Below are 288,358 nucleotides of genomic sequence, written 5' to 3'. Positions count from 1 at the left end.
CAAAAGTGGTGACGTAGCCAGCATCATCAAGTAAACCTGTGCTGATCAAGCTCTTTGTAATTGCGGGAACATGTCTCACATTCTTCAGCGTGAAAGAAGAGCCATTCTGAAACTTCAATTGAACATCTCCAACACCTAAGATCTCACATGTCTGCCCATTGCCTAGCCGAACATGATCTTTAGTGGGCACATAAGAGGTAAACCACTCCTTGTTTGGAGACACATGAAGTGATTCCCCTGAGTCTATAATCCAGTCACTGAGTGCATTTCCATCAGATGCTGTAAGAAGAGCTGAGTCCATTGTATTCTTCAAGAAGTAGATGTCTCCTGACACTAGACTGTCATCCTTTGCAACAGTGTTTGTCACATTTATTTCTTGAATCTTCACTGAGGACTTGTTCTTCTCACCATGGTCTTCAGCTTTCTCTTTGCCTTTTTCTGCTTTCCATTCTCTGCAGTCTCTTTTCATGTGACCCTTCTTGCCACAATGGTAGCATTCTATGTCACTCTTGCCTTTAGCACTGCAGGACTTGCTACGAGATTGATTCCTCTTTCCACCTTTGTACTTTTCTTTGGTCCTTCCCCTGACAACTAAGGCTGTTCCTTTGCCTTTGTCCATTGTCTTTCTATTGGTTTCTTCAGTAAGCAGACTTCCTTCTACACCTGCTATGTTCAAACCATCTGGAGGTGCAGAATTACTCAAAGCTGTGCGAAAAGTGTCCCAACTTTCCGGCAATGTGATCAACAGGAACATAGCTCTAACAGGTTCGTCAAACTTGACACCTTGAGCTGACAACTGACTATAGATTGTGTTGAATTCATTCAGATGATTGGACATAGGTGTCCCTTCTTTCATCTTCAAGTCAACAAGCTTCTTAAGCCAGTATACCTGTGAAGCTGCACTCTGCTTCTCATAAAGATCACTCAGCTTTAACCATGCTTGATAAGCCGACATCTCGTCTGCTACATTGAAGTAAACGCTTTCTGCCAAAGTCAGCATAATGGTAGAAAGTGCCAATTCATCCATTTCGCTCCATTTATCTTCGTCCATATCTTCTGGTTTTATCCCCTTGAGCTTTATAGGTTTTATATGCTTCTTTTGTACCAACACGTGCCAAATCTGCTTCTTCCACAATGGGAAATTGGTTCCATCCAGCTTCTTGATATTGTAAAGAGCAGTGTCCTGTGATCCAGCCATAGATACGCTTCACAGTAGTTTACTTTCCTGGGAAAAATTCGGCAGAGTTTCCCCTGTAAACTGACCTCTGAACCAATATCAACCTGTCAAATGAACCAAGAAAGCTTCAGATTCTGCTGAAATTTTGGCAGAGTCTCCTTTGTAAAATGGCTCTGGTGTACTAAAAACAGACCAAAAACAGCTCAACAAAACCACTGTCTTTCTGACACTGTAAGCTGTGGGTAAACCTGTCCTGCACATGTACTGTCTCTGACTGTCCTATCACTGTCCTGTAAGCATAGACTGCGACAATGCCTCAACGGCAGTAAAGCAAAGATGCAATCCCAACTGTCTAACTCACAGTCAATACATCCTAGCTGCCTATCTAAGGGTGCTCGAGGGATCGCTCCAAGACCTGTATCACCGAAAGGATCTCAACATTCGAGAATCCCCCAACTCAATAAAACCTCACTCGACCCTCAACAAAGGCTACAGTAAATCTGACAGTACATATACTTCCCACAAAGTCATACATCCACAAATTTCCCACTGTATGTTGTAACCGCTGCGGCGGTTGTTTGCTGCGTGACTCAAAGCCAGCAAACCCTCAACAGACATACATCATCTCTGACAATACATCCCATGTGGAAGCACCTGCAATGTCAGGATGAAATCTGGAATATCAAGCAGCAAACACAAGCTACCTGATGAACTAGTTGATGTCGCCTACAGACTGTGTGTAGATGCACCCGTGTCGTATGTGACACGCCTCCAAGAACTGTGAGCTGTCCTTCGATGTGTAGACAGCCACAAATCAACACTCTGGGAGTGTCGATATCCTCAACACCTGCAGTCGTAGGCCGAAAACCCCAAATTTGCAGAGTCGGATCTGCACCCGTCGAGACCACGTAGTCGAAAATGGCTTGCGCAGACCTTTGTCGAAGCCGAACGGTGACCGAGATGACCTTAGAATGAAATTCTGAGCACACCAAGCCCTACGAACTCTCCCACTAGATTTGGGGCCGTGTCTTTGCCTGTCGAATTTCACTCCAATCTGAGCTGGTGACTCTAGCCTCCTGCAGTGTTGCCCCGAGCCTCGATCTGAGCTCTGATACCAGTTGAAGGAGTACAAGCGGAAGTGCGACGCGAGAGAGAGTGTGCAAGAAGAAGAGCACGATGATATGGTGAACTCGCTCTACTGTAATGTGTAGAGCAAAGTGAGTTCTTATTAGGTTTTTACAAAAGAATATGTGTACATACCTGGCGGCCCGCCCACTTACCTGGGCGACCACATTGGGCTTTATACCCCAACAGATACTCGAAGGAGCAATACTTGCTATGTCTTCACGGTTGGAGGCACAGCAGTAAGCTAGGCTTCAAAGCTGCAGAAAGTGGTTTCACTTTCTACCACAGAAGCAGAGTATGTAGCAATGATAGAGGCAAGCAAAGAAATTATATGGCTTCATAGATTCTTAGAAGAGCTTGGATTAAAACAAGACAATTGTGTCTTGTAGAGTGATAGCCAAAGCGCTATCCATCTTGCAAAGAATTCAGCCTTTCATTCAAGGAAAAAGCACATTGAGGTGAGATATCACTTCATACATACTCTTTTGAAAGAGGGACAGCTAAAGCTAGGAAAGTTGAATACAAGTGAAAATCCTGCAGACATGTTTACAAAGATGGTCAACAAGGAAAAGTTGAGCTTTTTCTCATCTTCAATCGGCATGCAAGGATAAGAAGGCAGGATGGAAAGTAGTCACAGGTTTTGTGTGGAGATCAGTCTCCAAGTGAGAGATTGTAAAGTATGGAGCGTGATTTACCCCTTGTAATTTTTTGTATTAAAAACACACATTTGTAAGGCCCTCTTATGAGGAGAAGCCATCGTGCGTGAAGAAAAATTACTTGCCAGAAACCAACATTTTCTCTCAATATTCCTTTTCGTCAGAATATTATGGCCGGATGGCAGCCGAAAAGTAGTCGGAAAACAGCCGATTGTTTGGTCGGTTGTCCAGTAGTCAATGGCCACTGGGCAAGGGTTGGAAGTCAATGGTAAGTGGCCAAATTCAATGGCTGGTGGCCGATTTCAAAGGCGGACTTGTCTTCTCAAGGGCGACCACACATGGGTGGATTGGGGGTCCGATTTGGACTTTTCTACACATGGGCGGCTACACACGACTGTCTCTCATGAGAGAGGGCAGCCATTTTGGCCCATAAAAGTATGACATTCCTACACAAATTTCATAGGGTGAAGTTGATGCAACAAGGTGGGTGTGAAATGGTGAGAGTGAAGCAAGGTGGGAGCTCTATTAAGGGTATAATTCCTTTGTAACCTACTTCTTGTTTGAAGTACTAAAGCCATTGAGTGGCTGCTATCCTGTGGATGTAGCCCACATTGGGTGAACCATGTATATTGTGCTCTCTCTCTCTCTCTCTCTCTCTCTCTCTCTCTCTCTCTCTCTCTCTCTCTCTCTCTCTCTCTCTCTCTATCTATCTATCTACTCTATAATCTCGTGTGTGATAATCTATCTCTCTCCATTAAGTAATCTACTCAAGTATTGTAACATTTAATGGCCTAGTAACTTGTGTGTAGTGGAAAATAGCATGAGAATAGTGAGCATTTCATTAGAAAAGGTTTCCTAATGAGACTTACAAGAGTGTTTGGGTGGAAAGAGAGCAACAAAAAGTATAACACCTAGTTAGATAGCATGAAAAATACTTCAAAAGAGAGGGAAATAAAGCTATTGACAACAGTTGAGGACCGGATTTTCATGGAGTCGGTCCCTCTCCAAAAGGCTTTGTATTATGGTTTCTCCCATCAAGAGAGACATTTTACAATACAATTCTTTGTGTTCCTTCAATACTAGCTAGTGCAATGAAGATGGAAACTTCAAGCACTAAGCAAAACACTTATAAAACACAACATCAATTCCCTCACGGTCTTAGACCCAAGACCTCACACACCTTCAAAGATGGTGAGAGCTAGCAGGGTATGAGAGTAGATTGAGAGGAAGGAGTAGTCTTACGAGAAAGATGTACATCTCCTCACATAATCACTCATATTAGCATAGCTTAGCTTAGTAATTAGCATCAGAGGAGATGAGCATGCATTGAATCTTGGCTCTTGGTTGGATTTGCATCACAAAGCCAAGAGTTGTTGGTGTAGGACTCCCTTCTCACAAGCTTGGAGTAGGTGATAACATTTCTGTTAAAGCTTGAAAAGGAGAGAGAGAGAGAGAGAGTCTTATTACTCCGTACATGGACTAGTGTGAGTGTGTATGCAATAATGCCTTCAAAAAATCAGCCCCCTCTCTCTCTTGGTCGACCCCTCTTGCTATTTGCTCATCCTGGCCCCCATTGGTCCATGCCAGGTTTAGCCAATGAAATTTAAGCAACATAAGTGATAGCCTTCTGACATGTGTCCCCCTTTTCCCTTTTGTGAGAGCTTTACATAGTTAATTAATGCTACTAAACTGTCATTGGACCCCTTTGTCTCCTGGCCAATAGGAATCGGGCAAGCCATTGGGCTGTTGAATGCTCATTGGACCCTTTGGAGACTATCCAATAGTCTTCTAGAGATCTTAATTCTTATTGGTTCTTTTATTAAGTGTTTTCTATATTGATTAAACTAGATTTACTCTAGCCTAATTCTCATTGATCCACCTTCATGGCCATCCAATAGGATTTGAGTACACCTTATGGGCATCTGGGCTAGGGAGCTGACATGCGTACCTCTTTCACTTTGTGTAATGGAGATTGTGAGTGTTTGTTTGTGTGTGTGTGTGTTTCTCTCTCATCTCCTACTTCTAGGGATCGGCCCCTCCTATGTAGGGATGCATCAAGACTTTTTGAGCCCACACAAAGCATCCAATTTTCCTAGGCTTTTGAACTTTGGACACAACCTTTGAATTTTGGAAGTCTTAATGGGCTGAACCTTAGGGTCTTTTAAGCCCATTGTTGCACCTTGCTCTTTTGAAGATGGCCCCCTCTTTGGATCCCTATTTTCCCTACTTTGGATCCCTACTGTGGCCAGTCTCCCAGCTTAACCAATATTCTAACTTTTTCTCCCCTGGCACTTCCCCATATTAAATGATTAGTTTAACATGAGAAAATCATTTAGGAGAATTAGATATTAGTTATTATGACAAGTGTTGAGCCAGCAGAGGATCACACCCACATTTTTGCTCACACTCATCATTTGTAACCATTGATTGTAATAAATGTCTTTTCGACATTGATTTTGATTTGAGCCATTCATTAAGTAACGGGACTCAATTGAGATACCAGCTTGTAATCCCAAAGTAATTTCACTTGCTGATGTAATTAGTTAGAGATGTTCTCACCTCCAAGGCTGAGGTATATAAGCCAAAGTTTTTTGTAACCTAAGGACATTCAGATTATTAATCAAAGTGAGTTTTTGAGCGCCGTGACTGTGTCTGAGAGAGAGAGAGAGAGAGAGAGAGAGAGAGAGTCTTATCTACTTGCTACGCGAGCTACGGAGCCGCCATTGGAGAAGCGACACCGCCATTGTGTTAGCAACGGCGAGAGCTACGCACAGATACCAAGAGTGCGCGCTATCGGCTTCTATGTGTGGTAAGTTCCTACGAGCTTCGGTGTGAGTTTTCTTCCAACTCGTGTGTCGGAATGGAGCGTGCAGCATATCTATAGAACCACAACGAGTAGAGCTACACATTGGTACCATCGGGGTCAAGTTTCGATCACCTGTATTTTTCGGCCTGTCTTCATACGCGTTTACCGCACGGAGTGGTTATAGGTTGATTTTGCAGTTCAAGTCTTTAGGGTGTTGTTCTTACCTAGTGTATAGACTTCCCCTTGAGTTTGAAATCGATTCAACGATTCTAGATTCTGTTTCGTATAGCATTCGTTCGTAGTACGGATTTCAGTCACTTGCGTATTTTAAAACTTAGATTTGATTTCCTTAGTAGTGATTGTCGTTAGAAGGTCGAGTAGGTGATTTGACACCCACCTAGTTGTTTCCATGCGCCTGCGGGTCAAGCTCCGTCCTCGTCTGACAAATTCTGTTGTTGGTTGAGTTCTCGCTATTTAGCTTCCGCTAGTGGCGTAACCGCCTTAACATTTGGCGCCGCTGCCGGGGACGAGAGCCCTAAGTAGGTGACCTTAGACTAATCCTACGAGGTGAGTCGTATAAACTACTTTGTATACTTTAGTTAGAAAAGATCTAGGAGTGGTGGACTCCGAAGATCTCGAGAGATACTAGAAAGTTCCTGGGTCTTCCGAGTTGACAGTATTTTTAGTTTAGCTTAGATTTGTTTGTTGTTTTGTTGGTGTTGAGTAGTTGTTGATAGAAGAAGAATTTGCTAGTCCGTGAGTGATAGTGGATCTCTTTAAAATCACAATTACCAAACCCATTTTATGATTAGGAATAGCTTAGGTAGGACTTCATTTGATCCTGATCTGGAGCTAGTAATCATTGGAGTATTTGCTTGATATGGTTGATTGCATGTTAGATCACTAAACCGTCGAGTTAGTAGTGAAACTTGCAATAAACAAAAGTCAGAGAAATTTTCTGTGTATCTGGGAGTTGCTGAGCACTTGAGAAAGCTTTAGGAAGGATTCTGTGCCAAAAAACTGGAAATCTGCAACTTTAGACATCATACGCGTATGATGTCTAAATGACCAAATAGAGACCAAAACAAAAATTTTGACTTTACCAGAGTGTTCAAAAGGGGGGTTATACCCTAATTTCAACTTAAAACAAGAGCATTAACACTCAAAGAAACCCAAAAAGACAAGTCGGAGTCCAAGAAACGCAAAGAATAGGAAATTTTGGATTCAGATCTTGTTTTTACATTCAAACCTGACAAAAACACTTGAAACTCAATTATAAACATTGGAGAAGGCTTAAAACCAAGAATAGTCAAAATCTGGGACAAAAGACATCATACGCGTATAATGTCTTTTAGCACATCCACTGCTTATTTTTGATATCTGACCTGACAAGATTGTTGCAAACACTGTAGAAAGCATAAATATCAAGTCTTGACCCAAATTGATGAAAAAGACATCATACGCGTATGATGTCTTCTACCTAATTTTGGACATATTTTGATACTTTGCCAACACAGATCCATTGTAATAGCTGGCTAGAGGTTATATTTCAAGTTTCATCCCATTTGGATCACAATTGACCCAAAACAAGTCAAAAGCAGAAAATTGCCAAGAAAAGCCTAAATTAGCCATAACTTGCTCAAACAGAGTTCAAACTGAATTTTGTGACTGGACAGAGCATAAGGGGGCTACTGAGAGTGAGCATAACCAAAATAGTCCAAATCTGTGAAAAAAAGACATCATACGCTGTCAGGATTTTTTTGGATCAAGGGATTGCGCATATGTACATACACATGCATGGTGCATCAAATAAAGGATTGCCCATTTCCCAGAGCCAGGTGGTTACGTGGGACCCACATGTGTACAGGTAGGACAGTGTGTACATAGTGCATCGATTTTCACTATCACCAGTACCAGTATGTTTTTTCTACAATAATGAGGAGTTTATAGCGCATAAAACTTCTCAAGAAAGCTATCCGCGGGCCGACGACGTGAGGTCAGTAGGTGCGTCAGATGGCATCTAGTGGCGTCAGGAGGGCGAACGAGGTCAATATTTGCACGCGGATGAGGACGGACACAACGTGGGTGTTTTCTTGTGAGAGTTATGAAGAAAGGTCATCATTAGGACCACTTTTTGGGGCCACTTCATGTGGTGGCGAGATGCATTATTGGAAAAAAGCTGAGTGCCAGGTGTGCAAATGATGCAAAAAGGTGACAACTATGCACTGCGAGGTCAGTTTTTGGCCTGTTCGGGGTCCGTTTGAGGTCATCTAAAAGGCCAAGGGTGCCCAACTAATAAAGCTAAGTGTGGGAACTGAAAAAACTGAGGGAAGACCAGAAAAAACGTGGAGAAGAGAGGAGGAACAGCCGCAGTTGTGTTTTTGGTCATTTTGGAGCCTGTTTTGGCCGTAAACTGCTCATCCGAGGTCGGATTTGAGCACTTTGACATTGTAGACTGGGGTTTTGGGCCATTCCGGACGCGATGGAGCTGTCCATTTTGCCAAATTACTCACTCTTTTTCTGCTGTTTTTCTATGTAATCTTCTCCGGTGAGTGAAGCTTCTTCTCCAATTTGTGATTGTATCTGGTATCTTTTACCCATATTGTGTGAGCTGTTTGCCCCATTGGTGTTGGCACAAGCTCATTTGTATCTAAACATCATAAGTTCTCCTCTTTTGAGCTGTGTTTTTGTGTGTGTGTGTGTGTCTCTGTGTGGAGTGAGCAAGTGGATAGTCTCTCTCCTCTCACTCCAGAGGTGTGTTCCCTGTCTCGGCCAGGTGTGTTGTGTAAGCCGAGTGGTGCCCCATAGTGTGTGTGTGTGTGTGTGTGTGTATCTTCCCAAGAGTGTATGTCGGGTCGTTATAGAGGCGCTGTGTGTGTTTTCATCCCGCTCACATTCTTTTGGCGCCCCCACGGAGGATCTTCTTCGAGTACCTTCTGCTTCGAGCTTCAAGCTTCGAGATTCGGGGTTACAGGTTACAGGTTACAGGTTACAAGTTACAGGGTACAGGGACAGGTGATTCACACAGGTACAGGTAGCTGGAGTACAGTGATATACTAGCGGTGATGTCACTTGCAGTTGTTGTGGGTATGCATCACTTGGCGCCTATTTGAGCGCATTGTCTGTTGGATTGTACGTTACTTGTGGAAACTGCTATTGTACGCATTTGTGGAGCCATACTTAGTTGTATTTGGCAGTCCCAGCCATTTCTGAGACTTGGTCTGGAAGATAGTCATTTCTGAGACTTGACTATACGCGATTTGCATTAGCCTTCGTGTGAGGGTCGATAGCGTGAGGTTTTTATTGAGCTGGGGGATTCTCAAATGTAGAGATCCTTTCGGTGATACAGGTAGATGGAGCACCCTTTTTGTGACCTCGCCATAGGCTATGTACTAGTGAGTCCTACTTGATGCTCGGGCTCTATTGTTGACAGTTTATGCATACATAGACAGTCTATATTTTGGGTTCCTACTGCTCTACTTCTGGGGAAACTCTGTCGAAATTTTCCCAAGTTATGATGGCTGGTTTTTTGGTATTTTGAGCCATTTATGCTGTTATGCTGCTAAAATTTTGGCAAAATCAGAGGTTGAGTTAGGTGTGCCTTCTTGGGAGCTTCATGGTTTGCTTTAATGGATGATCAAAATGGCCCTCAGTTCACTCCTTTTCATTTAACTCAAAGAATTCAGATTAATGTTCATGTGTCCAGGAAGATCTTTTTCCAGCAGCGCATAGTCTTTATGTTTGGGCCAAGAAGATTGAGAGAGATCCTGGAATGTCCTTTGCCTGTTGTCATTCCGATGATTAACTATGAAAACTCATTTGATGTGCATGTGTTTGTCCTTATCTAAAGTTGAGCTCCATTGAAGTTTTTGGGGATTGGGTAGTGAAAAGTTTTGGGTTCTTGCACGTGTGTTCGAAGGGGTTCTCAAAGCATCATAATTTGGGTAGCCATGGCTTTCTCTTATCCGGAGTTTCATGGAAGAAGTGAAGAAGATGTGGAAGAATTTTTGGAAAAGATGGAGGTTGCCTGCATTAGCAACCCGATTCATGACCCTACGCAAATGTTACGCCTTCTCCAAATTTGTTTGAAGAGTGATGCACGAGTTTGGTCTAAAGCATTTGAAGAGGAGTTGCGTGCCGCAGATCCACCTATAAGATTGAGTTGGGACAATCTAAGGCATGGATTGGAAGTGGAGTTTGTGAAGATAGAAGATCCTGACAAAGTGTGGCAAGAAGTACAAGGTTTGGTGCAGAAGGAAGGTGAGCCAATAGATGCGTACATACGTAAGTTTTCATTGGCATGGAAGCGAATGTGCAAGGCTTTAGCACCACAGGTACCCCCGCCTGACATGATGAAGAAGGACAGGTTCTTAGCTGGTCTTTGGGAGAATATACGTTGGAGAGTGGAGCTAAAGAAGCCTAGGACATATGAAGATGCACTAGAGGTAGCAAGGAACAAAGAGTGGAAGTTGAGGAAAATGAGCCAGTTAGGGGTGGAGTCTTTGCCAATGAGGTCTGAATTTCAGCCTATAGAGTCTTTACAAGGGCGCATGTCAGGGGTTCATCATGAACCAGTAGTTACTACTCAGGTTATGCCAGCAGTGGTCACTACAGCAGTACAAGATGATGGGCTAAGGCAAGACATGAGGCAAATGGTAGATTTGATGAAGAATCTTAGCCTAAACATGCTAGGTCAAGTGGGAAATAATCGAGGTCGAGGGAGGTTTGCAAATCAGCAAGGAGGTGAAGAAAGGCCTAGGAATGGTGTTGGACAAAGCAATGGTAGGTTTTGGAGGCAGACGCCCACATGTTATAATTGTGGAGAGTTGGGTCACATCAGCCCGCAATGTGATAAGCCACCAAGGATGGGGGGAGACATGTATCCATTGCCAAGACAGGTGCTAACTAGGTCAAATGATTATGGCATCGAAATTAAGGGAGACGAAGGAACCAGTGGACTGACCCAGGAGGAAAAGGGAAAGACAAAAGTGCTAAGTGTAGTCACCTTGGAGAAGGCATCAAAGCTAGAGGATACATTAGTGATGCCTATTGGGAAGAGGACCACAGAGGAAAAGGAAGGAAGAAGTGCCCCAGGTCCTAGTAAGAAGAAGGGAAAGAGCCATGAAGGCGAGGATGTCAAGGCCAAGAGGAAAAGGAGAGCTCGTCGAAAGCTTCATGTTTCAGATTTTCCACTAGGGGATGGGCAATTAAGATATGACTTGAAGGAGGATCTGACGAGCAGGAAGGCAGATGTTACTTTTGGGCAGCTTATAGAGATGGTGCCTAAGCTAAAGCGACAGTGGAAGAGGATGGTTAACCCAATGGAGAAAAAGCCAGAGAGAGGTTCAGTGAAGGTGTTGGCAATGGACGAGCTACCAGACATTTGTCCAATAGTAGATGTGTGGCATAAAAGGAAAAATTTGGGACAAGGTTATGTGGATGGCGGAGCCCAAATATGCGTCATAACACACTCATGCGTTGAGAAGATGGGTCTCACAGTGGCTGGGGTGTCAGGTTTTCGGATCAGATTGGCAAACCATCAAAAAGTAAAATGCTTGGGTGTTGTAAAGAGCTTAGAAGTGGAGGCATATGATGCAAAGGCAGTGGTTGATTTTCATGTGATGCCAGCAGGATTGGGAGCATATCCTATTCTACTGGGCAGACCATGGTTACGTGCAGTGGGAGCTGTTCAAGATTGGCGACATGGTACGATTAGCCTCTATGGAAAGACAGGTACCAAGAAGCTTTATAATATGGACACAAGGAAACGATTAGAGGAGCTTTATGAAGATGAGGATGAGTCTAGTGATGAAGACTCTTGCACGGTGACAGATGAGGACAGTGATAGCACTACCAGCAGTGATGAGGATGCTGATGTTGCATTTCTTTTGATGGACAAAGAAATCCAGGAGATTGGCTTAGTTGCATTTGCGAATGAGGTTGAAGATGAAAGTGAAGGGCCTTATGAAGTGATTGAAGGGCTGATGCAAATCAAGGTTGAGTTGTCAAAGAAGCAGGAATTAATGACACAAATGATCAGTGGAGACCTCTCAGCTATGGAGAAGGACATATATTTGCATATGCTGGCTAGTTTTCCTGATTTGTTCATTACTTCATATGAAGAGATCAGAGGGTTCAAGGGTGAAGAGATGTATATAGAGCTGAAAGAAGGTGCTAAGCCAGTGCGGCAAAGGCTAAGAAGGATGGGTCAAGAGCAAATGGAAGCCTTGCGAGAAGAGGTGGACAAGTTGTTGAAGGTAGGGTTCATAGTCCCTGTGGAGACCACAGAATGGGTGAGTCCAGTAGTAGTCAGTCCAAAGAAGGATGGGAAGTGGAGAATTTGTGTAGATTTTAAACCCTTAAATGCAGCCACTAAGAAGAACCCATATCCTCTTCCATTCATTGATCAGATCTTGGATTCAGTGGCAGGTTATGAGAGGTACAGTGTGTGTGATGGTTTTTCAGGCTATTTTCAATTGAAGATTGCTCTTAAAGACCGCACAAAGACAACTTTCATTACGCCATGGGGCTGCTATTGCTACACAGTGTTGCCGTTTGGGTTGTCAAATGGACCATCTTTCTATCAAGAGAGAGCAAATTGGGTGTTGGAACCATTCATTGGTAGTTGTGTTAAAGCTTTTATGGATGACTTATGTGTCTATAGCAGTAGGGCTGAACACCATGAGAAGCTGCAGATGGTATTGGCTCTATATGATGAATGTGGAGGACAACTAAATCCAAAGAAATGTCATCTAGCACAGCCAAGGGTGAAGTTATTGGGCCACATGGTGTCAGAAAATGGCATTGAGGCTGATCCAGACAAGGTTAAGTCTATTATTCTTCTTCCATCACCTACGAGTACGAAGCAATTGGCAACATTTATACACAAAGTGAAGTACATGGCAAGGTTTATTCCATTGTCTTCTCACATTCTTTATCCATTACAACAAGTGGCAAAGCATGATCCATTGCAATGGGATGACAAGTGTGAAGAAGTGTTTCAAGAGGTGAAAGAGGTGTTAGGGGGTTTGTCAGCCATGCAGGCTCCTGATTGGGAGAAAGTTTTTTATGTAAATCCCTCAGTAGGGGATGATGCCATTGGAGCCATGCTATTGCAAAAGGGGAAGGGCAGCCATTATATGAGGCCAGTGTATTGTGCAAGCCGAGTGAAGTTGGTGGCGGAGAGAAAGTTATCGGAAGTAGAGCTAGTGATGGCCAGTGTAATATTTGCTTGTCGACGATTTCGTCATTACTTGCTACCACGGCCTTTTGTTTTCTTGACGAGTTATGCCTTTTTGCCACAGTTAATTAATGGTACTAACATGTGAAATGTGGTGAAGAAATGGGTAATTGAGCTGCAAGAGTTTGAGTTCTCTTTTCTAGTGGAAGATAGTACAAGGGCTACCCTAGCTGATTTGTTGACCTACAAGGAGAATCCCCTTATTGTTAAGGAAGAGGTGGTGAGAAAGGTAGTTGAAGAAGTGCCACAGATCAGCAATGCACATGTGTTGTTCTTTGATGGTTCATACAGAAAGAGCCACGATGCAGCTTCAGGGGGTATAGCACTTTATGATCCAGAGGGGAAGCTAGTATGCAAGAGAGGGTTCAAATTGGATGCGCATAGTAACAATGAGGCTGAATATGCTACATTGGAAGCCGGATTACACATTTGTTTGAAGCATGGGGTTCGAAGGTTGAGCATAAAAGGTGATGCCTTGTTAGTGGTGAAGCAAGTGCTGGGTGTGTGGAAGAGCAAGAACACCTCATTGAAGGAAATGTGCTTCAGAATTAAAGGCCTGTTAAAAAAGTTCGAAGCATGGAGCATCAGACACATTGAACATGCTCTAAATGGAGAGGCACATGAAGCAGCTCAAGGCATGATTGGGGAGCTATTCGTGTTGAGGACCAATTTACCTCTTTATCATGGCCGGGAAAGTTTGGCTCAAGAAGAGGAGTTTTTGCTAACAGGAATTATTCCAAAGGAGATTCAAAAGTCTAAGAAGTATGGCTTTGTGCGTAGAGCATACAGGTACAAATTGATTGGTGATGTCTTATACATGAAAGGGGCTGATCTCGTGTTGAGACGTGTACCTTGGCGGGAGGAGCTTTACAGAGTGTTGGAAGAGAATCATGAAGGCGCATGTGGTGGCCATTCTGCTCTAAAGATCACCTTGCATAAGATTTTGCAAGAGGGGTATGTATGGCCTAGTTTGCACAAGGATATTCACCATTGGTGTAGGTGTTGCAATAGGTGTCAAGCATTTGGGAAGAGAGTGTTGAAGCCAGAGCTACGAAAAACCATTATGGCGTTTGATGTGTTTGAAAAGTGGGGGATTGATGCAATAGGCCCGTTACCTATCACAAGCAGGGGCAAAAGCTATATTTTGACGGCAATGGACTATCTCTCTAGATGGGCAGAGGCTATAGCAGTAAAACAGATCACTGCAAAGGATGTGGCAAAATTTGTGTATGATGAAATATGTTGCAAGTTTGGGGTGCCACTAGAGCTACTTTCAGATAAGGGGCCTGGCTTTCGAGCTAAACTGCTAGATTTTTTATGTGCAAAGATGAAGATAAGGCACCAGCATACCACTCCTTATTACCCGCAGTGTAATGGCTTAAATGAAAGATTCAATGGTGAGTTGGTACAAATTCTTTCTAAAGTGAAAGAGCACCAAGGAAAGAATTGGGATTTGGAATTGCCTAGTGCATTATGGGCTTACCGTACTTCGGTGAAGACAGGTACAGGGTTTACTCCATTTCATTTGGTGTATGGAAAGGAAGCACTATTGCCTGTGGAGGTAGAGTTGCCTGCGGTCAAAATGTTAGAGAAGTTGCTTGGGCCGCCTAGTGATGCATTCAAAGAGAGGCTCTTACAACTACAAGAGGTTCAGTTGGATAGGATGAGTGCATTGGAACATTATGGGCAGATGCAAGATAGGGCTTTGGCAAAGATAAATGAAAAGGTCAAAAGTAAGGGTATGAAGAAGCATGACTTGGTTTTGCGCTACAACAGTAAGCTGGACAACACCTTCCAAAAGAAGTTTCAAATTAAGTGGGAATGCCCTTTCAAGGTAGTGGAGTGTTTTCCAAATGGCACATATCAGCTGGCTAACCTGGATGGTGTTCTACATAAGTCAAGGGTAAATGGGTTGCGTCTTAAATTGTATCATGCTAGATTGATGATGGTGGAGCAAGATGAGCTGTCTATGGATCAAGCAGTGTTGGTGAGGGATGAGGAGACCTGTGATGCGGCGAGTCTCATATCTCTCTTTGCTGCTGCTAATCATGAATGATCTAACAGGCTAGGGGATGGGCAAATTATGTTAGGATTTTTTTGGATCAAGGGATTGCGCATATGTACATACACATGCATGGTGCATCAAATAAAGGATTGCCCATTTCCCAGAGCCAGGTGGTTACGTGGGGCCCACATGTGTACAGGTAGGACAGTGTGTACATAGTGCATCGATTTTCACTATCACCAGTACCAGTATGTTTTTTCTACAATAATGAGGAGTTTATAGCGCGTAAAACTTCTCAAGGAAGCTATCCGCGGGCCGACGATGTGAGGTCAGCAGGTGCGTCAAATGGCATCTAGAGGCGTCAGGAGGGCGAACGAGGTCAATATTTGCACGCGGATGAGGACGGACACAACGTGGGTGTTTTCTTGTGAGAGTTATGAAGAAAGGTCATCATTAGGACCACTTTTTGGGGCCACTTCACGTGGTGGCGAGATGCATTATTGGAAAAAAGCTGAGTGCCAGGTGTGCAAATGATGCAAAAAGGTGACAACTATGCACTGCGAGGTCAGTTTTTGGCCTGTTCGGGGTCCGTTTGAGGTCATCTAAAAGGCCAAGGGTGCCCAACTAATAAAGCTAAGTGTGGGAACTGAAAAAACTGAGAGAATACCAGAAAAAACGTGGAGAAGAGAGGAGGAACAGCCGCAGCTGTGTTTTTGGTCATTTTGGAGCCTGTTTTGGCCGTAAACTGCTCATCCGAGGTCGGATTTGAGCGCTTTGACATTGTAGACTGGGGTTTTGGGCCATTCCGGACGCGATGACGCTGTCCATTTTGCCAAATTATTCACTCTTTTTTTGCTGTTTTTCTGTGTAATCTTCTCCGGTGAGTGAAGCTTCTTCTCCAATTTGTGATTGTATCTGGTATCTTTTACCCATATTGTGTGAGCTGTTTGCCCCATTGGTGTTGGCCCAAGCTCATTTGTATCTAAACATCATAAGTTCTCCTCTTTTGAGCTGAGTTTTTGTGTGTGTGTGTGTGTGTGTGTGTGTGTGTGTCTCTGTGTGGAGTGGGCAAGTGGATAGTCTCTCTCCTCTCACTCCAGAGGTGTGTTCCCTGTCTCGGCCAGGTGTGTTGTGTAAGCCGAGTGGTGCCCCATAGTGTGTGTGTGTGTATCTTCCCAAGAGTGTATGTCGGGTCGTTATAGAGGCGCTGTGTGTGTTTTCATCCTGCTCACAACGCGTATAATGTCTTTTTCAACATAAGTGCAACAAAATTCTCACTTGACGAAACAGAAGATGTCCAACTGACAAGATTAAACAATTGACCAAGTATCAGTCAGTTTGGATCAATTCTGACCACAAAAACTTGGGAAAACAAATTGCCGAGACGGAAAAGTTAAAGTCCTTTAGGGGAATTGATGAATTTGAGATCGGGCAGGAATCTCCAGAATAACCAACCAAAACAAGGGGAACATGCAAGTGTCATATCAACCGATGGAAGTGTAAACCAAAGTTGGGTGCAACCATTAGAGCCGATCTTTGAAGGAAGTGTTTCTGATACTTCTTCGGAGAGATCTTACGAGATTTTCATCGAACACATGGAACACTTGAACCTGAACAACAGAGAAAATATGGCAGCAGGATCATCAAACCCTTCCGCCACAATGAAGCTATTGTTCATAAAATATCAGTACGACAATGAGCAAGGTGCCAAGATCTACAAAGATGGAATGGACCGCTATTGTGTAAAGATAGAAGAGAGACCTAGTGAGTTCAAGGACTTAGTGCCTGTGAGCTATAGCGGAGATAGATATCTAGATGACGAGGGCACCATGTACTTGGTAGTCCTAAACCCTAACATTGTGGACAAGTGGGGATTGATGGGCACCAAAGCCAAAGTAGATGAAGAACTCGAGGAGAAAGCACCAATAATGAACTTCCCTGATGCGAGGTTAAGAAGAGAGAATGAAACTACAAGGATCAACACTGATAACATCTATGTGGGGCTATACAAATATAATAATGGGGAGCAAGATCTCTATTATAGATGTGAAGAACCCTACACCGGAGAGTTGACAGACCAAAAAAGACTTTATGTCTTTACCTACACAGAGGGATCGGAAGTGAAAATTGCCGCTTACGACAAGTATGGGAGGCAATACTCAACAATGGGCAAGAAAGAATTAGAAGGATATACATACTTTGGGGGACCACTACATCAGTATTATGTTACTTCTAGCTCACAAAGACCAGCACCAACAAATGGAGTGCAAAACCCAATGACGATAGGAGGACAAAGAACTCAGCCTGCTGACTCTTTCAGTCAACCTCAGTACTCGAAGCCCGGACCAATGGGATCACTACATTCCAGAGAGTCAATGGATACGAATCGAGGTAGTGCAGTTCCAATCCCCACGTATACCACTCCAGGTCCAAGGTTCGAAGCGGAACCATCACAATTACCTCCTAGTAGTAGATTCAGAGCAGGGGAACCGACAAGGGTAACCCATGAAGTTTATGATGCTAGAGAAAGCTTTAGCCGGGACACAGGAGCAATGAGATTGGTAGCAGACCATAGACGTATGAGACCATCTCAAGTAGTCAAGTGTATGCCAAAGAAGTATGGTGGTTCAGGAGATCTGTATGCACATGTGTCACTCTTTAAGCAAGTCTTAAGAGCTGAGCAGATAACCGATTTCCATACACAATACGAGGGATTTGGTCTTACTCTGGAAGGTATGGCATTGACATGGTTTCAACCACTGAACATAGGGGGATTCCATGACATTGACCAATTGCTAAGAGAGTTTGCTAAGGAATTCTCAAAACGAGGGATTAAGCACAATACGGTCTCACAAATATATGCTTTTAAACAGAGAGAACACGAAAAAGTGAAGGAAGCTTCACTTCGCTTCAAACAATACATTGAGAGATGTCCAGTACGTGAACGACCACAAGATGACAGACTATCTGTTCTCTTTATTGAGGGATTGAGAAACGACACTCTCAAGAAGGACTTGCACTTGAAAGCTTGTACAAGTTTCGAGCAAGTAACGAGAGAAGCATTGTACTTAGTGGATAACTGTACGGTTTATGGAGAAGTGTCAGCGGATACAGATTTTGCATCCAGTAGCTCTTCCTCCGTAGCGAGCGAGACTAACACTAAAAAGAATGTTCAAACAACAACCATGAAAAATGTAGAGCAAATGATAGAAGATGCTCTAAAAAGGATGGCACCATACCAAAAACCATTGCCAAAACCACTGAAATGGTGTGCTATTGAACAAAAATGGACAAACCATCCAACAGAGGAGTGCTATTACAACAAAGGGTATATAAGGGAGCGTCAGTATGCACCTCCTGCTCAATTAGCACCACCTCAAGTACATACAGTATCTCGATACCCAACGGGAAATGTACCAGGACCTATGGGGATAGAAAGACCGCAACCGGTATTGGGACAACAACCACCTTTACCAGGAGCAAGACCAGTGGGCATTAGATATGCACCAACCTTAGAGAATCAGGAAGAACAAGCCTTAGTGCCTGTTCAAGCCTATTATGAAGAATCTAGTGCACACATGTCTCCAACTGTGTATTACCCACCAGAAGAACCCAAACAACCAGAACCATGGGGCATGATTGGGAATGTTGGAATACCAACAGTTACAAGTGCTTCTGATGAAGAGAGATACAATTTGGACGCAAGAACATTGATGTTCATAGCTCATGGAGGGTTAACAGGACAAAGACCATCCTATCCACAAAGGACAAATCAAATGGGACCAAGACCAGCACTAGGACCCTGTTACAAGTGTGGAGGTGACCATCTGATGAATGTTTGTCCACATACGGAAATCATTAGAATTAACGCTTATTGCACTGAGTGTGGGGTTACTCACTTCATTGAGTATTGTTCAAAGAATCCAAACAAAGTGCAAAAGACGACATTGAATATGCTAGAAACTATTCCTACCAGTAGTGGGTCTGAAAATGAAACTCTGATACCAACGCAAGTTGTTACTAGAGCTCAAGCTAAGAAAACCACTAGAGAACCTGAGAAGGGAAAGTTAGCGACTGAAGTGGTTAGTCAAGGACCGCGGAGTCAGAGAAACACATGGAAAGCTAGAAAAGCACGCATGAAGTTGAGAAAAGAACGTGAAGACGCTATTCTAGCTGAGGAACTAAAGCGAACTAAAGATAGATTAGAAAAACTTGAGAGTCAAAACGGGAAACGAGAGATGAGCCCGGAAAGAACGAAACAAAAGAGTATTAAAGAAACAACGAGCTTAAGCTCAGGGGGATCAGTGCTAGTCGACAAAGTACACGAACCATTGGACGCACTGATGAGAGCTTACGAAGCTAGGTTAAAGAACAACCAAACACAAGAACAGAGGTGGATGACATACCCAAACGCGGAATTGGAAAAGCAGAGACTTGAAATGTGCCAGAGAATGATCGAGACTGCACAAGCCTTATTAGAACCACCAAGAGAAACAATGAATTGTGGAACGGAAAACCCAACTCAGCAAGAGACTATCATTTCACGGGTAGCTGAAAAGACTCCCAGTGCACAAAAGACTGAAAATACACACAAGGATTACTGCATAGTATTGAACACAACCGATCAGGAGATAGAGAGTTTTCATCCAGTCATACAGAGGTCTTACGGAAGAGATGAGGATTACAATGAATTTTGGAAACAAGTGAGAGAGGCAAACTTTGCAAATGAGCTAAGTTGCCAAGCTAATCAGACAAATTGGGAAAAGGACATCAGGAATCCTCCCATAGTGGAATTTGAGGTAGGATCTCAAGTGGACTTGGATCTGCAATCTTACTGGGGAGATGGGGGCTCTGTTAGAACAATGGAGAGCAAACCTCACTCACTGAATACCTTACCTTCATACTTAGGAGAGTATGAAGCAAAATCCGAGATTAGAGCACTTCCCTCACGAAGAATCTCATCAGAAAAAATCATGGACTCACAAGGATTGATAGAGATCTTGTCAACACCAGTGACATGCACTATCACTCTAGCTGAGCTTTTGAGGCTAAGACCACATATGTGGACCACTGTAGGAAAATGCTTGGAGAAATTTGGGATAAAAGACCCAACATCGAGACTGCAAGAGGGTATACAAGAGCTGAGCAAACCACAAAAGAACGCTAAGCCTGTACCCTTAAACAAGGTCGGAGAGTATTGCGAAGGTGAAGAGGGGAATACAACCTTACCAGTTGAATTCCAAGGAGTGAACACGATGGCAATACTAGACAGCGGAGCTGGGGTAGCCATTGCTACAAAAGAAATCTGGAAAAAATGGGGGAAACCAGCAATAAGGAAGACTAGGTTGAAACTCCAATTAGCAAATGGACACATGGAGAAACCTATGGGGTTATTAGAGAAAGTCGTAGTGACTTCTTGCGGCATTGAATACGAACATACTTTTGCTATTGTCGATTTTGGCAAGGAGAATAACTATGATATCATATTGGGAAGACCATTCATGAGACAGTTGAAAATGGTCCAGGATTGGGGCTATGATCACATATACCTGAGAAATATGGAAACCACTACACGTGTGAACCTGAAAGACCATAGCTACAAAGATGTGAACCGAACACCGGTAGAGGAGTTTGATTCAGCTACTTTGGCGGGATCCGAATTTCCAGCCTGGTTAGGTAAGCCCAAGGAGTTATGGATGTGTGGAGCCTCGAAATGTGGAAGTCTGAGGCGAGAAGAATATGTTTTAGAAAGGGCTATCGAAGACGAAGCTTATATAGGAGAACCCTTTCCAGAGGACACGCTTGAACCATTAGAATGGACACACATTCTAGCAACCCTAGATGTTTGTGCAATTCCGGATGGTCCCACAACGAAATTTTGCGACAAGGACGGGTACGACGTGGTTCCGTACTTCATGCTGAGAACTATACTCGAAAAAGAAACTGAAAAGAACGATACACTGGAAAAGGAAAATGAAGAAGAGGTGTTTCACGACATTCCCGATCATCCAGAGTGGGGAAATGAAGCAGACAACGAGTCAACGGACAATTCAAGCGGAAACGAAGAAACTATAACGGATGTCCGATTTTATGATTTCCCGAACCAAACTAAACAACGCCAGAAACGCTATAGAGCAAAGAGAAAAACAAAGGGGGTTAGAACCAATCCGATGCCTAGAATAAGAGGAAAAATCAATTCCTAATGCTAGTAAAGGCGGAAGATTGTGTTAAGGACAAGATTTCTGGAAGAATGAGAGGCAATGATCAAAAGAGCTTACGAAAAGACAAAAGAAGCTCAAGAAATCAAGTTCAAAGGAATGAAACGAAAACTGAAACAGAAAAATCAGTAAAGAACAAGCGCAACAGAGAACACACGGAGTCCAAGTTAGAACGTAGAAACAAGTACAGAGAGCTCAAGAAAACTCTGAAAGAAGTTTGGACGACAGAAATTGAGAGTGGAGAGGACGAAAACGCCAAAATCAAGGAAAACATGGATGTTCCCTCTCACTACAGGAAATTCACAATTGAGGATAGGAAGGTGGTATTAACCCAACCTATTCGAGAGAGAAGGGAGAACGAATCTTATGACGGACCGGAGGATGCAAAAAAAGTGGATTTAGCAGCTCCAGGTGAGACACTTAGACCGGTGTACATAGCCACAGATTTGTCTCTAGGCGAGGAAGAGAGACTTTTGAGTCTTCTCAGAGAGTACAGGGATGTGTTTGCATGGTCTTATAAGGACTTAAAGGGAGTTGACCCATCGATATGCCAACACACAATCCCACTAAAACAAGATGCAAAGCCTAGCAGACAGAGACCATACACATATAATGATACGTTTGCTAAGCGAATCAAAGAAGAGATAGATAAGCTAATGGAAGTTGAATTCATATACGAGATTGAACACACCGATTGGGTATCTCCAATTGTGGTGGTACCCAAGAAGAACGGAAAACTCCGAGTGTGTGTCAACTTAAAGAAAGTGAATGCTGCAACAATCAGGGACAATTATCCCCTGCCGATAACTGATCACGTTCTAGAGCGTGTATCAGGGAAAACAGCATACTCCTTTCTTGATGGTTTTTCAGGATATAACCAGCTAGCCATAGCACCGGAAGATCAACATAAAACAGCTTTTGCAACGGAGTGGGGAATTTATGCTTATCGGGTTATGCCTTTTGGTCTAACCAATGCTCCCGTAACCTTCCAGAGGCTGATGACGCATGCTTTCAAAGAATACTTAAGGTTGTTTCTAGAAATATACATGGATGACTTATGCGTACATTCTCTTCTGAGAGATGAGCATCTAGAACACCTAAGAAAAGTATTTGAGAAATGTAGGACATATCGCATTATTCTCAATCCTGAGAAATGTGTGTTTATGGTCTGACAGGGCAGAATTCTGGGACATATTGTCTCACAAAACGGAATATCCACGGATTTAGAGAAGATAAAAGTTATAGTGGATATGCCTAGACCAACCAATGCGAAACAAGTACAGAGCTTTATGGGACATTGCGGATATTATAGACGATTCATTTACATGTACGCTATAATAGGCCAACCACTTTACAGGCTAATAGTGAACTTTGAATGGACAGAGGAGTGTGAGGAATCATTCAAGAAATTGAAAGAGGCACTCATTACTGCTCCAGTCTTGAAATCACCAGATTGGGAGAAGATATTCCATGTGCATATAGATGCTTCGGCATATGCAATAGGATGCATTCTGGCTCAGCCAGAAGAAGGAAACATGGATTTTCCTATCTGTTACGCCAGTCGACAGCTCAACAATGCAGAGAAGAATTACACCACAACAGAGCGAGAAGGATTAGGAATGATATATGCTGTGAAGAAATTTCGGCATTATCTTCTAGCCAACAAGTTTGTGTTTTTTACGGATCACCAAGCCTTGCTCTACCTAGTGAATAAACCATGCAATACCGGGAGAATAGTGAGATGGTTCATTATCTTACTGGAATTCGACTTCACGGTAGTAGTAAAGAAAGGAAAAACACATCTTAGAGCTGATCATCTTTCGCGATTGACGAATGGGAAGACCCTATAGGAGTAGATGACGACATGCCAGACGCGTACTTGTTCAACATAGAAATGATACCGAAGTGGTCTCAAAATGTCGTTAGCCTATTAACCTATGGAGGAGAGTTTGATAGAAGAGAATACAACCAGAAACATATTGCTATTCAGCAATCCAAGAATCTTCAATTGGTTGCAGGAAGGTTGTATCAATTGGGAAATGATCATGTTTTACGACTATGCATCAATCCTGAGGAATATAGTATATATCTGTGCGAAGCACATGTTCAGGAATGTGCATTTCATTGTTCAAGAAGGAACAATATAGGAATTTGTTACAATTGGGAGTCTATTGGCCAGGAATGAAAGAAAGCGTACATGAATATGTCACTGTATGTATTGTATGTTCATCAAAACCGCCAGCAGAGTATTCGACATTATATCAGATAATGATCGCTCCGAAATGGAGTCAGTATATTGTTGAATATCTCACAAATAGAACTTTCCCAGAAGGAACGTCAAAAGCTCGTCAGAAATCTGTAGAGACAGAAGCTAGAGATTACGCTTTAATAGGAGATCAACTCTATAAGAGAGGTAAAGACAACCAGCTTAGGATTTGCGCATCAGAGTCTGAGTATGTGATAATCCTGGAGCAAGCTCATGGAGGAGTAGGTGGAGGCCATTTCTCAGGTGATAAGACAGCAAAACTTGTCTTAGCCGCAGGAATATGGTGGCCAACATTACATATGGACGCTGAGGAATACGTTAAACGGTGTGATGACTGTCAGCGGACCAAAGTACCACTTAAAAGAGATGATATGCCGCTTAGACCAATGATGGGGGCAAGAGCTTTTGCAAAATGGGGGATTGATTATGTCGGACCCATTTCACCTCCTGCATATAAGACTCATGCACAATACATCGTTGTGGCTACAGACTATCTAACAAAGTGGGTCGAAGCAAAGGCAACTCAAAAAGCAGATGCCAGGACCACGGCACAATTTCTATATGAATACGTCTTTGTACGATATGGATTGCCAATAGAAATTGTGAGTGATCGAGGCACACATTTTATAAATGAAGTGATAGAGATCCTTTAGATGAATTCATGGTAATCCATAGGAAATCATCCCCGTATCATCCACAAGCAAACGGACAAGCTGAAGCAACAAACAAAACCATATGCACGGTCCTTACGAAGATTGTATCTGAGTCGAGAACTGACTGGGACCAGAAGTTGCATTCAACATTATGGGCATATAGGGTAGCATATAAAACATCAATAGGAACGACCCCATATAACATGGTTTTTGGGCTAAATGCTATCTTACCAATAGAATTCTTGATTTCAACCTTAAGGGTGGCTAAGGATCTAGAGTGGACAGGGCACGAGCTTTCTGATAGAATAGATGACCTGGAAAAGCTAGACGAGCTTCGCCTAAAAGCAGTAGCTTCTATCTACGCTCAAAAAAGGCGACAAAAGGAATTTTTTGATAAGCATGTGCGGACTAAAGAGTTTAAGGTTGGGGACTATGTCCTAGTTTACACTCTGAAACAGCATGCTAAGAAGCTTAAAAAGCGAGGGATGGGACCTCTGGTGATTAAAGATCTATCACCAAGTGGAGCCGTCAAGCTTGCTACATTAGACGGAGAAGAAATGCCCAATTGGATAGTGGATGCAGAGTGAAAAAGTATCTTTTGCCGCTAACCCAAGACATGCTTCTCAAAATACATCAAGAAAAGCTGCGTGTCCAGAAAAAGAAAAAGATTGTGGAGGAAGCGCAAGCCGAGGCGAAGGAAAGAATGGAGAAAAGAAGACTACTGCGTCAGAAACACGCAATGAAGGAGCAATACGAATAAACGCAGTCAGTATAACAGAAATGGATAATGACAAAGAAGAACCCATCATTGAATGCAAAGTAGGAACCAACCAAATCAAAGCCAGAGCACTATTGGATTCAGGAGCTCAAACTAACCTACTTTCACTCAGTTTGTATAGACAATTGACAAATGACACTAAATTACAAACTGCCAAGCAAGAGTTAAAGAGTTACTCTGAGAATTCAATCAAAACTGTCGGATGCACAGTTTTACATATACAGATTAACCAGTATGTGTATCCTCATATGTTTTACGTGGTTGAAGACCAAGCTACACAACATCCATTATTGCTAGGACAACCATGGCAGAAGCAATACAATGCAATGATTGACTGGAGTTCTAAATCAGTGCTTATCAAATACGAAGGTGAAAGTCAATCAGTTAAGTTCACCAAAGAAGCAGAGCCAACTCCAAAGGAAGAATCCAAGAACAAAGGTAAACAACAACCAGAGAAAAAGAAGAAGCAATGGCAACCAAAAGTTTCTATACAACTGGATTGCTCTTCGACGAGGAACTCTCAACAGTGGATAAGGAAGACAAGCAATAATATAACAGCTCAACCTTGGGAAAAACGGAGTCAAAGTTGGTATGGAGACCAAAAAAGGTTGTGCAGAGAAACAAAGGTGGAAAACAGAGTCTTCAATACCAGACAACAGAGTGATTCCAGACAATCAAGGACAGTGAAACAGATCTGGATTCCAAAGAAGTTCATGACGGCACAAAGCTATAGCAAGCAAATTTGGATCCCAAAGATTTGTAAACAGGAACTCCCTTCAGTACAATCAACGGAAACTCCTAGGTATTTCAAGGCGAGGAAATCAACACAAAGAACAAAGCAGGTTTGGGTCGCAAAGAGTTTGTGGCAAGCACAAGCGAAGCGGAAGCAGATTTGGATTGTGAAAAAGAACAACAAGGTAAAGAAGAATCCGTCTACTGATTCTACTACCGAAGTGCCAAAACCAACCCAAAACCAGACCACCAATCCTTCAATCAAACAAAGAGCAGCTTTATTGGAAAGACTGTTGTATCATCGCTCTACAATTGCATTGGGAACTTATGACCAAAACAACTACAATGCTTCACCCACAGACACTTCATAGTCGTCCGGGAGGACTCAGACTAGGAGGGAGGGAGGTATACAGGTATACAGGAGCTACAAAGCAGCTACAAGCGACAAAAACAAAGAAAAACAAAAATTATATTACAAGGGCAGTGTCTTACATGATTTTGCAATTTTTATGTTTGATTGCGGATATTGATAATATTTATGCCCTTATATACCTTGTTTTGCAACAAGAAGAGATCAAATGATGAATTTGGGTCTCTAGACGTGTAAATATCACTAAATAAGAGTGTGTTTGGAGCTAAAAAGTGGAAAAAAGTGGTAATCCAAGTTCAGAAATCACAAATAGGTGTATATTCATATACACAGGGTTACCAGCTATTTATTGTGTATGTTTGGAATTTTTTGGCTTCAATTTGCTATTTTCCTTTATTTTTTATGATTTTCTTAATAAAAATAAAAGAAAAATAAAAAAGCAGGTGAAACGAGATCAGAAAAAAGAAAAGAATAGATGGTGATGATCCTAATGACAAGGGCAACCCATGGTAAAAATTGAGTACAATTCGGGAAAAGTTGCGGAAAGCCCGAAATGACAGAATTTTGGCAAAGTGGACAGATTTCTCAGAAACAGGTCAAACGGAGTCCAAAATGAGAAATTTCAAATTCTAAAGTGCATTTCACGACGAGATAGGAGCACATGTCAAATTTGGTAACAAGTGATCCGGGAAGTCCGAAGTTAAGTATTTTTCACTTCACTTTCAAGCTCATTTTCACTATTACCTTCTTGGAGAGAGCAAAGAGCACACAGGAGCATCCAACCTTCTACAGCCTTCTACGACTGCTACGAGAGCTCAGAGGACACCAAACATGAGAGGTAGACTCGTTGCCATAAGCTTTTGATGCTTATCATTAACTTTTGTCGCGAAAACTGACTAAAACCAAGAAACAAGAGCAGACGGGGAATGCGGTAGAATGCTAGGTAGTGGCACAACCGCCTAACCAAACCTTGCAAGAATTTATAGGTGGGTTACCCTAGTATAGAAGATGGGTTTCTAACACTCAAAGCTCGAGAAAGAACGACTGGAAAAACCCTAGGTCAATAGAGCCAGCAAGAGGCAGGCAGGAAAAAATTGTCGAAACGACACGAAACTTCACAGGAAGTTCAACCACATCAAGGACAATGCAACCATAGAGTATCTCCAGGTTTGGACCACCAAAAGTAGGTCAGAACAACCGATTCGGCTGCGGACACACAAAGCGTCATTTTGGCATAGCGACTGAAATTGACGACCGAATGAAATGAAACTTCACAAGCAGCTTTAAATATACATGGATGACTTATGTTTGCAAGCAAAACCCGAAAGAAAGCTGATTCACTTACCGATGGTGAAAAAGATGCTTTCGGGCAACCAAATGGAGAAAGATGGAGAACGGGGAGCCAAAGTCAAGTTCAACCAAATAGATGGCTTCACAACATATCCAATGAGCTGGAAATGAAACTCTCGAGAAGAAAAGTTGAAGAAATTCAACTCCAAGACAAAAAGACGACTTCGGAGACTGAAATGCCTATAAGGGGGCTTTTTAGCTAAACTGATGACTTTTTAAGTTGAAAACTAGTTAGCAGGGCTTAGGGCACTAGCACAAAGCATTCTTTGCACAAAAAGATCAACATTTCAAGAAAAGACATCATACGCGTATGATGTCTTACAGCATGAATTTCACATCCATTTCAACATTTGAGTGCATAGCCTCATTCCACATGTTAATCACATCCTATGAACCAAGTATCATGAGAATTGGAGCTAGAAAACCCAAGGAAAACCAAAAAGACGCAAAGTAGGCCATAAAATTGATTTTTGGTCCTAATTTTGTCAAAATAACTCCAAACTCATTGAAACTTTGTAGGATTGTTGATTAACACATCTACAAGCTATCTGGAACCAAAAAGCACCATTTTGACACAAAAGACATCATACGCGTATGATGTCTATTTGCATTTACAGAGCCAAAACTGCTCATTTGTCATCATACATCCATTATATATATCTAATACATGCTACATATGAAATTTGGAACCATTTGGTCAAGAGGATCACCCCATTAGCCCAATTGAAGAAAATCCTTCACCTAAAGCCTATTTTTGGCCCAAATCCAACATACTCAAGTCCAAACCAAGATTTGAGTAGATATAGTCCTTCACTAGTACATGGGGAGTCCACAGAACCAATCCCATGCAAAATTGATGAAAAGACATCATACGCGTATGATGTCTCCAGAGCCATTTTTAGCCCAAAATCTATCCAAACTTCATAAATCCACTGAATAAGCCTATCTAAAGCCAAATCCAAGCTTATAGAGAAATTTGGTCCAAAAATACACTAAAAGACATCATACGCGTATGATGTCTCACTATGTGATTTTGGCACCTCAGGGCTTCAACCACCAAACAGAAGTGATCTACATGCCATTTGAAAGTGAACCACCAAGTTTTATCCAAGTTGGATCATAAAATCCAAATCCCTTTCAAAATTTTGCTAAGAGTCAGGACTGGACTAAACTGGCCAAAACTTGACCAAATGGTATCCAAACTCAAATCCAAGCATATGATAATCATGTATACACTATCAGCTACAAGCACAACCAATATGAAGTCATTTTGACACAAAAGACATCATACGCGTATGATGTCTCCAGCATGATTTTGAGCCCATTTTTCATATTTTTTCACCTACCTTGCATCCTTAGGCCCTGAATAGCTCATGTTTCAATTTTCAAGTCATTTGAATAGTTAAAAGCTTCAATTCGGCTTTCAGTACTAAAAAGACGCTAACTTCTGAAATTGGAGTTACAGGATCCATGGATTCCGCCAAGTCATCGGCAACGAAGAGAAAAAGACCGACAATCAAAGATGCTCTTGCAAGAGCGGAACCCTTTGACATTCCAGCAGAAACCCTCAAGCCAACAAAAACTTGGGTGGAGGAAGCAGTATTGGAGAAAGAGGGAATAAAGATCTACCAGGGGACTTTCAGAGATCCTCAAGGACAAGCGGTGGATGTACCTATGATCCCATAGAAATTGGTAGATTATAGCAGGTCAGAAGACATCAGCAGGTACCTGGAAAGGGCATACTTGCACAGTTTCTTCACCTCGAGACCATCAGGTGTGGATACAAGAAGAGTGTACGAGCTGGCAACATCCATTCAGAAGGATGGAAAAGCCACATTGACAGCCATGGATGGAGAGAAAGTAGAAGTACAGATCACTCCATAGCTCATTGCAGACGCATTGAAGCTGCACAACAAGGGGAGCTTGGTCAGGGAAAGAAGGGAGGCCATAGAGGTCTATGGGCCCAAGAAGCAAAATGCAACCTATGGAGATATGGCGGACCCAAGAGCGGCAACCCTTTGCCGACTGTACAACCAATTTCTTCATGTTTGCAGTAAAAGACCGCAAAAGTATACGACCACCCCATGCCATTGCGACCACCATCACATGGGCATTAAAGAGCAATATGCCAAAAGAGGTGAATTACGCTCAACACATCCACGAGAAAGTAATTGCCATGCACAACGAGAAGCCAAGGTACATAGGAGGAGCGGAAATTCTGACAAGAATAGCTTATGAAGCTATTGGAGCTAGAGATCAGTGGCCAAAGGTTCCCTCCCAGAATGAGTGGCTTAGAGAAGCCGACGAGGAGGAAAAACAGCCCGAAGTATCCAAGAGGGCATCCACAAGAGCACGTCGAAAACTAGAAGTAGTTTCAGAACCTGCAGAGGATGTGGACGAGCCGCTCAGGAAGAAAGTAAAGAAGAAGGTTTCTCCCAAGCAAACCAAAAGTCAGAAAGCGGCAAGAATGGAAAGACTAGTGGGGCAGTTTAGAGCGAAAAGAGCTCTAAAGGGTGACTTTGAAGAAAAGTGGGTGCCAGACCCCACTAAAGTCGGAACTAGCTCAGCCAGGCCACATATTGATCAATACGATCAATATATTAAAGCTTATGAGGAGTCGGAGGCTATTCTGGAGCAGCAACCTGTCGAGCCATACACTGAAGAGGAGGTACAGCAATTAAAAGCTGAGCTGAAAAAAGACGACAAGGGGAAAAGGAAAGTAGATGAGTCTACTAAGCCTCAAGAGATAGACGGGCAAGCTGACAAAGGGAAATCCAAGAAAGCTGAGGACAAACATCCCTCTTTTACTGATGGACCAAGCCCGAAGAAGACGGAAAAAATTGTGGAAGAGACCACAGTAGAGGTGGACACAGATGTTATGGAAAAGCCAGAAGCCGAGACCAAAGAAAAGAAGATAGATCCAGTTCAGCAAAAGAGAAATGATTATGAGGATCTGGTAGCGATAGGATACACTGAAGAAGAGGCCCTTGAGGCAGTTTATGGGATCACCCTACAAAAACAAGCTGAACGGAGAGGGACGGAGGAAAAAACAAAGAGTACAAAAGAAAGTGAAGAGAAACTGGACGAACCGAAAGCATTAGAAGAGCCAAAGTCAGTGGAGGTGGTGGCAGAAAGAGCTTTAGAGTTGACAGATGATGATGAAAAAGACATGCACATGGTGCATGAACTGCTCAGCAAGATAAAAGAAAGGTCCAAGGCAAAGGAAGTAGAGATTGAGACAGCCAAACAAAGGGAAGCGGAGTTGCAGAGAAAATTAGAGAATGCTATGACTGAATCTGAAAGTCATAAAGCATCACTCTATGACGCGGAAAACGAGAGAGACGGCTTGATACTCCACCTAGCCGAGGCTTCAAGAGAAGTGACAAGTGCACAGGAAGCAAGGGAGCGGCTAGAGGATGAGTTGGAGGCGACCAAGGATGAGCTCATTGAGCTAAGGGAGAGAGTCGAGCTCCAAGAAAGAACAATCACTAGACTCAGGACTACCCCTAGAGCTAGCAGAGCAGAAACCGAACAAGAGGGAGTTATCATACCAGCTTTGGAAGACCAGGTCCGAAGCTTACAAAGAGAGCTGAGATTAGAGCAAGTGCAAAGGTTGCACATTGCGGAGGGATCATTGGCCGCAGAGGAGAGGCTCACATTAGAAAATCAAACACTACGGACAGAGAATGAGGCCCTCCGCAAACAGCTCCAAGATCTACAAGAGCAACAAAGAAGAGAGACAGAGACACCACACGAAGAATCAGGTGGAGCAGCCATAGAGCTACCAGAAACTGGAGAGGCAACCACAATTGAAGATCCAGCCCCAGCTCAAGAGGTGGCCTCGACTTCAAGAATCTCTGAAGAAGAAGAACAAAGGCTCCATGACCAAATAGAAAAGTCAGCAGAGGAGAGTGCCAAGGTGGAAATGGAATGGGAGAGGAGACTCCTAATCTCTATTAGACTTCAGGGACTTGACACAAAAGTGCTCCATGAACAGTGGATGCAACCCAGCCTGCCTTTCCCTTTGATGAAATTTGAAGGGCTAAAGACGAAAAAGAGAATAGAGGAGGAGCAGTATGTCGCTCTTTACAAAGGCGACATCACAAAGGAGGAACAATCAAAGAAGATAGTAGATTCACAACCTAGATGGAGGAAAGGTTGGCTGAACAAATACCCAGCCTACCTCATCTACTTGGTGGAGGCACCAAAGGAGATCCGGGAGGATGCAACCTTCTGCCCGGTGCCAAGAGTCAGAAACTGGAAAGAGCATGGCATGATTGCAGAAAAGAAGCCAAATTGGCTTAATTATCCCAGGATGCCAGGACCAAAGGCAGGAGAGAGAATAGGTAAAGCCTACATGGTGAAAACCCTAACGGGCACCATCAAGCTCTTTACTGGCTCTTCTGACCTTTCATGTCAGATGCTCAAGAAAATCTGCAGGACTCTCTTAGCTTGTATTGAAGTGTTCGCGCCAGATAAAGCCACGACCTCGAGTCTACTATCGACGGCCGACACGGTGACTGATATGATGTACGATCTTTCATTGCAGCCTTCTCCAAAAGTGTTACACCTCCTATACCAAAGGATTATGTTTTTGCCTAGCTTCCACATGCAAACATTTGAAGAAGCTTTCTACACTGGCTTTTTCACCCACGAAAGCAAAATATTCGGCCCAACCTTGACCATCGGCAACCTACGATACGAATCACATTTGCAGATGCTCAAGACGACAGGACTTTATTGACCAAGCATAAAAGTCATGTTAGGGACGACATGAACGTGGAGGGGGGGGAGTGTTGAGCCAGCAGAGGATCACACCCACATTTTTGCTCACACTCATCATTTGTAACCATTGATTGTAATAAATGTCTTTTCGACATTGATTTTGATTTGAGCCATTCATTAAGTAACGAGACTCAATTGAGTTTCCAGCTTGTAATCCCGAAGTAATTTCACTTGCTGATGTAATTAGTTAGAGATGTTCTCACCTCCAAGGCTAAGGTATATAAGCCAAAGTTTTTTGTAACCTAAGGACATTCAGATTATTAATCAAAGTGAGTTTTTGAGCGCCGTGACTGTGTCAGAGAGAGAGAGAGAGAGAGAGAGAGAGAGAGAGTCTTATCTACTTGCTACGCGAGCTACGGAGCCGCCATTGGAGAAGCGACACCGCCATTGTGTTAGCAACGGCGAGAGCTACGCACAGATACCAAGAGTGCGCGCTATCGGCTTCTATGTGTGGTAAGTTCCTACGAGCTTCGGTGTGAGTTTTCTTCCAACTCGTGTGTCGGAATGGAGCGTGCAGCATATCTATAGAACCACAACGAGTAGAGCTACACATTGGTACCATCGGGGTCAAGTTTCGATCACCTGTATTTTTCGGCCTGTCTTCATACGCGTTTACCGCACGGAGTGGTTATAGGTTGATTTTGCAGTTCAAGTCTTTAGGGTGTTGTTCTTACCTAGTGTATAGACTTCCCCTTGAGTTTGAAATCGATTCAACGATTCTAGATTCTGTTTCGTATAGCATTCGTTCGTAGTACGGATTTCAGTCACTTGCGTATTTTAAAACTTAGATTTGATTTCCTTAGTAGTGATTGTCGTTAGAAGGTCGAGTAGGTGATTTGACACCCACCTAGTTGTTTCCATGCGCCTGCGGGTCAAGCTCCGTCCTCGTCTGACAAATTCTGTTGTTGGTTGAGTTCTCGCTATTTAGCTTCCGCTAGTGGCGTAACCGCCTTAACATTTGGCGCCGCTGCCGGGGACGAGAGCCCTAAGTAGGTGACCTTAGACTAATCCTACGAGGAAAAAACAAAGAGTACAAAAGAAAGTGAAGAGAAACTGGACGAACCGAAAGCATTAGAAGAGCCAAAGTCAGTGGAGGTGGTGGCAGAAAGAGCTTTAGAGTTGACAGATGATGATGAAAAAGACATGCACATGGTGCATGAACTGCTCAGCAAGATAAAAGAAAGGTCCAAGGCAAAGGAAGTAGAGATTGAGACAGCCAAACAAAGGGAAGCGGAGTTGCAGAGAAAATTAGAGAATGCTATGACTGAATCTGAAAGTCATAAAGCATCACTCTATGACGCGGAAAACGAGAGAGACGGCTTGATACTCCACCTAGCCGAGGCTTCAAGAGAAGTGACAAGTGCACAGGAAGCAAGGGAGCGGCTAGAGGATGAGTTGGAGGCGACCAAGGATGAGCTCATTGAGCTAAGGGAGAGAGTCGAGCTCCAAGAAAGAACAATCACTAGACTCAGGACTACCCCTAGAGCTAGCAGAGCAGAAACCGAACAAGAGGGAGTTATCATACCAGCTTTGGAAGACCAGGTCCGAAGCTTACAAAGAGAGCTGAGATTAGAGCAAGTGCAAAGGTTGCACATTGCGGAGGGATCATTGGCCGCAGAGGAGAGGCTCACATTAGAAAATCAAACACTACGGACAGAGAATGAGGCCCTCCGCAAACAGCTCCAAGATCTACAAGAGCAACAAAGAAGAGAGACAGAGACACCACACGAAGAATCAGGTGGAGCAGCCATAGAGCTACCAGAAACTGGAGAGGCAACCACAATTGAAGATCCAGCCCCAGCTCAAGAGGTGGCCTCGACTTCAAGAATCTCTGAAGAAGAAGAACAAAGGCTCCATGACCAAATAGAAAAGTCAGCAGAGGAGAGTGCCAAGGTGGAAATGGAATGGGAGAGGAGACTCCTAATCTCTATTAGACTTCAGGGACTTGACACAAAAGTGCTCCATGAACAGTGGATGCAACCCAGCCTGCCTTTCCCTTTGATGAAATTTGAAGGGCTAAAGACGAAAAAGAGAATAGAGGAGGAGCAGTATGTCGCTCTTTACAAAGGCGACATCACAAAGGAGGAACAATCAAAGAAGATAGTAGATTCACAACCTAGATGGAGGAAAGGTTGGCTGAACAAATACCCAGCCTACCTCATCTACTTGGTGGAGGCACCAAAGGAGATCCGGGAGGATGCAACCTTCTGCCCGGTGCCAAGAGTCAGAAACTGGAAAGAGCATGGCATGATTGCAGAAAAGAAGCCAAATTGGCTTAATTATCCCAGGATGCCAGGACCAAAGGCAGGAGAGAGAATAGGTAAAGCCTACATGGTGAAAACCCTAACGGGCACCATCAAGCTCTTTACTGGCTCTTCTGACCTTTCATGTCAGATGCTCAAGAAAATCTGCAGGACTCTCTTAGCTTGTATTGAAGTGTTCGCGCCAGATAAAGCCACGACCTCGAGTCTACTATCGACGGCCGACACGGTGACTGATATGATGTACGATCTTTCATTGCAGCCTTCTCCAAAAGTGTTACACCTCCTATACCAAAGGATTATGTTTTTGCCTAGCTTCCACATGCAAACATTTGAAGAAGCTTTCTACACTGGCTTTTTCACCCACGAAAGCAAAATATTCGGCCCAACCTTGACCATCGGCAACCTACGATACGAATCACATTTGCAGATGCTCAAGACGACAGGACTTTATTGACCAAGCATAAAAGTCATGTTAGGGACGACATGAACGTGGAGGGGGGGGAGTGTTGAGCCAGCAGAGGATCACACCCACATTTTTGCTCACACTCATCATTTGTAACCATTGATTGTAATAAATGTCTTTTCGACATTGATTTTGATTTGAGCCATTCATTAAGTAACGAGACTCAATTGAGTTTCCAGCTTGTAATCCCGAAGTAATTTCACTTGCTGATGTAATTAGTTAGAGATGTTCTCACCTCCAAGGCTAAGGTATATAAGCCAAAGTTTTTTGTAACCTAAGGACATTCAGATTATTAATCAAAGTGAGTTTTTGAGCGCCGTGACTGTGTCAGAGAGAGAGAGAGAGAGAGAGAGAGAGAGAGTCTTATCTACTTGCTACGCGAGCTACGGAGCCGCCATTGGAGAAGCGACACCGCCATTGTGTTAGCAACGGCGAGAGCTACGCACAGATACCAAGAGTGCGCGCTATCGGCTTCTATGTGTGGTAAGTTCCTACGAGCTTCGGTGTGAGTTTTCTTCCAACTCGTGTGTCGGAATGGAGCGTGCAGCATATCTATAGAACCACAACGAGTAGAGCTACACATTGGTACCATCGAGGTCAAGTTTCGATCACCTGTATTTTTCGGCCTGTTTTCATATGCGTTTACCGCACGGAGTGGTTATAGGTTGATTTTGCAGTTCAAGTCTTTAGGGTGTTGTTCTTACCTAGTGTATAGACTTCCCCTTGAGTTTGAAATCGATTCAACGATTCTAGATTCTGTTTCGTATAGCATTCGTTCGTAGTACGGATTTCAGTCACTTGCGTATTTTAGAACTTAGATTTGATTTCCTTAGTAGTGATTGTCGTTAGAAGGTCGAGTAGGTGATTTGACACCCACCTAGTTGTTTCCATGCGCCTGCGGGTCAAGCTCCGTCCTCGTCTGACAAATTCTGTTGTTGGTTGAGTTCTCGCTATTTAGCTTCTGCTAGCGGCGTAACCGCCTTAACAACAAGTATCTATTTAGCTACATCCTATTTCCTAACAACTGGTATCAAAGCAAGGTTTGCTCGTAGCTAAAGTATCTCAAGGAAAGGATTTCTTGAATTGAGTGGGAGTAATGGCAGAGGAAGGGAAGCTCAAGATTGAGAAGTTCAACGGAAAAAACTACCAACATTGGAAGATGATGATTGAAGACTATCTCTACTAGAAGGACCTCTATTTGTCACTAGGCAGTCTTGCAAACAAGCACGCAACGATGGTAGATGAAGCATGGATTGTCCTTGATCGAAAGGCACTGGGAACAATCCGGTTAAGCTTGGTGTCAACGGTGGCCTTAAATGTTTTGGAGATAAAGATCATGGAGGACTTGATGAGGTCACTTGACAGCCTCTACGAGAAACCATCGGCATCCAATAAGGTATTTCTTATGAAGTGCTTGTTCAATCTAAAGATGGCAGGAAATGGTTCAGTTGCAGAGCACCTAAATGACTTTAACACAAACATAAGTCAACTTCGGTCGATAAAAATAATTTTTGAGGAAGTGCGAGCTCTCCTTATACTATCGTCTCTATCGATAGTTGGGACATCCTTGTGATGGCTCTAAGTAAGTCTATCTGTAGTACAAATACTCTTATGTTTGATGATGTTGTGGGTGTTCTACTAAGTGAGGAAATGCAAATGAGAAACAGGAGAATCATCAAGTGTTGCATTGTCAGTGAAAACAAGAGGAAGGCCTAAGGAGAGGTTCAAAAACCAAAAGGTGTGATCGCTCAAGACGGAGCAAGTCATGGAAAAATTCGGTTCTTGAATGTTGGAAATGTGGCAAGAAGGGCCACGTCAAGAAAGATTGTTGGTCCAAGAAGAAGGAGTCGGAGTCTCAAGACAACAAGCCAACATCGGAGTCCATTGTAGCAGGTAAAGTAGATCAAGATGCTCTAATTCTCTCAATAGACAATGTGTCTAATTCTTGGATAGTACATTCAAGGGCTTCATTCCATGCGACACCACACAAGCAACATTTCCAAGATACACCAAAGGTAATTTTGGGTATGTATACTTGGGAGATGATGAAGCTTGTGAAATTGTCGATAAAGGTATAATTTGTGTCAAAACTGCTAACGGAAATGAATAGAAGCTTAAAGATGTTGGGCATGTTCCTTCTCTTTGCAAAAATTTGATCTCTACAAGATAATTGGACGATGAAGGTCACAACATTGCATTCGCAAACAAATGGTGGAATATCTCAAAGGGATATTTGGTGGTTTCCAAGGGAGAAAAGGTCGGTACACTTTACTTGTGTACTGTCAACACGCAATCTTCAACTTGTGCAATAGGTACAGAAGTCGACAGTGCGGTGTGGCACTATCGGCTTGTGCATACAAGTGCTAAAGGAATGCAAATCCTTCAAACAAAGAAGCTTTTACCATGTTTGAAAGAAGTGGACTTAGAGTTCTATGAAGATTGTGTTTTTGGTAAACAAAAGAGACTAAAATTTCAAAAATCAAGAAATGAAAGAAAAAATAAAAAACTTGAGTTGGTTCATTCTGATGTTTGGGGTTTGGCAAGTACACCATCACTTGGTGGCTCATTGTACTATGTAACATTCATAGACGATGCAACTAAAAAAACATGGGTTTATTTTATAAAGAATAAATCTAATGTGTTTCCCATATTTCAAAGGTGGAAAGCCTTTGTGGAGAATGAAACACGTACTAAGGTTAAATGCCTTAGATCCGACAATGGAGGCGAATATTGCAACCAAGATTTTGAAAGCTTTTGTGCTAGCAATGGCATTCAAAGGCAAAGGAGAACCCCAAGGATATGTCAACAAAATGGAATTTCTGAAAGGATGAACAGAAAAAATCATGGAGCGAGCACGAAGCATGCATCTACATGCAGGCCTACCACTTGAGCTTTGGGCGGAAGCTGTAAGTATGTCTGTGTACTTAATGCTCGGGGGGTTCCCATTCGGTACCCCCCTATATACCTTGAGTTCATGGGGTATTAAAAAAACCCCTCTTTTAACATGTCTGAATGAATAAAATGACCCCTTATTTTAGATTTTTTTTTTCAAAATTGAATATAAAACCCCCTTTTTTAATGTATCTCTCTCTCTCTCTCTCTCTCTCTCTCTCTCTCTCTCTCTCTCTCCTCTATAATCTCGCGTGTGAAAATCTATCCCTCTCCATTGAGTAAGCTACTCAGATATCTATTTAGCTATGTCCTATTTCCCAACAACTGTTATCAGAGCAAGGTTTGCTCGTAGCTAAAGTATCTCAAGGAAGTGGGAGTAATGGCGGAGGAAGGGAAGCTCAAGATTGAGAAGTTCAACGGCAAAAACTACCAACATTGGAAGATGTTGATTGAAGACTATCTCTACCAGAAGGACTTCTATTTGTCACTACGTAGTCTTGCAAAGAATCCCGCAACGATGGCAGATGAAGCATGGATTGTCCTTGATCGAAAGGCACTGGGAACAATCCGGTTAAACTTGGCGTCAAAGATGGCCTTCAATGTTTTGGAGATGAAGACCACGGAGGACTTGATGAAGTCACTTGACGGCCTCTAGGAGAAACCATCGGCATCCAATAAGGTATTTCTTATGAAGCGCTTGTTCAATCTAAAGAGGGAAAAAAATGGTTTAGTTGCAGAGCACCTAAATAACTTTAACACAAAAATAAGTCAACTTCGATCAGTAAAAATCAATTTTGATGATGAAGTGCGAGCTCTCCTTATACTATCATCTCTACCGGATAGTCGGAACAACCTTGTGATGGTTGTAAGTAACTCTATCTCTGGCACAAATACTCTTAAATTTGATGATGTTGTGGGTGTTCTCCTAAGTGAGTAAATGTGAAGGAGAAACATGAGAATCATCAGTGAAAACAAGAAGAAGGACTAAGGAAAGGTTCAAAAACCAAAAGGGCCATGATCTCTCAAGACGGAGCAAGTCACGCACAAAGTTGGTTCTTGAATGTTGGAACTGTGGCAAGAAGGGTCACGTTAAGAAGCATTGCTTGTCCAATAATAAGAAGGAGTCAGAGTCTCAAAATAGCAAGCGAACATCGGAGGCCAATGTGGTAGGTAAAGTAGATCAAGATGCTCTATTCTCTCATTAGACAATGTGTCTAATTCCTGGATAGTAGATTTCAGGGCTTCATTCCAGGCGATACCACACAAACAACATTTCCAAGATTACACCAAAGGTAATTTTGGGTATGTATACTGGGGTGGGGAGATGATGAAGCTTGTGAAATTGTTGGTAAAGGTACAGTTTGTGTCCTGCTAACAGAAATGAATAGAAGCTTAAAGATGTTAGGCATGTTTCCTCTCTTTGCAAAAATTTTATCTCTACAGGACAATTGGATGATGAAGGTCACAACATTGCATTTGGAAACAAACCGTGGAAGATATCAAAGGGATCTTTGGTGGTTGCCAAGGGAGAAAAGGTCGGTACACTTTACTTGTGTACTGTCAGCAAGCAATCATCAACTTGTGCTATAGCTACAAAAGTCGACAGTGTGTTGTGACACTATTGGCTTGGGCATATGAGTGCTAAAGGAATGCAAATCCTTCAAACAAAGAAGCGCCTACCAGGTTTGAAAGATGTGTACTTAGAGTTCTATGAAGATTGTGCTTATGGTGAACAAAAGAGGGTAAAATTTCAAAAATCAAGAAATGAAAGAAAAAATAAAAAACTTGAGTAGATTCATTCTGATGTTTGGGGTTTGGCAAGTAGACCATCACTTGGTGGCTCATTGTACTATGTAACATTCATAGACGGTGCGACTAGAAAAACATGGGTTTATGTCATGAAGAATAAGTCTGATGTGTTTCCCATATTTCAAAGGTGGAAAGCCTTTGTGGAGAATGAAAGAGGTACCAAGGTTACCTTAGATCCGACAATGGAGGCAAATATTGCAGCCAAGCTTTTGTGCTAGCAATGGCATTTAGAGGCAAAGGACAAACCCAAGGACACATCAACAAAATGGAATTTCTGAAAGGATGAACATGACAATCATCGAGAGCACGAAGCACGCATCTACATGCAGGCCTACCGCTTGAGCTTTGGGTTGAAGCTGTAAGTAGGTCTGTGTACTTAATCCTCCGGGGGTTCACCATTCCATCATCCCCCCCCCCCCCCTCCCCTCCACTGCTAATATATAAAAGAACCGTACCCCTTAAAGAAATTTTTGTCTCTCCCCCCTTCCATATGCTCCCCTTGATTTCCTACCATTAAACCCACCTAGAATTTGTTATCCTAAATTTTTCCCACCAAGAATAATTTTTTTTTCTAAATGTTTGACCCTTCAAATTTTCCCCTTACAAGATACATTTCTGTAATTACCACACACCCTTTGCAGTTACCACACACCCTTCTCCCTTCTCCCATTAATTGAGTTGGTAATACCTCAATAAAGCCGCATCTAGTACATTCTCCATTCAAACCCCCTCCTCTTTTCTCCCCCCCAACCCCCCACCCTCCTATATAAGAACCCCCTCCTCCTCTCTAGCCCTTTCTAATCCCCCTACTACAAACTACCACTAATGAGCTCCTTTAGGAGCAAAACGCGTCTGGTAACCCCACCCCCTCCCCCTCTCTTCCACCCCTTTATGCTGTCGTGATGCTTCGTGTTCACTAGGAGAAAAGCACAAGATTCATAGGATTTTTTTTAAAGTTTTGGTGAAAACATGTGAGGTTTTAATATGGTGTTTTGCAGTACCAACAATTGCAATTAAGTATGCCAAATGCTGTGAACTTCATGGTTTGAGGACTTTATTACCTGAGATGGTGACATTTGAACACGATCATGACCAAAAAGGCATGGAAGTGGTTGATAAGTATTCCCAATATAATGCATTTGGATTTTATTACCCAAGATGGTGTCATTTGAACACGATCATGACCAAAAAGGCATGGAAGTGGTTGATAAGTATTCCCAATATGATGCATTTTAAGGAGTAGGGGAGGTGCTTCATTAATTTATTATCTGAGACGTTGTTACTTGGAATACATTGATAGCAAGCAAAGGCCAATTTGGCAGTGGCAAGAAGGCTTTTGATGGCGTTTGATTTGTGCCATATGTTGTGCTTGGCGGTGCCGATAAGTTGAGAGATGACCATAAGGGCTCTAGGAGTTAATTTCCAAGACGAAGCCACTTGAAGAACATTGATTGTGGCGATGGCCAACATGAAGGTGGTAAAGATGCTTCTGAAAACATATGTTGGAAAATGCTTTGGCCAATATGGATATGCTCAATACTAAGCCAAATTAAGTGGCCTCCCGGATGTGGCATGTGAATCATTGGTTGAATTGTGAGCTAAAAATAAAACAAAGTTAAAGCTATTTTTTAAAAACACATCTAGCAGGATAAAAGAGGCCGTTGTCGGAGCCGCCGCCAAGTTGAGGTGATTGCAGAGGAGGCCAAAGAGGAGTGGCAACGCTAAGGAGGCCAAGGGCGCTGGACTCTATAGAGTCGACGGTCGAGACAAGCATAGAGGAGAGCGCGCATTAAGGGTACCACAGTTTGCAGAGGGAGAGAGACAGAGTAGTAAAGCAAGGGAATTGACATCGAGCAGAAAAGCGCAGAGCCGTGCGTACCCAGAGGAGGCGGCAGGGAGTTGTATACAAAGAACGCCAAGAAAACAGTTCGAGAAGTTATCATCACGTTCATAAACCATCAAGCATTGTTTTTTTCCCTTTGAAATTAAAGAGAGATTTTATCGTTTTAAAGACAAAGGGGTGGTTCTTATGCTAAGAAGCGATGGATTGTAGGTAGCAAATGCTGATGAGTTGAGGACAAGGAAAAACGTTGGCCCCGGCGCGGACTGGTTTCAACAGCTTTTTTTAAAAGGTTTTGGTAGAGAGAGAGAGAGAGAGACTTGATCGCGTGCGAGTTGTGCAAGGAGTGAAACTGATCGCCTGCGAGCTGTTGGCCGTTGGGAGAATTGCATCAGCTACAACCAAGAAGTAGGACGGCACTAATTGCACTAAAGGGATTTCTTCATGATTGAGCAAGGGGAAGGAGGAGGTGAGCCAATAAGGGGTGGTACAGAGCCACAAGGAAAGCACTCATTCTCTCTGTCTCTCTTCATTATCAAGAAGCTAAAGAAGCTATCAGTGACATCAATCACCCAATCTTGTAATTAAAGTCTCTCTTGTTATGTATTATCAAGCTTAAGTCCTCCAAATATTAATTGTAAGCTTTCACAGTGAATGATAAGGCCATTGTTTGGTAATATGCATCTTCGTCTAACACTTTTTCCACGACCAACATCCCGATGGTGACTTGGTTCACTAACCGACTCGGCTCACTAACCGCACAAAAATACTACAACAGCGCCCACATCACCCTCCTTTCTACAAATGTGCTTCGCACGCTTGGATTATATATTTTTACTTTGAAAATATAAGCATTGCGCACTACTCTTACCTCATAATAGTCCATTGCAGTCAACCACCCGTACCCAGCTTAGTAACTTTTCCTCCCGCGCCAGCCTTCGCTAATCCCATTGGGTCTAACCCCCTCATCCTATAGTGCTTGCCTTCATCCCTCTCGCCATGTTGCACTCGTCCCACCTCCTACAGTTTGCAAACTCAACACATCATGTCATAAAATCTAATATCTAACCAACCCAAATGATTTTCTCATATTAAATTGATCACTTAATGTGGGAGAATAAACGGGAACAAGTGTTAAGATATAGATATGTGCTTATAGATCTATCTCAACAAGGGGCCAATAGCAAAGGGGCCAATATCTCACAAGGGAAGCCCCAGCTTGAAGAGGCATCAAGGACACTTGTCAAGTTCCTCCTCATGTTGCCCTCATGGTGTGCCTGAAGCCTATTGGTTGGCCACCCAAGGGGTCCAATGATAATTTAGGATATTTAATTAATTGATTTTGCATTTATCAAGTCCTCTCTCTCAAAGGGGAAAGGGGGACACTTGTCCCAAGGCTACCCATGTTGCTTGTAATGGCTCCTGCTTGTGATTGGCTAGACCTGGAGGGGTCCAATGAGCTTCAAGCATGAGCTACAAGGGGGGGTCGACCCAAGCAAGCTAGGGGGGTGCTTAGGGGGTATACTCACCCACACACACTCTCATTGTGTACTATGCAAAGTGCAAGAACTCCCTCTCCTTCTCCAAGCAAGTAGAGGTTGAGAGCCTACACCAACACTCTTGGCTATGGAGTGCAAATCCCTCCAAGAGCCATGCTTCAATGCTTGAGCTTGCCATCTATTTCTTCTTCATTACTATGCTATTATGTATGCTAGCACAAGAGTTATGATAAGTGAGGAACTAGCTCTTTCTCGTATGAAATGTTTCTTCTTCCTCTTCCCTACCCTCATTCCCTGCTAGCTCTCTCCACCTTCGAAGGTGTTTGAGGTCTTGGGACTGAGGCTTGGTATAGTTAAAGCTTTCTTCAAGTTTAGGTTATGCTATGATGGTGATGCATGAAGCTTTCCATCTTCATTGCTTCACCTAGGTCACAAGGAACACAAAGAATGTATTGTAACAAGTCTCTCTTTATGGGAGAAATCATAATACAAATGCCTATTGGAGGGGGGACCGGCTCCACATAAATCCAGTCCTCAACTGTTGTCATGTTCTCTAAATTGTCTCTCTTGCAAAAGTATTGTCTATGCCAAGTTAACTAATTGCTATGATTATGTTGCTATCTTCAATTATGTCAACCCGCTATGCTCACAAAATCATTTCTTGAAAGTACTCTCATTAAATTCCGCTACTCTCAAATTGAATAGGCAAATTCCATTACACATCACACCCCATCTCCTCCTGTAGATTCACACACCTCTGCACACCCTATCGAAGTTCAACACCCATCAACCACAAGCTCGCTCTCACACTCACCAAGCACCCCCACACCCTCACACTCGTAAAAAAACAAACCACCCACCCGGTCTTGCACTCACTGAGCACCCCTCAGGACTAAGTGGCACGGGCATGGGAGGGTCGGATCTATGGTGGGGACATTGTGGGTCGTAGATCTCAGTGGTGGCACCGAAAGTAATTTAGGGTACCCTAGATTACTTTACTTTTTGTAATAAAAAGTAATATAGGGTACCCTAGATTACTTTCGGCGCCCGTCACTTTGCATACATGTTTTAAGTAAATTAGGGCCCCCACGTTTCAGAATGCGCGCATGACGAAGTGGTTAGGGCATATGCCTCTCATGGGTGAAATCACGGGTTCAAACCCCACGCCCACAAAATGGGGTATCCTAGATTACTTTTGAAATGCGGGTACCCAAAATTACTTTCTATCCTAGATTACAAAAGTAATCTAGGATACCCACATTCCAGATCTACGGCTCATAATGCTCCCATCGTAGATCCCACCCTCCCATGTTCGTGCCACTTAGTCCCGAGGTTGAGCACCCACATACCTCATGCTTGCCAACACAACGAGCACACTTCTCACGCTGAAAAGCTAACCTTGGATACTTCTTGCATTCTTGCGCTGAAGAACAAACCTTGCGCTGAAGAACAAACCTGGTCCACCAAGAAGAATCCTAGAAAGCAGTGAAGGTTCTCACCCTCCTACACATCATTACCTATAGTCCGTGTTCAAAGGTTGACAAAAGTCAACATTTGTAAATATAAATAATCTTAGGACTTTAGGAAAACTAAAGTGAAACACATGAATGGTCGTGAATCAAATCAGCACGAACCTCTGTAAACATAAACGCCCATTCGGGCCTCAAACATAACAACTTCATCTCTGTGGACTCTATTCAAGTCTTTATGTTTTATGGTGTGTGTACACTTGCACTATCTACATGGTATCACGAGTATAGAAATTGCTCATGTGCATCTCCTTGCCTATGCGTTCCTGCTTGCTTGGCCATTGGTGACTCCAGATAGATCTAATGACCCAACCAGCGAACATTTGCTCCTACAAAGTGGACAAACTCACAGGTGATAATTACACAGTATGGGCGCGTAGGATGCAACTTCTATTCAAGCACTCATCAGAGGCTTTATGGAAAGTCGTGAATGGTAAGAGCCCGCGACCTGCCTCAGGCGATCTGACTGAATCAGCATGGATTGCGAATGATCTGCTTGCTCAAACGGAACTCCTCTTCCATTTGCAAGATATACATGCCTTATTGGTAAGGGAATCTAACTCTCCATACTCCATTTGGTGCTTTCTTGAGCAGACCTACAAACCCACAGATAGGGTAACTCAAGTTACTGCCTTGAAGAAGTTAACCAATTTCACCATGAATGAAGGGGACAATGCCAAGACCTTCCTCCAAGCTTGGAGGTTCCTATTAGATAACTGAATTATCTCAGGCTTTACCCTTGATGCAAATCAGCAAGGTACCCTGCTGCTCGCCGCCTTGCCTGATTCTTGGCGCTCATTCATCTCTACTCAGTCGGCAATAGCAAATCTTTCTGTTACTGACTTGTATGGACGCATATTGCAAGAGGAATCTATGAGTCAAGCTGCGGTCTCCCCTTTAGTACCCAAAATTTCTCTTACCCCTGTGTCGCAGGGAGACTTTGCCTCAACCCAATTCAAGGGCAAACGCTTCTTCAAACTAAATCAGTTCATGTCTCAGTTCATGTCTCGATCCTGACCAGGAAATTCTCAAGATATCGAAATACCTTCCCCTTACAACCCGGAGGTTACCTGTCACTTTTGTAATTGACGAGGACATGTTGAGCACGATTGTGCCCAAGACAGGAGAAGAGGACGTCCTCAAGACAATACAACTAACACAGTAGCTAAGGATGACACCAACACATACCCGGCTGCAACATTCCAGGCATTTGTAGCCATGGTATCCTCTCAGTTTCAATCAGACAAAGATGTGTGGTATCTAGATACAGGGGCCACACGTCACATGACCTTTCAGTGAGATTGGCTAATCAACTACAAGCCACTAAAGCATCAGATCTGTGTGGAGTCTGTGTGCATCTTGGTGATGATAGCACTCTCTATGCACATGGTGTTGGTTCAATCAAGGTGACACTCTCGAGTGGCAGCACAACTACGATTGATAACATTTATCATCTCCTAAGACTTGCTCAGAATCTCCTCTCAGTCTCAGAGACCATGTCTCAGGGTTCAATCATTGAGTTTCGCAAAGGACATTGCACAATTCACTACCAGCTACACAATGGAACCCGAGAGCGAATTGAATGCCCTCAAAATGGCTACATATATCCTTTGGGTGTCTCGGTCAATACCCCTCAACAAACACATACTCTATCATAGGCCTTAAGTGCAGCTCAATCAACTGGTCATCTCACCACTCTAAAATGGCATTACAAGCTAGGCCATCCTAGCATCAAGACTCTATGATTCATGATTGATTTAGACATGGGGATTGGGCTTCCCAGAAAGTGGACAAACCTTGATATCTGTGAAGGGTGTCTTTGGGTAAAGCACAACATAAAAGGTTCCACTATTCTCAATCTTGAACCTCTAGCCCTCTTCAAGTGATACATTCAGATCTGTGTGGTCCTATGGAAACGATGTTTATCACGGGATCCAAATGCTTCTTGACCTTCATTGACGATTACTCCCGATACACATATGTTTATTTTCTGAAAAAGAAGTCAGAAGTCCTCCCATACTTCAAAATCTACAATGCACTTGTCCAAAACCAGTTTGATAAGAAAATCAAGGTTCTCAGGTCTGATAATGGGGGGAGTACCTCTCCAATGCTTATTCCTAGTATTGTCGAGAGCTTGGTATACTGCAACAATTCATAGTTGTCTATACGCCGCAACAAAACGGGGTTGCCGAAAGGAAAAATCACACCCTTGTGGAAGCTGCCATGCTGGGCACCCTCCTGTTGTAGTGGTTAACTGCAATTGGGATAGTTGGGCGTAATGGTTAATTATGTGCCGTCTATTTATTTTACTAATTGAGTTGATGATGATTTTGTAGAGTGGAATGCGGGGAGTTGATGAAGAGGCGACGGCAATTATTCTTGGCCATTTTATAGTTGCACAGTATCTTAGAATCTCATTTCAATAAGCCACTATGGCTCTGTAAATATTTGTAGTGGGAACTCCCCTTATGGGTCATGCAAGAACTAATGAGCTTCACTCATTTACAAAAGTGAAGTGGTTGAGTTTGAGGTGCCACAACACTGTTGGGAGAAGAGAGGGAGATCGACCGCTTAAACTATTCAACACAAGCTTCCAAGCAATCACCATCAACCTGTCCACCTCTTCTTCCAATTTCCAAGCACACACACTCACCTAGACTATGACACACACACACACAGTAAACATAGAATTGACATAGACATGCTTGTAAGGAGGTGTAAGAGATGGAGACTAGATTAGAGAGTACACAGCAAAATAACCATAGCTTAAGAGAGTAGAGAAGAGAATTTGCAAGAGAAAGGCCTAAATCTAGCCCCAAACTCCACGGCACCTCTCTTGTGGAGTTGGTATTTAATATATTATTTTTGAGTTTGAGGTGCCAAAAATTGAGGCCCCTCTTTTACAACCACTTCACTTTTGTAAATGAGTGAAGCTCATTAGTTCTTGCATGACCCATAAGGGGAGTTCCCACTACAAATATTTACAGAGCCATAGTGGCTTATTGAAATGAGATTCTAAGATACTGTGAAACTATAAAATGGCCAAGAATAATTGCCGTCGCCTCTTCATCAACTCCCCGCATTCCACTCTACAAAATCATCATCAACTCAATTAGTAAAATAAATAGACAACACATAATTAACCATTACGCCCAGCTATCCCAATTGCAGTTAACCACTACAACAGGAGGGTGCCCAGTCTCGTAACATCCCTCCCACCAGGGATAGCAACTGTCCTCAGTTGCTCAATAGAGAAATCAACTGGACCGCGAGTGATGAAAAGTGTGGAGAAGGTTGGGAAAGTTACGAAAAAACTTTTCAGGCATCCATTTGGCATCCTCTCTAGGGTGGCCCTTGAAAGTCAAAAGGTAACGGTTATAAACCATTCTAGTGCATGTAGTGGTGGTCTCATGGTCAACTATTTTGTCAGGGATGAGTTGCTCTTCTTGGTCTACAAGTGAAGGTGGGTCTTCGTAAATGTGGTGTGTAGGTAGGGGTCCTCTGAATGGTCGTAAAAGACTAATGTGAAATGCATTGTGAATGTGCCTGTGTGAAGGTAATTAACTAGTAAAATACATTACAAGGTTAGGCTTCTTGTTTAAATAAAGACCATGACCGAAAATATAGTGAGTATTAAAGCATGAGCTAAGGACATGCAGAATGCACAAGATCTTAAGAGTCCTCATGCCTAGCATATCCTGCATTACAACCATAGAAGGTGGCACAGAAGGTGGCCACAAGTGTGATTATCTGAAAAGAAAACTTTACCAAGAATTTAGTACCTGCTAGGGCCAATAAGCCCAAAGCTACAAGATATGCAATACCATAGCAACTTGTAAACTTCACTTTTCTATCAAATAAGTAAATGCTATTATGAAGAAATTGGCGTATTTGTTATACAGACATGTTTCTATCTTCAAATGATGTTAGCACATAAGTAGTAAATAATTCAGTGATGTAAATTTGTCACACGTCAATAACTTGTCATTTGGGTTTTTGATAAGAGTGTAAATGATTGCAAAGCAGATACTTATCTTGAGTTTATTTGTTTGGAAGTTTAGAATGCTTGACTCGTCTTCACTGGAGAGAGAGTGCTTTTGGGGTCTGTCAACATTAAAACTAAAAGTGGCTTTTGTGCCTTCATCAGTAACGTGGAATCATCAATGCTTAGCTACAAAAAAGTGAACAATCATATTCAGAAACACAAACTCGGCATGTCATATGACCAAAACAAATCCAATCTGGCGACTTATAGAGTGGATAGTTTCCAAGGGTGTAGGGAGAGAAATGGTACGGACAATGGTAAGAAGATGCTTAGATTTTTGACGTAAAAACTATAAATTGATAACCCTTGAAAAATTCAAAGTAGGTCTTTGAAAAAAAAATCAAAGTTAGAATAGATACTTATCAATTTATTTGATATGTAGACTCGTATTGAGGTGATCATTGGCCCGACATGACTATGACATCATCGTTTGACTCTAAGTTCCATTCGCAAACCAATTTCCTACTGACTTGTCAACTTGGTGGCCATGTTCAAATAAGACTCAAGATACAAAAATTATATCAAAACAAGCACTTTTTGCTCTGATTAAAACTTAGTAAGTCGCTATTGAAAAGTCTTCGCAATAAATATGAAAAAAAAGTAATGGACATTATAATAATGATATAAATTCAAAAGTAAAGGAAGAAATGCTTATCAGAGAGAACTTATTGGTGTGGGTTGTCTGGCCATTACGTGGAAAGAGAGATACCATCTCATTGAGTTGTGGTCGCGGCCGGCTCGCCATGTTCCTTTGTAAAAGAGCGGCTGCTTACTTCTTCCTTCAGTTGGAAGGTCTTTGATGCATAGAGATACTCTTCCTCAAAACATCAAGAGTAAGTCGTGTCGTCAAGTGATGGGAGAGGCTTTGTTGTGGCATGGTATGTTTGCCTAAATAGTTTCTTTTTTTTTCTTTTTTCTTTTTTTTTTTAAAAAAAACGTGGAATTTGAGGTTTTGTCGAGCTTGAGAAGTTTTTGGTGGGACTTCTCAAAATCACCGACCAAGAGAAGTTTCCCTTGTATGTGGGAAAAGGGTTTAAATTCCATGGCTTATAGCCTTAAGGGAAAAAGCAAAGGTCTTTGTGAACTTATTAGTTATTCCAGAAGGCTTTAAATTGAAAGGGTTTGATAGAGCTTTGAGATTGTAAGTTATACCATAGCTTTAAATTAACAAGTGACAAAATCACGAGGCCTGCCACTTTAAAATAAAAAGGAAGAGGGAAGAGGAATGTGTGTCACAAATGGGAGCAGTGCTCAAAGAAGAAACCTGGTTGATAGATATGCAAGTTGTGAGTACAATAGGCATGTGTTTTATGGGAAGAATGAAGCACCAAAAGAAATCTAGACAGGTTTTTTGAATGGGTATTTTGAGGGGGTGTTGTTTAGTTTGGGGAGAGAGGGAGGGTGGCGAGGGTGGGAGAGGTGTAGGGCCGAGGCTAGGGGGAGGGGGGGGAATTATTTTGGAAGTAGAAGATGTGTGGAAGAATGGTCTGACCAAAAACAAAATCTTGTGCCTGCGATTGAAGACAGGGGAGGATTCTTAAGCCAAATGTGATCAAGTTTTGAGTTATATACAGTTGTAATGTCGTGGATTTGTTGTTGATAACCATGCTTATGGAGTTGCTCTTGTAGTTTTTGGTAGTGTTCATTTGTTGGGTCGCTGTGGGTATTGAAGTCTCCAACAATGAGGCTTGTTCTTGTGCTTTTGGAGGAGTCAACCAAACTATTGAGAAGGCATATCAATGAAGTTGTGGAAGCTTTTGGCGATTTGTAGACTGAAATTACATGCAATTCATGGTTGTTTGTAAAGGATAGGACGGCCTCTATAATTTTGATGCCAACGGGTGCAATTGTCTTTACGGATTGCAATGCAATGTGTGTCTTGTAGTAGATTGACATTCCAAACGTATCACAATGGTGAATGTGGTTGAATTCAGGAGCAAGAAGATTGGAGGCAAGCTTTTGTCTTGTTTCTTGAAAGCATAGAATGTCAGATGTTGTGAAATTGGGATCTGTTTTGATTTGATGAATGTATTTTTGAATGGAAACGATGTTTAGCGATTGAATAATGTAATGTGTTTTGTTGAAAGCAAACGGAGGAATTCCCATTTTGCATCCTTTTCAAGTCTCTCAAGTTCTGTGAGCACGATGTTGTCGATTTTTATTTGGCTTGGACTTATTGGGTTAAGAATGTAAAGGTTCGCTGGATCTTTAATGCGGGAGAGGGCTGTGTATATCAATCCATGTGTCTTGATAGTCCTCGGATCAAAGGCGAAGTCGCAAGCATTGTTAGGCCTTGCGATCTATGGATTGTTCTTGCATTTGCGGCTTGAATGGGGAGTTGTGTTCTTGTTATGGAATTCAAGGCGTTCTTTCCAACCTGAAATTCTTTAGATGTTTGAAAAATTGGTGTCCACAAGGGGTTGATGTAGCTATCAAAAAAGTGCAAATTTTGTTGTCGTTGTTTTATCCCTGTGGTTGAATCAAAGAAATGAATCCATGCAATATGGGAAGTTTGTATGCTTTGCACGTGCTTAAGAATACCATCTGCACCATTTACAAGACTGTCACCAATGTCAAAATTACCACCGCAGATTTCAACAATCATGCCTACTTTTAGCTCGAGAACTAAAGCCAAACTTGCAGTTGCCTGTGGGTCGTGTGGTATTATGAGACTTTTTGAGCATGTTTTGTGGCGGGTGTCTCTTGCATGTATGACGTATGCTTGTGTATCGAGGTTTTCAAAAACCATATGGTTATGTTGATTTTTCAAGTTATTGGTAAAAAACAAATGCGGCGTTGTGAATTTATCGAAAGCCTTGTTGCTGTGGTTGGTGTTAATGAAGTCCACATCTGCATTTGTGTGTTTGGCCTTCCTTATTCTATTAAGGATTGCAATGAATTCTTTGTTTTCTTGACGCATTATCTGCTTCAGCTCGTAGCATTTCACATGAGTGTGCCAAAAAGACGGCGCAAGTAAGTTAATCGCATCTTGTGCGTTGCTAAATATCCATCGATCTCGAACTGGGCTTGCTTGACAAAGGTCTCCACAAAACAAGACATCCAAACCACCAAACGGCTGTATGTGGTTATGCTTGATTGCACGGAGTCTTGTATCTATAATATGTAGCAGTCTGTTCCCAATCAAAGAAGCCTCGTCGAAGACAACAAGCTTAGGTTTCTGTATAATTGTGAGAGTTCGGCTAAATTTTCTGAAGAGATGTTTGCGTTGGTTTGTGTCACAAGCGGCAATCGCAATGCAGAGTGTATTGTAGTGCCGCCAACATTGAATGCTGCTTTTCCTGTATATGCCATCAACAATGCCGCAGGGAGCTCAACGTCACCCTCGATACCTAGGTTGTAGTGTCGAGTCAAGTCTTGAACTATAGCTTTCAATGTGAATGTTTTCCCTGTTCCCGCACCTCCAGTAAGGAAGAGGTGAATGGGTTGGTTTGGCTGCAATCGTTTTCGAATCATGATGTCGTCATAGAGGGCTCGTTGTTCTGTGTTCAAGGTTGCAACAAGTTTGTAATACTCTTCGTTTGGCATTGCAAGGTTTCTGAAGAATGGCAAAGATCTTGTTGTGGTTTTAGTGCCTCGAAGATCAAGACCCAACTCGTAGTTGAAAACTTCTGGATGGTGGGAGGAGGATGTATATGAGCTCATCTCTGATGTGCTCGAGGCATGGAGGTCTAGCTTCATGAATTTCTGATGGTTTTCAGTTATGGTAGTGTTGTTAGTATTGAATCTTTGACACCAAGACTCGCACTCTGATTCAAAGGTGGCTTCATCACCAATGAATGGAAGAAACAAAAGACAAAGCTCGTGATAGTGACGTTCTGCGTCTTGTTCAAGACTGAAGTTGGCATATCTAATGACGCGTGGTTTTTTGGACTTTTGCAAACGTCCACAGATAAGTTGAAACTCACTAGCGTACTCAGCCAAGCATAAATTTGCTAGATTTGTTGGACGTTTTGTGTATTTTGTGACGAGGTCGTCGAAAAAAATGTTTGCATCCTCAGGGTGTAAATCGTCTAGCATCGCTCTACGCTTCAATAACAATGTCCTTTGTGAACTGAAGTCTGCGTTGATGAAAACAATTTGTCTGCTTGCACTATGCAAAGGCAAAGAGAGCGCTATGTATGTAGCTTGTTGTGATGTCATTTCTTGTGTGTTGATCAAGGCACTCCCAATTTTTCTCAAGCGCTCAAGCGTTGGGAGGTTGGTCTTCTTGCAATTTTCTAGAATGTTCTTGATTTCCTTGCTTGATGAAGTATCATTTTTTGTCATGTATGAAGTGCAATATGCAGCAGCTCCATGACCATTGAAAATGAATTGAATGTCAATATTTTCATCCCACAAAGTACATAATTGCTTATTGAAATTGTTTGTGTAGATGTCTTTTGGGTCTCTCTTCAAGATTAATGTGGGTTCAACAATTGTTACAGAAATTGATTCCATGTAAAGATCCTCATCCATGCCAATTGTAGCCAACCAAGTATCAAAGGAAAGGTCATTGTCGCGAGGCAAGGCAAGCAGTTGCTGATCAATGTGTTTTTTGTTCTCAACAAGGATCTGGCGCCTAGAATCAGGCACAGAAAGGGGAAACATGATTACTGTTTTTCTTGAAGGTGGCCGCGGAAATCCAAATCTACACAGAGTTTTTCGTTTCTTACATGTTTTACGATGAGAATGCGTCTGCACGCATCTGAGCGTTTCTTCTAAGTCATCTTTGTTTGTGCTGATGTACAAGTCGACAAACGTTATTATTTCATCAGTTGGTGCAATACCGAGAATGGGTGCATCCTTGATCCAAATCAATCCATGATCATGTTGGCTACCTCTATGCTGGAATTCAGTGACGAAGAAAAAGTCAACCACTTCACCTAGCAAGTGTTTATTGCGTCTCAGCTCCTTCTTTATCTCTTTGAATCTATGCACGTAGTATCTTGCAGTTGCAAGAGGATCTGAGCGTACCAATGCTCGAAGGTAGGCGCTCGTATTCGAGTAGTCACTCTCTACAATATGGGGATTTAGGGTAGACAAGCAGTTTTTAAGAGGCTGCCATCTTTGCTCAGTACATGAAAAAGTGAGAAAAAATGTGGGTTGACCCAATTGTCTAATCATTGCAAAAACATTACGTTTAAATTTTGCTTTATAGTCAACAGATGTTCTCAATGTCTCAAAGTCATGGTAGCCAAGTTGGGATGTAAGTAGTTGCTCTATGTTAGTTGTAGATTGCACATCTTTTGCTTGCAGCTTGCGACCTTGAAGCTTCCCTTTCCGAAGGCGAACCCAAATAGAGCCAAGAACTTTGGCAATTATAATTTTGATTGTCTTAAAGAAAAGATTCTCAATATCAACAGCAAAGCGTCTGTCCTCGTTTTTTAATTCCCACTGTGCCACTTTTTGATAACTTTGCTTAGCCAACGCGAAATATTTTCTGCTGTGACCATAGAAAAGTGTTGGGAATGACAACTCTTCACAAGCTTCATCATCAAAAATGCTTAAAGGACTAAATCCTTCACATGGAGCCACACTTGCCACATGTGCATTATGGTCCACTACTTGACTAGATGTATAAAGATTGTGCAATAGAGTGTCAGAAGGATCAATCGGGTCATTAGTGTCATCTTCACCAACGCATGTTACGAGGTCTGCACTGAGTGCAAAGGCGTCACTCCATGACCTATTGATTGTTGTGCCATGTTCAATATACAATGGTGTTCTCACAAGTTCATGCAATGCTTTCATCACACATGCAGGCCGCACAACACCACTAAGATAAGCATGATCATATTCGAGTTTTCATTTGATCTCCACAAGAACTGTAGCTTGGTCATTTGCAAAGCGTGGAAGCATGTTTTGCACTTTAGACAAATCTGACATGACATTCACCACACTTCCTTTGAGTCCAAGCTGACCTTCAAATGAAAGCTCTCGTATTTGGGCAAAAGGTATTCGCAAAGATACAAGACGACGCTCTATATCGTTAAGTTGTTGCACAACTTCATTTTTTGAGTTAAATGTCATCAACACATGCATGCAAAAGAGAGGCTTGACATTCTTTTTTAATGCTGTTTTGCAAGTCTTACAGACTCGAACAGCCACAAGTGGAACACTGTTGGATAAATTTTTAAATCTCACCAAGGATGTAATCTCAATAGGAGATAGAGATTGTAGATTTTTACGAAAGACCAAAGAACCACATGAACAACAAGAAAAAGAGGGTGTGTCTTGGATAGCTTTTGCAAATCGTGAAGTATGAGAGCGCAATTGGGTTGCTGTTTGTACATTGTTTTGTTTTTTCCAAATACTATAAATCTTCGTTTGAATTTGTTTCTTGGTATAGGTAGATTCATGCACATTTTGAAAGATTGCAGTGATTTCAAGGGCACTTGCATGCGAATACTCTCGAATTAAGACATTAAAAGACTTGTCACTTGTTCTGGCCACACACAACGAATATGCTTTAGACGCTGTAGAGAAGCAGGAATCCAAACAAAACTTCCCATTCTTTGCAACACAATCACCTCATGCAAGCGAGAAGAGGACGCATTATTCACAACTCCATACCGCACAAGACTTTTGAAATGATTCTCCTCTTCAAACAAGAGAATGCTACATGAGTTATTCGTTAGCTGACAAACTAAAGAAACCAAGTGCATGGATAACATCTTTGAAGTGGACCGTGTTTGAAATAGTAAAGGTTCCTTTTTAGTGTTACAACACTCACGTTCATATCTACATGCCATGGAGAAATCCAAACGGAAAGAGTGTCAACATCTTTAGCGAAAACCTTTTGTAAAATCATTTCCATAAGTCTATCCTCAAATGCAAGAGACAAGCTTAATCCAAATCTAAACAACACTGCTTCCAAAACATCAGTATTGTTAGGAAAGCTAGACAAAAATTTTGCATCAAGGAGAACATTTCGCCTATTTACCCTTAATACACTAGGCATACCATCCATCGTTTCAAAATGTCAAACAGAGTGAGAACTTATAGACACAAGGCTGTCACGCTCGTATGAAACTAATTATGTAGCCTTGCTTATCTATCTCAAAGGTGCCAACTTTCTTAAAAACAGCCAAGGAAGCTTTCAAATCCAAAAGATTATGTTCATATATGTGCATGAAAGGTTGTGCAAAGCCAAGTACATCGTCGACGAGTCCACCTTGCAAGTTGACTGTTATGGCTTCTCCACCTTGGACAATCAGCTTTGCTTGCAACAAAGGAGTCTTGGCAATAGATGACCTCTTGCCACATGTGTAACAAAATGGATTGGAAACTTGGCGACTCACGTTTGTGCCTTTGCAAGTCTCACATGTGTGCTGAATATCGAGGCTGTTAAGGTTGACAATTTCCAAAGTGCCAAAAATCTACAAGAAACAAGCATAAGAAAAACCAAACTTTAAACCCAATTGAAAAGCACGTTAGATATAATCTAACCTTCTTGCCAAACCCTGAATTTGATACTTGTTTAGATAGATGTTGTCTAAAAACTGTCTCTAGACCAGTAGGCAATGGTAACAAGATAGTAGCATCCACAATAGAGAGTGTGTTTGTTTGTTGCTTGAACACGTTTATGTTGCGGGCCACACAGGAATAATACCCAAGATCGTTCACTGCATTTGCAATTCTGTGATAGTCTGTCCGTCTAGAAGGCACAAAGAGCAACTACAAGAACAAGAGCGATTAAGGCAGATTCTTGCATACAATAAAGAGATGATTAAGAGATGAAATATACTTACACTTGCTCTATCGATGACAGCTGACCCATCAGCTATAGTCAACCGGCAACTGAAAGTACCATCACTTTTTGTAGCAGCATCAACTTTCACCACTGTGAATGCTATAGTGGGGATGAACTGGGCCAAAGCAGAAGTAGGCGCAGCCAATGGCTCTCTTATTCTGTGCTCTGGATAGAGAACTAAAGAACAACTAAACGGACTGATTTTCACCAATATGGTTGTTGCATCAACATGTAAACTCCATGGACTTGTCCCTCCATCTCTCCACACCCTTCTTTTCAAGCTAACTCCTTCTAAACGAATGTAATCATCTACTTCAAAGAGATCAACGAAATCTGAAATGTAAATCTCAGAAACCACAAAGGTAACAGTGTGCTTAGATTCCTTATCTAGCAAATCTGCTCTAAGAAACCGGCCAAAAGCTCCCTTCTCAATCTTGAAGGTCCCATATTTGCATAGCACCTTTGCATCTATAGCAAATCGACATGTGATTGTATCTGACAACTCTGATATGAGTAATAGTTTTACAGGGGGAACCAAAGCTAGCTGAGAGTTGAAACTCTCGATGCTTGGAGTCTTGTTCAAACCATGCTCCACCTTCTCTGCGCTAGTAAAAGCACTACTTTCACCTATATTTCTCTTCGCTTTCTCTATCCGAACAAAAGCAAGTAAAAATCTGATCATGAAAATAATTCAATTACAAACAAATGGTACAAAGTCCACAATTACCTTGGACAACCTTTAAAGCTTTCCTCAAAGAAGACGAAGGAGATTTACGAAGCTTCAAGTTGGGAGAGAGTTTCTTGTCATGCAGGGTTTCATTTTTTAAAAAGGAAGGTGACACACAATCAACATTGCGCTTAGGAGAGACTGGACCACTCTTCGAACCTACGGAATTAGTTTCATCCTCTTCAAAATCATAAATAACAGCATATGCAGATTTGAATCGGAAAAAAAATCAAGAACAAGAAGTCTCATGCTCAACAAGACAAGATGCTCTTTGAAAGCTTAGTAGACATACCAGCCATGTTTTCATCCATGCCAGCAGAATAGAGAGAAATACCACTATAGAAGAGGGGAGAGGTTGTAACAGAGCGCTGGTTAGTTTCAGAAGCGCTGAACAAAACATAGGTGATATTCAATGTGTGAGAGCATGAAGCAAGAGCACTTTTGAGGATGGCAAAGAACGTAAATGACATTTCTTACTGTAGCCTTATATAGATGTGTGGCAGATGAAGGGACATTGGGTAAAAGACATAAATGAAGAACAATGAGTGAGAGGAGAGGCTAATAGGAGAAGGGAAAAAGATTGTTAAGAAAATCTCTCTCTCTCTCTCTCTCTCTCTCTCTCTCTCTCTCTCTCTCACACACACACACACACACACACACACACACACACACACACACACGAGAAGGGGAGAAAAGTGTCTAGAGACACTATTAGAAGAAAGGAAACGTGAAAGTTTCACGTCCTCCAACGTAAATCAAATGATGAAATATATTTATCATATCAAAGCAAATCCTACAAATAAACACACAAATAACTACTTGCAATCATGTCTAGCCGGCCCTAAATTTCAACCAAATATTCAATCATGAAAGCCAACATAGGGGAAACTGCAAAATTTAATGTTACATACAAACCGTAGGTTTCAAGCAAATAAAACAACAGTTAACAGTTCTTTTCAAGAAATATTCACCCAAGCCAAAATCTTGCTTAGCTGTTCAGTAATCTTAACAATACCTTCCCAACAAACAATGTAAGGCCATGCAAAACTGATGAAAACCATGCAGCGGTGATGCTTATGGCCGCCATACAGATCCGATGATTAGTGTAACTTGCAATAAAATTGAATCATGTGAAAATATAGCATAACAAACGGTCCTCTATTGAAGAGCTCCGAAGTTAGCCAATCAAATTGAATCACGGAAAGGCTACAATATAGCAAACAGAACTTGTAAAGAAAGTACCAAATGCTGGTTAACAAAAGCACCAAACTAAAAGGAATACAGATAATCAGTGTTTCCGTTATCGAGGATTCCAAGGCTCTGCAAACACAAATCGAAAGAAGAATGTTCACCAACATGATAAAAACTCGACAACCAATTTGACCAGAACCTACAGCCAGGTCAAAACGACTCCATTCTTTTCATTCAAAGAACACTAGCCGAAATGTTAGACAACAGGTCAATTATACGTAAGAAATCCTGTAAAGAGGTAGAACCCAATAAACCTGAGCATAGACTCAGTTAGCTCTGAACTGTGAGCAAGCAGGAAATGACAACTGAGCCACAAGGGAGATGTCAAGCTTGACATATAATCTTCGTAGATGTAGTAGTTTTGCTATAGACAATACCAGAAACTAAAAGAGTTGCGGCAGAATGCAAACACAAAAAAGCAGCACTCATTGCCAACAGAGCAACCAAGAATCAAGCCCGGCCATTGTAGAATGCAGCAAAAACAACTTCCCAATCTGTGAGCACGCACCCATTTCAACTTCTAGACGCACTCCACAAACAAAAAAAGGTCGGTGTATCCAGACAGGGGGCCGAGCAGAATCCTATCACACCCACTTGTATCAATCTGTCCACATCCCAAGCTTCACAAAAGTAAACAATAAGAGTGAGCATTTACTGTCAGACACCAGAAGAACAAAACCTACCAAGTTGGGAACGTTACTGAAGCATCACAAATTACCTCCTGCTCCTAGCGACAGGTCATTGTCGAGGCCAAGCTCGCTGCCCCAACATGGCTGAGCGGGGCCATGGGGAAACGGCAGCAACAGCAGCTCGGCCATACTCAGCGTAGCAACGCTGGCTGTGTGTATCGCTCTCAATACTTGACCATCTCTCTTGTCGTCGACTCAGAGTGATATTTTTCTAAGTCAGCAATAACAAAAGCAATTCATTAACTAGAACCTTTTTTGAATCGGTTTAGGTTCCAATTAAAAAAAACTTACATATTTATCATTCCAAGCTGCTTTGCTCTCGAACCATAGTGTGTGGGAGTTTGTCTAGCCCGAGCTTCGCGTTGTTGTCTATAGGATGAGCCCATTGCAGCTTGTTCACCGTTTTCTTGTATTGCCCACTTCCACTCTGCATTTTCCATGTTGCCTCCATGATAGCTCCTAGAGATCTAATTTTCCGTTGTGCGCCATACAGTTGATTTCTTGTTTTCCAAATTTTTGTAATGTAGCCCTCCAACCATTGTTCTAAAAAACACTCATTGGGGACATTTGGGAATCGAGCATGCAACACTTTCTCGATGTAGCGTACATGATCAAGTTGCTGATCTTTGAACTTTACAAAATAGTTCTTATACGTCGAGTGTATAAGAATCTGGAGATGGCATCAAAACATCCTGCCCTGTGCTGGTCCACTTCGTCTCCATACTTTACTCTATAGGAGCACCCATGCTAATAAGCATATACTGTATACAAGAAGCTACCATGTTTTCTCCTTGAAACCAGCACTGGTATGCTAATCAGCATACTGTCTATGCCAATTGGCATAAACAATATGCTAATTAGCATGCATGGTATGCTAATTAGCATTCCTTCAATTAGCATACTGTGGATTTTTATTTTTGCTAACTTCCACTCACAGCATAGTATGCTAATTAGTATACACAATATATAAAAAGTTGCCATCCCTTCTTGAAACTAGCATACAGTGTGCTAATTAGCATACTGTGCATTTTTGTTTGTGCTAACTTTCACTCACAGCACAGTATGCTAATTAGACCACACAATATATAGAAAGCTGTCATCTCTTCTCCTTAAAAGCAGCAAAGGTATGCCAATTAGCATATTGTTTATGCCAACTGGCAGAAATAGTATGCTAATTAGAATACACTGAGAAATGAAAGCTGCCATCTCTTCTCCTTGAAACCAGCAAAGGTATGCTAATTAGCATACACAATATACAGAAAGTTGCCATCTCTTCTTCCCTAAACCAGCAAGGGTATGCCAGTTGGCATAAACAGTATGTTAATTAGTATTCCACTCACAACATAGTATACTAATCAGCATACAGAGTATACAGAAAGCTGCCATCTCTTCTCCTTGAAAACCAGCTAAGTTGTGCTAATTAGCATACTGTTTATGCTAACGAGCATATATAAGTTTATGCTAATCAACATAAACAGTATGCTAATTAGCATTACCATACACAGTATACATGAAGCTGCCATCTATTCTCCTTAAAAACCAACAAAAGGTATGCTAATTAGAACATTTTGTATGCTAACTAGCATTAACAGTATGCTTATTAGCATACCCACAGAACACAATTAGAACACAATGAGACAGGTTGTACAAATGATATCTCTTAAACTGAGACCCCTCTGTGATAGACACCAAAGCCATGTATACACAAACCACACAAGAGACACAAGAGACAAAAGATACCCAAGTTTTTGATAAAACTGCATTATCTCCAAGCAAGAAGTATATTGAAGATGCAGTGATTACAACTTAAAAGCTGAAGGGCATGCTATTATAGATTTCTTTATAGCTTTTTGGGTTGATTGTGTGCACCTGTCGTCTCCTTGGGATGTGCTCCATGGGTATTTTGATACATCGTACCAGATGTGAAAGTACGTGGACGATGGGCTGCTTGTGGTCTAGCTTGAAGGTGTGTGCATCCAATTGCTTGTAGTACATACCTTGCACAACATATGAGCCTCTATCAATTGCATTGCCCCACTCATCGAGGTACCCCTTCTCCACCTTCTCCTTTGCTACAACACACTTGACCAGGTAGAAATCCACATCCTCGACGTTGGTCGAAGCATCTGGATTTACAGCAAATGTGTCACGAGCACATAGAGCACTACTCCACATCATAGCAGCCACATCGTAGGTGGCTGCTTCATCTTCCAAATCTGACACAGCCTCATCAGGTAATGGCAATACAGTATGATAATCCCAAGGATGCACATGAGATTTATTGATGCAGTGATTCCATCTTCTGTGCATGCATGCATCACAGAAGCATGCCAAGGCTCTTGTTGTAAGGGCAGTTGGATCCCCAGAGTTGTGGCCACGAAAAGCATGTAGAGAGTGATTTTTTGACAGAGTGGCACAATTCCACTTCACCTCCTTGTTCACTTCCCCCTCTTTCACCTCCCAGAACAGATGGGCACATTCCCTTTCTTTTGAAGGATAGTGTGAAGGTGCTCCCTATGAGGACAGGTTGGCTTGACAATAAGCAACCACATCAGTTGCACACCGCAAAATAGCTCCATTAGGTTTTAGCTGTTCATGGGTCAAATTTATTTTCACAACTGCTCTTGCACCATCATGCTCTCCCTTGTCGTGCCCTGATCCAAAGAAGAACCAGCTCATCCCCATCTCTGTGAGTCCACCATATCTTGCAACGAAGTAAAAAGGCCTGGCTCCCTTGAACTGTGAGGCTGCACCTTCAAACCACACCCAATGTTGCTTAGGAGTAACACCCTCTTGTAACTAGTCATGGTGTAGCATGAAGCAGTGTAGCACGAACAACGTGTCATGCACCTTGTCATCTGATATGAAGAAGTGGATGGTTTTGACTACCTCCCCTGCTCTGAGGTAGTATGTTATGTGTACAAAAATGGTTACTTGACTATAGTGCCAATGCATTGGCTGAATCTCATTTTGTTCCTTGAAGGCATAATTCTCTGCAAAATCAACAATTGACACGATGATATCGTCCGAAAACCGAAGAAGGCAATCCTTGAATTGTTGTCCTTGCCATTAAGCCACATAGTTATACGTGATAAAGAGCTCCAACTTGGTCTTCTGGAGTTGAAGAAACTCCCAGCACTGCCTTTCTTTGTGCAAAAGATCTTTTCTTTTGTTACTATTTCCATGCTTGTCTTGAGCTTGTACATATGCAAATACTTTCACATTAATACTATTACCTAGCTTTGCTGTCTCCAAGCAGCATAATTCCAACGTATTCACTCCACATGTCACACACTCTCCCATCAGGCATTCCCTTCTATGGAAAACTGCATCTGCGGGCTTTGGATAGAGAACAGACTCCCACATATGGGTGACACCTTTGAATGTGTGATATGAAGCCAATCAACCCTTGCTAATGTTCTCACCTGGGACACAGATACTGCACATATAGTCACAACCTGCTCTATGCAGCCCAAAAGCATGAGAGCGTATGTGGTTCAGTGTGTCCTTCAAAAAAGACATTTGCACATGGTATTCGCAACAGCATGTGTATGTATCCTTCAACCGCCTACAAAAGAATGGCTTCAACATCTCAAAAATTTTCATGCCAATCTTGCAATCTGGATGTTTTTCCTTGAATCTACAAAAGAACTCAACTTGCAACATCCAAATGATGATCAGTATTCAGATTGCTAACTAGGACATCCAACAATTTCATGAAAACAAATCATAATGACAATCAACATCCTAATGTGCATGCAACAGTGTATGTTAGCTAACATAAAGAGTGTTAGATAGCATACATCTTGTGTTTACTAGGTAACTCTATATGCTAGGTAGAGCACAAGGCATGCTAACTAGCACAGACCATATGCTAACTAGTATAATCATTAGGATACATCATGCTGTTGAGCATACTAGGTGTTAACTAGCAGAAATTATGTTAATTAGCATACATCTTGTCCTGACTAGCTAGCTCTGTATTCTAGGTAGAACACAAGGCATGCTAACTAGCATACCCAGCCCAGCTGCTAGTTCTAACTAGCATAACCCTTGTCTTAAATAGCATACCCATCATGCTAGTGAGCATACTAGTTGTTAACTAGCATAAGTGGTGTTAACTTGTATACTTTTTGTGTTGACCAACTAACTCTATATTCTAGGTAGAGCACAACACATGCTAACTAGCATACCCAGCCCAACTGCTAGTTCTAACTAGCATAACCCTGTCTTAAATAGCATACCCATCATGCTAGTGAGCATACTAGTTGTTAACTAGCATAAGTGGTGTTAACTTGCATACTTTTTGTGTTGACCAACTAACTCCTTATGCTATTTAGAACTCAAGGCCTGGTAACTAGCATACTCCATATGCTACCTAGAAAACTCCATGTGCTAACTAGCATATTCACTTTCTATTAGACAACGTACTTATCATGCAATTGAGCATACTAGGTATGTAACTAGCATACTAGGTATGTAACTAGCACACTAGGTATGTTAACTAGCATACCAGGTATGTTAATTAGTATACATATTGTGTTAACCAACTAGCTCTGTATGCTATTTAGGACCCAAGGCATGCTAACTAGCATAGTCCATATGCTAACTAGTAAAGTCCATATGCTAACTAGCATGCTCCATATGCTAACTATCATACTCACTATGCTAACTAGTATACGCATTAGGACACCCATCAGGCTATTGAGCATACTAGGTGCTAACTAGCGTAAATGATGTTAATTAGCATACATCTTGTGCTGACTAGCTAACTTTATATGCTAGGTAGAACACAAGGCATGCTAACTAGCATACTCCATATGCATACTAGCATACCCAGCCCAACTGCTAGTTCTAACTAGCATAACCCTTGTCTTAAATAGCATACCCATCATGCTAGTGAGCATACTAGGTGTTAACTAGCATAAGTGGTGTTAACTTGCATACCTTTTGTGTTGACCAACTAACTCTGTATACTATTTAGAACTGAAGGCCTGCTAACTAGCATACTCTGTATGCTACCTAACAAAGTCCATATGCTAACTTAGCATAATCACTTTCTATTAGACAATGTACTTATCATGCCATTGAGCATACTAGGTATGTAACTAGCATACTCCATATGCTAACTAGCATAGTCAATATGCTAACCAACACAATCCATATGCTAACTAGCAAAAGTCTATAGATTAGTATGCTATTGATCAACATATACAAGTTACTAAGCACTAGAGATGCAATGCATAAAATGCATAAGTTATGGTACAAGTATTTGATTGATCACCTGAGGCTCGTCAAGGAGGTTCACTGGGTGTTCTATGTACCTTTTCCTCCCCATCCTCTTTCGACAAACATCCTTCTTGTTCGGTGAAACACGAGGCTCCACGTTCCAAAATGTGTAGACCAATTCCTTAATTTCATCTGTGAGACAGGGCTATGACGGTGTTGCTTGTGACATGCAACCAATGAAAACAATCAACCATCAACATCGGGCTTCTCCTGTCGTGATCTCGCCTTGTGCAAGGTGCGACAATTGACATTTAGGACCCTGGCAATTTTTGCAATAGGCATGTTTTCCTTTGAATTCAACATCATCTGCAATGCTGCATTCTTCAAAAACAACTCCTCATTGGAACCTGGCTGCTTGACGGTAGCCAGTGTGCTGCGGACATTGGAGACAATTGTGGTCTGTACAACATCCTCCTCCTCAAAAGACTCATCATGGATCGCCTGAACATGCGGATGTTGAGAAACAAGATTCCAGATTTCCCACGTTGCTTCTATACTAAAACCTTCAGTCCTACTCTTGAAAGCTCTCACAATATTTTCTTTTTCTCCTCATCATTGAGGGCATGATGTTGTCGCTCAAATTTCATTTGTTTCTGCTCTCGTTGTTTCCTCTTTCTTACTCTCTCATATTCCCTGATTACACAAAGAGCTGGATCTTGGGAGTTGTAATTTATTGCCTGTAGTGGCCCTCTTCTTCTTTTTCTTGAGAACTGTAGACGTGCATAATATGTTACTTACTTAAAATCACTTAAATGTATAGTTGTCAACACTTGATGTTGTAATACACACATACTATGAACAAATGCCCTCACAAAACTATAGATGTGTCCAACAAAACCAATGGCTTCATTTGGAGTGGGTGGGCTACACATAAAATTTTCTTACCATCAAATTACAGTATGGCTCATTTCCAGCATTGGAGCTAGTGGCAATAACGTTGCCTATTGGTTCTCCATTTCTGTAGGTCTGTGTCAGAACGAGAGAAAGAGCTCAGCTTTGACAACTAATCTCTCAAGTAGGATTCTCGGCGCAAGGAACAAATGAGAGAGAGAGAGAGAGAGAGAGAGAGAGAGAGAGAGAGAGAGAGAGAGAGAGAGAGAGAGAGAGAGAGACAAAGCAAGACTCAGCAAATGCATGCTAGTCTGAGAGAGAGAGAGAAAGGGGGGGACTCCTCACGTCGTCTTTAGTAACTGAAAACAGAAGCATATGAGAAGGAAAATTTATTTTTTTATAGAACATTTGAAATTCAAAGGACTTGCCCATCCGTTTTCAGTATATGCTAACAAGCACAAGTAACTAGCACTGTCCGGGACAACATATTCAAAGACACGTTAACATGATTCTACCCTGAGAGTAGATCGAGAGGAAGGAGTATTCTTACGAGAAAGAAGTATGTCTCTTCACATAATCACTCTTAATAGCCTATCATAGCTTAGTAATTAGCATGATAGAGGAGATGGGCATGTATTGGAGCTTGGCTCTTGGTTGGATTTGCATCACAAAGCCAAGAGTTGTCAGTGTAGTCATCCTTCTCACAAGCTTGGCGTAGATCATGAGCTTTCCATTAAATCTTGAGAAGGAGATAGTCTTATTCATTTCACAAACGAGATTGTGTGAGTGTGTGTGTGATAATGCCTTGCAAAAATCAGCCCCCTCTCTCTCTCTCTTGTTCGACCCTCTTGCTATTTGCTCATGCTGGCATCCTATCGGCCCCTGCAAAGCTAAGCCAATGACAATTAAGAAGCATAAGTGATAGCCTTGTGACATGTGTCCCCCTTTCCCCTTTTGTGAGAGCTTTAGGTATTTAAATAATGCAATTAAACTCTTATTGGACCCCTTCGTCTTCTGGCAATAGGAATCAGGCAAGCCATTGGGCTGCTGAATGCTCATTGGACCCCTTGGGAGGTTGTCCAATAGTCTTCTAGAGAGCTTAATTTCTATTGGTTCTTTTATCAAGTTTTTTTTAAATGAATTAAACTAAATTTACTCTAGGCTAATTCTCATTGGTCCTCTTCTATGCCATCCAATGCACCTTGCGGGCAACTGGGCTAGGGAGATGACATGTGTCCACTATGTTCTTTGTGTAAAAGGAGCTTGGAAGAGTGTGTGTGTGTGTGTGTGTGTGTTTCTCTTGCATCCCTTACTAATATGGCTCACCCCCTCCCAGATAGGGATGTGGGAAGACTTTTTAGTCTTCCCCATGACCATCCAATTCCCCCACACTTTGACCATTGGACATTACCTTTGAATTTTGGAACCTTAGCATTTTGGAAGTCTTAAAGGGCTGAACCTTAGGGTCTTTGAAGCCCATTGATGCACATTGCTCTTTTGCAAATGGACCTCCTTTGGATCCCTATTTTCCCTCCTTTGGATCCCTACTATGACCGATCTGCCAGCCTAACCAATATTCTAGCTTTTTCTCCCCTAGTACTTCCCCATATTTGATGATCTGTTTAACATGAGAAAATCATTTAGGAGAATTTAGATATTAGTTATTATGACATTACCTCTCTCTTGAGATCATAGTCGTCCTCGACTATGAGGTAGAGAAGATAAAGCCTAGTCATTAGTCCTTTTAGGCTAGCGGGTGGATGACTAGTCCATTTGGTGCTTGAGAGTGTTAGCTGCCGCAAGCATGCCTGTGCATTAGTCCTATCAATCTTCCATAGTAGAGTTACAAGCTCTACTTGGTGTTTGGAAGACGTCATCTTTGCAAACTTGATCCTAAGCATGCGTACTTCTTAACATTTGTGCACAATGAAGCAAAAGAGAGTCTTATAAGACAAAAACTTTGTTCATTTCAAACATTTTTACAATTGCTTACTCTAGGGAAGCATTGTAAGCATTGACAAGGTTTAGGTTATCCTTTAATTGTATGCCTTGCATCCATCTAGCATCTTCAAAAGGATAGTTCTTAAACTTAATAAGATACCGTCGGATAATCTTACCGTCTCTCAATACCTTGTCTTCATGTCGGAGAATGGACTCGGACTGTAGTACCTCTTCTTGGTCCTCGATCTCCAGTGGGTCTTCAATAGTTGCTTCTTGAGGTGGCTCTCCTTTGTAAGGCTTTAGTATGAGCCAATGACTGGGCAGCTTGAGTTGATAGACCATCTCATTAATTGGTCTAAGAATCTGGAAGGGACCATAGTACCTTTTTGCTAATTTAGCATAGTACTTCTGGTGTCCCGTAGGATTCTTGCCCGTTGTGTGCCTTAATCGAGCCTTGGGAAATTTAAGTAAGACCCAATCATTTTGTTTAAAGGCTTGAGCTCTTATGTGCTTATTAACAGCAGCCTTTTGCCTTTGCTGTGAGATAGAGATAGCATCCTTAATCTTTTGGAAAGATTCTTGTAGGTCTCCGCTATACTCATATGCAACGAAGATCTTCCTGTGTGCCTTAAGTAGCAGGGGACTTTTAGATCTTCCCTCAATTACCTCAAAAGGTGCTTTTCCGGCGGAGATATGTATAGTGTTGTTGTAGGCATACTCCACTAATGGTAAGTATTTCTCCCATTGGGACCTTTGATCTACTTCTGTTACGTAGGCTTTTAGTAGATCAATAATTGTTAGGTTAGCTATTTCACTTTGGCCATCCGTTTGAGGGTGATAGGCCGAAGAGAAGTTTAGCCTTGTCCCTAAATCCTCAAAGAGACCCTTCCAAAAATTACTGGTCATTCTAGGATCTCTATCCGACACTATGGACATTGGCAAGCCATGGTACTTGAAGATTTGTGATATGAAGAGGGTTGTCATTTGATGGGCTTTGATAGTCTTTTTGACATGTATAAAATGAGCTTGTTGTTGAACCTGTCTACTATCGTCCATATTCTCGTATTCCCATGGATAGACTTAGGCAATCCGCAGATAAAATCCATGGATATGCTCTCCCATGGTGAATTAGGGATTGGCAAAGGTTGAATCAATCCAGGTTGCTTCCCTCTATCAAACTTCGTCTTTTGGCATACCACACATTTAGAAACATACTCTTGTATGTCTGCTTTCATGGCAGGCCAATAGAAATATGTTTCTATTCCTTTTAGGGTAGACTAAATTTCTCTATGCCCCGCATAAGGAGGAGCATGAGATTCATACATTACTTTCTCACGTAGTGAGTTAGTACACATAGTCTATTGCCATAGAAAAGATAACCATCTTGTAAGGTAAATGGTTCCTCTTTCTTCCCTAGTGCAAGGGCTGAAATCACATCTCTAAAATCGGGATCAATAGCGTACTCATCTATCATAGAAGATAGATCATTATGAGTTTCTATGGAAACCGCATTCATTCTCGGCCGTCTTGAGCGTGCATTGGCTACTTGATTATGCTTGCCAGCAATGTGAGCAATATGAAAATGAAATTGTGAAAGAAAATTTGCCCACCTCATTTGTTTGTCGGAGAGCTTGGTCTACGTCATGAACTACTTAAGGCTTTGGTTATCCGTCCGCAAAATGAAAGGAGTCCCCAATAAATAGTGCTTCACGAGTCTAAGGCATGTGGAATTACAAGGAGTTTCTTTTCATATATGCCTAGATCTTGCTCAACAGGGTCAAGCCTTTGATTTTTGTAGGCTATGGTGCTCCCTTCTTGGAGTAATACAGCTCCAAGGCAATCACCACAAGCATCGCATTGGACCGCAAATGGTTTTGAGAGATCCGGAAGTGTAAGCACAGGTTGAGAGATAATCTTTTCTTTAAGCTTTTCGAAAGCATTGTTCTCCTTGGCAGACTATGTATACCTAATGTTTTTCTTTGTTAGGTCATGTAATGGTCCCGCAATTTGTGAGAAGTTTTCTATGAAGTGTCTATAGTATGCACACATACCTATAAAGCTTCTTAGGTCATGTACATTCCTTGGATTATGCCATCCTTTTATTACCTCTATCTTGGATGGATCCATTTGGATGTCATCTTGAGAGATAATGTGACCTAAATACTGAATCTCTTGTAAGAAAAACTCGCTTTCGATTAATATAAAGTTTATTCTCTCGTAAGACTTGAAATGGAGATGTTGCTTGTGTTCGTCTAGTGAATTAGAGTAGATGATTATATCATCAAAGAACACTCTAGTAAAGGTTCAATGAGGCCTGAATAGCTTCTCCATCAAGAAGTTAAATGTGGCTGGTGCATTGGTCAAGCTAAAAGGCATGACAATGTATTCGTAAAGACCAAACATAGTGCAAAATGCGGTCTTTAGAATGTCTTAATCAACTATCCTTATTTGATGGTAGCCACTTTCTAGGTCAATCCTACTGAAGTAGGTCGGTCCTTGCAGCTTATCAAATAGGTCTTCTACCCATGGAAGGGGTAACCTATTCTTGATAGTGATCCTATTTAGTGCTCCATAGTCGATACACATACTATATGTTTCGTCTTCCTTTTGCACTAATAACACAGGTGAACAAAATAAAGATGAGCTAGGCCTAATCATGCCCTTCTCAACTAACTCATGCACTTGCCGCATAATCTCCTCTTGTTGAGCTTGAGAAACTCTATAAGGAGGTTTATTAGGCGGTGAACTTCCTAGAAGAAGTTCAATTGCATGGTCATCATTGCCTCGTTTAGGAGGTAGTTCACAAGGGATGTCGTCAATAAAAACATCTTGAAATCCCTTGAGAAAATTGGATAACTCTAATTCCTTGTGATTGTTTATATTTTCTTTTGTTAAAGCATTAGGTTCATTTTGAGAATCTTTAACAAAAATCATGTACATGGAAATAGAAGCTTGCGTATGTACAATGGGTATGGTGTTACCCAACTCCTTAGCATCTATGTACATATCTTTTTCCCTGAACCTAAAGTAGATTTGCCTTTCAGGGAATTTAACATTGGCAGCCATGTGATCAAACCATTGTGCCCCTAGGATTACATCCTCGTGCTTGAGAGGAGAGATAAAGAAGTCCTCCTTGTCCACATAGCTTTGGACATGGAGCCTCAATTTTCCAATTAAGGGAGTGACTGAGGCTTCTTGCCCCTTGAAAGCACCATCGGCGGGAAGGACATCTCCCATCTCATAGGCTTGGATGCCTAGCTTGGTGGCCAACTATGTGGATATGAAATTGTGAGTAGAACTAGGGTCAAAGAGAATAAAAGCATCATGTTCTCTTACCTTTCCCCAAGCATGGCATAGAGGAGATCCTTTGTGGTGAGCATCCTCTTTTTGGATTTCGACCAAGGTAGCTCTAGGAGGCTCATTTCGTGTATTCTTGTGGGTACAAGCACGATAGGCATGCCCTTGCTCCCCGCACTTGAAACAACGGTTATCTTTTCAATAATGCTCTAGCTCTTCAAGAGAGAGTTTATTTTTGCCTTTATAAACTCCCTTCTCCTTAGCTTTGTTGTTGTTGGTGTTACCTTTAGGAGACTTTTGGACATTGTCCCTCCCCTTGAGCTCGTTATTACGGTCCTTGTTCTCCGTGGGCTTAAGATTTCTCATAGCCCCTTGTTGAAAATTGATTTGTGAAGCCATCGTGGTATGGTGTATGACCGTAGATATGGTGTGTGGCCTTTGGGAGTTGACATACTCTACCATATCTTCAGTTAAACCCGCACAAAATTGTTGTTTTTGCTCTCCAAAATTCATCTTTTTGAAGACAGTGGCTTTAAGATGTAAGTCCCAAAACTTGTCTACATATTTGTGAAAAGATTCGTAGGGAGAGATCTTCAAGCTTCGTCATTCGGTGAGTACTTTGTCTTTGGCATCGGTAGCCAAAAACTACTTCATGATGGACGCTCTTAAAGCTTTCCATGTTCGTGGAGCTTCACCATTTTCCCGTAGGCTAGACCACCATTGCCTCGCGGACTTTTGAAAATGTATAGCTATACGGTGTAGCCTAGAGGACTCCGTGAAGCCCTCATCTCCAAACGCTGCATCGAATTGTTGGATGAAGGCCAAAACTTTGTCCGTAGCACCAAAGGTGCCATCGTAGGTAAGGAAAGAGATGTTCTTTCCTCCCTCTTTGAACTTTTTGAGCTTGGACGACCTCTTCCATGAGACATAGGATTTCCTATGGCCTCTTCTTTTTTATGGTTCAAAAACTGCACCTTCACTTTCTTCAGAAGAGGAAGAATTTGAGGAAGATGGAGAAGAGGGTGACCTCTTTCTCGCCTTTTTCTTCCCTTGTTCCTCCTTGTCTGCACCATCACTTTCTTCATAAGAGGAAGAGGATGAAGAAGATGGAGAAGAGGGTGACCTCTTTCTCGCCTTTTTTTTCTCTTGTTTTCTCTCGTCCCTCTTTGAATTATGGTGTAGAGAAGTGTGTGATGGTCTTCTCCGTTTACGGGATGTTGGAGCCATATCCGCTGAGGTGGCAGGAGATTCACTTCTTTGTCGTTCTTTCGGTGGGGTCTCTACCATCAATTGAAACTTGAGTTCTCCTTTGGGAAGGAGATGCGTCGTCAAGTAGTAGATTTTTGAGCCCTTCATACAGATCCTCTTCTTCTTCCCTTATCGGAGAGGCCTCTTTTGGAAGTCTCTCAAGGAGGCTTCCTAGGTACTCTCTCTTCTTGATGGGGAGTTTGGAGAATCCCATGAGCACGTAGCTACCGCTGCACATCACTTTGGAGGGATGGATTGCCCATGGGTTACTGAAGCCTAGTAACAAGGTAATTAACAAGCATAGGGACATCATTAGTAGCATGTTCATTAGCAAAATCAAAGCTATCAACATTAATTTCACTCTCTTTACTATTGTCAGTCATTCTAACAACTGCTAGGTGTAAAATTTTTAAGTGTACTTTGGCACTTCAAGCCCTAGTTGCTATTCCTCTTAACCCCTTTAGAAAAGCACTCAAGCTCATGTACCCATGGCTCGAATATCATTAATTGCAAGGAATAGAAGAGAGGGTCTTTCACCATCAAAACAGTACCGGCTCCTGTCAAGCTTCTAATAGCTCAATAGTGCTTAAGCCGTAGGCAAGCCCCATAGGACTCCACTATTAAGACCATAGCTCTCGACAGTGATGCCCCGTTATCTGCACAAAGCAGGCGCACTACAAGGATGAAAAATCCCTATTCTACTTACTCAATTGCAATTAATAATACCAGCCATTAATAGTCAGCTTGAGGACCTCTCTTCTTGAGCAAGAAAAAAGAAACCTTGTGCTCTTATACCAATGTAACATTTAATGGTCTAGTAACTTGTGTGTAGTGGAAAATAACATAGACATAGTGAGCATTTCATTAAGAATAGGTTCCTAATGAGCATAGCAAGAGTGCTTGGATGGACAGAGTAACAAAAGCATAATACCTAGTTAGATAGGCATGAAAAATACTTCAAAAAGAGAGAGAAATTAATCTTGACAACAGTTGAGGACCAGATTTACATGGAGCCGGTCCCCCCTCCAAAAGGCTTTGTACTTTGTATTATAGGTTTCCCCCATCAAGGGAGACATTTTACAATACAATACTTTGTGTTCCTTCAATAACTTGTTGGTGCAATGAAGATGGAAGCTTCAAGAACCAAGCTTACACTTGAAAACACAACATCAATTCCCTCAGGGTCTCAAACCCAAGACCTCACACACCTTCGAAGATGGTGAGAGCTAGCGGGGTATAAGAGTAGATTGAGAGGAAGACGGAGTATTCTTACGAGAAAGAAGTATGTCTCCTCACATAATCACTCTTAATATCTTAATATATCTTAGTAATTAGCATGGTAGAGGAGATGAGCATCCATTGGAGCTTGGCTCTTGGTTGGATTTGCATCACAAAGCCAAGAGTTGTTGGTGTAGGCCTCCCTTCTCGTAAGCTTAGAGTAGATCATGAGCTTTCCATTAAATCTTGAGAAGGAGATAGTCTTCTTTACTTCGCACAAAAGATTGTGTGTTTGTGTGTGTGTGAAAATTCCTTGCAAAAATCAGCCCCCTCTCTCTCTCTCTTGGTCGACCCCTTTTGCTATTTGCTCATGCTGGCATCCTATTGGCCGTTGCAAAGCTAAGCCAATGACAATTAAGAAGCATAAGTGATAGCCTTGTGACATGTGTCTCCCTTTCCCCTTTTGTGAGAGCTTTAGGTATTTAAATAATGCAATTAAACTCTCATTGGACCCCTCAGTCTTCTGGCCAATAGGAATCAGGCAAGCCATTGGGTTGCTGAATGTTCATTGGACCCCTTGGGAGACTGTCCAATAGTCTTTTAGAGAGCTTAATTTCTATTGGTTCTTTTATCAAGTGTTTTCTAAAGGAATTAAACTAAATTTACTCTAGCCTAATTCTCATTGGTCCACTTCTATGGCCATCCAATAGGATTTGAATGCACCTTGGGGGCAACTGGGCTAGGGAGCTGACATGTGTCTACTATGCCCTTTGTGTAAAGGGAGCTTGGAAAAGTGTGTGTGTGTGTGTGTGTGTGTGTGTGTGTGTGTGTGTGTGTGTGTGTGCGCGTGTGTGTGTGTTTCTCTCTCATCCCGTAATTAATATGGCTTGCCCCCTCCTAGATAGGGATGTGGGAAGACTTTTTAGTCTTCCCCATGACCATCCAATTCCCCCACACTTTGGCCATTGGACATTACCTTTGAATTTTGGAACCTTAGCATTTTAGGAGTCTTAATGGGCTAAACCTTAGGGTCTTTGAAGCCCATTGATGCACATTGCTCTTTTGCAAATGGCCTCCCCCTTTGGATTCCTATTGTGACCGGTCTGCCAGCCTAACCAATATTCTAGCTTTTTCTCCCCTGATACTTTCCCATATTAAATGATCAATTTAACATGAGAAAATCATTCAGGAGAATTAGATATTAGTTATTATGACATCACATTAGAATCAAAGATATTCCCTTTCCTCTTTCCCACAGGAAAAAGAAATTACCAAGAATTCGGCTTTAGTGAATACATTAGAATGAGGATCGGAACTTTCTTCTCTGTGTATGCATTGTACAAGACATATTTGCTTGTACCAATTGAAACAAGCTATCATGATTGCAAACTCCACAAATAGTACATTTGTGCAAAGGGATATTGACAATTACAAACGAACACACAGCACTGCATCTACGCATGATGCGATAAAGCATATTATTTGATACAATCTCCCAGCCACAATGCTAGGTACTCCATCATGGCATCGACGAAACTTGAGAGACCTCATAACAATGGTGGACACATGGGGACTGCCACATTTGTTCTTGACATTCACTGCTGATGAGGTTTCCCAAACAGGATGGCAAGAAGTCATCACAATCGAGAAACTTGCCCAAGGCTACAACTGAGACTTCAAGTGGACCGATTGCCCTGCGCAGTGTGCAACGTTATTTCACCACCGCTTGCACACTTTCCTGAACAAATACATCATCAATGGAAGAAACATACTTGGCCATGTAGAGCATCACATGGTGCACTACGAAGCCGAGAATCGGGGCTCATTGCTTGCACATATCATAATGTGGATCTCTAACGAAGATATGTGTCGAGTTACAAACGAGATTGTTGCATACATACCAACAGAATCACAAGACATCTTCACCACTGAGCTGCGGAACCTCGTTACCACAAAACAAATACACAAATGCAGAGACTCTTGCAGAGTCATGGGATTAGCTAGAGTTTGCAAAAACGGCTTCCCATTCGAATGACAATACAACACAACTTCAACTATGGATGCCTGCACCGCTAGATGGCTTTACTGTCGTCCTGGGTATGACCATCGAAATGTTGTCGCGTACCATCCCACTATCTTTCTCCTATGGAAGGCACACATGAATATTCAAAGAGTCACAAATACATCTATATCGCATTACCTTCTCAAGTATGCAATGAAACCGGAACCCCTTGGGGAATTAAACCTCTCCATAGATGATGCAGCAAGGCTTGGACTTCACGGCTTGGACAAATGTCAAGCTTCAACTAATTGCAGCCTCTGTATTATCGATAAAAGAGGAAGAAATCAACTGTCTAAAGATACCAATCATCACAAGGAGTGAACGGGTTGAATACATCGACTCCTCTCTACCATCACTTCAATAAAGGTTGCTATCTCGTAGCCAAACTATACTCATGCATCCAATTGATTTATATTGTGCAAGGCTATGTCTTCTCGAAAATATTACATTCTATGACTACCACAGAACATACAAAATCATTAAGCCACACGAGTATAGTCCTGTAGTGATTTTTCATCATGCGTACAACAACATCACAGAGAAACAACGCCTCGTCAGATTCACACAATATGACCTTGGCCATCAAACAGAGGGATTCTTCTTCAATGTCTTATTGCAAAAAATTCCCTTTAGGAATGAGATGGAGCTACTATCACCAACCAACACACCCTCTTCTTACTTCCTGGATTGCAAAATCCGTGGGATGATTCTTAATGATGAAGACTTGGAGATGTATATAAATGAGCACACCCAACGCAATATGCTCGTCTCTAAAAATACAAGACACACTTCAAACCTCATAAAACAAAAGTTCATCCTCAATTATCAAAATCCACTCATTTGTTACGGTGAATGACACAATCAATCCAGGAGTATCTCAAAGTCGTGGTAGAATGATGAAACTACTGTAGGAATTTGATGAGACCAACAATGCAGTTCTGACCTCACAACAGCAAACAATCTTTGATTGTATATCAGGCCTAAGTAATGGCTTCCATGTCATTATAGGAGATCCACGACGTGGAAAAACATAAAATTCTTCACATCAAGCTTCATAAAACATAATTAGACCGTTATCCTCACTGCATCAACTGGAGCAGCGGCTGCCCGCCTCAACAGCCTGGCAACTACAGTCCACTATCAATTCAGGATTCCTTGTTCCAAACAGCATTTTTCGCAAGCAATTCATCCCACAGACGAAAGGTTTGTCGCCATACATGGTGCCAATGTCATTATCATAGGCAAGATATCGATGCTAACGAGTAAAATCTTCAATATGGTCATTCGCCAGATAGTTAACATCAGTAATAGGACACTTCTCCATCCATTTAGTCAAAAGCTTATCTTGCTTTTTGGGGATTTTGTGCAACTTCCTCCAGTGTGCCATCATTAGGAGCCATGTTTGCAACATACAAAACTCACCATACATCGATGCAACCACACTACTACAACATGACCTTCTCAGTTCGCCATGCCGCAGATCCTACTTACGTCCAATATTGGATACGATCCGTGTCAAGGTAGACCTAGGGTTTAAATACATCCCCCCTCCCCCAAACCCCCTCCCAAACACATCATCAAAGCCCACAACTCCTTGGCAAGATGTCTACAACTCAAAAGTGTTCTTCCATTCTCTTTCATCTAACCCACCCTCTCCTTACAAAACCCCAAACCCTTCTTGGATGCCTCCCTCCTTAGACCCTACATTAGAGAACATTACTTCCCTAAACCCCCTCAACCTTAGAAATACACTTTCACACTACAATACCCCCCGCTTTAAATTTCCCAAATTTGTCAACAATGCTCTCAAAACCCTCTCAACAGACCACTCAAACCAGTGGATAAAAACCTAGGCCTAACCATCTTATCATGGGATTGGTATGAACAAGAGGCCCTTAGGCAAGGCCCTTAGGCAACTCAATGACCCTTCCACCTACCAACCCATCACCTCACCACCTCATAAATACCTCTCTTCCTTACTCTACTCCACCAGAAACCACCTTTATCCTTGCACCACTCTCCAAACCCTTCAAGCCTTGCCCTATCCAATTCCTCCCTAAGATACACAAACCCGTACTTGTAGCCCGTCCTATATGTTCATATCGTCGCTATTTATTTGAAAACCAAATGGCTACACTATCAACTTTACCCCATCCCCCTCTTGCAAAAACAACACCTTAAAGACTCTTTATCCCTCATCATCAGGTTCCAATCCAAACCTTTCCCTCCCCGAAGTCTCATTTTCACCTTCAATGTGACCTCCCTCTACCCAAGCATCCCCATGTCTTAGGGACTCATAGCTATGAAGAACATCATTATCAACCACTTTGAAACCCCTAACAAGGAATTTAACATCTCACTTGCCACCCTTATTCTTTCACACCATTATCTTTGCTTCAAGGATAAAGTGTGGAAGAAAATAAAAGGTTCGGCTATGGGATCAAACTTCACAGTGGTATATGCCTGCTTATTTCTATACCACCTAGAGAACCACTCTCGCCTTATCAATAACGCTAACTTGAGCTATTACAAAAGATTCATAGATGACGCCTTCGGAGTCTGGACGAGCACCCTAAACTCACTCACCAAGGCTCTTGCCTCTTAACGCTTTCCCATTACAAGAACACATTGTAATCACACCTATCATCTCTACTTTTAAAGATACCATCCTAGACGTCCATTTCTACAAAGGTGAATCTTTCAACCACAATGGTATCCTAGACTCTAAGTGTCACCAAAAACCTATCCAATCTTACCAATATATACCTTGGATCTCTTGACACCCTCTCCACCAAAACATAGCCTTCATCAAAGCAGAACTTAAATGCTATATCATTAGAGAAAGTACTTCCCTAGGATTCTCTCCCTTGAGAAACCTCTTCTTCCAAAGGCTCCTTTGTAGAGGATAACCAAGAAATTTCATACTTAAGGTATTTGATACAGTCACTTACGATCAATGATCGGACCACTCTCTTAACTAAAACTTCTTCTCGGAAAAATTCTCTCTCAAACATACTTAAACTCCCTTTTACACCAGAAACTCAGAGATTCAACCCTACCCAAACCATTAGCAAACCTCTCTATCTTGCTTGTAGTCTTTATCCCACCCTTTCACACCTTGACACACCCATCAATTGTTGTATTAATGGCCATAGCTGACTCTCTATCCTAAACAAAACCAAAGATACCAAATAACTTTAAAGAATGAGGTTATTTCTTTGTGGTTACCTATCCCTAACCCCTACCTTTTATTTTGCAGGATAATTCCCAAGGCCCCTCCTCCTCCCTTAAAGGTGCTCTCCTGGGATACCCTCCCTCCTTCCTCCACCCTTTTAGTCGCTCCTAAATCTACTCCCCCCCCCCCCTTTTTGGAATGCATTTTGATTGTGTCCCTTTGGAGGCCACACCATGTTTTTGAATCAACACCCTTTACACCTTGTTTTGATTCAAAACCACCCTTCTAGTGGATCCCAAGCCTAAACCACCCTCACACTCAATCCTAAACCACCCTTCTAGTTTTGATGCAGATGGCTTAAGCAGTGGCGGAAGCACTCCAAATAGCCAGAAATATAGGACAAAAGGTATCCCAGGGAAACATATGGAAAGAGACGTAGAGATATAGTCCATAAACTTTCTTGTCTAAGAACAAGACCACAATAAATGTGGAATATTCTCAATGCGAGCAAGACGACGGACACATCACGAGGAAGTTGCTCTTCTGGAGTGCAAAAACTTGCTAGTTGGGAGAATCCCAATGATGCATCTCCACAAAAACAATCGCTCCTTCAAAGGAAGCTTAGCATGCCACACTTTCATACCTTTATGTCGCCACCATGAAGCACCTTTTTCCATATTCCATATCTTATTACATTGTTCCTGCATCCAAGAAGATGACTACAAATAACAATACACCTTCGCAACGATAGGGAGGATTGAAGAACCATCATAATGCCAATCACAAATTCGATCCTCAGCAACAAGCAACGGAATGGGAGATGTGGAATCAACCAGATTCTTAATAGTATGCCACATGTGTTTATAAAGACCAAAAGTTAGAGCAACCTGTCTAAATGAAAGCACCGATCCATCAACGTTGATCACATATGATGTCCTTTCAATGCCTATCCGAGAGAGAAAATAAGTCTTTCTTGAAGACCGTTGAACAAGACCCTGATCAAAAAACGGACTCCAAGGCAAAGTCTCTATTCTGCACAAATTACCACTTGTCATTTCGACCATGCCACAAGAACTTCTTCATTACTATTTTCCAATCCGCTACAAGACTAGAAGTAAGGGGACACCCAGTTATCGTGGCTTCAAATTTTCCAAAAACCACATCCTATTATGAAGGCTGTCAATGCACAAAAGTTGGTGTAGATACCGCATGAGAACACACAAATGCAGTCATCAACGTCCAAGGCTGTTTTTTCTCCACCAATACCAATAACAAGGTGGCCTTCCTTGCAACAACATGAGAAACCACATTCCAGTATGAAGGTTGCCAATGCCCAAAAGTTGGTGTAGATACCGCATGAGAACACTGAAATGCAATCATCTGTGTCCATGGCTGTTTTCTCTCCACCAGTACTAATAACAAGGTGGCCTTCCTTGCAACAACATGAGAACACAAATGTAGAATATGCAAACCACCACAATGTTTTGGAGTACATAGCTTATCCATAGCGAGTAATTGCAAGCCTTTTTTTTGGGCACAAAAAGACCAGAAATGCTCCAGAAACCCTAGAGACGATAACGTGGCCAATGTAATAACGGCTAAAAAAATTGCATATATGCCACCAAGATGGATTGCACTATTTTGAGTCTTACATGTAATGGCCAAGTAGACAATTTCCAATGATGCAATTAAGACCTAATTTTGTTCTCAGTCTAATCCAAGAGTTTGGCATTGTTTATTGACCACGCCAACGAATATCCAAGATATCGCACAAGTTGATCCCGCTTCACTATCTCAGTTGGCCATAATATAGAATGTCAATCCAAAAGGTGCAATGGTAAAAGCTTAGAGTTTCAAAAGTTGACCTGCAAACCAACAACCATTCCATAAAGATGTAAAGCTTCCATGATACATCGAACATCATTTGGTCGATTTCTACGCCAAAACATGGAGTCATCAGCATAAGCTTGCGCCTCAAAATGATTGCAAGATGGTAATTTCAATCCATGTAACTAGCCAAATGCTGTCAAGGATTCCAAGTACAACAATACAGGATGTGTCGCAATAGCATACGACGTAGCACTTAAAGGGCATCCTTGCCTGACCGAACAACCAAGATCCCACAACTCTGTGAGCTCACCGTCAATTATTCCTGAAGATTGAATATGCTCATAAACAAAGTAGCCACACTACGCGTTTTGGACCCAAAGCCTTCATCATCTGTGCAACGAAGTCCTAATGAATAGTTTCTCTAAATCAACCGGCATGATAAGTACATCTTGATTAGTACATTTTGCATACTCAATGCCAATGAAGGCATTGGCAATATTATCCATAATTTGTCGAAGAGGAATGAAGCCATATTGGGCAAGATGTATGCTAAAAAACAAATGATCTTTAATACATGTAGCTATCATTTCCAACATCAATTTGTAAACGATCGACATAAGTGTAATAGGATGCCAGTGCGAGAAAGATTCACATAACGCTTCCTTAGGCAACAATTTCACGAGTCCCTCTTTCCATGATTGCAACAAAGATTGTGTAGTCCATGCATGATTCATCATGAAAACCAAAGGCTGCTTTAGGGACTCCCAAAAGCGAAGGAAACATTCAATCGTAAGATCGTCCCATCCAGGCGATTTCCATCGACCAAGATGTAGCAAACTTTTGTGCATTTCATCTTCAATAAAGCCGGCCTTGAGAGTAGCTACATAATCCATGATCACTATACGATGTACATGTGATAGCAGTGATTGTCTATCTTGCAAAACCTCATGAGGGCGCCTTAGGAGCAGCAAAAACCCATTGAAAGTGATTCACCATGGAATTTTTCAACTGAATCTTAATGGCAGTCCATTGTCTAATATCTTCCTCTACTCTTTTAATGGCCACCAATTGCCGCAAATGATGCAAATGCTTAAAAAATTCACAACCTTTATCCATGCAAGCATACTATCTCGATCAAACCTTCTATTTTTGAAGTTTCCTCTTGTTATTATGCATCAAAGAGACTTTAGCCGCGCATAACTTCTCTTGTTCCGAATCAATAAGTGGTTTAAAATCCTCAAGACTCTCTAAGTCTTGACAAGTTGCCTTGTCTTCTTACACCTTGTCTCTTTACTGATGCATATACCATGTACAATAATCCTTCATGATTAGCTGGATCCACATAACAAAACGATACCAAGCCACATCCACATCAATAAACATATGAGAGACAAGCAAAAGAATCACCGCTTCAATCAACCTTTGGAATGCTTGGTGTAAAAGATATGCAACAATAACCGTTGGAATGCTTCGTGCAAAAGATATGCAACAATCCGCAGATAGTGCCTCAAAATGAACCAAAGCCCAAAGAGAGAAGTGATCACATAGGGTAAAGGAGCGATCGATCCTCATATTACATGCAAACTTATCATATTGCGGTGTATCCCACAAATACCAACGATCTAATCATCCGTTATAACTCGAGCTCGCATCATGAACAAAAGTATAACTCCGCTCTGAAGAATGAGTAATGCCCCACAAATGCAAAATCCTTTTATTTTTTACCATAGTATCCCAAGAAGTATACTTAGAGCTCAGCATATGCCAATGACCAGATGTGTTATCCACGTTTGTAGGCCCATTATTAAAATCCCCACAACAAAAAGCATGTGAACGCAATCAGTAATTAATTAATTCTTTCCAAAGGCGCCTTATTTGTGCCGAGGCAGTATAAGCATAACCCCAAAAAATTCCAAATTAATCCCTTGCACAAGACATTGAACAACCATCCATCGCCCCACCGAGTCATTATGAGCTAAGACTGACTGCAATTCATGTTGCACCATCATTAGAACACCCGAAAAAGAACCAATACTAACATAAGCAATCCAATATCCCGCATATTACGAAGATTGGCCAACAAACTCATGTTGATTATGCTCCTTCAATACCACCATATTTGCTTTATGTGTATGTACATAATGTCAGGTTAGCTTCGTGGTTGCACAATCCATGCCCATTATATGTAAAACATCCAAGAGGACAATACATCTGTATAATATTTACAAGAAGACCACAAGACGTAATCATCAAGAAGATGTGCCCATTTTGACACATCTACCTTCATACCAACAACCAACAAAGCAGACTCCACATGCATCTCTTTGCGAGCGATGTTGATGCATAGGCAATGAGACAAATGTGGAACCCATCAAAACATCTTTATATGAGTGAACCACTCTATCCCACGCTTCAACTAGTGACTTGTGATCATGAGAAGCAAACACACAATTCCCACCACTTCTGCCGTCCGAAACAGGTACATAGTTTTTTGCGACAAAGTGAAACACGAGTTTTCGCTGCCTTCTTTGGAGTCTACCAACCATCAGTTGAATCACCCATTTTGGCTTTACCTTTAGTGTCAACCTTTGGATTAGGCTACACATTAACCAAATGCATAAATTTATCATGTTGAGATTCCATATGTCCATTAGAATCCCTAGCTTTGCTTTTATAGACGAAGAGGAGGGAGAGGCAACATGAGCTCCAAATATAGGAACAGCTGAAGGTGGCTATTTTAACAAAGGTTCTGAACATTCAGACTGCATATGGCCAAATTTACCACAACTAAAACATGCACTTTCAAGTTTTTTCTATTTGAGTTTAAATGGTCTTTTGCCCACAATTGGATACAGACGTTGGTTTATCCATATCCTAGAGCACACGAAATCTATTCGAATTGATTTCCAAGTTTGGGGAACAAACCACTTTGCCCAAATGTGCAACCAAAAGAGATAGAAAGTGCTTCCAAGTACGTGGAAATCCCACTATTTCCACCCAAACTGGACACCTATGTCGTATCAAGCTCTGATAATCTTAAGTAAGCGCCCATGGCAATATATGTGTCTTTGCATATTGTAAAACAAAGACGACATTTCCAACATTTGGAAACGAGCATCCATATCTGTCAATAACACTTCGTAAAGATCTCGAGCACCAAAATATACCCCTCGGACTGCTTGTCTTTTCAACCAAAAATCAACCCACTAACCTACATCATGTGCCGATGGCATCTTACCAAGGAAAAACAAGATAACCATATTCAGCGCATATTGAACAACTGGATCGTAAGCTCCTAAATCAAGATAATCACTTAAGTGGTGGGTTAGGGCCTTTCAGGCATCCGCAAAATCCTCTAACAAACACTCTTTGATGATGCTTGCGGCATCCATTGGGGGGATATCAACCTATTTCTTACGCTTGTATACAACTTCCTCTGCCATAACAAATAGAGCACCACTCCCTTCAAAGAAAATATGTCGAAGAAGAAGAGTATTTTAAAGTGGTAGTAAACTATCCCATGAGACCTTAAAGAGAACCTTGAAGAAACGAAGGCAGCAAAACACTACCAAAAGGACTCGAACTTTCACACTCAGTCCTAAACCAACGATGTACAAAAGGAAGACGCTGACGCAAACTGCTGCACTGAAAATTCTAAGGTAAACAAAACAGAAAACGTTGTACAGTGCTCAATCGAAACTTGTACAATGTAGCGCTGAAAATTTGCAGAGGGTACACTCTCACACGCGCACACACACACACACACACACCCGGTAGGACCCTCACTCACACAAAGCTATACAAGGAAGGCAACCCCAAAACGAACGAAGGCCTGCAACCAACCACAGATGCAGGCGACACGAGCAGCCTGCACGAGATCAGAGCCCCCGCAGCAACGCGAGGGGCCGATGAGGTTAATGCAGGCGAAGACGCGCGCGCACAGTGGCGCGCAGACCTCACACCAACACACAGTTCCTGTAATACGTAAGACATCCCAACCGGCTGAGCAAATCCCAAAAACACGAGTCCAAAGATTTATGGAGAAAGCTCAGTGGCTGAGGGAAGAATGGCTGACAAAGCTAGCAGCCAAAAAGAAGAAAGTGGAAGAAGCTGACTCGGATGAAGATGACGAAGATGATATCGGGCTTGACAAGAAGCTCAAAAAGATCAAGATACATTGACGCAAGAAGAGCGGAGGAAGAAGCGAGCTAGCTAGCTCTACACGCACGCGCGCACAGATCAAAATATAATTTAATGCTAAAAATTTTACTCGTTGAAAGATGCATTTTTTCATTTCTCCCCATAAAAATTCTCCTACTTCGCTTCTTCACCATCTACATCTCCCCTCACCTTCCCCATCTATTTCCCCTCCCCTCCCCTCCCCTCCCCTCCACCACTATCCAATTCTCCTTCCACCGCCATGGGACTTCCAAAGATTATGAACCTGGATCACCATGTTCCAGAAGTCTGGATATACATTCTTCTCAAGATCTTGACCTATCCAAAGGAAAACTCGATCACCATGTTACACAAGAGTGGTAATACATTTTTCAAAGGATTTTTTCCCATCCAAAGGAAAAGGATCAACTAACCACAAGCCACGGAAGCAAGGTCGCACAATAATGTGGAGCTTCTAGTGGATGGTTACATGTATCATCATGATCTCCTATGCAAATTCCCTCCAACATCCAGGACCTCTCAAAATTCCTCAATATGTTGGTAGAGGGGACCAAAGTCTTCTAAGATACTACAAGCAACTATCTATCAGTAGGAGTAACAATTTGCATTGGTGGACGCACAAATGTCTTCTTTGGAAAACCACTATGGATCACCTCCTTGGAGAAATATGTCACAATCCTTTCATTTTGTTGCACAAATGGGGAAAGAATTGAAGTCATTAGCAATGTGACTATTCAATTAGTTCGAACTTGTTTTGATGATTGACTGCTAGAGATATTTCTATAAAGAGAAACGATTTGTCCCTCATTAATGTGAAAATAATACACTCACAGCTTTTCTTCAGGTAAATCCAATGGTGTCGGGTTGAGGGGATTTTGTGTGTTACTTATCTTACTCAATGCTTTGGACATATGCACAGCCCACCTGGAAGCTCAAAACTAGGAAAAGATATCGAGTCTTGCCCCTACAAGAGGCAAACTAGAGCTTCCAAACTGTTGATATACTCAGGAATACACCCTGACAACTCTTCATCAAATCAAAGAGATTGCTCTTATAAAGAGCTTCAAAGACATATGGTTCCTTTAGTGAAAAAAGGACGACCTTGTGATGTTTGTGTCTGACACAAGCCAACAAAGCACCATCACATCAACTATAAAAGTCTGGAATGTAAACTTAGAACCATAACTCCATATTTGAAATTGAAATGCTCACTTTGGGAAGATAGCACATAACAATGGCTCACATCTCACTCTTTATCGGCCATTGCTTGGAGGATTCGAAATTTTGGACGCACCCTCTGCATAAACAAAAACATCTCAATGTCAACACAAATGAACTCGTTGAACTTCCAGATCTTCAACAAAGAGAGAAGAAATCTCACTTTAAACCTGCAACAAAATCATTCAAGAGAGGTCTCTCTACATACTAGGGTATATCAGTGCTCAGAATTTTCTGGGTAAACATTTTTGTCCTTACGCACCCTTTAATCAACCCTTTCTTATATCAGTGTGCAAGTGCTTGTGGTTGCAAAAGTGTGAATAGGCTGATGTTTGTTTCAGGGCGTTTAAGGTTCTTTTGGGTTGTGTCATCAGAGAGCACTTTCTGGGGATTTTGGTAGCGGATATATTTTTTAAGGTGCTGGGTTCGAAAAGCGTTAAATTTGTTTGGCTGGGCGCGAGTTCTTGGCATCAATGAGCTCTCCAATACCACGTGTTTTTCTCCAAAGTTTGTTAATTCAAAACTCTTGGTGCATCAGCTTTGCTCATCTGAGAGGCAGAAAATCCTTGAGGTAGTCAACAATGTCTGATTTTTCTCTTTGTACTTTTTCAGAGGGCCCTGTCGTAGAACAGTTACCGAGGGACTCTTCACCCACATTAAGAGGGGATTTTCCCCCAGATTTTCAATAAATCAGTTGCCTCGAATTTGAAGGGGCTCTCCTTGACTGTTTACCCTTACAAGTTGTTGTCTTTGTACTTCGAATAACTTGTCTTCAGCTACTTAGTGGTGATGGCTAATGACTGACCTCTGATGAGTCTATTGTGAAATGTTGGATCAGGATGCGAAGTCCAATGTGAAATGTTTGACTAGCACGTAAAGTTCAATGTGAAATATTGAACCAGTACATGTGTTGATGAATGTTTTATGGTGAATGCCATGTTGATGTGCATGAATGCTTGATAGCAGTAGCTACACATCCTTTTGTTGTTTCTACGGGTGTAATCGAGGAGGTTAGTCTTCATTTAAGCAGAGGGAATGTCACAAATTGCTGACCAGGAATAGCAGGTGGTTGATGTGGCAACCCAAAAATAGCAGATGGCTAATTTAGCAATCCAAAAATAGCAGATGCTGATTTGGAAACCTAGCAATAGCAGGTGGCTGAAGTAGCCATCCAAAAAAAACAGCAGGTGGTCATCCACAAATTTGACCACAAGACCAAGTCTTGCAAGTGCAAATACAGACAAAAGGTGAACAGGCTCGCTGCTGCTGCTGTTGCTCTACCTCGCCCCCTTCGCTCACCATCACCTGCACCCTCACCCCCTCCTCCTGCGTTCGCTGCCCCCTCCCCATCTCCAGCGCGCTGCCCTGCTGCCTCCCACCACACACGCTCGCTGCCTCCTGCCACCAGCTGCCTTTGCTCCCAGCCCTCCATTGCCGCTGCTCTCCATCCCACAAGCTGAACCACCCATCCCCCCCCGCCTCCTCATCCTCTACCCTTTACCCCTTGTTAGCTCAAGGCAAGGGTGCAAGGGTGCCGCCTTTCATCCTCGACTTGTCATGCTCTTCCTCGGTCGTCATCGTAGTAGCAGACACAGATGGAGGATTCTGCTCCGCCACAAAGGAACTCCACTACAACCCCCTCGCGCGACCCCACAGAACCACCATCCGACTTGCTCTCTCGCCGACAAAGTGGCCTGTGGACTTGCGCAGCTTAGTCGGCTATTTCTTCAGGAGTCTTCAGAGCCAAAGGACATGCGTGCAGTTGCTACTGACTTTTACTGTGACCTAATGTCAGCAGAGCCTCAGTGTTTGGGCACAGATGCCTTGTCTTGTGACTGAGGAGATGTGCCAGAGACTTGAGCTGCCTCTTCAGTTAGAGGATCTCCACGCGGCCCACAAAGCACTTCCCCATGGTAGCTGTCCAGGTGAGGATGGTTTGACTCCCAACTTTTTCTTAGAGTACTGGGACTTGCTTGGCTCACATCTCTGCAACGCTTTTCAGTACATCCTACACACAGGAGAGATGCCTGACAACATGAGTGAGGGCCCGATTTACCTCATTCCCAAGGAGGGTGGCTCCTTGGATGAGATTCCACAATGGCGGCCCATCACCATCTCAACTCAGCCTACAAAATTCCTGCCAAGGCTCTAAGTTTGAGGATTCAACCACTTCTAGAGAGCATTATACATGGGACCCAGACAAGCGTAGTATCCTTGACAACATCTTTACTTTTTGGGAGGCATCTGCCCTCACCCGCCTCTGTGGTGAGGATCTGGTGATACTTCTTCTCCATTTGAGAAGGCCTACGATAGAGTTGACTGGGACTTTTTGGAGGGCACTCTACGCAGGATGGGCTTCTCAAATGCCTGGATCAGAGGTGTGTCAGCTCTTTACAGACGAGCACACAGTCAGGTACTTTTTGCCGGTGGTAGAGGTGATTGTTTAATGCTCACACGTTCGGTCATATAGAGCTGCCCTCTTGCCCCTTTCCTCTTTCTGTTCTATGCTGAGGCGATGAGCAGATTTTTGGTTTTACATCAAGTTGGTTTACGTGGCCTAGCACTCCCTATTCGAGGCGACGAGCTACTGGATGCTGAGTTTGCAGACGACTCGGCTTTGTATTTGGAGGGCCAGGAGGCCAACCTTCACAGGTGTGAGCAAGCTCTTGAGACTTTTTGTTGTGCATCAGGCGCACTGATTAACTGGAGAAAGACAGTGGCTTTCTCGGTTGGTAGTGTTCCTACGCCTGATTGGCTGTCAGGTGAGGGTTTCAGATGGATTCCCGCAGGCACTGCAGTTGGATACTTGGGCTGCTCAGGTTGGCTCGGACTTGTCTCTTGAGCAGCAGATTGCTCCCCTCCTCCTGTCCATCAAAAGGAAGCTCCGCACGGCTTTCTCTGGCAGGTAGAGTTATAGTGGCCAACCAGGTGTTGTTGGCTACTATGCGGTATATCACATCTTGTTCGATCTTTTCGAGTTCCTGCATCAGCCAGGTAGAGAGGCTGATCAGGAATTTCTTTTGGTCAGGGCGCAACACTCAGATAGCCCGGGCCAAAGTGGCCTGGCACGTCATCACTCTACCTTGTTCTCAGGGGAGGTTGGGGATCATAGACCCAACACAGCAGAGCAAAGCCCTTCTTGGAAAGTTTGTTGTCAGAGGATTGCTTCCAGGGGAGGATCCCTGGAAGAAGTTTTTGCTTCAGCAACTTAGTAGTGCTAGAGTGCCTCAGGCTGGAGGCCCTTGGAGACCTTCGACCAGATGGATTTTCACAAAGATGCGCAGAGTTGGCCTGAGCAGGAGACTGGAGGACCGTTTTGCTATGAGTCTGCTCCGCTCCTGGGAGCAGCTGCGGAGAGCCTAGAGCAGCACCAGCCTACTTGCACGGAGGAGCGCCTGAGACAGCCCCTTGTTTGGAACCCCATGGTTAGCACTCAGAAAGGCCCCTTGGTTGGTAGTAGGCCTCATGTTTCTTGGGATCCCATGGCAAAGGATCCAGCACGCACTTTAGGTGACTGGCTACAATTCTCAGGCTTGTCAGAGGAGCTTCAGAGCATCCAGCTACAGAGCATGAGAGGGGTGCAGAGCATGTGTCAGGACATCACAGAGGCACCAGCTGAGTGGCTCACACCTTTTGAATCAGCAACGCCGAGATGGATGGGGGCCTTAAAGCAACTAGAGGCCCTCATCGCAGTTCGGGCTTGCTCAAAGACTGTACCCTCCCTGTTTTTCAAGCTATAGGGTGAGGGTCGTTTACACCGAGTTTCAGTAGAGGCCCTACAGGTGGCAGAGTCCTGTTTTCAAAGGATCCGAGTTGTGGGCATCTGTGGGAGGACATGTGTCATAGATCCTGACCCAGCAAGTTTTGAGACTAGCCACTGGACGCTATGGGCTTGGGAGAGCTGTCCACTGACACGAGCGCAGTGGGATCCTTGAGAGTGTGTTGGAGGGACCCTTTCGTCTCAGCTGACCATCCAGGCGTCCCTTTCTTTCAGTACACTGTTCGACTGGGACGTCACATACTGGCAGCACGGAGAGAGGCCGGTCCTGTTGCAGCACCTCATTGGCAGGAGGTCGCACAACTGAGTTCTTGTCAGCTTTTTGGGCAAGGTTGTGGAACGCCAGACAGCCGCAGCAAGTCACTTTGTTCCAGTGGCTGGTTGCACATAGAACTACAGCACTGGGGAGCTGGCTTGTACATAGTGGTCTCTCGGCAGCATGTGCAGCTTGTGGCCATCTTGTGGAGAGTCAGCGTCATTGTCCATGGGACTCTCCTATGGCACAGCAGGTTTGGCTTTCTGTCCTTCGTTTGATGCCAGCTCTTTCCACAACAAGGCAGTACACTTGGGGGGTGAAACGAACAAGGAGATGGATCTCCCGGCTACACAGACCACCTACAGATACGCGCCGGACAAACCACCTGACCATAGCCGCCATCCGGAAGCTCCCCCGTGCTGGGGCCAGCGTCCGAGGACGTAGGTGTGCACCTGTAAGACCGAGCGTCCCATACCACCCGGCCTCACCTCCTCAAGGTGACCTCGTGCACTCCTACCTTCGCGGGCTAACCACTGGCACTTTGCCAGTGGGGGTCGATAACTGTAAATGAGGCCTTGGCCTCCCTTTTATAATAATGGCGGCCACACTGGCCAGGTTCCCACTACGTCCGCACGGACACTGGACGCCCATCCCGACGGCATCTGGGCTAGATCCCCTCTCCTGTGAGTGGGACATAACATACTTCCCCCCTTAAGAACCCTTGATGTCCTCATCAATGAAGTGGGGATACTGAGCCTTCAAAGCTCTAACAGGTTCCCAAGTAGCAAACCTTTCAGATTGACCCTTCCATTTAATTAAGTACTCGTCATAAGCCTGGTGGCGCGAATGACGGATATGATGATTTAAAACTGCTTCTCGTTCTCGAGGAATATACTCAGTTTGCATATCTTGCCATACATTTTCCTCAATAGGCACAACAACGTCGGCTTCGCCCAATTTCACTTTAAGGTGGCTGACATGAAACACTGGATGTACACTAACATCCGAAGGAAGAGCAAGTTGGTAGGCAACTGGGCCAATTTTCTTTGTGATCAAGAACGGACCACAATAGCTAGCTGAAAGCTTATAATGCTTTCTTGTTCGCATAGTTTTGGAATCCTTGGGTATCTTCAGATAGACCCATTGTCCCACATCTAAAATCCTTAGAGATTTCTTTTGATTAGCATAAGTAGTGACATAATTACGAGCCGTTCTTATACTATCCTTAGCCAATTCGAGCATTTCTTGCATGTCATACAGGAAATCACGAGCTTGGCATTCCTTGACTTTCTCTAAGCCAATAGCAATTGGGGGTTTAGGCTCAAATCCATACATCAGCATGAACGGGCTAAATCCAATAGCAGAATGCTTGCTACTGTTATAGGCAAATTCTAATTGTGGAAGATACCTTTCCCAATCAGACTGCCTGTGAGAGACATAGGCTCTCAACATGTCCTCTAACGTTTAATTCATCCTCTCAGTTTGTCCGTCGGACTCAGGATGGCTAGAAGACGACATACTCAACTTCGTCTGAAGATGAGCAAACACATCTCTCCAAAATCGGCCAATGAACTTAGTATCTCGATCACTGACGATATCCTCTGGCAGACCATACAGCTTATAAAACTGATCGACAAATAAAACCGCCAACTCATGGCTTTTTACTATCGACTTCGTTGGTATAAACTTCGCCATTTTTGAGAGTCTATCGACCACAACCCAAATAGCGTCATTGCCCCCACTAGTATTTGGCAAACCAACGATGAAGTCCATGGAAATCCTCTGGCACTTGGCATCTGGGATTTCCAATGGATGTAGCAGGCCAGCTTTTCTAAGGCGCTCTGCCTTATTGACTTGACACTGAGCGCATCTCTTCACATAGCTCTCAATGTAAGAGCGCATCCTTGGCCAATAGAAATATCGCTTGACCAAAGCCAAAGTTATTTGGATGCCTGGGTGCCCAGCGCTCGGAACATCGTGGCATTTGCAGAAAATCCTTTGTCGAATCTCATCGATTTCCGGCACGCAGACTATACCATTTCTGAAAAATAGTCCCTCTAATGGAATATTGTCGCTCTCGTCTCTCCAGCACGACTCACTTGGGTCTCCGGACCACCAAAGCTTGTATGCGAGTCATGCCCCGCTTCGACCTCGTTCCATATCCTGCCAAAATGGCCATCGGAACGACATAGCCCTCGGAGAGAGAGATAGAAATCCATCGAGATTTCAGCCATAGACAAGGCATTAACCTCAAGAATCCTGCTCAGCGCATCGGCAACCCGATTACTGGATCCTTTTCTATAACGGATCTCAAAGTCAACTCTTGCATAAGCTCAACCCATCTAGCCTTCCGGCCTCTGAGATCACCCTGATCATAGATATAGCGTAGGTAGTGGTGATCTGTCCATGCAACAAACGTAGAGCCATACAAGTAGTGCCGCCATTTCCTTACGGCGTAAAGCTCCTTCTCATTCGTTGGATAACGCATCTCAGCGTTAGAAAGCTTCTTACTTTCAAACGCAACAGGACGTCCATCCTGGTATAATGCCGCACCAATAGCATAATCACTAGCATCCGTTTCAACCACAAACGGTTTGCTAGGATCCACAATGTGCAATATTGGCGCAGTAGTCACCAAGTGCTTGAGTGTTCGAAAGCTCTCGTCGAGACGCTCATTCCAGACAACAGGGGGATTACCTTACGATGAGGGCCCGAAGTCTTTGGCCCTTTCACCCCTCCTTTTAATAGTTGCGTAAGCGGAGCAGCAACTTTAGAGTAATCCTTGATAAACTTGCGAAAGAATCCAGTAAAGCCTAAAAAAGACTTTACTTGGCGTACATTCTTCAGAATGGCCAATTTCGCACTTTATCCAGTTTTTCAAGGTCGACGCAAATCCCATCGCGAGTAATGATGTGACCCAAGTACAAAAGCTCTTTCTTAAAGAATTCACACTTAGAAGCCTTAGCGTAAAGCTTCTCAGTTCTCAGTACTTCGAGAACAGTACGTATATGCACTAGGTGCTCAGACAAACCTCGGCTGTAGATCAAGATGTCATCCAGAAATACAACAACGAAGTTGCCTAAAAATGGTCTCAGCAAATCATTCATCATCTGCTGAAACGTAGGTAGAGCATTGGTCAAACCAAAAGGCGAGACCAAAAACTCGAAGTGACCATAACGCGTATGGAAGCCTGTCTTAGGAATATCTTCCAGTTTGATCCGTATCTGATGATAGCCTGATCGCAAGTCTATCTTCCTAAAATACAACGCTCCATCGAGCCGATCTATCAGATTGTCCATGCGTGGGAGCGGATACTTGTTCTTGACAGTGAGCTTATTCAACCCCTTGTAATCCACGCAGAAGCGCATAGTGTTATCCTTCTTTCGAGAAAGTAGCACTGGCGCTCCCCACAGGGATTTGCTAGGCCGAACAAAACCCCTGTCGAGATAATCCTTCGGCTCTCGCTGAATCTCGTCCTCCTCGGTTTTACTAAACCGATAGGGTTGCTTTCAGAAGGGTTGACTACCAGCCACCAACTCAATGCCATGATCTACTCCTCTCGAAGGCAGCAAGCCAGGAGGTAGATCATCAGAAAAAACATCCTTGAAATCAGTCATGATTTCTCGGATAAGGTTGGATTCGTCGGAATCCCTAAGTTCAACAAAAGAACGTGAAACATTTTTACGAAATTCAGTGACAGAAGTACCAAGCACTAATGAATCAAACCAAGCAGATGGTACACATTGATAAAAGTCAACGTCAGAAGACTTTATTTCTTTATACATTTCCAAAGCAGTAACAACTGGTATTGCAAAACCATTATTTACAGACTTCTGATTACAAAGCGACACAGATACATGAGACATGTTCTGCTTAACAAAAACAAGAGAGTGATGAACATAGTCTATATACAATGAGTCTTGTTTATCATAAAACCATGGAATCCCTAAAATAACATCTACTCTGTCCAGGCGCATGATGTGGAAATCCAGGTTCTCTTTGTAATCCGCTAGCTCGAGCGACAAGTCTGGAACCATCCGATTCCATACATCCGTATCCACGCCACGAGCCATCTTCACGCGATACTCATGGTCACTGTCCCGCGTCCGCAGGCTCAGTTTCTACACCAATTTTGTATCCACAAAATTGTGTGAGCCTCCATTATCAAGGAGTACGGTCACGTCGTGACCATTGATCTTCGCGGGGAAACGGAGAAGATCGTGCTTATCAAACACTTTGGTGCTAAAAGTACAATTAGTGCATGAACTGTGCGCTAAATGATGGAGCTCAACTTGAACAACATCAGAGTTACCTGAGATCTCGTGAATCTCAACCGAAGGACGACCTTGCGGTTTCTGTGTCTTCTTCTTCTTGGGGGAATCCTTGATTTGGTGACCCGTCTGGCCACATCCGAAGCAAGCCCCCTTCTTCACTGCATCAGCAACAACTGAAGCATTTATGGCTTTCTTCTTCTCCTGAGAAGATATTGGCGGTGATTTGGACTTATGCTGGAATCGGGGTCGCTTCCTCGAAGCACCCTCACCGGATTGATGGTCTGCAGTTCTTTTCTTCTCATAATTCGCTCCATTTATTAAATGGAACGTCCTGGACTTTGCCACTGCATCCTCGACATCAATCGGGGCTTTGTCCTTAATTAAGGCCTAACCGTAGTCCTCATGCAATTCCAGTAGATACATGTACATAGCGTGCGTAGAATCCACCTTGCAGAAGGTGAGCGCCTCTTTGAAAGTCGTCGTATATTTATCAAAAGACAGAGTTTTCATCGAAAGACTCTGGAGTTTAGCATAAGCTTTCAAAGGGTTCATTTTAGCGAAATCCCTCTTGAATTTCACACAAAAATCAGCCCACGTCGTAGGCTTGTCGCGCCACCAGGTAAGCGCCTTATTGTGAAGATAGAGAGGAATCGTCTGAATCCTCCATTCATCATGCTCCCCATGGAGATCGAAGTATGTGGTCCACTGGTGCAGCCAGTTATTTACGGCCAGTTCCGTACACTCCTCTTCGCCTGAGAAATTCGTAGTTTTGTACGGAATCATGGCAATCGGACCACCTTGCGCGAACGCCCAAAAGCAGCAATCTGCATCCGCAATTACTGGAGATGGGTTTCGCCCTCGGAAATACGCGCAGTCGTCGACTGAGCCATATTTTCGAGAGTAGAATGTCAGGAACTGAGCCCCTGCACGACCCCTTCGAGAGAGGCCAAGCGAAGGTTCGTCTCAACATTCGCATTTTCCAGAGTTGTAACACGCTGGTCGAAACTGTAATCCATGTGTAAAGAGCATGCGTGAATGGAATTTGGATATTACCTAGCGCGTCGTCACGCTGCACGTCTGAGCTGGAGGAATCCATGGCGAAGTACGTGAAAAACTGAAAGTTTCACGCGAAACCGGGCCTTTTTTGCACGTTTCGATCGCAAAAAGTTGAAGTACGAGGAGCTCCACATGTCGGCGTGAGCGTTTGAAGGTGAGCAGGTGATGGTGGGAGCGCGAGAGCATGAGCAAGTGAGAGAGAGGAGTGGTGGGAGAGAGGCAGAGAGCCGAGAACTGAATTTTGTTGTAAAACCTCAATCTCTGTGAGTGGTTTTTTTTAATAGCCTGTAGGTTTCATACATACCTTAAAAATTTAAGGTGCCCACACATAAAAGGGCCTGGCCACATTAAAAAAAACAATACCCAATAAGTCAAGGCAGGCACTTAGCGTAAAAAGAAAAGAATCCAGCGCTAGGAAGATAGCGTTAAAAAAAAAAGAAATTCAGCCGTAGGCTGCCACGTGGAGAGAAAGGGAGAAACAGACTGCGCGTACCTGCTCATGGCCAACACGCAAAGGATGTGCCGATTGAGAGCCAGCGTGGAGGAGCAGCCAACGTGGAGGAGAACGCATCCTCTCACTCGCTCTGCCTTGTACCTCCCCTGCAGGCTTGAAGTGCGCAAGCAGAAGAGAGAGGTAAATCTCTCTCATTCTCTCTCTGAGAGTTTACAGAGATTGACCAGCTCTCTCTCTCTCTCTCTCTCTCTCTCTCTCTCTCTCTCTCTCATTCAGTCTATGTGGAAAAGATCTATAATAGGATGTGGGCAGCCGAGCCAATATATACTGTAGAGGAGATTACTTCTCAATTAACAGAGATACTACATGGAGCAGCACAAGAGGCATACCAAAACAGTTGGTATGATGAGGAATGCAGAGAGACGAGAACCCAAGTCCAGAAAGAGCTTACACTTGGGATCATTACATATAAGCAGTCTCGGATTGCTCTTCGGCGTAGAGTGCGTCGCAAGAAAAGGGCATTTTTAGCCAAGCTAGAAAAGGATTTATATCAGCTCTTCTTGAGTCAGGACTCACATGAGGCCTGGCGCTTATTTCACGAGCACTCACCGCCTCCGACGATCACTTCTCCTGAGATCTGGGGTCAATATGTAACATCATTATATATGGTATCGGGACAGCCTCCATTACCAGATCCGCTAGAGCCATGCCCTGCTACTAGTACTTTCTTTACTACAGAAATGGTGGAAAAAGCCATTGATAAGATGAAGACAAGAAGAGCATATGATCATGAGGGTTTAGTAGCAGAACATCTGATCCATGCCACGGATCTACTTTCAGAAGTCCTTGCTCGTCTGTTTAATCGAGTCATGTGTGAAGGATTCCCTGAATCTTGGAAATTATCTACTATCGTACCTATTTTCAAGTCAGGGGATCCTATGATACCTGGGAACTACCGTACCATTATGGTAGGTCACACTTTGACCCAACTGTACGCATCCATTCTTGAACAAAAATTGAGTAGATGGACAGAGAATGAGGGCATAAGGGCAACAGGACAAGCTGGATTCAGCAGGGGTTATTCCACTTTAGATCATATTCTTACGCTCAGAGCCATTATTGAGGAAGGAAGAGCAAACGGGAGAAGGATGTATTGTTGCTTTGTGGATTTTCGGCAAGCTTTTGATACAGTACCAAGGGCCAGATTGATGCGCAGGATGCAAGAGTTAGGGGTCCCCAAAGAGATTATTTGGGGGATCATGGCCTTATACGGATCAGCAACTGGTTATGTACGTACTCCAGAAGGGGATTCCGACGTTGTTCATTCCACCGTTGGAGTAAAGCAGGGATGCCCACTATCCCCTACTTTATTTGGTATGTACATAGATGAGGTATCAGATTACATTGAGAGAGAAGGTGACAGAGGTGCTCAACTTGCACGGTCATGGATCCCTTTGCTGTTGTATGCAAATGATATTGTATTGATAGCAGAATCACCAGATGGAATGCAGAGGCACCTGGATGCTTTACATAAATTCGCGGAGGACAGTGGACTGTCGGTAAACTTGGGTAAAACCAAGGTTAAGGTGTTTAACACCACACCGCAGTGGGTTAGGAGATCGGCACCTACATTTGCATATGGCCAGGATACAGTAGAGTACACAGATGCATACACATACCTTGAGGTGGTATTTGCAGGACCGAAGTTTACTCTTAAGAAAGCAGCGGATGCTAGATTATCTAGAGCCTCTGCGGCCTTCGGAGGGTTGGAGAGGACGTGTTCACAAGTGCAGTTTCAGGAACCACTAACAAAACTTTGGCTCTTTGATACTATGGTGGCTTCGGCTATGCTTTATGGGGTCCAGATTTGGGGACCATCTGTGGATCAGGATAATTGGAAGTCAATGGAGAGACCTTTGGTATCTATGATTTCCCGAATGATTAGAGCCAAGGCCTCCGTACCACACGCGATTACCCGAGCGGAACTAGCGGCCCCTTCGATAGAAATTGAAGCTCTTACCATATTAGTGTCCTTTATGCATGGTTTGTGGGATACAAATAACTGCCGATATACTAGACTGGCCCTCGAATCCTCTCGACAATTGGCAATGAAAGGGGATACATCATGCTGGTATGCGCAACTGTCCTCGTGGTTTCAGAGACACGGGTTCAGTATGGAAAGATTACCCCCCTTCCAATACTCGCTTGAGGCTCCATCACTGGCAATTACACGAACGGAGATTAATAAGATCATCCGACAGGATCTTATACAGTTGGATACTAAGAGGACATGGGTAGACCCTACACAAGAATTGGGCACGAAGATGGCCGACTACAAAGAAAACTTCCTACAACTATCTGAAGATGGATTTGTGATTCGCCCGAGTTACATGGATACCCACCTGTCTCATGGTTTGAGATGTACTATTGGTCAGATTCGTACATCCTCACACCAGTTGGAAATTGAATTTGGCAGATTTAGGGGAATCCCACCTGAAAGCAGAATTTGCAAGTTATGCGGAATGGAGCCGGAGACAGAATTACACTACATATGCCACTGCACAGTATACTACGAGATACGTGGGCGTTTTCACTGCCTCTTTAAAGAAGGCTTTGGACCTCTAGATAGAATCATGCAATACCAAGATCAAAGATGCTTAGGCTTGTACCTATTGGAACTACATCGGCACAGGGATAATCTAATGAGAAGACAAAGAGCACTACAGCCTCAGAGGCAGATCACAGATTTCTTCTGATCGAGAGAAGCAGGAGTGGAAGGGGAAGCAAGAGGCCAGAAGCCAACACAAAGGAGTACCCATATTCATACCAAAGGCACCCTAATTGACAGAACGATTGAGCTTAGGAAATCGAGACGACCACGACCAAGGGTCAGAATCACACTTCACCGGAGGAGACTACAACAAAGGATTAGAAGCATTCTAGCCAGACACCCAGAATGCTCCTAAGAAGTTGATTTAATACTTTGTATTTAGTTTTTCACATTCACTTTCACACTTTTCACACCTAGTACTTTAGTACTAAGGTACCCAGACATTGTAACAGATTCACCACTTTGTATCAGTTTGGTCTCATAGGTCATTCTGGCCTTTTGAAGACGTTAATATAACATTTCATTTCATTTCTCTCTCTCTCTCTCTCTCTCTCTCTCTCTCTCTCTCTCTCTCTCTCTCTCTCTTTCTCTCTCTCTATGCTTCGCACAAAGAAGGAGATTACAGAGAGGGTTTTTTTTTGAAAAAAAACACATACTGTATGCTGAATTTAATCCAAAATCAACAAATTAATAAGTAATATACTGATTTTCATCGAAAACCAGTAAAATCAATGAGTAACCCTCCAATTTTCAACAGTTTCATCCGCCAATTTGCTGATTTTTATCAAAAAACAGCAACATAGTATCAATTTACACCTGCAAACACACTCATGAGAAGAAAATAGTGAATTAAACAATTTATCATCGAAAATTGCATGAAATAAAGACTATCCGACTTAAATCAGTTTGTAGGTGTGCACACAGTCCTTCGTGCAGCCAAGCCGGCTCTGATACCATGAAACAAACAAGGAGATGGATCTCCTGGCTACACAGACCACCTACAGATACGCGCCGGACGAACCACCCGACCATAGCCACCATCCGACAACTCCCCTGTGTTGGGCCAGCGTTCGAGGACGTAGGCGTGCACCTGTAAGACCGAGCGTCCCATACCACCCGGCCTCACCTCCTCGAGGTGACCTCGCGCACTCCTAGCCTCGCGGGCTAACCACGGACACTGGCCGTCCATCCGGACGGCATCTGGGCTAGATCCCCTCTCTTGTGAGTGGGACATAGCAGGGGGCAACTGCTTGGTCCACTCTCACGGGCCCAGCAGCAGGATGATAGTGATCCTCCACCAGCAGGATGATAGTGATGCAGGGGGGTCAACCTACACTCCAGCCTGCTACAGAGCTTACTCCACAGGAGTGGTGCAGTGAGAGAGGAGTGTTGAGAGCTCGTCTGCGGCCTGACACTCTAGTTCATATGGCGGGCCCGCTGCTTCAGCATCTTTGAGGCTCGGTCGCCCTATACCACCAGCAGAGACAGTTTGAGATCTTTGGCTAGAGCTGATCCATACTCTCAGGGGACAGTTCGAGAGACTTCAGAGCAGCTCCGACCGCATGCGGGAGCGTAGAGAGCCTTTCCTTCGACTCTAGCGTGCTGGGCCTTTCTTCACCATGGTCCAGGGTGTGCTCAGATGGCACTACCGTCCACCTGTGGCTTTTCATTGGGAGAGTCTCCCCTTAGGACTGTTGTAGACCTCTCTAGTAGAGGTGGCTATAGTCCTATGGGCAGTTTCATTAACTAATAGAAGGATCCTATTCTCGAAAAAAGAAAAAAAAATAGCAGGTGGCCACACGAGCACCTCATCATGGCAGGAAAACACCCAGCAACCAAACGACCCTAAAATTGGTAGCACATGCATGGAAAGTGGACACGCGGGTAGTGTGTGCATGGAAACTGGACACGGACACTCCCAAACATGGCAAGAACCAAGCGACCCACATACAAGGAGTCCTTACATGGAAACTGGACGCGGACACTTCCAAACATGGCAGGAACCAAGCGACCCACATACAAGCCGTCCTTACTTGGAAAGTGCACACATGTACTCCCGGCATGGTAGGAGCCACGCGCCTTACACGCAATGCTTGCATAGCAGAAGTAGAAAAGTGGCACAAGTATCTCAGTTTTGCAAACACATGTTTAATGGGCTGAAAATTCAGTTGTACAAGTCCTCTTTCATCACTTTTTGGGCGCCATCTTTCTCTGAGAGCACTATATATTATTACTGAATTTTCAAAAACTAAGATATACTGTCAAGGGCCAGTCTGTGTAGGAGAGGAACTTTACCTCCCCATCTCTCCATTTCACTCTCTCATTCTACCTCATAATCTCCATTTCCTCTGCATTGTCTATAAGCTTTGTCCCCTTCTCTATTAGTGATTCTTTGAGCTATGAGCTCTAGGTCTCTTTCATTTATATGTGAGTTGAATACTCTCCTCTCTCATTATCACTACCATGGAGGAGAGGAAGGACTTCCTCAAAAAGAGGCCTACACTATGCAAACAGAGATTTCCTTGGGAGATGATCTTATAGTGTCTCGACTAGCGCACATGAAAGAATGCACGCCCGAGATCGTGCCTGCCAGAGAGAAGGGAAAACTCGCCTTCTATAGAGGAGGCAAAGTGGTAATACTTGGCAGATGCACCGCATGAAAGTGCGAGACATATGGGACCAACCTAAAGCTCAGAGTATGGAATTGCAATGGCTTGTTACAATTGGATGTTGGAGCATTCGAGGATTCCTTCAGAGAGAGGAACATCATTTTCTATTCAGAGACGCATATGAGCCCAGAGAGCACTCTCCCAGAGTACACTTGAAACTCTTTTGGTTTGAAGGTCAAAATTTTGGTATTTACACTAAAACTTGTTAAATTTTTCCATTTTTCTTCAAGGCAAGCTTTGAATCTAGCTGGGATTTTACAATTTAGACGGTTAAAAATACACGAAACCCCTAATTTTTGCAAACACTGCTGAGGAGTTTACAGAGTATGGGAGATACCTAATTGAGATGGGCACTAGCTAAAACATGCCCAAGTTCGCCACAACCGTAACATTCACCCTCCTTGAAGTATTCGGCATGTTGCTTTGCCGACAGTCGAGGGTCTGAAGGTCTTCTTTTGTTGCTTTCCCTTCCTTTTGTTACTATTGTTCGTATCTTGTCTGGTCCGAGTTGTGACTAATCTATTTGTGGAGTATGTAAGAGTGGCCCCATGCATTGCAAACCCTTGCTTTGCATGTCCCATCAATTGTCGCATGGACTCGAACTTTTGCCGCAAACAATAATCTCGTATCTCTTTAGGTAGACCATAGGCTTGAATGTAATTTTCTTGGAAGAAGAGGCCGAGAAGAAAGTGTCTCAAAATCTATTATAGTAAGTATCCAAGGTGTCTTTCTTGGTCATCCTCTGATAATTCCAAGCGGTAATCACATCACATTCGTATTCTTGAGTGAGCCATGAGGAAGTAAATACTAAACACTCTTTTGAACTGAAGCCACTTTGTTGGTGCCTCCCTCCGTAAAAGCAAGGTAGACCACCAAGTCTGTGTGTTTCCCTTGAGGTAGATGCCACCCTTCGAGAGCACAGCTTCAGAGGGATCTTCTCCCAGAGGTCATCAATCACAGACTGTCTCGGATAGCCTTCAATGCCTTGTACGACAGAAGAAGCAAGGATTCCTAGCTAAAATGGAGAGAAATTATAATAGTTGTTCTCGAGTAGAGACTTAGGAGAGGCATGGCGTTTCTTTCATGAGCATTCCCCTCCCCCACTGATTACTTCCATTGATGTGTGGTCGCAGTATGCAACATCCTTATATAACGGTCCCTGGACATATACCCCTTCAAGATCCTCCAGAGCCATGCCCATCTATGGGTGCCATTTTTAACACTGAGACAGTAAAGACCCCCGTTGACAAGATGAGAATCAGGAGGGCATATGATCATGATGGTCTAGTAGCAAATCACTTTATACATGCTAGAGATATGCTGGCAGAGGTCCTTGCAATTCTGTCAATCATGTTATATGTGACGGTCATTGGACATTGTCTATTATTGCGCTTCTCCTCGTGGCAAGTGATCCTATGGAACCTGGAAACTACCATACTATTATGATTGGACAAACATTGGCATGGTTGCATGCATCTATCCTTGAGCAACAGTTGAGCAGATGGGTAGAGAGTGAGGGTATATGGGCAACGGGACAAGCCAGTTTCAAGAGAGGCTTCTCCACTCTTGACCACATTCTGACATTGAGGAGGGTAGGACACATGGGAGACGGATTTATTGTAGCTTGTGGATTTCCGCAAAGCATTTGACATGGTGCCCACAGCCAGATTGATGTGCAAACTAGAGATGGGAGTGCCCATTGAGTTGATTTGGGGATCATGGCTCCATACAGATCAGTGGTGGGACATGCACGCACTCTAGAGGGGATATCTGATTTAGTTCGCTCCACTATTGGAGTGAAACAAGGTTGTCCATTGTCTCCTACTCTATTTGCTATGTATAAAGATGAGGTTTCTGATTATATTGACAGAGAAGGTGACGCAGGTGCCCAGCTCTCAGGGATATGGATTCCAATGTTGTTATATGCTCATGATATTGTGTTGATCTCTGACTCACCAGAGGGAATGCAGTGACATTTGGATGCATAACATAGATTTGCGGAGAGTAGTAGATTGTCTGTAAACAAACCAAGGTTACGGTGTTTAACGCCACACCGCAGGGGATCAAGAGATCAGCACCTACATTCACTTATGGTTAGGAAACTGTGGAGTACACAGACGCATACACTTATCTTGGGGTAGTCTTCACTGGACCAAGGTTTTCTTTGAACAGAGCAGCAAAGACGAGACTTACCGATGAATCCATCCTCATCTATACTCTAGATGTCGAGATAGCATGGCTCAAATTCTTTGTTGTAGTCTTCGTCGATGCTGTGAAGCTCCTCTCCTCAGTCGTGGGCGTCTCCATCTCCCTAGCTCCAATGCTCGGTGAATGAGAGAATCGCGGGTGTGACTATCAGCTGAGCTTTGTAGTGGTGGCTGCTCCTCTATTTGTCCAGTGTTTGTGTGAAGAAATCAGTAATCTCTCTGGGATTCTCTCTCTCTAGATCTCCTCAGTAAACTAGTCCTCTGACAACAAACTTCCCAAGAAGGTTTCTGCTCTGCTGTGCTAGGTCGTTGACCCCTAGCCCCTCCTGAGAACACGTAGGGTGATGACCTACCAGGCTACTTTGGCCCGGGCTAACTCGATGTCGCGCCGTGACCAAAGAAAGTTCCTGATCAGCCGCTCTAGCTGGCTGATACAGGAGCTCGAGAAAATCCAGCAAGACGTGATGTACCACATAGTAGCCAACTGCACCTGGTTGGACACTGCACCTATGCCTGCCAATGAGAGGGGTGCCGAACTCCCCAAACCTGAACCCCATAGAGCATAGCTGAAGCTACCAAGGTATCAAAGAGCAAGAGTTTTGTTCGGGGTTCTTGGAACTGAATCTGCGAACACATCCTCTCCAATCCTCCCAAGGCTGCATACGCGCATTATATCACCCTCTTGTATTGGGCACCCATTGCATCACTGATCACATATACTCCACAGAATTCCAGCTAGTAGCACTTCTAGATTCATTTTAGTATCTCTTTTTTTGTACCGAGACATGGTATCAGATTCACCAATTTGACGCATTGGTCTCATAGGATATGCCAGTTATGTCATATAGAGCCAGAGACAAAGTTACATCACATTTGTCATTGTCCAGTATGCTATGAGATACGAGGGCGCTTTCATTGTCTATTCAGAGAGGGCACTAGACCGTTGGCTAGAGTCATGGGATATCACGATCAAAGATGCCTCGGATTGTTTTTGCTAGAGTTGCGCAGACACATGGAAAGTCTCTTGAGGAGACCAGGTAGTGGGAGACATTCACAGAGGGAGATCACTGACTTCTTTAGCGCAGGAACTCAGCAGCCGGATGAGCATGCTTCACAGCAGACTTCAGAGAGCCCACTTCTACCAGAGGTATATTAGTGAATAGAGCCACTCAACTTGGAAGAGCTAGACGCCCACATCTACGAGGGGCGACCACGACATTGACGGAGGCTCCACCAGAGAATCAGGACTATTCTAGCACAACATGAGAGACACCCAATACGACTATTTACAAAGGCGGACATTGACGAAGCTCTTCAATGACCGATGCAATACTTTCTCGAACAAATACGGATGCCGAGCATCCTCGGGCATGGATGATGATGATGATGCTTTTGAGGCTGACGATTTTAGTCTTTTAGTTTTAGTATTTCACTTTACTTCATTTTATTTTTGTACCCAGACATTGGATTAGATCCACAAGGATTGTTTCAGTTTGGTCTCATAGGTCATTTTGGCCTTTTGAAGAATCGTCTGCTTAATGAGGTCCACTTGTGATGGCAGAAATTTGTCCACTCACCTATCAAGCCGGCCATGAAGATTGAAGCAATGTCGGGTGCAAGAAAAGTAGGAACTGCACTCGCAAGTAGAGTTTGACAAAGCTCTTGAGCAGAAAATCAATCAGATGATAGGTGCCAACAAGCACTCTCGAAAGAAAAGCAAGTCATAGGATTTTGATGGTTATTTGGGCCGAAAATCAACTTTCGAGGTGGCTAGTGGATCTAAGACGTGTGTTCGCTTGGAGGATGATTCTAGTTCTTTGACTTCAGAGAGTTCCAACAGTTTCTCTTCCTCTAGTTCCAGTGAGGATGAGAGAGGCCGAAGAAGCAAAGAAAGACCAAGAAAAGCAAAGCCACAAAGAAGTCTAGAAAGCACAAAAAGCAATCTAGCAATTCAGAGGACACCTCGTCCTCTTCCGACGATTTCCACACTTTTCGTACCATTTATGGTACGAAGCAGAATCACCGTTGAGAGCCACTCAGTATGATAACCTTGAGAAGAAGAAAACGAAGACTAAAGAAATCAAGGATGGGGGTCAAATAGTAAGATTTGACACTTTTTGGGCTACAAGGATTCCCATCGAGCCATCTCTTACATACAAACCGTTTCTCTGGGGGAAACTTTTTTGAAGCCTCCAAGGTACAAAAGGCGGCATCTTTTCTTAAGAGCAATGCTTAGAGATGGTGGTCGACCTTGCTTCTATACAATAAGCTCCATAGACGTGGATGAAGTTTAAGAAAGTGTTCACTTCGGTATGGTTGACTGAGTAGTACAAACACAATGTGATTACGGCTTGGAACCATTTGACGATGCAAAAAGACAATACCTTGGCTACAAATTGTCAACGGTTTTGGGATACTTTTTTGCCAATTGCTTCTTTTTATAAGATTCCTCTTCTGGAAGAGGTGGAACGGTTTTGTTGCAGATTTCCAAAAGAGATCCAGCAATATTGCTTGAAGCAAAAGTCCAAGAGCATTCAAAAGCTCATGGAACACACAAAATGCTGGTTTCTCCATGCATTCAAGCTCTTTGAGGTAGAAGAAGAAACCCACAGGGCCCAAATTGACAAAAGAGCAACGTGATGAGTATTTCAAGGAGGACGAGTATTATGGTCGTGGTGAACAGGGGCACATTTTTGCGAAGTGTACCAAGAAAGAAACAAACGAGACAATCAATGGTAAATCAAATTGTTCTGAAGATTCAGAATGATGTGCCAATGGACAGGGAGCTAGAGCAGCAACCATCAAGTACTAGGACACAAGGAAAAGAAACAGAAGGGTAAGCTGGTCCATGATAATTTGGTCACGGCAGGAGCTATCAAGGCCTCAATACAAAGTGGATGGAGAAGGAGGACATTGCAAATTCTCCTCAATACTAGAGCTATATCTTGAGGCTTTTGGTTTTAGCATTGCCTATTCCTTATGTGCACGCGCATCACAAGGCTAAATCTGGTGTAGTGTGTGTTGCACAAGAGTGGAGCCACTCTACTCCTTTGTCACTAGTTTCTCTATGAGATTTTAGGGGTACTCACATTCTAATAGTATTCTATGGAATGACTTTTTGGAAAGATGTACATTGAATTGGAAGTTTCCTAGATTAATCTTGTTTACATGTGCTCTTTCATGTGTGTATTGTTTGAGTATATGTTGAAAAATGAAATGTCTGCAAGATTCTGTCTGATGGCTAGATGTGTGCAGTCTGGTTCATGGGAGCAAGAGTCGGTGTCTACTGAGCTAGTTTTGTCCTTTGTTTGTTTTGCAGGAGTTATCGAGGGCAATGACTTCTTTCAAGAGGGGGGTACGTCTCACGTCGATGACGTGGCATGTCACTAGAAGGGGTTAGGCCCTTATAGTGGGCCACAAAAGACCAAGCCGCCAAAAATTTGACACAAAAGCTGATGTCACCAGCTAGTGAAAAGAGCACCGTAATCACGTTGATGACGTGGTAGTCTATATCACCATCCAACTGGCAAATTCGCGTGGAGGTTCTGAGAGCTTTTAGAGGCCTGGCTTTTGGGGATGACAAGCAGTGGAGGGGGTGTTGTAACCTTCATAAACGAGCTTAGGGCCTCCTTTTCTGGCAAATGAGCTTGGGAGCCCTGCAAAGAGGAGAGACCCGCGGCCAAGTTGTACTTTGTCATCATCAATCACGAAAGAAATACCGAAAGGGGTGCTAGTCATTGGGGCTATTGCTTTTGGGAGCAGAATTCCGCCGCTTTGCATCGACTCTTTTTCTCTCTCAAAAGGGGTGCTCGTCATTGGGGCTAGTGCTTCTGGGAGCAGAATTCCGCCGCTTTGCATTGACTCTCTTCTTGGCCAGATACGCACATCTTCACAACAGCTGCGGATTGAGACTGGGAAATACAACGGAGTACCAGCAGAGGCAAGGACATGCCCCTTGTGTGATATGGAGCTTGAGACAGAGCTGCACTACACATGCCGCTGCCCCATCTAGTACGAGATACGAGGCCGCTTCCATTGCTTGTTTAGAGAAGGTTTTGGACCACTCTCCAGAGTCATGGGGTACGAGGATCAGAGATGCCTAGGTTTGTTCCTGCTCGAGAGACACACAGATAGCCTGATGAGAGGAGAGGCTAGCTAGTCTCAGAGACGGATCACAGATTTCTATAGAGCAGACAATGGGCAGTCGGAGGAGCTACTCCCACAACAGAGTTCACATTCGTCTCGCGCGAGAGGCACACTAATCGACCGAACGATTGAGCTGGGGAGATCCAGACGCCCGCGACTGCGGAAGGCTACACAACATCAACGGAGGCTGCATCAGAAGATTCGGATCACTTTGGCCAGACATGCACGACGCCCGGTCAGACTACTGACCATGGAGGAGATTGATGAGTTCCGCCAGCGAGACTGATGTTGGATCTCCTGTGATTTAGCTATTTAGCTATCCCAGCCAGCTGTGTACTTTGCTTAGTTCAGATCGAGCAGCTTAGGAGTCCATGATATTTTGTTTTGTTATGTTGTTAGTTAGTTTATCTTGTTACTCTGACTTTGTATCAGATCCACCACATTGTAACTTTCTGGTCTCATAGGTCACTTTGGCCTCTTGAAGACGTTAATATAACATTTCATTTCATTTCATTTCTCTCTATTCAAGTTCAGTTGTTGCAGTTTCTATTTGTGTGTAGCTATTGATTTCTCCCTTGGGTGTCCAAGCCTATTACATATTTTGAAAAGACCAAATGATTGAGCTCTGATACCATTGAAACTGCCACATGCCACATCATCACTTTGTGACAACACTTTGTTCAACCGATTCTTTCCCTTCCTTTGAGGTTGGAAGCGGCGTGAACTCTAGCTTATTGAACTGATTGCCCCGCTGGTGAGAACAAGAGAAGTGCTTACCTTTGATTCCACCTAAACCGGCTCCACTGAACTGGCTAGCAATACTCTGGCACGCAATCAAAAACTTGGAAGTCCTTAACACCAACTTAGATTATTATCATTAGGCACCTGTGGCAGTATTTCTTTAGTATAATCTGGAAAACGGTACAACTACTATCTTTTGAGAGAGACCACTATGCGTTGGCCCCTAAGGTAGGCACCCATGGCAGTATTTCTTTAATATATTTTGGAAAATGGTTCCCCCCTCCTACAAGTCCATACTGTCATGCTAGGTCTCTGCTTGTGGCCTCCTCTTGTGAAAAACTCTGTTTCATAGGGTGCAAAATAAGTTGTAGCATATGGGTAAGTATACCTTCCTCAACTCACTGAACTGCCTACGCATCCACATGAATTTTTTTCCCTTGTGCCTCCTCATACTATGACTCGGGGTCATAGCTCACTTCCCCTGATCCCTGCACACCTTGTCTGTCTTCTCAAAGCAGACTCTCATGTGCTCTCAGTCACCAGCACCTCCTCCTGGCTCCACTGTGAGAAAGATATCGTCTATCTGCCAGCACCTCCTCAAACCTCCCCGGATCTCTTCGTGATGACCCATTGCAGTTCCATATTGTCATTATATTCTTGGTCTTGCAAGTTGTGCCTCTATTCACAGCCTGGCCAGAATGACACACCCATCTCTACATGCAGCTGTCCTCCTGCCTTTCGTAGCTTAAATGGCCTGAGCATGTTCACCTTCTTGCCGTCTCGTCGCTTGCTCTGCATGTGGACGAGAGACAGAAAGAGAGTATATTTTCTAAATGCGAAACTCAAGGAGCATTTAGGTTTACCATTGTGACTCGAGAGCTGAACTACAACAACTAGAGACCCAGACCTTTGCATGGAAAAAACTTTCCAAAGAACATCAGAAAAGCAGACAAATGCAGCTAATACCTCAAGCAGTGAAATATAATAAAAGTCCTCCATGTGCTGCATCAGGGCACTGCCATCCCGGATAGACTGTATCATGGCAATTTCAGTTTGCAACAATCTCTCTATCAAGCGCTTCTCTCCTTTCATCTGCAAAAGAATAAACAAGCTGAAACCATGTAAGAGATGAACTGTGCCCTCAGTTTCTGCGGCATTTATGTATGTGCCCAAATGAAATTCAACAAAAACACTCTTTTTAAGTGCAATGCAAACACGCAGTTAAGGTTAAAAAAGCTTTTCTGCTGAAGGAATTTCTGTGTCTTGGATATCACTTCCAACCAATTTCTAAGACAAACTGATTTCAGTCCCCAAAGTAAGCACTTTACTTTGACAGTCAACGTCTAAAGTTCTTACCAGCAAAAGTATCAATGCATATAACATATGTTTTGATAAATTAATGCCCATCATATTCAAGATAACAATAAGCATGTGAATTTTATTCCACACAGAAATGCCTTTTTTTGTGGTTGCAGAGACAGGACTAATGATGTTCCGAATAAGTACATGCTACAAACAGATGAAGCCATCTTACAGATACAAGTGTGTTAAATATAGCAACCTTCTACAGAGCACGAACGTTACGGAGGAGATTTCAGAATGTTAGATAGAATTCATGAATGTAGTCGCTACCATCTTGCCATTTCCACTCTCATCCAGTAAAAAGTCTCCTGCACCATCCAATGGTGTAGAAAGTGCTCTTATGGATAAGAAGCCAAGTGATGGCAACTGACCTACAAGAGTACACAAACCCCAAATTCGATAGAGACCCTGAATTATCATGAGTTACAATGTTTAGAGTGACATGCTATACATGTGAATCTGCTTCCCCTAATGCTGCATGACAATTTCAAGATAACAGACACCCTCAAATATCATGAGGTAGATTGTTTTGCTTCTTTTAATGTTGTGTGATCACTTCATGATAAGACAGGCTGGGGAGTTAGGGACTCTCTTCAAGTATGTGCTCACACTTGTGATCCATGTCAAGAGTAAGGATGAGGAGGCACATTACTCTCTTCCGCAAGTTGTAATTTGGCTCTATGTACGATGTGCAATCAAATATGTTCTCTCTCTATTAACTAAAATTTTCCAAGATATGGGCGCAAAATGTCACAAAACTAAAGAGCATATATAATTATGCGCTGATTATAAAGGGTACGCATAATACAAATAAAAGTCCAAAAAGAAACTTGCACATGCAAACACTGCAATCTACAGCTGTTAAAAATATAGAAAGAGTTCTTTTTGATAACATATATGATGAAAACATGCAAAGGAACAATTGAACGTGTGAACATAAAAACGGACTAGAAGAACATAAGCATGTATTCAACACATTCACAGGTGCACGGAGTCATCACACGAAATGATACGCGCAATCATACAAGTAGCGTTCAAGAACAAACAACGAAATGCATGACGCCAACGCTCGAGCATTAGCAAGAACTTGAATTAAACATTGAATGTCTTACAAACTCTTCCAGGAAGAAATCAGGGGTTGCTTCTCCAATTACATCTCCATTGTATCCATCTTGTACAAGCTCCAGATTTACCTGCAATTGCAATAATTATGAAATCATCAAAGCATCAGGACATGTTGTTCACACAGTGAACCTTGTACAAACCAAAAGATTAATAATCAGACAGATATTGACTCTTGCAACTTAGGACCACAGATGCAAGCTTCAATGCCATAAATTGAAATGGGTCATAGAAGCATACTGTTGCATCCTGAACGTCTCCTGCTGTTAGATATATAGGAGTTGCCACATGGCAATAGCCCATTAAACGAGGAACAGTTGGAATAATGTCCAGATGGTTCACCACACGCCAGCTATCCTTGACTATCTGTGGCATAGAAATTCAAGCTAAAATGGAGATTGGAATGGTTTATGTTTTCTAAAGGCATGACAAAACCAAAGTTTCTTGCATAAGAAAGCAAAGGCCTAGTTTGACTACATTTCGCCATAAACACCTAGTGCGATGGTTAATTTTACCTAGGGCAAGAATTTAGTACCTCATTGTACTGATCAGCAAATCTTTTGTTTCCTACACGAGGAGAGCCAAAGTTGTACATAGTAATGTTTATCCGATGCTCTCTAAAAACCGTGTCCAAAGATCACTTCAATCACTTCGAAAAATCTTAAGAGTTACTTCAATAAACATCTCATTACCTTGACAGCCGACTTGTTGAAAGTTCTAGTGCAGCAAGTGTAGCCAATGCACCACCAAGACTGTGTCCAGTGACATACACCTGCCATGGATGCTCATTGTCCCCGTGCACATTGCTGTTACAAAGAATCCATCATTTTCCTCACAAATCTGGAATCTGTGAGCATGCACAGAGTTATTCTAAACATGAATGACAGAACAAAGCAGTTCAAGACATCTTTAGGCCAGAAAGCCTGAGAGCAGAAGAGACGATAACTTTTTACTTAAGCTGTAAATATGAAGAAAACTGTCTATGTTAAAAGTAGAACTACATCAGATGGCCACGAGAAGAGGTGTGATAAAGAGTGCAAGGGTAAATACAAACTCTGGAAATTTGTAATTTTCTCGAAGCAAGATCTGCTGCTTACTAATGCTTTGCGGATTTTGCGAAGCTTTTGATACGGTACCTAATGCGAGGCCGATGTAAAGATTGTAAGATTTGGGTGTTCTGAGTAAGATTCCATGGGGTAAATGGTACTCTATGGGACGGTGACACGTAGAGTTCATGCACCAGAGGGGCTATAAGAGAGTTCACTCCACTGGAGTGAAGCAGTAAAACACTGCAGCAACACCGAGCTTGAACGGAAAACGGAAAACTTGAACCTAGAGACAAGAGGCAAAGTTTCAACATGGCCCCTCAACTAGGCGCCCTGGCAGTATTTTTTTATTTCAGCAATGAGTTGTCCAGTTTAAATGGTTACCACTGCTCGGAATGCACACACTCTTGCCTACTCCTAAACGGCTCTTAAAGTGCATGTCGGTGCCTCAAGAGCAAAACAAAAGGGATTTTTTAAGCAATGTACTTACCTTGAGAGTGGCAAGCGAAACAATCCCTCAATCCGACCCAATGCTTTTGATCTTTCTCTCTGTCTAAACGGTGCCCATAGAGTGGGCTATGACATTGTAATGATTTCTGGTCTACAACCAGCTGATGACTAAAGTGATGATTTGATTGTTGTCTTCTCTCTAATTGCAAATGTAAATTATATAATTGATCAAGTTATCTTGTCTCTTTCCTATGACATGGTGATGGATATTCTGTCTCTTTCTTGCAGCATGATTAAGTTATCCTGTCTTTTTCTTTCAAGGTTACAAGTAATATTCAATAAGCGGTTTAAATCTGATGACTTGTTAACTTCACGATTCGACTTTCTAATGTTGACATATTCGCTTGATTTGCAGATATAGAAGAAGAACTTAACTGGACTACTAGGAAATCTCTTAAAAAAAGCTACGCATTTCTGGACTGTAGTGGGAAGTGGGGGACCCGCCACAGCGTCCACTCAGCTACCAGCCCTCTGTCTCTCGCCAAGCGCCTCTCGTCTACTAGACCATCGACAACCCTAGTCCATCAGTCAAGTGTCCGCCCAAGTGTGAACCCCAGACTAACTGTAACTGTTTGTCCAGTACATGTGACATTGTAGCCTAGCTGTAGTCATCGAATCAAAACAACTACACCCAAAAAACTGTGATGCTCCCAAAGATGAAACCTGGTAGATACAATGAAATGACTCCCGACATTCAACTACTGATGTTGACTAAGGGAAGGAGGCTGGAGTGAGTAAAAGGGTGGGTAGCGATGCAGAGTCCATGGATATGGTGCCAGATACACACCAAAGGCAGCAGACAGAGGATACATCTGAAATGGAACTACAGCTCCGTGTCTCTGCCGATGGATGTGGAGCTTCGGAAGCTGGAAACATATAACCTGAAAGTGGCCAAAATGACAGGCATATGCCATAGGCTGCTAAGGGTCGGGAGCAAACTGCGAGGAGGCCAATGTCTGATGTATAGAGTCCGTTGTGTAAGCCCATCTAACCCTAGAACCTAAGGTGTACGACCCTAGCTACCCACCATCTCTGCACTGACGATGACAACTGGTAGCAGCTGATAAAAGTCCCCGTGCCTTAGCACATAGAAGCTGAGGGAGTAGAATCGATAGTATCTTGCGCACCCTCCATAGACGTAGGCTGCAAGCATGGAAACCACATGCTCAGCAACAGCACCTGAAAGTACTAAACCAGCGCTAGTAACGACAGTGGTAGCTAAATGTATCAGGGGAGGATTGTGGACTGCATCATTAAGCTCCTGCTTGAGAGCCCTTACCACAGCCTTAAGATCTCCAACCTGACTTTCCAACTTCCTGATCTAATCTTTTTATCTAACTATCAGAACATCTCTATCTACCTCTGTACGAAAGGAGCAGGTCTGCCTTTCTGGAGTATGGAGACATAAGGTGCAGAAGAAGATGGAGAGGAGCAAGCACTCATCTAGGGTTGCCATCTCTCGCATGAAGAAAAGGTGCTGACAAACTCATGTGCGTAAAAGTGATCTCTGCAAAGCTTTCCTGCCTTCAAGAAGAGTTTCAAGAAGGGAAGGAGTGTTACCTCGAGAATCCTCTCTCTGAGGAGTCCTCTAACAATACAGCTAAGAGCCGAACTTGTTATGTAGAATCTTTGCGAGTTCTATTTGATTATTAAAATAGTGGTCCTCTAACAATACAGCTAAGACCCGAACTTGTTATGTAAAATCTTTGCGCGCTCTATTTGATTATGTAAAATAGTGGTCAGCCATGACTCTAATGAAATTAATGCTACAACTAAAATGGAATTTCTTTGTATTAAAAGCATCCAAAAGTATAAACCAATCGAAAATCCTTCCCTTCTTTTTGTTGAACGTCCCTGATCACTTTTTTAATACTATTGGAAAGTACACCTCTTGACTTATCCTTTCAAGTTTTATGTGTGACCACATATTTTATAATGTAATCCTTGATAACCTTAATCAAAGGGGGACTCAGCTATAAGGGAATGCTAGAGGACTCTCTTATGTGCTACACATGACCAAGCGCAATACTGTCAGAATGGGCAGCAAAAGATGCAATGAAGACAAGAACTAGCTTTCAATCACGTGAACACCTCAACTCCGATCTAGAACATCTACAATGCCGCATACATGAACAAGGCACTCGTGGGGAAGAGCGATCACTGAGGTTGCAAGAAGTAGAACATCGAGAGAGAGAGAGAGAGAGAGAGAGAGAGAGAGAGAGAGAGAGAGAGAGAGAGAGAGAGAGAGAGAGAGAGAGAGAGAAATGAAATGAAATGAAATGTTATATTAACGTCTTCAATAGGCCAAAGTGACCTATGAGACCAGAAAGTTACAATGCGGTGTATCTGATACAAAGTCAGATTAACAAACTAGGATAACAAAATATAAATACTGCGGAATCCTAAACTAAGCTGATAGGTGTGAAAGGTGAAAGGCGTGAAATGTGTGAACTAAGCAGTACAATGTGTAGACAATATGGGAGGGAAGTAGAGATCCATCTTCATCTGCACTCTGGACGACGAAAAAGTATGGCTCGAATCCTTTGTTGTAGCCTCCTTCGAAACTGTGGAGCTCCTCTTCTCCATCGGGGTCGTCTAGATCTCCCTGGCTCCAATGCTCGGTCTATGAGAATGCTAGTAGTGCGGGCAAACCTCTCCACTGTTTGCTGCTCCTCTGTCTGTTCTTCTGGATGTACAATATCTAGTGTAAAGAAATCTGTGATCTGTCTCTCGGGTTGTCTCTCTGTAGCTCTCCTCAGTAAAGTTTCTCTATGCCTGTGTAACTCAAGTAGATATAGCCAAAGACATCTCTGATCCTCATAACTCATGACCCTAGATAGAGGCCCAAAACCTTCTCTGAATAGACAATGAAAACGGCCTCGTATCTCATAGTACACTGTGCAATGACATATGTAATGTACCTCTGTCTCTGGCTCTAGATGGCATAAGCGGCATACCCTGCTATTTGTTCATGTCCCTCTGAATCTGCGAGTCTCAATCTCGAGCTGATGTGAGGACGTGCGTATCTGGCCAATGGCACAATGCAAACCATGAGAAAGATGCGTGTCTATATAGCTAGGTCGTATCACAAACCCATCCCCCGTGAGGTGGAGAAGATGCTCTCTATAGAAAGCCATCTTTGTGCCTAACTCCTGTATCGGCTCTATCCATGTCCTCCTCCTGTTCAGCTGGATCAGATCATGACGAATGAGTCTATTAATCTCTACCCGCGTCAAAGACCTCAAGGGTGCATGTAGAGTATTGAAAAGGAGGCAACCTATCCATGGTGAAACCATGTGTCTGAAACCATGATGCCATCTATGCATACCAGCATGATGTATCCCCATTAAGAGCTAATTGTCTGGAGGACTGTAGGGCCACTCTGGCATATCTGTCTCTGGTAGTATCCCACAGACTGTGTACAAAGGAGACTAATCTGGTAAGCGCCTCAATCTCCATAGGGGGGGCACCTAATTCTGCTCGAATGATATCATGCGGTATGGAAGCCTTGGCTCTAATCAGCCGAGAGATCATAGATACCACGGGCTTCTCCATACGCCTCCAACCATCCTGGCCTACAGAAGGTCCCCAAACCTACACCCCATATAACATAGTAGAGGCAACCGAAGTATCAAAGAGCCATAACTTTGTCCTAGGTTATTGGAACTGAACATGCGAACACATCCTCTCCATTTCTCGAAGAGCCGCACCAGCTCTAGTTAGTCTAGTCTCTGCTGCTCTTCTCAAAGAAAATCTCGGCCCAGTAAAGACTACCCCCAGGTAAGTGTATGCATCTGTATACTCCACAGTCTCCTGACCATATTTGAAAGTAGGTACTGATCTCCTGACCCATTGCGGTGTGGTGTTAAACATCATAACCTTGGTTTTACCTAGGTTTACACACAATACACTATCCTCTACAAAACTGCGTAGTGCATCCAAATGTCGTTGCATACCTTCTGGTGAGTCAGATATCAGCACAATATCATCAGCATATAGCAACAATGGGATCCACGTCCCCGCTAGTTGGGCACCTCTGTCACCCTCTCTGTCAATGTAATCATACACCTCATCAACATACATACCAAATAGAGTAGAAGATAGTGGGCAGCCCTGTTTCACTCCAATATCATAGTGAACTAAATCAAATACCCCTTCCGGAGTGCGTACATGTCCCATCACGGATCTGTACAAAGCCAGAATCCCCCAAATCCACTCTATGGGCACCCCCATCTCCTTTAGTATGTGCATCAATCGAGCTCTTGGTACCATGTCAAATGCTTTGCGAAAATCTACAAAGCTACAATAGATCCGTCGCCCATGTGCAAGGACCGTATATAATGATGTCGCATATTGAAGGAGTACGAGCGGAAGTGCGACGCGAGAGAGAGTGCGAGAAGAAGAGCACGACGATATGGTGAACTCGCTCTACTGTAATGTGTAGAGCATAGTGAGTTCTTATTAGGTTTTTACAAAAGAACATGTGTACATACCTGGCGGCCCGCCCACTTACCTGGGCGACCACATTGGGCTTGATACCCCAACAACCTCCCACTTAAAGTCCAATGTGGTACTTTAAGTGTGAGAGAAGCTACTATACAAGCTAATATACAAGAGATGTAGAGAAGTGATGTACTACCCTACACCTAACTGCTTGCGAAAATGCGCAAAGCTCTCTAAGGGAAGTCCTTTTGTAAGTAGATCAGCAGGATTTTCTGTGGTGTGAACTTTGACAAGCTGAAGTTTCTTATCCTCGAGCATTTCCCTGATGAAATGATACTTCACATCCACATGCTTTGTCTTTGAGTGATAAACTGGATTGCGAGCCAATTGTATAGCACTTTGACTATCACAATATAACACAGGCATCTCTTCTTTGATTCCCAAATCTGTTACTAGTCGATTAAGCCAAATTGATTCTTTGCATGCCTCTGATGCTGCAACATATTCAGCCTCTGTAGTAGACTGAGTAACACAATCTTGTAATCTAAAATGCCATGATACTGCTCCACCAGCCAATGTAAAGACATACCCTGACGTAGACCTTCGGTTGTCTAAGTCACCTGCATAATCTGAGTCTGGAAAACCCTTTACACTTAGCTCCTGACTCCCATAGCATATACGCATACTCTTTGTAGCTTTCAGGTATCTCAATATTCTTTTCACTGCCTCCCAATGTTTCTTGCCTGGTTTGACAAGTATCGACTTACTACTCCCACTGCAAATGCAATGTCTGGGCGAGTAGCAATCATTGCGTACATCAAACTACCCACTGCAAACGCATATGGAATCTTATCCATTTCAGCCTGTTCTTCCTCAGACACAGGACAATCTTGTTTGCTAAGTTTCACATATGGTGGCAATGGAACACTCAGTGCCTTTCCCTTCTCCATATTGAAACGTTGCAAAACCTTGTCAATATACTCTGTTTGAGATAACCAAATCAACTTCCTTGATCTGTCTCTCTCAATGCGCATACCAAGTATATGACTTGCCTCACCCATGTCTTTCATGTCAAACAATTTTGCCATCTTTGACTTCAAAGCTGAAATTTCTTCCAAGTGCTTGCCAGCAATCAACATGTCATCCACATACAAAATAAGGATCAGCCAACTGCCATCCTTAGTCCTCTTTGTATATAGACAGTGATCGAACTCACTACGTTTGTAGCCTTGAAAAATCATAAACTTGTGGAATTTATGGCACCATGCCCTCGGTGATTGTTTTAAGCCATAAAGACTCTTTAACAACTGGCATACCCAATCTTCCTTGCCTTTCTCAACAAACCCTTCTGGCTGCTGCATGTAAATTTCCACATCTAAATCACCATGCAAGAACGATGTCTTGACATCCATTTGGTGCAACACCAAATCTAATATGGCAACCAATGCAAGAAAGCATCTCAATGTAGTCATCTTGACCACCGGAGAGAAGACTTGATCAAAGTCAATGCCTTGTTCTTGCTTAAAGCCCTTGGCAACAAGCCTTGCTTTGTACTTTGGCTGACTATCATGAGCGGTGATCTTATACCTGTAAACCCATTTACAAGATAGAGCCTTTTTGCCCCGTGGTAATTTAACTAGCTTCCATGTCTGGTTTTTATGCAGAGCTGTCATCTTTGACTGCATGGCCAATTGCCAATTCCCGGAGTCCTTCATTTGCACTGCTTCCTTGTAACATGAAGGCTCATTGCAATCAGTCAACATGACATAGTTCATAGATGGAACAAACCTATCAGGAGGTCGCGTGACACGTCCAGATCTACGCACAATACGTGGCTCAGGCTCAGCCACAACCTGTGGTTCCAATCTATCCTGTCCTTGCTTCTCTTGAGCCCTGACATTTTGTCTTGCACGTGCAGGTCCATCTTCTTGGAAGAAAACTCTTCTAATCTACTCAACCCTCTCTGGTTTAGAATGGTATTTGGATTCATTAAAGTGAACATCATTGCTGCGGACAACCTTTCTGGATTCAAGATCCCAAAGTCTGTACCCCATCTCACCAGAATTACCATAGCCTAGAAAGATGCACTTTCTACTCTTTGGCTCAAGTTTATTCCTAAATTCCTTTGGAACATGAGTATATGCCTCACAGCCAAAGACTTTGAGATGCTTGTATGAGGGCACCTTGCCTGACCATACCATCTCTGGCACTGAATCCTTCTGCAAAATCTTGCTAGGAGATCTATTTACAAGATGAACAGTTGTTGATACAGCTTCAGCCCAAAACCCATTTGGGAGCTGTGCATTAGACAACATACTTCTGACCTTCTCTTGTATGGTCCTATTCATCCTCTCAGCAACACCATTTTGAGGAGGATTGTAAGGAGCAGTAAGTTCACGTTTTATACCTTTTGACTCACAAAAGTCCTGAAAGGCCTTTGAAACACTCTCCACCATTGTCAGTGCGTAAGCATTTAAGCTTCTTGCCACTCTGATTCTCCACAAGTGTCACAAACGTTTTGAAAACACTAAACGCTTCATCCTTGTGCTTGAGAAAGTAAACCCATACTTTCTTCGAGTAATCATCTATAAATGTCATAAAGTAAGAAGCTCCCCCTAGAGATAGGTTAGGCATAGGTCCACACAAATCACTATGAACAAGTGCCAACTGTGTATCTCTTCTACTGCTTCTATGCTTATGTGGCTGCTGTGTTTGCTTACCATACAGACAATGTTCACAGAATTCAAAATCATTAAATGAAAAGCCAGGCAAATAACCAGAACGAGACAAGATTTCCATTCCCTTCTTGGACATATGTCCTAACCGGCTATGCCACAAAGAAACGTTCGGCTACTCGGTTACATTGATTACATTTTTAGAGACATTTGATACATAAATCATGTAAAGTCCTCCAGACTTTACTCCATGTGCTACTGTCATAGAACCCTTGGATATCTTCCACATGTTCTGTCCAAAAGTGGTGACGTAGCCAGCATCATCAAGTAAACCTGTGCTGATCAAGCTCGTTGTAATTGCGGGAACATCTCACATTCTTCAGCGTGAAAGAATAGCCATTCTGAAACTTCAATTGAACATCTCCAACACCTAAGATCTCACATGTCTGCCCATTGCCTAGCCGAACATGATCTTTAGTGGTCACATAAGAGGTAAACCACTCCTTGTTTGGAGACACATGAAGTGATGCCCTTGAGTCTATAATCCAGTTACTCAGTGCATTTCCATCAGATGCTGTAAGAAGAGCTGAGTCCATTGTATTCTTCAAGAAGTAGATGTCTCCTGACACTAGACTGTCATCCTCTGCAACAGTGTTTGTCACATTTATTTCTTGAATCTTCACTGAGGACTTGTTCTTCTCACCATGGTCTTCAGCTTTCTCTTTGCCTTTTTCTGCTTTCCATTCTCTGCAGTCTCTTTTCATGTGACCCTTCTTGCCACAATGGTAGCATTCTATGTCACTCTTGCCTTTAGCACAGCGGGACTTGCTACGAGACTGATTCCTCTTTCCACCTTTGTACTTTTCTTTGGTCCTTCCCCTGACAACTAAGGCTGTTCCTTTGCCTTTGTCCATTGTCTTTCTATTGGTTTCTTCAGTAAGCAGACTTCCTTCTAAACCTGCTATGTTCAAACCATCTGGAGGTACAGAATTACTCAAAGCTGTGCGAAAAGTGTCGCAACTTTCCGGCAATGTGATCAACAGGAACATAGCTCTAACAGGTTCATCAAACTTGACACCTTGAGCTGACAACTGACTGTAGATTGTGTTGAATTCATTTAGATGATTGGACATAGGTGTCCCTTCTTTCATCTTCAAATCAACAAGCTTCTTAAGCCAGTATACCTGTGAAGCTGCACTTTGCTTCTCATAAAGATCACTCAGCTTTAACCATGCTTGATAAGCCGACATCTCGTCTGCTACATTGAAGTAAACGCTTTCTGCCAAAATCAGCATAATGGTAGAAAGTGCCAATTCATCCATTTCGGTCCATTCATCTTCGTCCATATCTTCTGGTTTTATCCCTTTGAGCTTTATAGGTTTATCTGCTTCTTTTCTACCAACACGTGCCAAATCTGCTTCTTCCACAATGGGAAATTGGTTCCATCCAGCTTCTTGATATTGTAAAGAGCAGTGTCCTGTGATCCAGCCATAGCTACGCTTCACAGTGGTTTACATTCCTGGGAAAAATTCGGCAGAGTTTCCCCTGTAAACTGACCTCCGAACCAATATCAACCTGTCAAATGAACCAAAAAAGCTTCAGATTCTGCATAAATTTCGGTAGAGTCTCCTTTGTAAAATGGCTCTGGTGTACTCAAAAACAGACCAAAAACAGCTCAAAAACACTGTCTCTCTGACACTGTAAGCTGCGGGTAAACCTGTCCTGCACCTGTACTGTCTCTGAATGTCCTATCACTGTCCTGTAAGCATAGACTGCGACAATGCCTCAACGGCAGTAAAGCAAAGATGCAATCCCAACTGTCTAACTCACAGTCAATACATCCTAGCTGCCTATCTAAGGGTGCTCGAGGGATCGCTCCAAGACCTGTATCACCGAAAGGATCTCAACATTCGAGAATCCCCCAGCTCAATAAAACCTCACTCGACCCTCAACAAAGGCTGCAGTAGATCTGACAGTACATAGACTTCCCACAAAGTCATACATCCACAAATTTCCCACTGTATGCTGTAACCGCTGCGGCGGTTGTTTGCTGCGTGACTCACAGCCAGATACCCTCGACAGACATACATCATCTCTGACAATACATCCCATGTGGAAGTACCTGCAATGTCAGGATGAAATCTGGAATATCAAGCAGCAAACACAAGCTACCTGATGAACTAGTGGATGTCGCCTACAGACTATGTGTAGATGCGCCCGTGTCGTATGTGACACGCCTCCAAGAACTGTGAGCCGTCCTTCGATGTGTAGACAGCCACAAATCAACACTCTGGGAGTGTCGATATCCTCAGCACCTGCAGTCGTAGGCCGAAAACCCCAAATTTGTAGAGTCGGATCTGCACCCGCCAAGACCACGTAGTCGAAAATGGCCTGCGCAGACCTTTGTCGAAGCCGAACGGTGACCGAGATGACCTCAGAATGAAATTCTGAGCACACCAAGCCCTTCGAGTGCTCCCACGAGATTTGGGGCCGTGTCTTAGCCTGTCGAATTTCACTCCAATCTGAGCTGGTGACTCTAACCTCCTACAGTGCTGCCCCGACCCTCGATCTGAGCTCTGATACCAGTTGAAGGAGTACGAGCGGAAGTGCGACGCGAGAGAGAGTGCGAGAAGAAGAGCACGACGATATGGTGAACTCGCTCTACTGTAATGTGTAGAGCATAGTGAGTTCTTATTAGGTTTTTACAAAAGAACATGTGTACATACCTGGCGGCCCGCCCACTTACCTGGGAGACCACGTTGGGCTTTATGCCCCAACACATATTGGCCCCACACATCAGGTGAAGTAATCATTGGGGGAGGGGAGTGCTCATGGAAGAGTCGCCATGCCTCTCCTGAGTCCCTACTCAAGAACATCTGATATAAGTCTCGCTCCATCTGAGGTAGGTAAGCTCGCTTCTTCCGTCGCACAAGGCTTCGGAAAGCAATCCGAGACTGTCTATAAGTGATGACTCCTAATAGAAGATCCCTCTGGAGCTGGGCTCTCATCTCTCTGCACTCCTCATCATACCAACTATTCTGGGGCATGCTCTTAGAATGTCGTCTCTTGCCCGGCTGAGTGTGTGGGTATGCCACTGGTGCAGCCCCATGCAGTGTCTCAGTCAGTAGAGTGGTGCACTCCTCCACTGAGAGGCCTGTACCATTTGTGCCAGCTATGCCTTCCAATAGACGGTCCCAGATCTCCTCTGTATAAACAAACTCAGTCTCTAGTGTAAATGTATAGCGGGTGTGTGACCTGCCTCCTGATGTCTGGGTTGTACTATACTGAAATTTTACGGACAGTGTCAAGAGAGCATGATCTACTGCTATACCCACTGGCCTGGCTCCCATTGTGAAATCCTGAATGCAGGGGACAAAGCTCGGTTGTGTCATAACATAATCCACTGTACTGGCCCCATGTCTGTGTGGAAAGCATATGAAACCGGCTGCTTCAGGAAATCGTTGTAAGCCATTAAGTATGGCTAATCCATGTGTAGTCGTCATTTCCATGAGGTATCTCCCATACTCCGTCTGCTCTCTGTCATCTGAGCATCTGTCAAGTCCTAACTCACCCAAATCTATCTCTCTAAGCATCTGATCTGAAGTGTCGTAGAAGACTATCTGCGAGTTGCCCGTTCGGGCATTGAAGTCCCCTAAGAGAATGATATCACCATCCATAGAAAACTCCTATATGTCATCATCTAGTATAGAGAAAGGCGACTGCCCTCTGGATACAGCATACACTGATGTACTAGGAGGAAAGTAACATATGGCAATATATAGGAATCGACCTGTGTCAGCTCTCAGTCTCACCCACATATATCTAGCATGATCATCTCGTCGTACAATATGCAGTAATGGTTGTAGTTCCTCTTTGAATAGCACTGCTACTCCTCCTGAACCTCTACTCCCATGCTCAGATCTCGCATTTGTCCTGTGAGCTGCCTCCCATCTGTATCCCACCACATGTGGCATCACCTGTCCAGGGGCCTGATGAGTCTCTGAGAAGAATACAATATCCTTGTCTTCGAAACTATCCTCAAATGCACCCACGTCGTCTCGCACCGTCATGCAGTGCGCCGCTCTAAAATCACCACCCATCCATCTCCATAGAAGGCTATCTTTCCCTTCTCCCTTGCCGCTGTAATCTCTGGCATTACATCTCTCATATGTGCGAGCTGTAAGAGAGTCAGGTCATCACCGAGGAAAATACCTATCTTTTTGAGAGTAGGCCTCTTCCTCAAGAATTCTTTCTTCTCTTCCAACGAGGGGAAGCGTAGTATGAGAGCTCTCCCTTTGAAGACTCTCCCGTGCCATCACTTTTCTTACCTACCCTCCATGCCTTTGTGTGCAAAGGCTTCTCCATCCCCATCATGGATGCAAGGCTTGTGACCTCTTTCTCCACATTGTTTATGTCCTTGAGACCGGTCTCTCACATGCAGTGCTCACATCCGCCTTCTTTGTTCCTCTTGGAGGGTCATGTTGATAAGCGTCGGTGTACAAGGAGTTTCTTGACCTTTCCCTTTCTTGGCGACCTCAATCCATTTTTCGGCCTCGTCCGCCTTTTTCTGTGTGCTTGCTATGATCTCCGCCCATGAAGATGTCTTTGCCACACTCAGTTTCTCTTCCTCTGTGTGATCATCCTTACCTGTTCCTTGATTTCCTTGATTTCATCTATTACCGAGGGCTGAAATCCGCCTTCCTCTAGTCCACTGCTTACTCTATCAGCAAGCTCTTGTTTAAGGGCTGAGACTTCTTTTTTGAGTGTCCGTATCTTGGCGTTTGGGTTCTCCTGTTTGAGGGCTGAGACTTCTTCTTTGAGTGTCTGTATTTCTGCGTTAAGGCTCTCTTTCTCCTTCTTCCATTGTGCGCCTTCATTGAAGACCATCTGAAGGAGGTTGGACTTCTCCTTCCACCATCCTTCCATCTCTGTTTTCCACTCCTTCATTTCCCTCTCCATCTGCGCCATCCGCTTGTTCGTGAGCACGAAGGTTGCCTTTGCTCGCGACTTGCAAGCAGGTGAGACATTGACGGCTTCCGTGTCCTGTGCAAGGGAGATTGCTTCCATGTTTTGTCGTTCAAGAGATGTATCGGGCTCACTTACCATTTCGCACACAGAATTTCCCGCTGAATCCTACGCGTATGATGTCGCGTATGATGTCCCTTTGTGTTATGTTGTTGTCACCTGCACCTGTCAATAGAATCAAAAGCACACAACCCCCACTGTGGGTAGACTCGCGGCCTGCACAATCAAGAATGCATGCGGCCCCCTTCCTGGGTCAGCTTGTGGCGAACGGCCCCTAATTTTCCAGCCCCACTGGAGGTCACTGGAGGCTGTAAAGGGTAAGGGAGGGTGGCATGCGGGTGTGGGGGCTAAGGTCAAGGAAAGGGTGGGGGCTAAGCGGGAGAGCTGAAGGGTGAGCAGGGGCGGAAACGGCAGCACCGTGAGTGAGCAACAGCCTAAGGCTATTGGCAGAAAGCACATGCAAAAATGACGATTAGCCACCTGACAGGGTCAGAAATGATACGTGGATAAAATTGGGCACCTGACAGGTTCAGAATGACGTGGATTAATTAATAGGCACTGCGATAAGGTGCACAAGCATCGCACGCGACAGGGATGGAGCAATGGGTTCATTGCCTCTGCCTCCTCGCGCGCGCGCGCGAGAGAGAGAGAGAGAGAGAGAGAGAGAGAGAGAGAGAGAGAGATGAAATGAAATGTTACATTAACGTCTTCAAAAGGCCACAATAACCAATGAGACCAAAATGTTACAAAATTGTGAATCTGAGACCATGTTTGGGTACAAAAAGACTAGAACAAAAATACTACTACTACTAGAATCCATCCTCATCTGCACTCTGAATGTCGAGAGAGTATGGCTCGAATCCTCAACTGTAGTCTCCATCGATGTTGTGTAGCCCCTCTCCTCAATCGTGGCCGTCTGGATCTCCGTAACTCCAGTGCTCAATCGATAAGAGTGCCGGTAGTGGTCGAATGAGTGTGGGCCGAGTTGTTCAATGATGGCTGCTCCTCTTGCTGTCCCATATCTAGTGAAAAGAAATATTAATTCGTCTCTGGAACTGTCTCTCTCTAGCTTTCCCCAGTAAAGTGTCTCTATATCTGTGTAATTCAAGTAGATATAGCCCAAGACATCTCTGATCCTCATAACTCATGACCCTCGAGAAAGGACCGAAACCCTCTTTGAATAAGCAGTGGAAACGGCCCCGAATCTCATAGTACACTGTGCAATGACATATGTAATGTAGCTTTGTCTCTGGCTCTAGCTCTAGCTGGCATAAGCGGCATATCCTGTTATATACTGGTATCCCTCTAAATCTACCAGTCTCAATCTCCAGTTGATGTGAGGATGTGCGTATTTGACCAATGGCACACCGCAAACCATGAGACATATGTGTATCCATGTAGCTAGGTCGAATCACAAACCCATCTCCTGTAAGGTGGAGAAGATGCTCTCTATAGAAAGCCATTTTCGTGCCCAACTCCTGTGGCGGCTCTATCCATGTCCTCTGCTAGATCAAGTCCTGACGAATGAGTCTAGTAATCTCCACCCGTGTAAGAGACATCGAGGGTGCATGAAGACAGTACTAGAAAGGGGGTAGCCTATCCATGGTGAAGCCATGCATCTGAAACCATGATGTCATCTGTGCATACCAGCATGAAGTGTCCCCCTGAAGAGCTAACTGTCTGGAAGACTCAAGGGCCAGTCTAGCATATCTGTCTCTAGTAGTATCCCACAAGCTGTGCACAAAGGAGACTGCTCTCGTAAGCGCCACAATCTCCAGAGGAGGGGCAGCTAGCTCTGCTCGAATGATAGCGTGGGGTACAGAGGCCTTGGCTCTGACCAGTCGAGAGATCATAGATACCAAGGGCCTCTCCATACGTCTCCAACCATCATGGCCTACAGAAGGTCCCCATATCTGCACCGCATACAACATAGATGAGGCTACTAAAGTATCAAAGAGCCATAACTTTGTCCGAGGTTCCTCGAACTGAACCTGACACATCCTTTCCAAGCCTCCCAACGCCGCATAAACTCTAGTCAGTCTGGTCTCTGCTGCTCTCCCAAGAGAAAACCTCGGCCCAGTGAAGACCACCCCAAAAGAGAGAGAGAGAGAGAGAGAGAGAGAGAGAGAGAGAGAGAGAGAGATGAAATGAAATGAAATGAAATGTTATATTAACGTCTTCAAAAGGCCAAAATGACCTATGAGACCAATCTGTTACAAAATTGTGAATCTAATAGCATCTCTGGGTACAAAAAGACTAGAACAAAATACTACTACTACTAGAATCCATCCTCATCTACACTCAGGATGTCGAGAGAGTTTGGCTCGAATCCTCTGCTGTAGTCTCCGTCGATGCTGTGTAGCCCCTCTCCTCAATCGTGGCCGTCTGGATTTCCGTAGCTCCACTGCTCGGTCGATGAGAGTGCCAGTAGCCGTCGAATGAGTGTGGGCCGAGCTCTGCAGTGATGGCTGCTCCTGTGGCTGTCCCATATCTAGTGAAAAGAAATCTGCAATCCGTCTCTGGGACTGTCTCTCTCTAGCTCTCCCCAGTCAAGTGTCTATATCTGTGTAATTCAAGTAGATATAGCCCAAGACATCTCTGATCCTCGTAACTCATGACCCTAGAGAAAGGACCGAAACCCTATTTGAATAAGCAGTGGAAACGGCCCCAAATCTCATAGTACACTGTGCAATGACATATGTAATGTAGCTCTGTCTCTGGCTCTAGCTGGCATAAGCGGCATATCCTGCTGTCTGCTGGTATTCCTCTGAATCTACGAGTCTCAATCTCCAGTTGATGTGAGGATGTGTGTATCTGACCAATAGCACACCGCAAACCATGAGACATATGTGTATCCATGTAGCTGGGTCGAATCACAAACCCATCTCCTGTGACGTGGAGAAGATGCTCTCTATAGAAAGCCATTTTCGTGCCCAACTCCTGTGGCGGCTCTATCCATGTCCTCTGCTAGATCAAGTCCTGACGAATGAGTCTAGTAAGCTCCACCCGTGTAAGAGACATCGAGGGTGCATGAAGAGAGTACTGGAAAGGGGGCAGCCTATCCATGGTGAAGCCATGCATCTGAAACCATGATGTCATCTGTGCTACCAGCATGAAGTGTCCCCCTGAAGAGCTAGCTGTCTAGAAGACTCAAGGGCCAATCTAGCATATCTGTCTCTAGTAGTATCCCACAAGCTGTGCACAAAGGAGACTGATCTCGTAAGCGCCTCAATCTCCAGAGGAGGGGCAGCTAGCTCTGCTCGAATGATAGCGTGGGGTACGGAGGCCTTGGCTCTGATCAGTCGAGAGATCATAGATACCAAGGGCCTCTCCATACGTCTCCGACCATCATGGCCTACAGAAGATCCCCATATCTGCACCGCATACAACATAGCTGAGGCTACTAAAGTATCAAAGAGCCATAACTTTTTCTGAGGTTCCTGGAACTGAACCTACGAACACATTCTCTCCAAGCCTCCCAAGGCCGCATAAGCTCTAATCAATCTAGTCTCTGCTACTCTCCCCAAAGAAAACCTCGGCATAGTGAAGACGACCCCAAGGTAAGTGTATGCATCTGTATACTCTACAATCTCTTGACAATATGTGAAAGTCGGTGCTGATCTCGTGATCCACTGTCGTGTGGTGTTAAACACCATAACCTTGGTTTTATCAAGGTTTACAGACAATCCACTATCCTTTGCAAAACTGTGTAATGCATCTAACTGTTGTTGCATACCCTCCGGTGAGTCAGAGATCAACACAATATCAAATGATCGCTCTGAGTGTCAGAATATGATCAAGAGTGGAGAAACCCCTCCTAAAACCGGCCTGGCCCTTTGCTCGTACATCCTCACCCTCTGCCCAATCACTCAATTGCTGCTCAAGCATGGATGCATACAACCGTGCCAATGTGTGCCCAACCATAATAGTACAGTAATTTCCAGGCTCTGTAGGATCACCTGCCTTGAAGATAGGCACAATAGTAGACAACCTCCAAGTCTCAAGTAACCCCTCACACATGGCACGATTGAACAACACTGCAAGAACCTCTACCAGCATATCTCTAGCATGTATAAAGTGCTCTGCTATTAGACCATCATGATCATATGCCCTCCCGGTCCTCAACCTATCAATGGCTCTCTTTACCATCTCAGTGGTAAAGGAGGTGCTCATAGGTGGGCATGGCTCTGTATGATCTGGAAGGGGTTCCTGTCCAGGAACTGTATATAACGATGTCGCATACTGCCCACACATCAGGAGAAGTAATAACTCGGGGAGGGGAGCGCTCATGAAAGAATCGCCATGCCTCTCCTGAGTCTCTACTCAAGAACAGTTGATACAAGTCTCGCTCCATCTGGGCCAAATAAGCTCGTTTCTTCCGTCGCACAAGGTGCCGGGAAGCAATTCGAGACTGTTTGTAGGTGATGATCTCTCTGGAGCTGGGCTCTCATCTCTCTGCACTCCTCATCATACCAACTATTATGGGGCATGCTCCCAGAATGTCGCCTCCGACCCCCGACTGAGTGTGTGGATATGCCTCTGATGCTGCACCATGTAGTGTCTCAATCAATAAAGTGGTACACTCCTCCACTGAGAGACCAGGACTTGCATAGACGGCTATAGATCTCCTCTGTATAAACCGAGTCAATCTCTGTGTAAATGTATAACGGGTATGTGACTTGCCTCCTGATGTCTGGGCTATACTATATTGAAATGAAACAGACAAGTCAAAAGAGCGTGATCCACTGCTACGCCCACTGGTCTAGCTTTCACTATGAAATCCTGAATACAAGGAATAAAGCTCGGATGTGCCATAACATAGTCCACTGTACTGGCCCCATATCTGTGTGAAAAGCATGTGAAACCGGCTGCTCCAGGAAATCGATGTAAGCCATTAAGTATGGCTAACCCATGTGTGGTCGTCATCTCCGTGACGTATCTCCCATACTCCGTCTGCTCTCTATCATGTGAGCATTTGTCGAGCCCCAAGCCACCCACATCCAGCTCTCTAAGCATCTCATCTGAAGTGTCGTAGAAGACTATCTGAGAGTTGCCCGTTCGGGCATTGAAGTCCACTAGGAGGATGATATCACCATCCCTAGAAAACTCCCATATATCATCATCTAGTATAGAGAAAGGCGACTGTCCTCTGGGTGCAACATATAATGACGTACTAGGAGGGGGGGGGGGGGGAGTAACATATGGCAATGTATAGAAATCGGCATGTGTCAGCTCTCAGCCTCACCCACATGTATCTAGCATGATCATCTCTCCGTACAATATGTAATAGTGGTTGTAACTCCTCCCTAAATAGCACTACTACTCCTCCTGAACCTCTAGTCCCATGCTCAGATCTCGTGACTATCCTGTGGGCTGTCTCCCATCTGTATCCCACCACATGTGGCATAAGCTGTCTAGGGGCCTGATGAGTCTCTGAGAAGAAAACAATGTCCCTCTCTCTAAAATTGTTCTCAAAGGCACCAACACAACCTCATAGATCCATTACAATTCCAAGTAGCCATCTTCAATGTGGTCCCATAGGTCTCACACCCTCATGTAGAGTGCCGCTCTTCAATCACCACCCGACCATCTCTATAAAAGGCCGTCTTTTCCTTCTTCCTTGCCACCGTAATCTCTGGCATTACCTCTCTCATATGCGCAAGCTGCGAGAAAGTAAGATCATCATCGAGGAGAATACCTGTCTTCTTGAGAGTAGGCCTCTTTTTTAGGAATTTCTTCTTCTCTTCCAAGGAGGGGAAGCGTAGTATGAGAGCTCTCTCTTTTGAAGATTCTCCCGGGCCAGTACTCTTCTTGCCGACTCGCCATGCCTTAGTGTGCAAAGGCTTGTCCACCCCATCATGGATGTGAGGATTGTGACCTCTTTTTCCATTATGTCCTTGAGGCCAATTACCCTCACATGTAGAGCCCACATCCTCCTCCTTTGTTCCTCTTCCTCCTCGAGGGTCATGTTAATCAGAGTGGGTGTACAAGGAGCTTCCTTACCTTTCCCTTTCTTGGTGACCTCAATCCATTTTTCGGCCTCTTCTACTTTCTTTTGTGTTGCAGAGATGACCACAGTCCATGACTTCTTCTCCTCATCTTCCTTGATAACCCGTATTTCTACTTTCATGGATGGCTGAATTTCGCCTTCTTTGAGCCGCCCACTTTTTGCTGCAAGAAGTTCACCTTGGAGAGTTCGGATTGTGGCTTCTTCTGAAGCCGCTTTCTCTTCGACGCGAGAAATCCTTTCGCATAGGTTCTTCTTCTCCTCTTCCCATTCCTCCATCTTTTGAAGAAAGGTTGCCTCCATCTCTTTCTTCCACTCCTTCACTTCAACTCAAGTGTTGATATCCGCTTGTTGGTAATCAAGAAATTCATGTTGAGAGGGAGGCGGGCTATAGCCACTGGAGAGGCCATGGGAAAGGGGGTCAATGGGTAGCCTAATGGAGGGAGATCACGAGAGAGAGAGAGAAATGAAATGAAATGAAATGTTATATTAACGTCTTCAAAAGGGAGATAGAGAGAGAGAGAGAGAGAGAGAGAGAGAGAGAGAGAGAAAGACTAAAACAACCAAGAAAATGCAAAAAACTCTAAAAAATAGCAAGAAACGCTTGTGAAATCCTTCAAAAAAGAGAAAATCAGCTTCAAAACTCTAAAAAACAGCAAAACACATATTTGAAACCCTAAAGAGCAGCAAAAAACATGGCAAAACCCTAAAAAACAGCAAAAAACAGTTTCGAAACTCTAAAAAACAGCAAGAAACAATGACGAAACCCTAAAAATAAAAAAATAAAAATAGTGATGAAACCCTCAAAAACAGTAAAAAAACAGTTTCAAAACCCTAAAAACAGCAAAAAAACGATGACAAAACCCTAAAAATAGTGGTGACGAAACTCTAAAAACAATGAGTGAGAGTCCAAACCCATGAGAAATGAAATGAAATGAAATGATATATTAACGTCTTTAAAAGGCCAAAATGACCTATGAGACCATCAGATACAAAGTGGTGACTCTAATACAATGTCTAAAGTACAAGTACAAAAAGTATTGAATGTAAAAAGTGAAAAATGAAAAATTAAGTGTGAAATGTAGAATAGGCCCTCAATGACACTCTGGGTGTCGTGCTAGAATGCCTCTGATCCTCTGCTGGAGTCTCCGTTGATGGAGTGTGCTCATGTGTCTCGGTCGTGGTCGTCTCGATCTCCAGAGCTTAGTCGCCCTATCAATGAGGGTGCCTCTGGTATGAATGTGGGTACAACTCTGTGCTGGTGGTTGGTCTCCTGGCTCCCTCGATCCAAAGAAATCTGCGATCTGTCTCTCTGACTGTCGTACTCCATGTATCCTCAACAGACTATCTCTATGTCGATGTAGCTCAAGTAGATATAAAGCCAAGGCATCTCTGATCCTGATACCTCATGACTCTATCTAGGGGTCCAAAATCCTCCCTGAATAAGAAATGGAAGCGCCCTCCTATCTCATAATACACAGTGCAGTGGCATATGTAGTGTAGCTCCGTCTCTGGCTCTCTATCGCATAGTTGGCATATCCTATACTCCGGTGGTAACCCTCTGAATCTACCCGTCTCAATCTCTAGCTGGTGTGAGGATGTGCGAATCTGACCAACAGCACATCGCAGACCATGAGACAAATGAGTGTCCATGTAGCTCGGACGAATCACAAACCCATCTCCCGAAAGTTGGAGAGGATGCTCTTTGTAGAAAGCCATCTTCGTGCCCCAACTCCTGCATCGGCTCTACCCATGTCCTCCTGGTGTCCAACTGTATAAGATCCTGACGAATGAGTCTAGTGATCTCCGTCCGTGTGACTGGCAGTGAGGGTGCATCAAGGGAATACTGAAAAGGAGGCAGTCTATCCATGCTGAAACCATGCCTCTGAAACCATGAGGTCATCTGCGCATACCAACATGATGCGTCTCCCTACATCGCTAACTGTTTAGAGAACTCAAGAGCCAATCTGGTATATCTGCCTCTATGTGTATCCCATAGACTGTGCATAAAGGACACTGATCTGGTAAGAGCCTCAATCTCTATAGGAGGAGCGGCTACCTCCGCTCGAATAATCACATGTGGTAAGGAGGCCTTGGCTCTAATCATCCAGGATATCATAAATACCAAGGGTCTCTCCATGCTCCTCCAACTGTCAAGATTCACAGATGGTCCCCAAACCTGGACCCCATAAACCATAGCTGAAGCAACCAAAGTATCAAAGAGCCATAGCTTTGTTCGTGGTTCTTGAAATTGAACCTGCGAACACATCCTCTCTAGCCCTCCCAATGCCGCATAGGCTTTGGACAGTCTAGTCTCTGCTGCTCTCCTCAGAGTAAACCTCGGTCCCGTGAATACCACCCCCACATATGTATATGCATCTGTGTACTCCACAGTGTCCTGACCATATACGAGTGTAGGTGCCGATCGCTTGACCCACTGTGGTGTGGTGTTAAACACCATAACCTTGGTTTTACCAAGGTTCACAGACAATCCACTATCCTCTGCAAAGCTGTGCAATGCATCCAATTGTCTCTGCATGCCCTCTGGTGACTCTGATATCAACACAATATCATCAGCATATAAAAGGGATCCATGTCCCTGCTAGCTGAGCGCCTCTGTCGCCCTCTCTGTCAATGTAGTCAGAAACCTCATCTACATACATACCAAATAGTGTAGGGGACAAAGGACACCCCTATTTCACTCCAATAGTGGAATGAACAATGTCAGAAATCCCGTCAAGAGTGCGTGCATGGCCAATCACTGAGCCGTATAAAGCCATGATCCCCCATATGATCTCTATGGTGGGCACTCCCAACGTCAGTAGTCTGTGCATCAATCTAGCCCACGGCACTGTGTCAAATGCTTTGCGAAAGTCCACAAAGCAACAATACATCCGTCTCCCATGTGCCCGACCCTCCTCAATAATGGCTTAGAGTGTAAGAATATGGTCCAAAGTGGAGAAACCCCTCCTGAATCCAGCCTGTCCTGCTGCTCGTATGCCCTCATTTTCTGCCCATTTACTCAGTTGCTGTTCAAGAATGGATGCATACAACCGTGCCAATGTGTGCCCTATCATAATAGTACGGTAGTTCCCTGGCACCGTGGGGTCCCCTGCCTTGAAGAGAGGTACAATAGTAGATAATCTCCAAGACTCGGGTAGTCCCTCACACATGACAGTTAAACAACCGCGCAAGAACCTCTAAGAGTAAATCTCTAGCATGTATCAAGTGCTCTACCACCAAACCATCATGGTCATATGCTCTCCTAGTTCTCATCCTATCAATGGCATTCTTCACCATCCCAGTGGTAAAGAAGGTACTAGTGACTGGACATGGCTCTAGAGGGTCTGGTAATGGTGGTTGCCCAGGTACTATATATAATGATGCTGCATACTAACCCCAAATCTCGGGAGAAGTAATCACTGGAGGAGGTGAGTGCTCATGGAAGATACGCCAGGCCTCACCTGAATCTCAACACAAAAAGAGCTGATACAAATCACATTCCATCTGGGCTAAAAAGGCCCGCTTCTTCTGTCGCATTGAACGCCGGAGGGCAATTCGAGACTATCTATATGTAATGACTCCAAGTATAAGCTCGCTCTGAATTTGAACTCTCATCTCTCTGCACTCCTCATCATACCAACTATTCTGAGGCATGTTCCCAGAACGTCTTCTCTGATCTGGTTGAGTGTGTGGGTATGCCTCTGCTGCTACCCCATGCAAGATCTCTGTCAATAGAGTGGTGATCTCCTCCACGGTATATTCATGCTCGGCTGCGCACATCCGACTGTAAATCTCCTCCACATAAACTGAGTCCGTCTCTGGTATAAAAGTATACCGTGTGTGTGCAATCCTCCGTAGTGTCTACTCTTGCATATGTGTTATTTGTGCTAAAGTAAGGTCATCCCCCATAAATATCCCAGTTTTCTTAAGTGCTGGTCTCTTCTTCAAGAATTCCTTCCTTGTTTCGAAAGTCGGGAAACGCAAAATAAGTGCTCTCTCTTTGACATTTCCCTTCTCATCCACTCCCTTCTTTCCTACTCTCCAAGCACCTGTGTGCATAGGTTCCGGGATGCCCATGCGCTGCAAGAGTTCCTTCACTTCTTCTTCTACATTTTCGGTGTCTTTGATACCTGTAATACGCACATGGAGGGCTCTATTCCTCCTCTTCTGTTTCTCCTCAATGGTCATATTGATGATGGTAAAAGTCTGTGTGGCTTCCGGCATCCGGGCCTTCCCTTTCTTTGCACCCTCAATGCATTTTTCTGCTTCGTCAACCTTCTCTTGTGTTTTAAAAAGGCGCTCCGCCCATGAGGAAGCCGCTTTCGAGTTTTGTTCTTCCCCTTCGCGCAGAGTTTTCACCTGCTCCTTAATTTGTTCGAGCTCCTTTAACATCGAGGGCTCATTTCCCCCCTCCATTTTGGGCATAATTTTGCAAGCTGCAAGTTCCCCTTTCAGCTCTTCAATCACTGCATCCTTTTCCTTCATGTACTTTTCCACATTGGTTTTCCAAGATTCAAAGCTTGCAGTTGCCTCATCCAACTTTTTCTGCATAATACATTCCATTACATTCACTTCTGCCCGCATTAGAGCCTGCATCTCCCTGTCACAGATAGATACATCTCATCATGCTTACCAAGCATCACTTTATCCAATTCTTTCCTCATATCTGCATACATAGAATTCTTATAACTCTCTGCATTTGCTTACATCTCTTTCCTGATGTCATCTCTCATAAAGATGAGCTCCGATTTAATCATCACTTGAACCCTCTCCATCATTAAATCATCCTGGACTCTGACGGTTTTCCCTGCCCGTAGAGAGCTTGGTGAGAGTACACTATCTCTGTTCCTCCGTTTGAATGTCGCTTTCATTTTTTGTGGGGTGATGAAGCTACCTGTATCACCATCCTCGGCTGGTTGGTCCATCCGAGAGAGAAGAACAGAGCGAGCAGCGAGCAGAGAGAGAAACTGCGCACTACTGAGCATGTCCCTGCGCGCGCTGCTGAAACCTGAGAGAGAGAGAGAGAGAGAGAGAGAGAGAGAGAGAGAGAGAGAGAGAGAGAGAGAGAACCTGCACGCGCTACTGAAACTTGAGAGAGAGAGAACCTGCGCGTTGCTGAGAGAGAGAGAGAGAGAGAGAGAGAGAGAGAGAGAGAGAGGTGGCAGCGGATGGTGAGCTCCCAGCGGTTTTTTGGTGGCTCAGTTAAGACCTTAAGAGTTCTATGCCTCTCCCTAAGCATAGGTACGATCTTGTTTGGTATAGAGGATCACCAAATATGTATTGTATATAAACATCTTCAGAAGGCCAAAATGACCAATGAGACCACAAAGTTACAACATGGTGGAATCTAGTACAATGTCTGGGTACAAAAAGATAAAAAGTGGGGTGGTGAAAAACTATCCAAAATATCTAAAAGCCCTATCTACTAGATGGTAAGGGGGGGGGGGGGCTCATACAATATTTGATACAAAGGCTGAGACAAAAGTGGTTCAAGGGCAGATACAAGAATGAGTGCGATGACACTATGCTGATGTTGCGCTATTTGCTAGCAGCTCTTGATGCCATGCGGGGAGCTCTGGAGGTTTTTTGCATTGCCAGTGGTGCATGCATTAACTGGCATAAATCCTACGGGTTACTGGTTGGCAGTGATGACATACCTACTTGGGGGGTAACTGATGGTCTCACATGGCTACAGCCAGGTCAAACATGCACATATCTGGGCTTTCAGGTTGGATTTGACGTTTCCTCACAGCAACAGTTTGCACCTGTACTACAGTCTATTCGCAGGAAGCTATGTCATTGGTCTTCACGTCATCTGTCGTTGGCTGGCCGTGCATTGGTCGCCAACAAGGTCATTTTGGCTACAGTATGGTATACGGCCTCCTGTTGGATGCTACATTCTGGTGTGATAGCTCAGCTCCGCAGACTCGTGCGGAACTTTTTATGGAGTGGCACAGATGGGACTACTGATACTCGTGCTCGAGTTCGCTGGTCCACGATTATTCGTCCTAGGTCAGCGGGTGGCCTTGGCATTATTGATCCAGAATTACAGAGCCGCGCCCTTCTTACCAAGCTTATTGTTCGGGGTCTTTTTACCGGCCAAGAACCTTGGAAGATGCTTCTTCAGGCCGCTCTTTCCACAGCGACTGCACGCCTCAGCACTAGAGATGGACATACTTGGCAAACAGGGTATCGTTTTCTCTTTACGGATGCCCCCTTGTGCACCAGCACTCTCTCACCCTTCATCCGATCACTCCTTCAGATTTGTGTATCCATGCGACGAGCTATCATACGCTCACCTCCCTCATGCCGTGAGGAGATTGAGCGCCAGCCTCTCATTTGGAATGATGCAGTTCTTGATTCTTCGGTTGATCCACCCCGTCAGCTTGGAGAGAGGACTCACATTGATTGGGCTGCTTGGGACAGTGGCCCTGCTGCCTCTATGCGGTTGTTTCATGAGACACGTATGCTGGATGCAAATTTTGTGGCAGAACATTATGACATTGGTCGCGGGGTAACAGACAGACTGCTTGAGATTGACTCTGCCATTCCTTCACACTGGGACGCAGTCATGCGAGGCACGGTTTAGATGCCTCCACATTGTGGCTGGAAAGGCCTCTTTGCTTAGAGCACTCTCTTATTAGTTCGTTTAGACACCATGTTGTTCACAATTGATACTGACTACTCTCCGGGGATGCATGCTAGATTGACATATGCTACTACCTCTCCGCACCTTGTCTACCCCGGCGCTCGATGGGAGGCCATACGAGTAGTTGGCTACCGCGGGAAGCATCATTGTGTTGACCCCCGTTTCGCTTCCGCTGATGCTGCACTTTGGAGGCTTTGGGTGTGGGAGGGTCGTGCCCTATCTCATCTTTATTGGGACACAAGTGAGTGGCATTGGCCTCACTCTAGCCCCACCGGTGCACATGTATCATTCTTTGAGTACACAGTCAGAATTGGAAGATTCGCATTGATGAGACAGCACCCAGAGCAGCTCACTCGTATGCGTTTCTGGTTACATTCAGGTCTCTCCCATGCCTATCTACAGCAGTTTTGGTCAGCTATCTGGGATTTACGTGTGGCTCGTCGTATTTCCTTTTTCCTATGGATGATTGCACATGCAGGACTTCCAGTTGGGACTTGGTTAGCTTCTATGGGTCATGATCCGTTATGTACTCGCTATTCTTTGCGCCTACCTGAGTCACCTGCACACTGTCTTTGGTCATGCTCGTCTTCTCATATAGTGTGGCTAGCAGTTTGCTTTTTACTTAACACAGCTGGTGTTCAGCATGGATTTCTCACTTGGGGATCTGTTTCCTGGTTGATGCCGATGCTCGGACCGCATCTTTTCTACGAGGGCTTAGACACAGATCCAGCTCTTATGCTTGCCTCGACTGGTTACCGGCGAGGGACTTTGGCTATGTTACCACAGAATGCTTGGCAGGGGGATCCTCAGACACGTGATGAAATCTTCTCAGTCATCACTAGCATTGCACTCTGGAATGTTTGGAGAGCTCGTTGTCTTCACGTTCTCAGTGCGGCTCCACAACTCCTTCCGGATACCCTCACTGCCATTTGGCTGGACATCATTCACACCCTCATTTGGCAGTGGGATTCTTCCTCAGGTACATCTAGAGCAGCCGAGGCTCGTCGATTTGACTTCCTTCGGCGTTGGGCCCGTTCTCCACTCTTCTTCACACTTACCGATGGACAGATTACATGGCATTATGCACCTCCTCAGTGGTTTCTCCTCCACTCATCATACAGACCACCATGAGATTGTTCTAGTCGAGTTGTCACTATAGTGGCTGTCAACCTTACATTCCGCTTGTACACCCCAGGTGATTGGCTATTTTGGCATCCGCTAGGGATTATATTGTACTCAGTAATATACAGCCCTGATTTTTCCAAAAAAAAAAACAAGAATGAGTGCGATACACAATCCTCATCCGGATCACAAGAAGTCCATCATAGGTCGTTGGCGCCGGGCGGATCTCATCAATCTCCTCCATGGTCATTAGGCATCGTGCATATCAGGCCAGAATTACCCGAATCCGCTAATGTAGTCTCCACCGATGTTGTGTAGCCCTCCTCAGCCGTAGGCGCCCGGATCTCCCGAGCTCAATCGTTCGGTCGATCAGCGTGCCTCTGGCGTGAGGAGAACATGAGCTCTGTTGTGGTCGATGCACCTCCAGTTGCACAATATCCGCTCTACAAAAGAAGTCTGTGATCCGTCTCTGAGACTGGCTAGCCTTTCCTCTAAACAACCTCTCTCTATGTCTTCGTACCTCCAGCAAGAACAATCCCAGACATCTCTGGTTCTCATACCCCATGACTCAGAGTGGTCCAAAACCCTCTCTGACTCGTATCTCATAGTAAAATGGGCAATCGCATACATAGTGCAACTCTGTCTCAGCCTCCGTATGACATAGGGGACATGTCCTGGCCTCTGCTGACAATCCGATGTATCTGCCAATCTCCACCCGAAGCTGGTGTGAAGATGTGCGTATCTAGCCAATAGCACACCGTATCCCGTGAGATAAGTGGGTGTCCATGTATCTCGGCCTCACCACAAGACCATCCTCAGTGAGCTGGAGAAGATGCTCCCTATAGAAATCCATCTTCGTGCCCAACTCCTGTGTCGGCTGAATCCAAGTTGTAGTGGTATCCAGCTGAGTCATGTCCTTGCGAATGAGCTTGGTCATCTTGGATTGTGTAAGAGTCAGAGAGGGGGCATCCAATGAGTACTGGAAGAGGGTAGTCTGTCCATGTTGAATCCATGTAGCTCAAACCATGATGTCATCTCTCCATACCAGCATGTCGGGTCTCCCTGCAAAGCTAATTGTCAAGAGGACTCAAGTGCTAAGCGGGCATATCTATCTCTAGGAAGGTCCCACAGACGGTGTATAAAGGAGACTGATCTGGTAAGCGCCTCAACCGCTATGAGAGGGGCAACTAGCTCTGCTCAAATAATGTCATGTGGTACTGAAGGCTTGGCTCTAATAAGCCGTGCAATCATAGAGACGAGAGGCTTCTCCATACCTCCCCATCCATCAATGCGACGGTTCCTCCTGTGGATGTCCACGGAAGGCCCCCATATCTAAACTCCGTATAGAAATGCAGAAGACAGTAGAGTGTCAAAAAGCCAGAGAGTCGTCCGAGGTTCCTAAAACTGGATCTCTGAACACATCCTCTCCAATCCACCCAATGCTGCATCGGCTGTGGTCAATCTAGTCTCTGCTGCTCTCCTTAATGCAAATATAGGCCCAGTAAAGATCGCCCCTAGATAAGTGTAAGCATCTGTATACTACACTGTCTCATGACCGTATGTGAATGCTGGTGCTGATCTCCTAATCCATTGTGGTGTGGTGTGGTGTTAGACGCCATAACCTTGGTTTTGCCAAGGTTGACAGACAAACCACTATCATGAACTATCATGAGCAATGCATCCAAATGACGATGCATCCCTTCTGGAGAGTCAGGAATCAACACAATAACGTCAGCATATAACAATAGTGGAATCTATGTCCCTGCCAACTGGGCACCTCTATAACCATCTCTCTCATGGGTCATATATGACCTCCGTAGACGATAATTCAATCTATCTATCTATCTCAATGTAGTCTGAAACCTCATCCACATTCATACCAAATAGTGTTGGAGATAGTGGGCATCCCTGTTTCACCTCGATAGTGGAGTGAACTAAAGTAGATAGCCCCTCTGACGTGCGTACATGTCCCACTATTGACCTGTATAGTGCCATGATCTCCCAAATCAGCTCTATGGGCACTCCCATTTCCTTCAGCATGTGCATCAATCTAGCTCTTGGTAATGTATCAAATGCTTTGCAAAAGTCCACAAAGCTACAATAAATCCGTCTCCCATGTGCCCTGCCCTCCTCAATAATGGCTCTAAGTGTCAGAATGTGATCAAGATTAGAAAAACCTCTCCTGAACCCTACCTGCCCTGCGGCTCGTACACCCTCTCGCTCTGCCCATCTACTCAGCTGCTGCTCAAGAAAAGAGAGAGAGAGAGAGAGAGAGAGAGAGAGAGAGAGAGAGAGAGAGAGAGAGAGAGAGAGAGAGAGAGAGAGGGAGAGAGAGAGAGAGAGATGAAATGAAATGAAATGTTATATTAACGTCTTCAAAAGGCCAAAATGACCTATGAGATCACAGTGTTACAATGGGGTGGATCTGATACAAAGTCAAAGTAACAAAATGACAAAATGACAAAATAAAATAAAATACTATGGAATCCTAAACTGTTAGGTGTGAATTAAGCAGATAGTTGGGATAGCTAAATCACATGTCACAAGAGATCCAACATCGGTCGCTGGCGGATCTCATCAATCTGCTCCCTGGTCAGCAGGTTGACCGGGTGTCGTCCATGTCGGGTCAAGGTGAGAGAGAGAGAGAGAGAGAGAGAGAGAGAGAGAGAGAGAGAGAGAGAGAGAAATGAAATGAAATGAAATGTTATATGAACGTCTTCAAGAGGCCAAAATAACCTATGAGACCAAAAAGTTACAATTGGTGAATTTGATACCATGTCTGAGTCTGAGTACGGAAATTACTAAGTTACAAAGAACTAACACTAAAACACTAAGGAAAAAGGAAATGGGGGGGGAGGGGCTTGTGGGTTCAGATGAAATCTCTCATCGGTCGCTGTCGGATCTTATCGACCTCCTCCAGGGTCAGTACTCTGGTTGGGCGTCTTACATGTCGAGCTAGAGTGATTTGTATCTTCTGTTGCAGCCTTCGTCGGTAGTGGGAGACCCCCCTGAGGTCGTGGGCGTCTGGATCTGCCAAGCTCAGTGGCTCGGTCAAGCAGCGTACCTCTAGTATGAGTAGGCTCTGAGATCTGCTGTAGTGACTGCTCCGTTGGCTCTCCTCTGGCTGGTGTAAAGAAATCTGTGATTCGTCTGAGACTGTCTTTGCCCTGATGTCCTCAGCAAGCTCTCCCTAAGTCTGCGCAGCTCTAGAGGAACAATCCGAGACACCTCCGATCCTTGTATCTCATGACTCTAGAAAAAGGTCCAAAACCTTCTCTGAACAGGCAGTGGAAGCGGCATCTCATATTATGCCAAGCAGTGACATGTGTAGTGCAGCTCTCTCTCTCGCTCTAAGTTACATAGGTGACATATCCTGGCCCCTGCCGGCACCCCTCGAAAACGGCCAATCTCGATATGGAGCTAATGTGAGGATGTGCGTATCTGTCCAATAGCGCATCTTATCCCATGAGATAAGTGTGTATCCATGTATGCACGCCTAGTCACAAAGCCGTCCTCCATTAGTTGGAGAGGATGCTCTCTATAGAAGGCCATCTTCGTGCCCAACTCCTGTGTCGGTTGTATTCATGTGCTCTTGGTATCTAGCTGAATCAGATCCTGACGTATGAGTCTGGTGATCTCTGTCCGTGTGAGAGATAGGGAGGGTGCATCCAACGAGTATTGAAGCGGAGGTAATCTATCCATGTTGAGACCATGCGACTGAAACCATGCTGTCATCTGTCCATATCAACATGTTGTATCGCCTTGTAGAGCGAGTTGTCGAGATGACTCCAGGGCAAGCCAAGCGTATCTGTCCCTGGGGAGATCCCATAGACCGTGAATAAGGGATACTAATCTAGTCAATGCCTCCACCACCGGGGGGCGGCTAGCTCGGCTCGGATAATCTCATGTGGTATTGAGGCCTCAGCCCGAATCATCCGAGCGCTTATAGAGACCAGAGACCTCTCTATACATCTCCATCCATCTGTGTTGCCAGATCTCCCATGGTGATCTACTGAGGGTCCCCACACCTAAACTCCATAGAGCATAGCTGGAGTCACTAGAGTGTCAAAAAGCCAAAGTTTTGTTCGCGGTTCCTGAAACTGAGCCTGCGAACACATCCTCTCCGGTCCTCCCAAAGCTGCATATGCTCTCGTCAATCTAGTCTCTGATGCTCTCCTTAGTGAAAACACCGGTCCATCGAAGACTACCCCAAGATAAGTATATGCATCTGTGTACTCCACCGTCTCCTGGCCATACGTAAATGTGGGTGCCGACCTCTTGACCCACTGTGGTGTGGTGTTGAACACCATAACCTTGGTTTTCCCCAGATTGACAGACAATCCACTATCACGAGAAAATGTATGCAGAGAATCCAAATGATGTTGCATCCCCTCTGGAGAGTCAGAAATCAACACAATATCATCATCATATAGTAACAGCGGAATCCATGTCCTGCTAGCTGAGCCCCCCTGTCCCCCTGACGCTCTACATAGTCTGAAAACTCATCCACATACATCCCAAAGAGAGTTGGGGATAGGGGGCATCCCTGCTTTACTCCAATTCCCTTAGTGGTGCGTGTCCGCCCCATCACTGTCCTGTATAGAGCCAGAATACCCCATATCAACCCTGTAGGCACACCCATGTCCTGTAGTCTACGTATAAGTCTGGCTCTCGACACTGTGTCAAAAGCTTTGCGGAAATCCACAAAGCTACAATAGATCCTCTTGCCATGGTGTCTACCCTCCTCAATAATAGCTCTGAGTGTCAGAATCTGGTCAAGAGTGGAGAAACCTCTCTTGAAACCTGCTTGCCTTGGTGCTCTTATGCCCTCTCGCTCTGCCCATCTACTGAGCTCCTGCTCAAGAACGGATGCATATAACCTAGCTAATGTGTGACCAACCATGATGGTGCGATAATTCGCGGGAATCATGGGATCTCCTGACTTGAAAATAGGCACAATTGTAGACATACTCCAAGTCTCCGGGAAGCCTTCATACATGGCTCGATTAAACATCATAGCCAGGAGCTCTATAAGCATATCTCTGGCATGGATGAAGTGCTCTGCTACTAGACCATCATGATCATGTGCTCTCCTTGTCTTCATCATGTCAATTGCTTTCCTTACCCTCTTGGCAGTAAAGAAAGAACATGTCTCTGGGCATGTCTCTAGTGGGTCCAAGAGAGGTGGTTGCCTTGATGCTGTGTAGAGAGATGTGGCATATTCCCCCCATGTCTCAGTGGAGGTGACCGTGGTGGTGGTGAATGCTCGTGGAATAGCCTCCATGCTTCGCCTAAGTCCTTACTTATAAATAACTGATACAAATCCCGCTATAGCTTAGATAGATAAGCCCTTTTCTTTCGTCGCACTAGGCGGCAAAAGATAATCCGTGACTGTCTATGTGTGGTTATACCCATGAGCACTTCCCTCTGTAATTTGATCCTCGTCTCTCTACACTCCTCATCATACCAATTGTTATGGGGCATGCTCCCAGATCGTCTCCGTGTGGGCTGGCTGTGGGGATATGCCTTTGATGCTGCATCATGGAGCGTCTCTATCAGTATTTAAGTGAGTTCATCTAGTGGCTGTCCTTGCTCCTGGGTGCATAGCTGCCTATATATCTCATCCATATACACAGAATCCATCTCCCTCATGAAAGTATACCAAGTGTGTGTGGGGAACTCTCCTAATGGAGTTGTGCTGAACTGAAAGGTCAGGGTGAAAGAAAGATAGCATAATCAACTGCTACTCCAACTGGCCTCGTACCCACCATGAAATCCTGAAAGAATGGAAGAGACTTGGCTGGGCCATAACGTAATCCACTGTGCTGGCACCATGTCGGTGTGGAAAGCAAGTAAAGCCTCCAACTGTCGAAAATCTTTGTAGGCCATTCACAATGGCCAATCTATGTGCGGTTCCCATACCTATCACGTATCTGCCATATTCAGTGTATTCCTCATTTAGTGATAGTCTGGATAGACCCATCTCTGTGACGTCCAGCTCCCTAAGGATCTCTTTGGAAGTATCATAAAATATTGTCTGGTGGTGGGCAGTCCTCGCATTGAAATCCCCTAGTATAATAATGTCACCATCCTTGGAAAACTCCCATATGCCATTATCCAAAATAGCAAAGGGGGATTGTCCTCTAGGTGATGCATATACTGACGTACTAGGAGGAAAGTAACAAATAGCAATGTAGAGATATCTGCCTGTCTCTGCCCTGAGCCTCACCCACATGTACCTAGCCTATTCATCCTTGCGTGCTATATATATCAGTGGCCGTAGTTCCTCCCTGAACAGAACTGCCACTCCCCCTGAGCGCCGTCCTCGATGCTCCGATCTGGTCTCCTGTCTACAGGCTGTCTCCCATCTATATCCGCCTACCTGTGGCATGGATTGTCCAGGTGCTTGATGCGTCTCAGAGTAGAAAATGATGTCTCTCCCCGTGAAGCTATCCTCAAAGGCCCCTACATCAAGACGGAGTGACCCATTACAATTCCAAGTTGCCATCTTCAGTGTGGTCCCATAGGTCTCGCACCGTCATGCGGGGCGTCACTCCAATATCACCACCTTTCCATCCCTATAAAAAGCAATCTTCTCCTTTTCCCTTGCTGCTCTTATTTCCGGCGTTACTTCTTGCATATGAGCAATCTACGAGAGGGTGAGGTCATCTCCAAGAAAGATGCCAATCTTCTTTAGAGTCGGTCTCTTCTCAAGAAGTCTTTCTTCGCTTCCATGGAGGGGAAGAGGAGAATGAGTGCCCTTTCCTTCGAGGTTTCTCCGTTGCTCCCACTTTTCTTAGTGCCCACTCTCCAAGCCCTCATATGCGTCTGCTCGCTGACTCCCACCAGAGTCGTGAGTTCTTTCACCTCTTTATCCACATTATCTCTGTCTCTGAGGCCACATATCCTTACGTGTAAGGCCCGTACACATCTCCTTTACCCGCAGCTGGTGTGAAGATGTGCGTATCTGGCCCAATAGCTTATCGTATCCCATGAGACAAGTGGGTGTCCATGTATTTGGGCCTCGTCACAAAACCATCCTCAGAAAGCTGGAGAAGATGCTCTCTATAGAAAGCCATCTTCGTGCCTAGCTCCTGAGTCGGTTGTATCCCAGTCTTCCTAGTATCTAGCTGAGTTAGGTCTTGGCGGATGAGCCTGGTGATCTCAGATTGTGTAAGAGTCAAAGAGCGTGCATAGGGTGCCAATGAGTACTGGAAGGGGGGCAATCTGTCTATGTTGAACCCATGTGCTTGAAACCATGATGTCATCTCCCCATACCAACATGTTGTATCTCCCTGAATGGCTAACTGTCGAGAGGACTCAAGTGCTAAACGGGCATATTTCACTTTGGGAAGTTCCCACAGGCGGTGAATGAAGGAGACTGATATAGTGAGCGCCTCAACCACTAGGGGGGCAACTAGCTCTGCTCGGATAATGTCACGTGGTACTGAAGCCTTGGCTCTAATGAGCCGCAAGATCATAGAGACGAGAGGCTTCTCCATGTCCCCCCATCCATCAGTGCGACCCGACCTCCCATGATGATCCAATGAAGGTCCCCATATCTCAGCTCCATAGAGCAATGCGGAAGCCACCAGAGTGTCAAAGAGCCAGAGCTTCATCCGAGGCTCTTGAAACTGAACCAGTGAACACATTCTCTCCAATCTGCATGGGCTCTGGTCAGTCTAGTCTCTGCTACTCTCCTAGATGAAAATATTGGTCCACTAAAGACCACCCCAAGGTAGGTCTGGGAAAGGCTCTCCATTGACATGCCCCAATGGATAGACCCAAGGCACACATAACTGTGACTACTACTTCTATTTGCTCTTGCACACAAGACCACAATCTCGGCCTCAACATGGGCTTCCCTAGCCTCTTGAGAACGTGAGGCTCTAGCAAGATCTCCTCCTAGCGAGAGAATCGATCTGGAGGGACTAGGACATGCTTGGGTGCCATCTATGGGACATCTCCACTCCGTTGCCTGCACCCCGGATGTGGTGCTCTACATCAAGATGATGATCGTCTCTGTCTAGAGGCTCTGAGAAGAAAAACGCAAAAGGAACCCCCCGCTACCAATCAACTACCTGGCGGTACTGCTTCTCTCCTGAGGATGAAATACGCTAGGGATGGGAGCCAACCAAAACAGCTAGTCCCATCTCCCCCCCCCCCCCCCCCCCCCAAGCACCCTCTAGCGCTAACAATAGGGGTGCCTTTTGCAATAGAGGCCTCTATGCACACACAGTTCCCATAGTGCCCCTGCCCTGCGCCTATATAGCTCCAAAGGTCTCGATCAGCCAGTTGTCCACCAGCCCCCGCGGCCTTTATAAATCAAAGAAAAAAGCAAGTACTGGCACTAGATGCCCAAAAGGGCTCTCAAAAAAAACACGCGAGCCTAGGAAAAATACTCCCAACCTGCACGAGCCTAAAGACCATGGAACCAAGCCAAAACCCAAAGCTAAACATGGCTAAACACATCCTGACATGAGAAAACCTCCTCACACTAGCCGGGCACAGCCACAAAACAGCCATCATTCCCTACCACCTATCCCTCGGAGAAATTGGGACCGATTGGATGAATCCAGAGAGATGCCACAACTCTAACACCCCCTCTCAAATCCTAGAAAGGGGGACGGACGAGGAAGCTGGAGTGAGCAATCCGTAACTGTAGAGAGAGGGTTTCCTGGACGAGGATATTTGTTGTAGAGCTCCAAGGTCGAACAATACAAGGCGCCATAGTATCATCCAACCACTACATTCACTGGGAAGTAAAATATTGTCCGTTGAGAGTACATCCAGCTCTATTAAGAATCTCTTCAACTCGAACGACTCTACTGACAATCCAATGTATTTGCCAATCTCCACCCGAAGCTGGTGTGAAGATGTGCGTATATGGCCAATAGCACACCGTATCCCGTGAGATAAGTGGGTGTCCATGTATCTCGGCCTCACCACAAGACCATGCTCAGTGAGCTAGAGAAGATGCTCCCTATAGAAAACATCTTCGTGCCCAACTCCTGTGTCGGCTGAATCCAAGTCCTCCTGGTATCCACCAGATGAGTTATGTCCTTGCGAATGAGCCTGGTGATCTCGGATTGTGTAAGAGTCAGAGAAGGGGCATCCAATGAGTACTGGGAGGGGGGTAGTCTGTCCATGTTGAATCCATGTAGCTCAAACCATGATGTCATCTCTCCATACCAGCATGTCGCGTGTCCCTGCAAAGCTAATTGTCGAGAGGACTCAAGTGCTAAGCGGGCATATATGTCTCTAGGAAGGTGTAGCGCGGATAGTGTGTCGTGCTCTCTACAGTGGGTGCTCCTCAGTGTTATGTGCGTGACAATCCCACTCAAACAACTGAAAAGAAAGGAACAATAGATAACAACTGATCACACAGAGACACAACAGCAGACCAGAACATATGACTCGACTAACTCAAAGAACCGATACAGACTCTGGCGTGGCAGCACACTCAGCTCCAGCCCAAAACTCACAGGTACAATGGGGGTGTCAAGGCTCAGATGTGCAGGGATGGTGAAGACGTGCTGTGTGTATAGACTCGCTCCTCCAAATAGCGACCTTGGACCATATATCTAGAAGATGATCTCTATGACCCAACAGCTACTACTCGTCCCACCATAAAGAGCCACCAACGGCTCATAAATGTCAGCCATCTAAGTCTATCTCCAGACTGAGTGGTGATGGTGACCTGGCCACGATGTCCACTAGAACCACCATCGTATCCCTGCCACGTGTCGCTGCCCCTAGAGAGTCCGTCCAATGTCAACCAGACCAGACCAACTATACTAATTGTGTGTCCTGTGAAAGTGACACTGTAGCCTGCTACAGGTTGCCCGCCACAAAACCGCTCACCGTCTCGGTGAGAGGAAATACTGAAAAAAATGTGAAAGAAAACTACTAGGTACCGCATCTGTACGTCTTTCTTGAAGCAGGTGCTAGGCCCAACCATGACCTTACATGCCTCAAAAGTGGAGTTAAAAACACTACACTGCTTGCAAACGCCTTAAGCTTTTGAATAGGCAGGAACCCAGTATGATTGTATAGTCCAAGAATCTCAATTGGCAAAACAGAATGAGGCTCCACAGCAAAGAGATATACTTGGTTGGATCCAACGCATCTTTATCCTCCATAACCATAGTGAGAGGAAAATGACCTAGTCCATGCTTGCAGATGAAGTTGCTCAAAAATAGGGATGACTAGAAGCTCGAGTAATACCGCAAATAACGTCAAGAGCCATCATGATGGCAGAACAAAAAGCATTTACAACAACGGCATGGGAACCAGGTGAATGCTTGAAAGCCATAAGGAAACAGCTAAAAGGCTCTTCATCTTGCTCGTCTGTTAACACCAAAAGACCTGCTTCAAAAACTCCAAAGCTAGCAGCCCTGGCAGAGCAGAGTGGAAAGGGTGGGTAGGGGCGAGGGGTGGGTAGGGGGGTTGAGGGCTAGATAGGGGCGAGGGGGGCTAGATAGGGGGTAGGTAGGGGCGAGGTCTAGGTAGGGGGGACAAGGGGTGGGTAGGGGGCGAGGGGTAGATAGGGGGTCTAGGGGTAGTTGGGGGTCTAGGGGCGGGTAGGGGCGAGGGGTGGATAGATAGTGGGTCTAGGGGTGGGTAGGGGGGACGAGGGGTGGGTAGGGACGAGGGGTGAGTAGATAGTGGGTCTAGGGGTGGGTAGGGGGTCTAGGGGTGGGTAGGGGCGAGGGGTAGATAGGGGGTCTAGGGGTGGGTAGGGGGACTAGGGGCGAGGGGAAAAGGGTAGGGGTAGGGGCGAGGGCTGGTGAGGGGGCGAGGGGAAGAGACAAGGGGCGAGGGGGAAAAGGGTAGGGGCGAGGGTGAGTAGGGGGGCGAGGGGTGGGGACTAGGGGCGAGGGGGAAAAGGGTAGGGGGGCAAGGGGGTGTAAGGGGGAGTGTAGGGTGTAGGGGATAGGGTAGACGGGGGTAGATGGGGGCGAGAGGGTTTGAGGGGGTGACCGGAATAATTCTTGTTCCATTGCAGATGAATTCCATGGTCCACTATCTGAAAGAGGAGATGCTACAGAGCGTGGCAGTTGATGGAGAGCATGAGGAGGTAGCATGAGAAAGACAACTCCATGGTCCACTGTCTGAAAGAGGAGATGCTACAGAGCGCGGCAGTAGATGGAGAGCATGACGAGGTACCATGAGCAAGACAACTATCATGAGCAAGGAATTCATCCAGTAGAACAGGCTCTGTGAAGGGAGTTCGCTAGACACAGAGGAGAGCTTTGTCTAGTCGGAGAAGCAGTCACCACTGAGGCTGATGTTTGAAGGGGGGTGAACTCTTGTAGAGGTGATTTCTTCCCGCTTCGATGATTCTTCGTAGCCTCACCAAATTCAAAGGCTTCCACCAAGGGCGCATCAGGAGTAGCCTCTGTGACCTTCGACCTTTGAGCTGGCTCGGGTGGCTCATTAAGTTTAGTTACTGTGGAAACATTGGAAGAGGGTGTACCTTCAGGCAAAGAGTGAATCGAAACTCCAAAACAAGGCATAGATTTGGTAGCATCGAACCACTTCAACAGATCCTCATCTGACCCGTCAAGTGGAGTAGGCTGTTCCAATTCAAGGCTGGTTGCTAGGGACAAAGAACTATGTTGCACGACGGGATCCATGCCTCCTTCTAGGCGAATTGGTTGCATCGGGGAGCCAGGAGTATGTATCCACATGGCATCGTTTCCCAATCATGAAGTGCTCTAGTGTGTCGCAGCCATGGTCTTCCGATGAGCAAGGGAAATCCGCCCTCCACCTGTGGAAGACGAATCACAACAAAATCCAAACTAAAAGTGAAATCTTGTACGTGCAAAGGCACCTTTTCCACTATGCCCACAGGGTATATTGTCCTCTGGTCAGCCAATGTTACTGTGAAGGGGGCAGGTCGAGTAGGCTGCACGCCTAAAGCCATCATAGTGAACTCAGGCATCATATTGATGCCAGATCCACCATCCACAATTACTCCTGAAAATTGTTGCCCCAAGACGGACACTGTCAGGCGAGGGCTTCTATCATCAGTGAGGGGAGCAACGGGATTTGATATCATATAGGAATCTGATGGTCGCACTGGGAGGTGCTCGCCACTAGGACTTGCTCCGGTGTAAAGTGACTGAATAACAGCAAGGGTGTCGCTTCTAAAACTCGCATCTAGTCGCAGCATGTCATAGAGGGACACTTGTTGGAAGGTGTTCTTCAAGACTGTCTCTGCTCTAAGCTTTTCTTGTTCTACTATTGGTTTCTTTGGTATCTTGATCTTCTGTAGATCGGAAACTGCTTCCAAGAAAGCTTCATCAATATAGGAGAGCAAAGATTTGGATTCTTTCATGGCATTGGGGGATGGCTTGTCAACAGCTGAAGGCACGGTATCCACTGGTGTGAGAATGTGTGGGGGAGTTGAACTTGCTGGAATGCTAAGACCGAGAGCGGCTCTTTGGGCCCGAGTGAGGACACCCGATGGCTCCTCTACCAACTGCAGCTTATTTTGAGGGGTAACCACGTGGATAGAAGGGGACGGCTGAGGAACGGTGCTAACTGCTATCAAATTGAGCTTAGGAAAGGCAAACTCATTCTGGCTTTGACTTGGGTTCGAAGCCGTGGATGCACGAATTTTAGGGCAATCCTTATTGTAGTGATCCTTCATTTCAAGGCAATGACGGCAGGGAGGGGACCCTTCAGGCAGAGGGCATTCGCTTTGGTAATGACCATATTCCCCGCATCTATAGCACAAAATGGGCCGATTCAATGGGCGAGTCTAAGGGCGAGGTGGTCCTTGCTCCTGGTGAATGGAGTTGGAGGTGGAGGCATAGAAGTTTTGAGGTGATGAGGGAGCATGGGTATGATAAAAGCTCTGAGACAGAAAAGTACTTTGCGTACCTTGCATAGGAGGGGCTGTCAGCAAAGGTGGCATATGGTGTGGATGGCCACATGGAGAAACCATGTTGGATGCAGGTGTTGGCCCTTGTTGAAGAGTAGGACCAAGACTTTGTTGTATTTGTCGCAATCCCTTGAGGTAGTAGCAATCCTTGTCCTCGTGTCCAGACTTTTCACAGAAGTGACAGTAAACCCGAAGGGGGCATTCCTGTCGAGGGTGCCCTAGAGAGCGGCATGAGCTACACCAAACCATAGCCTTAGTCCCTGCTGAGACTTGAGCTCTTCTAGCTCACGCTTGATCTGTTCCAATGCCTCGTGATGTGGAGGCTTCTCCTGTCTAAGAGAGAAGGACCTCTCCTCTTGCAGAGCTCGCTGTAACTTTAGGGCTTCCAGTTCCCTGCATAAAGAAGTTAAAGGATGAGAAGGATTGTCCAAAAACACTGAAGGGGTCTCTACCTGAGGAGAGTTGGTGAACAGCTTACTAGCTCCCTCTATCCTAGTAGCAGCCGCGACAAACTCCTCCAGAGTGGCGTCGGGTCAGAGACTCTCTAGGAGTTTTTGCTGAGAAGTTTTGGGAAGAGCCTTCTCCACCCACTTCTTAACCATAAATTCACCGGGTTGTTAGGGAAGCTTGGCAACTAGAGACTTGGTTTTAGTCATGAGTTCTGCAAAAGTCTCCTCTGGTTGGAGCACCATGTTGGCTAATTCATCCAACACCTTTTCCTGGTAATCACCTGGCCTGAATGCTGCACATAACTGTTGTCTTAAAGCTGCCCAAGTTGCAAAATGGTTCTCTGCAAGCTGATTGTACCATTTGTTTGCTAAGCCATCCAAAGTAGATGGAAAGAGTACCAAATAAGCATCTTCTCTATTAAGACCACGACCCCTACACAGAGATACAAACTTTCTTGCATGGTCGTCTGCATCTTCTGAAGAGAGTCCCTTGAAGGTAGGAAACTTGATGTTTACCTTGGCCAAAACACTGGCCAACGCCTCCATGGCCTCTTGCTCAAGAGCTCGTTGCTCAATAGCCTGCTGTAACAAAATAGGAGAGAGCTTTACTGGGGAAGGTGACCTGGAAGATGTGGAATCGGATGGAGGAATGGGTGATACCGTATGTGGAGGTATGCGTGATGAGGTTGATGGACTTCTACTAGGTACCAAGGGTCATCTTCTGTTGTAGTACTTCAGAGGACTCAATAGTGCACTTTGACGCTCGAATGACCGCCTTGTATGTGTCATGCAACAACCACAAATCAAACCAAGCTTTGGGCAAGAAGACCTTTAACTGCTTTAACTGTATGAAGACAGGACTAGACTCTACTAGACCAGCAAGTGACTAGACCCCGGCTGGACTAGGGACGAGGAGGGACTAGACCAGGGACGAGGAAGGACTAGACCAAGGAGGAGGAAGGCCTAGACCAAGACGAGAGAGGACCAGACACAACCAGACCAGTAGGTTACACAATGCAAGGCAAAGTAGGCGAAACCAACTAGCTTCACGATTTGTATCTCAACATAGAGTGAGACTTCAGTTTCGATCCCACCGTGATCGCCAAAAATGAGAGCACCTGTAGCGCAGATAGTGTGTCATGCTCTCTACAGTGGGTGCTCCTCAGTGCTGTGTGCATGACAATCTCACTCAAACAACTGAAAACAAAGGAACATAGATAACAAATGATCACACAAAGACACAACAACAGACCAGAACATATGACTCGACTATCTCAAAGAACCGATATAGACTCTCGAGTGGCAGCACACTCAGCTCCAACCCAGAACTCACAGGTACAATGGAGGTGTTGAGGCTCTGATGTGCAGGGATGGTGAAGACGTGCTGTGTGTATAGACTCGCTCCTCCAAATGACGACCGTGGACCATATATCTAGAAGATGATCTCTATGACCCAAAACCTACTACTCATGTCCCACCATAAAGAGCCACCAACGGCTCATAAATGTCAGCCATCTAAGTCTATCTCCAGACTGAGTGGTGATGGTGACCCAGCCACGATGTCCACTAGAACCACCGTCGTATCCCTGCCACGTGTCGCTGCCCAGCCCAGAGAGTCCGTCCAGTGTGAACCAAACCAGACCAACTGTACTAATTGTGTGTCCTGTGAAAGTGACATTGTAGCCTGCTACAAAAGGTCCCACAGACGGTGTATAAAGGGGACTGATCTGGTAAGCGCCTCAACCGCTATGGGAGGGGCAATTAGCTTTGCTCAAATAATGTCATGTGGTACAGAAGCCTTGGCTCTAATAAGCCGTGCAATCATAGAGACGAGAGTTCTCCATACCTCCCCAACCATCAATGCAACCTTTCCTCCTGTGGATGTCCACGGAAGGCCCCCATATCTAAACTCCGTATAGCAATGCAGAAGCCACTAGAGTGTCAAAAAGCCAGAGCGTCGTCCAAGGCTCCTAAAACTGGATCTGTGAACACATCCTCTCCGATCCACCCAATGCTGCATAGGCTCTGGTCAATCTAGTCTCTGCTGCTCTCCTCAATGAAAATATAGGCCCAGTAAAGATCGCCCCTAGATAAGTGTAAGCATCTGTATACTGCACTGTCTCATGACCGTATGTGAATGACGGTGCTGATCTCCTAATCCACGGTGGTGTGGTGTGGTGTTAAACACCATAACCTTGGTTTTGCCAAGGTTGATAGACAAACCACTATCATGAGCAAACCTGTGCAATGCATCCAAATGACGCTGCATCCCTTCTGGAGAGTCAGAAATCAACACAATATCATCAGCATAAAACAATAGTGGAATCTATGTCCCTGCCAACTGGGCACCTCTATCACCATCTCTCTCAATGTAGTCTGAAACCTCATCCACATTCATACCAAATAGCGTAGGAGATAATGGGCATCCCTGTTTGACCCCGATAGTGGAGTGAACTGAAGTAGATAGCCCCTCTGACGTGCGTACATGTCCCACTATTGACCTGTATAGTGCCCTGATCTTCCAAATCAGCTCTATGGGCACTCCCATCTCCTGCAGCCTGTGCATCAATCTAGCTCTTGGTATGTATCAAATGCTTTGCAAACATCCATAAAGCTACAATAAATCCGTCTCCCATGTGCCGCTGCCCTCCTCAATAATGGCTCTAAGTGTCAGAATGTGATCAAGAGTAGAAAAACCTCCCCTGAACCCTACCTGCCCTACGGCTCATACACCCTCCCGCATTGCTCATCTACTCAGCTGCTGCTCAAAGAGAGAGAGAGAGAGAGAGAGAGAGAGATGAAAAGGCCAAAATGACCTATGAGACCAAACTGATTACAATGGTGAGTCTAGTACCAAGTCTGGGTACAAACAAAGAAAACTACAAACTAGAAACTGAGATAGGAGTGCTACCCACTCCTATGGATGGCTGGTAAGCTGAGCAATCGTATAATGCCACAAAGGTACAAAGTGGGGATAAGTGTCACCGTGATACAATATAGCAGTAGCATGAAGCCTTTCCTGATCGACAGTCTCGGTGTCATGCTAGAATCTTGTGGATTCTCTGCCGCAATCTCCGTCGGTGCTGCGTGGCTCCCCTCCTCAATCGTGGTCGTCTCGATCGCCCCAACTCTATAGCTCGGTCAATGAGAGTACCGCTGGTGTGTGTATGGGTGGGAACCGAGCTCTGTGGTACTCGGTTCTGAAGAAATCTAAGATGCATCTCTGGGACTGTCTCTGTCTATGCCCTCTCAATAGAGAGTCTCTATGTCTCTACATCTCTAGTAGAAATAATCAGAGACATCTCTGATTCTGATATCTCATGACTCTATCTAACGAGTCAAAACCATCTCTGAATAAACAATGAAAGCGTCCACGTATCTCATAGTAGACTGTGCAGTGACATATGTAATGAAACTCTGTCTCTAGCTCTGCATGGCATAATTGACATATCCTATTGTCTGCCGGTATGCCTCTGAATCTACCTGTCTCAATCCCAAGCTGGTGTGAAGATGTGCGAATCTGGCCTATGGCACATCGTAACCCATGAGATAGATGTGTGTCCATGTAGTTGGGCCATGTGATAAATCCGTCTGTCGTGAGTTGGAGAAGATGCTCTCTATAGAAAGCCCTCTTCGTACCCAACTCCCGTGATGGCTCTATCCATGTCCTCCTGGTATCAAGCTGGATAAGATCCTGCCGAATGAGTCTAGTAATCTCCATCCGTGTAAGAGCCAAAGATGGTGCATCAAGAGAATACTGGAAAGGGGGCAGCCTGTCCATGCTGAAACCATTCCTCTAAAACCATGAGCTCATATGTGCATACCAACATGATGTATCTCCCTGTAATGCCAGCTGTCAGGATGACTCAAGAGCAAGCCTAGCATATCTATCCCTGGTGGTGTCCCATAAGCTGTGTACAAATGATACTGATTTGGTAAGTGCCTCAATCTCCATAGGTAGGGCAGCCAGCTCCGCTCGTATGATGTCATGTGGAACTGAGGCCTTGGCTCTAATCAGCCTAGAGGTCATAGATACCAAAGGCCTCTCCATATTACTCCATCCAGCACTGTCAACAGATGGTCCCCAAACCTGAACCCCGTAGTGCATAACTGAAGCGACCAAAGTATCGAAAAGCCAGAGCTTTGTTCGAGGTTCCTGGAACTGAACCTGCGAACAAATCCTCTCTAAACCGCCTAGTGCTGCATAGGCACGAGTCAATCTAGTGTCTGCTGCCACTTTCAGTGTGAACCTCGGTCCACTAAAGACCACCCCAAGATATGTGTATGCATCAGTGTACTCCATACTGTCCTGACCATATGTGAATGTAGGTGCTGATCTCCTGACCCACTGTGGCGTGGTATTAAATACCATGACCTTGGTTTTACCAAGGTTGACAGACAATCCACTATCCCCTGCAAAACTATGCAATGCGTCCAAATGTCTCTGCATACCCTCTAGTGAGTCTGATATCAACACGATATTGTCAGCATACATTAAAAGAGGGATCCATGTCCCTGCAAACTGCGCACCTCTATCTCCTCCTCTGTCAATATAATCGGAGACTTCATCAACATACATACCAAATAAAGTAGAGGACAATGGGCATCCCTGTTTCACTCTGATAGTGGAGTGAACTATGTCAGATATCCCCTCTGGTGTGCATACATGACCGATCACTGAACTGTACAATGCCATAATCCCCCGTATCAGCTCTGTGGGTACCCCCAATTCCATTAGTCGGCGCATCAATCTGGCCCTCGGTACTGTGTCAAAAGCTTTGCGGAAGTCCACAAAGCTGCAATATATCCGTCTACCATGTGCTCGACCCTCCTCAATGATAGCTCTGAATGTAAAGACATGATCCAGTGTGGAGAAACCCCTCCTGAAACCAGCTTGTCCAGGCGCTCGTATGCCCATAGTCTCTGCCCAACTGCTCAGCCTATGCTCAAGGATGGATGCATACAACCATGCTAATGTGTGTCCTACCATGATAGTACGGTAATTCCCCGGCATTGTGGGGTCTCTTGTCTTGAAGATAGGTACAATAGTAGACAATCTCCAAGACTCAAGAAAGCCCTCACACATGACACGGTTGAACAACCGTGCAAGCATCTCTGCCAACAAGTCCCCAGCATGTATAATGTGCTCCGCTACCAAACCCTCATGATCCTGTGCCCGTCTGGTCTTCATCCTATCAATGGCCTCCTTTACCATCTCATTAGTAAAGAAGGTGCTCGTAGCCGGACATGGCTGTGGTCGATCTGGTAGTGGTGGCTGTCCAGGTACAGTGTATAAAGATGTTGCATACTGCCCCCATATCTCCGTAGAAGTAATCACTGGTGGGGGAGACTGCTCATGAAATAGACACCAAGCCTCTCCTGAATCTCTACTAAGGAAGAGCTGATATAAATCCTGCTCCATCTGGACCAAGAAAGCTCGCTTCTTCCGTCGTACTAGTCGTCGTGTAGCAATACGAGACTGTCTATAGGTGATCACTCCCAATGAAACCTCCCGCTAGATTTGAGCTCTCCTCTGTCCAGACTCCTCATCATACCAGCTGTTCTGAGACATGTGCCCAGAACGATGTCTCTGACCAGGCTGAGTGTGTGGGTATGCCTCTATCGCTGCCCCATGTAATGTCAATGTCAACATAGATCTGATCTCCTCCACTCTGTATACTGGCTCTGATGTGCATAAAAGTCTACGTATCTCCTCTGCATAGACTGAGTCAGTCTCTGGTTATATTAACGTCTTCAATAGGCCAAAACGACCTATGAGATCAGAGCGTTACAATGGGGTGGATCTGATACAAAGTCAGAGTAACAAAATGACAAAATGACAAAATAAAATAAAATACTATGGAATCCTAAACTGGTAGGTGTGAACTAAGCAGCTAGTTGGGATAGCTAAATCACAAGTCAAACAGTTCCCATAGTGCCCCTGCCCTGCCTATATAGCTCCAAAGGTCTCGATCAGCCAGTTGTCCACCAGCCCCGCGACCTCATAAATTGGAGAAAAAAGCAAGTAGTGGCACTAGATGCCCAAAAGGGCTCTCAGAAAAAACATGCAAGGCTAGGAAAAATACTCCCAACCTGCACAAGCCTAAAGACCATGGAACCAAGCCAAAACCCAAACTTAAACATGGCTAAACACATCCTGACATAAGAAGACCTCCTCACACTAGCCGGGCACAGCCACAAAACAGCCATCATTCCCTACCATCTATCTGTGGGAGAAATTGGGACCGATTGGATGAATCTAGAGAGATGCCATAACTCTAACACCCCCTCTCAAATCCTAGAAAGGGAGACGGACGAGGAAGCTGGAGTGAGCAATCCGTAATTGTAAAGAGAGGGTTTCCTGGACGAGGATATTTGTTGTAGAGCTCCAAGGTCGAACAATACAAGGCGCCATAGGGTCATTCAACCACTACATCCACTGGGAAGTAAAATGTTGTCCGCTGAGAGTACATCCAGCTCTATAAAGAAGTTCTTCAACTCGAACGACTCACAAGTCACACAACTAGCATCTGCAGAAGGTACTGTTGCTGACTGCTAATAGAGAATACACCAAACTGAGGGTAAAGGCATAAACTATTGGCATCCGGATCATTTCTCACCTCCCAAGAGCTTCGCGCTTGAGGTAAGAGTTGGAAACCTGCACCTCCGGTCACATACCACATGCCAGAATCTCCAATCTGCTACGAGAAGTCCAAAGAATGCCGACAACCAAAGCTACTAAGAAATCAATTGTCCAATGACGAAGAACCAAGGAATTGCACCAACCGCCATATATCATGATGGACTGCAAATTGTATCTGAAAGAACTTCTTCGGAACAGAGAGTGAAACCTGCTACTGATCTTCATCTATCAGGGACACACCACGAGAGAGTATCACCCCATTCTCAGAATGAATCAGAAACAAACCTCCAACAGAAAGTAACACACATCAATTCTAAGACTATAACTAATACGGTAAGATCAAGAGACCTTGCATCCAAGCTCTATAAGAGAAGAACAAGTTGCTATAGAAAGCCACCAAACAGACTATCAAACCTATCCGCTGCACGTGGAACCACTAGCACTAAAGGGAAGTAGTCCCTGTGGAAACTAACTCGCAACCTAACTTCATATTCCCCTCTGAAGGGAGAACACCAGGACCATGGATAACTGCCACCTCTCCAACAGTCTCTAATTGTGTAACTAGATCACCTGAGGTAGGTAAATCTGAAAGAAAATATACTTGTGGAATCTAAAACCAAATCTTGGAGAACCGAGAAGACCATCTCCCGACAGTGAAGAATGCTTGAGCGAACGGTAACTCGTTCCTTAGTCCAAGAAGGACCACTATCCACAATGTACGAAGCAACATGCTAGTCTAAGGATAAGGGAAGTGTGTTCTTAATGGTACAGTCTACACGCATCAATCTGGAAGACAAAGCACAGGAACTCCTGTTCAGATGCACTAGGAAGAGCAACCGTCACACCACAAATCTGAAAGACGAAGCAACCACCAAAATGAATCAAGCCCAAATACTAACTTCATTGTAGGCTAAAGCACACTATCCAAAACCACAAGAAATGTGCAAGGAAACCAAGGACCAGCACACACCATGCATGATACTCTGCTGAATGGAGAACCCGAAGTCGACTAAAGATAAAAACCTGGAAGCCCCCTCAAAAAGAGAACTATCCTCAAAAGTACGCTTTGAGGTAACAAATGACTCATCCCCATGTCGGAACAAAGCAAACAATGTCATTGAACGCTCCAGAGCTAAAACCGAGAGCTCACCTCAAGATAGGAAGCTCCCTTTCCGCTCAATCTTGGGAAAAGAGAATAAGTACCACTAGAAAGAAATCTAAGACAGCCAAGAGTAAAACTACTTCCTCTATAACTAAATAGCAAACCTGAATCTCATAGAACTTGCGACTCAAAGAGAATCACACCATCGGTAAACTCAAACTAGTCAAAATTGCAAGTCCGGAAAGGTTGTCACTTGAAATCATGTTTGACAAAGAAGTCGTCAAGGTCCAACAAGACCTAGGTATTCAAACGAACTCCCTAAGATCAAACCAAATGTCCGCCACTCCTTCACATCTGCCAAGATTAACCCTGTAGGTACAATCTAATATAATATGCCAAACTCCATACAGAATCGAAATTTGTTGTGCTTCATTTCTTGCTCCAGAGCGATTCTGACAGCGTCATTGTCCTTGCCTCCTTAGAATCTTCACAAAAATTTTCCTTTCAACTAGTGCTAAAGAGAATATACCCACTGCTCAACTCTGCAATCGATATCCAATACACAACATAACACCAATCCTAAAAGAAAGAGTAAGGGAGCCGCCAAGGGGAACTGCAACATGCCCATGAACAATGTTGGGGCTGATGTAAAAAATGCCAAAAATCTGGGCAAGAAACCGCTAGGGAAAGAACCTGCTATTCCTGCCAGTTGTGGCCAGATATGCAACCAAGGGGCTGCTCCCAAGATTGGAGCTCTCCAAGGGAATTACGGGAGAGATCTAATGTAGCTGGCTGTTGGAGTGGGAACAAGATATTCCCACCAATTGTCAACACTGCATGCGACCCTATCATCCAAAGGATCTCGACAAATATGTTGTCGAACATCAAGACTACCGCCCCAAAAGAGAGTGCAAACCTGTTCTAGAACTCGTACTGACAAGCTCACATAAGGGCAAAGGAATGACCAAATTTGTAGGGCCATACTACTATAGGTGAAGAGAGAACATAGAGATACGAGAAGTTCACACTCCAACAAAACCTCCTTGAACTGTTGTCATTGTCCACTGGGCACCATGTCCTCAACCTCTCAACCCCATCCAATGTAGTCTAATGATCAAACAAGAAGTGGTTCTGGAGATAGAAATATCCCCCTTTACCTGTTAAAGCCAACTTACACATGCACTTAAATATGCACCTGATTTGCTGCATACCGGATGAACAAGAGTATATTGAAGCCAAGACCCCGGAAGAAAAGAAAAAGTCAACGATCATCCTTTGCTTCAAGAAGACTAGAGGTCCCCTCTGTCATCCATAATCCACAATATGGTACAAGAAGTGCAACCAAATCATCAGCCTACTACCCATCGGATAGGTACCTCCGTCGACAATTCCAAGAAAGACATGCCTGCAAGAGGCACGGCAAATTTGCCAATCCATCTCCTCGAAGAAACCACGGCCATAAAAACCTGCTCCAGAAGTGTTGAAGAAGATCCTACTATTGTCCAAACAATTCTCTAAGAAGAAGAAGACTGGAAATGAAGTGGTTCCCTATTTGGATCCCAAAGCCGCATGCATGCTCCCCTTGCGGGAAGGCACGGAAACATAAATCCATTTGGGAAATCCAGAACAATCCAGCAAAGCTACAGATCCTGAAATATGCATCAGGTTCCCCTCAGTGAAGAGAAGTCGGGGTAATCAAGTATAAAGGACGAGGAAGTTGTAGGCGAGGGTCCAAAGCCTCCACATACCCAAATCTGCCCCAAACTTGGAGAAAAATTAGGGAAAAACTGCAAGCTTCTTCTCTCTCAATCAAGTCTAAAATGGCACCAAATCAACCAATACCAAGCAACCAAGGTAGTTGTGTCACTTAGGGCTCTGATACCATGTCAGAATAGGCAATGAAAGATGCAATAACGCCCATGTGAGGCCGCAGTCGACCAATGAGACAAATCAAATATACATGTGTGGCATGTCCTCCATCTATCGGAAAAGACAAAACAATCCAAACTGGTACAAAATAAGGATACGGATAGAAAACCTTGGTTTGTGATGGGATCTATTGGGGGGAATGGTCCTCTAGTACTAGGCGTATGTGCATGTCTATATGCTCAGGTAGTACAACATGCAAATGCATCAACCTAGCTAGCTCCACCTTGTGCTCATAGAAGGGTGTAAGATGTGGTACATGGGAGGATCGTGAGAAAGAGCTGCTCGGATAAACGCACTTGGATGAGCCATCATTTGGGCTCGTCTCTCCTCAATAGCTCGACGCGCTCGGGTTAGGATCTCCTCAATCTGTCTGCGGTGGAGTCATGAGGCCCAGCATCCAGTAACACGTGGGCGTCGTCTGGCCCGGCTCGTCTCAGCCTACTGGAGAGTCACTCCCCTCGGTGGATCTGGGAGTGGAGGGGGTGTGGTCCTCTAGAGAAAATCTGTAAGCTGTGATTCTCTCTCTCTCCCAGATTCACTATTTTGTAACAGATTGGTCTCATAGGTCATTTTGGCCTTTTGAAGACGTTAATGTAACATTTCATTTCATTTCCCCCTTGTGTCTCTGTAGGTGGCTGTAGAAGTGCATCTCTGTGCCTATGTATCTCCAACAGGTAGCACCCCAATTGTCTCTGATCTCGAGAGTGCATAATCTCGCGGAGGGTAGGCTGCTCTCTGAAAAGTGACTCGTATTTGCCTCTAATATCATCGTAAGCTCTGCATCTGCAAACAAAGTGCTCCTCACTCTCCACCTCCTCTTTGCATACTCGATAGACTCTCCTCTCCCTCAGAATGTCATGAGCGCGCCCCACCTCTATCTCTAGCCTATGTGATGATATTCTGAGCCGACCAATCGCCACTCGTGAGCTGTGTGGTATGTAAATGTCCATAGAGCGTGGTCGTTGTATGAACTCGTCCTCTAATATGGCAAGGAAATGATCTCTGTAGTATGACATCTTCCATAGAAGGGGAGATGTGATCCAAGTCTATCTGCTATAGAACAGCAAGAGATCCTGTGGGAGTACTATGTTTCTCTCATTGCGTGAGAGATGAACCTGGGGTGAGGCGGGATCATACTGGAAAGGTGGCAGGCTTTCAAGATCAAGGCCATGTGCTCCGAACCATGTTCTAACCTGTGTGTACCAAGCTCTGTCATATCTAGATTCTGCTATGTGTATGGCTGACTCAAATGCTCACCGTGTGAGTATGTCCGCCGAGAGCTCTCTCACTCTCTGGATAAAGCAAATTGTTTGAAAGAGTGCCTCAACTACCATGGGGGCAGGGGTGGGCGGCAAGCTCTACCCTGATGATGTCCTGTGGCACTATGTGCTTGCCTCGAAATAAGCGGGAGATCATATATACCTGTGGTCTCTTGATTTTTTTATTTTTTTTTTTTTTTTTTTGGGGGGGGGAGAGAGATCTGGGAAAGGCTCTCCGTGCTAATAACAATTGCTCATGATCTCGAGGGAGAGGGACATGCCTCACGGCACGGGTGCCGTATAGAGAGCATGGACCATCTCCACTCCGCTGCCTGCACCTCGGATGTGGTGCTTTGCATCAAGATGATCATTGTCTCTGTCTAGGTGCTCTGACAAGAAAATCGCAAGAGGAACCGCCCTACTGCCCATCAACTGCCTGGCACTGCTACCTCTCCTGGGGATGGAAACCCCTAGGGATGATAGCACTAGTCAAAAACGCTGGCACATGCCGCCCCCCCGCCCTCCAAACACTTTCTAGGGCTGCCCAATAGGGACACCCTGCAGTAGAGACCTCTGTGCACACACACCTCTCATAGTGACCCTGCCCTGCAGTAGAGGCCTCTGTGCACACACACCTCTCATAGGGACGCCCTAAAGTAGAGGCCTTTGTGCACACACACCTCCCATAGTGCTCCTGCCCTGCCTATATAACTCCGGCTGTCCACCAGCCCCACGACCTCATAAATAGGAGAAAACGGCAAGTACTCGCACTCAATGCCAAAAAGGGCTCTAAGAAAAAACAGTACTCTCAGCTTACAGAAGCCTAAAGACCATGAAACTAAGCCAAAACCCCAAGCTAAACATGGCTATATATATAAAACACATACTGACATAAGAAAACCTCCTCACATAGGCCGGGCACAGCCACAAAACAGCTCTCACTCCCTAACACCTATCCCTGGGAGAAACTGGGACCAACCGGACGAATCCAAAGAGATGCCATAACTCTAACGAGTACCTCAGAGTCTCGACCACTACAAAAGAACACATCTGAGCTAACCAGCTACCAACAGCCAATCCCTGAAGTGCCCTAGACGATCATCCAAGAAAGAAAAACAAAATTCCTTGGATACCACCAATCTCAGAATCTCATCCAGAAATTGTTAAGATAAGTATCGATACCAACAATCTCAGAGTCTCATCCAGAAATTGTTAAGATAAGTATCGATACCCTCTATGGTCCAATGATCACTCCTCAAAGAGGTGCACTCAATGAAGGTGAGGGAGACTTCTGAGCCAAAGCTCAGGGCCTCACATTGTGCTATTTTGATATAATTGATGACGTTCAAAAACTTAAAAGTATAAGAAGAAAAATTCAGATTTGACCATTACCTTGCCCCAATAGAATCTTTTACAAGTGACTTAAGTCTATTTATAACTGAATCATAGGCATTCAAGAAACCTCCATGCACCTGCATAAGAAACAACATTAATAACAACAAATCAACACTCATTTATATTAAGAAGAAATTACATTGATGCAAAGAAAACCTTTGCTTCTTCCTTGAAATCCCCTCCAACTCGTTCAGGACTGAAACTGCAGTCAAAATTATTCGCATAGAGTCAGGTATTGCTCACTTCCATGGTCTTTTAACTTAGGCTTTAGAAGGCAAAACTCTGTGTAAAATCCATTCTACTGAAATTAAACTTCAGAAATTCTTGCCAAAGTTGCACAAGAAAGATCTTGTTCTCCTCGGAAACCATCAAGAAAATCCAAACAGTTGAAAGGCACAAAAGTGACAACCTTCAGTTGAAAGGCACAAAAGTCACTCTATAACCACCAATTGACACAAGCTTCGATGACACTGTGCTAAGTCGGATCAAGTGCCATAGCAATTGAGAGTGGATAGAAGACCAGATCTAGGTCTTCCAGATTTTACAGTTGGTTTCATCAAACATTATGGAACTGGTTTCATCTAACACTACCGAACTTGAAACCTGTGAGCCACTTGTCAGCTATATACTTTCAAATAAATAAATACATAAACAGACTAGATAGTATATTATTAAGAGATGTTAGCTGTAGCCTATATTAAGCAGTTACAACACTTAAAATTTCTCATGTACTCTTGAACACTCAAAGTTCACCTCACAGCAATCAGTTATCAGGGATCACATCAAGAATCAAAGACTAAAGCATACTACTTAGTATTCCAGCTCCTTGAACCTGCACCATACATGTTCTAACTTCCAACTTCCATGTCAACAAAAGAGTAAATACTAAAGAAGTTAGAAACATGGTCGCATAATGCCTTGAATCATAGATGCACCTGCAATCATGCATCGTGCATCAATCATGAAAAAAAAAAAAAAACCAAAAAGATATCAGAGTCCAGGCTCAATACATTTATAAATAGCTAAAATATCTGGATTCAAAGGGCTCACTAATTAGTCAAATCCATGAACCTAGTCCTACAGGCTGTATACAGGCCACACATCATGAGCTTAGGTCTGACACGCTACACGCCTCACTAACTAATCAAATCCATGAGCCTAAGTCCTACAGGCCTGAAACGCAGTTTCCATTTCCCCAAACATCCCAAGGCATTTCTCTGCTTCTAATAGGCCAGAAACAATGTTTCGATCATACGTCTATCTTGGGATCACCTTTCATCAACAGAGCAGGATAGATTCTCAATGTTACAGGCTTCCTAGGACAATGTAGGCAAGCCAAACTTCCACGGTTGTCCATCGGTGAGCAATCAGCACCACCTAGAAGGCAATAACTCTACAAGATCAGTTAATGGTCAGAGCAGTGTCCAAAAATCTAAGAGTCCCTTGTTGTTACAGTGCTCTACCGCCCACTATGGTGCGGCCTCTCATCGGGCCCATGAAGATGAGACGGCCAAGGTGTGCAGTAAATGGAAGAAAGGTACCCTGATGGTTGGCGGTAAAGGGATCCTCCAAAGCCACCCACCAAGGTCCCACTGTAGTTGTGCTAGAGGCCATGCCCCTAGCCTCCAACCCTATTTGAATACCTAATCAAGGACTGGGTCACCACTTGCGATCTATGGTCAAGAAATGCTCATTGTACTACAGCATCTTCAGGGAAGAGGTTGCCTAAGTGCAATCCATGTCTCTCTAATGTAGAGCTATAGATTCTGTCTTAGTACTATGTTTGAAACCGGCCTGTTCAATCCAAAAAGGACGGTAGACTTTACTTCAAACCTTGATTTAGCTTTCACCCATTATTAGTCGTCTATTTTACCTGTACTTTCAAGACACAACAAAGGGGAGAGGGATACAGGCTGCTAGATTGCACCTGTATGAGTAGACGGACACCAGATTGGCCCCTAACTTAGGCGCCCCTTTCGGTATTTCTTTATTGTTCAAAAGAGGGAATAAACGTTGTGGTTCCCTACAAGCTGCCCCGCACAAACTCGGCTGAATTTCCACTGTTCCAGCCCGATTTCGGTAGCATAACTGTAATAGAACCCTTCACAGTCAGTATTCCCACGCATTGGCTGACTTTCCCGACGCATATGGGCACTTTGCAAAACCTGGCGAGAATCTGCAGCACGCTGAATTCTCTGTTTTCAGCCCTGAAAATGCGCCAGATCACCTGTACAACGGTCCCCTCGCGTCCCCGAACCTCCTGGGGGTATTAGGGTCCGTTTAGGGCCAAAACCCTAAACCTGCAAAAATACACAGCAGGCTGTAATTTACTGTTTCGGGCTCCGTTTCGCGTGCCGGTCGCATCCGTAGCAAGTCCTCGAGCTCCCGCACCTGTAGGGCTACTTGCCCTTTGAATCGGACGAGATTTCTGGCGTGAAATCTCTCCGAATTCACCTGTACCTGCGGGGGGATTAGCCGCTAGCTAATCCAGTACCTGTGCAAGAGGCTCTTGCCTCGGCAATCGCACATGAACCCACACAACTGTACATTGGTCAAATGAAGAGCCCACTAGAGGGGCATAACATACTGCCAAAGGGGAGAGAGAGGGCAGTGCGTAGCGTGCAGGGCATCACTCCTGGCGCACTGGGCATAAGAGGGAAAGCAAGCACTCCATAGCTCTTAACCTGTGACAAAAACTGAAAATGAGGCTCTCCCCCTCCTAAATTCAGCGCCACTTCTTGATGCATGAGGCAAGTGCACCAGAAGGTGCCACTTGGCACATTTATAAGCATTTTCCCGTTTCGGGGTTGCCGTCTAAAAATATCCCAACCGGTTGCCCAGTTGACTTCACGGCAGAGTAAGAAAATGTTCCCCTTGTCATTCCGGCGGTAATGACGTCAACACATTTTCAGGTCCCAAAATAGCAGTTCCCTAAATTTTAGGAGATGCTGCCATTGTATCTTTCTAGGTCATCCGACCCTCTTTGTACACTGCGGCCACATCCAGAACTGAAATGTAGCCTCTGTAGCAAAGGATTCCACTTTGGCTAGTGAATGACCCCACTTTGGCTAACCATAGTCTTTGTCCAACCTTAGTGCTCTCTTGCCCTTAGGCCTGGACTCCCTCTGGACAGTTCCACACTAGCTATGAAATGCAGGGCAGTTAGATTTCCCGAGGGGTGTTTCCAAAAAGTGAAAGTAAATAGATAATAAGAAAGAAATCAACAAAAAGGATAGATAGTAGTCACACGCTGGTGACATACCCCCCTCTTGAAATCTCAAACGTCGTCGTTTGCATCTATGTCGTTCATGCTCCTAGTCAACACTCATGTATTCAACACCTGTAGACACATGTACGACACATACATGCTCATTGTCAACCCTCGTGTATTCAACACCTCGTCGACTCATGTATTGCCTGCGTGTGAACCCTGTCCCAATGACATAGTGGTAGCTGCGCACTCTGCCATTGCTTTGAGTCACTAACTTTCCAATGACAAAATGGTAGCTGCACATTTTGCCACTGTCTTATAGTACACGTTGGATCCCGTAACACTTTTGAGCATACCCAAACCGACAGTTTAAGAATGCAGTTACACATGTACTCTTTAATAGAAGCAATCACTGTATCCTTGACAAACTGACAAGAAATACTCACTTCTATAGCACTAACCAAACTTTTGGACATTCCATAAGAGCAATTGCCAAACTGACAATCTGTACAGCTCTAACATTCATGTAACAGGTATTTGATTTGAGCTCACTTTAAATACCTTGTACATCATTTGTTTCAGAAGCCATTGTCACACTGACAATCCATGTAGCTTTGAAACTCAAGGGGTCAAGGTAGGTTTGCAAATCGAAGGCTTCAAGGTAAAGTGATAACACAATTGGTGACTCTACAAGTTCACCTTCTTCCATCCACTTAGCATCCATTGGTGGATAGTTTCTGAACTTTACCAAGTAACGCCTAGCAACCTTGCCTTTCACTGTGTGCCAAAATCTGTTCAGGGACAAAGATCTCGTCAAGTTCCTCGACTTCCGGCTGATCTTCAGCTGGCATATCTTCTGGCACATCACCCACATAGGGTCTGAGAAGACTTACATGAAATGCATTGTGAATCTTCCAACTGTCAGGCAATTTCAGCCTATATGCAACATCACTGATTATGTCGCATACTTGAAAAGGCCCATAGTAACGCATGCTGAGCTTTGGAAACAGTCTTTCCTTGCCCTTCATCTTCTTTAACCTTGCCTTTTCAAAGCGTAAAAGCACCCAATCACCAAGTGAATATACCACTTCACGACGGTGACGATCAGCTGCTTTCTTTTGCTTTGCCTGAGTCCTTTCTAAGGCCACTTTGACCTTCTTGTACATTTCATCCATGTCTTGAACATACTTATCTGCTTCAAATATCTTGTCCTTTGTATGCAGTATGGGAGGAACTTTCTTGCCACCTTCAACTATCTCAAAAGGTGCCTTGCCAGTTGATGAATGCACTGTATTATTGTATGCATACTCCACCAATGGCAAATACTGCTCCCACTTTCCTTTATGCTCTGACACATAGCACTTCAGCAGATCTAGGACAGTAGAATTTGCCTCTTCTGACTGCCCATCTGTTTGAGGATGAAATGACGAAGAGAATTTGAGCGTGGTGCCCATATTCTCAAACAAGCCTCTCCAGAACAAACTTGTCATGCGTGGATCACGGTTGCTAACAATCGACTGTGGCATGCCATGATACTTGAAAATATTGCTCATAAACAAGCGTGCCATCTGATCTGGTTTTATCTTCTTCCTGACAGGAATAAAATGAGCCTGTTTGCTGAATCTGCAAATAATGGTCCAAATACCATCGTTTCCTGTCTGCGTTCTCGGAAGATCAAAGATAAAATCCATAGCAATACTTTCCCATGGTTTATCTGGAATAGGTAGTGGTTGCAATAACCCTGGTGCCTTTTGCCTGTCAAACTTGACCTTTTGGCATATTAGGCATTCTCGCACAAAGGCATCCACATCCCTTCTCAATGTAGGCCAATAGAAGAATGTCTCAACCGCTTTAACTGTAGCATCAATACCACGATGCCCTGCATACGGTGGGACATGACTCTCTTCCATAACTTTGCGTCGCAATGGCTTTGTGACACAATCTGCCATGCATCATCGTGAACCCGTCTTTAAGAAGATACTGTTCATGACGTTGTCCATCCATTAGTTGCTCGAAGACCCTTGCAAAATCTTCATCATTTGCATACTGTTCTCTCATATCATCAAGTTCATGATGATAAGGAATCGACACAACTGAAATTTGTGGCTTCCTTGACAAGGCATCAGCCACAACGTTCTTCTTGCCTTCCACATGCACAATCTAAAAATCGAACATGGACAAGATATTTGCCCATCGCATATGCTTCTCAGATAACTTTGTTTGTGTCAAGAAGTATCGCAAGGTCTGATGATCCGTTTGGACAACGAAATCTGCACCTAGCAGGTAGTGTTTCCAACTTAAGAGCGCATGAATCACAGCCAGTAACTCTTTCTCATAGACCTGCATGGTCATCTCTGGCCCTTGCAAAATTCTGCTCTCATAGGCTACTACCCTGCCATCTTGCATTAGCACTGCACCAATGCTACTACCACAGGCGTCACACTGGACCACAAATGACTTCCTAAGATCTGGCAACACAATGACTGGATCCGAAGTCATCTTTTCCTTTAAGAGATTAAAAGCTGAAATCTCTTTTTGTGTCCATCTAAAGGTGACTGCCTTCTTTTGAAGAGCATGTAAAGGTGAAGCAATCTCAGCGAAATTTCGGATAAACCTTCTGTAATAGGAGCATAGTCCCAAGAAACTTCGGACATCATGCACCGTCTTCAAATTTGGCCATGACTTGATCGCTTCAACTTTTGCAGGATCCATTCTGACACCATCCTTTGAGACAATGTGTCCCAGAAAGTGAATCTCTTCCAGAAAAAACTCACTTTTCTTTGCATTGATGAGCAACCTATGACTGCGTAGCTCTTTGAACACAATGGCCAAGTGGTGCCTATGCTCCTCTTCATTCTTTGAGTAGACTATCATGTCATCAAAGAATGTACCAACAAACTGCTGGTGTGGACGGAAAATTCTGTCCATCATCCTATTGAACGTAGCAGGAGTATTTGTGAGACCAAAGGGCATCACTAAAAATTCGTAAAGGCCAAACGTCGTTCTAAAAGCAGTCTTGTGCACATCCTCTGATCTAATGCGGATCTGATGGTACCCACTCTTTAGATCTATCCTGCTAAACATAGCTGCTCCTTCTAATTTGTCCATAATATCATCAATTCTAGGTATAGGGAACCTATTCTTGATGGTATTCTTGTTCAGTGCACGGTAGTCGATGCACATACGCCATGAGCCATCTTTTTTCTACACCAACAACACTGGAGAACAGAATGGAGATGAACTGGGCTGAATCAGCCCCTTTTCTAACAACTCCTGTACTTGGCCCATTATCTCTTTCTGCTGAGCCGCACTAACCCTATACGGAGGCTTATTTGGTGGGCTACTGCTTGGCACCAAATCTATCGCATGGTCCTCGGGTCTCTCTGGCGGTAATTGAGACGGTAATGAATCGGAAAAACAATCACTATACTGTTGTAAAAACATTGACCTTTCTTTATCTAGCACAGATAAATTTGATTCATCACAATCTGACACTTCACGTGCAAAAACCAAGTACGCAGAAAGATGCTTTTTCATTACAGAAGTAATAGCAGAAGCTGATACAGTAGGAATAGACTCCCCTTTAAGCTTTACATCCAGAATGTGAGTCTTTCCCCTGCTCTGTACAGTGATCTTTTTGTTGTAGGCATCCAGGATTCCCTGTACACGAAACAACCAAGGAATACCTAACAACACATCACATCCGTCCAGTGGCATGATGTAAAATTCTTCAGCATCTACATAGGACTGGATATGTAGACGCAACTTTCCAATGATGGGTGTCACAGCCTCTGTATGACCAGGACATGCCAAACCTGCCTCTGCTGTATACCCCATCTCTTCAGGTCTGATTCCCAACTTTGAAGCCAATTCTGGGGAAATGAAGTTGGCTTTGGCACCTGGATCAAAGAAGATAAGCACTGTTTGATCCCTGACCTTTCCCCATGCTCTGCAAAGCTCACTTGCATCTGAATTTGGCTTGTCGCCCACCATATCTGGCACTAGACCAGCCATGGGCTTCTTTCCTTTCTTGTCTTCCTTGTCGTCAGAATCAGCTGGCCTTTTCTTTGTAGGACAATTGTAAGCAATGTGGCCAGGCTGCTCACATATAAAGCATTTGTTCTCTGTCCTCAGGACCTTCTTTTGCTCTTCTGAATTGCGAGGAAAACGTCTTTTTCATTTCTTTGCTGGTCCCTTTTCTGATTCAGCCGTAGCTTTATCTTTCCCTACGTTGGCTGGCTCCTGAGTCCCTTTAGGAGTCTCGTTGGGAACGTGCTTCTTGGCTGAATTTTTCTTGCCTGATCCTGCCTTGACACCAGTGTTAAATTCACAATCTTCTCCCTTGAGCAAACCATTGCCAGTGTTTGCTACCTCGATGAGCTGCGTCAAAGTAGTGACTTTTGTCTTCGTACAGTACTTTCTCAATCCTTTAGGTAGGCCACAACAGTATTTTTCAATCTGTTCTGTCAATGGCACAAACCTATAGGAAGTTACTGGAAGTAGAGCTTTCCAAAAACTTCCGATTGTAATCATTTAGATTTCTGCAAGTGGCAGCATTTAGCTGGTGCCATTCTGTCATGACATCTACTTCAAAGTCATCAGATAACCATGCTGCTGCAAAAATCTGCTTGAAGTAAATCCATGTGGACGGAGCTTGCCCTTGAAGCAATAAAGTTGTCCACCATTGTCCCGCATTCCCTGTCAAGAAAGTGACTGCCTTGCGGACCTTTGAAGCCTCTGTAAAGTTTCCCCCTGCATAGGCCTTGTCAAACCGCTCGAGGAATGAAAGAGCCTTCTTCCTGTCATCAAACCCTGTAAAGGTCGTGAATGACACACCTTTTCCACCTTCTTTGTACGGAGTTGGCCTCTCCAACGGCGTTAAATTGTCATATGGAAGTGACTGAAACATGGGAACACTATTAGGGTTCATCTGTGTTCCTTGGCCGCTATTAACTTGACCTGGAAATGCCATATTTGGCTGCTGATTTGTAATTCCAGCCATACCAAAATTTGCCTATGGCATCCGAAATTGGCCCTGAGTGCTCTGAAACCCTGGTTGCATACCCATGACACTGTACATGGGGTTAGGCATCATCGTTTGAGCACCCCCAAACACTGTTCCTGGCGTGTAAAACTGATTTCCAGGTGCATGACTAGCCATGCTCTGGAATACCGATCCACCTCCAAAATAGCCAGGGTGTACTGAAGGTGGTGGAAAGACCTGTTGCATAGCCGGTAGGTTGCTTCCCTGCCCATTAGAACCAGCTATAGGCTGCGGAAAGGTGGCGGGCTGAATTGGTACAGCTTGAAAAACTGGCATCTAAGCCACCTGTTCTTGCACCTTAGGCACAGGTTGTGGAGACTGCATGTTCTCCGTCAAGTGTACAGGTGTTTCCATTGACTGTGCGGTATGAATCACATGTGCTCGAGCCTTAACAGGCTTTTGAATATGATCCAGTGACCCAACTTGCTGAGACGGAACAGGAGGTTGCAGAAAGGCTAAAAACCTCGGGTTCTGCATTACTTGTGTGAACATAGCCACAGCAGTAGCCAACTGGGTCCTGAATATATCATCATCTGTCTGTGGTGGTCTTGAGGACTCACCCACTTCATGTGTCTGTTGACCCTGTGAAGAGGAAACCTCTTCAGTCACATCATCTGGTCTGTCAGCCATAATTGCAATTCCCTGTGTCTGGTCTATGATCCCCTATGTCTTCAAGTCCAAAACTGACCAAGGCTCACTTCTATGGGAAAAAGTGATTTAATCCCGTCGATGGAACCATGAAACCGGCCTGTTCAATCCAAAAAGGACGGTAGACTTTACTTCAAACCTTGATTTAGCTTTCACCCATTATTAGTCGTCTATTTTACCTGTACTTTCAAGACACAACAAAGGGGAGAGGGATACAGGCTGCTAGATTGCACCTGTATGAGTAGACGAACACCAGATTGGCCCCTAACTTAGGCGCCCCTTTCGGTATTTCTTTATTGTTCAAAAGAGGGAATAAACGTTGTGGTTCCCTACAAGCTGCCCCGCACAAACTCGGCTGAATTTCCACTGTTCCAGCCCGATTTCGGTAGCATAACTATACTAGAACCCTTCACAGTCAGTAATCCCACGCATTGGCTGACTTTCCCGACGCATACGGGCACTTTGCAAAACCTGGCGAGAATCTGCAGCACACTGAATTCTCTGTGTTCAGCCCTGAAAATGCGCCAGATCACCTGTACAGCGGTCCCCTCGCGTCCCCGAACCTCCTGAGGGTATTAGGGTCCGTTTAGGGCCAAAACCCTAAACCTGCAAAAATACACAGCAGGCTGTAATTTACTGTTTCGGGCTCCGTTTCGCGTGCCGGTCGCATCTGTAGCAAGTCCTCGAGCTCCCGCACCTGTAGGGCTACTTGCCCTTTGAATCGGACGAGATTTCTGGCGTGAAACCTCTCCGAATTCACCTGTACCTGCGGGGGGATTAGCCGCTAGCTAATCCAGTACCTGTGCAAGAGGCTCTTGCCTCGGCAATCGCGCATGAACCCACACAACTGTACATTGGTCAAATGAAGAGCCCACTAGAGGGGCATAACATACTGCCAAAGGGGAGAGAGAGGGCAGTGCGTAGCGTGCAGGGCATCACTCCTGGCGCACTGGGCATAAGAGGGAAAGCAAGCACTCCATAGCTCTTAACCTGTGACAAAAACTGAAAATGAGGCTCTCCCCCTCCTAAATTCAGCGCCACTTCTTGATGCATGAGGCAAGTGCACCAGAAGGTGCCACTTGGCACATTTATAAGCATTTTCCCGTTTCGGGGTTGCCGTCTAAAAATATCCCAACCGGTTGCCCAGTTGACTTCACGGCAGAGTAAGAAAATGTTCCCCTTGTCATTCCGGCGGTAATGACGTCAACACATTTTCAGGTCCCAAAATAGCAGTTCCCTAAATTTTAGGAGATGCTGCCATTGTATCTTTCTAGGTCATCCGACCCTCTTTGTACACTGCGGCCACATCCAGAACTGAAATGTAGCCTCTGTAGCAAAGGATTCCACTTTGGCTAGTCAATGACCCCACTTTGGCTAACCATAGTCTTTGTCCAACCTTAGTGCTCTCTTGCCCTTAGGCCTGGACTCCCTCTGGACAGTTCCACACTAGCTATGAAATGCAGGGCAGTTAGATTTCCCGAGGGGTGTTTCCAAAAAGTGAAAGTAAATAGATAATAAGAAAGAAATTAACAAAAAGGATAGATAGTAGTCACACGCTGTCAACCCTCTCCCTACACGAGTTGTCAAGAGCCTCGAGGTGTCGTTGTAAGCCCACTCGTGACTAACAATGTCGTCAACGTAAAGCATGATATGTACTAAAGTACCTCCAACGTATGCACCCTCACCACCAGCTCGCGGTATGTAATCTAAGATCTCAACAATGTAGATGCCGAAGAGGGCCGAGGAGAGTGGGTATCCTTGCTTCCTCTTCTGGCCTCCTCTTGTGCCTCTAATTTAGCTTTTGTTCTTTTTACGTTGCCATTCGATCTATGTCTAGCATTTGCACGTTGTATGGCCTTCTCTTGTTCCTCTTTAATCAGTCTTTTTTCTCCTTGCATTGCTGCTTGCTTTTTCTGTTCCAACATATGAGTGCATTCAGTTGCCACATGGCAAGATCATTGCTCTGCTATTCCACAAAAGAACACTCTCACTTGCAGCACTCCACCCTGTATAGATGGAAAGGATAGGTAACAAGGAGGATCTTTCGCCAAATCCTGCTGAAGAAACACCATAACAGTAAGTGTCGAGGCACCACGGTTGGTGGATGGTGCCTAGCTGTCACCCAAGACACGTCCTAGGCTTCTCTCCATCTTTTGTACATATGGTTGAAACTCTTGGAGCATGTTGAAACCTGACTGTCAATGCAAGGCCCTCTAGAACATGTATATCAATACAAACGGCCGCTTTAGATTTCAATTGATTGTAGAATAAATTAAATGTGTACCATGTAACAATATCCTGTCATGAAGATATTACAAACGCAAGCTTCGAAAATTGGCAACGTACAAACTTAAGCACGTTGCTTGTCAAGGAGGTGAAGATGGTCACCTTTATCATGTGTAGCTTAAACAATAGGCACAACATCCCTACTTATATTACAAGGCCAAGAGTATCTTAGACTGGATATTTGACCTCCTCCAGACACTTAAATGATCTAGATAGGGATAGTCAGCTTGCCAATTCAGCATTGTAAAGCCACCTACACATCTCCATTCAGCTCGAGTTTCAACACGGTATCCCCCTGGCCCCTTCCGCTTTTCTTTCCCCCTTCCTGATGCCAGTAATATCAGATTCTAGTTACTTTTCTTCAGTTCATGGTTGTTTTGTTCATTTTCCATGGTACTTGGAGCACATGAATACGTGAATTTTATGTTGTCCCATTGCTGGCAGGCATAGATACAATCTTTCTTTTCATCTGATCTCTCTCTTCCTTTTCTTCTCTCACAAACACACACAGTGACCCATTGCCATAAATACAACCTTTCTTTATATCTCCTCTCTCTCTTTCTTTTCTCCTATTCGAACACACAAACACACATTCGGGGCTCAAGACTGCCGTTGTACTATCACCATAGATGATACACAAGGTGGATGATCTTCATAACACACTCATTACTGCCAGAAAACTGAAAACAAAGGAAAATAGCTTCAAGCGAGCTACACACACAGGCGTAAGACACAACCACCTGCACCTTTACTCAGACACTGTGTATTCTTACCTCACTGGTAAAAGCATTAAATCAGTGCGCAAATCTTTCCATTTAACCTGAAAGGACCATGACAGAACAGTCAGGGTCGTTGCGCCTTTTCAGCTATATGGTCATGCTTGTGGATAAAAACTGAATATAACTTGAAAGGCTTACTTCTGACATTATGCTCAGGAAACAGAACCATCATACAAACACCCAACAGCCTTCCAGAACAAGATACTTTCTACCATAAAGCTGACCTGTTCAGTTCCACGAAATGCAATAACCAGCCTACGATGTTCAGCATCACGCCAGAGAGCAACCTTCTCACAAGAATTTAAATCCCATTAGTTAGGTTCGTCGCAATCAGTGTAACAAAATATTGAGACAAATAAGAACATTTTGATGGTTGTAAGGTTGACAACAAAAGCATGCTTCAGATAACAAATGGAAGCTCCTTTTTCTATTTTCTCTAGAAGGTCTATCACAAGAAGTTACCTGAGTATCTGTTTTGTCATTGTCAATAAAACAAAGCTTCTCAAAGGCTGACTTGACAAAACTCCTATGCCCCAAAGAACTTGCTAGCACTGCCCAGGCCTCCATCGCACTTTCAGCTTTACCAAACATTTTCCGCAGCTCCTCCAATTCTTCCGAACTATGAAGCTGTTCACATGATCCTGCTTTGTTTATGCCATCGCTCTGTGAATCTGATGTAGCAGTGTCTTTTACAATTGCTAAATCTCTACTATTATCTGTTTTTGTCTTTCCTGTCAACGATGAAGCCAGTACTGCCCACGACTTGAGGGTATCCTCCGTGTGCTTCAGAAGGAACGATGAAGCTTTCTGTACATCCTCAACTTGTGGTACAGAGCTCTCAATAAGAACTGTATCTTCTGGTTCAGAGCTTTTGTTTGTTCCCAAAATTGCAAGACCATTGTCCGCATATTGAGACTCTGCCTTCTTTTTGGATTGCAGTCCAAGTTTCGTGATTACATCTAGAGCATCCCAGCTTACCTTATCAAAAACAGGCAGACCAAGATTCTCCACACTGACTCCGAATGTTTCGCTAAAACGTTTTTGTAATTCCCTGAAGACATCCATCTCAGATATAGTATCATCAAGACTAGCTTCCGGCTGATGCCCTGAATCCAGAACCAACCTCCGTGCACTTTTCTCATTCCCACTACCACTAGTAGCATCATCTCTAGCCAAAGATCGGCTGCTCCTGTCATTGTTATTGGTAATCATCTCAATCTCTCTGTCTCTCGACTCACTTTGTGTTCCAGAATCAGAATTGCCAGACTGCAGCTTGGAATGACCAAGGACAGACCTAAGAAAATCTCGGACTGTAAGACTTTCAAGGCCAAAATTGCTTTTAAAGATATCATCCAGCTTTTTCCCTTGAAGAAACTCTGAAAGTATTGGAATAGACCACCCTTTACGAGCCAGATCAATCTCTTCAAAGCATTTGTATTGAACCTGAGGGTGGAAATCAATGTTGTCAAATTTGTCGAGAGAAAATGGCAATTTACTTCATGCATACATGCTTCTTAATGCATTATGAATTACGAGCAATTTTACAATGTTACCTCTACACTTGCAGCTTATTCTTCGACAATACGTACTTAACCATGAGACAGAAACCATGTTTCCCATCAAGCGCGGTCCCGGCTAACTTCGACACGGAAACAGGCTCGTTGCTGCTATAACTGGCCTGTACATAGTAAAGGGCGGTACGAAATCTACAACCTGTTAATTACACATAGAGTACTGATGGAAAAGAGAGAGACTCAACACTTGCGTCTAGCAACTAGAATGTCACTGCGCACACGAAACCGACACCCTGTAGGCCCCAAAGACTGGCGCCCCTTTCGGTACTTCTTTATTCAATTTAAGGTAGACGATCCGAGCACTTAATACAAGCTTTCACAAAGCTTCCCAAACCTGGCAAGGGCTGAAAACGTAGGTTTCCGACCTGATTTTGGCAACATAACGGCGCAAAAACCCCTGTAGGTCAAAAGTACCTGTCCAGGACGGATTCCCTCGATATCTGGAAGCTTTCTGGTGTGCTGTCACAGAAATTCAGCGTGCTGTAATTCTCTGTTTTTCACTGCCAAGTGCCCAAAAGCCTGTACACGCATCCCAAGGCTCTCACGAGGCTCCCCTGGTGTACCCTTGCAGTTTAGGTGCGAAACCCTAAACCTGCAAAAAAACACAGCAAGCTGTAATTCCCTGTTTCGGATCGTTTTCAGCGCAACGAACACAACTATGCATGTCCCAAGGGCTCCCGCACGCAATGGGACAGTTCCCCTATGAATTGGACGAGTTATCACGCGAGAAAACTCTCCAAACTCGCAATCTTCCGTGATGGAGCTGGGCGTACCTGTGGGGGATTAGCAATCAGCTAATCCAGTTCTTGTTCAGAAGGCTCTTACCTTGGCAAACGCGCATAAACCCCTAGAACTGTACATATTCATCTGGTAGCCCAACTAGTGGGGCATTACCATATGTGCCAAGGGGAGAGAGAGGTGCACGAGAGCAAATCATCGCGCTACATGAGACAGAGGAGAAGGCAAGCTTTCCATTAAAGCTGTAGACCTGCACCCACTACTCACACACACACATTGTAGGTCTCTTGTGAGTCAAATCAGCCTCCTCTCTCAAATTGGGTGCCCCCTCTTCATGCTGGAAGTGGCAATTTTCACTAGGAGCCGCCATATGTCCAGTTTGCCCCTTTTGAGTTAATTTTCTAGTTCCCACTGACTTATAAAGTTATAAGTGTCTTGCCGAGTGGCCCTAATTCCATCTAGAGCACACAAACTTCCATACTCATCAGAATTCAGTGCTAATTGGCCCGACCAGTCCCAGACCGACCTAGACTCTCGATGTGAGAAACCCGTTGGGCCACAGCCATTTCACATTGGCCATGCAATGTCCACTTGCACCTTTTCAAGGGTTCGGGAAAAAAAACAAGTAAAAATTAAATAAATAAAAATATCTAGTACTTATTTACGAAAGGCAACAAGAAAAATACACCTCCTGGTGACACACCCCACCCTTGAAATATTGCAAGCGACCTCGCTTGCATGCCAATAATACATGTTGTTATCTCCTAATAACACATATATTCTATGATGGGAATTCAAGATTACATGCTTTCGGAAATGTAACGTTGAACGATTAAACAATCCCACCAACCTGGCTACCACACATATATCAAGCATAGAAGTCTTCTGGTGTACTGTCAAGCACAAACTTCTCTAGCCAAATTCTGTATGGAAAGAGTAGATACAATTGCTTAACTATTCTTTTGAGCATCATGAACCATGCTCTCACATTGCGCCATAGAGCTACATCAAGTCACTGTGGGTTCCATTTGAAAGGCTTCAAGATATAGTTGCAATAGTTGAGGTGAATCAACCAATCCAGACTCTTCCATCCATTTAGCATCAAATGGTGGATAGTTCTTGAACTTCACCAAATAGCGTCTTGCAACCTTCCCTCTAACCTTCCTTTCCTTATGTGCCAACATCTGTTCAGGAACAAGAATCTCATCTAGTTCTTCCACTTCAGGTTGTTCCTCATCAGGCATATTCTTTGGCACATCCCCAACAAAGGGCCTTAGAAGGCTGACATGAAAAGCATTATGTATTTTCCAGCCTTCTGGTAGCTTCAACCTGTAAGCTACATCGCCGATCTTTTAGGAAACAAACGTTCCTTGCCTTCCTTTTCCTTAACCTGGATTTTTCAAAGCGCAAAAGCACCCAATCACCAAGTGAAAATACAAGTTCACGACGGTGACGATCAACAGCTTTCTTTTGCTTAGCCTGAGTCTCCTCAAGAGCAATCTTTATCTTCCTGTATGTTTCATCCATATCTTGCACATACTTGTCTGCCTCAAATAACTTGTCCTTAGTCTGCAAAATGAACAGGACTTTCTTCCCTCCTTCCACTATCTCAAATGGTGCCTTACCTGTCGACGTATGCACAGTGTTATTGTAAGCATATTCAACCAATGGGAAATGGTGTTCCCAAGTTGCCTTGTGCTCTGACACATAACATTTGAGCAGATCTAGGAGAGTAGAATTTGCCTCTTCTAACTGTCCATCAGTTTGCGGATGAAACGAAGATGAGAATTTTAGCGTAGTGCCCATATTCTCAAACAATGCCTTCCAGAAAAGACTCGTCATACGTGGATCCCTGTCACTGACAATTGACTGAGGCATCCCGTGATATTTAAAGAAATTGCTCATGAATATTTTGATCATGTGTTCTGGCTTTATCTTCTTCCTAACAGAAATGAAATGGGCCTGCTTACTGAACCTACAAATGATAGTCTAAATCCCATCATTGCCTGTTTGCGTCCTTGGAAGATCAAAGATAAAGTCCATTGCTATGCTTTCCCATGGCCTATCAGGGATCGGCAATGGCTTCAACAATCCCGGTTGCTTTTGCCTATCAAATTTGACTTTTTGGCAAACTAAGCATGATCTTACAAATGTGTCATCTTGACGCAAAGCTAGCCAATAGAAGAATGCCTCAACCCCTTTCACTGTCACATCAATTCCACGGTGCCCGGCATAAGGTGGAGCATGTTTTTCCATCAAAACCTTTGGCCGTAATTGTTTTGTAACACATAACTTTCCATGCATCATGAGAAAGTCATTTTTAAGCATTTAGTGCTCATGATGTTGGCCATCAACAAGTTGATCATAGATCCTTGCAAAATCTGAATCTTCAGCATATTGTGTCTTCATTTCATCTAATTCACAATGGTACGGAATTGACACTGCTACAATTTGGGGCTTTCGTGACAACGCATCAGCCACCACGTTCTTTTTCCCTTGCACATGCACAATCTGAAAATGGAACATTGACAAGATGTTTGCCCATCGCATGTGCTTCTCAGACAACTTCGTTTGCGTGAGAAAATATCGCAAGGTTTGATGATCTGTTTGGACAACAAAATCAGCCCCCAGCAAATAGTGTTTCCAACTAGTGAGAGCATGAATTACAGCCAGCAATTCTTTCACATAAACTTGCAGGTTCCTTTCGGTCTTCAAAAGAATTCTGCTCTCATATGCGACTACTCGGCCATTCTGCATTAGAACGGCACCAAGACTATGGCCACATGCATCACATTGAACCACAAAAGGTTTCGAAAGATCTAGCAATATGACTACCGGATCTGAAGTCGGCTTCTCTTTCAAGTGTTTGAAGGTAAAATTTCCTTGGCCGTCCACTTGAAAGTAACTCCTTTTCCTTACAGTGAATGGAGTGGAGAAGCAATGTCAGCAAAAATTCGGATGAACCTCCAGGAACATAAGCCTAGAAAGCTTCGAATGTCATGTACGGACTTCAAGTCTGGCCATGACCTAATTGCGTCCACTCTAGCGGGATCCATGCGTACCCCATCCTTTGAAACAATGTGCCCAAGGAAGTAAATCTCTTCCAAAAAGAAGTCACTCTTCTTCGCATTAATGAGTAACCTGTTCTTGCGTAGCTCATTGAAAACTGCGGTCAAGTGATCTCTATGCTCCTCTTTAGACTTTGAGTAGACAATCATGTCATCAAAGAAGGTACCCACGAAGTTTCTATGTGGTCTAAAAATTCTGTCCATCATTCTATTAAACGTGGCAGGAGAATTTATGAGACCAAATGGCATGACAAGAAACTCATAGAGACCAAATGTTGTCCTGAAGGCAGTCTTATTCTATTAAACGTGGCAGAAGCATTTGTGAGACCAAATGGCATGACAAGAAACTCATAGAGACCAAATGTTGTCCTGAAGGCAGTCTTATGGACATCTTCTGGCCTAATGTGTATTTGGTGGTACCCATTCTTCAGGTCTATCCTTGTAAACAATGACGCTCCCTCAAGCCCATCAAGAATGTCATCTATCCTCGGTATGGGGAACCTGTTTTTTATGGTATTTTTATTCAAGGCGCGATAGTCAATGCACATGCGCCATGAACCATCCTTCTTGTGCACTAGGAGTACAGGCGAACAAAAAGGGGATAAACTGGACTGAATCAGCCCCTTCTCTAAAAGCTCCTTGACATGACTCATAATCTCTTTTTGCTAGGCTGCACTAACCCTGTATGGTGGTCTATTCGGTGGACTAGAACCCGGCACAAGATCTATGGTATGATCCTCAGGTCTCTGAGGAGGTAACTCCCCTGGCAAAGAGTCTGAAAAACAATCACCAAAACCACTCAAAAAAGTTGAACTATAAAGCAGACAAATTAGATACAACTTCAGGTACTTCTTTTGCAAAGATCAAGTACGCAAAAAGATGATTCTTTATTACAGATGAAATAGCAGAAGCAGAAACAACTGGAATAGACTCTCCTTTAAGCTTTACATCAAGGACATGAGTCTTTCCTCTATGTACAAGGGTAATCTTTTCGTTGTAAGTATCCACCATAGCATGCAACCTGTAACACCATGGGATACCCAATAACACGTCACAGCCCTCAAGTGGCATAGTATGAAATTCTTCCGCATCCACAACTCTGAACGTGCAGACGAAGCTTCCCCAAAATGGGAGTAACAGGCTCTGAATGACCTGGGCATGCCAAACCTGGCTCACCTGTCATAACCCATCTCCTCTGCATAAATGCCCAACTTTGATGCCAATTCTCGTGATATGAAATTTGCACGAGCTCCTGGATCAAAGAAAACGAGCATTGTCTCGTCTCTAACTTTGCCCCATGCTCTGCACAATTCCGTGGCATTTATGTTTGGTTGATCACCAACCAAATCTGGGACAAGTCCTGCACTTGGCTTTGGCTTCTTCCCATTATGGTCTAACTTGTCATCCTTATCCTCTGACTTCCTCTATGGGCATTCATTAGCAAAATGTCCCTTCTCTTCACAAATGTAGCATTTCTTGGCCTCTCTTAGAGCTTTCCTCTCCTCAAATGTCTTGCCATAAAAATGCCTTTTCTTCCCTTGGCTTTGCCCAGAAGAAGGTTTAAACTACCTCTGTCCTCCGAAAGGCTTCTTCTTGAAAGGTGGTACAGTGAGAGTTGTTGTGACATTGCCCTTGGCTGAAAATTGCTTGCCCTGGGACTCCGTGTTGCTGCCTTTAAATCCACTGAATTTACCTTGCAACAAGTTATTGGCCATTGTTGCATTCTCAATCAACTGCATAATGTTGATGACATTGGTCTTTGTACAATAGTCCCTGATTTCCTTTAGCAATCCACAACAGTACCTTTCAATCTGTTCTGTCAATGGTACAAACATGTAAGAGCTTACGGGTAACAAAGCATCCCAAAATTTCTGCTTGTACTCTTCCAGATTTGCACAATTTGACGCATTCAAATCATACCATGCCGTGATCACATCCACCTCGAAAGTGTTTGTGAGCCACGCAGGAGCAAATTTCTGTTTGAACTGGACCCATGTTGTAGGTGCTTGGCCCTGATTTAACAATGTGGTCCACCATCTCAACGCATTACCCTTCAAAAAGGTGGCAGCCTTGCGTATCTTGCAAGACTCTGTGAAGTTTCCACTTGCATATGCCGCATCAAATTGTTGTATGAAGGTCAAGGCCTTCATTTTTTCTTGTGTGCCATTAAAAGTGTCAAACTTCACAGCTGCCCCTCCTTCCTTGTATTCCTTTGGCTGGCTCGTAGTAACCACATTATCATCAACAAGTGCTTTAAGAAGTGGTACTTCTCGGTTAAGCATTCCAGCACTCATATCACCTGTTTTACCAAGGTTATTCGCATTCTAGCATTTTGCTGTGAAAAACCAGCCATGTCAAAATGAGTTCCACGCATTCCAAAATTGCGATAGACACCCTGAAAACCTGGTTGAACACCTATGTTCCCGTACATAGGGTTAACCGCACCAGGTGGCATTGCCCCAAACACATTTCCTGGTATGTATCCTTGGATGGTCCAACCATAGCCTGAAACACTGAATCACCACCAAATTAACCAGGATATGAAGTAAACGGTGGAATGGTCTGTCGAACGGCTTGTTCATTATTGCCTTGACCATTCACAGCCTCACGTCCAGATACCACATGTTGCTTTGGACCTGTAGACACATTGGGTGTCTTCACCACCTGCTGATGCTCTTCCACAGGAGCCTTTCCATGAGTGTCATAAGACCCCTCTGCATGTGAACCCTCTTTTTCAGGTGGTAGGGGAGAGACATCCTCTTTAGGAGCCTGTAAGTACTTCTGTAACTTCGGATTCTGAGCCATTCGCTAAAAGATATCCATGATCTTCAACAACCGAGCTTTGAACAAAAGATCCTCATCCTCCGGCTCCATGGGTCGCTTCCCTTTGTCAACAATCCTTTGCTCCTCCTGCCCACTGTAAGAGGATGCTTCCTTTTCAGAACCTTCGTCTCTCCCTTCTTCCATAGTGCTTAACTCTGTATCCTTTCACCCACAACAATCCACGGCGCACTCTTTGAGGAAAAAGTGTCTTATCCCGTCGATGGAACCATATAACCGGCCTGTACACAGTAAAGGGCGCTATGAAATCTACAACCTGTTAATTACACAGAGTATTGATGGAAATGAGAGAGACTCAACACTTGCGTCCAGCAACTAGAATGTCACTGCGCACACAAAACCGACACCCTGTAGGCCGCAAAGACTGGCGCCCCTTTTAGTATTTCTTTATTCAATTTAAGGTAGATGATCCGAGCACTTTGTACAAGCTTTCACAAAGCTGTCCAAACCTGGCAAGGGCTGAAAACACAGGTTTCCGACCTGATTTTGGCAACATAACAGCGCAAAAACCCCTGTAGGTCAAAAGTACCTATCCAGGACAAATTCCCTCGCTATCTGGAAGCTTTCTGGTCTGCTGTCACAGAAATTCAGCCTGCTGTAATTCTCTGTTTCTCACTGCCAGGTGCCCAAAAGCCTGTACACGCATCCCAAGGCTCTCACGAGGCTCCCCTGGTGTTCCCTTGCAGTTTAGGTGCGAAACCCTAAACCTACAGAAAAACACAGCAGGCTGTAATTCCCTGTTTCGAATCGTTTTTAGTGGAGTGAACACGCCTACGCGTGTCCCAAGGGCTCCCGTACGCAATGGGACAATTCCCCTGTGAATTGGACGAGTTTTCACGCGAGAAAACTCTCCAAACTCGCAATCTTCCGCGATGGAAGTGAACGTTCATGTGGGGGATTAGCAATTAGCTAATCCGGTTCCTATTTAGAAGGATCTTGCCTTGGCAAACGCGCATAAACCCCTAGAACTGTACATATTCATCTGAGTAGCCCAACTAGTGGGGCATTACCATATGTGCCAAAGGGGAGAGAGAGGTGCACGAGAGCAAATCATCGCGCTACATGAGACAGAGGAGAAGGCAAGCTTTCCATTAAAGCTGTAGACCTGCACCCACTACTCACACACACACACACACTGTAGGTCTCTTGTGAGTCAAATCAGCCTCCTCTCTCAAATTGGGCGTCCTCTCTTCATGCTGGAAGTGGCAATTTTCACCAGAAGCCTCCATGTGTCCAGTTTGCCCCTTTTGAGTTAATTTTCTAGTTCCCACTGACTTATAAAGTTATAAGTGACTTGCCGAGTGGCCCTAATTCCATCTGGCGCACACAAACTTCCATACTCATCAGAATTCAGGGCTAATTGGCCCAACCAGTCCTAGACTGACCGACCTAGACTTCCGATGTGAGAAACCCATTCGGCCGCAGCCGTTTTACACTCGCCATGCAATGTCCACTTGCACCTTTTCAAGGGTTCAGGAAAAAAAACAAGTAAAAATAAAATAAATAAAAATATCTAGTACTTATTTAGGGAAGGCAACAGGAAAAATACACCTCTTGATGACAACTGTTGTTCACTCCCCTCCCCCCCCCCCCCGCCATCGCTAAACGCTGCCCCCCACCCCCCCTTTTCGCCCTCGCGCTCCCCTGCTCCCTGTGCGCTGTTGATGCCCGCCCCTGCACGCAGCCCCCCTCATTAGAGCCACTGCCTCCTCTGAACGCCTCTTGCACCCCTATCATCCCCCCCCCTTGGCGACCCTCCTCCCTGTCCCGACCTCCCGCCTCATCCCCTTCAAGTCTCTCTTCACCGCTTGCGTGTAGGCTGGCATTTCAGCCTCCTTGTGAGCACCTCGTTGCCAACGCCCTCCTCTATTCAGCAACAAACACAGAATGGCGGCTTCTGCTCCACCTCAGAGGAACTCTGTTGAAGCCCCCTCGCCCGACACCACCGAGCCGACCCTTCGACTTGCTCTTTCGCCAGAAGAGCAAGTGAGCTTGATGGCCGAAGTGGAGCGCTTGCAAGCCACTTCAGTTATCTATAAGATCATTGGCACTCGGCCCAGTCGGGGCAAGGTTCGGGATCTACTACAGGCCCAACTTCTCTCCGACGTGGGCAAGATCACCGATGTCCAGATCCTCGGGAGAGGGTACTACCAGGTAGAGTTCGAGTCTGCAGATACAACGGCCAAGGTGATTTGGATGAGCCTGCTCAACATCCGATCGAGCTTGCTTCCGACGATGGCGTCATGATTTTGACCCTACTACAGATGTGCTCGAGGAGGAGGCAGACTTGCCAATTTCGGTCTTCTCCCCAGGATTGGTTCCATGTTCGGGACAGTTCTAGAGTCTCCGCGCACTGTAGCTTCAGTTGTGACGAAGGCCGCAGGTTTACCTACTCTACGGGTTCTTGTTCGTGACACACACTCCCTCCCCAAGGTGATACTGCTACCACGGGTGAGTGGGGGATGGATTAGACAGAGTGTGCAATATTCGGGTCTCCCGAACCAGTGTTTCATTTGCAGGCAGATGGGCCATTTGGCAAAGGCCTGTCCTCGTAGCAGACCTTGACCCACAGCACATGCGCAGCCTCCCAAGGCTGAGCAAGCCAAGCAACCAGATACACAGGATGCACAGGGTGGTACCTCGACAAAGACGAGTGATCAGACAATTGAAGGTTGGCAGTAGGTGCCTGGGCCGCCGTCGAGACAGGGGTGGACTGTTGCCCCACTTCCCCCCCTGTGGCCGACCTTCTGTAGCTCAACAGCACTGGGTTCCGTCTGGGAACCGCTTTGACCCCCTTCAGCAGGACCCGCCTGAGGAGGCCCCGTCCACTTCAGCTCCTCCACCACCGCCTCCTCCTTCCTCAGACGTTGCCGCTCCGCCTCCCCCACTTCCTCCCCCTTCCCCACCTCCACCCTCGCCTCCCACCCCTCCTCTCTCCCTGATGGGGCCCACAGCCTCATCTCCCGACCTCTCCTCCACTCCTCAAACACAGAGTTCTGGACACGCTTTTGCAACGAGGCGTTCTCTTGGTAGTGCTTTCGCCATGAGCCGTGTGGCTTGAGAACCTGAGGCCGCCTTTTTTGGTGCAGACCTCTTCCTTTGCAGCAGTCCCTCGAGGTTTGACTAGCTTCAACATACGCAAACGTTGGGACTTCTTCGACTACACCTTCACTCGGTTTCTGTTTTCCAGACCTAGAGGAAGCTAGCTTTCGAGTCCACGTCCTCTTTCTTGCAGCTAGAGGCATTGAGGCTCTGGACAGAGCAGTGGGTTTCTCCTTTCCGTTGTGTGGTAGGGATCTCACAGAGTGGACCCAGCACACAGTCCTTGACTGGCTCCAACCTCAGCCTACTGAGTTCTCACACCACACAGGGGACTTAGGGATGACAGATCTAGTGCAGACACTTTGGCCTCTAGCCAAGTTCACAGTGACGCCTCCGGATGCATCAGGTTGCAGGCACATTGTGGTGCATTTGTTTGCTAACACTCAGTGCCCTCCTTGTTATGTATTTGTGCATGAGGATTCTTGGACAGAGGATGTAGCCCTTCGGGTTGCACACTCGGCTTGGGCCTGGGCGGGACAATCACTTCTTTCATGCTTGTCTAGAGGTCGTTCGGATGTGGATTACTCCCCATCCAAACCGACCTCAAAGATAGCGAGGCTAGCTACTGCGGCAGCATCTGTTTTCTCTCACTGACTCCATGAGGATCATCCAATGGAATGTACAAGGATTAGGAGGGCCCCAGTTTCAGCGTCAAAGGGGTCGGCTGCGTCAAGAGCTTCAGAGATGCCTTTTGGGTGGAGAGATTGGCATTCTTATGCTATTGGAGCATCCTCTTTGTGAGAGCCGCATTCGACGGTGTGGTCAGATTTTGCGTGGACGATATGAGACGTTTTGGTCAGCTGCTTTTGGACCTGGAGGCATCCAAGGTGGGATATGTATATGACTATTGCGGACTCTTTGCAGCAAGCCATTGTGGGCAGAGGGATTATTGTGCCAGGCAAGGCTCAGTGGATCACTATGCAAGTTCAAGGTGGCCTCATAGGCTTCCTAAACATCTACGCGCCCAATGTGGCGAACGCACATGCAAAGTTTTGGTCTCAGATTGTTGAGTCTCTACCGCAAGCAGAGCAATGGTGCATTGGGGGTGACTTCAACGTGTTGGAGGATCCCTCTGACAGGATTGGAGGTAGCCATACTACTGTACATGGAGTTGATTGTTGAGTCTCTGCCACCATTGCTCTGCCGCAGTGGTGCATCGGGGGTGACTTCAACATGTTGGAGGATCCCTCTGACAGGATTGGAGGTAGCCATACTATTGTACATGGAGTTGATTTGACAGCTTGGGAGAGGTTATGTATGACTCTGTGATCGTAGAGTGAGAGGAGTGAATCTATCTCGGATAGATCGCTTCTACACTAGTGACCACTTTTGTGACTTGGGTGGGTCAATTTGCATCTTGCTTGGGACCTCTTTTTCGGACCATGCACCAGTGATCCTCACAGTGACAGATAGACAGAGGAGGGGAAGTACGATGCTACGCATCCGAGAGAGGGTCTTCTTGGATTGTGCGCTCAGAGAGCAAGTGGTGACTCTTTAGACAAAGGGCTAGACTTTCACGACTCTCCTGCTGACAGAGTGGCCTCTGGACTTGCTCAGCTTAGTCGACTATTTCTCCAGGAGTCTTCGGCTCGCCTGGCTGCAGTGAGAGAGGAGGAACAGCGTCTTCGACGGGGCGTTGCTTCCTTGCAAAGGATGCAGGAGCAGCATCCAGACAGTCCTTGGTTGGAGGAGCAGTTGCAGCAGGCTCGCCAAGAGCTTGCTCCTACAAAGGAGAGGCCCCATGAGTTTGCTTTCCATCGACAAGCAGCTCAGTGGACCCAGGTTGGTGACAGAGTGACAGGCGCTTTCTTTGAGGCAGTGGGACCCCGGCATACGCATGCCAAGGTCAGCCAGTTGAGGAGGCCCGACAAGTCAGTTGCTTCAGAGCCGGAGGACATGCGTGCAGTTGTTACTGACTTTTACCGTGATCTACACTCTGCAGAGCCTCAGTCAAAGCGTCAAGATGCATGCAGAGAGAAGGTTTGGGGCACACATGCCTTGTCTTGTGACTGAGGAGATGCGCCAGAGGCTTGAGCTGCCTCTTCAGCTACAGGAGCTACACGCGGCCCTTAGAGGACTTCCCCGTGGTAGTTGTCCAGGTGAGGATGGTTTGACTCCCAGCTTTTTCTTGGAGTATTGGGACTTGCTTGGCTCAGACCTCTGCAGCGCTTTTCAGTACATCCTACACATAGGAGAGATGCCTGACAGCATGAGTGAGGGCCTGATTTACCTCGTTCCCAAGGAGGGTGCTCCTTGGATGAGATTCGACATTGGCGGCCCATCGCCATCCTCAACTCATCCTACAAAATTCTTGCCAAGGCTCTGAGTTTGAGGATTCAGCCACTTCTAGAGAGCATTATACATGGGACACAGACAGGTTTTGTCAAGGAGAGTAGTATCCTTGACAACATCTTTACTTTTTGGGAGGCTTCTGCCCTTGCATGGCTCCGTGGTGAGGACCTCGTGATATTTCTTCTCGATTTTGAGAAGGCCAACGATAGAGTTGACTGGGACTTTTTGGAGGGCACTCTACGCAAGATGGGCTTCTAAGATGCTTGGATCAGAGGTGTGTCATCTCTATACGGACGGGCACACAGACAGGTACTTTTGTCAAGAGGTAGAGGTGATCGTTTCATGCTCAAACGTTCGGTCAAACACGGCTGCCCTCTTGCCCCGTTCCTCTTTCTATTCTATGTTGAGGCGATGAGCAGGTTTTTGGTTTCACAACAGGTTGGTTTACGCGGCTTAGCGCTCCCTATTCGGGGAGATGAGCTACTGGATGCTGAGTTTGCAGACGACTCACCCTTGTACTTGGATGGCCAGGAGGCCAACCTTCACAGGTGTGAGCAGGCTCTCGAGACCTTTTGTTGTGCATCAGGCGCACTTATCAACTGGAGAAAGACTGTGGCTTTCTTGGTTGGTAGTATTCTTACGCCTGATTGGATGCAAGGTGAGGGTTTCAGATGGATTCCCCCAGGAACTACAGTTCGATACTTGGGCTGTCAAGTTGGCTTGGACTTGTCTCCTGAGCAGCAGATTGCTCCCCTCCTCCTGTCCATCAGGAGGAAGTTGTTACATTAGAGATCCGCACGACTTTCTCTAGCAGGCAAAGTTGTAGTAGCCAACCAGGTGTTGTTACCTACTATGTGGTACATCACTTCTTGTTGGATCTTTTCGAGTTCTTGTATCAGCCAGGTAGAGGCTGATCAGGAACTTCCTTTGGTCAAGACACGACACTCAAATAGCCCGGGCCAAAGTGGCCTAGCAGGTCATCACTCTACCTTGTTCTGAGGGGGGGTTGGGGATCATAGACCCAGCACAGCAGAGGAGAGCCCTTTTTGGGAAGTTTGTTGTCAGAGGACTGCTTCCAGGGGAGGAGCCCTGGAAGGAGTTTTTGCTTCAGCAACTTACAGCTAGAGTGCCTCAGGCTGGAGGCCCTTGGAGACCTTCCACAAGATGGATATTCACAGAGATGCGCAGAGTTGGCCTGAGCAGGAGACTAGAGGACTGTTTTGTTGTGAGCCTTCTTCGATCCTGGGAGCAGCTACGGAGAGGCTTGGAGCAGCACCAGCCTACTTACACGGAGGAGCGCTTGAGAGAGCCCCTTGTTTCGAACCCCATGGTCAGCACTCTGAGAGGCCACTTGGTTGGTAGTAGGCCTCATGTTTCCTGGGGTACCATGGCAGAGGGTCCAGCACGCACTTTAGGTGACTCGCTACAATTCTCAGGCTTGTCAGAGGAGCTTCAGAGCATCCAACTTCAGGTCATGAGAGGGGTGCAGAGCATGTGTCAGGACATCACAGAGGCAGTACCAGCTGAGTGGCTCACGCCTCTCGAGTCAGCAACGCCCAGATGGATGGGGGCCTTCACGCGACTGGAGGTTCTCATCGCAGTTTAGGCTTGCTCAGAGACTGTTCCCTCCCTATTTTTCGAACTATAGGGTGAGGGACGCCTACCCCGAGTTTCAGTAGAGACCCCACATGTGGCAGAGTGTTGTTTTCAGAGGATCCGAGTAGTGGGCATATGTGGGAGGATTTGTGTCATAGATCGTGACCCAGAAACTCTTGCGACTGGCCACTGGAGGCTGTGGACTTGGGAGTGTTGTCCACTGGCACGAGTGCAGTGGGGGAGTGGTTTTGGAGGGACCCTTTCTCCTCAAGCGACCACCCAGGTGTCCCTTTCTTTCAGTACACTTCGTCTGGGACGTCACATACTGGCAGCAGGGAGAGAGGCTCGTCCGGCTGCAGCACCTCATTGGCAGGAGGAGGGTCTCAGAGTTGAGTTCCTGTCAGCTTTTTGGGCAAGGTTGTGGACACCAGACAGCCGCGGCGAGTCACTTTGTTCCAGTGGCTGGTTGCACATCGGGCTACAGCAGTTGGGAGCTGGCTTGTACATAGTGGTCTCTCAACAGCATGCGCAGCTTGCGACCATCCTGTGGAGAGTCAGCACCACTGTCTTTGGGATTGTCATTTGGCACAGCAGGTTTGGCTTCGAGTCCTTCGGTTGATGCCAGCTCTTTCCACAGCTCGGCAGTACACTTGGGGGACAGCTGCTTGGTCCACTCTCACGGGTCCGGCGCTTCAGTTTGAGCTGTCCTCCACCAGCAGGATGATAGTGTTGCAGGGGGGTCGACCTACACTCCAGCCTGCTACAGAGCTTACTCCACAACCAGCAGAGACTGTTCGGGATCTTTGGCTAGAGCTGGTCCATACTCTCAGAGGACAATTCGAGAGACTCAAGGGCAGCTGCGACCGCATCCGGGAGCGGAGAGAGGCTTTCCTTCGACTCTGGTGCCCTGGGCCTTACTTCACCATGGTCCAGGTGTGCTTAGATGGCACTACCGTCCACCTGTGTGGCTGTTCCCTCCTCCCATCTCTTGATTTAGCCTCATTGTACATATGCTGTTTTTTCATTGGGAGAATCTCCCCTTCATGATTGTTGTAGCCCTCTCTTGAAGAGGTGGTTGTAGCTCTATGGGCAGTTTCATAATTCATTAACTAATAGAAGGATCTTTTTCTCGAGAAAAAAAACACCATGAGACACAAACAAAGAGAGGAGAACCCATCAAGATGAGCCTGAGCACTGTGTACCCAAACTTCCCATCTTGCACTTTACCAGCTCCTGCCCATCCTCTACACTACGCTGTCTTTAGCTACTCACCCACCTCTGCAAACCACCATTCCTGCCGCTGTCCTCTGCTCTTAACTGCCATCGCTACTGTCCTCTCTGTCATTTTCTTATGCCTGGCCTCCCCTCCTTACCTAACCCTGGCCAACCCCTCTACAGGTTGGTTGCTGCAAATTGTGGGCTTTGTCTTCTCGAGGAGTGCCAAGACCACCAGCTGACCACTTGGAGTTTGAAACATTAGGCCTCCAATTCTAGGCACTTCCCCTTTCCATTTGTACTTCCCATTTCCATTTTCCGCCAGTTAAGGGAGGATCCCTTAGCTCAGAAATGGAGCAAATAGGTGCACCACCAGGATCTCATGCCACTCTAGGCCAAAAACTTCACTGTTTCGGTGATTCACCAATTTGTAATTTTTAACTAGCTTGAGTTTGTTTTGTTTACAGGGTGGGTTGTGGCTGTTACACCACACAGCACAGCAGACAACCAAGATACACCACACAACACAGCAGGATAACACTCGAAAACCTGAGAAATGACACTCACTTAACTTGCATTGCCCCAAGAGATGATTACAAGGCCATGACCAAGTCTGGCTGGCAGCACACCAAGCTCCAGATCAAGCACAGATACAATAAGGGTGGAGAGGTTAAGGTGTAATGGATAGGTGTGGTGAGGTGTCAACTCCAGGCTGAGATTCTGACTAGTACCAACCCTGGGGAGAGTACCATACCCAAAATAGTACCAACCTTTAAGTGACTGAGTGACCACAGACTCAATGAACTGATATGACTATAGTACATGCCACTGAAGATATACCATGGAAAATTATCTAGATGAGTGGCCTTGGCCGCAACCTTCAATGACCACAGGCTCCAGGTAAGGGTGCTGGCCCACAAGTACAAAGTGCCACACGGCTACTCTGGTACACCCGTCCACTCGGGCTACAGCTTGGTACATTCGCCCACTGGTGATACACTAATCCACATGATGGTACCTTGGCCTTGGCAGTACATTGGTCCACATCTTGGTACCTTGGCCCACTGGCCATACATTGGTCAACACCTTAGTCCCATTGGTAAATACACCTTGGTACCTTGACCACTGGTACACTCTGATCCACTGGTGCCTTGACTCCTGGGTTGCCAACTTGAGCGCTTCTATCTACCTTTTGAGTTCTCCATGATCACTATAGCTGGCTACAGCAACTTTGATAAGCTTGTATTACAACATTGAAAAATGTATTCTAGAGGGGTAGATGCTTCAAGATCCAATCTGACACATAGAAATGGAACCCTTGGTATTGGCTCCGTGGCAGGTCTTGCAGACACAGTAAGGTTTCCAAGGCTTCTTCAAAAGTTTGATCCAACAAGTGCAGGAGACAGGAGAAAACCATACTATTGTTTTCTCATTTAGGCCATATTCAGATATTATCTCGTGGTGTTGCACAATCGCCTTAACCTCGGCCTGCCTTCAACTATACCCTCTACTTCAGTCTTGCCACCTACAAACCCTGCTCATGTCGAAGGTCCTTATGACTAGGCCTATGGCGGTAGGGTAACAGAAGAGCTCCCACATGCAGAGCATCATTCCATTGTTCTGTTGTTGTAGCGCGGATAATGTGTTGTGCTCTCCACAGTGTGGGTTCCGCTCAGTGCAATGTGTGAGACAATCTCACTCAAACAAATGGAAACTCACTCAAACAGAATGAAACACGGAAACAATCGATAACAACAGAACACAACAGTGGACCAGAACTATCTCAAAGAACCATGTACAGACTCTGGCGTGGCAGCACACTCAGCTCCAGCCCAGGACTCACAGGTACAAATGGGGTGTCGAGGCTCAGATGTGCAGGGATGGTGATACTGTGCTCTGTGTAAGACTCTGTGTAAGACTCGCTACCAAGACGACGACTACTAGACCAACCATAAAAGATAATGATAATGACCCAACGGCTACTACTCATAGATACAATCATAAAGAGCCACCAACGGCTCAACGGCTCATAAATGTCAGCCAGCTAAGTGTGACCTGGCCACATGTCCACTAGGCCACCATCCGTATCCCTGCCACGTGTCACTGCCCAGAGTGTCCGTCCAGTGTGAACAGACCAGACCAACTGTACTAACTGCAACTGTGTCCTGTGAAAGTGACACTGTAGCCTGCTACAGGTTGCCCGCCACAAGATTGGTCACCGTCTCGGTGAGCCAAAACTGAATGAAACTGCAAAAGTAACTATATGTACAATGAAAGGTGGGGCAAGAGCACAGTCCTGTCAGCCAAGGGAAAGTGTCGTCGCCACTGCTGCTCCCGAAGTATCCGGATCGGGAGGAGCCATCAGATCGATTGTGTAATGATGCGGTTGCTGGACTGTGCTCTGCATAACCTGGCTTCCTGTGGTTGTAGCACCTATCTGCTGCACAACGGATGGAAGCAACTGCCCTGAAGTTTACTCCGGACGCCTAGTAACACAACCATGGCGGTGTGCACCAGCAACACCGTCACAGCAAGGAACACTCTGGCTCTGCATGTGTGGCATCTGGACCTGTGACCCCTGCTGAGTAAAGTACTGGAACTGGGGCTGTGGGTAGTGTCCCATGAACTGCTGAGAGGGCTGAGAGGGACCTGCTGGGAAGTGTCCCATGAACTGCTGAGAGGGACATACTGGTGCTGCAAAGCCTGCTGGATTCTGGACCTGTATCCCTGGCCCAGTCCATCTATATCCCACAGGAGCCTGGGTAGGCCTGTTACCATACATAAGCATTTCTTGAAATCCCTGCACCTGTGCTTTTAGGTCATCAATAATCCTTGACTTTATCTTCAATGCTTGCTGTAGTGCAAAAATCGTTGCATCTCGATCTGTGATGGCACTCTCGGCAACTCACAGAGATCTCTCCATAGCTGCATATGTGGCGGAGTGATGCTGGTGCGTTGCAGCTAGCTGCTCTGCGCCTAGCTCGATGGTGGCAATAGCAGCTTTGGAGTCCTCAAGTAACTTCTCTGAAAGCTGAAACAGAGAAGTGGAGTCGGTCCTACCTGAAAATCCCTCAACTGCATGTGATGCTGGAGGGCGCACATGTGGCACAGCCGGCGAGCTAGAAGTAGGTACAATTGGTGTAGTAGGTGCCTCGGAGATTGTTGCTGTAGGTGGAGCGAGAGATATGTTGACCGGTGTATGAGTGAAGATGGGAGAAGAAGGAAGAGGATCCTGTATGGGTGAAGTGACCATCCTGTCCTGAGGAACGGCAGTAGACAATGGTGCCAGCACAGCAGAACCAGGGATAGAAGTAGACGTGTGACGCTGAAGATGTACCCTAGTCTGCTGGCTCTCAGAAACTGGCAAGGAGAGTAGAGACTTCACTGTATCCTTCACCACTTTCGCCTTGATCTTCTTTTTCTTGGTGACTGTGGGGTCAACCTGCATGCTCACGGTTTTCCTTTTCCCTTTCGAGGTTCACTGCTCCTCATCCACTTCATTTGGGTTAATAGGTATGTTTATGACCCATGCCAAGAGAGGTGCTGCAAAACATTTAAAACTTAACTGCACAAACTGCACTTGGGGCCGAAATCTTTTCGCCCTAGTCTACAAAGAGCTGAAGAGAATCTGGTGGAATCCACACGGGATAGTGTGGATTAAACAGTACAGCCCGTCGCAGTGGGAGAAGGTAGTGAGAAGATCAGTTTTTTCCTTGTCTTCTTTGGCATCTCGAGCCAGAAAGTAATACCTGAAGATTGCGAGAAGCCGTCTGTTTCGCTCATAATCCGAACTCAATAGCTCTTGACATGCTTGAATTGTCGCATCCTTTGACAGCAAAGAGAAAGTGCGAGTAGTAGGCTTCACAGCTGGAAAGTTGGTCATACCCATGGCATGGCCAAGCCTTGTAGCTGTTAGCTTGTGTCCCCGGACCTTTGGAAAGTCTTTCAACAATTGATGTATCATCTCTGCTGGAACCGTATCAGGTAAATCTGCATCAGCCAATGCTACGAGGCCCAGAGTCCGAAGCTGAGCAGTCGAAAGCACCTCACTGAGAGATGGTCGAGGTTACTGCATATAAAAATTTAATGAGAATGTTGTGCGATTTTTCGAAGAAGCAGGCCTCTTGATTTCATGAGTGATGATTGGCTGCTTTCCTTTCTTCTAAGCCACTTTTGAATGTTCCTCCTGATCACTGGAAGCACCTGACTCAGAATTTACATCTGAATCATCAGATGCTGCTGAGTCTGCTTTGTAGCTCTCATCACTTGGGTCACTGGAGGTAAAGTCATCTATGCCATGGCTGCTGCTTGCAGATACTTCCTCTGCTTCGCTCTCTGATTCTGCAACCAGAGCTTTCCTCTTCTTCAATTCTTCCTTTCTCTTGCTATTGCCTTCTGGCTGTTTCTCTTGTTGCTTGCTACCTCCTGCCATGGTGAGGTCGGGTGGATGACAAAACAGTAGCAGTTGAGTAGAACAAGTGATGGAAAAGCACCACGATCAGTCAGATGCAGACCAAGGTGGAGTTTCTGCAGACCAAGGTGGGTAAACGATTTGGGATTGGGCTAGGCAGAGGCTGGACAGAAGGGGAGCTGGGGCGATTTTGTGGGGCTGGGCGAGAGGATTGATTGAGGATTGGGTATAGGGGTGAATCAAGAGCTACTAGGCGAAGGAAGTTAGGATGGGGCGAGTAAGTTAGGGTAGGGGCGAATGAAGAGTGTAGGGGCGAGAAAGTTATCTGGGGCGAATTAATAATTATCGGAGTCAGTTAGGGTACGGGCGAATGAAGTTAGGGTAGGGGCAAATCTAATTGTGCTGAGAGGGTATGGGCGAATTTTGAGAGGGAACTGGGTAGGGCGATTTGAAAATAGGCAGGGGCGAATCCAATTGTGCTGAGAGGGTAGGGGCGAATTGCTAAGAGGAAAATGGGTAGAGGGGCGAATCCAATTGTGCTGAGAGGGTAGGGGCGAATTGCTAAGAGGAAAATGGGTAGGGGCAAATCCAACAAAATAGGGCAGGGGCGAATCCAAACAAAATAGAGCAGGGGCGAATTCTGTTTAGTAAGGATGGGGCGAATTTTACGAGGGTAGGCTGGGGCGAATTTTTTGTGTTGGGGCGAATATTGAAGGATGGGGCAAATTTTGCAGGGCTGAGGCGAGGGGTCGATAGGGTGTGGGGCGAGGGCGAAGGTTGGAGAGGGTCCACAGGGAAGGTCGAGGGCGAGGGCTGGAGGGGCGAGGAGTTGACAGGGGACTAGGTGAGCTTTGGAGAGGGGAACGAGGGCGAGGGAATTTAGTGGTGAATTTGGAGGGGCATCCACATTCGACAAAAAGCAGGTATGAGATGAGGCTTATTAAAAATGCAAGGAAATTAGTGGGCAGCAAACGGTATGAAGATGCTAAGTGCCAATTCATCGAAAGAAGAGTTCCATGTGGATGTCTACGAGGCATTGTTAGGTGATGTAAAACTTGAGACATGGCAAAAAGACGCATTCAAGCATGTTCAGGATGGGAACTCTGTAGGAGGAGAGAATTTGGGAATGTGGGGCAGGTTAAGAGATGACAAGGGGCTCAGTAAGCAAGAACAGTGCGGGGGAAAAGAAAGAGCAAGGCCTAGATAGAGCCAGATATAAATGCTGTCAGAGATAAGAGAATAACGATTTAGGCCTATCTTTTCGGCTATGGGGTTTATTAATCAGAACGGGCTCTAATTAACAGGAGGAAAACATCATTACTGAATCAATTTGAGGAGTCTTTTACAAAAGATAGTCCCAGAAGGCAAAGAGAGATTTGATGGTGAGAGAGTGCTTCTAAAAATTAGAGACGGAAAAGAGAGATGCAGTTGAGCTTGTGTAATGTTGAACAATATCCAATAATCAAAAGATCTATTCGATGAGACTTGAATCTCGGAAATTACATAGGGGGAGAAGAGACAGAGACAGAACAACAGTAACTGATGCATACATTGAAACAAGGGGAGTTTTTGAAAGATAAGAGCTGTCATGAGGAAGATTTGGGAAGAGGGGAAAATGGTAAGCTAGGGAGAAATACCGAACTGAGGAGGGAATAATCATATAGTGTTGGGATAGCTATCATCAGTAGATGTGTATATAATTAGGGCGAGTGATAGCACTTAATCCTTGATCCGTTTACCAATGGCAAGGGAACGCCTTCGAGAGTGACTAACTGGACTGCCCCCTGTGGTAATATCTCTTCCACCACGAAGGACCCTTGCCAAGCTGGAACCAGCTTCTTTGCTTTTTTCAAATATTTTGCCTGATAGAGTAGCACCAATGTGCCTTGCGTTATTTTTGGCTTTCTGAGGTGACGATCATGCCACGCTTTGCGACGAAGTTGCTCCGCTTGCAGAGCATGAGAAACTAAAAGGCGGTTTTCATCCAATAAGGTAAGACGGGATATAGAAGTAGCTTCCATGCCCCAACTTGCACGCAGACTCCCCACCCTAGGGGATCCGGAGTTGAACTCAAATGGAGCTATGGCTTCCAAACCGAAAGCGAGTTGAAAAGGCGTGTGATTTGTTGTTGCTTTGAGAGATGTGCGGTATGCCCAAAGAGTGCCGTGCACAGCCTGAGCCCACGATGCTGGGTGGAGATGACATGCTTTCCTCAAGAGTGCATTCAGAACCTTGTTGGTGCTCTCGGCCTGCCCATTGGCTCTAGGGTAATAAGAGCACGACTTGCGATGAAAAATCTTGTAATTGGCCAGTAAAGTTGAGATCATGTCATTGACAAAATGACTGCCCCTATCACTGGTGATCTCTAAGGGACATCCAAATCTGCATAAAATATTTTCATATAAAAATTTGGCTACTGTATTGCCAGTGCAATCTACTGTCACTAGTACCTCCGCCCACTTTGTTGCATAGTCTGTAGCCACTAGCAGATATTTGCGATTACCTGGTTGAGCCGGGGGATATATTGGACCCACAAAGTCCAAACCCCATCTCTCAAAAGGTAGCCACGCCATCGAGACCTGCAGAGGACGGTTGGATTGCTTACTTGGCTTCGGCCCACAGCGCTGGCACACATCACAAACCTTAGAATATGCTATTGCATCCTTAAAAATGTAGGGCCACCATAGACCACTCTGTAGAATCTTCTGGGCGGTGATGTGACCAGGGTAATGGCCACCAGTGGGACCATTGTGGGCATCCTCCAGAATATGCTCCACCTCATGAGGCGAGACACAAAGCTTCAGAACAACTGGTCCCGATTTGTAGAGCTGGCCCCCAATCAGAGTGAAAGACCTGGACTTCAACAGCAATCTCCTCTTCTGCAGTGGAGATGCATTCTCTGGGTACAGCCCAGTAGATAGAAAATGTAAGACCTCGCCGTACCATTCCGGTGTTGTATCTATCTTAAAAAGACTGCTATCTGGAAAGTCGTCCGCAATTCCGGTAGCTTCTTCACCTGTGTGAATGCAAGAGAGGTGGTCAGCCATTACATGCTGCTTACCACGACGGAGTACCACTTCAAAATCAAACTCTTGGAATAGGAGGAGCCATCGCCATACTCGACCTGCGACCTGTGGCTTATTAAGCAGATAGCTGAAGGCATGGTGATCAGTAATAATTGTGAAGTGGACCCCTAGCAAATAGTGACGAAATTTTTGTAGAGCATACACTATAGCCAAACCTTCCCTTTCTGTGGTGCTATAGTTGCGCTCTGCTTTGGTGAGCAGGCGACTTGCATAATGTACAGGACGATCCAAGTTGAGCTCTTTGCTAGGCTGAGTCAGCACAGCACCCACAGCCAGCAGACTAGCATCTGTATGCACATGAAAAGGTAGGGCCCAATCCGGGGCAACTAGAATAGGCGCTTCAGTGAGGCGTTTTTTGAGGTATACAAATGCTTCATCCTCGGGTGTTGACCACTGGAAGGGAACAGTAGCACTGGTGAGCCGGGTCAATGGTTGAGCCACCTGTGCATACATACGTATAAGCCTGCGATGATAGCCGGTGTGGCCCACAAAGCTCTGAACACCTTTGGGATTTATGGGAGGAGGTAACTTCAAGATGGCCACTATCTTCTCTAGGTCAGGTGCTAAACCTTGAGCAGAAACCACATGGCCCAACAGTGTGCCCTCGGTGACCAAAAAATGACACTTGTTCGGATTGAGCTTCAAACGTGCCTCTCTGCACCTAAGGAAGACTGCAGAGAGCTGAGCAAGATGCTCCTTTAGATTTTCTACTGGGGTTGAACATTCAGCACCCGAGAAGGTGGAAAAGTCGTCCATGAATATGCGAAGGTGATCAGTAAGCAGAGGACAAAAGATGAGATATACTCTGTGATTGAAAGAAGGCGGTGCATTTTTAAGCCCAAAAGACATTCTAGAGTAGATGAAAATATCCCAGGGAGTCACAAAAGCTGTTTTGACTTGGTCGTCAGGATGTATAAGAGGAGGTAACTTCAAGATGGCCACTATCTTCTCTAGGTCAGGTGCTAAACCTTGAGCAGAAACCACATGGCCCAGCAGTGTGCCCTCGGTGACCAAAAAATGACACTTGTTCGGATTGAGCTTCAAACGTGCCTCTCTGCACCTAAGGAAGACTGCAGAGAGCTGAGCAAGATGCTCCTTTAGATTTTCTACTGGGGTTGAACATTGAGCACCCGAGAAGGTGGAAAAGTCGTCAATGAATATGCGAAGGTGATCAGTAAGCAGAGGACAAAAGATGAGATATACTCTGCGATTGAAAGAAGGCGGTGCATTTTTAAGCCCAAAAGACATTCTAGAGTAGATGAAAATACCCCAGGGAGTCACAAAAGCTGTTTTGACTTGGTCGTCAGGATGTATTCCTAATTGATTGTAGCCGCTGAACCCGTCCATAAAACTATACAGTACATGGCCAGCGACATCTTCGAGGACTCTCTCAGTGAAAGGGGTCGGAAATCCATCCGGGATTGTGACCTTATTCAGAGCCCGGTAGTCGACGCAAACGCGAATTTTGTTGGACTGCTTCTTTGGGGCAATAACCATAGGGGACAACCATTCTGAGTGCTCTACTCGTACAATAATACCTGCTTCTTGCATCTTTTCCAACTCGATTTTGACTGCTTCTGCATACTTGGGATTCAGTTTGTAAGCCCTTCCTCTGACTGGCTTAGCCCCCTCAACCAGAGGAATTGTGTGGACTCCTAGCTCTGTTGGGATTCCTTCCAAATCGTGGAAAGACCAGGCAAACACATCCTTGAAAGAGTGCATGAAAGAGATTACCTGGTCGAGTATAGCGGGATGATCCCATAACCAAGCGGCTAACAAGATGGGCTGATGGTTGTCAGGGCCGCCTAGGTTGACCTCTCTGACTGGGTTAGGCGGTGCAGTGGGCGAGGCTGCGTCAGGGAGAGAAGACCGTGCCGCCTCTGTGAGCTTCTGGACATTATGAGCTGGCGTATGATCAATGTTAAAATCAGCATACTCTTCCTGCAACCATCCTGATGGAAGCTCTGCGAATGGTAAATCCTCAGATACCTCAAAGTGCTCCGGCATGGGTGGAGAGTCAGATGGAGTGGAGGCTAAGGAGGGAACTGGGGTGTTGACCAACTCTTGCAAGGGAGACTTTTTCCCCCTTCTATGGTGTGTTATAGGCTCACCCAGGCCGAAGGTTTCTATCAAGGGACCCTCTGAAGGATGGTCATCAGAGACCGGCCCACTTGGTTCTGGCGCACTTGGCTGACTGGGATTACTGGCTTCAGGTGTAGGATCAGGAGAAGAGGGTGAATCTGTTGGCAAGGGTTGAAGAGAGACTACATAGCATGGCATCGAAGATGTAGCTTCTAACCACTGCAGTAAGTCTTCATCGGACCCATAAGGAGGGACCGGCTGCTTCAAGTCAGGGTTGGACTCTACTGACAAAGAGCTATGCTGAACGACCGGATCCATACCTCCTTCGAGACGAATTTGTTGCATTGGAGAGCCAGGAGTATGTATCCACATGGCGTCGTTTCCCCAGTAGTGAAGTGCTTTCGTATGTCGCAACCATGGCCTACTGATCAGCAAGGGATAACCTCCCTCTACCTGGGGAAGATTGACTACCACAAAATCCAAGTTAAAACTGAAATCTTGTACCTTCAGAGGCACCTTATCGACTATGCCCACTGGGTAGACTGTTCTCTGATCTGCCAATGTAACAGTAAAAGGAGCAGGTCAGGTAGGTTGTAGACCTAAGGCCATCATAGTGAATTCGGGCATCAAATTGATTCCAGATCCACCATCCACGATGACGCCGGAAAGTTGGTGCCCAAGAATAGATACAGTGAGACGAGGACTTTTATAATCGGTGAGGGGAGCAGCTGGATAGGAAATCAAATAAGACTCTAAGGGCTGTACAGGGAGGTGCCCGCCACTAGGCCCAACCCCCAGGTACAAAGACTGAATGACTGACAGGGTGTCACTTCTGAGTGTTGTGCCGAGCCTTAGCATGTCGTATAGTGACACCTGCTGAAAAGTATTTTTCAAGATGGCTTCTGCTGTGGGCTTGGCACCTTCGAACTGGACTCCCTTTGGGACCTTAATTCGTTCCAAGTCAGCCACTGCCTCCAAGAAGGCTCCATCAATGTCAGATAACAGGGAAGTTGGTTTGCTCTGAGCAATTGTGAAGGACTTGTCCTTTGGGTCAGGTAGACCAGATTGAGGAAGTGGGGACTGGCGAGGTGGACCTGTGGGCAGACTGAGACCAAGAGCTGCTCTTTGTGCCCGAGTAAGGACACCAGCAAGCTCCTCCACTTGCAGTGGCTCAACCACATGAGCAGCAGGTGATGGTTGAGGCACGGTGTTCACAGTAATCAAATTTATCTTCGGGAAGGTGAATTCGGGCTGGTTCTGAGTCGAGCCTGAAGACGTGGATGCCCTTTGCTTGGGACAATCCTTACTGTAGTGATCCTTCGAATCAGGGCAATGACGACAAGGAGGGGACCCCTCAGGTAAAGGGCACTTGCTCTGATAATGCCCATATTCTCTGCATCTGTAGCAGAGTATGGGCCGATTGGAAGGACGAATCGGGGGACGAGGTGGTTGCTGCATGGAGTTGGAGGCTGAGGTGTAGAAACTTTGGGGAACTGAGGGAGTACTGGCATGATAAAAGCTGTGGGGTGCAAAGTTGTTGTGCATACCTTGCTGCATAGGGGGTGTTGTCAGTAGAGGAGGCAACGGGTTTTGATGGCTGTAGGGCGAGACCATGTTGGATGCAGGTGCTAGCCCTTGTTGGAGAGAAGGACCAAGACTTTGCTGTATATGTCGCAATCCCTTGAGGTAGTAACAATCCTTGTCCTCATGTCCAGATTTTTCACAGAAGTGGCAGTAAACCCGAAGGGGGCATTCCTGTGGATGGTGCCCTGGAGAGCGGCATGAGGTACACCAAACCGTAGCCTTAGTCTCTTGCTGACACTTGAGCTCTTCTAGCTCGCGCTTAATCTGTTCCAATGCCTCATGATTTGGAGGCTTCTCTTGTCTAAGAGAGAAGGACCTCTCCTCTTGAAGAGCTCGCTGTAACTTTAGGGCTTCCAGTTCCCTGCGTAAAGAAGTTAAAGGATCAACAGGACTACCTTCCGAGAACACAGAGAGAGTATCTATGTGAGGAGAGTTGTTGAACAGCTTCCTAGCCCCCTCTATCCTAGTAGCAGCTGCGATGAACTCCTCGAGAGTGGCGTCGGGTCGGAGACTCTCTCGGAGTTTTTGCTGAGAAGTTTTGGGAAGCGCCTTCTCCACCCACTTTTTAACCATGAATTCACCGGGTTGTTGGGGGAGCTTGGCCACCAGCGACTTAGTTTTAGTCATAAGCTCTGCAAAAGTCTCCTCAGGCTTGAGCACCATGTTGGCCAACTCATCCAACACCTTCTCCTGGTAGTCACCCGGCCTGAAAGCTGCACAGAACTGCTGTCTTAAGGCTGCCCAAGTTGCAAAATGGTTCTCTGCAAATTGACTGTACCATTTATCTGCTAGGCCATCCAAGGTGGATGGAAATAGTACCAAATAAGCATCTTCTCTGTTCAGACCACGTCCCCTACAGAGAGATACAAATCTTCTTGCATGGTCGTCAGCATCTTCTGAAGAAAGCCCTTTGAAGGTAGGGAACTTGATGTTTACCTTGGCCAAAACACTAGCTAGTGGCTCCATGATTCCTTGCTGAGCCTGTTGCTCTATAGCTTGCTGTATCAGAATAGGAGAGAGCTTTACTGGAGAAGGTGATCGGGAAGATGGGGAACCTGATGAAGGAATGGGTGATGTGGTATGTGGAGGTATAGGTGATGAGGTTGAAGGATTTCTACAAGGTGTCAAAGGTCTTCTTCTGTGATAGTACTTCAGAGGGCTCAGTAGTGCGCTTTGACGCTCGACTGACCTCCTTGTATGTGTCATGCAGCGACCACCAGTCCAACCAAGCTTGGGGCAAGAAAACTTGTGACAGGTCTAGACTCCACCAGACCAGACCAGGTAAGTGACTAGACCCGGCTGGACCAGGGACGAGGAGGACTAGACCAGTTGGACCAGGCGAGAGGAGACTAGACCAGTTGGACTAGGAGAGAGGAGAACAGTGCAAGGCAAGGTTGGCGAAGGTAGGCGAAGCTAGATAAACCTAACTAGCTTCAAGATTTGCACCTCACAAAGTGAGATTTCAGTTGAGGTCCCACCGTGATCGCCAAAATGAGAGCACCTGTAGCGTAGATAATGTGTCGTGCTCTCCACAGTGTGGGTGCCGCTCAGTGCAATGTGCGAGACAATCTCACTCAAACAAATGGAAACTCACTCAAACAGAATGAAACACGGAAACAATCGATAACAACAGAACACAACAGTGGACCAGAACATGTGGACTCGACTATCTCAAAGAACCATGTACAGACTCTGGCGTGGCAGCACACTCAGCTCCAGCCCAGGACTCACAGGTACAAATGGGGTGTCGAGGCTCAGATGTGCAGGGATGGTGATACTGTGCTCTGTGTAAGACTCTGTGTAAGACTCGCTACCAAGACGACGACTACTAGACCAACCATAAAAGATAATGATAATGACCCAACGGCTACTACTCATAGATACAATCATAAAGAGCCACCAACGGCTCAACGGCTCATAAATGTCAGCCAGCTAAGTGTGACCTGGCCACATGTCCACTAGGCCACCATCCGTATCCCTGCCACGTGTCACTGCCCAGAGTGTCCGTCCAGTGTGAACAGACCAGACCAATTGTACTAACTGCAACTGTGTCTTGTGAAAGTGACACTGTAGCCTCCTACAGTTGTATATGGTTTTGAGGGGTACACCTCTGTTGCAATAACTCTCAAAAGAGAAAACCAAACCTCTCCTTTAATTGCAAGCAGCAACAAATGGCAGTCTCATATGAACTACTTTATAAGAATTTAAATTGATCCATTTGTGAAGAAAAACTGGAATACTGCTCATGAGCATATAAGTCACATGAAAATAGCCAACTCATCCAGGAAAAAAGTTCAATATGATGTCCTGGCAAAAAAGCTAATATACCGAAAACATGTAGTAAATTTCTTACCTCCATGGTCAGAATACCACCACCACCCATGCCTTCTAGCTCTACTCTCACCTCATGCTTTTCTCCTGTAATATACAAAATATTAAATTACAACCTTTTAAAAAATCTGAGAAATTTGGATGTCCTGTGCAAGAGAAATGAAATGAAATGATATATTACGTCTTCAAAAAGTCCAAAATGACCTATGAGACCAAACCGTTACAAACTGGTGAACCTGATACCATGTCCGGGAACAAAAAAAGAGGGATATTAAAGTGAAACTAGAGGTCCTACTGATTGGAAATGTGTATGGTATGTGTGATTACTGATACAGTGTGTGCCCGATACAAGAGGGTGATATGATGGGTGATGTGTTCATCCTCATATGCATTCTAGATGTCAAGCTAGTATGGCTCAAATCCTCTGCTGTAATCTCTATAGGTGCTGTGAAGCTCCTCTCCTCAGTCATGGGCGTCTTGATCTCCCTAGCTCCGGTGCTCGATCAATGAGAGTACCGTGACTGTGAGTATGAGCTGAGCACTGCACTGGTGGCTGCTCCTCTGATGTGAAAAAATCAGTAATCTGTCTCTGGGATTGTCTCTCTCAAGTTCTCCTCAGAAAACTGTCTGTATCTGTGTAACGCAAGTAGATACAGTACAAGACATCTCTGGTCCTCATATCTCATGACTCTGGAGAAAGGTCCGAAGCCTTTTCTGAATAGATAGTGGAAGCGACCCCGTATCTCATAGTACACTGTACACTGACATATATTATGCATCTCCGTCTCTGGCTCTGTATGGCATAGGCGACATCCTGATGGCTGCTGGTATCCCTTTGAATCTACCAGTCTCAATCTCAAGCTGGTGGATGTCCGTATCTGACCAATGGCACACCGTAACCCATGAGATATATGTGTATCCATATAGCTGGGTCGAATCACAAACCCATCCTCTGTGAGTTGGAGAAGATGCTCTCTGTAGAAAGCCATCTTCGTGCCCAACTCCTGTGTCGGCTCTATCCATGTCCTCCTAGTGTCCAACTAGGTCAGGTCCTGGCGAATGAGTGTAATCTCCATCCATGTAAAAGACAACGATGATGCATCAAGGGAGTATTGAGAAGGAGGTAGCATGTCCATGCTGAAGCCATGTATCTGGAACCATGACGACATCCCTTGTAAAGCTAATTGTCTCAAGCACTCGAGGGCCAATCTGACATATCTTTCTCTGGTAGTATCCCATACGCTCTACATAGAGGATACTGACTAGTAAGCGCCTCTATCTCCATAGGGGGGGCTGATAACTCAGCTCTAATGATCTCGTGTGGCACGGAGGCCTTGGCTCTAATTAGCCGAGAAATCATAGCTACCAAGGGCCTCTCCATAGTACATACCTCTCCACCCATCCTGACCCACAAAGGGTCCCCAAACCTGAACCCACCATAGAGCATAGCTGAAGCTACCAAGATATCAAAGAGCCAAAGCTTTGTTCGGGGTTCCTCGAATTGAACCTACGAAGACATCCTCTCCAATCCTCCCAAGGCCGCATATGCTCTGCTTAGTCTAGTCTCTTCTACTCTCTTCAAAGAAAACCTTGGCCCATTGAAGGCTACCCCAAGATAAGTGTATGCATCTATGTACTCCACAGTCTCCTAGCCACAAGTGCATGCAGGTGCTGATCTCCAGATACACTGCGGTGTGGTGTTAAACACCATAAACTATGTAGAGCATCCAAACGTCGTTGTATACCCTCCGGTGAGTCAAAGATCAATACAATATCATCAGCATATAACAACAATGGAATCCATGTCCCTGCTAGTTGTGCACCTCTGTTGTCAATGTAATCAGAAACCTCATCTATATACATACCAAATAGGGTAGGAGACAATGGACAGCCTTGTTTCACTCCAATAGTGGAGTTAACTAAATCAAATATCTCCTTTGGAGTACGTACATGTCCCACCACTGATCTATATAGTCGTGATCCCCCAAACCAACTCATTGGGCACTCCCATCTCTTGTAGTCTTCGCATCAATCTGGCTCTGGGCACTGTGTCAAATGCTTTGCGGAAACCCACAAAGCTACAATAAATCCATCTCCCATGTCCCCTACCCTCCTCAATGATGGCTCTTAAGTGTTGGTCAAGAGTGGAGAAGCCTCTCTTGAAACCGACCTCTCCCATTGCCTGTATGCCCTCACCCTCTACCCATCTGCTCAACTGTTGCTCAAGGATAGATGTATACAACCATGCCAATGTGTGTCCAATCATAACAGTATGGTCGTTGACCATTGAGTACGCTATGTGCTTTTACCATTACGGTAGCAACTTTTGGTTGCGATATATGTTTCTCCATGAGCAAGTTAAGTAGCATTTACACGCTGCTGGAATAAATTGCAACTATTATGTTCGTAAGGGTAAAATTTGCCAACAGGAATTACCTTAACCACATATGGGAGAACATCATTGAGACCTAAAGCAGGTTCGCCCTTAAGTGGGCTAAGTTTGAACTTATGTTCATGCGAGGAGTCCTAGATGCTTACAAGGATGGCCTCCGCAAGGAAGAGACACTAATGGGCGTCAGGAAAACATTGTTGGTGGTAATATGTGGGAGGACACAAGAGGTTTAATACCCTCTGGACTAACAGCGCAGGATTATGCGCAAGGACAGAGACCTAGATTGATATCTAGGAGGATTATTTTTCTCGAGATTGAGAAGGTGGAATTGAGTTAACAAATTCTCGGAAAGACGTGAATGATGAGTTCTTATGTGGCTCGTCACTTTGATGATTGGTGAAGGATATGCTCGAGGTACTAGAGGAAGGACATTAACCGGTAAGGTAAGTATTTAATTCTTGAATTTTTAATCAATTTAATTTTTAAGTTCTCTTTTGAGAAAGGACTAGCTCAACTCACCATTGAGCAAGATTTGAAATCTTTCTGGTTTCTCCCCGGTAGTTCAATTGGATCTCTACAGTTGAGGAAAACTCTTTATAAGTGAGAGAGATGTTGCTAAATTGGCTTTATCGGAAAGGAAAATAATTCTAAATGAATTATTGGATTTATAAGTGAGAGGGTTTTCCTCGCTTGGAACACCAAGAAAAAAATTCCAAACGAATTATTGGAATTTTAAGTGCGAGGGTTTTTCTCACTGGAGACATCCGAGCACAAAGTATTCCTAGTGCGTCATTCAGAGTAATGACAGAAGCACTATGAAAGGGAATATCTGTAAGGCCACCAAGAACGGGTACTTCTGATGCGTCACATCGGATGGGTGACAGGGAGCATCGCGAAGAAGTATCCGACCATCCGGGAACGGACATCTCTGATGCGTCATAGGATGGGTAATATAGAGCATCGTGAAGGAGATTGCACCGTAAGTTCAGTAGGCAAGGACTAGGTGATGGGTATTCCTGATGCGTCACAAGGTGGGTGACGGGTGCATCAGAAAGGGAATATCCATAGTCAGGAGGAAATTCCGAACTGTGTTAGAATTGTGCACAAGGAAAAGCAAGCACTTGAATGAAGATGGGTTCAGAGGAAACTTTGAGGAAAAACAGATCCTTTTTGAGAAAGCGGGATTGCTTTTCAGGAAAGCAGCGAGGAAGTCTTTGTCTGCATTGCAACTGTGCATGTGATTGCATCTAGGGACGCCTGGGAAGTGGTGTGAAAGAATTGTTTTTAACTTATAAGGTTTTATTGAGTTTTTGGACAGATTCAAACCATTTTTAAAAGGTGACCGGCCGCCCACTTAATAAGTGGACAGCCTATGATTAATAAAGCAGTAAAAACCAGACATCGATTTTTCTCTCTCTTTTTCTGGCAGTAGTGCAAAAAAAGAAAAACAAAAAAAAACAAAAAAAAAAAACAAAAAACAAAAAACGGCAGCGATCTCTACGCGAGCAGTCAATGCTCTGCTATCTTTGCCCTGGCTAGGGAGATATAAAAGCATCACACGCCCTCTCCCAAAGGGAAGACCACTTTTCGCAAGGAGGAGATCAATTCTTGCAAGAAGAAGATGTTGCTGCAAATTTCATCCACAAAGAAGACGTTGCCGGTGATGCCCATGGCTGCCCCAAGTGTACCAGATGTCGCCAAGACCCAATGGCGAGTTCCCTCGCGAAGAAGTTCCTACGGAGCGTGTTTCGATCGTGACAAGCTGCTGTTTTTCTCCGTTTTCAGCCCATAAACGTCGTAGACAGGGCTGATTTACGAGAAGGAACCCAAGAACACATCTCTTTTGTGTGTAGGATTGGAAGAGAGGATTGCGCTCTGAGGAACTAGAGTTGGATCAGCCCAAGGGTTTCGTACCCGAGTTTGGGAAGTAGATCCACGGACCGGAGAGAGGTAGTCTCTCAAGTTGTGATCCCGAAGTTGAGATCCAGAGGCGAGAACCTTGATTCTCGAGGATTTGGAATAAGGAACGGAAGTTCCTTGGAATAGGGTTTTGCCCTAGGAATAGGAAGCCGTGACTTCTGGGAACCATCAAGTCTTATTCTAGAATGAACGTGGTAATACATTCGGTTCAAGTGCTTGTATAGACTTCTCCTCAGTAATAAAGATACTATTACGGGAGGGGACCAGCCCATCTTCTCGTCCCCAGTACTGTGTCGATCTTCTCACTCTCTATCTCTCTCTCTATCTATTTCTCTCTATATCCTCAGGCTTCAGTAATAAGTGATAAATCCTATTTATCCGAATGTATTTTATATTGCAATGCGCTCCCGTTTGTGACATTATCCTTCATCTCTTTCTCGTGAAGGATCCCCCTAGGTTAATCCTTTCTCTCAGAGCTATCCTTAATCCCTCTCTCGTGAAGGAACCCCCAAACATGGAGAAGATATATCAATTATAGGAGGGGTGGATGCTAATCTATAAAACTCTCTTTTTCTCCATTAATGTTGTAGTTTGCAGTGAATTTCACCCTACGGCCTCCTTGCTACTAAGCCACCACCACCACCTCTGATAAGGCCTTGCAAAAATGAATCTCAAGCGGTGATGTACACAGCAATAAAAGGAAAAATGCAGGTCACAATGCTAAGGTTCTTAGGATGCCAACGAACAAATCCTTTGTCAAACCTCATTTGATTTCCAGCATGCAGACTTTTCCAAACCTAGAGAATAATTCACCTTCAATCAAATGTCTCATCTCTTCAACGCAAGTCACATGGGTCTTCGAATCATCCAAGTATGTATGCACATCATCTCAATCTCATTCCATATCTAGCCAAATGGCAATCACAATGCCATAGCCCCGCGAGAGAGAGAGAGAGAGAGAGAGAGAGAGATTTTTAGCGTCTATGTGAGGCCGAAGTCGGCCTATGAGACAAATCAAGTATACATGTGTGTATGTCCTCCATCTATCGGACAAGACAAAAACAATCTAAACAGGTACAGAATAAGCATAAGGATAAGGATAAAAACCTTGGTTTGTGACGCGATCTATGGGGTAGAATGGAGCTCTAGTACTAGGGATAGGTGCATGTCTATATGCTCAGGTAGTACAACCATGAAGATGCATCAAGCTAGCTAGCTCCATCCTGTGTCAATGGGAGGGTGTAAAATGTGGTGCATGGGAGAATCGTGAGCAAGGGTTGCTCGGATGAACGCAGTTGGGTGGGCCATCATATGGGCTCGTCTTTGTCACGAGACGGGCATCACGTGCCAGCGGAATTGAACAAACTGAACAAACTTTTAGCACTTCAATAACAATTGAACTAAAAGAGAGAGAGAGAGAGAGAGAGAGAGAGAGAGCACATGTGACAGGGAGTGGCGGAATTCCACCCCAGAGAGTACTGGCCCCAAACCTTGGAGCCCCTTTCGGTATTTCTTTATATTACTTGAACTCAGTACAATGCCGATACTCGCGCTCTGCATCAAAGCGTGCCAAAGAATGAGCCCTCTGCACATATTTGAAGGCCCTTGGGCTCAAAAGCAATTACATGAAAAGCAATAAACTCAAAAGCATCTGGTCCAAAGGCGCTGCATCTAAAAAGTTGCTAGCGCATTTTACGAAAATCCGTATAGACTGCCACTTCAGCACAATCAACGCAAATTGCGGAATTCCGTACTGTTTGTACGTCAACAGTCCTGCGCAAATTGTGGAAATTCTTACTACTCTACCACGTCATCAGCTAGTTACGCTATCTTTTGTGTGTGTGAGGGTCCAACTTTGTTTTAATGCCTTTATGTCACTTGGGTCCCATCGGACGGGGTCCCATAAGTTGGTAGGACTTCTTCTTCTTCTACTGCTTCTTCTTAGGGTTTAGGCCCCTCGATCGAGATCTGTAGGTTGGCTCCATTCTTCAGTGGCTTGACACATCAGCAATTTGTGACATCCCTCCTTCTTGAAAGAAAGTAATCGTCCACGATTACAACAAATCTACAAAACAACTCAAGTTAGCTCAAAAATTCCAAGGGTCATTCAGAGGGACATTCCGAGGGACAATTTGTTTTCTCATTCCAAATCGGAGCTCTTGATTTCTTGGGTCGTTGACTTCCCATAAGAATCTCATCCAATAAGGAGTCTCATTCCAAATCGGAACTCTTGATATCCTGGGTCGTTGACTTCCAAGAAGTATCTCATTCAATAAGAAATATTCAGTGGGTGGCACATCACAATGCAACACAAATGCTCACATATGCATGTTGTTACCATATACATGTGGTAGTGATGTATGTGAACACACTTAGGGACCATCGGGGCATTTTTTCCCTCGCTAGGAGGTTTTTTCCCCCGTGCATTGTATATACGTCCATCTCTCTAGGGCTATCTTATATTTCCATTGCACACTACGTAATACACTCTATTGTGAGCCTTGAGCTTCCTTCGTCTTCTCCAAGTTGTGTTTTCCTGCAACCCTAATTCCAACAATTGGTATTAGAGTAGGTTGCGTCCTCCCGGGCTTAGTCGCCAGCAGCTCCAGCACACGCCTGCTCACTTTCTCCGATTTGGGCTCATTTCGGTCTCCGTTTCCACTACAGGCAATACTGCACAGGCTATTTCGTCATTTTGTACAGAAATTATGTTAGTGTTGTTTTCTGCGTAATAGATCCCTTACAGTCTTCTACGGTTTGTGCTATATAGCACGTGTTGTTCTTGCTTCGTTTCTCCTCTTTTCGGACAGTTTTCACATCAAATGCAGCATTTATCATGGCTGACAATAACATAAATGTGTTCAAGATGTTTGCTGCTGAGGACAGATTGGATGGGGACAATTTCCCTACGTGGGCTTTCATGATGCAACATGTCCTTGTGTCAAAGGACGTTTGGAACATTGTGCAGGTCATTGATGTACGTCTTGGTTCTGAGGATGTAGGCGATGTTGAGGATGTTGCAAGTTTTGGTGGTAGGGTCTTTGCTACCATAGCTGTTTACCTACAGCTGAGCAAGCTCGTTGGGATATAAAAGATGCGCAGGCTCATGCATTGATTGCGTTGTCTGTGAAGTGTTCGGTGAAATCTGCAAAACAAGCTTGGGATATTCTAGCTAGTCTTTATGCAAGTCGCAATGAGGAAAAAATTGCATTGTTGTATAAAGAGCTAGAGTCAAAGATTATGCATCAGGAAGATTACATGGACACTTTCCTTGATGGTCTCAAGGATATTAATGAGCAACTTATTTCTGCAGGTGAAGTCATTTCAGACAGTTCACTTGTGCAGACTGTTATTGGTGCCTTGCCAGATTCTTACCAGACTTTTGCTAGTACTTGGAGACTTATGACTCAAGGAAATCCTGAAGTTGTCAAGTTTGATACATTATGCACATTGTTGTCGCAAGGGTCACTTTCGAGATAGCGTGCAGTTAAACAGGCCTTTATTGCTGCTCAAAGAAAAGGTGGTAACATCAATGTAGTCATTTCTTATGATTCTTTTGCGAGTGGTAAATCACTTGTTCCTAATGCTTCTGCTAGCAGCAATTCGTCTGGAAATTCTCGTGATAAGGGCAAAAAGAAGATGCGTTGCCATTACTGTAAAGTTAATAATCATTTGATCAAGTAGTGTCCTAAGTTGAAGGCCAAAGAGGCTAAGAAGAAAGAGGTTGGTTCCACTATTAATGCTGGTTCCACTACAAATGCAACTATTGTTGAGTCTTTTGTGAAAGGAGACTGTGATGCTGATGTTGATGCAGAATGGGCTTTTAGTGCAGAGTGCACTAATGATCCTTTTGTCCATGATGCATGTTTGTCAGTTGTTGCAAATGCTCAAGTGTGGTACTTTGATAGTGGTGCTACAAGGCACATTACCTCTCATTGTGACTAGTTTACCTCTCTCGAGAATGTCCCTCATGGGAATTCAATCACTTGTGCAAACAATGCATCTTATCCGGTCAAGGGAGTTGGAAAGATTGTGCTTACTGTTGCAAATGGCAGTTCTTTCACACTTGTTGATGCATTGTATGTACTTTGGATCAATAAGAATCTTTTGTCTCTATCTGCACTTGCTAGACTTGGTCTTGTAGTCAAATTTGTGGATCACAGATGTACAGTACATGATCTCAATTTCGGTGATGAAATTGTTGCATCTGGCATTTTATGCCATGGGCTATATAAGCTCACTTTATATGACAAGTGTGGGCAGAATTTTGCAAATGTAGTTGTGGATTCTAAGGCTATTTCAAATGCAAAACTTTGGTATGCACGTTTTGGGCATCTGAATTTTGCCAGTCTGTTGCGTTTGCAGAAATCTGATATGGTTGCTTCTTTGCCGCCTCTTGAAGCACCTATGAAGCATGTTTGTGAAGGCTGTATTTTGGGTAAAATGCAAGGTTCTAAGTTTCCAAAGGATGGTTCAGTTAGGGCTACATGCAGCTAAGTCCGAAGTGTTTATGTGCTTCAAACAATTTTTGGCTATGGCTGAAAATGTTTCGAAATGTGCTATGGACACCCTCTATTCCGATCGAGGGGGGGAGTATATGACTCATGAGTTTAATGCATTCCTGGCTAGTCGTGGGATAAAACACCAATGTACAATGCCTTATACGCCTTAGCAAAATGGTGTTGCTGAGAGGAAAAACAGGTCACTTACAGAAATGGCACGATGTATGGTCAAAAGTCAAGCTTTTCCGCATTCGTTTTGGCTTGAGGCCATCATGTGTGACATTTATGTACTGAGCAGGTGTCCTACGAAAGCTTTGCAGTCTATGACTCCATATGAAGCATGGCATGATAGAAAGCCTTCTATTGAGCACATGCATGTTTTTGGTTGTTTGGCATATGCTTTGGTGCCACAAACACAGCACAGGAAATTGGATGATAAGGCTATCAAATGTATTTTTGTTGGTTATAGTGCTAAAAGCAAAAATTACAGGTTGTATCATCCGCAAACAAAGCGTATCTTGGTCTGACGAGATGTTGTGTTTGTAGAAGATTCTGTTCAGCCCTTGCTGTCATGTACTAGAGACGATAATGTAAGCTCACAGGACATTTATGACACTTTTGTTACCTCTTTTCAGTGATGGAAGTCCGAATGTAAGTTCCAATGAGGCAAATGTACAGCATATGGGGGTTTCTGAAAATGTTATAGATTAGCCTATTACTGATGCAGATGTACATGATGTAGTTGATGAAGAAAGGGCTGAGAATGAGCAAGCTAGAGGTATGCCTAAATGGTCGGTGCATACTTTGCGTGACAGTAAATTGGATGCACCTTTGTCTAGTGTACTCGTTCAGGTTTCAGCCATGCATCTTATGCATCAGATTAACCTTGTCAATGAATAACTGAATGTGTATACAATGGAGGCAAGGAGTTGCTTATATAGCAATCTTGGTAAATTGGCCTAACCATGACTTTGACAAATAAGTAAAATAAATACATAAAAGCCAAACTAAATAATGGAATCACATTTGACAGTTCACTTGAGATGCCTAAACTTTAACACCCTCTATGCACCTCATAGATTGCTATGCTTTGGTTGTGTCTAGCTTATATGATGTTGAGGAACCTCTGTCTTTTAATAAAGCACAGATTTCAGAAAATTGGACGGCTGCCATGCAATCTGAATATGATGCATTTATAGAAAATGACACACGAACTTTATGTGATTTGCCTCTTGGCAAAAAGGCCATTGGTACGAAGTGGGTTTACAAGTCGAAACGCAAGCCGGATGGTGAGATTGATCGCTATAAGGCTCGACTTGTTGCAAAAGGTTATGCACAGTAAAAAGGCATAAATTATGAAGAGACTTTTGCTCCCACTTGTCGTATGACTACTCTGCGTTTTCAATGTGCATCGGTACCTCATTTTGGTTGGGATGTACATCAGTAAGACATTGTTACTGCTTTCTTGAATGGTGACATATTTGAGGAAGTTTATGTAACAGAGCCTCGCGGTTTCTTTGTATGGGTTGAAGCAATCTCCTTGTGCTTGGTATGAGAAGGTTGACATTCATTTGGTCAAACGAGGCTTTCGTAAAAGTCCAGCAGAAAGCACATTGCATGTAAAGCGTGAGGGTGATGTACTTCGCATTGTGGTTCTCTATGTAGATGATTTGTTGATCACTGGACCAAATGAGAGACATATTGTTGAATTTAAGGCTGATTTGAATGCTACTTTCAAGATGAAAGATTTAAGGCTGTTGCATCATTACAAGGCAATACAGTTTAAGCAGTGTGATGGTGGTATTGCCTTGTGTCAAAAAAGTTACATAGAGACATTGCTATGTAAGTTTGGACTTGAGGATTGCAAACCTATTGCCACTCCCATGGAAACATGTTTAAAATTGAGTCTTCATGATGCTGGTGATCCTGCCGATGTCACTCTTTACCAAACTGCAGTTGGTTGCCTCACTTATGTATGCAACACAAGGCCAGATATTCAGTTTGCAATCTCACAGGTCAACAGATTCATGCATAGCCCAGGGTCTAAGCATTGGTAGGCTGTCAAGAGGATTTTTTGCTACTTGAGTGGCACTTTACATCTTGGCTTGTTTTATACCAAGGGAGAATCATTGCCGCCAGATTAACATGCTTTATTGAGCTCAGATTGGATTGGTTGTTTTGACACACGAGTTCCACAAGTGGTTTTTGTTTCATGCTTGGCAACTCATGCATATCATGATTGAGCAAGAAGCAACCTACTGTGGCCACTTCCAGTTGTGAGGCTGAGTACAGGGCAGTCTTCACAGCTACGGTTGAGTATGTATGGCTTAGACGCCTTATGGCTGATTCGGGTGTTGGACAGGACACTGCCAACACTATCTACACTTACAGTCAGAGCGCATTGGCAGTTGCGAGGAACCCAGTTTTTCATGCTCGCACAAAGCACATTGAGGTGCATTACCACTATGTCAAGGAGAGGCTCTCAGCACGAGAGATCAGCTTGGTTTATGTGCCAACACGGGACAACCTTGCACATCTTTTCACAAAGGGATTGTCTCGTGAGAAGTGAGAAGCTTTCCACAAAGCTTTGGGCTTACTCCCCTTTGTGGGTTGATCATGTCCTCAGGGCATGGTACTTCCCTATACTCTATGTGCCAGCTCTCCTTCACCGCATCACTCCCAGGGGGGATTTGTTACCATATACATGTGGTAGTGATGTGTGTGAACACACTTAGGACCGCCGGGGCATTTTTTCCCCCGTGCATTGTATATACGCCCATCACTCTAGGGCTATCTTATTTTTTCAATGGACACTAAGTAATACACTCTCTGTTGTGTGCCTTGAGCTTCCTTCATCTCTCCAAGCTATGTGTGTTTTCTAGCAACCCTAATTCCAACACATGTTACAAGACATAGAAACATAAAGTCGCCGATGAACACTCCCCCTGCAAATAACCATCCCGGTACAGACCATGAACTGCTCAACAACTCCCTCATCACTCCTCCCGCAAATAACCTAACAAGGTCCAGAACTCTGCAGCAGTTCCTCGTGGTATGACGAGCTTCGACATTCGTCGTCGTTGGGATTTCTTTGCCTACGACTTTACACGGTTTCTCGGCGACCCTCACCAAACCTTGAGGCAGCATGCTTCAGGGTTCATGTACTATTCCTTGCAACTAGGGGATAGACGCCTTGGACTCAGCGGTTGGCTTCTCTTTTCCCCTATGCGGCAAGGACCAGACTGAGTGGACTATAGACTAAGTTTTGGAGTGGTGGCTGCAGACACAGGCCCTAGAGTTCTGTCATCACATGGGAGACCTAGGGGTTATAGACTTGCTTCAGACTCTATGGTCATTGGCCAAGTTTTCTGTGACACCTCCAGACGCAGCAGGATGTAGACACATTGTGGTTCACTTCTTTGCTGACACACACAGCCCACCATGTTATGTACACATACATGAGGACTCCTGGACAGAGGAGGTTGCTTTGCGCACGGATCTTTCTACTTGGGCTTGGGCTAGACACTCTTTGCAGTTACGCCTATCTCGAGGACTCTCGGATGCGGATTACTCCCCATCCAAGCCTGCCTCGAAGATAGCGCGGTTAGCTGCTGCTGCAGGATCGGTTCTCTCTTGCTCAATGAGAGAGAGGAGTGTTGGGAGCTCATCTGCGGCCTGACACTCTAGTTCATCAGGCAGCGGGGCTGCTTTCGCATCTTCGAGGCTCGCCCTGTACCACCAGTAGAGACTGTTCGGGATCTTTGGCTAGAGCTGATCCATACTCTCAGAGGACAGTTCGAGAGACTCCAAGGCAGCTCCGGCCGCATGAGGGAGCGCAGAGAGGCTTTCCTTCGACTCTGGCACCCTGGGCGGCTGGGCCTTTTTTCACCATCATCCAGGGTGTGCTCAGATGGCACTACCGTCCACCTGTGTGCCTTTTCCCTCCTCCCATCTCTTGATTTAGCCTCATTGTACATATCTGTTTTTTCATTGGGAGAGTCTCCCCATCATGATTGTTGTAGCCCTCTCTTGTAGAGCTGGTTGTAGCCCTATGGGCAGTTTCATTAACTAATAGAAGGAACTTTTTCTTGGAAAAAAAAAAACAGATACCATCCATTTCAAATAAATTCCAAACATAATTACCAAACAAGTTCTCAAACAGAACTCAAACTTGAAAAGCAGTCTCGACATCAATCGAGTTCGAAAAGTCGACTAACTTTCCATCCTAAAACGTGCACCAAAAATTAGGGTCAGGGTGTCTTGATCTACTAAATCTTGTTACTCTCGAATTCATATTCTTTCTTTTCACATTTCAAAAAAAACATGCCCATAACTATCCCCACAAGATAATACATCCACATAGCATCTAGTCCACAAAATCACACACTTAGTTCGCAATGAACACTTACGTTTCAATCATTCAATCTAGCCATCTCATTCCATTCAAAACTCTTGATGCACTCACACCCATATCTAGTCATCTCATGCTGACGTAACAGTTGTACCTATTTCCAAATTATGCACTGGCAGCTTTTGAACACCAACTTTTGACCAGATGCTTTTCATGTAAACTCCTTTAAGAAGGTCTGGTGCCTTTAAATATGAACAGTGGGCTCTCTCTCTCTAGCATTCTAGCGGAAGCAGATGCAGAGCCAATCCACAGTTGTACTATCTTGAAGCAATATAAAGAAATACCGAAAGGGACACCATTGTTTGGGGCCAATGCTCTCTTGGGGAGGAACAGCCACTCCATGTCTCGTGTAGCGTGCATCTCTTCCGTTCACTTGTTTTGAAGTGTATAAAGTTTGTTCAGTCTATTCTTTTCCATTCGCACGTGGTACCCTCCTGTTACACCACATATAGAAACTTGTTTTTTTAGAAGATGTCTTCCAGTTTTTTTTGTAGTTTCCTAAGGAGACAGCTCATATCATGGTTACAGGGAATGGCCATTTCCAGGTCTCCGTTCCCTGTTCCCATTCCAACTTCCCATTCTGAATCCCCGTTCTGTGTTTCAAATGTGAGTATTCGTAATAGGGAATGGCGTTTCATGCCCATTGTCGTTCTATTCCCCCTTCCGAAATCCCGTTCCGAGTAACTATGGCTCATATCCACACTTTCAAGATCTTCCTATTACTAGTAGAGGTCGACCCCCATGCACCTTTTGACAAAACTTACACACCAACTTATAGACACTATTCATGTAACTGCAACTACAGCCTTTCCCCACTCCTATATTATGGAAAGACATGGTCTTGGCACTAGGCCTCAGAATTTCTCGTATGATAATGAGTGTTGAGAGACTCGAACCTATTATAGAAATGAAATGTTATATTAACGTCTTCAAAAGGCCGAAATGACCTATGAGAACAAAAGATTACATCCATGTGTGACTTTATTATAGTGTCTGGGTAACGTAATAATAAAATAAATGAGGGTACCTGGAGTGGGTAGGTATGTAAGTCTAGCCTACATCCTCATCATCATCAACATCCTCACCACATAATACATCAACTCAAACCATATGGGGAGGGGTACGATCATATGTGGGCTATGAGGTGCACAATGGAGAAAGTATACAATGGTGATCATCCCATGAACCCTCTCATGGGTCTCTCCAACCCACCTTGCAAGGCCAAAGAAGAGGGCTTGATTATCCCTCCTTGCAAGAGCTTTACCAATTATTCTTGAATCAGGATGCTCAAAATGCATTGGAGACCCTTTTGGAGCAGCAAGGACCTACACCCATTCCTTCAAGGGACACATGGGGACAATATGCATCTACTCTCTACACAGTGCCAACTCACATGTGTCGTGACGTTAAGAGTTCCATCTTCACTTTCATTGTACATGATGACCTTGATCAGTCACATGGTGATTGGAATCAAATTCCTATGAAAATGGACTCTTGAGGCTTCTTTCTTCTCTCACATCTCTCATACATAAGTTTTGAATTCTTTAGTTTGAGGGTCTATGTGACCCTGTAAGAAATGCAGCCTCATCATACTTGCCACAAAACCCATTTCTCCACACAAGATCTTGGAAAAATATTTCCAAAACCTCACGTTTCTTTGACAGCCAATATTTCCACTAATGGGATTCCCATCTAGATTCTTTGAAGTTTCAAGTAAGCCATGAGTTCTCAACCACTTGATAAAACTAATTCATCTCATACTATTGACATGTTGTGCAATGTGCATCATCATTTAGTGTCCATGTATATATATGTCATCATTTATGTCCAATTTTTTTTATAAAACCTCTATTACAAAGTGATGACATGGCACACCTGCCAGCAAAGGAGAAGAGAGATGGAGATCATTGATGATAACATAGCAGCATGAACCGCAGCATAAATTCTGAGACCTACTAACATGGTAGTCGAGCAAGGGGATTTTTGATGCCAGAATTTTTAGCAGAGCTTTTGCAACCAGTTTTTGTGTCTGTTTCTTTTCTGCTGAGGCCTTTAAATATGAACCTGGGGGGTCACTCTCAGAAAATCAGTGCATGGTTGCAGACCTCCAAAGAGACTCCCTGGCAGTTGTACTTTGTAGATTATTTAATAAAAAAAGAAGTATTGAAGGGGCACCAGACTTTGGAGCCAGTGCATCTAGGAGTGGAACTCCGCCGCTTCATGTTGTTACTACTTTGAGTTTTTGAAGTTCAAATGTTAGTTTTCAATTTTGTTCAAGCGTTGCTATGAGATAACCACATGGTCCATGCCAAGCCCGTTGAGTGGTATCAAAGCTTCAACCGATTCTTCTACGGAGGATCCAATCCGACTTTTTGCAATACATGCCATGGATTCTAATAGAAAATCTGATCAAGAGAGGAAGAAGCTTTTACAGAAATTGTGGCGATCAAATTGGCAAACCTATTTGTCTCACACATTTTTGGGTAGCAAGGGATGCCGATGGGGAGGGAAACATTTGAGATTATCGAGGATCATAAAAAGATTTCACCTATTTGTAAACCAAGAACAAGATTTTTGAAGCTAATCATGTTGTACAAGATCTAGAGCTACTTTTGCCAAGGTTACGAAGGCTTTGCAAAAGTCTCAGACACGGTAGGAGAAGGCACTAGATAAGCATCAACGCAACTTGCAATTGAAGGAGAATGACTAGGTGCTTAGTTTTGAGAAAACAGGCCTTGGACAAAGGAAGAGTAAGGAGGGGCTTTTCTCAAAGCTCGCTATACGATACTATGGGCCCTTCCAGATTTCAGAAAAAATCAACGATGAGTCCTTCAAACCAAGGTTGCCAAATACTTGACAGATTCACAATGCTTTTCATGTGAGTCTATTGAGACCTTTCAAGGGTGAAGTTCCAGAGGACAAGGAGCCAAAGGAGTAACTAAAGGTAGGAAAAACCAGGGAGATTTCTTATACATGAGCAGGTTCTAGTGCACAAGGAAAGAAAAGAGAAGGGTAAGCTAGTCCATAGGTATTTCGTCAAGTTCAGACATTATCCAATCTTGTTGCAAAGTGGATAGAGGAGAACCTTGCAGATAATCCTTCAAGAGAAATTTTTACCGTGAGGCTTTTGGTTTAGCTGTGCCGATTCCAAAAGTACAAGTCGAATCAATGGGTTGATCGGGTGCAAGTCTATGCGGAGGCTGAAATGAAGAATGCAAAATATCAAGTCCCTTACAATACTTTTTGTTTTTATCTTCGAAATTTTACTTTTTCACAAGGGTAGGGAATATTATTTTTCACACGCCTGGTAAATTGAACCATATGGGTACGAATCCAACATTGTGTGATTGTACATCTGAAATTTTGTGTGTAATAGGTTTTGTGTAAATGCATGCTTTATGAATGTATTGTCCTGTGGGAGATAGTCATTGGCATGTTTCCATGGAATTTGAGAAGTGACGTGAATTTGGAGAAGAGATTTAGTGCACCAAGACATCAGCGTGAGTTTAGTGCGGTTTGGATGTGATGGCTAAATAAGTGACAAGTCATAATGATCACGGTTCATGTCTAAGATCTAGGGATGTGAATGCGATTATGATCGTCCAATGACTTGTGTCTTTGTGTCCGTGCATGGTTTGAAGTGGTCAAATGCATGTAAGCATAGAGTCGGTGACTCTTGAGCTATTTTCTGCCCAATGTTTGTTTTGTAGACGTAATCAAGGACGATTGTCACCAATTATTCTTTTTGCGGCATGCTTTTTATGATTTATGAATGCTTTTTATGAGAATTATGTTTAGAACGTACTTTAGAAGTCATTTTCTCGTAAAAGAAAAAGTTATTTTCAAGAAAACAAGTGCTTTTCGAAATGCAAGTGTGCTTTTTGACGTTTTCTTGAAGAACCTAGCTTCACAATCAAGAATCTAACATCGGTTAAAAATTTATGAAGGTTAAGTGCCCGCTTTTTAAGGTTAAATACTTTGCATGCCTTTTAGCCAATTATAACATGTAGGCTAAGATTGGTTGGAAAAGATAAGAGGAGTCTATTGGAAGAAGCAAAAGCTCTAAAAACAGGAGGCAAGGGCGTTTTTGCAAGAAGAGGACTCTCTTCTTCAAAAAAAACAGGTTGCCGCACATGCAGGATAGAACTTCAAGAAAACAGCCATCACTTGAGCTCCAGTTGTCACAATCGCTAAACCAAGGGCTCAAATGAAAGCTCTCTTTGATCTCTACCCATCTATGGTATCGCTTTTAGGTTTTAACAATATCTACTAGTTTCTACAATAACATATTTGCTCGCCCTCACTCGTCCCAAAGAAGACGATGAAGAAGTTATGTACCATACATGATGCATAAAGGAAGTGTCACAAACTGTATAAACTTTGTTGCAAACAAGTATGGGTGTGATCTTTGACTTGATTTTGTAAAGATAAAAGATATCATCTCAATAAGGCAGCAACATAATAATGTTAGCACATGAATGCTACAGTAAAAGAGCCCACTCTCAATTAAAGCATTGTAACTCTCTTGAGTTCAAGATCATGACTCTTTGCAAAAGAGTATGTGTATATTTTAAATATTATTCTAAAGAAAAAAAGCACACCATACAATATGATATCAAGAATAAAATCGACCTTGATTTAGCGGCCAACTCCCCAACAAGCTGCCGACTCCCTAACCGAGTGATTTGTGGTGCTTCTTGACTCCTACGGTGGTGTTTCTTCTGCAGCTAGGGGACTCTTACACAGCGCTTCTATAGTGCCGCGTTACATTACGAGTCTTTCTACAAAACCGACAAAACTAGCAAGGTGGGTTTTTACCTTTCCAAGATCTCTAACGCAGCTACTTTCCTTTGCCAGTTAAGGAGGTGCTCTCACTGCTAACAATCTTTCGCGATGGAATTGTGCGTACCTGTGGGGGATTAGCAATTAGCTAATCCGGTTCCTATTCAGAAGGCTGTTGCCTTGGCAAACGCACATAAACCCCCAGAACTGTACATGTTCATGTGAGTAGCCCAACTAGCGGGGCATTACCATATGTGCCAAAGGGGAGAGAGAGATGCACGAGAGCAAATCATCGCGCTACATGAGAAGGCAAGCTTTCCATTAAAGCTGTAGACCTGCACCCACTACTCACACACACACTGTAGCTCACTTAGAGTAAAATTCAGCCTCCTCCACCCTCTTCGTCAACAAAAGTGGGATCTTATCCCACCCCTATGGCATTAGAGGGCACTCCCACAGTCTCCGCTCCGGCTCCTTCCATTACGGCATCTCCAATCTCCAATTTGGCGGTCCACCCCCCAAATACTCTAACATCCTCATCCGCTTCCCCAGCCCTTGTAATTCCTTTGAAACCCATCACCCCTTCCGTTGGTAATCTTATGTTTTCCGGCTTTACTTCGGCGGAAAAACTCATCAACCTACCATCTCCAAACGGCAACCTTTCCCACCTCCTCTAAAAAAACCCTTTTTAGCTCGGAAGAAATCCGCAGCCTCACCACCAACCTACCTCTTGATGATCTTGATCAACTCTCCCTTCCTGTGACAAAAAACCTCGACATCGCTAACCCCTCCCTCTCCCATCACCTTGGCCTCACTAGCTCTTCTCAAACCAAACTTGGTGGCATCTTCTCCAACAACACTCAAGGAGGCCTCCTCGCTAGTCCTCCCCTTGCCTTCCCTTCCTCTTTTGGCTCTCTCCCCGCAAGCTCTTCCCCCCTTGCGGTAGTTCCCTCTCCTCTTTCTCCCATTCTACCCGCAATCGAAAAGCCCTTGCATTTCAATAAGATTGTTTCCCTCTCCTTGGTGGAGTTTAAAGCACTCAACCACAAGCTTAGCAAAGCCAAATCACACCTTTCTCATTTGCAAGACCTTCATTCCTTGCAAAAAGCACTTTGTATGAAGCTTCCTCGCCTTACCATAGAAGACTCTCAAGCTCAAGCACTCTTAAGCGCCAAGCTTAACGCTCTCAATATCCAATTCCAATTAGATTGCACTAAAGCTTACATCCAAGCCCAAGAGTTGCTTGTCAATAACCTCCAAAAATCCTTTGATGATTACCGCGATCTGGAAGAGAGGTTGGCGGACCTCACCAAAAAGCTGGCACCCATCTCTTTCCCAAGAGTGCAATCCGCGACTTGGGCGAATCAACTCTTGCTTTGGAAGAAAACCTCCCTCAACGATTTTGATGCACATCTTCAAAATGAAATTCTCCAAGCCCATTTGGCCTCCTCCTTAAGCAAATGCATCAAAGACCTTTTAAGATTCATTCAACAATAGATTGCTTTGCTATGTTTGATAAAGCTTGTAAATAATTAAACACTGCAAAGGTGAGAAATGCATATATCACCAACCTCATGCAAAGTAACTCAAATGGTCACAAAGAAAACTTTTAAAGCCTAGACAAGGGTAAATGATTCTAAGCTCAAAATTTCCACCTAGTTAGCTGAATGTTATGTATATAACCTCCTCTTATGGAAACGCTTATTATCCATAGCATCAATTTCAGTATCTTGAGGATATTTCCAACTACCAAGGTTCCTCAAGTCTACGGATAAGATCCCACCCGACGGTAAGGAGCTTTGTACATATATCAATTCACAAGAAAAAGTTTTGACGATTTTTGCTAAGTAAAGAATTGTACCTAGATGATCCAATCACCAGTATAAATGAATTGAAATATTCAAGTGAGTTGAACACCAAACAAAGCATTGATGTTAAAAAAAAAAATGAAGCAACACTTCATATTTATTTCTGTCATGTATACAATAAAGTTCAATTTTTTATAAGATTTACATGCAAGAAGATACTTGCGATAGTCTATGTCCCTCAAGCACCCCATAGACTAGCCATCTACTGCGGAACGATATGTAGGCTAAATGTATGGAAACACGCTTGTAGCAAACTATGTCTCTCAAGCATTGAGTAAAGTACCCACCTACTGTGCAATGGTGGTGTTGTTCAAAAGAGGATACACCAGCAACATGCCTTTGTTTTCCTCCAGATGACTTAGTCGAGGACGATTATGATGTGACCGCAACGTAATGTCACCAAAATTGTATTTTGGTAAGGATACACAAGCGGCACATCTTTGTTTTCCTTAAGATGACTCGTAGTCAAGAACGATTATGATGTAAGGGCAACGTAATGTCACCAAAATTGTATTTTGGTAAGAGCCCCATCAAAGCTTAACTATTGGAATTCATTTTCTAACATCCTGCAATGTTTCAAGGAAGTTAGAATAAAGTTTGACGCTTATAACATGATTTTTTCTTTTTAGGCTAGCGGGAGAAAATGCTCCGTAATGCCTGAATCGGAGATGCAAATGTAATGGGAATGGCCATGCCAAACTTTTAATAGGACTTATGTTTGCAAAGATTCACAATCAAGGATTTTATTCTGATCGTTTCCGTAAAGTTTCAAATTTTGACCCAGAACACCTTTTGGGAGCCTGTTTTGAGGGTGCTAGGGTCAGAATTTGGAAAAGTTTTGTATGTAGAAAATGTAGTCCTAAACATGAGGAAAAACATTGTTTCTTTGAGTTTTTTCAGACTCCTTCATTTTGATGCTCGTTGCAGCCTGTAGATTGAGGAAAAAGTGAAAAAATGCTGTTTTTACGTCATATTTGTAGAAATTGCCAACTTGCACGTAAATTTTCGGCCAATCCGAGTAGGATATGATTTTTTCGCATCACACGACTATCGAAGAGTTCGACGAGACAGATAAATTCATGTGAGACAGTCCCAGTCAAATTCGGAACTGTTTGGAAGCTACGGGCCCATGAAAATGGCCAAGAATTCTATAACTTTTTTTTTATTTATTTTCCAATTTTTACTGATTCGCGCGTGTGGGATATTTTTAGTGTTGTTTTTGTGTTTGTGTGCAGGATGCCTCTTTCCAAGCCTAATTTTGACCGTTTTGCTAAAGACAAGAGGGTGATGACAAATATAGCCGATTCTCGGCTACCTATTCGGGGAAGAGTCTCTCTATAATCGACGGAGCCTATACGACTGTGATTGTGATTGAGATTGCGAGTGTGATTGTGATTGAGAGTGTGATTGTGATTGTGATTGTGATTGAGATTGTGTGCAAGATTTTGATGGAGAGTGAGAGTGAGAAATCTCGGGGGTGGTCGGGAGGTTTGACACAAGCTACGCTCTTCCTCATTATTTACATTAATACGAATTTCCTATTTCATCTCTCTACTCTACGTACTCTGTATTTTTTTATTCATCAATCTATTTCTCTCTTTTGTGTCGAGTAACAAGATTTTAGATAAGCTATAGAACATTCAAAAGCCATTAAGAATATATCTATGTGATTTAAAGTTAATTTGAATGATTTTCTCTCTTTTATTTGGAGAGACAATATCCGTAAAAGTTTTATTGCAATCTATGGAATCATGAAAATGGTCATGCCAAAGTCCGGGGCACAAAACTTTGGAGCAATCCTGAGGGACGCAAATACCTTCTAGAGGTAAGTTACTCATAGTTGAGGACAACTACGATTTCAAGATAGAGATAATATCACCAATTATACTTTTCACTTTATGCTTTTTTTATTAATGAAAGTATTGAAGTGTAAACTAACTTCTAAATTGCAATTCATATACTCAAGAGAATTTGGTAAGAGAGAGAGAGTAGCTTGACACATCATTGGGGACCAGATGATGGATTGGTCCCCCCCCCCCCCCCCCATAAAGAGAATATCTTTATTACTACGGGAGAATCTTTACAAGCACAGGAACGAGGCATCGCCCGTCCTCTATTCTTTTGTGTTTTGATCTGACTACTGACTGAGAGAGTGTTTCCACTCTCTTTCTGCTAAGAGGTCCTCTTCCCTCTTCTGCAAGTCTTGTGGGAAGCTCTCACAAGAAGAGTCTACCTTCCACACAGCTTGTCGGAATCTCTCTCAACGGAGAGTCTATCTTCCGCTATGTGTTGCCCTTCATGCGCAATCATTCATGCATCGAACTCGAGAGAAACAAGCAAAATGCACCCACATATGCTTGCTGTAATTTTTTCCACATAACCAGAAATTCTTTCCTATGCGCGCTCCTACGCCGACACGGAGACCTTCGCGATGGAATCACACCAAACCTTGCGTAGATGCAGGATAGGTAGGGAGGAGAGAAATTCTATGAGTGCTCCGCTGAAAACATCCCTAATCGAGGTGATTAGGGGTTAAAAACAGTTTACAGCCACCGCACTCTACGGAGAGAGTGCCTGCTGCAACTTCTCGCGACAAATCTTCTTCAAAAGGTGGCTATGACTGTGAGATCCCTTGTTCTAGACAATGGGAGTACGAGGCAACCACATATGTTGCAAGGGGCTGCTCTCAAGCTTCAATGGAGGGCTCCAATGCGTAGAGCACGCTCACATTGTTGGGGCGGGGGGAGGAGTGCATTGCCAACCTGTGAAGAGGGGGAGAAGCTGCACTTTTATAGACTCCACCAGAAGAGGGGGGGGGGGGGGGGGGTGAGAGAGCTAGAGAGAGTGAGATTGCATGGGAAAGTGGGCCACTTGGCACACTTTCTCATTAATAACTCTAACCCTAACTTTCACATTTAAAAACTTTAAAAGTTCCTAAGCTATTAATGAAATGTGCAATTTAACTCACATGCACACATGAATGTTGTTTATGAAAACGTTAGTTGCTCCCCCAACACTGCTTCGGCATTACCTGTTCGCACTTGTCTTGCCATTTGGCCCAGCACAAATAATTTAACTGACTTATCCTAAGGCCTTTAAAACTAATTATGGGCCTTAGGTCACTATTCTAAGGACCCCATCTCATTCCTGTGCTCGCACTGACGCGCGTAATTTTTTGAGCCTAAAATCTGAGGCTATTGTCTACCCTTTATTGAAGTTCCGATTTCCCAATCACTAGGGCTTCATGGTATATTTATGCTAGGGTCCCCCCTAAGGTGTTCATGCCGCATTCCGGCACACCTGAGGCCCTAGAACTACTAGTTCTATTCTGATGTGCACACAACTAAATAAATAATTATTTTCTAACAAAGAATTTGATTATTTACAAAAAGTGACATTGTTACAAAGACTACAACCAGCGGTTCCTCAATGTTTATCTTCCGATGTCTTTCTTCAGGCTGATTCCCTCGAAAGACCAATACGAGCGATATACTATTGGATTGCCATCACCTTTACACAAATATTGTCTCTCTAAACAAGTATCAACAATGCAAGAACTCTTATGACCATGTTGCAGTCGGATACAAGCTTATGAAAGGGAAGCTAGAGTTTACTACAGAATAACCCCAGCAACAAATCAGAATCCTCGGCCACAACGACCGACTCCTCAAGATTCTCGTAAAAGTCAACCACAAAGACCTCATTTGACGCCACAATTGCAAGAAACTTAATTACAAGAAGGCTTATCCTTCGGATATTTTCAATCACTGCATAATTTTTTATTTGTCCCCAACGAATAGAGAGACACGTAGAGCCTACCCCTGTGCCGACAATCATTAGATCACTTCCAGCTAAGCAAGCTAGACCTGCAATTGGACTCATTTCTGACATTTATGCAATTAACCTCAAAAGTTCTAATGAATTGTGCAGAGCCTATGGAAAAATCAACGGCTTAAAAGCCGTTAAGTTTTCTGACCGAGGGGCCACCCAAAATTTTATCCAGCCAGACTTTCAAGCAGATGGGACTTTGACTATGATCCGCAAGCTGGAGAACTTGAAGCCGAGCTAGCCACTAGACAAACTCAAAAGGTGGTACCTCTCATTGGTGGTCTTCCAGTCACCATCCATGGATACCACGGAAAGGCAGACTTTCACATCATGAAGTTGGGCAATTGCGACGCTCTCATAGGCATGCCTAGAATGATGGGACACTTCATATTCAGAACCATACAATCACTTTGATCCATAACAACAAGCCAATCCTCCTTAAAGTTCGATTGTCCGAACAAAACCCCGAATGAATTTTCTAATTGCTTTATATTTAGATACTTTTTAAAATTTGTTTGGAATTTTTTTGAAATGGATTTTATCAGTTTTGAACATGTATTAATGCCGATTTGAGATTGCTTGATTCTGGTTTTAATGATGGCTCATGGCTCGAGCTTTCTTGGGAGGAGTATTGAAGAATTAATATTTGAAAGTGCTTGAATATACTCATGGCCAAGACCTTTGTGGTTATTTGAGGGGGGAGTATTGAATGATTTAAAATAGGTATTTTAGCTAATGGCCCGGACCCTTGTGGTTATTTGCAAGAGGACAATTGAAAAAGAAATTGGATATAGTCTGAGCAGTGTTTACTCTCGGAACCTCCAAGCGATGCAGGTTGTCGTCTGGGAAACGTTTGGTTGTAAAAGGCCTCTTTATCTCATGGCCCAAACTTCTTTAGGTTATTTGTGGGAGGAGTGATGAGGGAGTCGTTGAACAGCTCATGGCCCGGACATGGATGTTCATCGGCGACTATATGTTTTTGTGTCTTGTAGCATGCATATGTAAGCATCTATGTTGCATCATGATGTGCCAAACTTCGAGACACCAATTACAGATCAACGCGGTCTAGGTGTGATGGCTAATTTTGCTATGCCAGAATATCAAGGGCTCCAATATGGAATGAGAAAATAGAATGACCCTCGGAACGACCTCGGATATTGTTTTTCTAACTTGAGTTGTTTTGCAAATATAATCGCGGACGATTACTCTTCTTTCAAGAAGGGGGGATGTCACAAATTGCTAATGTGTCAAGCCACTTAAGAACGGAGCACACCTGCAGATCCCGGCTCAAAGGCCTAAACCCTAAGTGAAGAAGCTGAAGCAGCAGAAGAAGTTTGTACCAACTTTTGGGACCCCATCAACTGGGCCCAAGGAACAGTAGCATGCCACAGAGAGAGAGAGAGAGAGAGAGAGAGAGAGAGAGAGATCGTGGATAATGACATGACAAAGAGAGTCGCACCGTAAATTCTAATACTTACTGATGTGGTAGTCAGACGCATGTAAAAGGGGTTTTTGTGCACCAAAGTTTTGAGCAGAGCTTTCGAAGCCAGCTTCTGTATTTGTTGCTTTTCGGCTGAGTGCCTTTAACAATGAGCCTAGGGGGTCATTCTTAGCAGATCATGCATTGTTGCACATCTGCAGAGTGACTCCCCGGCAACTGTCCTTTGTGGATTAGTTAATATAAAAATTGTCACAAGTTTGTGACGTGGCAGTTGTTCCCTAAAGCGGAGAGGCCTAGGGGGTTAGGGTTTTTAAAGGAATGTGGCCAAGGGACCTAAAACCCTAAAAACCCAGAGATTTCCCAAAAATTGCATAAAACGCTGATGTGGCAGCTTTAGCAAAAATTGCGCAAATCCTAATGATGTGGGAAGCTGGCTAAAAATGCGAAACTGTGATGACGTGGCAACAGTGTACGGATGTCAGTTTTTAGTGCCAGCTTTTGGGACTAGGGCTTTTGGGAGCAAGTGTTTTTGGATGAGAGCTTGGGGGCTCTGATTTTGGCAACCCTTAAAACCGTTTAAAAAAGACTCTAGGGGGCCACTCTAGAGAGCATCTGGAGGCAATCTCAGAGAGTTGGACCCTCGGGGAGTTGTACCTTTGTGATCGGCAATCAATAAAGAAGTATTGGAAGGGGCGCCAGTCTTTGGGACCGATGCATTTGAGGATGAAATTACACCATTCCGTGTCGACTCTGCTCTTTTCTCTCTCTCTCTATTCAAGTTCAGTTCAGTTATTTGCAGTTTCCACTTGTGAGGTGGGCTATGAGGAAAAAAAACTGAGAAAGGAGGAGAAAGAGAGGGAATCAGTAAAAGATGTGGTGAAGTAAATACCGTCAGATAGATCCTCCAAATTGACTCCAGAATTTCCTAATCGTCTATCATCTGTCATAAGATTTGCATCCCAAGCTGCAACCTAAAAAAGGCTCTGATTATTTGCTCATGACTACAGTAATCTGACATCTTTAACCCACCCGCCCATAATTTAGAAAACATGTGTGCATGGATGCACAAGAAAAAGCTTGCTAGTCACATGCATGGACTTCGAGCACAAAGTTTTGGACTGCAAACAACGTTGACCTGCAAATACTTCGTCGATGGATCCTTCACATTGATTGCAAACTGCTGATTCCAAACAGGTGTAGTAGTCCTACAACATTGACAATGCCGAAAAAGCGGTATCATATTTCTTGAGGATTCAAGATTACATAATTTACAGCATTTTTTGGATTTGGGTATAAAAACCTTGCACTTACGCCCAGACAGTTTTGCTACGGGCAACGCATTCTCCGATGCGCAGGACTACATAAGGATCACTTGTTCCCTGCAGCAAACAGCAGTACGACTTGAACCCAAAAGGAAACAGGTGTCCAAAACAGACTGCAAGAATGGTAAGTGAAGAAATAATTAACAAGCTCAAACACATCCTGAGGCAGCAAAAGCTGCAGCTGTCGTGCTTTGAAATTTTTAAGGATAGATCTAATATATGATGCTTAAAAAAGTAAGCTTCACAAAAGCCAAAACAGGATTCATGGACAAAAATAAGAAGCCATATTCTAGATACAAGCCTAGCTTCTTCATCAAAACTTAAAAAACCAAACAAAAACATCTGATTATGACTGACTGTCAACAGCCTGAATCTACTATGCCATGACAACACACTACTATGGATTCCAGAGACCTTCTAGGACCATGGCCACATCCTATCTTGGATTCTAGGACCAAAGCACTTTCTCTAGCACACTGCGGTATGAGACATGTTACAACTTCAAAACAGACATAATGGTACTGGGCTCTTGTGCAGGGCAAGTTTGTTGAACAAAATTGATGTTACAGTAAAACTTACCCAAAGATCCAAGCCAGGGAACTGAGAACCACTTTTCAGGTTTACATAAAACTTTCCACTGTACACTTCTCGAAGAAATTTCCTGCGATAAGAAAAAATCAGCTTACAAATACTTGTTGATACTGTAAAATATTGTCCTGCCCAAACAAGCTTTCTTAATCCAAGTACAAAAGACAAAAGGGTGTTCTACAATAGCCTTAAACCAAGAATGAGCCCCCTAAACCTGTAAACAAATATAAGCAGCCTGCACATGAGCACGATGGCACTGAACAAAGCGTAAAACAAAATAAGGTGCAATAAGGCTGTAAAGCTAAGTACAAACAAAAGAAAAATGTGAACCAAGCATCAAGATTTAGAGGATTATGACATTTTCATGAATCAAAAATAAAGATCGTGGATGCCCATGTTTCCTCATGTCACATGAAGATCCTCCTCTAAATATTCAAGTGATAAATGCTCCAAACAATGATTGTCCTCAATAGAAGACATCTCAGCAATTATAGCCTCATGCCATTGAGAGTGAGAATCTAGCTCAACAACCTATGACTATGCTTTTTTTGATTCTTTACTGGATGATGATATGCCAATTGCAAGTCATGAAGTGGCAGTTTTTGAAGATGATTCTGAAGAATTTTGGGACTCGTTATTGGAAGATGATTGCTATCTCAATCCAAAATCCTCTCCAATAATTCGTATGCCTCAAAGACTAAAGAATTTCAGAGATTCAATGCTTTTCCAGATTTCTATCAACATCAAAAGTCGTTCCTTTAACCGAGGCTCTCATTTTAAATGGGAGGGAATGTCACGATTGTGACTTTGTTACAATATTACATTTAGTCCTAGTTGCAGATATAAGAAGTGCCATGCCAAGGAGGACCCCTATGCTTGGATGATCACGACTTATCGCTCTAGAGACATGCCTCTTCGCCAAAAGCCACAATCCTTCGACGATTGCTCACACCCTTTCACCCAATGGTTGCAGCTCTTTGTCCAAGGTGGAAATCTGTCCATAGTAAAGTCATAACCTAGCTGACATATTTGCATAGCAACATCTAGAATCTCCCCCCATCACTAGCTCTCCAAATGACCAGAGGGAAATCTAGTATAACGATGACCTGGGAAGTCCCAAAAGTCGTGCAAGATACTGATGTAGTAAGTGCCTCAGCCACAATTGATGTAGCTCTCGATTCCTAGAGATCAGAGTGAAGTGGTCTCTCCATATATCTTCATACAGCATACATCCATCCAAACGGACTAAGATAAGGTGTAGGTACTGTACCAAAAGCTTTGCCAAAATCCACAAAGAAGCAATAGATAAGATGTCCATGTGCTTGACCCTTCTTGATGATGGCTCTTAGTGTAGATATATGATCAAGCGTAAAAAAACCTTTCCTGAATCCAGCCTGTCCTCCTGCTCGGACACCCTCTCTCTCTGCCCAAGGACTCAGCTCATGCTCAATTACAAAAGCATAAAGCTTGGCCAATCTGTGGCCTATCATGGTGGTAGGATAGTTATTAGGAAGCATAGGATCCCAAGCCTTCAATATCGGCACAATAGCATTAGTGCTTCAACACTCAGAAAACCTTCACGTATGGCTCTGTTAAATACGTTTGCCAACAAAGGTGCCAATGTATCTCAAGCATGACATAAATGCTCGGTAACTAGACCATCGTGCTCATGTCATCTACCTGTGCATAGTCTATCCATGGTATCACATGTTATACTGACAGTGAAGAATCTCGAAGTCGCATCGATGGCACTGGTGGGGGAGGCTTGAGTAGAGACTAGTCGCACACTATCTCCATGTGTCTGTTAAGTAAAGGGTGTAGGTGCTCGCTGCTCCTAAAAGAGTCTCCATGCTTCTCTAGAATCGTGACTCTTGAATAGCTGCTAACTCCTCATCAGCCAAGCTATATATGCTGTCTTCTTTCGCCTCACAAGCCGTCAGACTGTAATTCTCTACTCACAATAGCTCTTGTGAAGAAATGAGTTTATCGTTTTGTTTGTTCAACCAAGACAATGTAGCAAATATGGTTAAGGATGCACTTAGCTCTAGACAATTGACAAAGATCCTTCGCAGATGCGGGATGTCCACTTTAGTGTGAGTGTGACACGTCACAATCATGCCACGTGCCCACATGGAGTGATGTGATGATCATGTGCAAGACTGAAGACAATGTGTTGGAGAGATATCCCTATGGACACCTAGCTCTATATGTGCAATTTGTTTGTGCTACAAGCTTTCAAATTGAATGATCAAGGCTTTAAGCCATGCAATAATTCACTTGGCAAATATGCAATGGCCAACACTACCACTCAACATCCACTTCAATCCTTTTTGCTAGGAGGTCCTTCACATTAAGTCCCATGTGCCGCTCATGAAAATACAATCATGACTTCGGTCCACCAACTAGCAATCACAACCTCACCTTGCCACCTGTCGTAGCCTCAGACACTCTAGAGTTCCTACCATTGCATGCGTGACCTTGTAAGGCACCTAACTGTACATGCAGCGGCCAGCCAGAGTTTTGGCCCACCAAAGGTATGTGAAGCTAACAAATTATAGTTAACAAGCACTTGCCAACATTGGTAATCTCTGACCATATCTTTTAGTTATAAAACTAGAGAAGCAACACTCTAGGTTGCATTGCAATATCTCTCACCAACCCAACCAAACTGGGTTGCCCCCATTTCTCAGCCTACATCTCCCTCATTTCTCATCAATTTTGTAACTAGAACCCATTTCCTCCTCTTTACCTTCTGCACCCATCAGCGCTTTATTACGTTGTAACTATTGATTCTCAGCCATCCTGTTATTACCCTGTTGTCAAAAAGAAATTGGCCCTATTCTCTCCCAAAAGCTCTCTCTGGGTAAGAAGAAACACATTTGAAGGATTGATACAAATTGAGTATTTTTTCTCCATTTTGTCAGTGTTTAGTACATCACTAGCCACTTGATTCATGATTCATCACGTGTGTACACGAGCTGACATTTTATCTCTGATTTTATAATTATCATGAAAAGACCATATGTCTTCTCTCAGTGATTAACCTTTAATAATACTGTATTGAGCGTAGTGAAAAGACTAAATTAGCATCATAGTCACCAACAAATATCTCCTTGCAAAGCTGTTAGCGCTCTACTTGGCAACATGCATCCCATAACAATTCTAAAAGCATTAACAATTTGAGTCCAGTTCATCCTCGTGGAACAAAATTAACATTGAATATGGAACCTTGCTTCTAAATAGAAAAAGTCAAAATGAAAGACTTTCTTAAAAAGATGCAAACCAAGTCCCCTGTGGAGACCTTTGTTTATTCTTGAAGCTACATTCATGAATATCAAAACTGGAAACTCTCTAAACAATAATCTATTCCAAAACGTAAAACATAGTTTGATGAAAAGAAAATATAGAGAGAGTTACTCCGAGAGAAACGTAGTTTTGCATCCAAAAGGATCAGTTTCAAAAACTCTTCCCTGATCCTGTAAAATGCCAGATTTTTCAGGATATAAGACGCATCCTAATAAACTCTACTAAAGCTCATAGGAAAAATGAAGTACAGGGCCTCCAACCTAATGCACTTCTGCCAATAACACAGTGAAAAAAATGTCTTTAGCCTTCAATTCCTTTCAAGGTTTATGTCAATTTGTTCTAATATCTTCATTAAATTACAACACAAAGCTCAAATCATATGGCTCAAATACGACATTAGAAACACTCCACCAAACCAAAAGTTCGGCCGCAACTCCACCTTATAACTGATTGAGAAGTAACACTACAAAGCGCAAAAGGAATACCAGAATGAGTGAAATAGATCTATGATCTCATAAAGCAGTGATTCTAGCAATTAAATGCCTGGACTTTTCATTCACACACAGACTTCAAATCTCACATCCTCGCTCAACACCAGATTGGCCCTGAAGTCCGGCGCCCCTTGCGGTATTTCTTTTTCAATTAAGAGTAGAGAAATTACAAAGATTGAGTGCTTCAAAGTACACAACCTGTTCACAGCAGATTTTCACCTGTTCTGGAAAATATCGGCAACATAATGACACTATAACTTGCCCAGAACAAAATCTCAAGTAGGGAAACACTTTCTCTGATCAAAACCCTTCCATTCGAGCCCAAAACTGTAAATTTCAGACCGCTGTAAACTCTGGTTTTGACCTGTTTTCCACCTCTTTTCACTCCTAATCGATTCCCTGTACTGTCCCCAATACCTTGGGCTAAGTTCCCATCAATTCTTGCACTATTCCGAGCACGAAACAGTCCAAAAACAGCACTGATTCAGAGCTGAATTTTAGTACCCGTACATCGAGGTTATCACCCTCTCTTGTTCCTGCTTTGGAGAAGCAGTTAGTTACTCCTGTTCTTGGACAAAGAGGCTCTTGCCTCGGCGTTTCAGCATTAAACCCACACAGCTGTACATAAAGTCAGATGATCAGCCGTCTAGTGGGGCATTACCGCTGCTCATAAGAGATAGGAGTCAGGAGGGAGCAAGCTCAACCACCTATGCATGAGAGACAAGGAGAGGGCAGCACGCAATAGCTTTGGTACCTGCAACAATCCACCACACTCGCAGAAAGAGCCCACCGCTAGATTTCAATGCCCTCTCTCACTCTCAAGGTGGAAAGTAGCCAAAAGTGTGCCAAGTGGCACTCATGCATGGTTTTCCCGCTTTGTACCTACCGGGTCTAAAAATATCTCAACCGGTTGCTCAATTGACTTAGCGGCAGAGTAATAAAATGTTCCTCTTGAGTCTTGTCATTCTGGAGCTAATGACGCAAACACATTTCAAGGCCCAAAAATAGTAACCCCCTAAATTTTAGGGATCACTTCCATTGCATTCCCTCCGGTCTTCTGACCATCTTTCGACACTGTGACCACATCTAAAAATGCAATGTGGCACAAATACAATGACTTCAAGTCGGTATCCACTCACACAAGTGCACTTTCATTTCCGGTCAGGCATTCTATCTTGCACCTTTTCCAGTGGCCAAGCATACAGTCCTGATCCACTGTCAATCTACTTCTTCAGTGCCAATTCTCGGGCTCAGACAAACCATTAGTCCAATGTCCCAATGGCCGTCTTCTTTGGCCATGAAATGGTCCAAGCTTAATCCAAGAAAATTGGGGGAAAACAACAGCAGCAAAAAAAGAAGAAAAAGATATATCTATATAAATAAATAGAGAAAGCAGCTGCAAAAATATCACCACCTGTTTCTTTGGCTCGCTATTGATGTCCCCTCCCCCTGCCATCGACTGAACCTGTCCCCCCTCCAGCCTTTGCGCACCCTCTCTCCTGCGCGCAGCCTCACCAGTGCCGCAGCCTGCCATCTCCGCCATGCCCGTGTTAGATTTACACCACTCGACTGCTTCACACGTCTAGGGCATGCATATACGGCTAGTGTGCCTCCGGGCTGGCCACCCTTTGCATATGCATTTAGGCTCCAATGTTCCGCCGTCCACCTTGTCCGGGCAACCTCATAATTCGTTTATTTCTTGTTCGGTTGTGGGACTTTTCCAGGCATTGCCCTACCTCCCCTTGGGCACCTATTTATGGGACCAGGGGGGTACCCACTTCCACAGTCATAGACTCACATATCTGGTTATTGTGTATTGGGTCTTCTCCTCATGGTAGTCATGGGAGGTTGATTGCTTCCGCACACGCGCACTCTCACAGCCCATCCCCTGCGCCACTGCCCGCCCCATTGGCAGATTCTGCCTGCCGCCCAGCCTCCGCTCCGCGCCCTCCCCCTTCCTCCCCGAATCCCCCCACCCCTCTCCTTTTCTATCACGCCCTTCCTTTTACTTGTGGGCTGATTTTCTCAGAATATTGGTAATCGCCTCGTCGCCTTATTCCCTTTCTCTACAGCAACAGACACAAAATGGCGGCCTCAACTCCACCTTAGAGGGACTCCACAGAAGACCCCTCGCCCGACACCGCAGAGCCGACCCTTCGACTTGCTCTCACGCCAAAAGAGCAAGCGAGCTTGATTACCTAGGTGGAACACTTGAAAGCCACCTCGGTCATCTGCAAGATCATTGGTACTCGACCCAGTCGAGGTAAGGTTCAGGATTTGCTTCAAGCCCGTCTCCTCTCCGATGTGGGCAAGATCACCGACGTCCAGATCCTCAAGAGAGGGTACTACCAGATAGAGTTCGAGTATCCAGAGATGACGGCCAAGGTGATATCGATGAGCCCGCTTGGTATCGAGCAGCTCAAGCTTACTTCAGACGATGGCATCATGGTTTTGACCCTTCTACAAATGTGCTTGAGGAGGCCGACTTGCCTATCTCGGTCTGCTTTCCAGACCTGAGGAGAGAGTATCTCCCTTTACTTCCTAGGATTGGTTCCATGTTTGGGACGGTTCTGGAGCCACCGCGCATTGCAGCTTCAGTTGTGGCCAAGGCCGCATGTTTGCCTACTGTGCGGGTTCTTGTTCGAGACACACACTCACTTCCGAAGGTGATACTGCTGCCTCGTGTGAGTGGGGGTTGGATCAAAAAGAGCGTGGAGTATTCGGGTCTCCCGAATCAATGTTTCATTTGCAGACAGATGGGCCATCTGGCAAAGGCATGTCCTCGAGATCTCGACCCACAGCGCATGAGCAGCCTTCCAAGGCTGAGCATGCCCAGCAGCCAGATACTCAGGACACGTAGGCTGGTACCTCGACAGAGGCCAGATATCAGACAGCTAACTGTTGGCAGCAGGCGTCTGGCTACCGTCGATAGGGACAGGCTCGTCACACTTCGCCCCCTGGTGGCCGACCTCCTCCAGCTCAGCAACAGTGGGTTCCGACAAGGAACCGTTTCGACCCCCTTCAGAAGGAAGACAGTAGCTTGCTGTAGACAGTAGCCCACAAACGCAAGATATGGTGAAAAGGGGGCGATCAGCCCCCGATGACTACCATGAGCAGAAGACCCAAAACACAATGACCAGATAGTGTTGGCAATGGATACCCCCCTGCCCCTATGCCCAAGGGGAGGTAGGGCAATGCCGAGAAAAATCCCCCACAACCCAACAAGAAAATGATATACGGAAATATATGAGGGCGCCCGGACAAGGTGGACGGCCGGCCTCAAACTCGGGCGCCTGGACCAGGTACATCCTAGACTATGGGTGGCCAGCCGGGAGACATACTAGCCGTACAAGTATGCCCTAGACCTGTGAAGCAGCAAAAAGGTGTAAGTCTAGCACCCCCTCTTAGCACCTGATGCTGAACAATCCGCATGAAGCCGAAGATGTGAGGCAAATGATGCACATGTCTACTGCAACGTCCATTGAAGGACAATACTCCGGCGAACTCTGCAAGTGTAGCAGCAGTCTGGGGTGTCCCAACCTCCGAGGGATCTCCATGGTAAATTGCCGGCACGAGCAGTGTAGCGAACTACTATACTCTGCTAATGCAGTGTGAAGGTACTGCGTGAAGGCCCCGTACTGAGTGTGAAAACAACTCCTTGTCATAAAAGAAGTGTCGATAGACCTGCAAGTGTCCTGTCCAATAGGATCTGTGGTGTCTGTAGTCAAACCGCCTGGAGAAAATGGAGAAACCGTGGAACCATCATGAGAATGACCAGAAGCCTATCAATGCATGAACTTGTAGCCCAGTGTGGCCAGGTGGCTAAGCTGTGTAAAACTCCAGGAAGGCGAGATGTAGCAATCTGCACCGTAAACGTCCTCCGAATCAAGGAAAGCCAGACTAAACAGTCTGCACTATAGGAGCTACCGTAAGCTGCAGCAATCACCGAGAGACTGCAAGGACCACCAGCGGATGCTGTCCTCTCAGTAGGTAGGGTAGTCCAAGATGAGGGGAAATCCAGACTCAACAGTCTGCGCTGTGAAGGGCCTCTAAGAAGAGGTGTGGTCAGACCAAGCTATCTGCATCGTTATCATCCTATAGAAGTAGGGAAGCCAGACTGAGAAGTCCACGCTGTGAATAATCTTTGAGAAGAGGAAAGGCCAAACCAAGATGTTTGCACCGTCTTGCCTGTATCTCCTTCCTCCAATCCTCCGATATCAACCAAAACAGAATCCACGCCACAAACCGCATCTCGGTGTGGTCTCAATGTGAATGAGCTGGGAGTGGCCTACTGCTCAGGTCGGGGGATAAGTCTGTTGTAAGGTTACCGAGGGTGAGTGTAAGCAACTCTGAAGGTAGCAATCCAAATGATCAGGAGTGTAGAAGAGCAACTGCACTACCATCCAAGCCAAGCTCTAGGTGACTCCGGATGTAATCGTGGGATGACTGATCTTCCGCATCTCGCGGGTAAACTCTCCAAGAGAGTCCAAAGCACTGAAGTCCAACTCCAGTCTGTAGATCCAAGCAATGAACCTGTTCAAGAAGAGATCCAAGATCCTCTCCCTAAGTCCATGTAGATGCTCATGTGTAAGCAAGTGATCTGACATGTCGAGGTCAAGTGGTAAGTGTCTGTCCACCCAAGATGGTGGTGTCTTCTCTGGGAATGTCAGAATCCCAAATGCCATGAGCATGGCGATATCTCGTGTGAACTCCTCTAATGAGTGCATAGGTGTGTCCATAGCAAACCACGAGTCACCACCCCCTTTGGAGAGCGCAACCGCCGAATGATGGCTGGCATGAATGGATCTCCCAAGGATCAAGGAATAGGATCTCACATTGCCGTAGAAGGTACCATCTCCAAAGCTGTAGCAGTCCACAATGACCGCTCAGACAACCACCGGATGGTGTCCTGACGAGCAATGAAGTGATCGACCACACAATAGGCAAAAATTCAGCATGCTGTCGGCCCAAAAAACGCTGCAAAGGGGTGCTGAAAATGCTACTGTAACAGAGATTTCAGCGTGCCTTTACGCCACCGATCGGTACGGGAGCGTCGCAGAGGTTCAGATGAGGGGGTTCTCGCACTTCTCAGCCGTCAAGGGGCTGAAAACAGAGAAAAAACAGCAAGTAAGCAATGCCAAAATGGTGCCAATTTCGGGGGATACCTGACAATGGGTGTAGATCTGCAAGTTCTTGGCAGTAGTAGACACTCTAGGCAGTTAAAAGCCGCTCCCTGCGGGTGCACAAAGTTTAACGCTTGCTGAAAACGTTGCAACCTGACAAAAAACGCAAGGGACTAGAAAAACACAGATCTAGCCTCAGAAAACTCTAGGAAAATCTGGTGGTTCCAATGCGTTTTTGTTGCAGAGAGGGAGCGCTAGGAGAGAGGATGCAGATCCGGGCCAGCAGATGCAAAAATGCAAGGCTGAAAATGAAAACGCTGATGTTTGCAAAAACGCTAGGCTGTTGTGCAACTTTCGCGCGATGAAACTTTGCAGAAGTGCTAGCGCTAGCCTTGGTTGTTGAGATTGATGGTGATTCTCCAAGAACGCTGGCTGTTGTGATCCCTTGGGAGGAGTACCTCATGCGGATGAAGCGCCCTCAACGCTGGCAACTGACACCATGTGAGTGCGCGTGTGCGGAAGCGTGAGAGAGAGAGAGAGAGAGAGAGAGAGAGAGAGAGAGAGAGAGAGAGATGAAAATGAAATGATAAATTAACGTCTTCAAAAGGCCAAAATGACCTATGAGACCATCAGATACAAAGTGGTGAATCTAATACAATGTCTGAAGTACAAGTACAAAAAGTACTGAAAGTAAAAAATGAAAACTGAAAATGAAGTGTGAAATGTGAAATGTGAAAATGTAGAGTAGGCCCTCAATGACACTCTGGGTGTCGTGCTAGAATGCCTCTGATCCTCTGCTGGAGTCTCCGTCGATGGAGTGTGCTCCTGTGTCTCGGTCGTGGTCGTCTCGATCTCCCGAGCTCAGTCGCCCTGTCAATGAGGGTGCCTCTGGTATGAATGCGGGTACAACCCTGTGCTGGTGGTTGGTCTCTTGGCTCCCTCGATCCAAAGAAGTCTGTGATCTGTCTCTACGATTGTCGTACTCCATGTCTACTCAACAGACTATCTCTATGTCGGTGTAGCTCAAGTAGATATAAGCCAAGGCATCTCTGATCCTGATACCTCATGACTCTATCTAGGGGTCCAAAACCCTCCCTGAATAAGCAATGGAAGCGCCCTCGTATCTCATAATACAAAGTGCAGTGGCATATGTAGTGTAGCTCTGTCTCTGGCTCTCTACCGCATAGTTGACATATCCTAGACTCCGGTGGTATCCCTCTGAATCTACCCGTCTCAATCTCCAGCTGGTGTGAGGATGTGCGAATCTGACCAATAGCACATTGCAGACCATGAGATAAATGAGTGTCCATGTAGCTCGGACGAGTCGCAAACCCATCTCCCGAAAGTTGGAGAAGGTGCTCTTTGTAGAAAGCCATCTTCGTGCCCAACTCCTGCATCGGCTCTACCCATGTCCTCCTGATGTCCAACTGTATAAGATCCTGACGAATGAGTCTAGTGATCTCCGTCCGTGTGACTGGCAGGGAGGGTGCATCCAGGGAATACTGAAAAGGAGGCAATCTATCCATGCTGAGACCATGCCTCTGAAACCATGAGGTCATCTGCCCATACCAACATGATGCGTCTCCCTGCATCGCTAACTGTCTAGAGGACTCAAGAGCCACTCTAGTATATCTGCCTCTATGTGTATCCCATAGACTGTGCATAAAGGACACTGATCTGGTAAGAGCCTCAATCTCTATAGGAGGGGCGGCTACCTCCGCTCGAATAATCACATGTGGTACGGAGGCCTTGGCTCTAATCATCCGGGATATCATAAATACCAAGGGTCTCTCCATGTTCCTCCAACTGTCATGATTCACAGATGATCCCCAAACCTGGACCCCATAAAGCATAGTTGAAGCAACCAAAGTATCAAAGAGCCATAGCTTTGTTCGTAGACAGTAGCCCACAAACGCAAGATATGGTGAAGAGGGGGCGATCAGTCCCCCAATGACTGCCATGAGTAGAAGACCCAATACACAATGACTAGATAGTGTTGGAAGTGGGTACCCCCCTACCCCTATAAATAGGTGCCCAAGGGGAGGTAGGGCAATGCCTGGAAAAATCCCCCACAACCCAACAAGAAAATGATATATGAAAATATATGAGGGCGCCCGGACAAGGTGGGCAGCCGGCCCCAAACTCGGGCGGTCGGACAAGGTACATCCTAGACCATAGGTGGCCACCCCGGAGACATACTAGCCATACAAGTATGCCCTAGACCTGTGAAGCAGCAGAGTGGTGTCAGTCTTAACACTCTTGGTAGTGCTTTCGCTGCAAGCCGCGTGGCTCGGGAGGGACAGCCCCAGCTGAGGCCGCCACTTCTGGTTCAGACTTCTCCTTTTGCAGCAGTCCCTCGGGGTTTGACTAGCTTTGACATTTGCAGACGATGGGACTTTTTCAACTACAGCTTCACACAATTTCCTAGGTGATTCTTCTCCCGCCCTGGAGTAGGCTTGCTTTCGAGTCCACGTCCTCTTTCTAGCAGCTCGAGGCAGTGAGGCTCTGGATACAGCGATAGGTTTCTCCTTTCCGTTGTGTGGCACGGATCCTACAGAGTGGACCCTGCACACAATTCTTGACTGGCTCCAGATCCAGGCCACTGAGTTCTCACACCACACAGGGGACCTAGGGGTGACAGATCTGGTTCAGACACTTTGGCCTTTAGTCAAGTTAACCGTGACGCTGCCGGATGCAGCAGGTTTGCGTTTGTTTGCTGACACTCAGAGCCCTCCTTGCTATGAATATGTACATGAGGACTCTTGGACAGAGGATGTAGCCTTACGGGCTGCACGCTCGGCCTGGGCCTAGGTGGGGCAGTCACTCCAGACGCGCTTGTCTAGAGGTCGCTTGGATGCGGATTACTCCCCATCCAAACCGGCCTCAAAGATAGCGAGTTGCAAAAAGGGAGGACAATTCCCGGAAGATTGTCCAAAAAATCCTTTAAACAAAGGTAAAACAGTAGTGAACGTAGTCCAAATTTCAGCGTCAGAGGAGGGGTCAGTTGCGTCAGGAGCTTCAACGATGCCTTGTGGGTAGTGAGATTGATATTCTTATGCTACAAGAGCATCATCTGCGTGAGAGCCGCATTAGACGATGTGGTCAGATTTTGCATGGACGCTATTAGACATTTTGGTGAGCTGCATTTGGACCTGGAGGTATCCAGGGAGGGGTATGTATGACTATTGCGGATTCTTTGCAGCAGGCCATTGTTGGCAGAGGTATTATTGTGCCAGGCAGAGCTCAGTGGATTACTATGCAGGTTCAGGGTTGCCTCATTGGTTTCCTAAACATATATGCGCCCAATGTGGCAAGTGCACGAGTAGAATTTTGGTCTCACGTTCTTGAGTCTCTGCCGCATGCAGAGCAGTGGTGTGTTGGGGGGACCTTCAACATGTTGGAGGACCCCTCTAACAGGATTGGAGGTGGCCATGCTGCTGAGTTGGCAGCTTGGGAGTGGCTATGTATGACTATGAGGGTTTCAGATGTTTGGCAGCACTCAGGTTTTGTGAGACCACCAGACAGCTTGTCTTTCTCTCGCTCTAATCGTAGAGTAGGAGTGAATCTATCTAGGATAGATTGCTTCTACACCAGTGACCACATTTGCGATATAGGGGGATCTGTTTGCATCCTTGCAGGGACTACTTTTTCCGACCATGCGCCAGTGATTCTCACGGTGACAGACAGACAGAGGAGGGGGGGGGGGGGGGGGGGATGCTAAGCATTCCCGAGCGGATCTTGCTGGATCCAGAGCTTAGAGAGCGAGTGGAGGCACTTTGGTCGGAGAGTCTGGACACGCAGGACACCCCTACTAGTAGAGTGGCCTCTAGATTGGCAGAGGTTAGTCGCTTCTTCCTTCAAGAGTCCGCAGTTCGTTTGGCTGCAGCCAAGGAGGATGAGAAGCGTCTTCAACGGGGCGTTGCTTCCTTACAGAGGATGCAGGAGCAGCATCCAGACAGCCCATGGTTGGAAGAGCAGATGCAGCAGGCTAGACAGGAGTTGACTAGCATTGAGGAGCGGTGCCATGAGTTTGCCTTCCATCGACAGGCATCTCAGTGAACCCAGGTGGGTGACTGAGTTACTGGGGAGTTTTTTGAGATAGTGGGGGCCACGTCATGCGCCCCAGTTGAAGAGACGTGACAGATCAATGGCTTCAGAGCCTGAGAATATGCATGCAGTTTCTACTGACTTCTACCGCGATCTGTTGTCAGCTGAGCCTCACTCAGAGCGCCAGGATGCATGCAAGGAGCAAGTTTGGGCACAGATGCCTTGCCTTGTTACCGAGGATATGCGACAGAGACTCGAGCTTCCTCTCCAGCTAGAGGAGCTCTATTAGGTCCTCAGAGCACTCCCCCGTGGTAGTTGTCCAAGGGAGGATGATTTGACCCCCAGCTTTTTCTTGGAGTACTGGGACTTGCTTGGTTCAGATCTTTGTAGCGCATTTCAGTACATTTTGTACACTGGCGAGATGCCTAATAGCATGAGTGAGGGTTTGATCTACCTGATTCCCAAGGAGGGAGGCTCCTTGGATGAGATTCAGCAATGGCGACCCATTACCATCCTCAACTCATCCTACAAGATTCTAGCAAAGGCTCTGAGTTTGAGGATCCAGCCACTACTAGAGAGCATTATACATGGGATTCAAACAGGTTTTGTCAAGGAGCGCAGTATCCTTGACAACATCTTCACTTTTTGGGAGGCGTCTGCCCTTGCGCGTCTCTGAGGAGAGAATTTGGTGATACTCCATCTCAACTTTAAAAGGCCTACAACAAAGTTGACTGGGACTTTGCGCATGATGGGTTTCACAAATGCTTGGATCAGAGGTGTGTTAGCTCTCTACAGGCGGGTGCACAGTCAGGTGCTCTTGGCAAGGGGCCGAGGGGAGCGCTTCTTACTCACGCGTTCGGTAAGGCAGGGTTGCCCCCTTCCTCTTCCTGTTCTATGCTGAGGCGATGAGCAGATTCTTGACTTCTCAGCAGGTTGGCCTGCGTGGCCTTGAGCTCCCCATTAGGGCAAAGGGGTTCTTGATGTTGAGTTGGCCGACGACTCAAACTTGTACTTGGAGGGCCAAGAGGCCAATTTACTCCCTCTCTTGTTCGTGCTTTGGAGTAGCAATTAGCTACTCCTGTTCTTGGACAAAGAGTGAAACGAACGAGGAGAGAGGCTCTCCCGGCTACAGAGACCGCCTACAAATACACGTCGGACGAACCACCCGACCATAGCTACCATCCGACAGCTCCCCCGTGTTGGGGCCAGCGTCCGAGGACGTAGGCGTGTACCTGTAAAACTGAGCGTCCCATACCACCCGGCCTCACCTCCTCGAGGTGACCTCGCGCACTCCTAGCCTTGCAGGCTAACCACTGGCACTCTGCCAATGGGGGTCGATAACTGCAAATGAGGCCTTGGCCACCCTTTTATAATAATGGCCGGCCATACTGGCCAGGTTCACACTACATACGCCTGGACACTGGACGCCCATCCCGACGGCATCTGGGCTAGATCCCCTCTCCTGTGAGCGGGACATAACATACTTCCCCCCTTAAGAACCATTGATGTCCTCATCAATGAAGTGGGGATATTGAGCCTTCAAAGCTCTAACGGGTTCCCAAGTAGCAAACCTTTCAGATTGACCCTTACATTTAATTAAGTACTCGTCATAAGCCTTTTGACGCGAATGACGGGTACGATGATCTAAAACTGCTTCTGGTTCTCGAGGAATATACTCAGTTTGCATATCTTGCCATACATTTTCCTTGATAGACACAACAACGTCGGCTTCGCCCAATTTCACTTTGAGGCGGCTGACATGAAACACGGGATGTACACTAACATCCGAAGGAAGAGCCAGTTTGTAGGCAACTTGGCCAATTTTCTTTGTGATCAAGAACGGACCACAATATATAGCTGAAAGCTTATAATGCTTTCCCGTTCGCATAGTCTTGGAATCCTTGGGTATCTTCAGATAGACCCATTGTCCCACATCTAGAGTCCTTGGAGATCTCTTTTGATTAGCATAAGTAGTGACTCGATCACAAGCCGTTCTTATACTATCCTTAGCCAATTCGAGCATTTCTTGCATGTCATACAGGAAATCACGAGCTTGGCGTTCCTTGACTTTCTCTAAGTCAATAGCAATTGGGGATTTAGGCTCAAATCCATACATCATCATGAACGGGCTAAATCCAGTAGTAGAATGAGTGCTACTATTATAGGCAAACTCTAACTGTGGAAGATACCTTTCCCAATCAGATTGCCTGTGAAAGACATAGGCTCTCAATATGTCCTCTAATGTTTGATTCATCCTCTCAGTTTGTCCGTCGGACTTAGGATGGTCAGAAGACGACATACTCAACTTCGTCTGAAGATGAGCAAACACATCTTGCCAAAATCGGCCAGTGAACTTAGTATCTCGATCACTAACAATATCCTCTGGCAAACCATACAGCTTATAAAGCTGATCGACAAATAAAACCGCCAACTCATGGCTTTTTACTGTCGACTTCGTTGGTATAAACTTCGCCATTTTTGTGAGTCTATCGACCACAACCCAAATAGCGTCATTGCCCCGACTAGTATTTGGCAAACCAACGATAAAGTCCATGGAAATACTCTGCCACTTGGCATCTGGGATTTTCAATGGATAAAGCAGGCCAGCTTTCCTAAGGCGCTCGGCCTTATTGACCTGACACTGAGCGCATCTCTTCACATAGCTCTCTATGTAAGAGCGCATTCTTGGCCAATAGAAATACGTTTGACCAAAGCCAAAGTTCTCTGGATGCCTGGGTGCCCAGCGCTAGGAACATCGTGGCATTCGCACAAAATCCTTTGTCGAACCTCATCGATTTCCGGCACGCAGACTATACCATTTTTGAACAATGGTCCACCTCCAATGGAATATTGTCCCTGTCTCATCTCTCCAGCACGACTCACTTGGGTCTCCGAACCACCCAAGCTTGTATGCGAGTCATGCCCCGCTTCGATCTCGTTCCATATCTTGCCAAAATGGCCATCGGAACGACATAGCCCTCGGAGAGAGAGATGAAAATTCGTCGAGATTTCAGCCATACACAAGGCATTAACCTCAAGAATCCTGCTGAGCGCATCAGCAACTCGATTGCTGGATCCTTTTCTATAACGGATCTCAAAGTCAAACTCTTGCATAAGCTCAACCCATCTAGCCTTCCGGCCCCTAAGATCACCCTGATCACAGATATAGCGCAAGGAGTGATGATCTGTCCATGCAACAAACGTAGAACCATACAAGTATTGCCGCCATTTCTTCAAGGCGTGGACTACGACGTAAAGCTCCTTCTCATACGTTGGATAATGCATCTCAGCATCAGAAAGTTTCTTACTTTCAAACGCAACAGGACATCCATCCTGATATAATGCCGCACCAATAGCATAATCACTAGCATCCGTTTCAACCACAAACAGTTTGCTAGGATCCACAAATGCAATATTGGCGCAGTAGTCACCAAGTGCTTTAGTGTCCGAAAGCTCTCATCGAGACGCTCATTCCAGACAACAGGGGGATTACCTTTACGATGAGGACCCGAAGTCTTTGGCCCTTTCACCCCTCCTTTTAAAAGTTGCGTAAGCGGAGCAGCAACTTTAGAGTAATCCTTGATAAACTTGCGAAAGAATCCAGTAAAGCCTAAAAAGGACTTTACTTGGTGTACATTCTTCAGAATGGGCCAATTTTACACTTTATCCAACTTCTCAGGGTCGACGCGAACTCCATCGCGAGTAATGATGTGACAAGAGAGTGATGTACATAGTCTATATACAATGAGTCTTGTTTATCATACAACCATGGAATTCCTAAAATAACATCTGCTCTGTCCACGCGCATGATGTGGAAATCCAGTTTCTCTTTGTAATCAGCCAGCTCGAGCGACAAATCTAAAACCATCCGATTCCATACATCCATATCCACGCCACGAGCCATCTTTACGCGATACTCATGGTCATTGTCCCACGTCCGCACGCTCAGTTTTTGCACCAATTTTGCATCCACAAAATTGTGTGAGCTTCCATTATCAAGGAGTACGGTCACGTCGTGACCATTGATCTTCCCGAGGAAACGGAGAAGATCGTGCTTACCAAACACTTTGGTGCTAAAAGTACAATTAGTGTATGAACTGTGCTCTAAATGATGGATTTCAACTTGAATAACATCAGAGTTACCTAAGATCTCGTGAATTTGAACCGAAGGACGACCTTGCGGTTTTTGTGTCTTCTTCTTCTTGGGGCAATCCTTGATTTGGTGACCCGTCTGGCCACATCCGAAACAAGCCCCCTTCTTCACTGCATCAGCAACTGAAGCATTTTTGGCTTTCTTCTTCTCCTGAGAAGATCTTGGCGGTGATTTGGACTTATGTTGGAATCGGGGTCGCTTCCTCAAAGCACCCTCACCGGATTGATGGTCTGCAGTTCTTTTCTTCTCATAGTTTGCTCCATTTATCAAATGGAACGTTCTGGCCTTTGCCACTGCATCCTCGACATCAGTCGAGGCTTTGTTAGACCCAACGGTAATCCTCATGTAATCCCAGCAGGTACATGTGCACAGCGTTCGTAGAATCCACCTTGCAGAAGGTGAGCGCCTCTTTGAAAGTTGTCGTATATTTATCAAAAGACAGAGTTTTCATCGAAAGACTCTGCAGTTTGGCATAAGCTTTCAAAGGGTCCATTTTAGCGAAATCTCTCTTGAATTTCACACAGAAATCAGTCCACATCGTAGGCTTCTCTGTCATGTCGCGCCACCAGGTAAGCGCCTTACTGCGCAGATAGAGAGGAATCGTTTGAATCCTCCGTTCATCATGCTCCCCATGAAGATCAAAATATGTGGTCCACTTATGCAGCCAGTTATTTACGGCCAGTTCCATAACACCTGAGAAATTTGTAGTTTTGTACGGAATTGTGGCAATCGGACCACCTTGTGAACGCCCAAAAGCAGCAATCTACATCCACAATTGCTGGAGATGGGTTTCGCCCTCGGAAATACGCGCAGTCGTCGACTGAGCCATATTTTCGAGAGTAGAGAGTCGGGAACTGAGCCCCTGCACGACCCCTTCGAGAGAGGCCAAGCGAAGGTTCGTCTGAACATTCGCGTTTTCCAGAGCGGTAACATGCTGGTCGAAACTCTCGAAAGTACTTGTAATCCATGTGTAGAGAGCATTCGCATTTTCCAAAGCGGTAACCGCCGCAAAGTCAACTAGGCAACCAGTCGAGAGATTTTTAGGCGGCAACCCCAAAACGGGAAATGGCTTGTAATCGCGCCAAGTGGTACTTTTTCATGCACTTCCCTCACAAAGGAAAACAGGGTGCTGAATTTTATGCTAGAAGAGGCCTCATTTGCATTTTGTCACAGGTTAAGAGCTATGGAGTGCTTTCTTTCCCTCTCATGTACAGTGTGGTGCTAGGAGTGATGCCCTGCATGCTACACACTGCTCTCTCTCCCCCCTACGTGCAGTTATGTGATGCCCCACAAGAGGGTTCTTCATTTGACTGATGTACAACTGTGTGGTTTCATGTTTTTTTGCTGAGGCAAGAGCCTCCTTGAGCAAGAATAGGGGCAGCTAGTTGCTACTCCAAAGCAGGCTGAAACCAGCCCGTGGGGCGGTAGGCGTTGGCTTTCACCCGAAATTCTTTAATTTAGACACACACAGAGCACTTTGCAAAGGTAACCTGTAACGGGGATTAACACCTAAGTACACAAACGGCTCGGAAGCTAGAATGCTCCGAGTAGACGCCGACAACCTGTAGGCCCCAAAATTGGCGCTCCTTTCGGTATTTCTTTATTCTTTAACAGAGGGAATAAAACCTTTGATCTCCTACGAGCTGCCCCGCACAATCTAGGCTAAGAAACACCTGTTCTGGCCCGATTTCGGCAACATAACTGTACTAGGACGCTTCACAGTCAATATCCCCACGCAATAGATGACTTTCCCGACGCATACGGACACTTTGCAAAACCTGGCGAGAATCTGCAGCACGCTGAATTCTCTGTTTTCTGCCCCGAAAATGCGCCAGATCACTTGTACAACGGTCCCCTCGTGTCCCCGAACCTCGTGGGGGTATTAGGGACCGTTTAGGGCCGAAACCCTAAACCTGCAAAAATACACAGCAGACTGTAATCCCCTGTTTTAGGCTCCGTTTCGCGTGGCGGTCTCATCTGTAGCAAAACCTCGAGCTCCCGCACCTGTAGGGCCACTTGCCCTTTGAATCGGATGAGATTTCTCACGTGAAACCTCTCCGAATTCGCCTATACCTGCGGGGGATTAGCCACTAGCTAACCCAGTACCTGTGCAAAAGGCTCTTGACTCGGCAATCGCGCATGAACCCACATAACTGTACATTGGTCAAATGAAAAGCCCACTTGAGGGGCATAACATACTGCTCATAGGGGAGAGAGAGAGAGAGAGCAGTGCGTAGCGTGCAGGGCATCACTCCTGGCACCGCACTATACATAAGAGGGAAAGGAAGCACTCCATAACTCGTAACATGTGAGCCTCCTAGCTATAAATTCAGCGCCACTTCTTCTTGCATGAGGAAAGTGCACAAAAATGTGCCACTTCGCGCGTTTACATGCCGTTTCCCGTTTCGGGGTTGCCGCCTAAAAATCTCCCGACCGGTTGCCCAGTTGATTTCGCGCAGAGTTGTAAAGTGTTCCCCTAGTCATACCGGAGGCAATGACGCGAACACATTTCATGGCCCAAAATAGCAATTCCCTAAATTTTAGGAAATGAATCCGTTGGCTCCCTATGGTCATCTGACCATCTATCCTAATTGGGACCGCATCCAAAAGTGCAATGTGGCCCAATTGTCGGATACTTTCTGTTGGTAGTCACACCTTGACTTTAGGCCTTTATTGAGTTCACTTCCTAGTATCCACCAACTTGCTAAGTGCGACGGGGATACCGACATGATCTTGAACTCAACCTAGACATCCTTTTACTTTACGAGTTCTAGTGCCGACCAACTTCCCGTCTGCGGGTGAAACTACCGTTCACATTGGCCATACAATGCCCGACCATTTGCAACTTCAAAAAGAGGGTCTCAAAAATTAAACAAAAATCATTGGAAAGAAACCAACAAATAAGGTTCGCAGTTGCCACGTCCTCGTGACATACCCCCCTCTTGAAATCACAAACGTCCTCGATTGCATACCATAAATACATGCCATAGATGATCTTGTGTGGTAAGCACCCTTTTATCATCGCATGTATCTGCAAGAAAGACTATCAAAATATATGTACAAATGACTTAATGAGACCTTCATACTTTTGTAAGTTGTACATTGTTGTTGCACTGAATCCATGAGTACATTTGATGTGCTAGCTCTATCATTACCCCTGCTTTGCAGACATTGGGTTGGGGCATCCGTAGGCTATAACCCAAACATAGTTACCCGGAACGGGAAACGGGGAACGGGAATGGGAGGGTCCGGAACGGGACGGGAACGGGGAGGAGGAGGGGGGCCTGGAATGGGAACGGGGCTAGAACGGTCAACCTAAAGTAAGGATTGAATTACCTCCATTAAGCTTAGTCCCAAATAAACTCCTAAACAACCCCAAATCTGCCCCCATCCTATCCTCAAACTGCAACAAATATGTTCCCCAAACAACAACAAATCTGTCCCCAAAAGCCCACTTTTTTTCCCCCAAATGCCTACTTTTGCCTGTTTCACCGTTCTGCCTCATGTTCCGTCCATTCCGGAACACCATTCCGGTTACACGTCGTTCCGGAACGGCGTTCCGTTCCCATCTCTGTTTCGGGAACAGGACTTGTCCGGAACGCCGTTTTGGAACGTTTGGGCTGTGTTCCCCCCGTTCCCTGTTACAATGAACCCAAAGGCTTCAAGGTAAAGCTGCAATACATTTGGTGATTCTCACAGTTCATGCTCTTCCATCCACTTTGCATCCATAGGTGGATAGTTCTTGAACTTCACCACATAGCATCTTGCAACCTGTCCCTTAACTTTTTACCTGTGCAAGAGGCTCTTGCGTCTGCAAACGAGCATAATTCCACAACACTGACGTACCACCCACGACCAAGCAAGCTCAAATTTCAAGATGATTTACCAATGCGTCATAGAATCCAAGCAATCGCCTCAGAGAATCGGCAAGCGGCGTGTCACTTGGCAGACCCACATCACTCCCGCAGGAGATCTAGTGGCCAATCTACCACCGTGAGACCTCTCCCTATCTCATCTTGGTACTTGCAAACCCTAAAAACGCAGCAGAAAATCAGCCCTAATTTGACCACTTTTTAGCAGGGCGTCCGTGCGGAATTTCCTGTCTATCCTGTGAAGAGGAACCCTCTTCCATAATGCCCTTCTCTTTGTCGGCCATAGTGTAATCCCACGTTCCTGTACTCTGTGTCTTTACCCAAAACAACTCTTTGAGGAAAAAGTGATTGATATACCGGCAACGGAACCTTCACACCAGCCCGTGGGGTGGTAGGCTTTGGCTTTCACCCGGAATTCTTTATTTTAGACACACACAGAGCACTTTGCAAAGGTAACCTGTAACCGGGATTAACACCTAAGTACACACACGGCTCGGAAGCTAGAATGCTCCGAGCAGACGCCGACAACCTGTAGGCCCCAAAATTGGCGCCCCTTTGGGTATTTCTTTATTCTTTAATAGAGGGAATAAAACCTGTGATCTCCTACGAGCTGCCCCGCACAATCTAGGCTAAGAAACACCTGTTCTGGCCCGATTTCGGCAGCATAAATGTACTAGGACGCTTCACAGTCAGTATCCCCACGCAATAGATGACTTTCCCGACGCATACGGACACTTTGCAAAACCTGGCGAGAATCTGCAGCACGCTGAATTCTCTGTTTTCTGCCCTGAAAATGCGCCAGATCACCTGTACAGCAGTCCCCTCGCGTCCCCGAACCTCCTGGGGATATTAGGAACCGTTTAGGGCCGAAACCCTAAACCTGCAAAAATACACTGCAGGCTGTAATTCCCTGTTTTAGGCTCCGTTTCGCGTGCCGGTCGCATTTGTAGCAAGACCTCGAGCTCCCGCACCTGTAGGGCTACTTGCCCTTTGAATCGGACAAGATTTCTCACATGAAACCTCTCCGAATTCACCTGTACCTGCGGGGGAAGTGGCTAACCCAGTACCTGTGCAAGAGGCTCTTGCCTCGGCAATCGCGCATGAACCCACATAACTGTACATTGGTCAAATGAAAAGCCCACTTGAGGGGCATAACATACTGCTCATAGGGGGGAGAGAGAGCAGTGTGTAGCGTGCAGGGCATCACTCCTGGCACCGCACTGTACATAAGAGGGAAAGGAAGCACTCCATAGCTCTTAACCTGTGGTGACAGAGAGCTTGCAAATGAGCCTCCCCGCTATAAATTCAGCGCCACTTCTTCTTGCATGAGGAAAGTGCACAGAAATGTGCCACTTGGCGCGTTTACAGGCCGTTTCCCGTTTCGAGGTTGCCGCCTAAAAATCTCCCGACTGGTTGCCCAGTTGACTTCGCGACAGAGTTGTAAAGTGTTCCCCTAGTCATACCGGAGGTAATGACGCGAACACATTTCATGGCCCAAAATAGCAATTCCCTAAATTTTAGGAAATGATTCCGTTGGGCTCCCTGTGGTCATCTGACCATCTATCCTCATTGGGACCGCATCCAAAAGTGAAATGTAGCCCAACTGTCGGATACTTTCTGTTGGTAGTCACACCTTGACTTTAGGCCTTTATTGAGTTCACTTCCCAGTATCCACCAACTTGCTAAGTGCGACGGGGATACCTACATGATCTTGAACTGAGCCTAGACATCCTTTTACTTTACGAGTTCTAGTGCCGACCAACTTCCCGTCTGCGGGTGAAACTATCATTCACATTAGCCATACAATGTCCGACCATTTGCAACTTCAAAAAGAGGGTCTCAAAAATTAAACAAAAATCATTGGAAAGAAACCAACAACTAAGGTTAGCAGTTGCCACGTCCTCATGACACAGGCACCGGTGAGGGTTATAACCTCACCGTATAGGTGCAAATTCAGCCTTGTGTATGCGCTGTAAATTGACTGTTTTTCAGCCATATGGACGCCAGAACCCTTGGGAATCGTGCCCCACTGGCAGAGGACAGCTAGGGGACTGTTTGGGAATGAAAACAGAGCAAAAACCAGTAAATACAGCGTGCTGAATTTACTGTTTTTGGGCAGGAATCGGAGGGTATACGTCAGTGGAAGTCAATTCTAGCAGGGAAATTGGTTTCGCGCAAGTTTCGGGGATGTTATGCTGCCGAAATTTGGCCAAAACTAGTAGTATCTAGCGGGATACAGGTAAAGGATTCCCAGGACTCTGCTTTGTTAATTCAACTCTCAAAGTATAAAGAAATACCGAGGGCCGCCAATTTTGGGGCCTATAGGTTGTCGGCGTCTGCTCGGAGCATTTTAGCTTCCGAGCCATGTGTGTGCTTAAGTGTTAATTTCCGTCGTAGGTTTCCTTTGCACATTCTCTCTGTGTGTGTCTAAAGTAAAGAATTTCGGTTGAAAGCCAAAGCCTACCGCCCCACGGGCCGGTTTCACAACTCTCGGGCGTTTAGATTTCCAGAGGGATATAACAAAGGAAATAAAATCCCCCAAAAAGAAAACGAACAACAAAAGTTGCCACAGTCTCATGACTGTCACGTGACACATCCAACCCTATGTGTCCGTGGACAAGCTACAGCATGACCAGGGTTCATTCAGTCAAGTCAGTCTAGAATAGGAAGTGATCTGGCAGTTTTGTGAGTCTGTTCATAGACTGTGCATGTCCAGACACTTAGATTAGATGCATATCCTCTGGTTGCACACAGCATGACCATCAGATTCCATCAGGAGCATTTTTACAGTGCATAGACCTATTTTCCCTATTTTTGACATTTTTCACTTATTATTTTTAAGTGACAAGTAGAAACCTAGCGCTAGCACTTTCTGGCAGAAGAGGCAGCAGGAGCACTCGCTCAACAGGCAACTTCTCAACAGAACCCCAGATGCCCTAGCATTTTTGCATCCCAGTAGAAGGCTAGCGTTTTTGCTTTGACAACAGCCTGGCGACAGCAAGAAGCCAACTTCTATGAACTATTGCAATTAGTGAAGGGCACTTCATAATTGACAATGGAAGAAACTATTAAGAATAGTATAAAGTATGGCTAGTTCCCTCTAGCATACGTTTAAAATATCCAATTCCCAACCAAGGACATGTCCTGGTTCTTAATTTCTTTATATTTACCCGATTAAGGGAAAATGGCCCTGCTAAGTCAAGTAACCATAAAGAATCATAATTATGTGAAGTTAGATCTTGTCTATTCTCTTTCTATTGTGCCTGGCATCAATACCAAAGCTTTAAGCTTTTACCCAATCACTAATCCACTATAAAGAGAAAAAATCTTGCATTTGAGTGTGTGCTTTCATCATATTCTTCAGGGGACTTACTCCCAATGAAAAGGCATTTCTACCAATTGGGATAGGTTTGTCAGCCTTGAGCACAGAAGAAGCCAAGCAGTGTATACACAGCTTGCGGTCGTGGTGCATCTCTAAGGGCGTAAAAAGTTAATAAGATCTTTTCTTCTTCCTTTCATAGACACACCCCTCACAATATGAGCATCAATATGGTTTTTAGAACAGAATCGTGACATATTGCTTTTCTGTCGAAAGTATAATTTCAAAAGTAATCAATCATGCACGGTCGTTTCTTGCACTCAATGCTTTGCTGGCTAAAGTATCAAGCACCAATGTTAAATCATCAGAAACTAGAAGAGATAGTCGCTTACTGAAGGAGTGTTGTAAGCTTCAAAGGCAAAGCCCGCCAGCACCACAGCTATGTTGATGTCAAAAGGGGGGCTCTCCTTGTCCTCCTCATCTTTGATCTCTTGCAACGAAGAAGACAATGATCCTTCACTCTTTTCAAACTTACAAACCACTCTTCTACTCCGAAAAGGGCCATGGAAGCTTGGGAAGAAAACCCCTCGGCTCTCAGATGTTCCTTCAGCCGCACAAACCACCGCGTGCAAGCGGACGAGTCTTCCCTCTTGAAAGCCTACATGACGTTGGCGATATGGAAAGCACAGAAATTGAGACCTGCATAGCTGGTATTGATAGAGCAATGCCGCCATTGAGCAACAGCTCTGGCTGTGGGTGGTGAGCATTTGGACCCCTTTATTAAAATGTGGCCTATAGTTTTCGCGTAAATTTTCTCCCTAGATGAGGTGTGTGTGCGCGCGCGTGCCCCTTGAGATTAAAGATTCACGTTTGGAACAACAAAAAGTAATAAAAACACTAAACGTAAAGCTTCTCAACGGTAGTTTGCTTTAAGGACAGTTCTACCTTGGTCCTAGAGGACTCTAGAACAATCCCATTCAGCTTGTTGAATAGGACATGCACAATAGAACACTCGCGGTGCCATTGTCTTTTTGTCTTTTGTCTCCTCTCCACAAGATCTACGATGCCTGCTTACGTCAAGGCCATCAATTGATGAGGCCCTTTGATTCCATCTCCCCATGCCCGTGTGAGATATAGGTGAGGCCCGCCCTCCCTCGTCACTATATGGCACGGATCTATCCAGGGGGGATCTAAGGCCCAAATTTGGCGGCGCGAGGCGGCTTTAATCTCGGTCGTCGGATCACATAGTGAACTGGGGGTGAACTCGGGGTGAACTAGGGGTGAACTCGGGGCAAAAATGGCGCCCCGAGTTCACTCCTAGTTCACCCCCCCCTAGTTCACCCGCCTCGCGGGGTGTGGGTCGAACCTGGGACGTCTCGGTTGCCACACGAATGCCCTACCACCACGCTAGCACGCGTCACTGTCCATGTTGGCATGGCACATGATCCTAGTTTAAGCGCCCCTAGTTCACCCCCAGTTCACCCACCCCTAGTTCACCCCCAGTTCACTGTGTGATCCGACAGCGGAGACTAAAGCCGCCTTGCCCCCCAAATTTGGGCCCTAGATCCCCTCTGACCCAGAACCGTGCCATATAGTGACGAGGCCCCTCCCTTAAATTTATCCCTCCAATGATTAATATCTCTCTCTCTACGCTATCTTTCTTTTCTATTAATAGTCAAGGATCCATGGGACCCTCTCTCTCTCTCTCTCTCTCTCTCTCTCTCTCTCTCTCTCTCTCTCTCTCTCTCTCTCTCTCTCTCTCTCTCTGGCCTGCGTTTCGAAACCCTAAGGAAGCCTCAGGCGAGTCTCCCCCTGGGCGAGGGCGGCCCTGTGGGGGGGCGTCACTGCTCCTACGCCGCCCAAGAACCGAGGTAATAGCCCACTGTTGCTCCCGCCGACTTGCCCAAGGCCCGAGCTCCACTGAAGCTATCGTTGCTACTGGCGCTACAGCCGACATCGACACCAACCCCTGCCACACCTGCTTGAGCTTCACTGAAGCTATCGCTGCTACTGGCGCTCCTACCGACATCGACACCAACCCCTGCCGCACCTGCCCGAGCTCCACTGAAGCTATCGACACACACCTACTCTGCCAACCCGACCACTCCTACCGCCGACCTGACTACACAGAGCCCCTGCCGCCAACCCACTACACAGAGAGCCTTTCACTGCCATCCACTTAATTGAAACCAAACCTAAGCCTTACTTTAAAATAAAATAAGCCCTGTTCTCTTGGCCGAGTACCCACCATGGACACTCGGGCCACATCTCGAGGGAAGCCCACGTTTGCCAGCATCGTGGCAACACCCCCAAAGGTGGACAGTATGGCCCAGCTGCAAAACGAAGTCAACAGACTTTGCAAGGAAAATAGAGAACTCTAATGAGGGAGAGATGGAAGAGAAGGAAATCAAGCCCAATACGGAGGTAGACATCACCTTCATAGAGAAGGTCAAGACTCAAGTGCAGGATGCCATCTTCCGCAAAGTTGAAGTTCGTGTGGCGTCCACGCTACGCGAACGACAGCGACAAGATGCTCTTGCTCTCAATGTTCGCATCGGCGGGCTCCCGAGTGATTGGCAAGGAAAGGAGGACCCCAAGTTCCATGAGTCCTTCGATCGCATCCGAACAACAACCCCCATGATACAATGGGATCCAGCAACAATCACCACCCTTGCTCACGAGCATCACACCAACCATGCAATTCTTACCTTCAAGACCAAAGCCGATCAAGTCAAGCTCCTTGAGCAATCAAAGCTTCTCAAGGACACAAAAATTTGGTTTGCTGAAGATCTTACACCCACCCAACTCAAACAGAAGAAGGCTGAACTCCAAAAGATGCGAGAAGCGCGCATAGCAGGGAAATGGGCAGTGTATCGAGGAGGTAAAGCCATCATCCAAGAGTTCCGAACTCCCAAATCTGCTCCCTCCTCCTCACCTACCTCATCTTAGGTTTTGTTTTGTTCATCCCACCTTATCTTTTTCACTCTCCACCCTTCGATGGACCCTCAGTCCTTAACTGATATGTATCAGATGGAATCCTTTGTACCGTTTTGCTTCTGGTCCCATAGGTCATATATGACCTCCGTGGACGATAATTCAATCTATCTATCTATCTATCTATCTATCTCTCTCTCTCTCTCTCTCTCTCTCTCTCTCTCTCTCTCTCTCTCTCTCTCTCTCTCTCTCTCTCTCTCTCTCTCTCTCTCTCTCTCTCTCTCTCTCTCTCTCTCTGTGTGTGTGTGTGTGTGTGTGTGTGTGTGTGTGTGTGTGTGCATGCGCGCGCGTGCGCCTAAGGCTGGGTTCAGACTGAACCGGCGGAAGAAACAAGCCTTCCTAAATGTGTCGTTGCTTAGTGTGAACAGTGTGGAGGAGGAAAAGTGAAAAATGAAGGGGGCTGAGAGAGGCCATCAACTCGGGGGGGGGGGGGGGGGGGGTCGGAAGAAAAACGGAGGGCCGGGCAGAAGAGTGCCTCAACTCCAGCCCATGGAGGATCGACGCCCCTTTGCATTTTTCTTCCACCACCTAGTCTGAACCCACCCTAAGTAATACTTCACTTTTTACCTCCACTCCCTATTTAGGAGTTGAAGACCCCCCTCTAATTTGGTCCTTAAGCCATCCTGAATACACACTGGCCATGCCCCTGCCCATCCCCTCTTAGGACGAACGAATATGGATTACACACAGGTCTGCCCAGGCTCACAAAAATAATGAATAGTTACACACGTTGTCATGCAAAGATGTTCAACGTATTGGTTAGGACTCTTGTCTGTTATGAGGGGGTCTAAGCTCAACCCTTGTTCAACATGGGCGGGGGAGCTTGACTCCTTGTCCACTACATGAAACACATATCCAACTTTTTTTTTGCACCTAGCAGCCATGTCAGCTCAGATTGCTCTAATTGCTAAGAGACATTTTTGGCATAATAATAGGCACAAAAATTTAGCAAGCATTCATTTGCCTTTTCCTTTTTCTTTTTTTTTTTGGGGGGGGGGGGAGAGAGAGAGAGAGAGAGAGAGAGAGAGAGAGAGAGAGAGAGTATTGAGATTGGGCAAAAAGGACTAGTTTCCTCTCCTAAAGTGCATAAATAGGCAAAAATTCCTAAGCTTTGTTTAATTTTTTCATTTGCCAAACTCACAATAATGAGTGGAGAAATATATTTATTATTAAAAAAAACCAAAAAGTTACAATGAGAGCCATGCTCCTACAGAGCCATGGCATCTTCCAACACCCATTCCACTAAGCCATATACATCAGTTCATGAAGGGTGCCACTCTAAAGCTAAGTGTGAAAAGCTTGGGGTTGCCACCAAAGAAAAAGCTATGTCATCACAATCCCCTTGCCCACCAAGCCACTGCATGGAACATCATGTCGAGAAGAGAACCTACTGGCCACCATAACCTGGCTCTAGCCACGAGCCAGCAACCCATCCAGTCAGTGGCTTGCTACACCACACTTTTTTTTCTTTTCCTTCTTCTTTTTAACTCGACTAGTACTGGTCGTAGAACTCGAAACATTTACAATTTGTCTTATGAGGTCTAGCTTCTGGTCCTGAATGTCCTGGGCCATCAGACATTTGTAGCAAGCATTGGGAAACAAAGCAAACGCCAACTCTTGTTGAAAGGCGCTGAAACTACCCATATTAAGATCCAGATATTTAGGAATGGGCCTGCTCATGTTCCACAATATGCATACCTTTACATCCAAGCCCGATCTCACCCGTTGCAACTTTGGAATGAACAACACCCGGCCTAGCATAGCAGCTATGGAGTCCACATGGTCATGAAGCTAGAGAGGGAGGCCTTTGAGCGTACCCCACACCGGGCAATAGTTAATATACTCTTCATTCTGACAGAATTCGAGCGTCCAAGGCATAGCATAATCAAAGTGGGAAGCCCCTAGATGCCTCCTCTCATAACCAAATCCTAAACAATTTGCACGGAAGCACATCCTGCCACATAGAAGCCTTTGCCCACCACCATGAACTGGCTGATGCCGCCCACTCCCATAAGCCTTGGGTCAACATTCATCGGTCCATAAATAAAGTATCATCGAGTGAGCACGCCTCTAAGCTCTGTATCCCCACTTCTGGACTGAACTTCGCCTACATCACATACCCATCTTCGGTCTTATTCACACTTATCCTGATCGCCTAGCATAGAATTTCCTCAGCGAGTGTATAAGCGCCAAAGGAATAAGGCTTCAAAGTATTTTCAGAACTGGAGGCATTAACATATGATTCATTAGCCCTTTTCTTTCCCTCCGTTGGGAAGACAAAACCCTTGCCTATGCTAAGATGTCATAAAATATAATATCTAACTTTACCAAATGATTTTCTCAATTTAATATGGGAAGATAAAAGGGAAACAAGAGTTAGGATATAGATCTGTGCTTCTAAATCTATCTCAACAGGGGACCAAAAGGAGAAATGGTTGCATCTCAATAGGGGTCCAAAAGGAGACGGTCTACCAAAGAGCAATGTGCAATAAGTGCTTCTAGATTTACCTCAAAAAGGGACCAAGAGGAGATATGATTACATCTCGATAGGGGTCCAAAAGGAGGTAGTCGATCAAAGAGCAATGTGCATCTATTGGAGCTTAAAAGACCTTAGGGTTAGCTTCATTAAAGATCTCCAAAAGTTAGTGTTAAAAAGTCATTTGAACTTACGCAAGCTAGGGCTAACCTTGAGGTGGGAATCCTACCCAAGCATGAGGTGCCGAGATGCTTAAAGTGTTTGTGGGCTTCAGGTGCTTCTCATGCTTATATGACTAAGGTTCTTGAAGTGTTCAATTCAAACATAAACTCTCAAGAGGCATAAACGGTTTCCATGCTTAATTGACTAGGTGCTTGAAGTGTTCAATTCAAACCAAATGACTTAAGAAGCATAAAAGACACATGTCAAGATCCTCCACATGTGGCCCTCATGATGTGCTTGAATCCTATTGGATAGGCTTTAAGGGGGTCCAATGAGAATTTAGATGCATAAAAATAAATAAGTAATTCTTTCTTTCAAAGAGGAAAAAGCGGACACGTGTTCAGATGATATAATTAAATAATAAGAGAGAGAGAGAGAGAGAGAGAGAGAGAGAGAGGTGGACCGAGCATGAGAGGGGGTATACTCTCCCACAACCACACACACACACACACTCTCATTTTGTGAAGTGCAAAGTGCAAGAGCTCCATCTCCTTCTCCAAGCTTGTTGAGAAGTTGAGAGCCTACACCAACACTCTTGGCTATGGAATGCAAATCCAACCAAGAGCCATGCTTCAATGATTAAGCTTGCCGTCTTCTTCATCTTCATTACTATGCTATTATGCTATGCTAAGCAAGAAGAGTGATGATAAGTGAGGAACTATTTCTTTCTCCTATGAATGATTCTTCTTCCTCTTCCCTACCCTCATTCCCCGCTAGCTCTCTCCACCTTTGAAGGTGTTTGAGGCCATGGGACTGAGGCTTGGGATAGTTAATGCTTTTTGCAAAGTTTATGTTATGCTTGTGATGCATGAAGCTTTCCATTTTCATTGCATCACCTAGGTCACAAAGAACACAAAGATTGTCTTGTACCAAGTCTCTGTTGATGGGAAAGTCTTGTTCATGCCAAGTTAATTAAGTACTATGTTTATGTTGCTACCATCAATTAAGTTCACCCTCTATGTTCTCAAAGTAATCTCACAAAAATGATCACTCTGATTCTCTTAATTCCGCTATTCTCAAGTTCATAGGCCATTTCCATTACATTAGTATCAGAGCATTTGGTTTCTCTTTTCTTGCTTAAGAAGAGAGGTCCTTAAGTAGCCTATTAATGGTTGATTTTGTTAATTATATTAGGGTAAGTGGGACTGGGATCTATTATCGATTTTGTTGAGCCTACTACGTGGGATATTGTGCACACCTCAGGAGCTTTGGTCTTAATAATGGGTTTTTTTTTTACTTGCCTACGGCTTTACCTTTATTGAGCCATAAGAAGTCCGAAAGGAGCTATCCCTCGGCAATTCTGCTATGTTAGACCCACTCCACTACTCTCTATAAGTAACCAATTCAAGCCGTGGGTGTAGATACTTAAGTGCTTATTTTCAAAGGCTAAGAGGAGTAGCAACTAAGGTTTTGAATTGCCAAAGGATACACTAAGTAAACACATAAGTATAATTAGCATGGCTGACAATAACCAAGAGAGTAGAATGAACATTGATAACTTTGATTTTGCACATGAAGGTGCTAATGATGATGCCCCCATGTTTATCAATTATCTTGTTACTAGGTTGCATCAAGCTATGGGCAACCCTACTTTGCAAGCTGAAGTTACCCAACAACTTCATGCTTATGGGATTTCCCTTCCTCTCCCAAAAGAAGACTCTCTCCCATAAGAGAGGAGGAATCCCAAAGAATGAGAAAGAAGTGAATCCCTAAGTTCCTCTAAAGATGTGGCTCCATGAAGATGGCAGTCTAGACTATCGCCAACTCCTCCCAATAGGAAACGGTCAACCCATAGTCCTTCTCCTCATCACTACGAAAGGGAAGAGAGGAAACAAAGGAAGAAAACGCAAGAAAGAGGTCACCTCCTTCTTCTTCACATTCTTCCTCTTTCGACGAAAGCAATAGTTATTCTCCTAGGGAATACAAGAGGAGAGGACATTGCAAAACTTACCTTGCATGGCGAAGGTCCCAAAAGCTCAAGAAATTCAAAGAGGGAGGAAAGAGTATCTCTTTTCTCACCTATGATGGCACCTTTGGTGCCACCGATAAAGTATTGGCCTTCATCCAACAATTTGATGTGGCCTTTGGAGACAAGGGCTTCACGGAGTCTTCCAAACTACGCCATGTAGCTATGCACTTATAGGAGTCTGCTTGTTAATGGTGGTCTAGCCTTTGTGGCAACAGCGAGGCTCCAAAGACATGGAAAACTCTACCAGTTTCCATCATGAAGCAATTCCTTGCAAATGATGCAAAGGACAAAGTGCTTACCAAATGGCAGAGCTTCAAGCTACTCTTCAACGAGTCTATCCACAAATATGTAGACATGTTTTGGGATTTACATCTCAAAGCTACAGTCTTTCAAAGGATAGACTTCGCCGAACAAAAGCAACAATTTTGTGCGGTATTACTAGAAGAAATGGCCGAGTATGTCAACTCACAACAGCCTGCCACTATCACCAAAGTCATCCACCACACTATGGTTGCTTCAAGAATCAATTTCCAACAAGGGACGAGAAGAAATTTCAAGCCCATGGAAAACAAGGATGGAAATGAAGCTAAAGGGAAGAGCAAAGCTTACAAAGGTAAAAATAAGCTCTCTCCCGAAGAATTAGAGGCCTTCATAAAGACCATAGATGCTTTAAGTGTGGGGAGCAAGGACATGGTTATCGTACTTGCCCCAAAAGAAATGTACGCAATGACACTCCTAGAGCTTCCATGGTTGAATCTACAAAAGAGGATACTCATTGCAAAGGCTCGTCCCTCTCCTATGCTTGGGAAAAATTAAGGGAGCATGATACCTTCATCTTGTTTAACCCTGGCTCTACTCACAACTTTATATCAACAAAGTTGGCCACTAAGTTGGGCATTCAAGCTTTCGAGATGGGAGATACTGTAACTGCCGATGGAGCTTTCAAGGGATATCAAGCCTCCGTTACTCCCTTGATTGGGAAGTTGAGGCTTCGTGTCCAAAGCTACGTCAACAAAGAATATCTTTTTTGTATCTCTCCTCTCCAACATGAGGATGTTATCCTAGGGGCACCATGGTTCAACCGCATGGCTGTAAAGGAGAATCTACTTCACTTGCAAGGAAAAGAGGATGTACATAGATGCTAATGAGTTGGGGAACACCATATCCCTGGTAAATACGCTTGCTTTTGATAAGTCAATGAAAAGCTCTATTTTTGTGTATATGATTTTTGTTAGAGAATCTGTAAATGATTCTAATGTTTTCACAAGTAGCAATAAAGGAAATCAAGAGGAATTCAAGTTGTCTTATTTCCTAAATGGATTCGAAGATGTTTTCATTGATGACATCCCTAGTGAGCTACCTCCAAAACGAGGGGATTATGACCATGCAATAGAGCTTCTACTAGAAAGCTCACCGCCTAATAAACCTCCTTATTGAGTTTCATAAGCTCGACAAGAGGAGATAATGAGGCAAGTGCATGAATTGGTGGAAAAAGGGATGGTGAGGCCTAGCTCCTCTCCATTCTGTTCACCAGTACTTTTACTGCAAAAAAAAGATGACACATATTACATGTGTGTCGACTATAGAGCACTAAATAGGATCACTATATTAAAAAAAAAGGATTTCTCGTGCCGTGGGTAGAAGATCTATTTGATAAGTTACAAGTTTTGGCCTGCAATTTAAATTTCATATTGTTCAATTGCTCAAGCACAATCAAGTGGTCGATGCACTTTCACAACGGCCATGGGTAAATGTGGTGTCTATAGCAACTCACAATGATCTATCTTTTATGATAGATGAGTATGTTACTGACCAACATTTTAAGTACGTAATTCTAGCCTTTGCATTGGGGAAGAAAAAAGAACCATTCACCTTGAAGGATGGTTATCTTCCAAATGGCAATAGGCTATGTGTTACTCACCAATACAATAAGAAAGCCATGTATGAATCCCATGCTTCTCCTTATGCAGGGCAAAGACGGATTCTATAATCTACTCTTCAAGGAGTAGAAATGAATTTTTGTTGGTCTACTATGAAAAGTAAACTTACAAGAGTATGTTTCAAAATGCGTGGTATATCAAAAATTGAAATTTTGATCGAGGGAAGAAACTTGGATTGTTTTAGTCGACAGGCTTAGCAAGAAAACACACTCTATGCCTGTGAAAAAGACTATTAAGGCACATCAAACGGCAACCCTTTTTAGATCTCAAATTTTCAAGTATCATGGCTTGCCAACATCATAGTGTCGGACAAAGATCCTAGAATGACCAGTAATTTCTAGAAGGGTCTTTTTGAGAATCTAGGAAGTAGATTAAATTTCTCATTCGGCCTATCATCCACAAACGGATGACCAAAGTGAAATAACCAATCTAACGATTCTTGAATCTACTAAAAGCCTATGTCATGGAAGTAGATCAACGTTTTCAATGAGAGAAGTACCTACCTCTTATAGAGTATGCGTACAATGACATTGTGCATACTTCTATGGGGAAAGCACCTTTCGGGGTTAAAGAGGGAAGATCCAAAAGTCCCTCTTACTACTTAAAGCACATGGGAAGATCTTCGCTGTTGATGAATATAGCCGAGACTCACAAGAATCTTTTCCAAAGATTAAAGAGGTTATATCCATCTCAAAGCAAAGGTAAAAAGGGCTGCTGCTAATAATAAGCACATAAGAGCCTTAGCCTTTAAGGAAAATGATTGGGTCTTGCTAAAGTTTCTCAAGGCTCGTCTAAGGCATACTATGGGCAAGAATCCTATAGGCCACCAATAGTATTATGCTAAACTAGCACAAAGATACTATGGTCCTTTTTAAATTCTTAAGCCAATCAATGAGATGGATTATCATTTAAAGTTTCCCAACCATTGGCTAATGCACAATGTTTTCCATGAGAGCTTACTTAAGCCTTACAAAGGAGCGCCACCGAAAGAAGCAATAGTTGCAAAACATTCGAAAATCAAAGATCAAGAAGAACTACTTCAATCTGAGTCCATCCTACGACATGAAGACAAGGTATTAAGAAACGGTAAGATTATCTGATGATATATTATTAAGTTTAAAGATTATCCTTTTAAAGACGCTAGATGGATGCAAGGAACCTAGCTTAAGGATAATATGAACCTTGTCAATGCTTACAATGCTACACTAGAGTAAGCAATTGAAAATGCATTTCAAATGAACAATGTTTTTGTCTTATAAGACTCATTCTTTTTCTTTTATTGTGCACAAAATTTAAGAAGTATGCATGCTTAGGATCATGTTTTGGTGACAACATCTCCCAAACACCAAGTAGAACTTGTCACTCTACTTTGGAAGTATGATATGGACTAATAAAGAGCAGACATGCTTGCCGCAGCTAAGTCTCCCAAGCACCAAATGGACTAGTCATCCATTTTGGAATGATGTCATAGGGTAAAAAGGGATCCTCTACCCGCTAAGAAACATGGACTAATGACTAGGCTTTATCTTCTCTACCTCATAGTCGAGGACGACTACGATTTCAAGGGAGAGGTAATGTCATAAAACATAATATCTAACTTTACCAAAGGATTTTCTCATATTAAACTGATCATTTAATATGGGAAGATAAAAGGGGAACAAGAGTTAAGATATAGATATGTGCTTCTAGACCTATGTCAACAGGGGACCAAAAGGAGAAATGTTTGCATCTCAATAGGGGTCCAAAAGGAGACGGTCTACCAAAGAGCAATGTGCAATAAGTGCTTCTAGATTTACCTCAACAAGGGACCAAGAGGAGAGATGGCTACATCTCAATAGGGGTCCAAAAGGAGGTATTTGATCAAAGAGAAATGTGCATCTATTGGAGCTTAAAAGACCTTAGGGTTAGCTTCATTAAAGATCTCCAAAAGTTAGTGTTAAAAAGTCCTTTGACCTTACGCAAGCTAGGGCTAACCTTGAGGTGGGAATCCTACCCAAGCATGAGGTGCCGAGATGCTTAAAGTGTTTGTGGGCTTCAGGTGCTTCTCATGCTTATATGACTAAGGTTCTTGAAGTGTTCAATTCAAACATAAACTCTCAAAAGGCATAAACGGTTTCCATGCTTAATTGACTAGGTGCTTGAAGTGTTCAATTCAAACCAAATGACTTAAGAAGCATAAAAGACACATGTCAAGATCCTCCATATGTGGCCCTCATGATGTGCTTGAATCCTATTGGATAGGCTTTAAGGGGGTCCAATGAGAATTTAGATGCGTAAAATTAAATAATTAAGTTCTTTCTTTCAAAGAGGAAAAAGAGGACACATGTCCAGATGATATAAAATTAAATAATTTAAGAGAGAGAGAGAGAGAGAGAGAGAGAGAGAGAGAGAGAGAGAGAGAGGTGGACCAAGCATGAGAGGGCATATACTCTCCCACAACCACATACACACTCTCTCATTGTGTGAAGTGCAAAGTGCAAGAGCTCCATCTCCTTCTCCAAGCTTGTTGAGAAGTTGAGAGCCTACACCAACACTCTTGGCTATAGAATGCAAATCCAACCAAGAGCCATGCTTCAATCCTTAAGCTTGCCATCTTCTTCATCTTCATTACTATGCTATTATGCTATGCTAAGCAAGAAGAGGGATGATAAGTGAGGAGCTATTTCTTTCTCCTATGAATGATTTTTCTTCCTTTGCCCTACCCTCATTTCATTCCCCACTGGTTCTCTCCACCTTTGAAGGTGCTTGAGGCCTTGGGATAGTTAATTCTTTTTGCAAAGTTTATGTTATGCTCGTGATGCATGAAGCTTTTTGTCTTCATTGCATCACCTAGGTCACAAAGGACACAAAGATTGTATTGTACCAAGTCTCTCTTGATGGGAGAAACTATAATACAAACGCCTTTTGGAGGGGGAACCGGCTCCAAGTAAATCCGGTCCTCAATTATTGTCATGTTCTCTAATACTCTCTCTCGTGCAAAAGTATTGTTCATGCCAAGTTAATTAAGTACTATGTTTATGTTGCTACCACCAATTAAGTTTACCCTCTATGTTCTCAAATTAATCTCACAAAAATCCTCACTCTAATTCTCTTAATTCCGCTATTCTCAAAGTTCATAGGCCATTTTCATTACATAAGATGAGAACCGGGACTAAAAGAATCATGCGGCTCCCCTCCATTGCCTTCTTGAACTTCTGACATAACCCCATTGGGGTTCATGCCTGCAAGAGCTCCCCCCTAGGGTGGGGCTCTAGGCCAAAGGCACCAAGCTTGAAGTTAAGAAAATAATCACACTTATAACATTTAAGAAAATAATCACGCTTTGATATTATATTGTACACGAATCTTCTGAGATCCGAGATTGTAATTCATTTCCTAGCTTGGCGCACAAAGAGTAGCAAAATTCACAGTCAGTTTCCAGAATTGAACTCTGATGGGCCGAGCCAGCAATTCCCGAAGCTAACCATCTAAGCCAGCCGATTTCAGTGATAGCAAAATACACCTTTTATTTTATAAAAAAAATGTATTTCAACCACCTGCGCCCTGCTACTCAACTTCATGCCATGTGTGTTGACCCCCCTAAGCTCGGGCAAATGTAAACTATGTGAATTGTATGTGAACTCTGCAAGGTATGTGCAATGCATTTTGGTGGTGCGAACTAAACGTGAACATGGTGTCAGTGTGAATTAGGATCGGGGATGTGTCAAAAATACTTAATACGATGCTACATTTTTCCTTACATACCAAAACTTGTAAGTTAGCATAGTGGTAAGACATTCGCTCCATGACAGGGAGGTCATGAGGTCATACCCTGCCCAAACCATATTTTTCCTCCAAATGGATCAGACAGTGCATGCAATTGTGGATTCAAAGGCTATTTCCGATGCAAAACTTTGGCATGCACGTTTTGGGCATCTAACTTTTACTGGTTTGTTGTGATTGCAAAAATCTAATATGGTCCCTTCTATGCCACCTCTTGAAGCACTTTCTAAGCATGTTTTTGAAGACTATATTCTGGGTAAGATACAACGTTCAAAGTTTCCAAAGGATGGTTCAATAAGGGCTACATGCAGGTTGCAACTTGTTCATAGTGATGTTTGTGGGCCTATGCAAACTCCATTTGGGTAATTACCAATACTTCATGATTTTTATTGATGATTACTCCAAGCATGCATGGGTGTATCCGTTTAAATCTAAGTCCAAAATGTTCACATGTTTCAAGAAATTTTTGGTGATGGCTAAAAATGTCTCTAAATGTACTATGGGCACCCTTTGTTCAGATTGAGGGGGGAACCATATGTCTCATGAATTTAATGCATTTTTGTCTAGTTGTTAAATAAAACACCAATCTACAATACCATATACATTGCAACAAAATGGTGTTGTCAAAGGAAAAAATAGGTCACTTACAGAGATGGCATGATGTATGGTCAAGAGCCAAGCTTTACCACAATACTTTTGGCTTGAGGTTATCATGTATGCTACATATGTACTTAATAGGCGTCCTATCAAAGCCTTGCAGTCTATGACTCATTATGAAGCATGGCATGATAAGAAGGCATCTATTGATCACGTGCACATTTTTGGTTATTTAACTTATTCTTTGGTGCCACAAACACAATGCATTTATCTTAGTTACAGTTCTGAAAGCAAAAATTACAAGTTATACCATCCACAAAGAAAACGTATCTTAGATGTTGTATTTGTGGAAGATTCTATTCATCCTTTATTATCATGTACCAGAGACAATAATTTTAGCTCATAGGACATCTATGACATTGTTGCCTCTATTAATGGTAGAAACTTGAATGTAAGTTCTGATGAGACACATGTACACCATATAGGAGTTTCTGAAAACGTTACGGTTTAGCCTATTACTAATGCAGATGTACACAATTTACTTGATGTGAAAAGGGTTGAGGATGAAGATGCTAGGGGTATGACAAAATGGCTAGTGCATGCTTTGCCTGATCGTAAACTGGATGCTGCTATGTCTAGTCGTACTCGTTCAAGTTCTCCCCATGCATCAATTGCTGTGCATTGGCTTTTTTTAGTTTGTGTGATGAAGAGGAACCTCTTTCTTTTGATGAAGCACATAATTCAAAAAATTGGATGACTGCCATGCAATCAAAATATGATGCACTTATAGAAAATGACACATGTAATTTATCTGATTTGCCTTTTGGCAAAAAGACCCTTGGTACAAAGTTGGTTTACAAGTTGAAACATAGGCCTGATGATGAGATTGATTGGTACAAGGCTCGACTTGTTGCAAAAGGTTATGCACAACAGAAAGACATTTACTATGAAGATACTTTTGATGCCACTTGTTGTATGACTATTGTTCGCTTTCTATATGCATTGGCAGCTCATTTTGGATGGAACGTACATCAATCAGACATTGTTGCTGCTTTCTTGAATGGTAATATATATTTGAGGAAATATATGTAACATGGCCTCACAGTTTTGTTAAGAAAGGATAAGAAATAAAAGTGTGCAAATGTAAGAAAGCTTTGCATGGGTTGAAGCAATCTCTGGTGCTTGGTATGAGAGAATTGACACTCATTTGGTTAAACAAGGTTGTCGGAACAGTCCAAATAAGAGCACTTTGTATATCAAACGTGAGGGTGATGTCTTTCTCATTGTTGTTTTATATGTAGACGATTTGCCGATTATTGATTTGAATGAGACACACATTGTTGAATTCATTGCTAAATTGAATGCTACTTTCAAGATGAAAGACTTGGGGTTTTTGCATCATTACTTGAGCATATAGTTTGAGAACTGTGATGGAGATATTGCTTTGTGTCAAGCAAGCTACATACATACATTACTATGTAAATTTGGACTTGAGGACTACAAACCTATTGCTACTCCAATGGAAACAAGTTTGAAATTGAGTCTTCGTGATGCTGAAGATCTTGCTAATATCACTCTTTATCAGATTTTTTTTGGATGCCTTAGTTATTATGCAATACAAGGCCGAATATTCAGTTTGCACTCTCATAGGTCATCAAATTTATGCGTAGACCAGGGTCTAAGCATTGATAGACTATCAAAAGAATCTTTTGCTACTTGAGTGGCACTTTACATTGTGGGTTGTTCTATCCCAAGGGGGAATCAATGCTATCATATTTTTATGCCCTTTTGGACTCGGATTGGGCTGGTTGTTATGACATACGAATGTCCACAAGTGGGTTTTGTTTCATGCTTGGCACTTCGTCCCATATCATGGTTGAGCAAGAAGCAACCTACTGTGGCCACTTCTAGTTGTGAAGTTGAGTTCAAGGTAGCCTATTGTGGCTCAGATGCCTTATGGCTAATTTGGGTGTTGGCTCGGTGTTAAATAGGACATGCCAACATCATATAAGAGTGCATTGGCATTTTGAGGAAACCATTTTTTCATGCTTTCACAAAGCACATCGAGGTGCATTATCACTTTGTTAGGGAGAGACTTATAGTAGGAGATATCACCTTGGCTTATGTGCCATCATAGGACAACCTTGCAGATCCATTCACAAAGGCATTGCCTCGTGAGAAGCTTGAAGCTTTCCTCAAAGCTTTGGGCTTGCTTCCGCATGGCACTTCCCTATACGATATGTGATAGCTCTCGTTCAATGCATCACTCCCAAGGGGGATTTGTTAGAATATATGTGGTAGTGATGTGTGTGAACACTCTTAGGACCATCAGGGCATTTTTTCCCTCACTAGGAGGTTTTCTCCCCGGTGCATTGTATATACGCCCATCACTCTAGGGCTAAGTTATCTTTTTTTGTGCACTAAGAAACAAACTCTCTGTTGTGTTCCTTAAGCTTCTTCATCTTCTCCAAGTTGTGTGTGCATTCCTACAACCCTAATTCTAACATGAATATGGACAAAGACATTTTCTTTCAATTTGACATTTATGAGGTCACATAGTCTCTAAAGAAGGCACTCACATTGATCCCAAACTTTTGTTGGGTTAAAGGCAAGGCCAGACACTGTGTCTGGCTAGCCATGCTTATCCTTATTGTTTGTACATATACAAACTAATAAGGAGCCCCTCATTTGAGGCATACTCCACCCACTCTCACTCTCTCTCTCTCTCTCTCTCTCTCTCTCTCTCTCTCTCTCTCTCTCTCTTATTTCTCCCCTTTCCTTGCACGCTCGTACACATGCACACATTTTCACATACGCACCTCTCGATTGGTATCAGAGTACCAAGATCTGTGCGGCATCTACTCAATGCCGACAATGCATGCACAAGCTCCGGCTTGGACTAAGGCTCAATCTAGAGCTTGAGAGATTTAGGATGTAGGAAAACCGACATCTACATGAGAGTCAAGTAACAGTAGAGAAAATCGACCTACACGCATGAAAGTAGTAAAAGATGTGAGCATTGGAAGCTTGGAGTAGCATTGACAAGGAGATTTGCGAGAAAGTGAGGAGCTTGAGGTCGATCTTATCAGGTGGAAATTAACATTACCCACAATTAAGAATAGCGTTGGAGTGAGCAAAAAATGTTAATGGCTTTTGGAGCTTAGTAAGATTTTCAACTCTCAAGGACTGTAGTGTTGAAGCTTACAGTAGCCCAAGAGTTTTGCTAAAGGGTGCTGAGAAGTAAAAATAGAAGCAACGTTGGTGAGTTTTGAAGATACTATGTAGCACAAGAAAATAGAACTCAATAGGGTAGTGCAAGAGAGTGAGCTTGGGCTCTCTCATGCGCACTCACAGTCGGCCAAACAAAAGGAGGGATAAAGAGAAGAGGTGGAGTCAGAGGTGTTTCTTTTTCGGCATCGATAGGAAGAGGAAGAAACAACAGTGTGTGTTTTTTGCCCACACACACGTGCATAGCTAGGAGAAAAGAAAGAGGGAAGCTTTGCACCTACACACCAAGCATCAACGATGCCTCGATAGAGTGATAGAGATACAAAGAGAGAGAGAGAGAGAGAGAGAGAGAGAGAGAGAGAGAGTAGAGGCGGAGGTGTGTTTTTGGAGGTGTAGAGGCATTGAGAGCTTCGATGTGATAACTTGCTTGCTCTCGACAGTGGAGAGATCAAGAAAGCTTGAAAGCTTTGTGAGAACACAATGGGAGCTTGTGAGCTGAGATGTAAGTGATGTATGCTCTTATGGAAGCTCAGAAGTGTGTGTGCAAGATTATGTGTAGGTGAAGGTGGTACCCTAAAAACTCTGCATGCAGCAGCATTGTCTTGTAGATTGTTTTACTCCATGATGTATGCAAATATGAAAATTCTATCTACTATCGAGCCCCTTTGTTGTGGCGTGGTCTACAACTTTCCAGAAGAAATTTTTTGCAAATTCCTCACCGATTTGCTGATATTCAGCTTGGACTGACTTTATACAGGAACTTTTAGGTTTTCTATTTTGCGTTGTGTGTGAGTATGATGCACTTTTGAAAGCATGATAGGTGCTCAAATTTGTGTGCATAAATTTTGAGGTTGAAGATATAATTTCAGCTTGTGCATAGCTTGAATTTTGAGGTGTTTTGGTTGAAGATGTAATTTTAGCTTGTGCATAGCTTGAATTTTGAGGTGTTTTGGTAGATTTGGGTAACCAATCATAGAGGCGTTTACACACCATCAAAGCGGTCTTTTGAGACACGGTTTCCCAAGCACACACTCGCTCGGAGGTGGAGTCTTTTGCATCAGCCACACAGGTGGAGAGTGTTGGAGTTCCGATCAAGGATCACTTTTTGGTTGAAGTCTTTTTGCAAGATCTTTCACTACTTGAATAGTACTTTACATCTCTTGGGTAATCCTAGCCATGGGTACCATTTCCTATCTTATGACAAGAACCTATGGCAAAAGCCCCTAGTCTACTAGATACCCATGTGGCATCAACCCATGTCATTGCCCATGTGACACTTTACACCTAAGTCCTTGTGTCGTTTTTTATAAGTGTATCATCTTCTAATTGCATGGCAGGCATCCATTTTTTTGCTTCATTAAAAGACAAAGGTTCCTCAACATCACCTAAGCTAGAAACAACCAAAGCATAACAATCTAATGCATAAGATGCATGGCAAGAACTTGAACGAGTACGACTAGACAAAGGTGCATCTGACCTTGAGCCCGCTCATTCTCAACCCTTTCCACATCAAGTATATCATGTACATCTACATCAAAAATTGGCTGATCTGTAACATTTTTTGAAACCCCCATAGAGATGTATATTTGCCTCATTGGCATTTACATTCAAGTTTCCACCACTGAAAAGAGGCAAAAAATTGTCATAAATGTTTTGTGAGCTTACATATTTGTCTCTAGTACATGATAGCAAAGGCTGAACAAAATCTTCCACAAACACAACATCCCATGAAACCAAGATACGCTTTGTTTGCAGATGGTACAACTTGTAACCTTTGATTTCAGTACTATAACCAACAAAAATGTATTTGACAACCTTAATCCAATTTTTTGTGTTGAGTCTGTGGCACCAAAGCATAAGTCAAACAGCCAAAAACGGGCATGTGATCAATAGATGGCTTTCTATCATGCCATGCTTCATATGGAGTCATAGACTGCAAAGCTTTTGTAGACCTATTAAGTACATAAGTAGCACACATGATGGCCTCAAGACAAAAAAAATGTGGCAAAGCTTGACTCTTGACCATACATTGTGACAATACCTTAAGCGACATGTTTTTTCTTTTAGCAACACCATTTTGTTGAGGTGTATATGGCACTGTACATTGGTGTTTTATCCCACGACTCCCAAAAATGCATTAAATTCATGAGACATATACTCCCCCCTTGATCGGAATGGAGGGTGTCCATAGTACATTTAGAGACATTTTCAGTTGTATCCAGATATCACTTGAAGCACATAAACACTTTCGACTTAGCTTTAAGTGGATATACTCATGCATGCCTAGAGTAATCATCAATGAAAGTCATGAAGTAAAGGTAATTGCCCCCAAGGATGGAGTTTGCATGGGCCCACAAACATCACTATGCAACCTACTTGTAGCCCTAAAGGAACCATCCTTTGGAAACTTCAAACGAGCTGCATTTTACCCAAAATACAGCCTTCACAAACTACACAGCAATGTAATTTTAGGCTTTTTAGCCCCATTGCGAGTTGCATAAAGATTAGCCAGAATATCTTAAGCCTATTTTGCATATTTAACTGAACATATGTGAGGATTAAAAGTGTGCTTCATAGAAAATGCAATCAATGCATGAGCGTGTGGATCTCTTATATCCTAAAGAGCTTGCTCAGCCGCAGGTAAAACACCTCTAGCAGTAGCAATCCTACCACCAAAACCTGCAACATCCCAGACATCGTCTGTATCCTCAGAACCAGGGCGTACATCAATGCCCTGCATAACATTCCAAATGCTTTGTACCACAAGAACATGTTGCATCATGTAAGCCCACATTGGGTAATTGTCCCCATCTAACTTATCCTCAGTAGCAAACATCTTGAACACATCTGTGTTGTTGTCGGCCATGGCAAATGTCTGCACCTGATGTGAAAGATGCCCAAAAAGAGGAGAAATGAAGTGAGGACAGCACGTGCTATATAGCACAACCCAAAGAAGACGATAAGGCACTTGTTATGCAAAAAATGGCACTGACAAAAATTTTGCACAAAATGACAAAATTGCCTACGCAGTATTGCCTGTAGCCGAAACGAAGACCGAAATAAGCCGGACTGGACAATGTGAGGAGACTACACTCTATGAGCTCACCCAAAGTATTTGTCAACCTATTGAAGCTCACCAAAGCTCACTAAAATATGAGAAAGTGAGCAGGCATGTACTGGCGATGCTGGTAACTAAGCCCAGGAGGATGCGAACACTACCTATTGTACATCATGTGAAGCCAATTTTTTGGCATTTTTTATAGCCCAATTGTTTCTGAGATTCGATTTGAAAGATAGCCCTTTCTAAGACTAGGCTATAGTTATGTTTGCTTAATAACCTTTTGGAGGTTTTTTGGTGAGGTTTTCTTTGAGTTGGGGCTTTCTTGAATGTTGAGATACCTTCAATGATATAGATTGCTAAAGTTATCTATTTTGGTATCCTTTCCATAGGTTATGTATAGAGAGGGATAGGTGCATTTGAAAGTCTCTAGGTCAATTTTTGGCTTAGTGTATGCACAACCTACATTCTTGTCAATGTATAGTTTGTTTTATGCATACTTTAGGTTGACTTTTTTCTCCATGTACCAAGGATCCTCTGTCGGATTTTTCCCACAAGTCTGTCTATGCATCTCTTAGCACTTTGAGCTTCACTTTGGTTTGAGATTTTGCTCCTATTACAAAGGAGGTTTTGCCAAAATTTTACCGCGTTTTTTGTCATATTTTTTAAATTTTCGTCTTAGTGTTCATGCATTACAATTATGGCCTCTTCTTTTGACAAGGGAATTTACAACATACAAAAGTTTGATGGCACAAATTTTGCTATGTGGAAAGAGGAGATACAAGATGTGTTAACCCAAAAAGGCCAATTAAAATGACTCTTTGAATGCCTAGAGGGTGATCAAACACAACTCCATAGTGGAAAATTCTTGATGCCACATCTAGGTCCACTATTTTCCTACACCTCAAGAGTCTATGGAGTTCATTATTGTGGGTCAAGCTACTACTAAAGCCTTATGGGACAAACTATGCAATACATATGAGAGCAACAACACAAGTAACAAGGTTTAGTAGATGAAGAAGTTATTTGAGCTTTGCATGAAAGAAGGTGAGACATTTTTTGAACACTGGAATGCATTGAATGTACTTTTCCCTCAATTGACGTCTCAAGGACTTGATTCTGACAATGAGGTATGGTCTATCTTTTTATTGTGTTCTACCTACCCTCTTCATGGAACATGTTTTGCACAACCATAAGCAACTTTGTGCCTTAGGTAAAATTATCTTATGATGTCATATATCCATTCTACTTAGTGAAGTGATTCACAAAAATGCTAAGGTGCGTGCAAAGCAAGGTGATGCTTTATATTGCCAATGGCAAAGAACAAAGAGGTCACACTCATAACCGTGCCAAAAGTGCAAATTGCAAGAGTTATTGCTTCAAATATAGAGGTTTCTTGCACAATGTGGAGTGCTATCATTGCCATAAGAAAGGGTATTTCAAGAAATATTATCAGGCATGGCAAGAGGCAAGAAGAAGTCTCAAGAAGTGTGCCATTGAATTACTAGATTCCAAAGGAGCTATGGTTCAAAAAGAGACCACATTATGATCATTTGTGTGTCTTTGGATTCGAGGCATATGCACATGTGTCCAAAGAGCTTTGGAGAAAGCTAGACCCAAAGTCACACAAGTGTATTTTCCTTGGCTATGGTGTAGATGGAGAGTTGGGATATCATCTTTGGCACTTGGAATCTCGTAAAGTTATTCGTATTCCACATGTTATCTTCAATGAATTGCATAAAAGCCTATTGAGTGGGTTGAGTATAGAAAAATTACATTTAAGTACATTGCCTTAGAATCTGTGAAAATTCAGAAGACTAGTGAGGCACCTTTCACTAACAACACTCCAATTGACAAAACAGAGAGAAATAGTCAGTGGCTTTGAGACGATCTAGTAGATCCTCATATCCACTTGAGCAGTTTCAGCCAGAGTTGTACTATGTCATGCTTATAGACTGTGGTGGGCCATACTGTTATAAAGAAGCCATGTAGAAGGTGATGGCACTACGAGAGCGCATGTGTACAGGAGTGCGAGGGTGTAGTGCAGTGTAGTAGGAGACACGATATGGTGGAGCTCTCAATGAGAAGAATATCTCACCACTCCTTGTTCTCCATTATATCCAAACAATAGGGTTAGCAGTTAGTTGTGGGCAGCTAGCCTGTTGGCCTAAACCCTAACAATCTCCCATGTGAAGGCCAATGTGGTCCAAGTGGCTATAAGTGTAAGAGTTAATATGTACAATTTCACAAATGTGAAGAATGACCGTAGCTTCACTTTACGCCCATCATCTCTATGCAATGTGCAAATATCTCTAAAGATAGACTCTTTGTCAGAGCATCTACTAGATTTTCATCTGTGTGGACTTTGGCTAACTCAATGCGTTTGCCAAAATATTCTATATCACATGATAGGTGACCTTTATGTGTTTTGATTTGGAGTGAAACACGGGATTATTTGCTAACACAATCGCACTTTGACTGTTATACCAAGGTCTCGTACTAGACAAGATAACCACACAGCTTCCTTACTGGCACTGGAAACTGCAACATACTCATCCTCAGTGGTGGAAGACAAAGTGAAATTTTGAAGACACGATCTCCAAGAGACTACTTCTCCATCAAACAAGAATAGCCAGATGTGGATCTCCTAGTGTCCACATAGCCTGCATATTTAGAATCAATGTATCCAACTATGGATGCATCTTTGTTCCCAAAACATAAGCACTTGTTGGGTGAACCCTTGATGTATCTCAAGATGTGCTTCACTGCTTCCTAATGCTTTTTGCCGGGTTTGCCATTTACCTGTTGACCACTCCCATTACAAATGGAATGTCTGGTTGCATGCTCACCATGAACATGAGACTACCAATTGTTAAAGAATATGGCACCTTTTCCATCTTTGCCTTTTCAGCATCTGACTTGGGGATCTCAATTCTTTCTTGAATAACAAACCTTTAGTTCAAGAATTGTTAAACAGATTTAAAAAAATTGCTTAGGGTCTGTGTAGATTTGCAGGGGAGGATATGTATGAAGCTGGGAAAGGCTTCTGCTCTGGGGTACCTTTGAGGGGGGGGGGGGGGGGGGGGGGGGGGGGGGGGGGGGGGGGGGGATCATTCCACAACATACACCATGTTGCCATCATGCTCCCAAACAAAAATTTATTTTAGGTCTAGCACCACGTCTTAGGTGGGATCCATATTCTGAGCGAAAAAAATCGAGTGACACATTTTTTCGAGCGAATCTTGTCAAAAACTTGATACAAAATGCATACTTGCTTAGTTATATCTAGTCTAACAAAAGCAATCTCTCAAGGGCATGATGGTAAGTTGAAACTCTAGCCCATGGAATAGCTCTACTTTTGTTAGTTCAGCTTGATGCATAAACTCATGAGCTATAGAGTCTAAGCCAAGGACACAAAAGAATACAAAATACATGTGTTCATTTGCTTACTAACTTTGCTTGCATGTTTTAGCCCAATGCAATCTTGTCATCGAATTCCTTGGTTATTTTTAACCTCCATCTCACATGTTTTCCATCTCTGAATTTCACATGAAAAGAAACACAGTGCGTTCCACTTGGAGGGTGGCTATCATTCACAACCCATGGGCTGTGGCTATCACCCACAACCCATGTCCCGGGGACATGCCCAAAAGGTCCAACAATCATTTCATCAATATTCCAAGCATGAGTGTTTTTATTGTTGCAAAACCACACAAATCACTCCACAACATCCCCTCGTACCTTTTACGCACATAGCTAGGTATTTCCTCCCTCCCAAAAACAAGATGTTGAAACCCCTTTTTTTGCATTTGCTAAATTTTTATTTATAAATCTACCACACCATGCCTTATCACAAGGGAGAACATGGAAACATGACATTTTCTTGCTAGGTTATGTTCATCAAACTGTCCAAAGTGTTCTAGGCAGCTTTTGCTCTAGCCACGTCTTTCATGCTACAAAATTGTCCGACTTGTTAATATTGACTACGGTGGTAACATTTACAAAATCAAGGCTATGGTTGTCTTCTTGAAGGGTTTCTTCTAGATCGATAATAATTGGTTGTGTTTTGCACACGCTCTTTTGCTTTATTAAATCTCTTGGCTTAGAATCTGTATTTCAAAATCTCCCAATTGACATGTATCTACTATTTTTTTATAGAGGCACTCCCAGATTGATTGCTCATAAATCTAGCTACAAGATATGCCATGATTAGTCCGAAGAATGTTTGCATGCCCTTCAATTTAGCATTGCAATGGACACTTTGTAGCACTTCCAAAGACATGCTTTGTAACCTATTTAATCCCACATACTACAAAATAAAAAAATTTGGAGAACTCCTCATTTGGTGTGTCAACAACCAATTATTGAGACACAAGCTTATCCATAATGATTCCTTTGGCTATTTTTCTTTCTAGTTTTTTGGCAGTTTCATGGGATAAAAGACGGCTCTGTGCAATAGGACATTCGATATAGCTTGATCAATAATTCTACTCTTCTCTTTAGCAACATGATATTCATGTGTTAGTGGGTTGAATGAGAAATTGGAGTATCTCATTTCAAAATGATCTTTTAATGAATGTATTGTGGACGATCTGATATTGACTATCAATCAAGCATCGAATTTTGTCCACGCGGAAAGCTGAAGATGGTAATAGGTTGACGTATCTATTGGCATGAGCTTAGTACGAGGAAAAATACTTTTAGCAGAAGAGAGACTCATTCTTGAGAATGGTAAAATAGTAGTATGATGGGTAAATTGGATGCACCTTTGTTCAGTTATACCCATTCAGGTTCTTATCATGATTCTTGTGCATCAAACTCTTATGCTTTGGCTGTGTCAAGTATGTGTGATGAGGATGAACCTCTTATGTTTGATGAAGCACAAAATTTAGAGAATTAGATGGCTACTTTGCAAGATGAATATGATGCACTTGTGAAAAACAATACTTGGTCTTTATGTGACTTGCCTCCTAGCAAGAAGGCCATTGGGACAAAGTGGGCTGAAATCTGAGTGTCATGGTAGCATTGATCGCTACAAAGCGAGGCTTGTTGCAAAATGTTATGCTTAGTAAAAAGACATTGATTATGAAAAAAATTCTACTACCACTTGTCCTGACTACTATTCATTTCATTTATGCATTGGCAGCTTATTTTGGATGGGATGTACATCAGCCAAACATTAAGACCACTTTCTTGAATGGTGACTTATATGAGAAAGTTTATGTAATGCAGCCTCGTGGTTTTTTAACGAAAGGATTGGAAAAGAAAGTGTGTATATGTAATAAAGCATTGTATGATTTAATATAATATTCTTGTGCTTGGTATGAGAAAATGGATAATCATTTTATTACATGTGGCTTTTGAAATAGCCCAACTTAAAGTACTTTGTATGTAAGATGTGCGGATGATGTATACCTTATCGTTGTTGTGTATGTGGATGATTGATTGCTCATTGTTCCAAATTCGATACATATTGCTAAATTTAAGGTTGATTTGTAGGGGTAAAAGCCAGTTGGCCACCGACATGTGGTGACTAACCCTATACACATTAACTCACTAACCTCATTTACTCTTCATGTAGATGCATAATAAAGGCAACACACACCTCCTTCTGAGTGGTGTTTCCTCCCATTGTTGTCTCTTCTTCTTCCCCTTTGTGCACACATGCACGGGCACACTCTGCCCCTTCAATTGGTATCAAAGACCCGCCTTCTAAGTGTGGTCATGTGTAGCGCGTGCGCGCGCGCACACACACAAATGTCAAGGAGTATTAACTTAATATTGGAGAAATTTAGGCTTCCTTTTACAAAGGCCCCAACTGTATCACATTCACACCCTATTGAATTAGAGTGTATGATGGTGTTCTAATCCTTGAGATGAGCATCCAAAGGACTTCAAGCACCATTTATTGGGAGCATAACAACCTTCTATGCATGCTAGGTGTTATTGTAAGAGCCTTTGATTTGAATAAAATATGTGAGCGTATCAGAGAGATCTAGGCAAAAAACATAACCTGCCTCGTGGGAAGCTAGTTTTAAAAAAACCCCTTTAAAGGTATATTTGCACTTAAGTGAGCATTACTAAAATTGGGGGCATACTTAGAGCGAGTAGAGAGAAATAGGGGATGCTCTACAGTGCGCGGATTCTATCGGCGAAGTTGGGAAGCGTCTGTAGCGAGGGATGTCCAACCGTTGGCTTCTGCTTCTTCTCAGGTTGAGTTCCTTTGCATAATATAATAGAAATGATGCTTGGTATTGTGTGTTGGCGGATACGCCGCGACGGACGTCAGCACAGTGAGAACTCACCTAACAAAATTTGTCAGCTAAGGACGAAGCTCGACCCGCAGGCGCGTGGAAGCAAGCATGGGGTGTCAACCTATACTCGACCGACTCTCGACTAATTCCTAAAGAGGTCTCTACCCAATGTCTAAGCTACAGCCTTTAGGAGTGCATAAGAGGAGATTTCCTACAACGCTTTCAAGAGACAAATACCTATCAAACGTTCTCGAAATGTCACAGAACTTGAAGGAGACCCTACTAACACCAATAGGTCACTCTCCACAAGGTCCATGAACCAAAATCCCAACCCTAAACACCTGGTGCAAAATCACGTAGGATGTCTGGTCGAAATTTGCAGGTCGTCGTTTCCAAAAACTAAAGCGCCTAATGTATAGCTCTACTCAATGCAAACGCGTGGATATGCTGAAATGCGAAAACGGATAACATATGCTCACTGAATCACCAGATGTAGCTCGTGGGCCGAGTTCGCAAAACCAGACCGTACACCCGCAATGTAGGTATTGACGCGTAGCTCTCGTCAGGGGCAACACGCTGCACTTATCTACACTCGATTCCGACCACCGGTGCACGCGTAGCATCAAGATGAAACTCTCACTCTCTCTCGTACACAATACGCTCACGCATACAGACATAACTTTTTTAAAATGACAAAGGTTTTTTATATTAAGGTCAAAAGTGGTATAACTACCTTACAATCTCAAACCCTAAGGTTCCAATTTAACCATCTACTCAATCTAAATGTCAAAAATGAGATACAATCTGGAAGCTTCTGCAAGCCCCACTATTTACAAAGGTGAAATGACGGGTTTTCTCAATTAAAGATAATTACAAAAAATAATATTCCGCCGAGCAGTCATTCTCCATAGGGTGTGTCCAACTGCTAACACTCCCCCCCTCCTTGTTCATGTCGTCCTCGACATGGCAGTTGAGCTGCTTCTTTAGTGGAGGCTTTGTCGCATCTTTAGAAGGGACTCATATCGCGCATGCTGGGCGAGTAACGTCGGGCTGAATATATCTGTGTTGATAGTGAAGAAGCCGGTGTAGAAGGCTTCTTCAAAGGCCTGGAGGTGATAAGAAGGCAAAAACATAATTCTCTGATATAGTGCATGTATCACCTCTTGAGAAGGCTAAGCAGACAGATCGTAGGCACATCTGTATGTATCTTGGAAGAAAAAGATATTGTCTGTCGCCTGGCCAGGTTTGAAGGTTTCGAAGACCGCCAGAAGGGTTTTACATATTTTTCTGAGCATGATGCAAGATAGGTTAAGCGAGCCAGTGAACAATTTGATGGCGTTCGTTAGGGTTTTCACCATGTATTGCTCACTCATTCTCTCGCCTGCCTTCAAGCCTGGCAGCTTCGGGTAATTGAGCCAAGTGGGTTGGCTTCTCTGCGCACCAGTTCGTGTGCTGTCCATGTCCGCATCCTTGGTAGAGGGCAAAAACTGAGGTTGTCTCTGATTCTTTTGGGCGCCTCTACCAGATGGATTAAATATTGCGGATATTTGGTGAGCCATGCCTTTCTCCACTTGGGTTGAGAATCCACTATCAACTTGACTCCTTCAGGTTTGGAGATATCTGCTTTGTACAATGGCACTGTTGGCTCCTCTTTTATCCGTTTGTTTATCGTAGCAGCTTCATACTTTAGCAAAGGATATGGGAGAGAAGGCTGTAGCCATTCACACAGAATGGTATTGGCATCTATCTTCTGAATGGTCATCGATTTAAACACTCTCTGCTCCCACTCCAATGCTTCTTTGGCTGTGTCTCTTACTGCCGCTTCTATGGCCTTCTGCAGCTTTTCTTCTTCTTCTTGTGTCAGATCCTGGGGTTCTTGTGAGGTTCCCACCAGGATGTCTTCTTGCATGGTGGTGTCCACTGGATCTGGCACATTCTCAATGTCGATTCCTTTCGTTGTTGCTGGCCCGGTGCTAAACTGTTGCTCTTCAGTTTGTTGTTGGCCTTTCAGCTCATCTATCTGCTGTTGAAATGCCTTCTTTGCCTCTTCCGCTTGATCTCCCATGTTTACTAGGAGGTCGTTTAGATCTACATTTATTTTTTCTGCCTCCTCAAGCTTTCTCTTGATGGCTTCGTTTTCTGTTTGCCATCTCTGAAATTCCTCGTCCATCTTTCTGTTTGACGGCTTCTAGCTCATTTTTCATGGCATGGTTCTCTTCTTCCAAGCGGTTTTGCATTACAAGAGATCCCTCGGCCAGCATTAGTCTTTGCCTCTTCTCCAATGTTAACTCCTTTTGGAGTTCCTTCATTTGTTCTTCATACAAATCAGTCTCTGAAGTTGTGCCAGTTGAGCTAGCAGCTCTGACTCTGGCCGGAGATGCCCTTAGCCTTTGGATGGTATGATCTTTTACTTTAATCTGATCTTTCAGCTCGATCACTTCATCCTGGCTTGCCTCATGCTCTATCTCGGCCTTTTCCTTGGCATTTCTCAAGGTTTCCACCTCTTTGGACTCTTCAGCAAGTTGTAGAGTCAGGTTGTCCCTTTCTCTCTCTGCATCTATCAATGACTTGCTGATTTTCTTGTATTCTTCCTCTGCTCTTTGAAGTTTGTGTTCTGCTGCCTGATTCTCTCGTTCCATCTCCTAGCATCTTTGTAATGCCGCATCTAGACTGGCTTGCAGCTTTGTTTGTTTCTCTATGTTCTCTTGGCTCTGTCTTTGTAGTGATTCCACTTCAGCCTTGATATAAACTTCATTTTTTTTGAGAGTATCAATCTCACTCTCAGTGGCCATTGATCTTGATCTAAGCTCGGTTAGCTTTTGCATTACCATATCCCAATCATTGGTCGGTGGCTGTAGGTCCATTGTATCGGTGGCCATCTCTTTCAATTCTACTAACCAAAGGTTCTGCATCTGTTTCGTGGGCCTTGTGCTTGTCAACTCAAAAGCTACCGTAGCTACCTCTTCTCGAGAATACCCCATAGCTAGAAGATCAAGAAATATTCTTAAATTTCTTTCCTTTGGCTCTGGCTGCTCATCTTCGGGCTTAGCTTCTTCTTTCTGCTCTTCCTCTTAGGTCTTCTCTTGCTTGGAATCTTCTTGTTCATCAGGTCTGTCCAGCTCCTCCTTCTGTTGGGTTTGTGGAGGGCTAAGAGGAGGTGGTGATGGTGGTGGGCTGGATTCCCGGCTTGACGGTGGAGTTGGTGGCTTCTTCTTGAAATCTCTGTCCGCCTTGGTTTTTCTCTCTCTTTCTTGGCCTTCCTGCTCTTCTAGCAGCTGCCGTCTCACTTCGTCCACTTCTTCTTCTGTAAAAGGGACATTTGGGATATTTTCTGCCGTAGCATCTAGGATCTCAAAGTTTTTGATGTAGTCTTCGAACCTATCCCGATGAACCCTTCGAGATGATCCCGACATGGCTTCAAGGGATGGCTTCCACAACTCGCTTAGATCTCCCTTGAGTACTCTTTCGGCTCTGAAGCTTTCCATCAGTCTTTCTAGCCGCGCCGCTTTTTGTGACTTGGTTTCTTTGATCGGCACTTGTAGACTTTCTTTCTTTCCCTTCTTCGACTGTGGCGGCTCTTCTAGCACTGTCTCTAATTGGCGCTTCATTCTTGTGGCTACTCTGGGTGCCTTGGGAGGTTCTTCTTCTTTATCTTCCTTTAGCTTTAGCCAATCATTTTGTGAGGGAGGTTCAGGCCAGCTCACCAGGTACAATATAGGTGGGATTTCTGTTCCCCATCTTTATCAAGTTGTCATGGATGTAAGCAGCATAATTTATCACTTTTGGCTTGCTCTTCTGCATTGCCCAGGTGAAAGTGGTGGCAATGGCTCCAGGTGGCATCCTCTATTTTTGTGGCTGCTTTGTACACATGTGGAAGTATTGATTGTAGAGCTGGCTCATGATAGCCACTTTTGGGTTTGCAATATCTTCAAATGTGTAATTGTTCTTCTTTTCTGAGTAGACCTTGACTTCATCTCTCCTCTTTGTCACACTATCTCCTTTGTTTGAGATGTCAAGTGCGGCTGCCACCACCCTATCTGTGATGACAATCATGGTATCTGGCTTGCCTTGCAGATCGGTGACTTGGGCCACTCCATCTTCCTTGATTGTGGTTACAAATTCCCATACTCTTTTGATGTCAATTCCTGCTGGCAAAGCTTCAAAGTAGTTATGTAGATCCAGCTTCTCCAGGTAATCCCCCATTTTGCTTCTGACAAATTCATTGAGCTCCCGTGGTATCATGGGTAGCTCCACTGCATTTCTTGCAGGATCTTTGAATACGCCTTGGTAGATTCTCAATTCATTGGACTCTAGCAAATCATCCTGAATCCATGTGCTGGTGGGCTTCAGGGTTCCTTCTGGGATCACAAATGGCTCCACTTCTTCCAAGTAGTCTTTTATTGTCATCCTCTTCTTCTTTGCAGGTGATTTTGCGGCTGGCATGGATCCTGTTGCACTCAGTAGTCCAAAGTTAGCGTTTTTTCCATATTAGCTGATAAACTGAGTTCTAACTATCCAAATGACTTGAAAATTGAAAATAAAGCTCAAAAGGAACTAGGGAAACTCTGCATATGCTCACAGTAGCTTTCTGGCTAAAAATTATCATTTAGACATCCTACGCGTAGGATGTCTAACTTGTCTGTTTTTTGTGAAACTTGGCAGGCTTGTGGCCCTTGACCTGTGCAACATGGCTATGTAATTGGAATTGGGTTTGGGCACCAAAAAGTGCAATTCTGGGCAGATTCAAGCTTTTGGCTCACAAATTGGGTAGGATGTCTTTAACAGGTGGCAAATGATATTCAAATGGGTTGAAAGTTGATATACAGGCTTCTTACACCATGTTAATGGCTTCCATGAAGTCAGATCCTGCACAGTAGGTCAAAATCACACTGGAGACATCCTACGTGTAGGATGTCTATCTCATCAAAATGGCTTGAAGTTGGTTCTGAGGGTAGCCCTTGGCATGTGGAACATGGCCCTGCTCTTAGATTTTGATTTGGATAAGCATTGATGTTATAAAGAGCATGTGTAGTGTTTTTAGGCTCAAAAAGTGCATCTTGGAGGTGTTGGGGGCCAAATGTGATGGGAATGGCTTGAAACTTGATACATGAGCTTGTGAAGGTGTTATAAAGAGATCTGGAACTCAAAAATACCATATGGGGGTCAAATTGGTCATTTAGACATACTACGCGTAGGATGTCTATTTCATCAATTTTCACATCTGACCCCACAGTTAGCTTGGCAATGTGCTCATGAGTAGATTGTGCAAGTTTCATGTGATTTGGACTAGTTTTGGTAGGTCTATGACCCATTATTGCCTCTATGCTCTGACTTTGCATTTTTTTGATGCACATGAGGTCAACTTTTGTCCAAATGTGATGAAACTTGGTGGCTAGCATGTAGAGGCTCTTCAGAAACTGTGTGATATGAGATGTTGAGTTTGGTTCCCAAATATGGCCTTGAGACATCCTACGCGTAGGATGTCTCCTGATGAAATTTATATTCGAGGTGCTACTGGTGCTTGCCCTGAGCCCTCCTGAGTTCCTTTTAAGCCCTATTTCAACAAAAAA

At 44.4% G+C, this 288,358-nt stretch overlaps 2 protein-coding genes across 6 annotated transcripts; both read right to left on the bottom strand.

Annotated features, from left to right (window-relative positions):
* Positions 1–51,643: 51,643 nt before the first annotated feature.
* LOC147446163 (uncharacterized) lies at positions 51,644–54,253 on the bottom strand. Its single transcript, XM_086524674.1, has one exon. It carries the CDS (start codon positions 54,251–54,253, stop codon positions 51,644–51,646), a length of 2,610 nt encoding a protein of 869 aa, XP_086380800.1.
* Positions 54,254–84,696: 30,443 nt separating this feature from the next.
* Positions 84,697–257,080, bottom strand: LOC147446162 (putative triglyceride lipase). Of its 5 annotated transcripts, XM_086525444.1 has the most exons (20): positions 256,681–257,077; positions 235,395–235,453; positions 231,969–232,050; positions 231,379–231,446; positions 231,203–231,272; positions 230,957–231,038; positions 204,946–205,010; positions 175,466–176,446; positions 175,228–175,290; positions 174,998–175,044; positions 163,192–163,237; positions 163,033–163,112; positions 110,579–110,692; positions 110,422–110,503; positions 110,127–110,252; positions 109,877–109,957; positions 108,369–108,494; positions 95,068–95,181; positions 85,205–85,289; positions 84,697–85,109 (listed from the first exon to the last, which is right to left on the bottom strand). In XM_086525444.1, exons 1-19 carry the CDS (start codon positions 257,053–257,055, stop codon positions 85,239–85,241), a joined length of 2,712 nt encoding a protein of 903 aa, XP_086381570.1. In that variant the 5' UTR covers positions 257,056–257,077; the 3' UTR covers positions 84,697–85,109; positions 85,205–85,238. The 5 variants fall into 5 exon arrangements, with proteins under 5 accessions (XP_086381570.1, XP_086381569.1, XP_086381572.1 ...); XM_086525443.1 differs by having other exon boundaries at positions 84,697–85,289; XM_086525446.1 differs by lacking the exon at positions 95,068–95,181 and having other exon boundaries at positions 256,681–257,076.
* Positions 257,081–288,358: the final 31,278 nt, after the last annotated feature.

This window comes from Adiantum capillus-veneris, chromosome 12, assembly GCF_014529385.1.
Source record: "Adiantum capillus-veneris isolate H3 chromosome 12, ASM1452938v2, whole genome shotgun sequence".
NCBI classification, from domain to species: Eukaryota; Viridiplantae; Streptophyta; class Polypodiopsida; order Polypodiales; family Pteridaceae; genus Adiantum; species Adiantum capillus-veneris.
Note: the sequence above shows the minus strand (reverse complement) of the source record. Positions and strands in the feature narration are given on the sequence as shown.

Bases quoted from the DNA above. Each gene is read 5' to 3' on its own strand.
- LOC147446163 (XM_086524674.1), bottom strand. From the start codon at position 54,253: ATGAAAGCATTGCATGAACTTGTGAGAACACCATTGTATATTGAACAT.
- LOC147446162 (XM_086525447.1), bottom strand. From the start codon at position 257,055: ATGCTCACCACCCACAGCCAGAGCTGTTGCTCAATGGCGGCATTGCTC. The intron at 235,454-256,680 runs GTAAGCGACTAT...GGCATTTTACAG, and splicing joins AAGCTTACAACACTCCTTCA to GATCAGGGAAGAGTTTTTGA. The intron at 231,273-231,378 runs GTAAGTGCAAGG...TCAATGTTGTAG, and splicing joins CGTAGCAAAACTGTCTGGGC to GACTACTACACCTGTTTGGA.